This window comes from Bubalus kerabau, chromosome 3, assembly GCF_029407905.1.
Source record: "Bubalus kerabau isolate K-KA32 ecotype Philippines breed swamp buffalo chromosome 3, PCC_UOA_SB_1v2, whole genome shotgun sequence".
In the NCBI taxonomy this organism is placed as follows: domain Eukaryota; kingdom Metazoa; phylum Chordata; class Mammalia; order Artiodactyla; family Bovidae; genus Bubalus; species Bubalus kerabau.
The window spans coordinates 178,690,967-178,979,324 of NC_073626.1; the positions used below are offsets into that span (position 1 = coordinate 178,690,967).

At 42.6% G+C, this 288,358-nt stretch overlaps 7 protein-coding genes, 3 long non-coding RNA genes, 8 other non-coding genes and 2 pseudogenes across 43 annotated transcripts; 10 read left to right on the plus strand and 10 right to left on the minus strand.

The window, feature by feature from the left end:
- Window positions 1-2,486: 2,486 nt before the first annotated feature.
- Window positions 2,487-25,646, plus strand: TAF12 (TATA-box binding protein associated factor 12). 5 transcript variants are annotated; one of them, XM_055573933.1, is made up of 7 exons: window positions 2,527-2,709; window positions 13,933-14,016; window positions 14,709-14,960; window positions 15,980-16,057; window positions 20,067-20,181; window positions 23,572-23,660; window positions 25,155-25,646. In XM_055573933.1, exons 2-7 carry the CDS (start codon window positions 13,945-13,947, stop codon window positions 25,188-25,190), a joined length of 642 nt encoding a protein of 213 aa, XP_055429908.1. In that variant the 5' UTR covers window positions 2,527-2,709; window positions 13,933-13,944; the 3' UTR covers window positions 25,191-25,646. The 5 variants fall into 5 exon arrangements, with proteins under 5 accessions (XP_055429911.1, XP_055429908.1, XP_055429910.1 ...); XM_055573934.1 differs by having other exon boundaries at window positions 2,600-2,643; XM_055573936.1 differs by lacking the exon at window positions 13,933-14,016 and having other exon boundaries at window positions 2,487-2,643.
- A 7,511-nt stretch (window positions 25,647-33,157) lies between these two features.
- RAB42 (RAB42, member RAS oncogene family) lies at window positions 33,158-34,624 on the minus strand. Its single transcript, XM_055574831.1, has 2 exons — window positions 34,328-34,624; window positions 33,158-33,694 (listed from the first exon to the last, which is right to left on the minus strand). The coding sequence occupies exons 1-2, from the start codon at window positions 34,564-34,566 to the stop codon at window positions 33,271-33,273; spliced, it is 663 nt and encodes a 220-aa protein (XP_055430806.1). The 5' UTR covers window positions 34,567-34,624; the 3' UTR covers window positions 33,158-33,270.
- An 8,866-nt stretch (window positions 34,625-43,490) lies between these two features.
- On the plus strand, window positions 43,491-46,319 carry LOC129646951 (uncharacterized). Its single transcript, XR_008712223.1, has 6 exons — window positions 43,491-43,799; window positions 44,232-44,276; window positions 44,815-44,904; window positions 45,188-45,275; window positions 45,598-45,644; window positions 46,201-46,319. It is a non-coding gene; the product is annotated as an uncharacterized LOC129646951 (long non-coding RNA).
- On the plus strand, window positions 44,332-44,466 carry LOC129648095 (small nucleolar RNA SNORA16B/SNORA16A family). Its single transcript, XR_008712681.1, has one exon. It is a non-coding gene; the product is annotated as a small nucleolar RNA SNORA16B/SNORA16A family (small nucleolar RNA).
- Window positions 44,954-45,084, plus strand: LOC129648104 (small nucleolar RNA SNORA44). Its single transcript, XR_008712688.1, has one exon. It is a non-coding gene; the product is annotated as a small nucleolar RNA SNORA44 (small nucleolar RNA).
- On the plus strand, window positions 45,303-45,428 carry LOC129648111 (small nucleolar RNA SNORA61). Its single transcript, XR_008712695.1, has one exon. It is a non-coding gene; the product is annotated as a small nucleolar RNA SNORA61 (small nucleolar RNA).
- Window positions 46,056-46,129, plus strand: LOC129648130 (small nucleolar RNA SNORD99). Its single transcript, XR_008712714.1, has one exon. It is a non-coding gene; the product is annotated as a small nucleolar RNA SNORD99 (small nucleolar RNA).
- Window positions 46,320-47,542: 1,223 nt separating the features above from the next.
- On the minus strand, window positions 47,543-71,230 carry TRNAU1AP (tRNA selenocysteine 1 associated protein 1). 3 transcript variants are annotated; one of them, XM_055573949.1, is made up of 9 exons: window positions 71,075-71,230; window positions 70,337-70,434; window positions 62,563-62,662; window positions 61,899-61,951; window positions 59,078-59,209; window positions 57,689-57,808; window positions 54,670-54,832; window positions 54,431-54,464; window positions 47,543-47,816 (listed from the first exon to the last, which is right to left on the minus strand). In XM_055573949.1, the coding sequence occupies exons 1-9, from the start codon at window positions 71,099-71,101 to the stop codon at window positions 47,680-47,682; spliced, it is 864 nt and encodes a 287-aa protein (XP_055429924.1). In that variant the 5' UTR covers window positions 71,102-71,230; the 3' UTR covers window positions 47,543-47,679. The 3 variants fall into 3 exon arrangements, with proteins under 3 accessions (XP_055429924.1, XP_055429926.1, XP_055429925.1); XM_055573951.1 differs by lacking the exon at window positions 59,078-59,209; XM_055573950.1 differs by lacking the exon at window positions 57,689-57,808 and having other exon boundaries at window positions 71,075-71,229.
- A 2,220-nt stretch (window positions 71,231-73,450) lies between these two features.
- Window positions 73,451-97,150, minus strand: RCC1 (regulator of chromosome condensation 1). Of its 10 annotated transcripts, none has more exons than XM_055573939.1 (14): window positions 97,005-97,150; window positions 90,057-90,207; window positions 84,278-84,359; window positions 83,629-83,736; window positions 81,909-82,096; window positions 81,552-81,731; window positions 80,640-80,736; window positions 80,417-80,539; window positions 79,101-79,256; window positions 78,716-78,835; window positions 78,215-78,367; window positions 76,888-77,062; window positions 75,767-75,855; window positions 73,451-73,833 (listed from the first exon to the last, which is right to left on the minus strand). In XM_055573939.1, exons 3-14 carry the CDS (start codon window positions 84,348-84,350, stop codon window positions 73,673-73,675), a joined length of 1,623 nt encoding a protein of 540 aa, XP_055429914.1. In that variant the 5' UTR covers window positions 84,351-84,359; window positions 90,057-90,207; window positions 97,005-97,150; the 3' UTR covers window positions 73,451-73,672. The 10 variants fall into 10 exon arrangements, with proteins under 10 accessions (XP_055429914.1, XP_055429913.1, XP_055429916.1 ...); XM_055573938.1 differs by lacking the exon at window positions 97,005-97,150 and adding an exon at window positions 95,642-95,854; XM_055573941.1 differs by lacking the exon at window positions 97,005-97,150 and adding an exon at window positions 95,642-95,850 and having other exon boundaries at window positions 83,671-83,736.
- On the minus strand, window positions 90,742-90,814 carry TRNAG-UCC (transfer RNA glycine (anticodon UCC)). Its single transcript has one exon. It is a non-coding gene; the product is annotated as a tRNA-Gly (tRNA).
- A 9,574-nt stretch (window positions 97,151-106,724) lies between the features above and the next one.
- On the minus strand, window positions 106,725-110,030 carry LOC129646955 (uncharacterized). The gene is made up of 4 exons (XR_008712224.1): window positions 109,892-110,030; window positions 109,078-109,114; window positions 108,149-108,185; window positions 106,725-107,286 (listed from the first exon to the last, which is right to left on the minus strand). It is a non-coding gene; the product is annotated as an uncharacterized LOC129646955 (long non-coding RNA).
- On the minus strand, window positions 107,364-107,567 carry LOC129648072 (small nucleolar RNA SNORA73 family). The gene has a single exon (XR_008712666.1). It is a non-coding gene; the product is annotated as a small nucleolar RNA SNORA73 family (small nucleolar RNA).
- Window positions 108,291-108,494, minus strand: LOC129648070 (small nucleolar RNA SNORA73 family). Its single transcript, XR_008712665.1, has one exon. It is a non-coding gene; the product is annotated as a small nucleolar RNA SNORA73 family (small nucleolar RNA).
- LOC129648073 (small nucleolar RNA SNORA73 family) lies at window positions 109,222-109,425 on the minus strand. Its single transcript, XR_008712667.1, has one exon. It is a non-coding gene; the product is annotated as a small nucleolar RNA SNORA73 family (small nucleolar RNA).
- A 73-nt stretch (window positions 110,031-110,103) lies between the features above and the next one.
- Window positions 110,104-129,578, plus strand: LOC129646956 (uncharacterized). The gene is made up of 4 exons (XR_008712225.1): window positions 110,104-110,153; window positions 110,785-110,933; window positions 114,052-114,102; window positions 129,286-129,578. It is a non-coding gene; the product is annotated as an uncharacterized LOC129646956 (long non-coding RNA).
- PHACTR4 (phosphatase and actin regulator 4) lies at window positions 114,854-221,944 on the minus strand. Of its 9 annotated transcripts, none has more exons than XM_055573961.1 (15): window positions 221,781-221,944; window positions 196,415-196,468; window positions 149,567-149,594; window positions 148,498-148,668; window positions 147,400-147,480; window positions 138,970-139,134; window positions 137,866-138,261; window positions 133,697-134,288; window positions 132,178-132,365; window positions 131,244-131,397; window positions 124,843-124,898; window positions 124,339-124,400; window positions 122,899-123,036; window positions 122,240-122,316; window positions 114,854-117,060 (listed from the first exon to the last, which is right to left on the minus strand). In XM_055573961.1, the coding sequence occupies exons 4-15, from the start codon at window positions 148,634-148,636 to the stop codon at window positions 117,045-117,047; spliced, it is 2,064 nt and encodes a 687-aa protein (XP_055429936.1). In that variant the 5' UTR covers window positions 148,637-148,668; window positions 149,567-149,594; window positions 196,415-196,468; window positions 221,781-221,944; the 3' UTR covers window positions 114,854-117,044. The 9 variants fall into 9 exon arrangements, with proteins under 9 accessions (XP_055429936.1, XP_055429929.1, XP_055429928.1 ...); XM_055573954.1 differs by having other exon boundaries at window positions 149,571-149,594; window positions 221,781-221,919; XM_055573953.1 differs by lacking the exon at window positions 149,567-149,594 and adding an exon at window positions 163,243-163,533 and having other exon boundaries at window positions 221,781-221,835.
- LOC129646954 (protein FAM136A-like) lies at window positions 205,202-205,618 on the plus strand. The gene has a single exon (XM_055573963.1). The coding sequence runs from the start codon at window positions 205,202-205,204 to the stop codon at window positions 205,616-205,618; it is 417 nt and encodes a 138-aa protein (XP_055429938.1).
- A 15,236-nt stretch (window positions 221,945-237,180) lies between the features above and the next one.
- Window positions 237,181-237,695, plus strand: LOC129646953 (60S ribosomal protein L18a-like; annotated as a pseudogene).
- Window positions 237,696-254,460: 16,765 nt separating this feature from the next.
- On the plus strand, window positions 254,461-254,575 carry LOC129648121 (uncharacterized; annotated as a pseudogene).
- A 6,132-nt stretch (window positions 254,576-260,707) lies between these two features.
- Window positions 260,708-266,055, minus strand: MED18 (mediator complex subunit 18). 3 transcript variants are annotated; one of them, XM_055573966.1, is made up of 3 exons: window positions 265,847-266,055; window positions 264,911-264,989; window positions 260,708-261,608 (listed from the first exon to the last, which is right to left on the minus strand). In XM_055573966.1, the coding sequence occupies exons 2-3, from the start codon at window positions 264,981-264,983 to the stop codon at window positions 261,055-261,057; spliced, it is 627 nt and encodes a 208-aa protein (XP_055429941.1). In that variant the 5' UTR covers window positions 264,984-264,989; window positions 265,847-266,055; the 3' UTR covers window positions 260,708-261,054. The 3 variants fall into 3 exon arrangements, with proteins under 3 accessions (XP_055429941.1, XP_055429940.1, XP_055429939.1); XM_055573965.1 differs by having other exon boundaries at window positions 264,911-265,054; window positions 265,834-266,054; XM_055573964.1 differs by having other exon boundaries at window positions 264,911-265,054; window positions 265,847-266,053.
- Between the last annotated feature and the right edge of the window lie 22,303 nt (window positions 266,056-288,358).

A 288,358-nucleotide genomic window follows, 5' to 3' on the forward strand; every position in this document is an offset into this window, starting at 1 on the left:
CTAGTCAACCCCTCCTCCCATCTCCAATCCTGGCAACCTATTTTCTGGCCCTGTAGTTTTGTGTTTTCCAGAAAGGCATAAAATTGGAATCATTCATGTATATTTCATTTTTAATATAAAAAAGAAATTGGAAAGTGACATAGTACAGAAAAGTGAGAATTGATACTGTACAGAAATGTGAGAATTGTTTTCCCAAACTACTATTAACAGTTTTGTGTTTATCTTGCCTCCTACCCAGAGTGGTGCAGTCACTGTGGAAAACAGTATAGAGGTTTCTCAAAAAACTAAAAATAGAACTATCATAAAACCCAGCAATTCCATTCCTGGGTATGTATCCGAAAAAAAAAAAAAACACAATAATTTGAAAAGATATATGCACCAAGATGTTCATAGCAGCATTATTTGCAATAGCCAAGATATGGAAGCAACTTAAGTGTCCATTAACAGATTAATGGATTATATATATATATACACACACACACACACACGCATACACACACACACACACACACACTACCCAGCCATTTAAAAAAAGAATGAAATTTTACCATTTGCAGCAACTTGGATGAACTTGGAGGGCATTATGCTAAGTGAAATAAGTCAGAGAAAGACAAATATTGTATGATATCACTTATATGGGGAATCTAAAAGATACAACAAACTAATGAATATAACAAAGAAGAAGCAGTTTCTTAGATTTAGAGGACAAACTAGTGGTTACTAATGGGGAGAGGGGAGGGTCAATATAGGGGTGAGGAAGTGGGAAGTACAAACTACTAGGTGTAAGAGAGGCTACGAGAATGTATTGCACAACATGGGAGATATATAGCCAATATTTTGTAATAACTAAATGGAGTGTAACCTTTAAAACTGTATAAAAATAAAATTAAAAAGAATAATTAAGACCCAGAAAAAAAAAGTAAACTGGGTCTTAAAAGGACAGAGTGCAGAAACAAAAATGGAATGCCAGACCCTTAGGAGAATGAAGAGAGCAGTGGCAGAGAAATTAGACTAGTACCATAGCTTGGAGCCTAATGCTGCTGCTGCTGCTGCTGCTGCTAAGTTGCTTCAGTCGTGTCCGACTCTGTGCGACCCCATAGAGGGCAGCCCACCAGGCTCCCCCGTCCCTGGGATTCTCCAGGCAAGAACACTGGAGTGGGTTGCCATTTCCTTCTCCAATGCATGAAAGTGAAAAGTGAAAGGGAAGTCGCTCAGTCGTGTGGGGCCTAATGCTGAAGCTGCCTGAAATCTGTGAATCTAGATCTGCGGCAGGGTTACCGGTGGATTGGGAATTTGGTGGGATGAGGATGGCAACATATAAAGACAGGGAGAGCAAGTTGCTGTACCATTCCTGGTGGGAGGCAGCTTTTCCTGCTGACAGTACTGCTGCTCACTAAGCTATCACAGCGCTTTGTACACTACTTTTTGTCTGTGGATTCTCGCCTATCTTAGTTTGGGGACCTGGGCTCTAGGAGGGACTCGGGCTGGAAGGCACTCGGGCTGGAATAAGGTCTTCTTTACAACTCTAGCATCTAGCAGGAATTCAGCAGTTCTCACCAAGCATTTGACATTTATTTGATAGATGAAGTAACCGAAAACATCATTTCTAATGATTAGACAGTTCAGGCTTCAGAGTGAGAGAGAATTCTGAGTTCCAGTTGTGCCTCTGCACTTATTAGTTAGAATTTGGTTAATCTCTCACAGGTTTCCTTTATTTTCTTCTGGATGCGTCCCGCAGGACACGGGATCTTACTTCCCCTACCAGGGATAGTACCCGCGCCCCTTGCAGTGGGAGCGCGGAGTCTTACCCACTGGACCACAAGGTGTCCCTCTCACAGGTTTCTTTAAATCGTTAAATGACTTAGCGACGGTAAGGTGTTTATAAAAAGTTCCTGGTGGATAGTAAGCGCTCAACTGTTATTAACTGCCAAACCACAGCCATAAACCTTTCTTGTCCCAAGTTTCCCCGGTTGACGTCCAATAATTAGCTATCTTTGGAGTGTTGGTCCCAGGAGATACTAGTCCTCAATTCAGTTTCAGTTCAGTCGCTCTTTTCGTGTCCGACTCTTTGCGACCCCATGGACTGCAGCACGCCAGGCCTCCCTGTCCATCACCAACTCCCGGAGTTTACTCAAACTCCTGTCCATTGAGTCGGTGATGCCATCCAACCATCTTATCCTCTGTCGTCCCCTTCTCCTCCCGCCTTCAATTACTGTCCTCACAGCACGACAAAGACACCAACCAAAAATGCCGACCTCTAAGCCATACGATGGCGTCAATTACCGGTCTTGCTAGCAATATATACAACAAGCTATTTTGGTGAGAAACAACAAGGTCAGGGTTAGTAACGCCGGGATAGAAGGCGCAGAGCTCGCGCACACTACCAGTCAGTCACAAGCAGGAAAAACCCCAACTGCCAAAACCGAGCTACCCGGCAAGATCACCACCACTTGTCTGAGGACAGTCCGCGCCTGCGCAACCAGGCGCGCGCCCGCCGGCCGGAAGAGCCGCGCGTTTCCGGGTTGGAGGCGGGGAGCGGTGCCGGAAGTACTCGGGGAGGGCCGAGCAGTCGGACAGGCTGCTGAGACGAACGCTTCACTGGGGCAGTCTCCGCATATCATGGGGAGATAGACGCTGCTGCCTGTGAGTCTTGGGCCCTGGCAGTTGAAGAAGAGCGGGAGGAAGGAGTCAGGACCCAGACCCACAGTGGTCAGTATTTGAAGAGCCAGGTTGTGGAGGAGACGGGGCTGTGTGAGGAATCAGGCTTTTGGGACGGGACCGAAGGGCTCGGGGCTGGGAGAAGATACGGCTGTGGGGACCTGGGCTCCAGACAGGACATAGGGAAAGGGGACGGATGTGAGTTATCCGGCATCTGAGGGAAAGCGGGCTCAGAGGGCCAGACAGGATTGTGAGGACCCACGCTCCTAAGAGGAGAGGGTCGGAAGAGAACGGGTCGTGAAGACACGGTCTCCTAGAGGTAAAAGCGGAGCTGTAAGAACGGGCTGCTAAGCGATAGAAGCTAAGCGATAGAAGCAGGACAGTGAAGACCCATGCTTCTAAGGAAGGATTCAGAAACGGGGCAGCGAAGACTTCGGTTCCTGAGAGGCAGGAGCAGTAAGAGGACACGGGTTTGGGAAGAACAGGAGCGGTCAGTGAAGACGGACTTCTCTGGGGACGGGGTCGGGGCTCGGAGATTCCGAAGTATCTGAGGGAACAGGGCTGTAAGGACCCGAACTCCTAAAAGCGAAGAGGGTAAGAGGCCGTGGCTGTGAGGAAATGAGCCTCTTAGTAAAAGGGAGAGAGTTCGGAAAAGATACAGGGATCCACTTTTTCTCCTCCTAGTCTCTGAACCGAGAGTGGTAAAGGTTGTATTCAGGGGAAGACAACGACTCCTTCGCGCTGCCTGCTTGACCTTTTGGCAGGCTTGTCTTGTGTCGGATGCAATCTAGGAAGCCCACTTGCAAGCATCTTCTTTTTCAGCTTCGTTCTGGTAAAGCACCTGGTGTAAAGTTGAAGCAGTTATATACTTAGTAAGTGCTTTAAATCCCATTCTACTCAACTGAGCGCAGATCTCTGCATCTCAAAAAATGAGGATGGTGGAGATGAAAGGACCAGAAAAGATAATCTTTTTTAAACTCATATTTTACATATAAGGAAGCTAAAATCCAAAGAAGATAAAAATTACAGTGAGGCCACGACTGATTAGATCATGATTTTGATACAGTACCCTGCTCTGCATGGCAGGTAGGAGATGCTTATGGTTATATTCCTTGAAAATATATTTCTAGAATGTTTGCTCAAACTTCAAACTCAAGAGGGAAGTTTTTACAGATTCTAGTATTTTATTTTGAGTCTTCTTACTGTATTGACATTGATAAAATGAGTGTCACTTACATGTTAGGAAACCTTTAAATGAAGCCCCTTCTCCCTCAAAAATATAGTAAGTCATTTAGAAAGTCAGGGATAAGTAAAGTGTGTCCTTTATTTTTAACATATTTCGTGAAGACGGCTCCTTTTAGATAAGGATGGTGGGGATACTAGAACCAGTTACTTTGATTCTTCAGTAATACCTTTTGCTGAAACTTAGAGTAAGTTTACAGTCCCACAAGTTAAATATTGTTAATTCCATTGTACAGATATATGAAATCAGTGCAGGGAGTGAAGTGCCTCGCCTGAAATCATTTGCTACTAAGTGACCCAGCCCCAGTCAAATCCAGTTATGTGTTTGACTGATATATTTTTCTGTTTTTCTGAATGGATTCCTCACAATGTCTCAGATTTGCTCTTCAGCAAAATGGAATAGTTATACAAAGCCTAGCATTGAATAAAAGCTCTCCCTCCTCCTCCTCCAGACTCCTCTTAATATCAAGTACTGTAACTTATTAGGGTATTTAAGCAGTGTGCTTTTGAGGGGAACTAAATTCCTGTATTTTAAAGAAGCACAGATATTCAAAATAGAAAAATGGGACCTGTATAGAACTTTCCTCACAGTGGAGTAAGACATATTAGTTTTAAATTTAGGAGGCTAAGAAAGACCAATGTGAAGAACAAGGACTTAAATGGAGTAACTTTACAGTTATTGTAATATGAATTAGATGTTTGAGGAAACTGGAATAACTTAGTTCCCAGTGGGTTTGCCTATACTGTTTTCAAATGCCTATACTGAATGCAAGTGATCAAAACTTACACCAAATTATGAGGTAAAGCATGACCATACTGCCATTTCAAAATACCTGATGATTTAATTCATGATAGTTTACTCCGGAGTTATCATTCTCATCTACATTTGCAAATTGTATTACTTATTTCACTCATTTGTGGCTCTAGCATTGATTATTAGAATAGGATTTTGAAGTAAGTATCTGATCAGAAAATCATTGTGTTAGAGCAGATATGAACATAGAACATATTACTTTTGACCCAAAGTACTTGAGAGGCAGCACATCGGCAGTGTTTATAACCTGCTCTGTGAAACAAGTGTGTTGAAGACAAACTTTTAAATCTATACACATGGACTTAATTTTAAACCTTATGCTAATTGTTAGAGCTGGAGGAGACTTTAGATTTTGCCTGGTCCTTTTCTCATTATCTGAGAAGGCAATGGCACCCCACTCCTGTACTCTTGCCTGGAAAATCCCATGGATGGTGGAGCCTGGTAGGCTGCAGTCCATGGGGTCGCTAAGAGTCGGACACGACTGAGCGACTTCCCTTCCCTTTCTAATTATAGGAGTAGAAACTGGGCAAAGGCAGCTCACATAACTCAGTGGCAGAACTGTGGTGGCACCTAGCCCGACTGACTTGCATCTTCCCTGTGTCACAGCGCCTTTCATCAGCCTCCTGCTGACCATTTGCCACAACTTTCTTTTTAATCCACTTTTCTTTTTTAAATGTCTGAAGTAATAAGAATAATTATAGGATGCCACTAATACATAGCAGGATGGGTGAAACATTTTAGGCTTAATATACTGACTTTTATAATTAAAATTTAAAAGAGGAAAGCATATATAGTACACTAGCAAACATTTTAAATTGTACTTACCAGTGCCACACATTCTTCTAAGTGCTTTAGAGTACATAACTCAGTGAATGGTCACAGCAATCCCATGGGGTATGCCTTATGATTAACTCCATTTTCTAGATGAGGAAATTGAGACATAAAGAGATTAGGTAACTTGCTCAAGGACATAAAGCTAATAAGTGGCAGAGTAGGTGCTTGAACCCAGAAACTGCTACCAGAGTCCATCCCTTGACTGCTGTACTGTACTGCTTTTCTGCTATTTCAAAATTGCCTTAAAAAAAAAAAATTCCTGAACAGTATCAAACTAGTCAAAAAACGAGTAGAAAAAAAATCCCACATTTCTGTTGCTCTCAGATCTCACAGACTGCAGTAAAATGGATTCTTTGTGGTTTATTTAGGCTGGAAACCATGAGCTTGTTTAGATGCATCTAGAAACCAGTGAGAGGAGAAACAGCCAGGTAGAAAACTCAAATCATTAAGTCATGTACCACAGTGATAAGGCTTTTATGCTATCAGGCTGGTAGCCCCTTTCAGTTTGGGGGTTTTTTGTTTGTTTGGATCTTAGTTCTCTGACCAGGGATTAAACCTGTGTTCCCTGCAGTGGAAGCATGGAGTTCTAATCACTGGACTGCTAAGGAATTCCCTACTTAGTATTTGTTTAAATAATAAATTCCTAAACATTTCAGAGGTAAAAGGATTTTAAAGCCAATCCAGGCACATGATTTCCACATAGTAGGGGCTAGTAACAGTTTGCTAGTATAATTGTTCTCTCAAACTGTCCTGCAGTTAATAGCTCTGTTTTTAATCCATAGTACATTCCTACCTCTTGGCATGCTAAGAAAATGAGTTAGAGATTTGAGTAGCCCAAAAACAACCATAGTACATTACATAATGGAATTCAGGTTATTTACGGTCACTTCATTCCATTGTGCTTGACCAGCGTCATCTACAATTGAGCTAATGAAAGTTGTCAGTAAACAGATAATTTGGACCATTTTGATCACATCGTGATTTTTTGAAATTTTATTTTAAAATTTACACACAGTAAAATTCACTTTTCAGGTTACAGTTCTATGAGTTGAAACAAGGGTGTACTATCATGTAAGCACCATAACACTCAAGTTACATAACAGGTCCAGCACCCTCCAGATTTCCTTCATGCTGCTCTTTTGTAGTCAGACTTTCCCCAGGGTCATACCCCTGGCAATCACTGATCTGTTTTCCATCCATGTGTAGCTTTGCCTTTTCCAGACCCTTGCAGGAAGTAGCCTTTGGAATCTTGCTTCTTTTATTTAGCTTAATGCACTGGAGATTATCCATGTTCCTTGTATTAGTAGTTCTTCCTTTCTGTTGCTAAATTGTGTTCCATTGTATGGCTATACATAGTTCATTTATCCATTCTCCAGTTGAAAGATTGTTTTCAGTTTTTGGCAATTATGGATAATGTTGCTATAAGCATTCACATACTGAGTTTTGTGTGACTAAAAGTTTTCATTTGTCTAGGGTAAATAGCTAGCAGTGGACTGCTGGGTCATATAGTAAGTATACAATTTTATAATAAACTGCCAAACCATTTACCAAAGAGACTGTACCATTTTACAGTCACCCCATAAGTGTATGCGGGTTTCAGTTGCTCCAAATCCTCTCTCAGTTCAGTTCAGTCGCTCAGTCGTGTCCACTCTGTGACCCCATGAACTGCAGCACGCCAGGCCTCCCTGTCCGTCACCAACTCCCGGAGTTCACTCAGACTCATGTCCATCGAGTCAGTGATGCCTCTCTAGCACTTGTCTATTTTTAATTTTAATTATTTTAGTAGGTGCTTGCTACTGCTGCTGCTAAGTCACTTCAGTTGTGTCCGACTCTGTGCAACCCCATAGATGGCAGCCTACCAGGCTCCTCTGTCCCCGGGATTCTCCAGGCAAGAGTACTGGAGTGGGTTGCCATTTCCTTCTCCAATTAGGTGCTTTCTGTTATCTCATAGTGGCTTTGGAGCTTCCCAGGTGGTGCAGTGGTAAAGAATCCGCCTGCCAATAGAGGAGACATAAGAAACACAGATTCGATCCCTGGGTTGAGAAGATCCCCTAGAGTAGGAAATGGCCACCCACTCCAGTATTCTTGCCTGGCAAATTCCATGGACAGGGGAGCCTGGTGGCCTATATAATCCATGGGGTTGCAAGGAGTTGGACATGACTGAGCACATAGTGGCTTTATTTTGCATTTCCGTAATGAGTAATGATACTGAGTATTTTTTCATGTGTTTATTTGCCATCTGCTTGTCTTTGGTGAAGGATCTGTTCAGATCTCTTGCCCATTTTTTAATTGAGTTGTTTTCCTATTGAATCTTGAGAGTCCTTTGTATATCCTGGATACAAATTGTTTGCAGATACATGATTTGTAAATACTTTCTCTTAGTCTGAAACTTGTCTTTATTTTCATTTGCAGAGCAGAAGTTTTACATTGTGATTAACCCCATTTATCAATTTTTTCTTTTGTGGATTGTGCTTTTGGTGTTGTGTCTAAGAACTCTACTTGACCCAAGGTTAGGGAGATTTTTCTCCTATGTTTTCTAGAAGTTTATAGTTTTGCATTTTTACTTTTAAGTCTGTGATCAGTTTTGATTGTATTTTATATAAGGTATGAGATAAAGGTCAAGATTTATTTTTGTTAGGTTTTAAAAACAGGGGTCAATATTACCTATTTCTTCAGAGGAAACAAACCAAACAGTAGTTTATTTTAATTTTTTATAGGTTATGTATGCACATATTACATTTAGGGTATATAATGAAAGATAAGTCTCACACCTTGGTTCCATGGCCACCCAGATACTACCATCCCTATCCCCCTCAAGACAACCATCGCTATCAGTTTCTTATGTATCTTTCCAGGAATAATTTATACATTTATAATTGTGTGTCTTTTTAAACAAGTGATAACAAATTATCCTCACTGTTCTGTACCTTGCATTTTCAATGTACAGTGTATCTTGCAGGTCATTTCATGAACTTCCTTGCTTTTTAGAAACCAGTTTATTGAGTCAGTCACATATTATACAATTCACCAATTTAAAGTATACAATTCAGGGACTTCCCTGGTGGTCCAGTGGCTAAGACTCCATGTTCCCAATGCAGGGGGTGGGAGTTCAACAACTGGTTGGGAAACTAAGATTCCACATGCCATGGGGCACAGCCAAAAAAAGAAAAGGTTTACACTTCAGCATTTGGTTTCTTTGTTTATTTGGTTGCACCTGGTCTTAGTTGTAGCACGGGGATCTTTGATCTTCATTGTGGCATTCAAGATCTTTAGTTGAGGCAGGGGGGATCTTTTTTTTTAAGTTGTTACATGTGGAATCTAGTTCCCTGAGCAGGGATTGAACCTGAGCCCTGGAGTCTTAGCTACTGGAGCACCAGGGAAGTCCCTAGTCCAGAGTTTTCTGGTACATAGAGGGCTGTGCAACCATCACCACAATCTACTCTAGATTATTTTTGTCACTCCTAAAAGAAACTGCATAAACATTAGAAGTCAGTCCCTGTCCGTCTCCCCACTCCTCAGCTCTAGCAACCACTACAGTATAGATATTCTGGACATTTCATATAAATGGAATCATATAATATATAATCTTTTGTGACTGGTTTCTTTCACTTAGATAATATTTTCATGTCTCATTTTTTTTCAGTGTATTCCATTATATAGTTATATCTAGTGTATTTAACTATCACTTTGATAGACATTTAGGTTGAAATTGCTTGTATGTATAGTATTCTATTCACATACACGTTCAGCTGTAATATAAATTGCTAAAAATAGAACCATGGGATCAAAACAATATACACTTTTCTTATTTTTATAGATATGGCCAAGTAGCTCTTTATAGAGACTTCTAACTTTCATACCCCTACTCTAGCAACTTATGAAATGATTATTTCTCCATAAAATTTTCAAACAGTGTATGTATACTAAAACGTTATCATCATTGCCAAATGGCAAATAAATAGTACCCTGTAGTTTTAATTTGTATTTTTATTATAAATGAGAATAAGGATCATTTCATTGTTTTAAGAACCATTTGAATTTCTCTTGTACTGTCATGTTTCTTCATAGTATTTATTTTGGGTAGTTAGTTCTTACTGATTTGCAGTTATTTTTTATATATAAAAGAAATTAGTTCTTTGATACATCTTGCATATATTTTTGCTAGTTTGTCTTTTGTCCTTTAACTTCATTTGTTATACTTGTTGCCATGCAGACATTTTTATTTTTGTGTAGTTGAACATATTAGTCTCTTTTATGGCTCCTGAGCTATAGCTCCTGAGTTTTCATTTCTTTAAAAGGATATTATTTACACTTGAGGATATTGTTTTTCCAATTTTTAAAAATTGAGATAACTTAGATTTGTATAACATTATAAAAGATAATACAGAGCACCCTTTGCACCACCAGTTTTCTCTAGTGATAACATTTTGCAAAACTGTTGAGTAATATGACAATCAGGATATCAACATTGATACAACCACACAATCTTATTCAGATTTCCCCAGTTTTACCTGTACTTGTTTGCTTATATGTATATATGTACTAAGTGCTACACAATTTCATCACTTTTTCTAGGTTAATTTATCCATCATCACTATCAAGATATTGAACAGTTCCATCACAAGGGCTCTTCGTTGCCCCTTTATAACCACATCTCCCTCCCTCCCACCCAGTCCCTTACAACCTCACTAATCTGTCCTCTGTTGGTAAAATTTTGTTATTTCAAAGATGTCATATAAATGGAATTATACAGTGTGTACTCTTTGAATTGGCTTTTGCTCAGCATAATTCTCTGGAAGTTCAGCCAAGTTGTGCATATCAGTAGTTCATTGCTTTTTCTTGCCGAGTAGTATTCCATGGTATGGATATACCCCAGTTTGTTTCATGATTCCCCTATTAAAGGACATCTGAATTGATTGCAGTTTTTGATTATTGCATGTAAGTCTACTATGAGCATTCATGTACAGGTTTTGGTGTAAACATAAGTTTTCCTTTCTCTAGGATAAATGCCTAGGATTGCAGTTGCTGGGTCATATAGTAGTTGTGTGGTTTTTTGTTTTTGTTTTTCCAGATTCACTTTGTTGAGGTATAATTTGCATTCAATAAAATGTATACCTTGTAAGCATATAGTTCTGTGCGTTTTGATAAACGTAGCAGCTGTGTAAGCAGTCCCCCTACTTCAGATATAGAGGGTTTACATCACCTCGAAAACTTCCACCCTGCCCTGCTGCAGTCAGTCTCTGCCTCATCTATCATTAGAGACTTGTGTTTAGATCATTAGATATTAAAATTTCACATAAATGGGATCATAGTATGTATTATTTTGAGACCGACTTTTTTTCCCACCAAAATATTTTGATTCATTCCTGTTGTTTCCTGTGTTAGTGATTTTTTTCTTTTTCCATTTTTAAATAAACTCTTAGAGCAGTTTTATTTATTTATCTAGGAGGTCCTACCAGGATAGCAATTTTAGATTTATAGAAAAATTGAGAAGATACTACAGAGCTCCCATATACCCTGTACCCAGTTACTATAATAATGCACTTCATTATTAATATCTTACATTAGTATAGTATATTCATTACAACTAATCAACCAATTTTGATATATCATTATTAGCTGAAGTCCATGGTTTATTCAGTTCTTAGTTTTTCCACTTAGTCTTGTCTTTTTAGGCTCCTCTGTGACAGTATATATTTAGATTTTTAAGAAATTGTTTCACAGAATGGCTATACCTTTTATATTCCCACTAGCACTATGTGAGTGATCTAATTTCTCTGCATCCTCATTAGCACTTGGTGTCACTATTTTTTATTTTAGTCATTCTGGTAATTGTGTAGTTATATCTCATTATAGTTTTAATTTGCCTCTCTTTAATGACTAATGTTGTTGATTGAATGACTTTCAATTTGCTTATTTGCTCTCTGCTTATCCTCCTTGGTGTAATGTCTGATGTGACTTTTGTCCATTTTCCAGTTGAATTACTTTTTTTTAATCTATTGAGTTTTGACAGTTTATTTAATGCATTCTAGATACTAGTCTTTTGTTGGATCTATAGTTTTTAAATATTTTCTCCTAGTCTGCAGCTTGTCTTTCCATCTTTTCTACATGAGCTTTCACCGAGGAAACTTTTAATATTTGATGAGGGCCAATTTATCAGTTTTCCCTTTTATTGATCATGCTTTTGGTGTCATGTCTGAGAATGCTTTGCCTAGCTAGAGCCCAAAAATTTTCTTCTTTTTTTTTTTTTAATTTTGTAGTTATACATTTTACATATATGTGATCCACTTTGAGTTAATTTTTGTATAAAATGTAAATTTTAGGTTTCAGAATATTCTTTAAAGATATTCTGTATTTTATCTGTGATTTGATATTTAAAATTTAAATATCTGATCAATCTGGAATGGAGGAGCATATGAAAGGGAAAATGTATAACACCCCCCAGTGCAAATTGATCAACTATTTAAATTTTAAATATGAAACTAGATGTTTTCCAGATATACTCAGTTATACGCCACCATTTATTCAATAATATGTCTTTTCTCTATTAATACATGCTATGAACATGAGTATATAGCTTTGTGTGAGAACATAAGTTTTCTGTTTTCTGAGATAAATGCCTGGGAGTGTAATCTTTTACCTATTTGGGGGAGGGGTTGGTTTATTGTCCCTAATTGTGGCATAATTTAAAATGCATAGATCTTAAATATACAGTGTGATGAGCTTGACAGGTGTATAAGCCCATGAAATCATCACCCACCCAGGTATGTTCTGGTGCTTTAAATTCAGCCAAATAAAGGAATGGTCTAGGAAACTCAGAGCAGTGCCAGTCTGGAAATGGGTGTCTGGTTATCATCTGCTTTGTTTGTTTTGTTTTAATGGAAGAAGTAGCTCCCTGACCCAGAATTTTTTAAAGTTAGAAGTATCGTTTGTTTCTCAACTGAATCAGTGGGAACTGATTTCAGTCTTGTCTTAGAAACTTTGATTTTTCTTACATTACACAGATTCCACTTATTTCATTAAGGCTGTTTATTTTATTAGTAGCCATCAGAGCTATTCCTTAAGATTAATTCCTATATGATTATTCATATTTGGTACTGTGTAGATAGCTATTTTTTTTTAATCTCCAGGTTCTTTTTTAAAATATTTATTTATTTGGCTGCACCAGTTGTTAGTTGTGGCACGTACAGTCTCATTCCCCAGCCAGGGTTCAAACCCATGCCCCTTGCATTGGAGCATGGACCACCAGGGAAGTCCCTATCTCCAAGTTCTTAATAGGGAAATTTCCATTATTCAGAAATACAAAAAAGTTCTTCCACTTACTTTGAGCAATACTCAGTGCTATTTGGGAAGTAAGTCTGCTGAATGTTGTGGGAATGTTATTTGAGGACAGAGTATGTTCATACTGATAATCTTCAATAAAGCTTTATCATAGAACTTGCTCTGGGAAAATAGTTTGTTTTTTATAACATTAGAAGAGTTATTACCATTTAACAACCTTTTCTTTTGCTGATTCTTTCTTTGGTAACATTTGTGAGTAAGGGAGAAGGAAGCATGGACCATGTGTTTTTTTAAAAAAGTAATCTTTATGTTATGCTACCCACCTCAGTCAACTCTTGGCCAACAAAGTTTCTCTTGATCATTTAACTAATTGCTTTTATTAAGAGTAAACCAGCAGAAGATGATTTCTGCCATTAGAGAGTTAAACAATTTGTTGGAGAGGAGCTTAGCATTAGGAGCAAGAGTAGAATAGATGAAGATGCTCATTTAAGTTGCTGCTGCTGCTGCTAAGTCACTTCAGTCGTGTCCGACTCTGTGCGACCCCATAGACGGAAGCCCACCAGGCTCCCCTGTCCCTGGGATTCTCCAGACAAGAACACTGGAGTGGGGTGCTCTTTCCTTCTCCAATGCGTGAAAGTGAAGTCGCTCAGTCGTGTCGACTCTTAGCAACCCCATGGACTGCAACCTACCAGGCTCCTCCATCCATGGGATTTTCCAGGCAAGAGTACTGGAGTGGGGTGCCATTGCCTTCTCCATTTAGGTTGTTAAGCTTTATCAAGTTCTGAAAACTTTGCCATGATTCTTGCAGGTTCAAATTCTGTAATTTTGGTCAATAAAGTGTTTCATATGCTGCTAGTTTATCCCTAACAGTAGAGCATTCATTTTTTGGAAGAGAGTCTTAATGTTACTATTGTTGTCTTTAATTAATTTAAAAAGTTATATATGAAAGAGATGGAGATGTTTTTCTTGGTGCACAGCAGGAATAAGGAGATGTTTCTCTGCATCCAGTTTGCCTGCATCCTGGTCTTTGAAGACATGCAGGCCATGCAGCTGAAATGGTTCTGTGACAAGGGTGGTGCTTGACGCCAGTTATTCATTTACAGGTAGCTTTTGAAATGGCTGCCTCTCATTTCACCGGGCTCACAGCCGTTGCTGATGTAATTAAAGATCTAGACACTCAGATAGCTGTAAGTAAGCTCCTTGAGGTCACTGTGGGCAGAACTTCTTGAATGTGCTTCTGATCTTGATGACACCAAAGCTGAGGTCCACCGAGTCAACCTCATGGCTCTAAAATTTAGAAGTCTTGGCTATTCCAGGCTAGGGACTCTGCATGTATTTAAAGATTGCTAACACTCAGAGAAAATTTGCCCTTGATGACAGAGAAGAGCTTACTTTTAACAGTTGCTAAATTTATCGTGTTTATCAGGCCCTGGCATAGATTTAAGCATGTTTGAAATGCTGAAATGAACTAATCTGTTTTTTGAAGTTTTGTGACTAGGTTTCAAGTATGTGATTGTGCCATGATTTATTTGAATTTAGCGTTATTTGATGTTCAAAAATAATGCATGTACTACTTAACCAAGTATTCTGTTTTTACAAAGTCTTCAAAAATGTCTTGCTCATTCTAATTTATTTATGTACATAAGATTCCTCATTTCATTTAATTTCTTATTTCACTTGTGTGGACTATTTAACTTTTCCAAAAGAGATGGTTTCTAAATATCAGGTGAGAGCAGTGAACATTCTTCATTCCATGTTGAATGTGCAGGTGTCAGATGAAGACCCTTCAAAGTCCAACAGACCTCATAGAATTTTACTTTTAAAACTCATCCTTTATTACATGTCTTTCCTGAATTAATTTTTTTTTTTTCTTCTACAGTTGATTGGCCTTGGTCCTCATAGCTCCAAAAAGAAACAAGATCTCGATAAGCTCTATGAGCTGAAGTCCAAAGCAAGACAGATTATGAACCAGTTTGGTCCCTCAGCCCTAATCAACCTGTCCAATTTCTCATCAATAAAACCGGAACCAGCGAGCACCCCTCCACAAGGCTCCATGGCCAATAGCACTGCAGTGGTAAAGATCCCAGGCACTCCTGGGACAGGAGGGCGTCTCAGCCCTGAAAACAATCAGGTATCATCCTCTTTTTGTTCTCTGTGGGCACTTCTTATCTGTTCTTTAAAGCAGTGATACTTTGAGAGATGTCCATCTCAGATGCTGCCTCTTCCTCTCAGACTTCTTTAAGTTCTTTATCAATATATCATGTACATTTATCAATTTTTACTTTGTAGAATATATGTGTGTATACATATATATGTGTGTGTGTGTGTATATATACACACACACATGCATGCATTAATAAAATACCTTGCCTATGACAGGTTTTTATATATTTATATATAAATATATGCTATATAATTGTTAAGCAAAATAAAATAGGTAAATAATTAATGGCCATAGGCAGCCCACCAGGCTTCCCCATCCCTGGGATTCTCCAGGGAAGAACACTGGAGTGGGTTGCTATTTCCTTCTCCAAAGCATGAAAGTGAAAAGTGAAAGTGAAGTCACTCAATCGTGTCTGACTCTTAGCAGCCCCATGGACTGCAGCCTACCAGGCTCCTCTGTCCATGGGGTTTTCCAAGCAAGAGTACTGGAGTGGGGTGCCATTGCCTTCTCCGATAGTTGTACATACTTATACAAATATTCAGTTAAACAGAGAGGAACACGTTCCCAGCCATTGAGGAGCTTTTAGGCTATTAAGTCAGAAAACAAGGAAAGAAACCCAATGATGGAAGGGCACACAGGTACGACAGAGGCCGAAGGAGGAAGTGGTTGCTTTTACCTGGGTAGCCTAGGAAAGCGCAGAAAGGAGGCTCTGTGAGCTGGGCAGGTGGGAAGCTATACAAAGGCAGCAGAGGAGCTGTACAACTTGTGATGGTCAGAAAATTGGTAATTAATAGAGTTTCCTAAAACTGTTTGACAGATGTTGGCCTCTCCTCCATGCTGATCTTTATGCCTTTCGCTAGTCTATTCTTGACTCTAGAATATAGTCTTCCAGTAGTAGCTCCAGGTAGGCCAGACTGAGAATTCTTTGGAAAGTAGAAATCAAACCCGGTAAATTGGCTGAAAACTGTTCTCCCAATTAACTTTAGGTATTGACCAAGAAGAAGTTACAGGACTTAGTAAGAGAAGTGGATCCTAATGAGCAATTGGATGAAGATGTGGAGGAGGTAAGGTGGGACTGGGTACTCCAGAGACTGTCCCCCTGAGAAGTCGTACAGAATAGCCATTAACAACACAGACTCTAGAGGCAGACATATCTGAATTTGAGACTTGGCTCTGTGGGTGTGTTAGTGAAGCTTTCTGAAACTCAGCTTCCTCCTGTGTTGGTAAGGTATGACAGTATTTATCTACAGGGTTATTCAGGGTTTTTGTGAGGGTCTGGTAGAATAACTTACACAAATCACCTTAGAGAATGTTATACCTAACAACACTGCTATTTCTGCTTATCGAAAAGGGTGTAGTCTGCTGCTCATAGGCAGTCACTTTCAACAGTTTAAATTGTTTCTTCTATTTCTTTTCTTTTTTAATTAATTAATTTTTTTTTTTTTGGCCACACTGTTGGGGCCTGCGGGATTTTAGTTCCCTGACCAGGGATTGAACCCATGCCCCCTGCATTGGAAGTGCTGAGCCTTAACCACTGGACCATCAGGAAAGTCCCCATTCCACTGAATTTCTGAGTAATATACTTAAACAGATATTCTTTGATTCATTAATTTTCTAATAGTTGTAAACTTACTGTTATGGTAGACAAGAATTTGTTAAACCACTCACATACGTGCCATACAGACTTTCCTTTCTCTCATTTTTCCAGTATCGTTTTGTCACAATTTTTGCATAGCCCAGAAATCAGTATTTACATTATTCTGGCTATTTAATTGTTTACTCGTCACCAGTGAGCCAAGTCATGCCTATGACTACCTTTCCTTTTTGGTATAACTTATCTTCTTGAAGTAGATAATTGACCCTTTTTAGTTACTTAGTTTTCTTTGTGCCTTTTTTATTCAGCTTCCACTATTAGCTATCTTATACCCCATCAACATTATTTTCCAAATGGAAAAATACTTAATTTGGGTTTTCTCCCTCCGGGAAACCTCCATCCTCTTCTAGTTTGATTTATTTTAATCTACTTACACAGACCCCTCCTCTTCCTTTTGCTCTTTTTCTGATGGATGTCTTGTCTCCTAAATCCCACATCCTCTTACTTTTACTCCCTCATTTTGTTAGACTAGATTTTTTTTGTTACTTCCTACGAAAGGCTAGATGATAGGTAAAATATTTGAAAGTATCTGCAGTCTAACCTCACACTTAATTTTTAGTTTGGCTGAATTTAGAATTCTATTTGGAAATTATTTTTTTCCTGTTTGTGATGAAAGCATTGCTCCATTGTCTTCTGAAATCTGAGAAACCTTAGGCTATTCTGGTCCGAGTTCTTTTAGGGTCCAAATTTCTTCCTGTTCTGAATTTTCATATGAGCCTTATATGTATCTTTTTTCTTTTGTTGTGCTGTGTTCTTACAGGCTTCTTTTAGACACTTGTGTGCCTCAATTCAAAGATGATATTGTTTGTTTGTTTTTTTCTTTTCTGAGGAATATGTAATGATAGAGAAAGGAAATGCAGGTTACAAAAACAGTATAATTCCACTGTTATTTTTATGTTTTTTTATCTGGAGAGAAAATATTTATCCTGACTATGTGAGTTTGGTTTTTTAGATAGCAGCTTTATTGAAATAAAATCCATGTAACACACAATTCACGCATTTGAAATATACACAGTTGATTGGTTTTTAGTATATTCACAGAATTGTACAGTTATCAACATAATCTTAGAACATTGTCATCACCCCTAAAAGGAGCAGTCACTTCATTTTCCCCCAACCCCCACAACCCTTGGCAACCACTAAACTACTTTCTGTAGATTTGTTTATTTTGGACATTTCAAATAATTGGAATCATATAATAATTGGTCTTGTATGACTAGTATCTTTCACTTAACATAATGTTTTTTAAATTCATCCTGTTGTAGCAGGTATCAATACTTCATTTCTTTTTATGACTGAATAATAATGCTAGTCCATTGTATGGGTATGCCACGTTTTGTTTTTCTATTTATCAGTTGATGGACATTTGGATTATTTCCACTTTTTGGCTATATCACTTATATTGCCATGAACATTCATATACAGGTTTTTTGTTTTTTCTTTCCTTTCTTTTTTTGAAATCATGTACAATTTTTTCTGTGGGCATACGTTTTCATTTCTTTTGGATATATACCTAAGACTGGAATTGATGAATCATATGGTAAGTGTGTTTTTCCTTTGAAGAATTTCCTGTTTTTATAAAGTGTTCCATCCTTTGACATTTTCACCAGCTGTTATGAGGGTTCCATTTTTTAATCTTGGTTTTTTGATAACTTCTTCTCTATTATTGTTCTTTCTTTCTGGAATGACAGCTGTCCGTGTAGTAGTCCCATGGCTATGAACAAGTTAGTCTCCATGAATCTCATCATCTTCCTCTAAAAAATTAGGGTAAAATCCATGCTCCATTTTTTTTTTCACAGGGTTATTATAACAGTAACAGTTGGATGTTGGATCTTCTGCATTGATCCTCTTAGTTTTGGGTTTTTTTCTTTTATCTTTTCTATTGTTCATTTCTTTGTAATTCTAAGTTTTGCTTGCTGGAGAGATTTTCCTCAGTTTATCTTCTAAATTTTAACTTTTTTTTTTTTTAAATAAAAATTTTAATTTCCATGAACTTTTTGTTGTTAACTCTTTTTTTCCCCCTTAATCCATTCTGTTCTTATTTTATGATTGTTAGGGTCTTCTTCTGTTTTTCTCTCTGAAGATATTATGTTGTTTGACATTTTCTTCTTTTCCCTGTATTGTCTGTTTCCTCTGGGTCCCCTAATGCCCCTTTGGTTTGTTTATTTTCTTTTTAGTGTTGGAGATTTCCTTCAGATGTCTAGTAATCCTGGTATGTGTGGGGAAGAGTCGCTTGGCTGCTTTTGAAGATGAGGATTGGAAGTCTGTTCTGTATATAGACATCTAACAATTCTTCAGTTTTTAGTCCCATATCTCAGTCAAGTCTTCTCTGGTTAATGATAGCTCCAAATCCTGGATCTGGGAAATCAGTTCAGTTCTCATTGGTGTCCCCTCTACAGGCATTTGTGTTATACCTTCTGTCTGCTAGGTCAGTTCCCACTCTTTCTTTGTTACCTCTTTTCCAAAATTTTGCTGTAAAAGTTTATTGGAATCTCTTGTCCATTAAGGTTTTCTCTCCTTTTCTTCTTGTCTTTGTGGGTTTATATGTCTTCCCCCCGACCCCCGACCCTTTTCTTGTTGTTTTATTGGGTTAGGAGAGAGGTCATTTTTGGAGCTGACTTACCATGTTTAATCATTTGAAATCTTTCTTTTAGATAGTTCCATAGGAAAGATAGCAATATATTAATGGTCTAGCAGAAAAAGTAATGTTTATAACTATGTAATTTTATTTTATTTTTTTTCCAGAGGAAAACATGAGGAAGGTATTCACTAATCAAAATTTCAGTTTTTCTTAATTGTAGATCTTTAACTTCAGAATTCTGATTTTGCTCTTTACATAGTCTACGAATAGTGGATAATGAAGTGGAAAGAATCCAGGATTTGGACTTAGAACCTTGAGCTCGAATCCTGCTTCCGCTGCTTAGTAGTTACATGGCTATAAACAAGTTAGTCTCCATGAATCTTAGCATCCTCCTCTATAGAATTAGGATAAAATTTTTGCCCCATTTTTTTTCCCCAATGGGATTATTATAAGGACTCGGTGAGATAATGGAAATAAAAATGCTTAAGAGAATATGAAGGATTTAATGAGAAAATGAGGATTTAATGATTCACTTTTATGTTCTCCCTAATTCAGAAGAAGATATAGAGGGGATAGGGCTTGGGCTGGTGGACTGCTGCTAGGTAGAAAGTACAGAAAATGCATCCTTAGAAAGGTGTGAATTTCTCTGAACCTGGTTAACGACTGGGTATGTTTCTCTTGTCCTCACTCCTCCTTCTTACCTTCACTCAAATGCTGATTCCAGGCCTTGTAATAGAAAGCCTGACTAGATATGTGATTCAGGCAAATACAGGTGTCTCAGCAACAGGAGCCTACCCTGCCATGCCATGGTTACTCTCCCCCACCGTTTTTCCCCCAGATGCTGCTGCAGATTGCTGATGATTTTATTGAGAGTGTGGTGACAGCTGCCTGCCAGCTTGCTCGGCATCGCAAGTCCAGCACCCTGGAGGTGAAAGATGTCCAGTTGCATCTAGGTATGCGATCTCGTTTCTCCCTGTGGTATCCACACTGTTGCTCCTTCAGGAACCTTCCTGCCAGGATCAGACGTTAGAGCTCTGGGATTTATATATTCATTCAATAGTAACATTAAACAGGAAAGAGAAATCCGTCCATAGTAGGGGAATGAGCCCTGCATTGGGTTTGCCACTGCCTAACTGTACTACCTTATCCTTCCCACTTACTTTCTTTTAAAGTCGATTTCATCATTCGTAAAATAGGGATCATAATATCCTCCTTACAGGGTCATTGTGAGGATTATATATAATGTTTGTAAAGTGACTGGCACAAAATAATGAGCTCAGTAAATGTAGCTATTAGATGTCCACCATTCATATAATGGTATTTTCCTTCCAGTTTTTAGTTTATTGATGTATTTTTCCCAAGAACATTTTATCCCTAATGCACATATAATTTTGCATTCTGCTTTTCTACTTAATAGACACTAAATTTGAGCCTGAATTTTTCTGGGAGACACTCATCTAACATTGATAATCATAATCACTTGGAAATGAATAAGCCACCCCCATCCCCATCCTCTGCTGCATTGGTTGCAGTATGATCAAAAGGAAGGGAACAATCTGTGACTACAAAGTCAGGCCAAAAGAATGAGGCACAGGTATTAAGGGATTCAGTGCAAATCAGCCCTGACTGAAAGGCTTCCTTCTTGGTATTAGGGAGCTACTGCTCAGAAGGTGCTGGTACTGGGGGTGGCATAAATGACACACTTCTGGTTAACATTGCTGGTATTATTAGCAGAAGACTTTGCATCATACTTTGGCCACCTGATGCAAAGAACTGACTCATTGGAAAAGACCCTGATGCTGGGAAAGATTGAAGGCAGGAGGAGAAGGGGATGACAGAGGATGAGGTGGTTGGATGACATCACCAACTCAATGGACATGAGTTTGAGCAAGCTCCAGGAGTTGACGATGGACAGGGAAGCCTGGCATGCTGCAGTCCATGGGGTCGCAAAGAGTCAGACATGACTGAGTGACTGAACTGAACAGAATAGCAGAAGACAGATATTTCAGTTACCTATTATTGTGTAATAAACATGGCAGAAATAGCATGGCTTTTGTTAACTAGCCTCTAAAGACACACTGCATTGCATGCACTTCAGTTGTGTCCAGCTCTTTGTGACCCCATGGACTATATAGCCCGCCAGGCTCCTCTGTCCATGGGATTCTCCAGGCATGAATACTGGAATGGGTTGCCATTTCCTTCTCCAGGTGATCTTCCCGACCCAGGGATCAAACCAGCATCTCTTACATCTCCTGCATTAGCAGGCAGGTTCTTTACCACTAGTGCCACCTGGGAAGCTGAAGTCTGTTCCATGAGGCAATCACAAAGACCTGACCAGGTTCAAGGGGAGGGATCACAGACTCCACTTCTTGATAGAAGACATACTTTAAAACCACCACAACACAAATGCATAGGACCAAAAGTACAGTGGTGGTTACCAGAGGCTAGGAGGATGGAGCAATGGAAGTTATTGTTTAATGTGTACAGAGTTTAGGTTTGGATGGATGAAAAAGTTTTAGTTTGGATGGATGAAAAGAGGTGGATAATGGTAATGGTTGTGTGAATGTGCTTACTGCCACTGAGCCATACACTTAAAAATGGTTAATTTTATGTGTATTTTATCATACCCTCCCCTAAAAAATCCCACACAGTTTCTTTTACTTTCGGAGTTTAACATTCCTGTTTGTAAAAGTGTTTTGTATTTTGATTGTTGAAAGTAAAATTGGAATGTCAGTTTCTTCATTAAGGGTAAGAAATAATTATCACAAACATGAATACTTGAAATTATGTATGACCAGAATAGCTTTTTGTCAGGGGACCTAATGGAACCTGAATCATAAGGAAGATTGCTGGGAGGCATGGGATCAAAGCATGGGAAGTTAGGGAACCTGGTGTTGACCATCTAGGTCAGCTGTGCACACCTCCCCTCCTCCTAGCCCTACCAAGGGTAAGTCTGCCAGTGGAGCTGTAAACCTCGATGGCTTGCTTTTGGGCAGGCTGGGATGGATACTGCCAGTGTTTGCCTCTCATCCAGCTATTTCCTGTACTTGAATGGTTAAATAACCTCACCTTCTATTGACATGGTCTTCATTTCTTTATTTTTTTTTCCATTAAATATATTTATCTGTAGAGTATACATTCATATTAATTCATTATCTTTAGGTTTAAATGAATCTAAATATTCAGAGTTACCAACTGATTAACTTAGGTATCTTCTAACTAGTTGCACTTGAATATATATTAAATATGTACTCCTTTTGAGTAGAGATTTATTGCCTAAATAATCTTATATGTGTGATTTCTTTACATCCGATGTACTTAAAGTGCAGTACACTTTTATTTGTGGATTGAGGGGTCCATGTAGCTATGCCAGTTTCTGACAAAGGAGAATAACCAAGAATAACCAAGTGATGTCTGCGCTCTGGTAACGTGGAGTAGCAGTCCTACAGGCATGGTCATCCAGTGGCAAAAGGACATGGAGCTGTGGCGTGGACATCCCTGTTTCAGTATCTGTATTTCTGTGTGTTTATCTCAGGCTCTGAGATTGCAGCATGCCACTGAGGGCTCTCAACTACCCTATCAGGTGGTTATTTCTGTTGTTATTCAGTCGCCAAATCCTGTCCAACTCTTTGCATCCCTCTGGATTGCAGCACACCAGGCTTCCCTGTCCTCCACCATCTCCTGGAGTCTGCCTAATTTCATGTCCATTGAATCAGTGATGTCAACCAACCATCTCATCTTCTGTCGCCCTCTTCTCTTTCTGTCTTCAATCTTTCCCAGCATCAGGGTCTTTTCCAATGACTAGGCTCTTCGCCTCAGGTGGCCAAAGTATTGGAGCTTCAGCATCAGTCCTTCCAGTGAATATTTCTGTTGTTACTACTATATAAAAGGTCAAGAAACCAAGACCCAACATTATATTGCTCCACAGTGAAGCAGCAGAGCTAGGACCTGGCTCTTCACTCCAGATTGCTAAGAGTGCCTTTCCGTTCCTACTCCTCCTTTAGGTTTGAGAGGGGTTGCCTTGACCATAAGGGTAAGATGATTGAAGAAACAAGTAACTTTCCTGAAAAGCTACATAGAAAACCTTAGGGCTTCACACTCAAAATTTTGACTCATTTACCTCCTTTTTCCTTGCAAGAAGGTCAAACAGTGTCCTCTAAAACCTTTAAGGCACCATACGCAGTTACCTATTTGGATCCCATAGAGCCGCTCTTCAGAGTTACTGTTTATTAGTACAGTGGATTGCCCAGGTTAGTCCTCCCTGACCCTTGTCTGAGAGTCACACTGCACCCAGACACTCTCTTCCTGGTCCCCTTATCTCTGTGTGGGCTTCTTCCTTACAGAACGCCAGTGGAACATGTGGATCCCAGGGTTTGGCTCTGAAGAAATCCGACCCTACAAAAAAGCTTGCACCACAGAAGCTCACAAACAGGTGAGAAGCCTTCAGAGTCCCAAGGCTGCCACAGCTGATTCCTTGAGTTGTGTCTCAGGGAGAAGGCACACAGCTACCATCTGCAGCTGGGAAATGACTGTGGTGTCATTTCCCCCAAATGTCAGAGAGGGCAGGAGGCAGCAAGGCTCCATGGCACATCAGACATGTTTTTCCTTGGTACTTGGCTGTTCTCAGTGGGGTCTGTTTTTTCTCTCGACTCTGATGAGAGAAAAAATTGAGTGTCTGTGGTGTTGCTTAAAGTTGTTGATTCTAGGTTCTTCTAACATGGATGGAACTTGCGCCCACCACATCTCGTTAATGAAATCTTTCATTGTTGCTGATTTGAACATCATCTAGGACCCCCTGACTAAAGGGCAGTTTAAGGAAAGAAGTATGCTATACTTATGCCAGGAGGTAGCACCCAGGCTGCTCTGTCAGGCATTCTGGCCTCTGCCCCAGCTTAACCTTTGTTCTCTGTCCCTCTTACTGCAGAACTGAGGGGTCAGTAAGAGAATCTGTCTCCACTTCTGCTGGAGAACAAGCTGTCCCAGTCACTAGTCAGTCTCATAGCAATGTTGGCCTCCATTTGACAAATCTTAATTTAACTGGCTTCTCTGATTTGAAAGTGGGCTCTTTGCAAGCTTTAGATGGCCACAGTTGGGCAGTTCTGACTGAGTGTACTTTGCTTTTCCATAGCTTAGGATCTCTGGATGGGTATGTTTACAAAGCTCACAAAGGAAGCTCTATAAGAAGACTGCTAATAGCCTAAGTGCAGTGTTGTTCAGAAGGGAATCCCTCAAGACAGTGGACAGTCAATTTGGTTCTGCTATCAAATTGTCCGCTTTTAGCCCTATTTATTTATCAGTCAGCAAATATCATAATGTTAAAACAATCTCTTAGTCAAAAAGAGTGAGCAAAGCAAGTCGTTAATTTGGCCAGTAGCTGGTAATAGGAAGATTTGAAACCCGTGATCTGAATGTTGCCCTGATGGGTTATGGTGGAAATTATTAGAGTCAGTTTCCTCCATTGCAGGTCATCAAGTGTGAAATATCAGCTCCCTTTGTGTGTTGACAACAGGCTCAAAACAGAGGCCTTTTCCCTATTTTCACCATCATCAAGAAAAGAGATTGGTGAGGGGGAGTAAGCCTAGAAAACATATTTTGATGGCCTGTCCCTTTATATCCCCAAAAGGCAAGAAATGTCAGCTTCTGCTTTTAACTTTCTTTTTTTTTTTTTTTGCCATCCTGCTAGCATAGGGCTCTTTGAGTCTTTCGGTCAATGAAATGGGTCTACTGGCCAATAGAAACATCTCTTAGGGCCCCGCAGACTGCACTTTAGTTAGAAGGAGTCTGCTGAGCTGCCCTGTGCCTGTAAGTTCCTGAGGACTCCAGCCTCATGAGTGGCGTAGATCATGCTACCTGATAACCACACATGGATTTCCTGGACAGTTCCTCACTCTAACCTGTGTCATTGCTTATTTCTCTCTCCTTTCAGAGAATGGCGTTGATCCGGAAAACAACCAAGAAATAACGCACGGAAAGCTCAGGGGATGGACAGCAATGTATTTGGAGATACTTGAGCTGAGACCTCAGCCATCTCATCCTTGGATTTTTTTTTTTTTTAATGCTTTACAGAGAAGCATATATTTTTTATTAACAGTGCAGCAATATCTATAATGACTGAGAGGATCTGCCAAGAGAATAAAGCCTCCTACCCCAACTTGCAGTCCTTGTTCCCTGCTGTCTCAAAGAAGAGCAGTGTATCTTCCAGAGAAGATTTTATTTGTGGTTTATTATGTAAGTGATTGAATAGGGGACAAAGCATTATGGTCTTGTTTGGTGAGAGAGTATTAATATTAGCAGGATTTGTAGAGGTTTCTGTTCCCTTCTCCCTCCCTCTTCTCCCTGTATTTTGTAATGTCAGTGTTTATATGAATATGACTTTCATTTGCTTTTCCAGAATAAAGAAGTTATTAATCGAAAGAAATAGGGTACATGGCTTACAGCCTTTGAGATGCCAGAGAAGGATAAGCAAGGCTGAATGTGGCCTCTAGTCAGCAGATGGCAGCACTATTATTCATTTCTATGATGGAGGAAAAAACCCAGGGATTTTTCCATTATTTTACTCCAAGGAAGACCTTACCATCAGCAGGACTTTCAGTCCAGTCTCTCTGCCATAACAATCGAGCAGGGTGACCTTTTCTTATCAGCCCTAAACTGAAGAGGCATCCTGATTTGGGGAAATTGTTTTTGATCTGCTTTTCTGGAACTTCTGGAGTTCATCCTTGATGCTGAGAAAAGATAGCAAGAGACTTGGGGGAAGGCCTTTCCGTGCAGGCTTTTGTCTGTTTGTAGTTGTGGAGATCCTAGTGTTTTCACCATCGTACAGAGGAAACCAGGTGCTTTGAGACCTCAGGGTCATGACCTTCAGTGGCACCTAGCATCATCCTGTTCTGTGCCTGGCAGAGACCTTTGTGGATCATGAAGTTTCCAGGAGCTTCAGGGAGCATGGCTGCCCACCCAGGGGCCACCAGCACAGACACATCCCCCTTGCCCTGCTTTGGGTCTCTGCCTCCTGAGACTTGGTCTGTGGTGGGACCCTGCTTTTTACTCCCTCCCACCTTGAGTTTGGCCCCATGACCCCTCTCTTCACAGCTTATAGATCTCCTGAGTAAGCAGCTTAAAAGTCTGTGCTGGATGTCACCGTTGCTTTTGGCTGAGGTCTCAACATAATAAACACCCAAAGAGGCAGCCAGCTTCTCGCCTTCCTCTGGCATCACCTGTCGCTCAGTCATCACTCTTGTGGCCTCCCACCAGCCAGAGGATGTTGAAGGGTTGTGCTTTCTCCAGAACCTCCTGATGCTGTTGGGGGGCACTCAAAAGATGTTCTGTTGGTGATTACCAAGCTGCAAAAAGCCTTCCACCGAGTTCCTGCAGTAGGAGCGAATCATTGGCCTCGGCAGCCAAGAAGGAATCCAGAATTAGTTTTGAATCTTCCATTGAGGACAGAAGAGGGCAGGGAATCCAGGCAGTTTAATGGCAAGAGCTGGGTTGAGTCAGAAGACCTCAGTTCTTGATCAGCTGTGTGACAGGTGAGTGCATTCCTCCAGCTGAGACATCTTGTCCTGTGTGCTTCCTGAGAGGCTTGTTCATCCAGCGAGTGTTTATAAGCTGTGCCCCTGCCCATGCCAGGCATGGCCAACGGTGATGAATGAACACAGGGAGCGTTCCTTCCACCAAGGGGAAGGGAACCTGCCTCCGTGATGAGAACTACAAAGCAGAGGCTCCCAGGGTCAGGGGAGGGCGTCTGAGCAGCTGAGCTGTAATCTAAGGGATCCATGGGAAGGCAGGGCCACTTTAAAGGAGAGAGCTGCACATTTGCCAACCCCAGTGCAGTGTGGTGAAGTGAGACGGGCCAGGTCATGCAGTGTCTTGTAGGCCTCAGAAGAGTGGGCTTACCCAGAAAGCAGGAACCATTGAAGGATTTTAGGCAGAAATGTGACATGGTCAAATTGGTGTTTTGAAAAGATCACTCTGGCCAGACAGTGGAGGGGATAAGAAAACATTTGTAGAAGCAGAGGTTCATAAGAACTTGTTGCCTGGACTGAGGTGGCTGTAACGAAGTGGAGAGAAGGGAGATTTGACAGCTGTTTAAGTGGTGCTTGTGTGGACTTGGTGGCTGGATGTGGGGAGAAAGGTGTCACCAAGTATCTATAAGGGATCTCCTAACTCGGTGTCTGGGGCAGCTTAACCTGGGTGCAAGGCCTTCTACCTCACTAGCTAAGTAACCAGGCCCATCTGATTCCCAGAGCCCTGCACACTGAGCACACAGACGACTTAACACATGCTGAGCAGCCCAGGGAGTGGGGAGCAGGGCTGGTGAATTCGTGTGCTCCGGACAGAACTTAGGTGCCATGTGTGTGCCAAGCACCTTCTGTGAATAAGCTTGTTTCCCCAACAAGCCTGAAGAAAAAGTGTTAAGCACTTTGCAATAATGTCATTTAACCCCATTTTTCAGTGAGGCAACTGAACTTTAGAGATTGTAAGTAATCTACTCAAGATCACACAGGTAGTGGTGATGGTGCTAAGGTTTCAACCAGGTCCCTCTGACTCCAGAACCTGCTCCCCTGACTGTGCCCTAAACTCTCTCCCCAAGTCCTAGCGGGGGACAGAGAAGGGAGCGACATGCAAAGGCCTGGAGGTGTGAAGAAGTCACCTCATCAACGTGGCTGAAGCATAAGGTCCTACGTCAGGAGAGAATGGTCAGAGGTGAGCAGAGTAAGCCTGGGGGTGGACAGCCCTCAGGCCTAGTGGTGGGGTCCAGTGCCCGTGTTTGGAGTCGGCCACATGTGTGTCTTGCAGGGGGTTGGGAGGGTGTGGGGAGCCCAGCTGGCTGACCCTGGGCTTCCCACCGCTCCTCAGCCTGAGCATCACCTCTCTCGCCTGTGGAGCATTTTAGGGCTGTGGGAAAGATCCCACCTGACAAGATTCTCATGCTAGTGCAAGTCGCTCAGTCGTGCCCGGCTCTTTGCGACTCTGTGGACTTGCCCAGAATCCTGGAGAATACTGTTCCCTTCTCTAGGGGATCTTCCCGACCCAGGGATCGAACCCAGGTCTCCCACATTACAGGCAGATTCTTTACCAGCTGAGCCACCAGGGAAGCCCTCTGATGCTAACAGCAGGCATATAAACAAAAAGTTTGAATCAACCAAAAGGCAGCTGTAGGGGGTGGTCACAAAAACAGGGGTGAGTTTTGAGGACCTAGAAGGCACCATTTGGGATCCAGAAGGCATCCTGGAGAGGGTCCCTCCTGCATGGGGTAAAGCAGGGAGGAGGAGGGCAGCCCTGGACTGAGGTGTCACAGTTCCCTATAGTTGGGAAGTTCCCCACAGTCCCCCAGTGTAGTCCTTTATTCTCCAGGTAAAGGCCCCTTCCCTTGCTCTTTGTTTAAAAAAATTTGGCTGTGCTGGGTCTTTGTTGAGGCACATGGGCTTCTCTAGATGTGCCACGCGGGCTTAGTTGCCCGTGGCCTGTGGGAACTTAGTTCCCCAGCCAGGGATCGAATCCTGCTTTGGAAGGCAGATTCTTAATCACTGGACCACCAGGGGAGTCCCACCCCTTCCCTTTCTGATGGGTGGACTCTCCCCGCAAGGGTGGGTGGTACAGAAGGCAGAGCAGGGGCTGAGCCCAGGACCTTTCCTGGCCAGTAGACCCCTAGGCTCTGCCTCCACAAAACTCTCGGACAAGTCTACCTTTACTGCCTGGGTGACGGGCTTGGCAAAGATGCCCTCCCTGCAGGCCCCATGTGCTGACCCCTTTCTTCCCTCTGCCGACCTGAGTCCCTGAGCGCGGGCTATGCGGTGTGAGGCTTACCTCTCCCAACATTGGGACTCCTGCGGGACACGTCCCATCCAGGGGTCCTAGAGAGGTCCTCCCACATCTGTAACCCACCAGGGCCAGGATCTAAGAATAACTCATAAAGAAAAGGGAGAGGAAAACAGGATGGGCTTGCTGCTATTTGTTGAAGCTGAGTTATGAGTACAAGAAGTTCTTCACACTACTTTATACTAGTTTCTTTATTCTTGGTTATGTTTCAGATTTTCCCTAATGGTTTTAGAAAGCCCAGTGTTCCCCTGCTCGAGAGCTTCCTCGAGGGAATCAGCCCGGTCTCGAAGAGCTGCCCTCTAGTGGGCCAAAAAGGTACAGCAGAGCCTGAAATTTGCAAAGAGGAGAGCCCTTCAGATAAGTGCCCTGAAGGCTCAGGGAAAGAAATGGGTTAGGTTGGACTAAGCTTTGATGGGTGAACAGAGTTTTGTCAGAGATGGAGGAGGGACGTTCCAGGCAAGGGAATCACACACTAAAGATGCAGAGGGGCCTTTTTGGCCGAAGTAACCTAACTTTAAGTGTTAAGTAACCTAACACTTAATCCACGTCATAATTAATCCTCTAACAAAACTGTGAGGTAGAAATCATTCTCATTTTACCATAAAGAAACTGAGGCTCAGAGGTAGAGGAAAGATCTCCCCAGAAGGCTCTGGTTCCAGCCTGCGCAGAGTGGGTCGGACAAACCTTCCCTCTTCATCTGCCAGGTTTCAGTGGCTCCCAGAATAGGTAGGGTCTTTAGAAAGGGTCTCCCGGGTGGCAGACCTTCGGTTCTGTTCCTTCTGAAGGGCACAGGGGATTCAGGCCTGGGTTGCAAGGTTTTCAGATGAGGAAGCAGCTCATGGAAAGGCTTGGAGGCCAAGTAGCCTGTGGGGAGCCCAACTCATATCTCTGCAAGAGGTCAGGACCTTTAAGAACTTTGTTAGCGTCTGGAATTCTTATTCCCCTAAAGTATGTACTTTGGCAGTCTCTGTTCCCTAACAGTCATAAGAGCAAAACCCTCAGGGGAAGAAGTGGACTTCCACCTTCTGAGCTCCTAGTGCCTAGTGAGGAGTACTGCCTTTGATTTGTCATTTGATCCTTTCTAAAACTTGTGTTAGTATTATCCCCATCTTACAGATGAGTCCACTGAGGCTTAGATGAAATGAGTTCCCCAGGGTCCCACAATTGTATATAGCAGACCTGAGATTCAAACCCAGGTTTGACCAAAAGCCTGCCCTAGTTTTGGCAGCTGGGATAATGCAATGGTTGAGAGGAGGCCATGTTATTCTGAGTGTTGCAGGCTGATCAGATAACACAGGGAGGGAGAAAAGTGCTAGGGTCTTTCAAGCAAAGGGAACAGCATGTGCAAAGCCCAGGGTTGTAGGTGGTTGGGAAGCTGGGCAAAGCAGGTGGAGAGGCCGTAGGACCAGATTAGATTGGACTTGGGGGAAAGGGTTTGGATTTTACCCTGCAGGCAATGGGGAGCCAGGGAAGGATTCTAGGAGAGCAGCAGCCAGGTCAAATCTGTATTTTAAAAAGATCCCCTGGGGCAATGTGGATGCTGAGTCACCCAACAGACCTGAGACCCTCAAGATGGGTGATACAATCTACACTAAAGATCGGGGTGGGGGGATGCTGAACTGAGATAGCAATGGCAAGCTTGTTGGCAGATGGTACATAAGAAGTGCCCAATCAGAGCGGGACACTGTTCTGCCTAGATCTCTGCTTTTAGCTTGGTTCTTCCTCCTCATCTAGGTTCTCAAATCAAAGGCCATCTCCTGAGAGAGACCCTCCTTGACCATCTGCTCTAAAGGAGCCCCCATCACCCTCAGGCCCATCTCCCGGATCTGTGGTCTTTATAGCACTTACAGCTAGGCCTCATTTAGTCCCACTTACTAGTTTTTTCTCTTCCACTAGAACGTCAGCCCTAGGACTACTTTTCTGTCCTGTTCACTGCTGTATCCCTGGAGCCCAGATCAGAGTAGATGCTCATTTTAAGACATTTTTGATGAAGGAATGATAACTCTAAAGCAAATAATTTCCCTCTCCTGCCTACCCTTTCTCATCTGCGAAATGAGGATAGTCATGCCAACCTTGCAAGATGTTCAGAAGAATGAGTGATGTTTTAAAAAGAGAAGGCAGGGAAGGAGTAGAGCACAGGCAGGTCCCGTCCTGGCTCAGGCGCCATGGCGAGGAAGCTAAAAATCACCCGAGTAAAAACTTCCCAAGACCCCTAGGAAGGAGGGGTTTTCAGTGACAGGTTACTGAGGAGGAATCTGAGACTCAACGGGGTAGAGGAACTGGCCCCAGGTCACGAAGTGAGTAGGGTGGCTGTGCTGTTTTTGCTATGGCAACTGCCCTGCCCTGCCCATGCCCGCTGGCACAATGAGACCGCCCAGATATCCCCTTTACACCTGCTGTGTTGCCTGTTCAGTTGCCATGTCTAACTCACTGCGACCCCATGGACTGCAGCACGCCAGGCTTCCCTGTCCGTCACTGCCTCCCGGAGCTTGCCCAAATTCGTGTCCATTGTCAGTGATACCATCCAGCCACCTCACCCTCTGTCACCCTCTTCTCCTGCCTTCAGTGAAGTGTAAAGATTCCTCTCTCCATAAAGCCTTCCTGCATTGCCACTGGATATTTTGTGCCTAGCAGCTTCTATGGCAGGTTAAGTTCCCCAGCAGCCCGATTCTGAGGACAAAATCAATGTGCAGACTTTTATTTTTTTAGTATTTACTTGTTTGGCTGCATTGGGTCTTAGTTGCAGCAGGCAGGATCTTCAGTCTTCACTGTGGCATGTGAGATCTTTAGTTCCAGCATGTGGGTAATTGTTCCCTGAGCAGGGATTGAACCCAGGTCCCCTGCATTAGGCACTCAGAGTCTTAGCCCCTGGACCATGAAAGAAGTCCCCTAGACTTTTATATATAAATTTTTTTTCCACGCCATGCAGACTGTGGGATCTCAGTTCCCCAACCAGGGATTGAACCTGGGCTCTTTGCTTTGAGATGACAGAATACTAACCACTGGGCCGCCAGGGAATTCCAAGGGTGCAGACTTTTTTTTTCCCCTTGTATTTTTGTGCAGACCTTTATTAGGAAATTCTTTCTTAAAAAAATATTTACTTGGCTGCACCAAGTCTTAATTGTGGCACTCAGGATCTTCAATCTTTATTGCAGCATGTGGGATCTAGTTCTCTGAGCAGGGATCGAAACCAGGCCCCCTGCATCAGAAGCTCAGCATCTTAGCCACTGAACCACCAGGGAAGTCCCTATTAGAAGATTCTTGAGATCAATACCTGCTTGCGGGGGAGGAAGGGAAGAAAGCAGAATTGAGCAGAATTTAGCTGTGATGCTGTCCTAACAGTGGCCTCGACCCTATGGAGAATGATGAAGATGGGTGTTTCCTTCAGAGTTGAGGCAAGAAGGCCAGGCCTTTGAACACTCCCCCACCGCCCCCAACAAATCTGATACATTGATGCTGGACTGTGGGCTGCCCCAGATGAGCAGGCAGTTCCCAGAAAGAGCAGCCTGGGCTCCGCCACCACATTAGCACTCCCAGCAGCTAGGAGCATTGGTGGGGAGGAGGCCATGGGTTCTTCAGCCCTGAGGAGAGGTTTTGGTGGCTAACCAACAGTGTCCACCATGCGCCCAGCCAGAGAGCTGTTCATATTCATCCCTGCCTCTCCGATCCGTGGCCTTGGAGTAGCAGCACTGGGCAGCAATCCGGGTTTTAGGACACACTTTCTCATCCAAGCCTGAAGACCTGGCTCGGCCCGAAAGCCCCTGCCCCCCTCCTCGCCTGTGTAGCAGCGTCCACACGCTGAGCAGCTCGGCGTCCGAGCCCAGGGACACTACCTGAAACGGCCACATCCTAGCCAAGAGAGGAAAGAGCAGCCGCGATGACAGTTCTTGCTATTTGATTCTCACCGTGTGGGAGGCTCTGGCTCTGGCTGAGCATAGCGCATCCATGATCTCAGTCATGCCCACAACCCCCCATGAATGGGGTCTGTTATGCGCTCCTCTGACCATAGAGGAAACAGGCTCCAGGACAGGAAGCTGCGCACCTGGCCTCTCAGACCTTTCTGGTGGAAAGGGGGCTGAGCTCTGAGACCCCAAAATCCAGGAGGCATGACTGTGCCAGGATATGGTTTGTAATAACTGTCTGAATAGATTCTGCCATTTGGCCTCCAGAGAGATACTAACACTCCCCATCCCACCAGCACTGCTTTAACCCTTTCCCTCCTAGAGTCAACACCTGCATGGGCCCGGGTGTTGCATCCTGCTGGGCAGCCTGGAGATCTGGGTGTTCTGGATGAGCCGCACACCCCCCCAGTCCTCCTCCAGTTTGATGGCCCCCTGCCACAAGGCCTGCTGGATGGTGTTGGCAAGGGTGTCAAAGGCCAGGTCCACATTGCAGTTACCTTTGGCGGAGGTCTCCATAAAGCCCATGCCCAAGGAGGCAGCCAGCTCCTCCGCCTCCTGGGTTGAGACACAACGGGCACTCTGCAGGTCACTCTTGTGGCCAATCAGCAGGAAGATCGCCTTGTCGGGGCCCTGAGTGGCCAGGACCTCCTGATGCCAGTCTTGAATGTGTTCAAAGGACTTCCTGTTTGTCACATCAAAGACCAGCAGGACACCCACCACATTCCGGTAAAAGGACCTGGTGATGCACCTGGGTGGGAGAGGGTTATGCCTTCAACACACCGGGCCCTGTGTCCTCCTCCATCCTGTGACTGCTTCACACCCCAATTTCAGCTCATCTCACACCGCTCTCTGCTTCCCTTTTCCCCGGGTCTGTGTCTCTCCCAAGTTACTGTGTGTTCCTCAGTCAGGGAGCAGTTTGATTTCCATACTCTCCTGACCATTCCTGGAGAAAACCTGATGTTTTCCTGATCACAGGTTTCCCCATTTCTCTCCCTGGAAAACTCCTACGCATCCTTCACAGCCAACACAAATTTCTCTTCTTTCCACCTCTCCCTGACACCTCCCTCTCTGCGCTTCTGTGGGCCCTCTCAGCACCCAGGTCATTCATCCCTCTAGGTTTCAGTGTCGAATATTCCACTGGGGCCGGCCGGGCCAGGTCTCAGGCATCAAGCTCAGGGGCTCAGCCCACCAGCTGTTATTTGTAGGATGAATGACTCAAGCGTGAAGGACCCGGGCCCGGGGCAGGGACCCCCAGGTCCTACTTGGGCCACTGAGGGCGGCGACTCTGAAGGATCCCCATGGTCACCCCGCCCCAACCAGAAACCCCTCACCCCAAACCCTTCTCGTCCCTCCCCCGGCCCACCTTCCACCCACCGCGCACCTGAAGCGCTCCTGGCCCGCCGTGTCCCAGAGCTGCAGCTTGACGCGCGGCCCAGCATGAAGCTGCACAGTGCGGGTATAGAACTCGACGCCCACCGTGGGCGCCGACTCGAGCTCCAGCTCGGGCTCGGGGATCCCGGGGGCGCCCCTCATGTAGCACCGCAGCAGCGACGTCTTGCCCACGGCCGCGTCCCCCAGCAGCGCGATCCGAAACTGGTAGCGGCAGCCCCCCGCCTCCATGGCCAGCGTGTCGCCTCCCGAGGCCGGGCGGCCAACTGTGCGACCCCGCCCCCAACCCGCAGCCACGCCCCCGCCCGCAGCCCCGCCCCGCCCCGTCTCTGGGCCCCGCCCCCCGCCTCCAGGAGGCCCCAGAGACACCCAGGCCCGGGCCTGGAGAACCTGGGGCGTCTTCAGCAACGCCGAACCGGACGCCGAGGAAGCCACCCGGCCCGGTGGAAACATCTGGACAGGTCACTTCCTCGCTCCGAGCCTCAGTTTTCTCCTCTGTAAAATGGAGATAATCTCTACCTCAAGGAATAAGAGATTAAACTAGATAATGTGGGGAGGAGGGCTACAGAGGACCGATCACCACACCCAACCTGCACTGGCCTGAGACTAACAGCGCTAGAGCAACCACTTCGTTCACTCTTTGGGGTGGTTTCCCTCTGCAGCCCCAACTCTGTTAGTCCCCCCGTTGCGCCCCTGCTGCTGGACCTGGAGAAAGTTGATGGTTTATAGATGCACTTTTCTCACCCAGATGCCCCTTTCCTGGAGCCCTACTGGCCCTGGCCTAGAGCTGCTGGCTCAGTGTTCAGGTTCAACGGTTCAGCAGGCCCCACTGCTTCCCCGCTGCCTGCCTGTGCTGGGCCCCAGGGTCCAGAGAGAGACTTGGACACAGTCAGGTAGAGGGGGCAGGGTAGACAGACAACTGAGAGTACAGTTGGCTTGTGGACTGTACAGCTAATGTTTATGAGGTGAGATGGTCAGTTTCTTATGCTTTGGGACAGCAACCCTCTGAGAAGGCTATAGTGTGCCCATTTTAGAGTTCAGGAGACCGAGGCTCAGATGTGTGGCTTGTCACACATCTGACATGTCTGGTTTACCCTTGATGCCAAAGAAGGGGACTGGAAAGCAGGTTCCCAAAGGACCAGGACAAAGTGGGTTGGGGCAAGGGTAAGGCAGATGCTCCGGCATTCAAGATCTCCACTCTTTCCAGTCAGGTCTTCTGAACACCCAGGACATCAAGGCTCAAGCTGTCACCAAACAGCTTGTCTGCTGGTTTAATCCCACTAACCCACAGTGGGTGGATGTTGCAGTTTAACAGGTTGGCAGTGGGAAGCAGTTCTCACTAAGGCAAACCATCATATCATCACATTTCCTTCTTATACAACCTTGTGAGTAGATGTTAGTTGCACAGAGTCGGACACGACTGAAGCGACTTAGCAGCAGTAGCAGCAGCAACACAGTTAAGTAATCAGCCCAAGATCACTCAGCACAGAAGACAGAGTAGTGGCCAAATTTGTTTCTGGCTGGACAATTTGGGGACCTGGGAAGGCCCAGGTTTCCTAAATAAATCAGTGAGAAGCCATTTTGTTAAGTAATTCTTAAGTAATTCTGCCCTTCGGTCACTGCACTAGCCTGAAGGGGCCCAAGTCTCTGCTCACCCCCACTCCAGGAGAGAAAGAGGAAAATCAGGTAGGGTGTGTGTGTTGGGGGAGGAATCCTCCCTGCCAGTTCTGTCCAAACCAGGAGAGTCGGCTGCAGTGCCACCTGCCCCTCTGAGGTTTCCATCAGGATGTTCTCATCACCTTGCTCTGTTCAGCTGGAAAAACAGTTTCTGCATCAGGCCTGTGCAGAACCGTCTCCCCCCATTCCACCCTCTCTCTTCTTTACCCACCACTGTTGTTCCAGCTGTGCGGAACATCTTTCCTTTTATCAGCCTAATGCCAAGAATACTCCCTTTCTGCTCTTCAAAGGGTAACTAACCCCAATTTTAGGCCTCAGGTTAGATCTGTGTCTTCAAGAAGCCCCTCACTGACTGGCTAGTGAGGTCACAGGCCCTTTTGTCCTTTGTGATGTCTGTCTCCCTTCTAGGCTCAGGCCCTTTGAGGACAAGGACCAGAGGCTGTATCCTCAGTGCTTGGCTCAGTAAATATTTATGGTTGTATGAATGAATACAAGTGGATGTGCTATTCATTTATTCATTCACTCATTATTCATTCAAATACCACAACAGAGTTGGACTCAGGGAGCCACGGGTCAGAAAAGACCTCTTGGAAAAGCTGAAGCTGAAGCTGGGTCTCCAAGGACAGTGGGAGCTGGGGAGGTAAGCGAGGAAGGGTACTCAGGCAGGGGCAGTGGGTGAAGGCAGAGAGGCATGGGACAGCTTGAAAGGGAGTTTGAACCCAGACATCCCAGAAGCCTCTGTGGTCAGCATGTGGGCAGAGTGCACTGTCAGCGTCAGGCTCCTGAACTTCCTCTCCGAGATGTGCCTGCTCTGGGCTGGGGTCATGTGTCTGCCCCTGACTGCACCTGGCACTGGAATCCAGTCGTCAGCTGACTTTGTCATAGACTGCCTGTGTGACTCCCCAGGGGGCGAGCCATTTCTCCTCCCCAGCCCTGCTTCCCTTCTGCGAAGTGAGACAAATCATGGCGTCATCCTCTCAGGGCAGTCCTGGGGTAACTGTGTCATAGCAGGTGCATACTTGCATTAGACAGATCTTAGTGTTTTCTTTTTCCTTTGTTTTATTTTGTAATTAATGAATCTTATTATTGGAATATAATTGCTTGACAGTGTTGTGTTTCTGCTGTGCAGCAAAGCGTATCAGCTCTGTGTATACATCTATGCCCTCCATCCCCCATCTCACCCCTCTAGGTCATCACAGAGCAACCAGCTGAGCTCCCCGTGCTGCACAGCAGGTTCCCACTGGCTATCGGATCTTAGTTTTATTTTATTTCTTTAATTTTTAAAATTTATTTATTTATTGGCTGCTCTGGGTCTTTGTTGCTGCTTGGGCTTTCTTTCTTTCTTGAGCGGGGGCTACTCTTCGTTGCAGTGTGTGGGCTTCTCATTGGAGTGGCTTCTCTTGTTGCACACCATGGGTTCTAGGACGTGTGGACTTCAGCGGTTGTGCCATGGGGGCCTAGCTGCTCTGCCACATGTGGGATCCTCCTAGACCAGGGATCAGGTAATGAAAGCAAAGAGGAGAAGCCAAATCACCTGTGGCTTCAGAGGCCATCGTGGGGCCTGAGCTTTATTCCAAATGTGTTGAGAAGTCAGTGATTGTGGGGCAGGTGAATTACATGATCTGAATTTTCTCTTGCTTATTTTTTTGTTTTTAGCATCTTTATTAAAATGTAATTGATACAGAGTAAACTGCACATATTAAAAATGTACAATATGCATTTTGACATAAGTGTACATCCCCAAAGCCACCACAATTGAGATAATGAACATCTATTATTCTCAAAAGTTTCTCCATGTCCTTCTTTAATTCTTCTCTCCTGACCTCCTCTCCTAGACAACCACCAATCTGCTTTCTGCCACTAAAGATTAATTTGTATTTTCTAGAATCTTTATCATATAGCATATAGTCTGACTTCCTTCACTCAACATGATAGTATTTCACTGTATTAACATACCACAATTTGTTTATCCAATCCCTGTTGAAGGACATTTGTGTTACATTCAGTCTTTGGCAATTACAAATACAGCTGCTGTGAACATTCATATTCAAGTCTTTGTGTGGATGCATGCTTTTCATTTCTCTTGGGGAATACCTAGTACTGCAACAGCTGGGTCAGGTAGTAGGTGCGTTTTAACTTATTTAAAAACTGCAAAATCGTTTTCCAAAGTGGTTGCACCATTTTACAGTCCTGAATATTGTATGAAATTTCCACGTGCTCTACTTTTCCGTCGTTGCTTGATATTGTCAATCGTTTTAACTTTTAGCCCTTCCACTGTGTTTGTAGTGTTATGATATTGAGCATCATTCATGTGTTTATTTGCCATCTGTTTATCTTCTTTGGTGAGGTGTCTTTCAAATTTTGTGCCCCCCCTTCTTTTCCCCCATTTTAAAAATGGAGTGATTTTACTTTTTACTGTTGAGTTTTAAGGGCCATTTATTTGCTTATAGGTTTCTCATCGCGGTGGCTTCTCTTGTCACACAGCACAGGTTCTAGCTCAGGCTTCAGTAGCTGCAGCACGTGGGTTCCATAGGTGTGGCTCACACAGGTTTCAGAGCGCAGGCTCAGTAGTTGTGGCCCACAGGCCTAGCTGTTCAGCGTCATGGGGGATCCTCCTGGACCAGGGACGGACTCCGTGTTCCCTGCACTGGCAGGCAGATTCCTAACCACTGGACCACCAGGGTAGTTCCTTAAGAGTTCTTTATGTTCTAGATGCAAGGCCCCTATTCAGTGCATGTTTTGCAACTATTCTCTCCCAATTTGTCTCTTGTTAAAATATATAATGGAAGTTAAAAAAAAATTATTTATTTGGCTGCCTGAATCTTGGGCTTCTCAGGTGGCTCAGTGGTAAAGAACCCATTTGCCAATATAGGAGATGCAGGAGACAGGGGTTCAACCCTGCAGAACCACAGCAGCCCAGTCTAGTGGCTCAGACTGTGGCTCAGATCATGACCTTATTGCCAAATTTAGACTTAAATTGAAGAAAGTAGGTAAAACCACTAGACCATTCAGGTATGACCTAAATCAAATCCCTTATGATTATACAGTGGAAGTGAGAAATAGATTTAAGGGACTAGACCTGATAGAGTGCCTGATGAACTATGGAATGAGGTTCGTGACATTGTACAGAAGACAGGGATCAAGACCATCCCCATGGAAAAGAAATGCAAAAAAGCAAAATGGCTGTCTGGGGAGGCCTTACAAATAGCTGTGAGAAGAAGAGAAGCGAAAAGCAAAGGAGAAAAGGAAAGATATTCCCATTTGAATGCAGAGTTCCAAAGAATAGCAAGGAGAGAAGAAAGACTTCCTCAGTGATCAATGCAAAGAAATAGAGGAAAACACCAGAATGGGAAAGACTAGAGATCTCTTCAAGAAAATTAGAGATACCAAGGGAACATTTCATGCAAAAATGGGCTCGATAAAGGACAGAAATGGTATGGACCTAGCAAAAGCTGAAGATATCAAGAAAAGGTGGCAAGAATACACAGAAGAACTGCCGGGGTCCAGCCCCGGCTGATCCAGGGTATTCGAAGCAGGGACGGCGTCAGCGACCTATTTAATTATTTATTCATCAAAGATATAAAGAGTAATAGAATAAGGATAGCTCAGTGAGGAAATTCAGTGGAGAAAAGCGGCTGAAATAAGGATAGCTCAGTAGGAAAATTCAGTGGAGAAAAGAAGCTGAGTGGCTTGGTTTACGCGGAAAATCAATATAACCCGTGACACCAGGTTAGCTCTGACCACGGAGGCCGCAGGCGCCCTCTCGAATAGCGGAAGGTGCCCCACCTTAGACACCTTCTCGAGTGGGTCTTAGAAGCCCAGGCAAATAAATGGTCGCAGAGGACATCCGCGCTCCAGATGGACGCTCAGCTGGAAGTTAAAGGGAAGAATGACATGGGGAGACCAAGCGTTGGTGAGCAAGGCCCGCACTTTATTTTCCAAAGTAGTTTTTATACCTTAAGTTATGCATAGAGGATAATGGGGGAAGGGGTAGAGTCATGCAGCAAGCCAGTCTTTCTTCCTGCAAACTTATCATATGCAAAAGTTCAGGTGATTGACATCATCTTCTGGCCCGGAGGCCTGTTAACATTTTAAGAAACTTATTTTTCTCTAAAGGTGATTATTCCAAAGTCAGGCACCAGCCTTCCAAAAAGCATTGGACAAAGCTGCATTTTACATTTCTATACACCCATTATATCAATCAATACACTGCCAAGGACACAGTAGGTAAGGAGTATGGAGACTTAGCAGCAAACATTGGCCCAACAAGTGAAAAACCCTTCACCAATACAATTTCTAATCAATCTTTTAACTACTCAAAGGAATCTGTGTTTAGGCAGTTTAGAACATCTCCTGCCTCTCACAGTTGGGAGGCTCTGAACAATCACATGTGGCCGGAAAAACCCATTCAGGCAGGCTAGAGGATTTCCAAAGGAGTTTGTAGGTTGAAACACTGTCACATCCAAGAATTATTAACTGGAGCTGTAAGCTAACTCTTTTTTCAGAGAGAGGTAGTGGGAGACAGCCCCCCGTAAAGTCAGAGGTGTAGGTGAAAGCACAAAGCAGAAAGTAGGCAGACTCTGGTTTGGGGGGTAGATGCTCGAGAATTTCCAGGGGGACTCCTGAGGCTCGATCCCGCCTTTGCGTATGCCGAGCCTCCTTCCTCATGACCTTTGTCATGGGCGGAGTGCCTCACGCTGGCTCCCAGCAGTGATAGAATTCCAGTTGAGCTATTCCAGATCCTCACTCAATATGCAATATGCCGGCTCCCGGCAAAGAACTGTACAAAAAAAGAGCTTTACGACCCAGATAATCACGATGATGTGATCACTGATCTAGAGCCAGACATCTTGGAATGTGAAGTCAAATGGGCCTTAGAAAGCATCACTAAGAACAAAGCTACTGGAGGTGATGGAATTCCAGTTGAGCTATTTCAAATCCTAAAAGATGATGCTGTGAAAGTGCTGCACTCAATATGTCAGCAAATTTGGAAAACTCAGCAGTGGCCACAGGACTGGAAAAGGTCAGTTTTCATTCCAATCCCAAAGAAAGGCAATGCCAAAGAATGCTCAAACTACCGCACAATTGCACTCATCTCACATGCTAGTAAAGTAATGCTTAAAATTCTCCAAGCCAGGCTTCAGCAATACGTAAACTGTGAACTTCCTGATGTTCAAGCTGGTTTTAAAAAAGGCAGAGGAACCAGAGATCAAATTGCCAACATCCTCTGGATCATCGAAAAAGCAAGAGAGTTCCAGAAAAACATCTATTTCTGCTTTATTGACTGTGCCAAAGCCTTTGACTGTGTGGATCACAATAAACTGTGGAAAATTCTTTAAGAGATGGGAATACCAGACCACCTGACCTGCCTTTTGAGAAACCTGTATGCAGGTCAGGAAGCAACAGTTAGAACTGGACATGGAACAACAGACTGGTTCCAAATAGGAAAAGGAGTATGTCAAGGCTGTATATTGTTATTCTGCTTATTTAACTTCTATGCAGAGAATATCATGAGAAACGCTGGACTGGAAGAAACACAAGCTGGAATCAAGATTGCCGGGAGAAATATCAATAACCTCAGATATGCAGATGACACCACCCTTATGGCAGAAAGTGAAGAGGAACTACAAAGCCTCTTGATGAAAGTGAAAGAGGAGAGTGAAAAAGCTGGCTTAAAGCTCCACATTCCGAAAACAAAGATCATGGCATCTGGTCCCATCACTTCATGGCAAATAGATGGGGAAACAGTGGAAACAGTGTCAGACTTTATTTTTGGGGGCTCCAAAATCACTGCAGATGGTGACTGCAGGCATGAAATTAAAAGACGCTTACTCCTTGGAAGGAAAGTTATGACCAAACTAGATAGTATATTGAAAAGCAGAGTTATTACTTTGCCAACAAAGGTCCGTCTAGTCAAGGCAATGGTTTTTCCAGTGGTCACGTATGGATGTGAGAGTTGGACTGTGAAGAAAGCTGAGCGCCGAAGAATTGATGCTTTTGAACTGTGGTGCTGGAGAAGACTCTTGAGAGTCCCTTAGACTGCAAGGAGATCCAACCAATCCATTCTAAAGGAGATCAGTCTGGGTGTTCATTGGAAGGACTGATGCTGAAGCTGAAACTCCAGTACTTTGGCCACCTCATGCGAAGAGTTGACTCATTGGAAAAGACCCTGATGCTCGGAGGGATTGCGGGCAGGAGGAGAATGGGACGACAGAGGATGAGATGGCTGGATGGCATCACCGACTCGATGGACATGAGTTTGAGTGAACTCTGGGAGTTGGTGACGGACAAGGAGGCCTGGCGTGCTATGATTCATGGGGTCACAAAGAGTCAGACACGACTAAGCGACTGAACTGAACTGATGGTGACTTATAGTATCCATCTTATTTCCTTTTATGCACTGGTTATTAGGAATCTGGAGAAGGAAATGGCAACCCACTCCAGTATTCTTGCCTGGAGAATCCTGTGGACGGAGGACCCTGGTGGGCTGCCGTCTGTGGAGTCGCAGAGTCGGACACGACCTGAAGCGACTTAGCATGCATGCATGCTAGTATTCTTGCCTGGAAAACCCCATGGACAGAGGAGCCTGGGTCAGAGCTGGTTGAGCGTGGACGCCTGGGTATTAGTTGCCACAGGTGGAATCTTTAGTTGCAGCGTGTGGGATCTAGTTCCTTGACCAGGGATGGAAACTGGGGTCCCTGCATTCAGGTCTCAGAGTCCCACTACTTTTTTTTTTTTATGTTGATGCTTATTCATTCTATGGATAAAACTTGTATGTGGCACAGTGATTATGAGCGTGGCGTATGGGGTGAACCTCCTCATTTCACGTCTTAACTCGCTTGCTATCTGCGTAAGCCATTTCTGTTTCCTTATCTGTGAAAGAGGCATAATTGTAATTCCCATACACAGGGTTATTTTGAAAAGTAGCTGAGATAATCGAGCATAATGTACTCAGTAAGCACTCAGTAGTTTTTTTATCTATTAGCCGTAGAGATAAGCCCGAACAAACAATGCATTCTTCTAATGAGCTCTGTAGTCAGTCACCTCTTCCTTTTGGAAAGGAAGCCCGCCCCCAGATCTCTCCGCCGAAATCCTGCTCAGTCTTTGCTCCGCGACGTGCTCTCAGGCTGTTTGAACCAAAACCGCTGGCTCAGCTCACTGGGTTAAAGGTTAACTTCCCGATTTTGAAAGTCGGTGATATTTTTGAGATCCGTCCTGGGTTACTGGATGTTCACTGAGTGCTGAATGATGGCGGAGGAATCTCTTCGAATTCTGAAGAAATCACTTACATAAGCTTCCTCCAACCGAGTGAAAAGGGTCCCACACGACACGCGATTGGGACTGCGAGTCAGACACTCGGCCGCTCGCCAGAGGCGAGCGAACTACAACTCCCATCATTCCGCGCGACGCGCTGCTCCAATCGTCAGGCGCAACTGCGAGGGGCGGGGCCCATATAAACCCCTTCCTGTCTCACAAGTGTCCTTTTACCCGGCAGCCGCGCGTCGGTCGTCTTGTCCGTCTTGGGTTCTCTGTCTGCAGTGGTCCACGCGCATCCTCCGCCATACCCGGCCTTAGCCTGGCTGCCACGGGCGCCGCACCTGCCGGGGCTGCCGCTAGAGGCGGCAAGATGTTGAGCGCGGCACGGAAGATCCAGGCCTACTGGCCTAGTCGGGCCGAGAGCCGGAAGGCCACGTGGTTCTCAGGCGCAGTGGAAGAAGCCGGACCCTGTGTGGGCCACGCCCTGCTCCACGCTCAGGCCCTCGCGGCCCTGTGCTCCGGTGTGACGAGTGAGTAACATGGGCAGGCGGTCGGCTGTACGGCGTTTCTGGGACTGAAACTGGTTTAAGTTAGGGGAGACCACGTGCTGGGGTCAGCCAGACCTTGAATAGGCCTGTGACAGTTGCTCCGTGACCTTGGGCATGTTAATTTGCCTACCTTCTCCTAAATTATCTGGCTGCACAACACATGATAAGGAAGTCACCCTGGTGGGTATAAGGACAAGGTTTTTTGGAGGACAGGCTATAGTCATTCAGATCCTATTTTGAACCCCAAGGTTGTCACTTTCTCCATTGATAGGGGACTTTGGCAAATAACAAGTCTAAATCTGATGTAAGACGGGGTTGATGAAACGATCCTGTGAAGATAAAATGAGACAAACCACTGGCACATAGTAAAATAAGGTAGTGATCAGAACCTATAGGATGTCTGTTCTCTTTTAGTTTCCAGAATGTCCCAGTAGATGAGTCCTGACGCACAGGATTTAGGTGAGTCTGCGGGTTGCAGTGTTGGTTCTGCCCTGTGACCTAGGTCCCCCCGCCCCGTGGCCCTTATCGAAGCTGCAGCTGCTTCCATGTAGCTGCTGTGGTCAAAAAGGAGCCCAAAGTGACAGTTTTCCTTGACGGTCGCCGTTCTGTTTGCTGTAACTGATCTGCAACATTTCAGGAAAAGACAGTTCCCATTGTACTTGCCATTTCTCAGGTACAACCAGAGACCTTTATTAAAACTGACAACGTTTTCAGAGGCTACCGGAAATGTTCCATTGATGGGGTCTTACATGCAAGAATAAGGCTTTTGAGAAGTGGCTTTCAGGGGCCAAGAACCAGCATGCAGATGCAGATATGGGTGGGTTAGATACCTGTGCTGGGGAAATCCAAGGGCAAGTGGTGCAGATTGTGGTCATGCTTTGGGTCTTTGCCCTGAAAAGCTTAAGGCATCAGCCCAAAGGCGAGTCAAAAACCTTGTTTTGAAAACCAGATGAATGGAACGAGTAGGTCATTCAGGACAATGCTGTTCTCATTTTAGTTGTGCCAGAAGATTCCAGGATGACTAAAGCTGACCTTTCTGGTGAGTGAAGAGGACTTGACAGGGATGGAACACAAGCCTCAGGACCTGGTAGGTTCTCTGTGAAGAGGTAATTTGGGAGCCACCTGGTGGGTCAGTACAGCATGTTTCCAAGGGCTGTGGCTTGTTGTGGCCATGGGATCTCCAACTGCATGCGAGAGCAACGTGGAGAGACTTTGACAGCACAGGTCAGCCTAATACCTGCAGCTGCCACTCGCCTTTCCTATAATTTCTCAGGATTTGGGCTGGAAGTCTTCCACTTGAATCCGTGTTTCCATCAAAATCACATTCTGTGTACATTAGATTTTTGGTTAAAGCTTCCACACTTTTGCAGGTTGCCCCCAGTTTTTTAACTGGCAGTGCCTGACACTGAAGTAACTGAAAAATACCACCTTATCACTGGAGCCGTGCTTTAGAATAAGGTAAAGTTGGGTATTGGAGACAGGCTGACCCTCCAGTTCCCTTTCCCATCAGATCTAAACCCTGGTCTTGGTGGTCGTAAAAGGAGGGATAGTAGTACTGAAACTGTGCTCGCGGTGTGTGCTGTGTAGCATGTGGGCTAGTTTCAGACAAGGTTGAATTCTCTTGGAACTTTTCTCCACCCCTTAAAATGGGATAATCTTAAAGGGAGACTGTGTGTGAAACTGGCAGTTGTATAGTAATTGCTGGCTAATATTTTTTGTATTTGGGAGGGATATACCAGTAGTTTTCTTGCCTCCTGATTGGTATTTTTCTCCCCCTAAGACCTGTTGCCAGTAAAGCTGTCTTCATCTGTGTGGATCTACAGTTGGGTGAGTTGAAATAGCTGAAGCTTTATCACAACTTCCATTTCTACTTAGCTTGTTAAGACTCTAAACAGTGTGGTCAATAGATAAAGATACTCAGTGTGTAAAAGTCTTTATAATGTATCATTTACATCTGGCTTTCCTTGGAAGCTGTATTTATTGGCTATTCATAACCCGATGACAAAAAATGATTACTTTGTGACTCGGTCTGCTAGACTTTGCCTGCACCAAGGCCAAAGAGCACATCCAGAGAGTAGAATGTAGCAGCTCTAAGTCTTCACCTTGAGACTGAGGGCTGACTGCTGCTCATGCCCAGTGGTTTTGGGTAACCATGGAGTCACCCACCCCTCCTTTGAGTGGGAGACAATTGGGTAGAAACAGGCAGTTCTGTCTAGCTCAGTATTTTTTCACACTGTGACTGGTCTAGGATGAAACCTAATCTGAGTGGACATCTGTGGATGATAAATGCGGATATGGGACTGAGACCAGCTCTTAAGAAAACCTGGAGGGGTACTGACTAATTGGGGCGTTACTAATACACCGGCTTATACTTCCTTTTCAGGAGAGAACCAAAAAGGCAAATGAAGAGACCGGGGATGCATTCAGGTGGAAATCGCTGTTTTGTTTTTGGTGATGCTGCTACTTGGCATATAAATGACCAATAAAAGACTCACGGATGTATGTTTGTGTCAGTTTCTTGATGTTTTCTATTTAATCCTTATTCTCATTTAAATATTCCTTAAAACCCAGGATGAATTAAGAGTCTCAATCTCTGAAGATTGATCTCTCAGAAAGTGATAAAATGGATCAGTTCTATAATTGCAATTATATTACTCTTGCTGAGTGAGAATTCAGGCTGAGCCCAAGACTGGTGCTTAATGATCTTTGAAGGTTACATACTCTGCCACTCCTCAGATCTACACATAAAAATAACTAGGGAAGCGATCCTTGGCATAATCCCAGGCATTTCAGGAGGGCCCTGGTAAATGGGATTTCCTATTTGGAAAATACAGCAGAGATGTGACAGTCATCAAGATCTGGTTTGGTGATGATTGATAATCTCATAGGCTAGCTTTCTGAATTACCATTTCCTATATGTAAATAAGACTCATGCATTTAGTTTAATAGTTTATGCACTTACTTTAGTTTTAACATTTTCTTAAGAGGCGAGATTGGCACATTCATGGCACCATCTTGTACCTAAAACAGTCCCGGCCCTTTTGGTCTAGAATAAGCTGGCTCCAACACTTTGACCTTCCCAGGTGGCACGGTAGTAAGAGAATTGGCCTGCCAGTACCGGAGGTGCTTTGCTGTCTGGGTGGGGAAAATCCCCGAAAGAGGGAATGGCAATCGGCTCCAGTATTGCCTGAAAAATTTCATGGACAGGGAAGCCTAAACACTTCAACCATTCAAATTCCAATTTAAGTCGCTCATGGACTGTAGCCGCTCTGTTCATGGGACTTCCCAGGCAAGATTACTGGAGTGGGCTGCCATTCCTTCTCCAGGGGATGTTCCTGACCCAGGGATCGAACCCAGGTCTCCTACATTGCAGGCAGACACTTGACCATCTGAGCCACCATTCAACTATTCAATGGGCCCTGCAATTTACTCCCCAGTTCAAATAATGAATTCCTTGCCACCAGATTTGAAGCAAATTTGTAGGAGGAAAGGAAACCTGAAAACAATAACTGCCCACCATTTGACACTATCCCAGCAGGTAACCACAACCTTAAATGTGAACTTTCCTAAGAAGTTGGCTTAGTAACTTATGACCCACCTTGGTTAATTATGTCCAGGAGTGTAGGTGACATGTAGATAAATGAGATTACTGTTCAAAGATGAACTTCATTCAACCCTCTTCCAACTGGTCTCTGGGTTTTCAAACTCAAATGAAGGCAGCCGTGTTAGAGGAAAAATATAATTGCAGGAACGGTTGATTACTAAAATCTTTATGAAACATTTCAAAAAAAGTCTTGCAGCAACTTTAAAAAAGGAGTCTCTTCTCTCCCTCAAGTCCATTCTGGCTTGTCCTTTGTCCTGGCTATATCATGGCAGGGATCTCTGAAGACACTGTGTCCAGAGGCTGCCAGTGACAGTCCATCAGCGCATCATACAGCTCCTCGCTCTGCTCCATGAACTCCTTGTTGGCCTCGGTCACATCCAGCTGCGGCATGGGGTCTGGAAGAGAGAAGCAAGGGTGGGTTCGGGGGTGCAGAGGGGGGCAGCACTCAGCAGCCACAGGACTCGGTGTCCTGCTCCCTCCTTCCTGGCCAGGGCTGCCGGCCCTGCTGCCTCTGTAGGGTTCGTGAGGATGAGAGCAGGGCAGGAGACAGTCCACCCTCAAACAGCACAGGATCCACTTGCGTGTGGAGGCTTTCAGGAGCAAATGCTACAGCACTACACGATTCAGTCCACGGCTGGCTGAATCCAAGGAGGCGAAGGAATGGAAGACAGAGAAGGCTGACTAGTTACATGTGGATTTATGACTGAGGCTGGCAAGAGGCCCTAAGCCCTAGTGAATCAAGAAAAGAAGGCAGAAAGCGCAGTCGCTCAGTCGTGTCCGACTCTTTGTGACCCCATAGGCTGTAGCCTGCCAGGCTCCTCCGTGGGATTTCCCAGGCAAGAACACTGGAGTGGGTTGCCATTTCCTTCTCCAGGGGATCTTCCTGACCCAGGGTCTCCTGCACTGCAGGCAGACTCTTTACTATGGGCTTACTTGGTGGCTCCTATGGTAAAGTTAATCAAGGGTCTAACTCTAACTTTACAGATTGTAACATGTAATTAGTACTCAAGTAGTTCTGGCTGCCATTCCATGTTTATTAAACACTACACATACCTGCAGCTGTCACATGTCTGATTTTCCGGTGTGGTCCTTTTCTGAAATTTGGGTTTGGGAAACCTGATCAAGATTACTAAATCAAGAACAATCAATGTCTAATGAAAGAGCTAGAGTCAAATACACAAGCCAAAACACCAAGTTCTGTATTTAAAAATATTTTTTTTCTTGATTGCAATAGTGGTATTTGTTCACCAGAAATCATGACAAAGCACCTAACAGTTTCCTTTTAAACCCCTAACAAGTAATCTATTCTTAGGAGGGAATATTACTGAGCACTGAGAATGAACCTCGGTGGCATCCAACTTGGATGAATCTCACAAATAAAATACTGAATGAAAGAAGCGAGACAATATATACAGCACAGCATTAAAATTCAAAAACAGGCAAAACTAAACCCTGCTATTTAGGGGTGTATAGCTATGTGATAAACCTATAAAGAGAAGGAAGTTTTGTCACTACAAAACTCAGAACAGTAGGGACTTTCCTGGCGGTCCAGTGGGTAAGACTCTGCACTCCCAAGCCTTTGATTGTGTAGATCACAACAAACTGAGGAAAATTCTTCAAGAGATGGGAATACCAGACCACCTGACCTGCCACCTGAGAAATCTGTATGCAGGTTCAGGAAGCAACAGCACATGGAACAGACTGGTTCCAAATTGGGAAAGAAGTACTTGACGTATATATATACGTCTATATAATATATATAAATTGTCACCCTGCTTATTCAACTTCTATGCAGAGTACATCATGCGAAATGCTGGGCTCGAAGAAGCACAAGCTGTAATCAAGATTGCTGGGACAAATACCAATAACCTCAGATATGCAGATGACACCACCCTTATGGCAGAAAGTGAAGAGGAACTAAAAAGCCTCTTGATGAAAAATGAAAGAGGAGAGTGAAAAAGTTGGCTTAATGCTCAACATTCAGAAAACAAAGATCATGGCATCCGGTTCCATCACTTCATGGCAAATAGATGCGGAAAAATGGAAGCAGTGACAGACTTTCTTTTGTTGGTTCCAAAATCACTGCAGATGGTGACTGCAGCCATGAAATCAAAAGATGCTTGCTCCTTGGAAGAAAAGCTATGACCAACATACACAACCTATTAAAAAGCAGAGACATTACTTTGCTGACAAAAGGCCCGTCTAGTCAAAGCTATGGTTTTTCCAATAGTAATGTATCGATGATGTGCGAGTTGGACTATAAAGAAAGCTGAGCACCGAAGAATTGATGCTTTTAAACTGTGGTGTTGGAGAAGACTCTTGAGACTCCTTTGGACTGCAAGGAGATCAAAACAGTCAGTCCTAAGGGAAATCAGTCCTGAACATTCATTGGATGGACTGATGCTGAAGCTCCAATACTTTAGCCACCTGATGCGAAGAACTGCCTCATTGGAAAAGACCCTGAAGCTGGGAAAGATTGAAGGCAGAAGGGGACAACAGAGGATGAGATGGTTGGATGGCATCACCAACTCAATGGACACGAATTTGAGCAAGCTCTGGGAGTTGGTGAAGGACAGGGAAGCCTGGTGTGCTGCAGTCTATGGGGTCGCAAAGAGTTGGACACAACTGAGCGATTGAACTGAACTCCCAATGCAGGGGGCCCTGGTTCGCTCCCTGGTCAGGGAACTAGATTCCACATGCCACAACTAAAGATTGTGCACGCCGCAGCTGCCACCACTAAGACCCAGTGCAGCCAAATGAATGAGACCCCGTGAACCGCAGCACCCCAGGCTTCCCTTCCTTCACCATCTCCCTGAGTCTGCTCAAACTCATGTCCCTTGAGTCAGTGATGCCAACCAACCATCTCATCCTCTGCTGCCCACTTCTGCTCTCAGTATTTCCCAGCATCAGGGTCTTTTTCACTGCGTTGGCTCTTATCAGGTGGCTAAAGTACTGGAGCTTCAGCATCAGTCCTTCCAAGGAGTATTCAGGGCTGATTTCCTTTAGGACTAGCTGGTTTGATTTCCTGGCTGTCTAAGGGACTCTCAATAGTCTTATCTAGCACCACAGTTTGAAAATACCAATTCTTCAGCATTGTGTCTTCTTTATCGTCCAACTCTCACATTCGTACATGACTACTGGAAAAGCCATGACTTTGACTATATAGACCTTTGTCAGCGAAGTGCCATCTTTGCTTTTTAACACACTGCGTAGGTTTATCATAGCTTTCCTTCCAAGAAGCAATCATCTGATTTCATGGCTGTGGTCACCATCTGCAGTGATTTTAGAGCCGAAGAAGAGGAAATCTGTCACTGATTCCACTTTTCCCCTTCTATTTGCCATGAAGTGGCAATCTGCTATCAAAGCCACTATGATAGCCAAAATGACAACTAGTAACTGTTGGTGAGAATGTGGAGAAATGGAAATGCTCCAAGCATTTTTAGACAGGTCTGGCCATTTCTCAAATGGTTAAATGGAGTTTACTATATGATCCAGCACTACACTCCCAGGTATATACTGAAGAGTACTGAAAACCTGTCCCTAAAAACTTTTTTATGTCCACACAAAAACTTACACACGTATGTTCGTAACATTATTTATAACAATGAAAATGGACACAATCCAAATGTCCATCAACTGAATGTATATCCACAGAATGGAATATTATTCAACCATAAAAAGAAAGGAATGACACATGCTGTAACACAGAGGAATCACAAGTTAAGTCAGAGAGGCCATTCACAAAGGACCCCATATCATGCATGACTCCATTTACTTAGAACGTTCAGGATACGTAAATCCAAAGTAGGTGGGTGGTTGCCGGGGACGGGATACTGGCGTGACTGCTAGTGGCTTCACAGTCTTCTTCACTGGAATTAAACAGTGGTGATGGCTGCACGACTTTGTGGCTATTTTTAAAAACTACTGTATACTTTAAAAGGGTAAATTTTATGTTATGTGAGTTATACCCTCCAAAATAAAAACCAAAAAACCTAACCGAGTTCTTACTGTATATCCTATTGTATTTCAGGAATTTTTTCATTGAGAACATTTTTCTACATCAATATTCTTAGAAAAAGACACGATTTAATAAAACAAAAAAATCTAATTAAAATCTTACCAATATTTAATAAATCTATCATTAGATATTTATCGGTATTGGTATCATTGTGGGATAAAATTTTTCAGGTGAATTGATTTCACGCATATGAACATTTTAAGAATTCTTTGTAGAAAGATAGTATATTTTAATTTGTATTTAAGTACTAGTATTAGCAGTGTGATGGTTACATTTTGTGTCAACTTGGTCAGGGTAGTGGTGACCAGTTGTTTGGTGAAACACCAGTCTAGATAAAGATATTCTGTAGATGTGATTCACATCTACAAATCAGCTGACTTTAAGTAAAGGTGATTATTTTCAATAATGTGGGTGGGCCTTAGCCAATCAAAGGCCTTAAATCGAGGATTCCCAAAGTAGGAATTCTACCTCTAGGTGCTAATATAGAAATCCTGCCTGAGCCTCCAGCTTGCTGAAGCACATCACAGATTATAAATACATGTATCCTTTCGGCTCTATTTCTCTGGAGAATCTTGACTAACACAAATAGTATATGCTTAAATTCTTTTCTCTTGTGGTTTATAGGCCATTTGCGCTTCTTTTGTAAACTGTTTCCAACTTTCTCAGGTACTCGTTAGAATCAGCCAGTTAGCGCTGAATCAACCAATCAGTGGTGAATCTTTTCACATATGTACTGTGCCCATTCCTGCAACCAGAGGAATTTCTCTTGTAATTCTAATCTAAATTATGAGTTGAAGTTTTGAGCATGTATAGCGGCTCCATATGGGAACTCTAGGAAAGCAGAGCATGACCAGTCTGGCCACTCCACTCAGTGTTGGTAATGGCATATGGGAACAGATTAGCAAAAGGCTCCAGCAAGGTCAAGCATTTTTGCTGCTGCTGTGTTTTGTTTTGGGTGTTTCTGGCCGAGCCACACAGCTCTAGGGATCTCAGTTCCTTGACCAGGGACTGAACCCGGGCCATGGTGGTGAAAGCACCTGGCACTGGACCGCCAGGGAATTCCCAAGGACAGGTATTTGGGTGTGTAAAAGTCTATGGATGCACGGACAGTATAGCACCCTTCCTCACTTGGATGACAGGGCCTGGAAGATGGCCTGCTGAACCCAAGGTACAGATGAAGAAGGATGACAATCCCTCCTGGGCCCTGTCTCTGTGTGGCTATTAGGTTAAAATGGGAGGCATTAGGGACTTCCCTGGTGGTCCAGTGGTTAGGACTCCATGCTTTCACTGCCAAAGGTGTGGGCTCAATCCCCGATTGGGGAACTAAGATCTGGCCACCAAAAAAAAAAGAGGGAGGCATTGTAACTGTGGTAAAGAGCCTGAAGTCTGGGGCAAGACTGCAGGGTTCCAAGACAGTCTACCTCTTGCTATGATGTTGCAACTAAGCTGACCTTGAACATGAAATTTAATTTGTTTCCTCTTCTGTAAAATCAAGATAATTATGGTACTTACCTCAAAACCATTGTGAACGTCAAGTGAGTTAATACCTGTATACGTGCTTAAAACAGTGCCCTGCACATAGTGAAACTTGTTGGCTGTTAATTATTTAAGCTTCAGTTTTCTTTTCTGTAGAATGGGATTTATAAAAATACCTATTCATCGAAGTGTTGATAGGCAGCAGTGCCTGCAAAACTATTATAGCAGTGTTGGCTGTAATAATGGATGATGAAGCAATAGAAAAACTCTAAGGAGTTACACACAAATATGCTTATAATCAGGATAATTTCTCTAAAAAGGAGGCAAGAAAAGGCAAGAGACTAAGGCTAGAAAGACAGGGACTCCAGGTTGAACCTTGCTCCTAACTCACTGTGTGATCCTGAGAAGACCACGTGGATCTCCAGCTCACCATCCCTCTACTGGAGCTGTGTCTGCCCAGCCCACCCCTATGGTCGCTGCTGCCAGAATCAGATGACAACACGTTCCGTGTAGTGCTTTAAAGCGCTATGAAGTTTGTTTTATGGCTACGGATGATGTTTCCTTTAAAGGATATTTTGCTTACAGATCACATTTTCCCTATGACCTTCTCTTGAAGAATAATTCTTAAAACAGACTTAAGATTTTAAACTTGGAGTCTTTTTGTACCTTATAATAAAGCTTTATTTACTTAGAAATCAATGTTTGATTTTACTTCTTTAAAACTTAAACCTAACATTCTGTTCAGAAATATGTTGAAAAAAATTTTTTAAAAATTTTTTATAATTTTTTCAAACCTTAGACTCCTTTAAAAGTATGAATATCTCATTTGAAAAAATATTTGTCTGAAGGTCAGCAATTACTTTGGTTTTACTTTTTCTCTGTTAAATTCAGTAAAAAATTACAACAAACACTTTTAATTTTAAATAAGCAATAATGGCTATAACCATGTAGCAAAACTGGGGGGTGATTTTAGTTTCTTCCTTATACTTTACTGTATTTTCCAAACTTTCAATCATAACTATTACTTGAAAGTGAGGAAAATATGTAATTTAAGATACATGGGGGGAGTTCCTTGGTGGTCCAGTGGTTAAGAATCTGCCTTCTAATGTAAGGGTCTCCAGCTCAATCCCTGGTCAGGGAACTAAGATTCCGTATGCTGCAGGGCAACTAAGCCCACAGGTGACAAACAGCCTGCACGCTCTAGAGCCTGTGCTCTGCAACCAGAGAAAGACTGTTGGGCTCGGCAACAAAGACTCAGCGTAGCCAAAAAAAAAGTATGGAAAAAAATTAAAACGTGAAATTAAAAATTATTTTACAGGAATCTGACAAACGGTGCAACAAATATAAGGCAACGGAGTCTTTGGTTCAGACCTACATCCTGGGGTAGACCACCACGAGTCCGGGGAACCTCGGGCGCCCTCCTCTATCCGTTGCTCCCTGGGGCGGTTTGGGATCCGCACTCCCCACTCAGGTGACACTCACATCTTACACCGAGTGAAGGGAGTCTTTTCTTACCTTCCAATGCATCATCTCCGACTTCTTCATACGTCTGCCAAGAGACCAGAGAGATGGGTGAGAAGCACGGTGAAAGCCCGGCCCATGACTGGGATGGCTTCTTTTTAACAAGAGGAATTACGCTGCTTCATCGTTCCCTGTCTTTCTGAAGCACGAGCTCCTGTCCTTCACCACCCCATCCTGGAGACTCACCCAGGTTTCTAGAGGACGCGGGGCCAGACTGGCCAAATCACGCTTACCTGCATGGTGCTCTGGGTGTAGCCGTACTGGGGGTAACTGTAGCTGTAGCTGCCTGTGTTCTGGTCATAGCCCCACTGGGCGTAGTAGTTCTGGTACTGCTGGTAATACTGGTTGTAGCTGTAACTGTACATTTGACTGTATTCCACTGGCTTTACACGGCTCCTTAAAGGAAGAAGGAAAAATAAACAAACAAATGAGCAAACATTTCCATAATACTATATGACCGGGATTGTTCTAAGTGCTTTACACAGACTAACTCCTTTAATCCCCACAATGGTGCTATACAGTAAATATATAATTAATCCTATTTCACAGATGAGAAAACTGAGGTTCAGAGAGATTACATCATTTGTCCAAAGTCACATAGTGAGTTAAGAGATTCAAACCCAGGCAGTCTGATCCCAGAACCCAGCTTTAAAGATAGGAGCTTTTGGGAAGTCCCTGGTGGTCCAATGGTGGGGACTCTGCACTTTAAGTTCCACGGGCCCAGGTTCCATCCCTGATCGGGGCACTGGGATCCTGTGGGCCACACAGCATGGCCAAATTAAAAAAAAAAAGGCACTTCCAATGGTTAGGTTTGTCTCCCTTACAAACTTTTTTAGTACTGACTTTTCCCCTTCTCAAGATCTTGGGGGGCTGTTTTTCTGCCAGCCTCAAAGGCTCAGATAAACATGGCCTGGATAATCTGGATTTAGAATGATCCAAGGAGCATTTGCAAATTACAAAATATCTTATCACCTTTTCCCTGCAAAAACATAAGGTAAGTGTTTCAGGAGCCTGGAACTGTAGTCAGAGATACCATTTGTGGAGTAGGTACTTGGGATTTGTGCCCATTCTTTTTTATACATGGTCTCCTACTTTATGTCCTGCATAGCTCTATGACAGAGCTATTATTTATTATTCCCTCTGTAAATATGAGAACACAGCCTCTGAACGGTTAAGTGATTTACCCAAGACTACACAGAGGACTGAAGCCAAATTTTAACTCCAAGGCTTGCACCCCAACCACAACATGGTTCATACAGCACCTGCCCTGCAGACTCAAGTCTCCTATCCGTGTCCCCCTTCCTGCATTCACCAACCAGGGCTGAGGCCCAAGATCAACAGAAAGCTTTCTTCTCTGATTCCACAGCTACCCCAGTCACTGCTAACCAAAGACAATGTCAAGCCTGCAAAAGATCCACTGCTTTCAAAACCTTAAAAAACCACAGGTGATGACCTCTTCCCAGGTTCCTCATGTGCTCAATGTCGGCTTGGTGAGGACTCAGCCTGAGCAGTTAGGCCGCATCTGACTGCCTTAGCATCACCTCCCGATGGGGCGGCTCGATGAAGTCTGATGGCAGAGATTTCCTCTCCCTGCCCACTGCCAGGCTGAAAACTGCTCATATTTGCCTCCATGACCCTACCCCCCTGACCCATGCATCCAAGGAGTCTACCACCCTCACGACACGTTCAGGTCACTGAAGGCGCAGGGCCTGGGTCTACACATTTCTGTTTCTCCACACTCGGCTTACAAGTCTGACTCTCCAAGGAAACTCTGATCACTCGATTCTTAGTGCATGAGGGCACCTCCCCAGAGGCAGGCATTAAATGCTGACACCAATGCTCAATGAAGAAACAGATGTAACAAAATAACTGCTCTGCAGAAGGGACTTTGTTTTTCTTGTTTATAGCTATAACTTCAAAGTCTAGGGCGGGGCTGCAGTTGCAGGGACTCAGTTATCACTGACTGAATAAATGATGACAAAGCAGAAACCACCAAAATAGTAAACATCAGAGGAACTGCTAGACACAATATGCAATCAAAAGAATATCCCGCAGCTATTAAGAATGTTGTAATGATGACAACTATGCAACTCTATGGCAAAGCGAGTGTGTGCACTGAGTAAACTGGGAAGCGCGAGAGTGGACACTGTTATTGCAATTAAACATGAATAAGCAATGAATCTACCACCTGTAAACTGACCCGCATGCATGCAGTGTGTGTGTATCTACATCAGTATCTACATTTATACAGAAGCCTGAAAAGGAACCCAGAAATTATAAGCAGTCATTTAGAGTAACAAGGAACTTCTTTCTTTTCAATGTTTTCTTTAATGTTTTTACATATACAGTAGAGTTTAGAATCGCTGAGGCTAAACTGCAAAGAGCCTCCAAATCTTTGCTGTCTTAAAAAACACGGCCATCTGGAAGTTCTGCCCAAAGAGTGTAACCACTTACATACTTTAACACGAAGTTTCTCAGGCTTTGTAAAGTTGACTTTTGGGTGGCAGAGGAGACCATTCTTTGTTCCGGGAGATGTCTTGTGCACTGTAGAATGTTTAATAGCATACCTGGCCTGTACTCATTAGATTCGAGAGGCTTCCCTCTCCCAGTATGGGATGTGACAATCAAATTTATCTTTAGGTGTTGCCAATGTCCTCAAGTTGAGAACCACTGCTTGGGCCAAAGGATGGAAGATTCTACGCAGAGAAAAACTGTCTTATATCTGAGTATAAAACATGCTTGGATATGCACGGGAAGAAGGGTTTCCTGCCCAGAGTGACAGGTACAATAGTGATGTATATAATCTTCTATCCTGCTTACATCATTATTTTTCTTTTGGCCACAAGGCATGGCTTGTGGCAATTTCCTATATCATATTCCCTATATCATTAATTCTTAGCCACTCCCATAGCAAGGGGCACTCTTAAGAGGTTTGTATGTTTCAGTAGCAGCTCTACTGGGCAAAGAGCACACAAACTAAGTTTGCAGAGCCCAGCTGCTTTTCCAGCATCGCTATGGCGATTCTCCATGTGCCTGGCCTCCCCCAGTCATAGCTCTCTCCTCAGCTGTGAGCTTCTGCAGGGGCAACAGTGGCGCTGGCTCATCTCCAGCACCCAGCCCGGCAAACACCAGGCACTCATCACTTGCGGCCTGCACTGAGCCTCCTGGCAGCCTCCCAAGCAGCAAGCGGATGCCCTGATTATCAGCAACCGACGAGGCATGTCTCGGTTCCCACGCCAGCGCAGGACTCACGCTTTGGGGATGGCCACGCTCAGCCGCACTGGTTTAGACCCCAGTCCTATGGCTCCCTGGCACTCTGTCAGGGCTCGCTTCTGTTCCAGCTCATCTGTGAATTTCACAAAACCATAACCCCTGCAGGAAAAAGACACACACATACACACGCACTATTTAGATCACAAATGTGATGCAGGTAAAACCAAAGAACGGAAAAGAAGCTGAGAAGGGAGAGAGCACCCATCAAACCACATGGGCAGGCCTGAGCGCCCCACTGAACAGAGGGGTGTCACAGAGCAGTGTGAGACCCCAGCACTGGAGGATCCCACTTTCAGTTCACCAACCTCCTCCATGCCATCCTGATATGGCTTCTCCCCAAACAGGAGCTTCCCTCCCGATCTACTGGAAAGTATTGTTATTATTACAGTAGAAGCAGTAGTAGTAACAGTCACAGAAGGCCAAATATGTACAGAGCCTGCCCTGCATGCCAGGTGCTACCCAAGGCACTGGGACTCAGCAGTCACAAGCAGACAAGGCTTCTCCTGCTTTCCTGAGCTCATATCCCACTTGGGGATAAATGAATGACAGTTAACATTTAATGACCACTTATTATTTCCCAGGCACTATGCTGAGTATTTTCCCAGTTATCTCAATAAACTGTCCAACAACTTGATGAAGGGAGTATCCACATCTTATTGAAGGCAAAACCAAACTTCAAAGACATTTAATGACTTGCCCAAAGTCATACCAGAAGCAGAATTCAAAGTCCAAGCTCATAACTACTACTCAGATCAAAAAGGAATCTTTCCCAACATATAGCATATGATCTCACTTATGCGTGGAATCTAAAATATGATATAAATGAACTTACTTACAAAACAGAAAGAGACTCACAGACACAGAAAACAAACTTATGGTTATCAAAGGTGCAAGAGGGGAGAAAAGGGATAAATTAGGAGGAGTCTGAGATTAGCAGATATAAACCACTATAGATAAACGAGGTCCTACTGTATAGCACAGGGAACTATATATATTCAATATCCTGTAATGAACGATAACAGAGGAAAAATATACATATAAACCCTAAGGTCTTTCCACTTTTAAAGTAAAAATAATAAATAAAAAAGGAAATACCTATAAAGCATTTTCTATTGACTTATTTACATCATTTCATCCTCACACCAACCCCCATGAGATGCAGATACTATAAATCGGTCCCATTTCATAGATGAGGAAACAGGGGCAGAGATTCAGTAACTTGTCTGCTGCAAAATCCCTGGGCAGTACTGAGGCTGGGATCTGCACCAGGCGGTTTGGCTCCAGAGCCATGGCCTCATTATCACACCCTCAGCTATGAGATACATGCTGCAACCAACAGGGTAGGCATGAATAAAAGTAAGACCTTACTTAGACACGCCTGTCTGGTCCAAAACCACCTTGCCTCCCCGACAGGAGGGGTAGACTTTGACGAAGAACTCATACAGCATGCCATCATCCACATCTGGGGTCAGATCCCCAACAAAGAGGGAGTACTCAGGGCTGAGAAGAGAGAACGAGATTCAGACACAAAGAAGAAAACTTCTGTTCTTGTGAGCTCTCTTGACCCATTCTAGATAAACCTCTTCTGTGCTGCGTCAGAGAACACCACATCTGCTGGGCCCTTAACCTAGTCCTGCTGCTGCTGCTGCTAAGTCGCTTTAGTCGTGTCTGACTCTGTGTGACCCCATAGATGGCAGCCCACCAGGCTCCCCCGTCTCTGGGATTCTCCAGGCAGGAGTACTGGAGTGGGGTGCCATTGCCTTCTCTGAACCTAGTCCTAATTTGTTTCATTTGGCAGTCCTGGTAGAAGAGTTTCGAAAGGAGTCTCCTGCCCCAGGCCTTTCACCCACTGAATAAAGCCTATCTGGCTTCAAGCTTTACATGAGTGCAGACCAGGGGATAAGTCAGAGATGCTCAAAAGATAAAGCCAGAGATTCTGCATTCACTGCATACTTTTAATCCAAATGGTGGAAAGTACAGGGAGCATGAGAACTAAACCTTCTCTCCTAGAGATGGGCTAACATGAAATCCCTCAACTTTCAGGACAGGGTCAGCAAAATTTTCTGTGAAGGCCGTACAGTAACTATTGTAGGCTCTCTGGGGGCACCTCTGATTTCTGTTGTCTTTTATCTGTTTCCACAATCCTTAAAAAATGAAAGGGGGGCCAGGGGGCCTTCCCTGGTGGCCCAGTAGTTAAGTTACTTAAGTAGTTAAGGTGGTCCACTTTCATTGCAGGGGGCATGGAATTGATTCCTGGTCAGGGAGCTAAGACCCCACAAGCAGAGCAGCATGGCCAAATAAATAAATAATTTAAAATACAGAGGGAATTTCCTGGCGGTCCAGTGGTTATGACTCTGTGCTCTCACTGCCGATGGCCTGGGTTTAATCCTGGTTGGGTAACTAGGATCCTGCAAACCGTGAGGCACTGCGAAAAAAAAAGTAAAAACCATTTCTAGCTTTCAGGTAATGGAGAAGGCAATGGCACCCCACTCCAGTACTCTTGCCTGGAGAATCCCATGGATGGAGAAGCCTGGTGGGCTGCAGCCCATGGGGTCACTAAGTCAGACACGACTGAGCGACTTCACTTTCACTTTTCGCTTTCATGCACTGGAGAAGGAAACGGCAACCCACTCCAGTGTTCTTGCCTGGAGAATCTCAGGGATGGGGGAGCCTGGTGGGCTGCCGTCTATGGGGTCAGACAGAGTCGGACACGACTGCAGTGACTTAGCGAATGACAAAATTAGGTCACAGTTTGCCAACCCCCATAACAGAACAATAAACTCATTATTATTTTATTTCAAGTATGATACATATTCCTTGTGTAAGATCAGAATATATAAAAGGACAAAGAAAAATAAAATACCAATAACCCAACTCAAAGGGAATCACCATGAACACCTTGATATGCATTTTTGTTCTTTTGCTTTAGTTTCTTCCTTTGAATTTATAAAAATTGGATACAACTCATTTATTTTGTTTCTAGCATTTTTTTCACTTACAGCATCTAACCAACATCTTGACATGTGAGTATTCTGCTACAACTTGACACGTTAATGGATACACAATATTCCAAAAAATGAACATATTGTAACTTGAACCACTTTCCTATTATTAGATTACTTGGATTTTCCCCCAATTTTGCCGATTATATGTAGTATCTCAATGAACATTTTCTCTCTTTTTTAAAAAAACTTTTACTGGAGTTGATATACAATGTTGTGCTAACTTTAGGTGTACAGCAAAGTAAATCAGTTTATACATATACACATATCCATTCTTTTTTTATATTCTCTTCCCATATAAGCTATTACAGAGTATCAAGTAGAGCTCCCTATGCTATACAGTAGGTCCTAATTAGTTATCTATTTTATATATACTAGTGTGTACAAGTCACTCCCAACTTCCCAATTTATTCACTGCGTCCCCTTATCCCCTGGTAACCATAGGTTTATTTTCTACATCTGTGGCTCTATTTCTGTTTTATAAGTAAGTTCTTTTTAAGATTCCACATATAAGTGATATTACACAATAGCAACGAACATTTTCAAAGCTAATCTTTACACATGCGTGCTAAGTCACTTCAGTCGTGTCCGACTCTGTGCGATTCTATGGACTGTGTAGCCCACCAGGCTTCTCCGTCCATGGGATTCTCCAGGCAAGAACATTGGAGTGGGTTGCCACGCCCTCCTCCAGATCTTCCCAACCCAGGGATCAAACCTACATCTCTTATGTCTCCTGCACTGGCAGGCGGGTTCCTTACCTAGTGCCACCTAGGGATAATCTTTACACATATCCATGAATAAATTCTGAAAAGCAGAATTATGGGTTCAAAGGGTATAAATCTATCTAAAGCCTTTGATACATTGTTCTCCAGCTTTCAAAGCAATCTGAAATGCTCGATACATTTATGTTGCTACAGCAATTCTTACTGAATAAATGTCATTACCATAGGCAGTTATGGGACTAGGAGAGGGAGCAAATACAGATAAGACAAGGGCCTTGCCATGAGCAAACTGGAAGCATCCCCCAACAGGGATGGGAGGGGTTGGCCTTCAGGAGGGAAGCAAACTGGGGCCAAACTCAGCTCCCCATCCTCCTCTCTGGAAGTGACCAGTGCAGTGAACACATCTTGTCTCTATTTAGACATTTCCCAGGACTTGAAGCTACCTTGTGGCTACTCCCTACTTACCTGTTATCTGGCTGTTTCCCATAAGTGGCGTAATTCAGTTTAAAACGCTTTGCCTGAAAATTTAAAAACAAACAAACTAAAACAGAGAAAGGTGTTTCAAGAATCAACAATTTTTGGAAAAAAACTGAAATAAATTACCTTGGCCAAAACATCTCCCCCTCTCTAAGCCTCAGCCTTTTCTCCTGTTTAAAAGGAGGGGGATGCACGGATGACCGCTAAGGGCACTGCCAGCTCCATGGTTCTATGAGCCCAGGTGTGCCAGCGTGGTGCAGCTGTAAGCTAAGTAACTGTGGGAAGAGCAGAATGCAACTCTCTTGAAACGTGTCCTCACAGCTGCCAGCCTGTTCTACTTTGTCAATCAAGCAAGAGGTCTAGAGGTTCAAGTCTTCTGTGAAGGGAGGCAGCGGTGCAGAGTGGAAAGGGCATGGGTTTTAGAGGCAACCAATCTTCGGTCTGCATCCTGGCTCTGCCACTTACTACCTGTGTTGCCTTGGGCAAGTTATTCCATCTCCCTGAGCTTCAGTTTCCTGGTCTGTCAAAGATAACAATGTCTACTGTTTAGGGTTGTTATAGGATTAAATAAAATATATGGTAGGGATTCAACAAATGACAGTTATTCATGGTAACAAAAATGGCAACATTATCATTATCTAAGTGTCCTTACAGGTGTGGCTCCTGGAAGGGGCTTCCCGTTGATTTTATGCAAACACTTCTCAGCTGTGGCCAAATCTGCGAATTCTACAAAGCAGTAGCCAGCCGGGATCCTGGAGCGAAAACAGAAAAAGGGAATGGTTAAAGATCTGATACCCAGGCACTTTGACAGTGATCCTGTGGCTAAGACTCCGAGCTCCCAGTGCACCTGGTCAGAGAACTAGATCCTATATGCCGCAACTAAGTATCTGCATGCAGCAACTAAAACCAGGTACAGCCAAATAAATAAATATATTTAAAAAGGAGGGGTGAGGGAATTCAAGAGGGAGGGGAGACAGGATATATGTTTAATTATGGCTGATTCAAGTTGTTGTATGGCAGAAACCAACACAACACTATAAAGCAATTTTCCTCCTATTACAAAATTAAAAAAAAAAAGAGTAATTCAAGCTTTCACAGGCAGACAGACACACACGTACACACAAGATGTGATACCTAGATGAGAGACTAAGTCTGGGCTGGAGGGCAGGAAAAGATGTTTTTCTCATGACAGCCCATATTATTTTTGTTCCATGCTGTACTCCAGTTCAGAATTTATAGACCTGAGTATAAGTATTGCCAATCCAGGCCAGTACCAGACTCATTTAGTAAATCATTTATTCATGTACTGTATCGCCTATGAAGAACTCTTGCCAAAAATGTTTCCTGGGACTTCCCTGGTGGTCCAGTGGCGAAGACTCCAAGCTCCCAGGCAGGGGGCATGGGTTCCATCCCTAGTCAGGGAACTAAATCCCAGTTGCTGCAACATAGAGTTTGAATGCCACAACTAAAGACCCTGCACAAATTGAAGACTGAAGAAGATCTCGTGTGCCCTAAGACCTAGCACAGCCGAAAAATAAAAATATTCCTATGCAACCCAAGCAAACCTTCAGATCTAATGTCCAGCTTACAGGAAATATTAGGAACAGAACAAATAAAACACTATGATCAGATCGGATCAGTCGCTCAGTCGTGTCCGACTCTTTGCGACCCCATGAATCACAGCACGCCAGGCCTCCCTGTCCATCACTAACTCCCAGAGTTCACTCAGACTCATGTCCATCAAGTCAGTGATGCCATCCAGCCATCTCATCCTCTGTCGTCCCCTTCTCCTCTTGCCCGAAATCCCTCCCAGCATCAGAGTCTTTTCCAATGAGTCAACTCTTCGCATGAGGTGGCCAAAGTACTGGAGTTTCAGCTTTAGCATTATTCTTTCCAAAGAAATCCCAGGGCTGATCTACTTCAGAATGGACTGGTTGGATCTCCTTGCAGTCCAAGGGACTCTCAAGAGTCTTCTCCAACACCACAGTTTAAAAGCATCAATTCTTCGGCACTCAGCCTTCTTCACAGTCCAACTCTCACATCCATACATGACTACTGGAAAAACCATAGCCTTGACTAGACGGACCTTTGTTGGCAAAGTAACATCTCTGCTTTTGAATATGCTATCTAGATTGGACATAACTTTCCTTCCAAGGAGTAAGCATCTTTTAATTTCATGGCTGTGGTCACCATCTGCAGTAATTTTGGAGCCCAGAAAAATAAAGTCTGACACTGCTTCCACTGTTTCCCCATCTATTTCCCATGAAGTGATGGGACGAGATGCCATGATCTTTGTTTTCGGAATGTTGAGCTTTAAGCCAACTTTTTCACTCTCCACTTTCACCTTCATCAAGAGGCTTTTTAGTTCTTCACTTTCTGCCGTAAGGGTGGTGTCATCTGCATATCTGAGGTTATTGATATTTCTCCCGGCAATCTTGATTCCAGCTTGTGCTTCTTCCAGTCCAGTGTTTCTCATGATGTACTCTGCATATAAGTTAAATAAACTGGGTGACAATATACAGCCTTGACGTACTCCTTTTCCTATTTGGAACCAGTCTGTTGTTCCATGTCCAGTTCTAACTGTTGCTTCCTGACCTGCATACAGGTTTCTCAAAAGGCAGGTCAGGTGGTCTGGTATTCCCATCTCTTAAAGAATTTTCCACAGTTTATTGTGATCAACACAGTCAAAGGCTTTGACATAGTCAATAAAGCAGAAATAGATGTTTTTCTGGAACTCTCTTGCTTTTTCCATGATCCAGCGGATGTTGGCAACTTGACCTCTGGTTCCTTTGCCTTTTCTAAAACCAGCTTGAACATCAGGAAGTTCATGGTTCACATATTGCTGAAGCCTGGCTTGGAGAATTTTGAGCATTACTTTACTAGCGTGTGAGATGAGTGAAATCGTGCGGTAGTTTGAGCATTCTTTGGCATTGCCTTTCTTTGGGATTGGAATGAAAACTGACCTTTTCCAGTCCTGTGGCCACTGCTGAGTTTTCCAAATTTCCTGGCAAGGAAACAAATCCAGAATTTGGGACCAGAATCCAGAATGTAGAACCTAATGTAAAACAATCTTACCTCTTCAAAAAGTCATTATTCTGAGAAAAGAAAGAAGTGGGCATTTCTACATTAAAAAGAGACAAATGCTATACAGGATCTGATCTCTGACTGGATCCTAATTCATTAAAAAACAATACTCAAATATTTAGAAATGTTGTAATGCCTATAATTTACTTTCATGTGGTTCAGCAAAAAGAAAACATCAATCTCCTTAAATCTCTATAGACACTTAGATAAGGAGAATATAGCAACATATTAACAATTTTTGAAATTAGGTGGTGGTTATATGAGTGTACATTGTACTCTTTGTAAATTTAAATTTTTTGTAATTTAAAAAGTTTTTTTTGATAACCTACCACCAGCCAGGCAGATACAGAGTTGAAGAACATGGCACCTGACCTTAAGAAACTTAAAATCTAGTTGGACAAAGTAAATCCACGGACCAGACGTAATTGGGGGAATATGTGTGAGTTTCCTGGTGGTCTATTTTTAAAGCATTACTAAGGGACATAAGGGACTTTATTTTTCTGGGTTCCAAAAATCACTGCAAACGGTGATTGCAGCCATGAAATTAAAAGACGCTTACTCCTTGGAAGGGAAGTTATGACCAACCTAGACAGCATATTAAAAAGCACAGACATTACTTTGTCAACAAAGGTCCATCTAGTCAAGGCTATGGTTTTTCCAGTAATCATGTATGGATGTGAAAGTTGGACTATAAAGAAAGCTGAGTGCTGAAGAATTGATGCTTTTGAACTGTGGTGTTGGAGAAGACTCTGGAGAGTCCCTTGGACTGCAAGGAGATCCAACCAGTTCATCCTAAAGGAGATCAGTCCTGGGTGTTCATTGGAAGGACTGATGTTGAAGCTGAAACTCCAATACTCGGGCCACCTGATGCGGAGAGCTGACTCATGTGGCTAGATCCTCTGATATTCCTTCCTCCTAAGAGATTTATACTGAAATCAGTTTTACTTAACAGCATTCTTAAATCTATCACCAGTGAAATAAATCAGACTTTTCTGGAACTATGATACTCAGTTCAAATAACATTATAGAGACCAAGTCAAAAGATATGGGCAAGGGAAGTACCAGAGCCCAGGGATCTAAGAACACAGTCTATGAGCTCCATAAATGTTAATGCTTAGAAGAACAGTGGGGCAAATCTGTGTTTTCTGTCTTGTGTGTGCTAGAATTTAAGCCAATGTAAAGACCACCACCAGTAAGAGCTGACTGTTACTGAGCGGTCACTATAGGCCAAGCACTATGCTCACCACTTCACATGCACCATCTCATCTAATTGTCACAGAAAAACTCCATGAGAGAAGCAAACTACTGCTCCCATTTAGATGTGGAGACTGAGACTCAGGATTATACAATATGCCTTAAACTACACAGCTGCTGCTGCTAAGTTGCTTCAGTCGTGTCTGACTCTGTGCGACCCCATAGACGGCAGCCCACCAGGCTCCCCCGTCCCTGGGATTCTCCAGGCAAGAACACTGGAGTGGGTTGCCATTTCCTTCCCCAGTGCATGAAAGTGAAAAGTGAAAGTGAAGTCGCTCAGTCGTGCCCCACTCATAGGGACCCCACGGACTGCAGCCTACCCGGCTTCTCCGTCCATGGGATTTTCCAGGCAAGAGTACTGGAGTGGGGTGCCATTGCCTTCTCCGAAACTACACAGCTGGTATTTGCCAAAGGCTGGACTTGAGTTCAGGATAATCTGACCATATTCTTTCCCCAGCAGTTTATTGTGAAAAATTCCAAACATAAAAATTAAAAGAGCTGCCATAGCAAACACCCTTATATATATATATATACACACACACGCACACACAGACATACACACATCCACCACTTTTTTTAAAATATTTACTTTACCAAGTGACAATCCATCCACATCCTTACCCATTTATCATCTTTTTTTGTTTTTGTTGATATTTTTTATTTTTTTTAAATAATGAAAGTATGATAACATTTACAGGAGATGGAAAATACAGGTATCATCCTTATTTTCTGATACATTTCAAAGTAAATTGCAGATATTGGTACATTTTTCTCAATTATTTTAACACGCTTATTATTAATTAGAGTTCAATTACTGCGTAGTTTTTTCCTTTTAAGTTACATACAATGAAATGCACAAATTCTAGATGCTGAGTTATTTCCACCACAGATTAATTTTGTGTATTTTAGAACTGACTCAGTGGAAACATCCTGATGCTGGGAAAGACTGAAAGGCAAAACGAAAAGAGGGTGGCAGAGGATAAGATGGCTAGATAGAATCACCAACTCCAAGGACATGAACTTAAGCAAACTCCAGAAATTGTATGTCATATACTGTATACGTATACCATACATATACATAAACTGTATGTGTATACCAGTCATATACTGTATGACTATACCAGTATTTACATATTTACCTATTCAGATACCTGGACTGCAGTTTGGGGCCACTGTCCCACATGCTATTGGGCTTCCCAGGTGGCACAGTGGTAAAGAATCTGCCTGCCAATGCAGGAGATGCAAGAGATGCGCGTTCGATCCTGGGCCTGGAAAATCCCCTGGAGTAGGAAATGGCAACCCACTCCTGTATTCTTGTCGGGAAAATTTCGTAGGCAGAGAAGCCACCAAGAGTCAGACACAACTGAGGGACTGAGCTCGCACGCATGCACGAGCGTGCACACACACACCCACCCACACAAAATGTGCTATACATATTCAAGTCCTTTTCATGCTAGTTACACGTTTTCACTTCTCTTGAGTAAATACCTAAGACTAGCTAAGGAGAAGGCAACGGCACCCCACTCCAGTACTCTTGCCTGGAAAATCCCATGGACGGAGGAGCCTGGTGGGCTGCAGTCCGTGGGGTCGAGAAGAGTCGGACATGACTGAGCGACTTCACTTTCACTTTTCACTTTCATGCACTGGGGAAGTAAATGGCAACCCACTCCAGTGTTCTTGCCTGGAGAATCCCAGGGACGGGAAGCCTGGTGGGCTGCCGTCTATGGGGTCGCACAGAGTCGGACACGACTGAAGCAACTTAGCAGCAGCAGCAGCAGCAGCAGCAGCAGCAGACTTGCTAAGGCAGATGTACTGAAGATGTATGGACTTCCTGGTGGTCCAGTGGTTAAGAATCCACCTACTGATGCAGGGGACACAGGTTCCATCTCTGTTCGGGGAAGATCCCACATGCCTCAGAGCAATTAAGCCGTGTGCCACAACTCCTGAAGCCCACGTGAATAGAGCCCCTGCTCTGCAATGAGAAGCCACTGCAATGAGAAGCCTACTCACTAGAGAGTAGCCCCCACTCACAGCAACTAGAGAAAGCCTGTGCTCAGCAACAAGACCCAGTGCAGCCAAAACTCAAGTTTTTGTTTTTTTTTTTTAAGGAAAAAAATAAAAAAGATACTGCCAGATACTTGTCCCCAGTGGCTGTAACATTTTCTAGCCCCACCAGTGATGGAAGAGATGTGGTTATTCCACATGCAACTGTATTCTTTTTCTTTGCTGAATTAAAAAAATTGTCGTTAAGGATTACATTCCATTGGAAAAGGTTATGGCAACTCACTCTAGTATTCTTCCCTGGAGAATCCCACAGAGACTGGTGGGCTAGTTCATGGGGTTGTAGAGTCAGGCACGACTGAGCACGCACACAGTTACATAAAATGTTATCATTTTAGCTATTTTTTAACTGTACAGTTCTGTGATATTAAGTATTTTGCAACCAATCACTACATTGTTAAGCACTATGCTTTACTGTGCATTACTTTTTCTTGGGTCTTATTTTTTTCCCATATTTTGTTCCTTGTTTTTAATTTACATTTATTTACAGTATTCTCACAAGGCACCTCAAAGTCTTTGTCATATGAGGCAGAGTGCACATGTAATATGTATGTTGTTGCCACCATAAAAAACAGCTAGGGTTTAGTAATCAATGGTTGCTATTTCTGGTTTAGTCGCTAAGTCATGTCCTACTCTTTTGTGACCCCATGGATTATAGCCCGCCAGGCTCCTCTGTTCATGGGATTTCCCAGGCATATGGGAGTTGATTGCCATTTCCTATTCCAGGGGATAGTCCTGACCCAGGGATTGAACCCTAGTCTCCTGCAATGGCAGGAAGATTCTTTACCACTCAGTCACCAGGGAAGCCCAATGGCAGGAAAGGATGATTCTAATTCTTAATATAAGATTAAAATGTGAGAACCTATGTCAGTGTTTTGGAAAGTATTACAGAATGTATTTTCTGATTTATCAGGGTTTTCTGTCTGTAAGAATAAGAAAGTACCTGTTTACCAAATAGCCAGACTAGGCTGCACTTCCGGAGAAGGCAATGGCACCCCACTCCAGTACTTTTGCCTAGAAAATCCCATGGACGGAGGAGCCTGGTAGGCTGCAGTCCACGGGGTCGCGAAGAGTCGGACACGACTGAGCGACTTCACTTTCACGCATTGGAGAAGGAAATGGCAACCCACTCCAGTGTTCTTGCCTGGAGAATCCCAGGGACGGGAAGCCTGGTGGGCTGCCGTCTATGGGGTTGCACAGAGTCGGACACGACTGAAGCGACTTAGCAGCAGCAGCAGCAGGCTGCACTTCATATCTCCCATCATTTTTCAACTGACTGATGCTTTAGCAAGCTGCTTTAGTACTCTGCACAGAGTAGATACTCACTAAATAGTGTCTTTTTTGGCCTATGTGAAAGTATTCTTCACATTTTGTTTTGTGTAGGTATTTACTGTCTCATTCCCCTATTCGAAAGTAGTAAAATCCATGAGAAGAGGGACTATTTCTGGGTTATTTCAGCCATGTGTCCAGGAAATCTAGAACAGTAGCACATAGGTAGTGTTTCACATGAGAGTTAAGGGTACTCATGAACTTGGAGAACACAGCTGAATTAGAGTCCTGGCTTCTCATTTAAAAGCTGTATAAATTTAAGACAGCTATTAAGCTTCTCTAATAACAGTACTTAGCTCAGAGGTTTTTGTGATTTTAAAGTGCTTATTACCTAGCAGATCATAATCTATTTATATTTACCAAGCATATACCATATGCCAGACATTGTGGTAAACCTTGACCGTGAATTAATGGCACTTAATCCTCACCAGGACTCTATGAGGTAGGTGCTTTCATTATGTCTATTTTTACAGACAAGAGGGAGAGATTAAGTCACTTGCTCAAAGTCACACACAGCAGACAAGAGCGTTCAAACCCAGACCGGCTCAAGTTATCTGTACACCACCAAATGTTAACATCATTATGACAACTATTACTAGAGGTCAAAGCCCTGACCCTCCGCGATGTTAACCTTCTCTTGAATGACACACGCAGCGCGATCTATAAAGTAGAACTTAGACTGAAGTAAGAGGACAAACCCAGTGAGGCGGTTTCGGATAATTTTGACGCTCATCACTGTCTCCCCCATGGTAGCAAAGGCTCTGGAGATGAAGTTCTCATCCATGTAGGGCTCCAGCTGCGTAAACACAAGAGCAGAGCGGGTCGGGCCACATCCAGACTCCTCGCTTCCCGGATCCGGAGCCCCTCCGCCCTCAGCCCGGGGTGGGCTGCACGCTGCTGGCGGGCGGGAGTGGGGTTGGGGGTGCGGGGGAAGAGGTTTCCATGCGCAGAATGATTTGAACCCCTGCGTTCTCGGTCCCTCGCCTTCTTTCCCTTTAAATGTGCTCCTTTGTAGAAGCCGCCCCCCTGGGATGGAGGAATCCATCCCTCCAGTCCCAGAACCAGGGGCGCTCTTCAACCCTCCTATTCTATCCACCCCCAAACCCTCCTTTTCCCCTCCGCGAGCCCAGGCGGGGCCCACAAGACCCCTCCCCCTTCGAGTCAGCCCCCTTCACCTACACGCTGGGACTGACTTGGGCGTCACCTAAGAGAACTGCCCCTCTCCAAGCACTTCCACCCTTTGAGGACCCTTCCCCTTAGTCTTGGCCCCCCGGCACCTAAATAACTGGGACTTGCGCCGGCGTCGCCTAAAAGAACTCCCCTACCCATTCACGTCCACCCTTTTGGAGATTCGAGGGTCCTCCCTCCTTGGCCCCTTTCTTCCTCGCGACGCTAACATTACTGCGCCACAGACCCGGGAAGCCGCCCTCACTCACGTCGCCCATCCACAGGCTGGCCGCCATGCCCGCGGCCCCGCCGGGACTCTGTGGGCCCCCCGAGCTGGCGCGGACGCGGGAGCCGCCGAACAGAGACCTCCACGGAGCATGCGCCTCGACCGCCTTCTGCGCATGCTCCGCAGCTCGGCGCCCAGGACCGCGCCCGCGTGCCGCTCCGGGTTTTTCCGGCTGCCGGCGGGCAGGTCCCAAGACTGGAGCCCGCGGGAGGGAGCGGGGCAGACCCTGCCCTGCGCTGGGCTGTGGGTGGAGCTGGTAACTAGCTTTCTCGGGTTTCTATTTAAACACACATGTACAGATAAAATTACAGAATTTTACGCTCCTTGTTAAAAAAAAAAAAGCAAATACAAGCACTTTTTTTTCCCCTTCAAGTAAAAAATCTCCTTTGGGAGCCTGGACGATTCAGTTCCACTCACTCAGGCAAATTACTAACTGGTCCGCTCCAGCCACCCCGTCACACTGCATTTCCCAGTTTGCAAGAGATTTCTGTTGACTGCTGCGCTGGGATTCTTCCATCATTCCCTGGGGAGCAGGGAGGGCAGAATTACATCGAGTGTAAATTGGGGCAACTGTGTCATCTCAAACCAATCAGCCTTCAAGTCTTGTCACTTCTCACTTCTCCTACACTAATCCAAACCGCCAGTTCTAACCTGTCCCAAAACAGTGACCTGCCACAGATGGCCCTCAGTAAACACCATTTTTAGATAATCCTGACAATTTGACTTCTAATCTGGGAGTGTCCCAGGCCTTCACCTCAGTTTAATACCCATTTCCTAGAATGTGAAACTTCCGTGAGAATTGTCATCTCCAGGTGTGAAAGTCACTCGAAGTGCTTGAGGATCCATTTCCGAGGCTCCTTCTGGGCTGATGGGCCACTTCAGCCCTTCCTTGACAGTATATAAATCCCAAACTTGGGGTGTTTGGACCCAAAGTCAAGCTCTGGTGGATTCAGCTTTAAATCCAATCACAAGTTGCCAAATTTCCAGTTTTTTTCTATTCACTTCCACAGTACTGTAGTGTTTAGGTGCTTTGACTATAGATTTGAACAAATAGAGCCCAAATCCAAGCCCCCCTCACTATTTTGGGTAACAGTAGCACTTGGTTCCCCTCCTGGCTCAGTGGTAAAGAATCCACTGGCCAGTGCAGGCAACACAGTTTCCATCTGTATATGGGGAAGATCCCCTGGAGAAGGAAATGGCAACCCTCTCCAGTGTTCTTGCCTGGGAAATACCACGGAAGGAGGAACCTGGTGGGCTATAGTCCAAAGGGTCGAAGAGTAGAACTCAAGTTAGCAACTAACCAACAACAAATAGCAGTGCTTACCTTGAGGCACCCACTCCAGTCCTCTTGCCTGGAAAATCCCACGGACGGAGGAGCCTGGTAGGCTACAGTCCATGGGGTCGCAAAGAGTCAGACACGACTGAGTGACTTCACTTCACCTTGTGTCATGTTTTGCTTGGCCAAGCAGTATGGCATGTGGGATCTCAATTCCCAGACCAGGGATCGAACCCATGCCCCCTGCATTGGAATTGTCTTCACCACTGGCCCGCCAGTGAAGTCCCATACTGTGTTTGTTGTGAGGAGAAAATGACAAGTTGGGAAAACATTTGGCCTAATGCCTGGCTTCTAATAAGTCCTCCAACACGGCAGTTGGAGGCCTTAGAATTATAACTGATAAATAGCACTATCTACCAACCCCTGTGCTTTTTGCTTACTATTTTTAAATTTCATTTTACATGTGGAAGATTTTTACATATTTATTTTTAATTTAGAATGTAAGTTTTATCAGACAGGATTCCTTCTTTGCTGTTTCTAATCAAATTTCCACAAGAATGTCGGGGATATATTAGACGTCTTTGTTGGCAAAGTAATGTCTCTGCTTTTTAATATGCTGTCTAGGTTGGTCATAGCTTTTCTTCCAAGGAGTAAGTGTCTTAATTTCACCAACAAAGGTCCATATAGTCAAAACTCTGGTTTTTCCAGTAGTCATGTATGATCTGAGAGTTGGACCATAAGGCTAAGTGCTTAAGAATCAATGCTTTTGAACTGTGGTGTTGGAGAAGACTCTCAAGAGTCCCTTGGACTGCAAGATCAAACCTGTCAGTCCTAAAGGAAATCAGTCCTGAATATTCATTGCAAGGACTGATGCACCTGATGTGAAGAACTGACTCATTGGAAAAGTCCCTGATGCTAGGAAAGCTTGAAGGCAGAAGGGGACAGAGGATGAGATGGTTGGATGGCATCACAGACTCGATGGACATGAATTTGAGCAAGCTCCAGGGGTTGGTAATAGACAGGGAAGTCTGGGGTGCTGCAGTCCATGCGGTTGCAGAGTCAGACACAACTGAGCGACTGAACTGAGACACCAGAAAAAAAATTAATTTTATGTCAAACAATAAACAGCTGTCCCTTACCCTACCTATCCCTTATCCCAACCTTTTCCCTAAAATATGTGTATTTCTAAATAATATACTTTAAAAGACAATTTAATTTTGACTGTCCTGGGTCTTCGTTGCTGTGCGGGCTTTTCTCCAGTTGTGGAGAGTGGAGGCTACGCTCTAGTTGTAGCGCACAGGCTTCTCACTGTGGTAGCTTCTCTTGTGGAGCACAGGCCCTAGGGCACGAGGGCTTCAGTAGTTGGGGCCGCAGGACTCGAGAGCACAGGCTTGATAGTTGTGGCTGGGGCTTAGTTGCTCTGCAGTACGAGGGATCTTCAGCAACAGGGATCAAACCGGTGTCTCCTGCATTGGCAGACAGGTTCTTTACCACTGAGCCGCCAGGGAAGCCCTCAATAATATAATTTCTATTCATTTGTAGTTTCAGATATTTTAGGGACGTCCCCTCAGACATACACACTTTTCCGTCTTCTGATTACAATTTGTTAATTGTACTACATTATTATGATTGTATTTACAGCTGAGCCATATGTGGTGATTACATTTGTTTTGGGGTAATCAATCCAGGTTGGAGGAGGATAGGGGAAAAGGTAAAACTTAAGAGTACTTGACACGTTTGAACGTAAAAAAGGAGATTCATACTTCTGATAGACTATGACACTGAATTATTGAACAACACTTAAACCAAAAAAGCAAGTGAAAAAACAAGGCAATTATGAACCACAGGGAATTTTGAAATGTGCAACGATTGTAACAGCAAAGGCTTGTGGAGCCTTTACTTTGTGCCTGATACTTTTCTAATATACATAAAGCACCTACAGAGAGCTTTATAACTGTTACATACAATACATATCAGGGCTTCACTAATAGCTCAGTTGGTAAAGAATCCGCCTGCAATGCAGGGTACCCCAGCTTAATTCCTGGGTTGGGAAGATCTGATGGAGAAAGGATAGGCTACCCACTCCAGTACTCTTGGGCTTCTCTTGTGGCTCAGCTGATCAAGAATCCACCTGCAATGTGGGAAACCTGGATTCGATCCCTGGGTTGGGAAGATCCCCTGGAGAAGGGAAAGGCTACCACTCCAGTATTCTGGCCTGGAGAATTCCATAGACTGTATAGCCTACGGGGTCCCAAAGAGTCGGACACGACTGAGTGACTTTCACTACAATACAAGGAAAAGAAAGGCAGCTAGATCTCAAGTGAGTCACTTGAACTCCCAGGGACATTTTCCTGAGGGACAGCAATTCCGACTTCACAAGGCTGATGTGAGGATGAAATGAGCTATTATTGTATGCAAAGTGCTCAGTACAGTGCCTGGGCCATTTAAGTCTCAATCCACATGAGTTGTTTTTAAGGAGAAAGTACTTTCAATCTGCTGTATGTCAAAAGGGAAAGCTTCAATAAATGTAATCCAAATGGACTTTTTTGGGGGGCAGGGGAGGGAAAAGCAGACACACAGTGCCTCTTTACAATGAAAATATTGAAGTCGAAAGTTGTGATTTTTTCCCTTCTAAGAAGTCCATTTCTAATCAGGATAGGACCTGCATTGAAACTAAAAGTTCAAGGAAAAAACAATCACAGAAAACATTTTAAGTTATTTTACATCATATTCATTTTTCCAAGAGTAGCTGACATCAAGAATCCTCCTGGTGCTAATAAAACTTCCCTGCTGTACATATTTAGATCTCCTATATTAGCACTGTCCACTGTGACTTTCTGCAATTATAGAAATGTTCTATAAATTTCTGTATTTGCATAGCCCCCAAACCATAGGCACTAGCTGCTTTTGACTACTGAGGACTTGCAATATGGCTAGTAAAATTGAGGAAGTTCATTTTACATTTTTACAAATTTAAATTAAATCTAAATAACCACAAGTAGCTATTGACCACCATACTGGACAGGTCAGCTCTATGTGATTTGGTTGCTTAAATGCCTGTGAAAATCTACACCATTATGCATAAGTTGTTATTGTGCAGTTAATCATGTTTAATCAGTTACACTAGCTTTTGAAATGATACATCATTAAACTTAGTGTAAGTATCTCTAGAGATGTATTGTACTCAAAAATCTTGGTTTCAAATTAGGATATTAAAAAGATCCACCCCATGTCTCACATACTGTACAATATAATTTTTTAAAAATCCAGTGATTCTTGAAACATAAATACCTAACAAAAACCAATCAACTCATTTTGATTTGTCTAGAACAGCCACTGTTTCATACAAAAAACAAAAACAAAACAACAAGTAACAAAAAATGAACAGCTGGCACATACCAGGACTTCTTGACATCACTGAAGTCCTAGTCTTCCCCAGGTCTACAGGCATGGGGTCATTCTGCCCTTCCCAACACAGCAGGTGCTCCCTTAAAAAAGCAGGGAGTGTGTAGAAAATAAGTGGCCTGTTTTATAAAACTCTAAATTTATTCAAAGTGTTAAAAGATTTCACTCTCTCCTCCAAAATACTTTACATTTAAAAAAAAGAAAATCAAAACCCTTTCCTGTTTTTTCAGCCACTACATGCTGCTGTTTCCCTTTCTGGGGACCAGCCTCTACCCCTCCAACCCTCTTCCCCTCCCTCCCTTCACTCTCAATATTGCTTTAAGTTTGTTTATAAAGCCCTCCTTCCCCTTTCCCCGCAAGTCCTGCCCTGCAGGCACAGCTGCCTTTCCAGATTTCAGGCCCTCGGCTGCAGGTGAGGCAGGATGGATGGGGGAGACTGCAGACAAGGCCTGAAGGACAGAATGCTTTGTGCTTCTGGGAGAAAGGTGGATTGGCTTTTTTCTTGATCAAACAGAGGAGCCCTGTTTTTCTTTTTGCCCCATGGGCACCTGTTCAGGGCCAAATATTTGGCTTGGGGTTGCCCATGGCTGGGTAGCCTTCCCCTTCTCCAGTTTCCCCCAGGCATAGGTCCATGACAGCTGGGTCTGACGACTGTACCATGTGTCCGCCTGTGGGCTGTGAAGGACGGGAAGAGTGGCACAGGACTAGAGCGGGGCTTGATGGAGCCTGACTCTCAGCGTATCTGGGCACCAAACACGCAGGGGAGGAAGTTTTGGTTTTGGAGAGGCAAAACCAGGGTCAGCCAGTGCCATAGGAAGTAGGGATGAGCGGGAAGGTCTGACCATATGGCTGTGGGGTGAGCAATGTTCCTTCTGATAAAAACCCCTCCCCTCTCTTCCATCTATCCCACCCTCATCCTGTAGGTCCCAGGATGATTCCAGAAAAGAGGGGGGCATAAAGGGGAGAAGGGTTCTGTTCTGCTGATGAGGAAAAGGCAGGAGGTGACAGAGTAGTTGGGGCTGGGAGAGGCCTGCTGGAACACGCAGTCGTCACGGCTTCCCTGTTCCAAGAGGGAGGGTGGGGGGGGCCAGGAACCAGGCCCTCAGAGGCTTCACCAGCTCTGTTCCTTGTCCTTGACTAGTAAGACTGTGTGCTGGCCCCCGCTGGACACAGTTAAGACCACCCGGTTCTCCAGCTGTTTGCCTGTCATCTCCACGGGGCTCCAGGCATCTTCGTCCTGTCCCGTGCCCAGTTGGTAGTTGGTGCCCATGCCCCAGGCGAAAACACGACCTATAGGGGAGAGAAACAGGGGCAGCTGTCTCGAGGATCCCCAGCCCCAGCTTTCTTCTGCAGGGTGAGAAGCCTGGCACATGAGGGTGCCTTCTGGGCTTGGCCTGAGGCAGCCTGGCAATGTCCCAGCCTCCGGGGAGTTCAGAGAAGCTGGGAGGAGGCAAGGAGATGATGGACAAAAAAGAGCTTTGTCAACCAGAGACCACAGCCCTTATGCATTGACAAAGACTTCTCCCTGCTCCCAGGCGGACCTTTAAAGGCCTGACAATGACTGGTCATTCCCCAAACCCCTACATCACCTCCATTCCCTGAACCACCTGCCTTTGAGACTGTTCTGGACGTTCTCCTTTCCTTACCATTAAGGACTAAACCTTCAAGGTGCAGTAAGCCCCACTTCCTCAGGAACTCTTTCCGGACAGTCCCGGATCCAGCACCTCTGCCAGCCCGCTTTCTCAAGGCCTCCAAGTCTGCTCCCTCAGGCTTTGGCAACAACTTGTCCACACCCTCCTCTGCTGTGCTTGCCAGGACCCCAACTACTAAGCTTTCTTTCTCCTAATGATATTTTAAGTACAACTCCCTGGGAAGCTGGCAGTTACTAGTTTGTATAAAAAAAGGGTCACCAAGGTATAAATGTAAAGGCGTGCCTGTGTGAGGAGTCTGGAGACCTGGGTTCCAGTCCTGCCTGTCCGTGCCTGTGTGTTCAGTTGTATCTGACTCTTCGTGACTCCATGGACTGTGACCACCAGGCTCCTCTGTCCATGGGAATTTCCAGGCAAGAATACTGGAGTGCATTGCCATTTCCTTCTCCAGGGGATCTTCCCGACCCAGGGATCGAACCCACAACTCCTGTATCTCCTGCACTGGCAGGTAGATTCTTTACCACTGAGCCACCCAGGAAGCCTTGCCTATCTGGGCCTCAGTAATTAATATATCCCCTTGGCTCCAACACATTAAAATAATTTCAATAATGTGTTTACCCACTTTATGTCATCGAAGCCAGAACTTCTATCAGGACAAAAACAACGTCATCACAAATACTGCTTCCCACATCTCAGTTCCATAGAATGGTGGGCAACGGAACCTGCCAGGCACTCTGCTAAGAATCATGACCCCCAGACCCCAACCAGACCGACTGTGGGTGGTCCCACTCACCATCCTTGGTCACAGCATACCCCACAGAGGCTCCACAAGCCACTGAGGAGACCGTGGGCAGCCTGGGGATCAGGGTGGGTATGCTCTTCTCCTCAGCACCTTCCCCAAGGCCCAGCCGCCCATACTCAGCCCGTCCCAGGCTGTATGCTTTTCCTGTGGGAGGAGGGAGAGAGACGAAGAATAGTAGACGGCATGCTCCACGTAGGCCGGGTGGGCACAAATATCCATGGGAGCGGGTCCCCCAATCCCAAGGTGGTGGTGAGATCTGCAGCATCTCTTTCAGTGTGGAGGGAAGCCTGGAAGAACCTCCACAAGCCCCACTTAACTCCCAGGTGGAAGATCACCACGATGCTGGCGGGTGGGGTGACCCTCATGGAGCCACAGTTAGCCCAATCCATGAAGCAGGCCCAGGTTGCAAGCACTGTTGTTTACGGAGTGGGGCCAGGCCTGTGCCCAGGGAACACTCCACCCTCACCCCAGAGATAGGTCTAGACGCCCTACCTTCTGAATCCATGCAGACTGTATGGTGCTGGCCCCCAGAAAAGCCCACCCAGGACTTGGTGGAGTTCTTGAAGGATGTTAGGTTCTGAGGTATAAAACAGGATTCGGTGCCTTGGGTTCCTGGGGGGGAAAGGCCAGGATGGGGCTGTCAGGGGTGACACTGTCCAAGGAATTGCCTTCTTCATCCCTTCCCTCATCACATCCGCTCATCACAACTAGAGAAAGCCGCAGTGCAGCAACGAAGACCCAGCACAACCAAAAATACATAAATAAATATTCAAAACAACAACTGAGGCTCTGAGTGGTTAGGTGACCCCCACACGGAGGGGGCACAATGAATGAGTGGTGGAGGCGGGACTGCAACCCAAGTCACTCTGGGACCCACCAAGTTGATGGTAGTTGGAGAGGCCAAAACCATATACATGGCCCTCAGAGGAGATGGCGAAGGTAAAGTAGGCACCGCAGAAGGCATCCTGGAATCTGACATGGCCCCGGCTTCCCCTGGATTTCAGCATCACACACTTGGGGACCAGGAGTCGTTCTGCAGGCAGAGAGAAGGTCAGGGTCAGTGGCACACACACAGCCTCTCCTCTCTGCCCCACTGTGTCTCCTTTACTGCTGAAGCCCTCACAGGGAGCCTAAGCAGGGACTCTTCTCCGTAGAATACAGAAGAGGAAACTGAGGCCAACAGAGGCCAGGTGCCTCACTCAGATGCCCACAGCCATAGAGGTAACATTTATATGGGACTTACTGTGTCAGACAGCCTTCTATATGAACTCTGTTCACTTCACAACAACCCAGTGAGGCAGGTAGTTTAGAGACAGGGAAACTGTGTCTGGGGGCCTACAGCCGGTAAGGGGTAGAGCCAAGCTTCAACTCTGAGGTAGTCTGGGGATTCCTTAACTATCACTGTAGGTCCACCCGATGCAAGCCTGAACACAAGAGAATCCCTTCTGCCTTTGACCTTCAGCAGGGGATGGCTTGCCAACTTGCCCCACCAGAGGAACCTAAGCTACCTACTTTCAGGGAAACTAAAGTGGAGGTAGTCGTGTTCAGGCTTTGGAAATAGGGGAGCAGGCCTCTGACTGACATCTGACCTTGCCTGGACCCTGCTTGGACTACATGCCTACTTGTGAACACACCAATTGTTACCGGTAAGTCTAGTGGCGGTTAAGAAAGGGAGTGGGTCTTGGAATTTCTTAAGCCCCTGGAGGTCTGGCCAACGCCCTGAGGTCAGACGAAATCTTATGACGCACAGGTGAAACCAACAACATTTTGTTTGTGTGTGATGAGTGGTTTCTTTTGTTAACGAATCCTTTGAACATAAACTGAAACTAAATCAGCAAAACACCTACCAAGGGGCTTCCCTGGTGGCTCAGTGGTAAAGATCTGCCTGCCAGTGCAGGAAGCTTGGGTTCAATCCCTGATCCCAGAAGATCCCACATGCCGTAAGCTCATGAGCCAAAACTATTGAGCCTGTGCTCGAGAGCCTGGGAGCCACAACTACTGAGCCCATGAGCTATGATTACTGAAGCCTGTGTGCCCTAGACTCTGTGCTCCGCAACAAGAGAAGCCACTGTAATGAGAAGTTGAGTACCACGACTAGAGAGTAACCCCTACTTGCCACAACTAGAGAAAAGCCCATGCAGCAATTAAGACCTAGCACAGACAAAAATAAATTAAAAACAAACAAACACCTACCAAGGCCCTGACGGCCACCACGATTGGCAAATAATTCAGGTATGCGGCCCAGTTGGCCCTGCTCCCCAGAGCCCAAAGTATAGAGGTCGCCACCAACTGTCAGCATCACCAAGTGGTCATTTCCTGAGGGTGAGAGGAAAGCAAGGGATGCAGGGCTTGTCTGTAAGGCCCAACCCAGCAAAAGGCTCTCCACCTCCTGCCCAGAGCGAGAACCCAGACTCACCTGAGGCCACCTTCACCACAGGCACGCTCAGCTGCACCTGCACGGGCACCATGCTCTTTTTCATGGGTTCCAAGAGCCCGATCACACCATTATTGTCCTGGAGGGGAGGGGCGGGTCAGTTTTCAGCCAGCCCTGCCTGTCTCATACCAGCCAGATCCAGCTTTGCAGACACCCCCCAGAGGTGTGTGGTGAAGGGCACTGGTGCCAGGTGAGCATGAAGAGGTGGACAGCAGCCAGGCCACACAGTGAAATACTCATGAGTGAAAAATCAATGGTCTGTGATTTGCATTAAAATACAACAAAGGAGTTGGGGAATGGAAGGGAGTGAAAATCAAACAAGTTTGGTCATAAGCTGATAATTGTTCAGGCAAGTAAATAAGAGTTCAAAAATAGCATTCTGATTACTCTTACATGTTTGAAATTCTCTATTAAAATGTGTTAAAAGAGCTCCAATGAGGAAATATCAGATTCCTTTATTTCTGACATTTCAAAATAAACTGAATAACAAAGTACCAAAACAATCTTAATGCTGAATCTGCTGTTTAAACCACACTCTCCTGTCTTGAAAGTTCTGAAATATGCCTCTGAGAAGTGTGGAAGGAGACTGGGAAGGGGAGGGGGGAGGTTAAAAGGGAGGAGATGGGTCAGCAGGCTTCTTGGCTCAGCCGAAGACCAAAGGTAGCCCTGAGCCACTCCTTTTCCATGACACACAACACCACAACATCAGATTCACAGCAACAGTCAGTAGTGTGCACAGGCCTGATGAAGAACCAGAAACCTGGGCCCGGGTCCAAGCTCTTCCCAGGGTCTCAATCTCTCCACAAGTACAACACAGGCATGGAGATGGGACCCCACCAGCTGTACTTAATTCTGCTCACCAGCTCCACAGCCATCCCCCAGACCCAGTCTTACCCGGAAGGAGCCCCAGAGGAAGACACGGCCATCCTCGGTGAGGGCTGCTGTGTGACTGTCTCCTGCTGACACCTGTACCACCTTCTCTTGCAGGTCCACTTTCCCAGGGACCATCTCTGAGCCCTCCACTGACGTATCCCTTCCCAGAGCACCCTCGTCATTGCAGCCAAAGGAGTAGACCTGTGCAGAGGATGCCCCCGTTAGTGCGAGGTCTGGCCTCTCAATATCTTCTTGTCTAGGCCACTCCCTGCTTATCTAGCCAGCTCCATCTCTACAGAGTAATGCACGTGGTTCAGAGCTCCTTCCCCAAGGCCCCCAGTCCCAGGTCCTGTCCCATCTGGTGCCACCCTGACCTACCTGGCCACTTTTGCTTAGGCACACAGTGTGCATGCCCCCAGCCTCAGCTTGCACGATGTCTTCTGGAATAGACACTAGGGCTGGCTTCTTCCTCTCCATCACATTCTCGCCCAGCCCCAGCTGGCCCACGTCACCCTGGCCCAGTGTCAGCACCATACCTGGTTCTGTGCCGTGGGACCTATGGGAGACTGAGGGGTAAAGAAGATAGCCCCTGAGCGTGCAGGATGACAGGAGAGAGGAGAGGTTGCTGCACAGGCTGTGGGATAACACAGACCTGGGTTCAAATCCGTGCCCTGCCACAGAACATTAGTCAGACCTCTCCAAGCTTAAGCGTCCTCATCTGTGAAATGAGGGTAAGAGAAGTACCTATCTCATTGAATGTTTGTGAAGATTAAAAACTGAGCATATTAGGGACTTCCCTGGTGGTCCAGTGGTTAAGACTTTGCCTTCCAATAGAGGGGTGCGTAGGTTCAATCCTTGGAGGGGGAACTAAGATCCAACATGCCTCATACCCAAAAAACCAAAACACAAAACAAGCAATACTGAAACAAATTCAATGAAGACTTTAAAATATGACTCACATAAAAAGAATTTTAATTTTAAATTAAAACCCAAAAAACTCCACATTTTTTTTTTAATCTGTATTTATTTATTTGGCTATGCTCAGTCCCAGTGCAACATGCAGGTTCCTTAGTTGTGGCCTGTGGGATCTAGTTCCCTGATCAGGAATGAACACTGGCTCCCTTCACTGGGAGCACAGTCTTAGCCACTGGACTACCAGGAAAGTGCCCACCTAAGCACATTATTAATGTGAGTGGAAGGAAATGGCAATAATATACTTGATAAAGAGAAAAAAATTCAGGTGGGGAGAAGTGGGGCACAAGATAGCTTTTCTGATTGGCTATTCTTGGTCAGGAACCAACTAACAGAGTAACATCTAACACTGCTTATTCTACGAATGTTAAATTGATTTGCAGCCCCCCATATTATGCTATAGGCCTTCCATTTCAGGCTCCCATTTTATAGAAAAGGAGAACAGAGCCTTGCTGCTGCTGTTGCTGCTAAGTTGCTTCAGTCGTGTCCAACTCTATGCGACCCCATGATGGCAGCCCATCAGGCTCCGCCGTCCCTGGGATTCTCCAGGCAAGAACACTGGAGTGGGTTGCCATTTCCTTCTCCAATGCATTTAAGTGAAAAGTGAAAGTGAAGTCGCTCAGTCGTGTCTGACTCTTAGCGACCCCATGGACTGGAGCCCACCAGGGTGCTCCGTCCATGGGATTTTCCAGGCAAGAGTACTGGAGTGGGGTGCCATTGCCTTCTCCGAACAGAGTCTTAGACAGTGTCAATAAGAGCTAATAACGAGTAAAGTTTGCGGTGAAACCAAACCAAGGAGGCCTACATGGTCAGAGCACAGTCCCTAGTCTCCATCCTCAGGCTGTGACTTAACCACTGGACATAGGCACACTGACCCCCTCTCCACTTCTTTTGGGGAGCAAACACGCAGCTGAAGAGGAAAAGGAGGAGTAAGAGACCGCACAGACATTTGCGAAGAGGTACGCGCCAATCAGGGTGCGGTGCTTGGCCATTTGCCGGGCCAACGAGGGGCGGGGCCGCCAGCGCCCGGGACAGCCAATGGCGTCCAGCCCCTCCCCCCGGGGGTGTGGCCACGGCTGCCAGGACTGCTGCGGCTGTGCAGAGGGCACTCTGGGCAGGCAGCCACCTGGTCGGGCCTTCTGGTCAGGAGAGCACAGCCCGCAGGCACCTTGGCAGGAGCGGGCGCCTGGAACACAGCGGGAGGCAACGGCCCTCACTGCCTGGTTACGAGGGTCTGCAAAAGACAGACACTGTCTGAGTGTGGGTCCACACTCCCCCCACCCCCCCAGACTGGGGGTGGCTCTCCTCCCTGAATCCCTCCAGGGTCCCCGCAGAGAGGAGACCAAAGGCACTTCTCTCGAATGCTAACCAGGAAACGAGCTCATTTTCCTCATGGCAGCCCGGTGAGGTTGCCCGTATTATGAATGGGGTAGTCTAAGTTCAGTGAGGTTAGTGATTGGCCACAGCTATACAGCTAGAAAGTGGCAGAGCCAGGACGTGAACCCAGTCTGGAGGTCAATGGTCTTAACTAGTCATTACTGCCTAGGGCAAAGCCGTAGGGTCTAGTTTTTCACCTGTATCTGAGTGCTTTTAAGCAAGTCTCTGCCCCTTTATCATTCCCAGAGGGTGGGAATCAGTGAGCTACAGGAGACCCTCCAGCTGGGTGGAGTTCCTGGACTTCCTGGCCCCTTGGCTTCAAATCTCAGGGAGGAAGGAGCCCAGTACCAGATTCTGGGGAATGCCAAGAGGCCAACCCATACTGAGGGCCAACTTACCCTTCACCTTCTTGCTTTTGGGGAGGGCATCTTCTGGGGGAGACCTTCTCTTAGCTATACGCTTGGGTGGCATCTTCTTGTCCTGAAAAACCCAGGCAAAGATTCCATGTCAGAAATGGCTCTATTCAGGCAATATTTATCAAAAACCCTAAAAAAAGTGAAAAGAAATGCCTAGCAATTCCCCTTCTCGGAATTTACCTAAGAACCAAATAATAAATAAACCCAAAGATTAAGTTCCACCAATATTCTCTACTGTATTCTTTGTAACATTAAAAAAACAAAAACAACAAAAAATGGAGCAACCCATGTACTTAGGAGTAGGGGATTGGCTAAATAATACGTGGAATACTGATGATAAAACAGTACAAAGCCATTAAAAGTGATGTTTTCAGAGATTTATTTACTGAATCATTGCCAAGTAACATAAGCAGATTGAAAAACAGGCCATCATCCTACTTGTGGAAAAGAAAAAGCATACACATATAAAAATATATGGAAGGAAATACATTCAGTATTAATAATGGTAACCTCGGGAAAATGTGATTATGGACAAATTTTACTTCTTTCTTTATATCTTAATCTAAGATACAAACAGCATGACATGTATTTTTAAATTTTATTATTAAAAAATTAAAACACTGAAGAACATTCAGTTACCATCACAACTCCTCCCAATCCCAACATAACTAACTCTGGTGATACATTACAGTTATAATCAGACCACACAAAAACACACTCACAGCTATTTTCATTAAATAAAACCAAACCAGACCACTTTCTTAACCGCAGTCCAGTCGTTAGGAATCTGCCTGCCAATGCAGGGGACACAGGTTCAATCCCTGGTCCGGGAAGACTCCACATGCTGTGAGGCAACTAAGCCCGTGCACCACAACTACTCTGCCTGCATGCCCTAGAGCCCACACTCACAACAGGAGAAGCCACTGCAATAAGAAGCCCGTGCAGCGCAACAGAGTAGCCCAGACTCACTGCAACTAGAGAACGCCTGTAAGCAGTAATGAAAACTTAAAAAACAAAACCCTCTGTGCTCTTTGATCCAAAATGCCACCACTCCTAGGAGGAACCTGGCTTTCCTTTAAACCCATCCAACAAGAGCTAAACACTGTATATGCACTCATACTAACATACAAACCCCCGGTGTTACAAAGGGGGAAAGGAAATCACCTCTGGGTGACACGAAGGGTTGCGGCAGCTCGCACGATCCAGGGCCGCCGAGCCGTCAGCGCTGACTGCCTCCTTGCTTCAGCTAAATGCTATTGCCTTCTCAAGGCCACTGAGAACAGACACTCTGCCCTAGTGTCTCAATTTCAACCCAGCCCAAATTGGGTCAAAAGCCCTTTTTCCTCCACATAAGCAGTTTCTGAAATAAATCTTTATTGAGCCTGGTTTTTAAGGTTATGAAAGACAGCTAAGCCTTAAGGCTCCCAAACTCTGTGATCCCTCTGGAACAGATACCAGGGCCCAGGCAATTTGCAGCTATCCAGATGCAAAAGCGGTAGAGCAAGTAGTGGTTAAGAGGAGCCAGGCTATGTACTCAGCTACTTTCTGGCTGTCTGACCTTGGACAAAGTTACTTAGTCTCTTCACCATTCAGTTTTCTCCTCAGTAAAATGGGGATAGTAATTACTCAAAATCGCTGTGGATGGTGAGTGCTGTCATGAAATAAAAGACCCTGATGCTGGGAAAGATTAAAGGTAAAAGGAGAAGGGGGTGGCAGAGGATGAGATGGTTAGATAGCATCACTGACTCCGTTCAGTTCAGTCGCTCAGTTGTGTCCAACTCTTTGCAACCCCATGGACTGCAGCACGCCAGGCTTCTCTGTCCATCACCAACTCCAGAAGCTTACTCAAACTCATGTCCATTGAGTCAGTGATGCCATCCAACCAACCATCTCACCCTCTGTCATCCCCTTCTCCCGCGTACAATCTTTCCCAGCGTACAATCTTTCCCAGCGTCAGGGTTTTTTCAAATGAGTCAGCTCTTCGCATCAGGTGGCCAAAGTATTAAGAGTTTCAGCTTCAACATCAGTCCTCTCAATGAATATTCAGGACTGATTCCCTTTAGGATGGACTGACTGGATCTCCTTGCAATCCAAGGGACTCTCAAAAGTCTTCTCTAACACCACAGTTCAAAAGCATCAACTCTTCAGCAATCAGCTTTCTTTATAGTCCAACTCTCACATGCATACATGACCACTGGAAAAACCATAGCCTTGACTAGACAGACCTTTGTTGACAAAGTAATGTCTCTGCTTTTCAATATGCTGTCTAGGTTGGTCATAACTTTTCTTCCAAGGAGTAAGTGTCTTTTAATTTCATGGCTGCAGTCACCATCTGCAATGATTTTGGAGCCCCCCAAAATAAAGTCTGCCACTGTTTCCACATCTATTTCCCATGAAGTGATGGGACCAGATGCCATGATCTTAGTTTTCTGAATGTTGAGCTTTAAGCCAACTTTTTCACTCTCCTCTTTCACTTTCATCAAGAGGCTCTTTAGTTCTTCTTCGCTTTCTGCTGTAAGGGTGGTGCCACTGACTCAATGGACATGAATTTCAGCAAACTCCGAGAGTGGAGGACAGAGGAGCCTGGCGTGCTGCAGTCCATGGGGCTGCAAAGAGACATGACTGAGCAACTGAATAACAATAGTACCTACACATTGTTATGACTAGACTAATGAGCTAATACTGTAAAAGTAATTACAGGGTGGTTCGATCTCTGGGTCAGGAAGATCACCTGGAGGACGGCGTGGCAACCTGCTCCAGTATTCTGACCTGGAGGATCCCATGGACAGAGGAGCCTGGCGGGCTACAGTCCATAGGGTCGCAAAGAGTCAGACATGACTGAAGTGACTTAGCATGCACACATACAATTACAGGGTAGGGTAAGGGCTCAATCGGAGAAGGCAATGGCACCCCACTCCAGTACTCTTGCCTGGAAAATCCCATGGATGGAGTCTGGTAGGCTGTAGTCCATGGGGCCGCTAAGAGTCGGACACGACTGAGCGACTTCCTTTCACTTTTCACTTTCATGCATTGGAGGAGGAAATGGCAACCCACTCCAGTGTTCTTGCCTGGAGAATCCCAGGGACGGGGGAGCTTGGTGGGCTTCCCTCTATGGGTCGCACAGAGTCGGACACGACTGAAGTGACTTAGCAGCAAGGGCTCAATAAATCAATGCTAGTGTTTAAACATCTAGGGTCTGTTCCAGATAGTGCTTAGGCACAGCAAATCTAATCTAACCACCTCTCCTCCATTTTATAGAAAAGGGATGGAGACTTTAACCAAGGCTATAAATGGCAAGAGAATTCTAAGAACCCTTCTCTGGAGCCTCTCCAGCTCCCCGTTCCACAGTATATGAACATGAGGTCAACGGCCTGGAACCTCCAGGCACATTTCTGCTGGCTGACCTGGGGGAGGAGAACAAAGTGCCGAAGACAAGGAAGCAGCCAAAGGCCTAGAATGCCCCACGGCTGTGTGGGCTGAGCCTCTGCAGGCTGAGCTTCTACAGGCTGAGACTGGCCCAGTTTTGACTTTGTTGAGGTGGCAGTTCTATGCTTCACCCAACTTTTATTCTCCCAGGGTGGCAACTCCTCCCCTCCAACCAGCCTCTTTGAGACCCCTCTTCCCACACTAGAAATGCACCTTCACTGGGATCAGTTCAGTTGCTTTCCCCTGATGCTGGGAAAGACTGAAGGTAAAAGGAGAAGGGGGTGGCAGAGGATGAGATGGTTAGATAGTATCACTGATTCAGTTCAGTTCAGTTGCGCAGTCGTGTCCAACTCTTTGTGATCCCATGGACTGCAGCACGCCAGGCTTCCCTGTTCATCACCAACTCCGAGCTTACTCAAACTCATGTCCATCGAGTCAGTGATGCCATCCAACCATCTCATCCTCTGTCATCCCCTTTTCCTGCCTTCAATCTTTCCTAGCATCAGGGTCTTTTCCAAGGAGTCAGCTCTTCGCATCAGGCATAGAGCTGTGGTTTGCTCAACCCTGCTTGTGCGACCATGTTTGGCCTCTCTGAACTGTGTGTATCCTCATGTAAAGGGATGCAATGACCACTTCGAGGGCTGCTGTCCAGACGGAATAAAATGTCTGCGAAGGGTTTTGCAGTGCCAAGCACACAGTACATAGCAGCATGGACTCAATACTTCCATGAATGCTTATTACCACTGCTTGGCTCTGGACCAGGGGTAGCAAGGAAAAAGACAACTAGCCCTCTCCCTGCTCTCATGGAGCTTACAGACAGAAACACATACGCACGCAGAGAGGGTATTATTACAGTGTGGTGTGCTGAATAGGCCAGGTGATACAGTAGGAATATTCCAGGGACACAACAATGTAAATGTATTTACTGCCACTGAACCATGTACAGTGAAAAATGACTACAATGGTAAATTTTATGTTATGAATTGTTTATCACAATAAAAAAAAAAGAGAGTAACTGGGATATAGGTTAGGAGATATAGGTCAGATAGGTGACATCTGGGCTAAGACTTGAAATACTAGGCACAGAAAGCCAGCAGGGGAAGGCCTGGACAAAAGCATGTGATGTGCTCAGGAACCTGGGGAGACCCAGCAGGGCTGCAGCTGGACAGTGATGGATCAGAGGCACAAGGGGAGCAGGGGCCGGGTCGTACAAGGCCTAGTAGGGAAAACAGACAAGCGTTAAGAAGACTGTCTCATTAACGGTTGTTCTGGAAGGGATTGGAAGAGGAGGCAATTGCAAGCATCCAAATGAGAGAAGTTGGTGACATGATTTGGTCTGAGGCAACAAAGAAAAATACACAATTTAGGAAACAGGCTTGCTTTGCCAGTGGATTAGATGTAGGGAATGAGGGTGGGGGAGGAAGCCAGAATGACTATTTCATCCTAAAAAATCCAGGGGATCCTGGGCAGGGCCCCTTTGATCCCCCTATGAACTTAGTCCAACACAAGGACTTCTAGCCTTTGGCTTAAGTGACTAGGTAGATGGTAGACTTCCAGTTACTGAGAAGACTGGGGGACAAACAGGGAGGAGAGACTGAGAGGTTTTTGTCAAGTGTGAAGTGTGCAGGAACCGATCAAGAAGGGATGTTAAGGTGGCAGAGCTGGGTGGGTTAAGGAGTGTGGGACACGCCAGGGACCCACTTTTTCCAGTAAACAGCTCAGAACCCTTGGCCAGGTTGGCACTGGTTCACTGGGTCTGGGGCCCTGTCCCGCCAAAGGCTTATTTCCCCGTCAGCTCTGCTGGGGAGGGAGACTGAGAAGAAGCTTGGAAAAGTACTCACAACAAGAAGTTAAGTGAAAAAAAAAAAAACCAAACAGGAAACAGAATGGTATCAGCACATCGGTGCTGCTGTTGGGTTGAGCTATGGGAAAGGCCTGGAGTGGAGACAGAAAAACAAAGGCTATAGGAGGTATTCGGTGTCATGGATCATTAACCAAAAAAAAAGAAATGATTCTACCACTCATGATCTTTTTAAAAAGACCTCCAGGGTCTGGTACTGACACAACTTCTGGGCTCATCTGTCACACCCTCCCTTCTCACAATCTTAGACTGCTTACTCTTCTCTCCATACAAGTGCATCTCCATCCCACCCCAGCCCTATCCTACTGCAAGAACTTCTACTCAAAGTTGCCTCCATTGGTACACTACCTCAGATCCCTCTCTCAATCCTAAAGGAATCATCCTCTCCAAGAAATTAGGACAGACTTTGGATCATAATTATTTAACCAGTCTGCTCCTTCAGATGAGTCTCTTTGGGGCACTGGCCACACCTACCTTCTAACAACCTTTAACTTCTCACAACAAGCTGAAGAGGGCTCTGTCACTCTTATTTAACAGCTGAGGGAACTGGGGCGCAGAGAAGTAGATTTACTTGCTTAAGTTGGCACAGCCGGAAAAGAGAGCCAGGAATGGAATCCAGGTATATCTGAAAATTAAAAGCAAAAGAACGGTTGGCTAAAGGCAGGTCACGATCCAGGCAGTGATCGAGGAAGCCTGGACAGGGCTCCCTAGGATCTCCTATGAACCTGGCCAAAGGCAAGGAGCAGAGGGTGGGAGCCTGCTGAAAGGGACAAGACGGTGGGTGAGAGCAAAGGGGAGACATGGAAGCAGTGAGGATCTGAGAGAGTGGGCCAGGTAGGCGACAGATCTGCTGAAGCACATGTGGAAGGACCACAAGCACAGCTCCATGCCTCGGTGCAGAGCGCACTGGCTTTTAAGTCCAGCCCACCTGCATCCCCTTTGAACTTGAGAGTCTTCGTCTCTCAAAGGGAGGACTCCAGGCACTGCAGTGTCTATGAACAATCCCAGAGGCAATGCGGGGGATGAGAAGGCACCTTCTAAAAGGTGGAGCCCTGTACCCATGACCCACATGCATGTTTTCTACCGCACAAATCAGTCCTTTGGCCAGACGTCCTCTCTAACCACTCTGGGGTTTATTTATTTATTTAATTTCTCTTAGTTCCTTGACCAGGGATTGAACCTGTGCCCTCTACAGTGGAAATGTGGTGTCTTAACCACTGGACCACCAGGGAAGTCCCTGGGTGTGTTTTCTTAACTAGACATCGAGAGTCTGGGCTGGGTATAAGTCTTAGTCTTTTATCCCCACCCCTCACTCCCCAACAGACAAACACAGTTTCCATCTTCAAGGAGTTCACAGTCTGGAAGAAGAGTGAGATACAATCTCAATAAGTCAGATACAGAGTCAACTTCCAGTAACAGGCTCCTAAGGTGAAGACAGAGTGCCTGATGAACTATGTAATGAGGTTCGTGACATTGTACAGGAGACAGGGATCAAGACCATCCCCGTGGAAAAGAAATGCAAAAAGGCAAAATGGCTGTCTGGGGAGGCCTTACAAATGGCTGTGAAAAGAAGAGAAGTGAAAAGCAAAGGAGAAAAGGAAAGATATAAGCATCTGAATGCAGAGTTCCAAAGAATAGCAAGAAGAGATAAGAAAGCCTTCCTCAGCGATCAATGCAAAGAAATAGAGGAAAACAACAGAATGGGAAAGACTAGGGATCCCTTCAAGAAAATTAGAGATACCAAGGGGACATTTCATGCAAAGATGGGCTCGATAAAGGACAGAAATGGTATGGACCTAACAGAAGCAGAAGATATTAAGAAGAGATGGCAAGAATACACAGAAGAACTGTACAAAAAAGATCTTCACGACCCAGATAATCACGATGATATGATCACTCATCTAAAGCCAGACATCCTGGAATATGAAGTCAAGTGGGCCTTAGGAAGCATCACTACGAACAAAGCTAGTGGAGGTGATGGAATTCCAGTTGAGCTATTCCAAATCCTGAAAGATGATGCTGTGAAAGTGCTGCACTCAATATGCCAGCAAATTTGGAAAACTCAGCAGTGGCCACAGGACTGGAAAAGGTCAGTTTTCATTCCAATTCCGAAGAAAGGCAATGCCAAAGAATGCTCAAACTACCGCACAATTGCACTCATGTCACATGCTAGTAAAGTAATGCTCAAAATTCTCTAAGCCAGGCTTCAGCAATATGTGAACCGTGAACTTCCTGATGTTCAAGCTGGTTTTAGAAAAGGCAGAGGAACCAGAGATCAAATTGCCAACATCCTCTGGATCATCGAAAAAGCAAGAGAGTTCCAGAAAAGCATCTATTTCTGCTTTATTGACTATGCCAAAGCCTTTGACTGTGTGGATCACAATAAACTGTGGAAAATTCTGAAAGAGATGGGAATACCAGACCACCTGACCTACCTCTTGAGAAATCTGTATGCAGGTCAGGAAGCAACAGTTAGAACTGGACATGGAACAACAGACTGGTTCCAAATAGGAAAAGTAGTATGTTAAGGCTGTGTATTATCACTATGCTTGTTTAACTTATATGCAGAGTACATCATGAGAAACGCTGGACTGGAAGAAACACAAGCTGGAATCAAGATTGCCGGGAGAAATATCAATAACCTCAGATATGCAGATGACAACACCCTTACGGCAGAAAGTGAAGAGGAACTAAAAAGCCTCTTGATGAAAGTGAAAGTGGAGAGTGAAAAAGTTGGTTTAAAGCTCAACATTCAGAAAACGAAGATAATGGCATCTGGTCCCATCACTTCATGGGAAATAGATGGGGAAACAGTGGAAACAGTGTCAGACTTTATTTTTCTGGGCTCCAAAATTACTGCAGATGGTGACTGCAGCCATGATATTAAAAGACACTTACTCCTTGGAAGGAAAGTTATGTCCAACCTAGATAGCATATTCAAAAGCAGAGACATTACTTTGCCAACAAAGGTTTGTCTAGTCAAGGCTATGGTTTTTCCTGTGGTCATGTATGGATGTGAGAGTTGGACTGTGAAGAAGGCTGAGCGCCAAAGAATTGATGCTTTTGAACTGTGATGTTGGAGAAGACTCTTGAGAGTCCCTTGGACTGCAAGGAGATCCAACCAGTCCATTCTGAAGGAGATCAGCCCTGGGATTTCTTTGGAGGAAATGATGCTGAAGCTGAACCTCCAGTACTTTGGCCACCTCATGCGAAGAGCTGACTCATTGGAAAAGACTGATGCTGGGAGGGATTGGGGGCAAGAGGAGAAGGGGACAACAGAGGATGAGATGGCTGGATGGCATCACTGACTCGATGGACGTGAGTCGGAGTGAACTCCGGGAATTGGTGATGGACAGGGAGGCCTGGCGTGCTGTGATTCATGAGGTCGCGAAGAGTCGGGCACGACTGATCGACTGAACTGAACTGAACTGAAGGTGAAGAACTGATGCTTTCCAGTTATGGTGCTGAATAAGACCCTCCAGAGTCCTGTGGACTGCAAGGAGATCAATCCAGTCAATCCTAAAGGAGATCAACACTGAATATTCATTGGAAGGACTGATGCTGAAGCTGAAGCTCCAATACTTTGGGCACCCGATGCAAAGAACCGGTTCATTGGAAAAGACTGATGTTGGGAAAGATTGAAGGCAAAAGGAGAAGGGGGCACCAGAGGATGAGGTGTTTAGATAGCAACACCAACACAATGGAAATGAATGTGAGCAACCTCTGGGAGATGGCAGAGGACAGAGGAGCCTGGCGTGCTGCAATCCATGGGGTTACAGAGTCGGACATGACTTAGCGACTGAACAACAACATGTGCCAGTCAATCCTGGAATACTCACACCCTGCCCTCACAGGTGTAATCATTTTGGTATTTACAGATATGAAAGTGAAGGCTCAGGGGAAGGGGGCCCAGGCCACACAGAAGTGGGATGACAGCCCAGGTCTGCTGACCAGTCCCCACCAGGACCAGAGCATCCCCCATCCCCACTTCTCCCTGGGCCTGTTTTTTCATTTGGTAGACTAGACAGTCTACCAGGGCCCTTGTGTTCCTGCTGTGACCCCCTGTGACCTCATTTCTGCAAAAGGAGACGGCGCCCTCTCCAACCACAGCAGCTGTCCCCACCCAGCCACCCCAATGTCAGGAGGCAAACACTTGCCAGACAGACGCAAGGGCTGAAGAATCTCTTTGTGAGGGAAGTCCCCTGGGAGGGAAGGGATGAGAGAGGCTCTGTTTGTCTGTCAACAAACACTGGGGGAGCAACTCCTTCCTGCCTGATGTCAGTCACTGAGCTGGTAGACCTCACCCAAGGGCTCCTTACCAGGATCCCTCTTCAATACAGAAGGGGTGGTGGTAGTTTAAGTCGCTAAGTCTTGTCCGACTCTTGGTGACCCCATGGACTGTAGCCTGTTGGACTCCTCTGTCCATAGGATTTTCCAGGCAAGAACACTGGATTGGGTTGCCATTTCCTTCTCCAGGGGATCTTGCCCATCCAGGGATCAAACCTGGGTCTCTTCCATCGCAGGCAGATCCTTAACCAACGGAGCTACCAGGGAAGCCCAAAAATACAGAGGGGAGCCTAGGCTTAAGTGCATTTATTTTCCCCAGCAGAATGAGGCTACACCTTACCCCAGGTGTTAGAACCACAGATTTACAGGATATTAGTAACTCTCTTATCTTCATCTTACAGGTTAAGGACAAGGCCCAGGGGGATTAGGTGGGTGGCCCAGGGGTAGCCAACTAGGCAGTTGCAAAGCTGAACAGGATTCCTGCTCTTGGGATGGCTTCCCAACAAGAGCATGGAGAACTCCTAGTTTACCTTTCCAGACTCCACTCTGATGCCCTTCTTGGGTAAAACCGTCGCTGCCTTCTCCGCCCCACCCAGCACTTGCACTCCAGACCTTTGGAGACCCAGCCCCTGCTCTATCATCTTGCTCTTCCTCTCCTGGTACCCTGTGCGCCAGACAAACACCGTGGTAGCTCTGATGACAACACTCACCCACACCTTCCTGCGTTTGCACGTGCTGTGTTCCCTGCCTGGATCGCCAGAAGCCCTCCACCCTCGGTCCGCCTGAATAACTTCCCTGTTCTTTCAAAACCCTGGCCAAGAGTCACCTCGGCTGGAAAGCCATCACTCATCCTCCTGCCCAGGCTTGCGTCAACGTCCGAGTTCCCCATCCACACTCCCTTCACTCGACTTCTGCTATAGGCACTCAAGTCACACTTGGAGCACCTTAGTTAATATCCGCCAGGAGCAGCGAGCGCCGCGGCTCCATGGGCACACCTTGGGGATCACATGGGCCTCCCCAGGGGAGGCAGGGAGCTCGATCACGGCCACCCAGGGCCCTTTCACCATTTCCCCCAGCCCTGCACGCGCGGCACGGAGACCGCCAGCGATTAATCTGCTGACAGACGAGTTGATGCGGAGTTCCCGGCAGACCTCTTCCACCGGTTAACAGTCGTGGCGGTGCCTGTTGACGTTGAGATTTCGCTCCCTACGGAAAGCCTCGGCAGCCTACCCTCGAGCTCCTCGAGCCGACCCTTGCCGGGCGGGATTCCCACCCCGCTTCGCAAACCGCATTCTCCAAACCAGTGCTGGACTTTTTAAAATCACTTTCCCGCTCCGGAAACGCGGCACCGCCGGGGCGGCCGCCCCGGTCCGGGAGGCGCGCGGTTCTACGCACCGCGGGCGCCGAGGTCACCGCGGCCGCGCGCAAAACCCCGGCCGGCCGCGCTCGGGCCGTTTGAATCTCCCGCCCCCGCGGGCGGCGCGGGCCGGGCGTGCGAGGCGCGGCGGCGGAGGGGCCGCGCGGCCCTCACTCGGGCGAGGCGGGGCCCGGGCGGGCGGGCTGGCTCCCGGGCGCCCCGCGGGGCCGCAGACCCGAGCGCCGGCACCCGCGCCTCCCAGCCGCGCTGGCTTCACGTGGGGCCGGCGCCGCGCCACACGGACGCGCGCGGGCAACGGCCCCGGCCCATCGCCGCCCGCGGGCGCCCCCGGGCTGTGCCCGCCCCGCGCGCCGCCCTCCGCCCAGACCCTTCGTGCGTGACTGGCGCGACCTACCTCGCTGCAGGTCCGCCACAAGGAACTCCTCCGCTCGCCGGCCCGGCCGCGAACTGCCCCAGAGCATGCGCTCTGCGGGCCTCCGGCCCCGACCCCGGGCCAGAAAAGAAAACAAAGAGCCCGGCGCCCCCTGGCGGCCGCCCCGGGAGGTGCCGGTGGCGCGATCCGGCTAAGGCGCTCGCCACCAGGCTCTTTCCGCCCCGGCCCGGGGTTACAGAACGGGTGTGTGTTTTGAAGGCCCTAAATTGGAACGAGTGAACTGACAACCAGAAAGACTGCTTGAAATCAGGGTTTGCCTGGGGAAAAAATATGGTATGGAAGGGACTGTACGGATAAAAGAGACACTGATCGTCCCTGCTCTCAAGGGGCTTTCCGTCAGAGAAAGATGAGAAGTCAGACTATCAACAACTACTCAAGGCTGTGACAAGGGTACGCACAGGGTTATCTAGCTCAGCCGGGACTTAAGGAAGGCTTTCCAGGTTAAGCCCAAGAGGGTAGGGCATCCTAGGAGAAGCATCCTTGCGAGGACAGAGAGAGATAAGAGCCTCTGGTGGGTTGGGGAAACTGCCCGAGTCTGACTGGGGGCAGAGGGGGCCGTGGGAGGGACTTAGCGGTTTCGTCTAATGAGACCCCCTTTATCCTGGGGAAATGGGGAACTCTGGAAGGGATCTGAGCACATGAGTGACGGGAGCAGATTTTTGTTTTGGAACAAAATGGAGAATGGGCTTGGGTGGAGGGGAAACCAACAGTGAGGCAGGGAGGCCAGATTAGAAAGAAGAGGAGGGTGTGAACTGAAGTTGGGAGCTAGCTAGGTAAGCTAGCCGCCTACCCTTCTCTTGTTAACATGCTCCTTCTTCAGGATGGATTCAGACAGTTCTTCAGTATTTCAAGTTCCCTGTGGTCACCTTTCAGGCCTTTTCATTGTGTCTGGGGGTCTCCCCGGTCAAAGGAGTGACCTCTGCAGAAGGATGTTTTCTCCATTGCATGTAGATTCTTGACTCTGAAAGTCATGCCATCATTCCTGAACTCTAGATGGACACTTTTGATGAGTGTTTGAAGTGAAAGTGTTAGTCGCTCAGTTGTGTCCAACTCTTGGTGACCCCATGAACTGTAGCCCACCAGGCTCCTCTGTCCCTGGGATTTCTCAGGCACGAATACTGGAGTGGGTTGCCATTTCCTCCTCCAGGTTATCTTCCCAACCCAGGGATTGAACCCAGGTCTCCTACATTGCAGGCAGATGATTTTTTTTATTTTTTTTTTTACCATCTGAGCCACCAGGGAAGCTCCTGATGAGTGTTTACCAGCTGAATTTCTTCCATACAGAGCCCACCCCAAAGTACTCCCCATTTTCAAGGTTTCTTACCTCCTCAAGTTTACTTCTGCCTCCATCACAGACTCCCCTTTTGGATGATATACTGTGAAATTCCTCCAAGTTTTAACTCTGGGATCTCTCTCTGCTGTCTTCCTCCAAGATCTTATTCATTCACATAGCTTGATATAATTATAAAAATAAGTATTGTTACCTATTTTGTAAAATCTCTAACTTGAACTTCAGACACACATTCATCCATTCGTTCATTTGTTCCTCACAAAACTCTTGACAGTTGGAAAATGAAAAAAATGCGGTTCAAAGAGGTTAAGCAAGTTGTCTGGGGTCATGATACAAGTGGATGGAGTTCAGAAATCTTGTTCAGGGCTGAGCCACCACCTTTTAACAGAAAGGACAGCCCATCTGGTCTGGTACTGACCTCTATGCTAGGTTTTAGTCTTATGGCTCTACGCAGAAGACTCAATACACCAAATAAGACGCATTTTCCATGGATCAAGACCCCCCCACCCTCACCCTTCATCCTTCAAGCCAAGGTTAAAAGTTTCTCACTCAAACTTCAACATCTTTCCTGGTTCTTCCCTCTCCTCTCCATGTTTTATTTCTGCCCCTCTGGTCTAAAGCAGCACCTCCTGGCCTTCATTTCATTCCATCAAGATCCCCAAGTTAGTCTCCCTAAATCATGACTATGAGACTTTGACTTGCTTAAAAATCTGTAGAGATTCACGTATTTTTTTAAACTTTTTATTTTATATTGGAATATAGCTGATTAACAATGTTTGACAGTTTCAAGTGAACAGTGAGGGGACTCAGCCATATATATACATGTATCCATTCTCCCCCAAACTCCCCTCCCATCCAGTCTGCCACATAACACTGAGCAGAATTCCCTGTGCTACACAGTAGGACCTTGTTGGTTACCCATCTTAAATATAGCGGTGTGTGCATGTTCATCCCAGACTCCCTAGCTATCCTTTCCCCTATCCTTCTCCCCAGCATCCATAAGCTCATTTTCTAAGTCTGAAGACTTACATATCTCTTCAGTGCTGTGCTAAGAGCACCAAATGCCCCAAGCTGTTGTTTTTCTGCCTCCCCCTTGGCTTCTGCACTGTACTCTCCACGTGTCCATGCTCATTCCTGCTTTCTTACCTTTCTCACCTTTCCCACCAGTGCTTTCTTTCCTATCTAGCTGAATTCTTGATATATATATATATATATATATATATTTGATTTTTACATATATATCAAATATATATATTTAAAGGCTAAATTTTATTTGCCATCTCCATGAAGCCTTCTTTGGCCCCATTTATCTTATCTTCTTTGAACATAAATATTGATTTTTCACTCTATTATTGTATTTTATTTACTGAACATAAACCATAGTAAGGAGGACAGTCAATTGAACCTGACCTAGAAATGACACAGATGATAGAATTAGAAGTGAATATTAAAAGTTATTCTAACTGTATTCCATATGTCCAAAAGTTAAGTAGAGACATGGAAGATATAAAAAGATCCAAAGTGAACTTACTGATAATATCTTATCAGTGAACTTACTGATAATAAGATGACAAATATAGTGGATGGCATTAATAATAGATTAGATATTGGAAAAGCAGTGATTAGTGAACCTCATGCATAGCAAAAGAAACTATCCAAAATGAAACATAGAAAAAATTTTTAAGTGAAAAGAGTATGAGTGAACTATGGAATAACTTTAATAAGTGGCCTACTCTGCAGGTAACTGGAGACCCTGAAAATAAGGAGGAACTGGGAATAGAAAATATATGAAGAGGGGACTTCCCTGGTGGTCCAGTAGCTGGAATTCCATGCTCTCAATCCAGGAGGCCAGGGTTCAATCCCTGGTCAGGGAACTAAGATCCCTCATGCCACAACAAAGACCCCATGCAGCCTAATAAATAAATAAAATGCTTTTTGTTTTTTAAAATATATGAAGAAATAATGGGTAAAAAATGTTCGAACTATAAACTATAAGGCAACAGATGTGTAATAAAAAATAAACGTGGTCTGGAGGCTTCCCTGGTGGTCCAGTGCCTTGCAATGCAAGGGATGGCGGTTCGATCCCTGGTCCGGGAAGATCCCACATGCAGTGGAGCAACTTAGCCTGTGCACCACAGCTACTAAGCCTGTGCTCTAGAGCCCATGAGGCTCAACTGCTGAAGCCCGTGTGCCCTAGAGCCCGTGCTCCACAAGAGAAGCCACCACAATGAGAAGCCCTCGAGCTGCAACAAAAAGTAGCCCCCACTAGCCGCAACTAGAGAAAGCCTGCATGCAGCAATGAAGAGCCACCACAGACAAAAATAATGAACTAAAAGAAAAAATAAAAATAAATGTGGTTTGAACACTCCAAATAAAAGACAGATTGTCATAACAAATAGAAAAAGCAAGACCCAACCACACACTGCCTACAAGAAATACACATTGAACATAAACACAGCTGACCCTTGAACAACACTTTTGAACTGCACAGGTCCACTTATACTCAGATTTTTTTTCAATAAATATGAACTATGTACTATAGTACCACACAATCGGAGGCTGGTTAAACCTGAAGTTGCAGAATCACAGATATGGAGGGCCGATACAGGAGCACCCCATTGTTGTTCAAGGGTCAACTCTACATAAACAGAAAAGTACAAAGACAGAAAAAGAGACTCTGGTGACACTAGTCAAAAGAAAGCTTGAGCAGCTATATTAATAGCAAAGTAAATTTCAGAGCAGAATATTATTGAAATAAAGAAGGTATTTGCGTCAGTTGCAGTGAGGTGGATGAACCTAGAGTCTGTTATACAGACTGAAGTAAGTCAGAGAAAAACAAATATCGTATATTAATGCATATATATATAGGAATCTGGAAAAGTGATACTGATGAACCTATTTGCAGGGCAGGAATAGAGGTGCAGACATAGAGAATACACTTGTGGAGGGAGGGGGAGGAATTGAGAGAGGAGCATTGAAACGTATACATTGTTGTTGTTGTTTAGTTGCCAAGTCTTTTGCGACCCCATGAACTGTAGCCCGCTAGGCTCCTCTGTCCATGGGATTTCCCAAGCAAGAATACTAGAGTGGGTTGCCATTTCCTCCTCCAGGGGATGTTCCCAACCCAGGGATCGAACCTACATCTCTTCCTTCTCCTGCATTGGCAGTCAGATTCTTTATCATTTCCATTACCTGGGGTTACCATATGTAAAATAGATAGCTAGTGGGAAGTTGCTGTATAACACAGGGAGCTCAGCCTTGTTCTGTGACAACTTAGAGGGGTGGGTTTGGGTGGGGGCGGGGCATGAGAGGGAGGTTCAAGAGAGCGGGGACGTATGTATACTTATAGCTGATGCACGTTGTTGTATAAGAAACCAACTCAACGTTGTAAAGCAATTATCCTCCAATTAAAAATTTTAAAAAAGAAGGTACTTTCGCTATGGTAAAGGAGAAAATCAAAATGCACAATCCTAAATACATGCAACTAATAACAGAAGTCCCAAATACGTGTAGCAAAAACTGATATAACTTCTAGAGGAAATAGACACATCCACAAAGACAGGTGGACATTTCAGTACCTTACTCTCAATATTACTGATAGGTAGGAAGAAAATCAGCCAGGATAGACTTGAACAACACTTTCAATGGATTTGAACTGACTGACATTTACAGAATACTTCATCTTTCACATTCCACCTCGATTTGTTCAGACAGTAACATACTCATGCCTTCTGAGTGCACGTGAAACAATTCCCAATATACTGGGTTATAGAAAAGTCTTGTTAAATTTAAAAAGATTCAATCAAAGTATATAATCAGGCTACAATGGAAAGTAGAAACCAGTAACTCAAAGATCTTTGAAAAACTCCCAATTACTTAAAAATACACTTTTGGAATTCCCTGGGGGTCTAGTGGTTAGGACTCAGCATTTTCACTGCCATGGCCTGGGTTCAGTCCCTGGTGGGAAACTGCAAGCCCTGCAGCGTGGCATAAATAAATAAAAATATAAGCAATAAACATGTACTTTTAAGTAGCCCACAGATCAAAGAAGAAATCACAACAGAATTTGAGAGTATTTTGAACTGAATTAAATGAAACGAGAACTTAGCAGAGTTTCTTTTGTTTTTCACTGTGGAATATTGTCAGAGCAGTATGTAGGGGAAACTCATAGCACTAAATGCCTGTCCTACAAAAAAAGGAAAGGTCTTAAATTAATTACCTCAGCTTCTACCTTAGGAAACTAGGAAACAGAAGAAAGAACATAATAAAGATCGAAACAGAAATCAGTGAAATAGAACACAGAAAAACAAAGTCATCAACCAGTGTTTGCTATGTGCCAAACATCCCATTCTTTGAGGATAACTCAACTAGTAGGTTAGATGGACATCAAGTAAAAAGTAATCACATTAGAATGATAATGATGTTATCATGATGGGATGCTCACGGTGCCCACCCTCCCTTCAAGACAGGCTGTTCTGGGTCCTTAGGGGAAAGGGAGGTAAGGATGGTGGTTGAGTTCAGACTCCAAAGATGCAAACCTTCATCTAAAGATGTGTGACTTTGGGCAACTAATCTAGCCTTGATTATCTTCCTTTTCTATACATGGATATAAAAAAAAGTCCCTGCATGTATAAGGCTGTGTTAAGGCTTAAAGAATGCCTGAAGTGAAGTGAAGTGAAGTCGCTCAGTCCTGTCCGACTCTTTGTGACCCCATGCCCTGTAGCCTACCAGGCTTCTCCATCCATGGGATTTTCCAGGCAAGAATACTGGAGTGGGTTGCCATTTCCTTCTCCAGATCTTCCCGACCCAGGGATTGAACCCGGGTCTCATGCACTGTAGGCAGATGCTTTACCGTCTGAGCCACCAGGCCTAGCACTTGGCAAATCATCATCAAATGTCAGATATCTTCATAAAGATACAGGTTCTGGGACTTCCTTGGCAGTACAGTGGTTAAGGCTCCACCCTTCCACTGCATGGGGGCCTGGATTTGATCCCTGGTTGGGGAACTAAGATCCCATCCATCAGAGGGGGAAAGATGTGCACAAAGACAGAAAGTGGTAAAAGACAGAGGTTAACTGCCAGGAAGGGCTCTCACTCCCTAGGAAACTGCACTCATGTCTATCTCAGTTCAGTTCAGTTGCTCAGTCGTGTCCAACTCTTTGTGACCCCATGGACTGCAGCATGTCAGGCCTCCCTGTCCATTGCCAACTCCTGCAGTTTACTCAGACTCATGTCCATTGAGTCGGTGATGCCATCCAACCATCTCATCCTCTGTCGTCCCCTTCTCCTCCTGCCTTCAATCTTTCCCAGCATCAGGGTCTTTTCAAATGAGTCAGTTCTTCACATCAGGTGGCCAAAGTATTGGAGTTCCAGCTTCAGCATCAGTCCTTCCAATGAATATTCAGGACTGATTTCCTTTAGGATGGACTGGTTGGATCTCCTTGCAGTCCAAGGGACTCTCAGGAGTCTTCTCCAACACCACAGTTCAAAAGCATCAATTCTTTGGTGCTCAGCTTTCTTTATGGTCCAACTCTCACATCCATACATGACTGCTAGAAAAACCATAGCTTTGACTAGATGGACCTTTGTTGGCAAAGTAATGTCTAAGTATTGATATTTTTCAGAGTTAAGTAGACCCAGGCACATAGCAGATTTATAATTTGTTACAACTGAGACATTTCATGGTGTAGTGGGTACTAATTAGCTGAATACAAAAGGTGGAAACAGCTAACATTTCCCGAAGTTTGAGTACAGGTTCTACAGTCAACTTTCTTGCTCAGATGCATGCTTTGCCACTTACTGGCTATATAACTTGGGCAAGTTCCTCAACTCCAAGTTCAGTCTCCACTGCAAAATGGGCAAACACTGTACCTACTTTACAGGGGTGCATGGAGTATCAGATGAAGTAATGTACATACCTTACCACACTGCCTTTTTCAGTTAGTAGTATACCTTGATACAGTTATGGAGATGGATTTAAATCCTGGCTCTGCTATTTCCTAGTTAGCTGATCTTGGAGGGTACTAATCCCTGCATCTCCCCCTTTCTCTCCTGGATAGGTAGGGTTCTGAGCGAAATAAGAGCTTGATTTAGTATGTAATTTACCTTTGGTGCTAAGACTTTATTCAATAAAACTGAATGGATCAACTGGTGTGGTCACTCACATAGAGCCAGACATCCTGCACTGTGAAGTCAAGTTGCGCCTAAGGAAGCATTACTATGAACAAAGCTAGAGGAGATGATGGAATTCCAGCTGAGCTATTTCAAATCCTTAAAGATTATGCTGTTAAAGTGCTGCACTCAAACAGCACTTCAGAGCACTTTACGAAGTCCCTAGGTGTTTGAAGTCAGAGAATTTTCCTACAGGTTCATTGTACTTAGCAGACTAAGTTTTCTACAAACATTACCACTAATTCTCCTTACAAATCCAAGAAGTAGGTACTTTTAGTGTCCCCATGATTCCCAGGTGGCGCAGTTGGTAAAGAATCCGCCTGTCAATGTAGTAGACATGGGTTTGAGCTCTGGGTTGGGAAGATCCCTTGGAGAAGGAAATGGCAACCCACTTCAGTATTCTTGCTTGGGAAATTTGAGGGACAGAGAGGCTTGCTTGGCGGTCTACAGCCCATGCAGTCAGTCAGATACAACTGAGAATGTATGCATACATTCTATGCAAGAGCACATGGACTGAGGCAGAAAGAAGTTAAGCAGCTTGCCCAAGGTCACAGGGACTACAAGTGGTATCAGGATTCAAATTCAGGCAGTCTCAGTTTAGCAACACCTGATATGACTATCAAGGCCTATATGCAGAAAAAAGCCAGGAGAACCTGTTTTAGTCTACGGGTAGGTGTGTTGCAACCTGAAGTTTAGCAGAAAGGGTGTGATCTAGAATACTTCCTGACAGGTTTGAGTGAAAAGCTCCTAATGTTGGGAAAGACTGAAGGTAGAAGGGGATGACAGAGGATGATGGTTGGATGGCATCACTGACTCAATGGACAGGAATTTGAGCAACCTCTAGGAGATGGTAAAGGGTAGGGAAGCCTGGCATGCTGCAGTCCATGGGGTTGCAGAGTCGGACACGACTGAGAGACTGATCTGACACTTGGATACTGGAAGAAATCCCACCTAGAACCCTACCTTACCCTGAGAATTTATACTAAAAACACCGTTCAGATTTATTGTGCATCTACCATCCAAAAGCATTTATGTGGGAATGAGGCCTATATGCAGGTCAGGAAGCAACAGTTAGAACTGGACATGGAACAACAGACTGGTTCCAAATAGGAAAAGGAATACGTCAAGGCTGTATATTGTCACCCTGCTTATTTAACTTATATGCAGAGTACATCATGAAAAATGCTGGGCTGGAAGAAGCACAAGCTGGAATCAAGATTGCCGGGAGAAATATCAATAACCTCAGATATGCAGATGACACCACCCTTATGGCAGAAAGTGAAGAGGAACTCAAAAGCCTCTTGATCAAAGTGAAAGAGAGTGAAAAAGTTGGCTTAAAGCTCAACATTCAGAAAACTAAGATCATGGCATCTGGTCCCATCACTTCACGGCAAACAGATGAGGAAACAACGTAAACAGTATCAGACTTTCTTTTTTTGGGCCCCAAAATCACTGCAGATGGTGATTGCAGCCATGAAATTAAAACACGCTTACTCCTTGGAAGGAAAGTTATGACCAACCTAGATAGCATATTCAAAAGCAGAGACATTTGCCAACAAAGGTCCATCTAGTCAAGGCAATGGTTTTTCCAGTGGTCATGTATGGATGTGAGAGTTGGGACTATGAAGAAAGCCGAGCACCAAAGAATTGACGCTTTTGAACTGTGGTGTTGGAGAAGACTCTTTCGAGTCCCTTGAACTGCAAGATCCAACCAGTCCATTCTTAAGGAGATCGGTCCTGGGTGTTCTTTGGAAGGAATGATGCTAAAGGTGAAACTCCAATACTTTGGCCACCTCATGCGAAGAGTTGACTCATTGGAAAAGACTCTGATGCTGGGAGGGTTTGGGGGCAGAAGTGGACGACAGAGGATGAGATGGCTGGATGGCATCACCGACTCGATGGACATGAGTTTGAGTGAACTCTGGGAGTTGGTGATGGACAGGGAAGCCTGGCATGCTGCAATTCATGGGGTCACAAAGAGTCAGAAACAACTGAGTGACTGAACTGAACTGAGGCCAAAATGTGATCTGGACAGAGCCAACCCTGGGGATACAAATAGAGGACCAGTCCACTTCCTAGTTGTAGATTTGGGCAATTATTTTTCTCTTCCTGGGTTTCCCCATAAAAGCAGTCAGATTAATACCCACCCCCTGGGGTTGCCAAGTACTTTGAATCTAAATTCAGGCACAAGTGTTGCTACTTGTTTAGGTAATGACTTGTATAGCTAGCCATAAAGCAACCCAACAGGCTGAGGATGAGTTGGTTAGACAGCATCACCAACTTAACGGTTAAGAACTTGAGCCAATGGAAGACAGTGGGGGACAGAGGAACCTAGGGAGGCAGTCCCAGACAGGAGCTATTCTTTTACCCTCTTTGCATTGAATCTGAACATTTGTTTGTGCCACAGCCCAAGTTAAAAAATTCCCTTATATGTGACCCCAATGGCTTCCAAACAAGGTATTTCACCCCCTCAGCTTGTAAAATTCCATTTATGGCTGCACTGAAGATCTAGACTCTACCTTCTAGATGGCTCCCCAATAGTCTCCATCCTTCAGGGTCTCAAGACTTTCCCATAATGCTGCAGCCTGTAAAAGGGCTTGACAAAGTTCTATTGTGACTCAAGCACACCCCTTTGATAAAGGAGCCGACTATGACCTCTCAACACCTGTAAGTTTAGAAAAGTATAAATCTATATAAATCTATAACACTATAACAGGTTACCTTAAACACTGTGTGCTTCCCAGGTGGCGTAGTGGTAAAGAATCTGCTTGCCAATGTAGGAGACACACAAGAGACATGGGTTCTATCCCTGGATTAACTGCAAGAGGAAATGGCAACCTGTTTTCCTGCCTGGAAAACTCCATGGGCTGAGGGGCCCAGCAAGCTACTGTCCATGGGGTAGTGAAGAGTCCACAACTTAGTGACAGACCACCACCTTTGAATTCTCAACCCAGTAAAAAAAAAAAAGGCCAACTCAAGCTTTTAAAGAGGTCCACATTGTCAAAGCCAGTTTTTCCAGTATTCACGTAAACCATAAAAAAAGGCTGATGCCTTCAAACTGTGGTGCTGCAGACGAGATGGAGAGTCCCTTGGCCAGCAAGATCAAACCAGACAATGTTACAGGTTATCAACCCTGAATATTCATTTGAAAGACTGATGCTGAAGCTTCAATACAGAAGCCAGATGGAAAAAAACCCTGCGGCCAGCAAAGACTGAAGGCAGAGGATCAGATGGTTAGATAGCATCACTGACACAATGGACCTAAGTTTGAGCAAACTCTGGGAGGACAGAGGAAGCTTCGTGTGCTGCAGTCCATGGGGGTCCAAAAGAATTGGACAGGACTTTGTGACTGAACAATGAATGCATTTCCCAATAGTAGTCGTACACAAATGCCAATATTTAACACAAGATCTCAAGACCTTCAGCTACAGCAAAACCTACCAGGGTTGACAGAACACTCATAGAATTCCCTGGATGCTTTAACTGCAGGGAATCTGGGTTTGATCCTTAGTTAAGGACCAAGATTCTACCAACAAAATGATGTGACAAAAACATAACAAACCCCCCAAAAGACCACACAAATACACATATAGTCATCTTTATTAAAGTTCACGATTACATTAGAAATTGATGGATTTCTTTAAGACATGCTGATTCTCATGGGCACCTACTTTCCACTTTTAAGAGTGATAGATAAAGAGGTCAATATCTTAGTGTCATTACATCAAGTTTTCACCAGACAGGAAACCTGAAAAGGTCTTTTGAGCCTTCCAGGTCACTATACTCTAAGACCTGCCCATATGGTCTCTGGCATTTCTTATAAATTTCAGAACACTAGAACTCATGGGTTTTAAGGTGCAGTTCCAGGGGTTAAATATCGTACCTATACACTTCCAAATCTCCCAGGCTTATCTTCAATGAATGTATTACTCATTTTACTTGGTGTTTCAGAATGTAAAGAATCTACCTGCAATGCAGTAGGATCTAGGTTCAATCCCTGGGTCAGGAAGATCCCCATGGAGAAAGGAATGGGTTCCACTCCAGTAGTTTTGCCTGGAGTTAATTTTTACTTTACTAATTTCCCTGTCAAAGAAAGACTCCAAAGCATTGCTAACTGCGAAGTCGGTGAGGCTCCTCTTCTCTCCTGAAAATGACATTACAAGAAAAAAGGATTAGATTCATTTATACAATCTTAGTTCCCCTTTAAAATTTTTGTATACTAGATGTTTCCTGCATGGTTTATCTCCTCAGTCATTGTCCAGAGGACTCTGAGAAGCTGTAGGAATATGCAGGCGCAGACTCAAGGCCCGGCTTCATCTCCAACGTTGTGGAAAGGGACTGTACGTCACCGGGCAGAGCCCTACGCTCCCGTTCGCCACCTGGACAGAGCCCGGGGAGAGTGACCTCCCGGGGTATCCACGTTGGAATATCTGAACAGTATCAGAATACTAATCCAAAGTTAGCCTAGGCACTCAGCTAACACAATGGGCTATACAGTACCATGAAATTGGTTATATTGTAATGCCATGTAATAAGTCTACAACACTTCTCACAGAAAGGTTGCTATGTAGCAGACTTAATGTACTACTATTTTAGAGATTACATTACATTTCCCTTTATCTCCATCCCTTCACACCTATACCTGAACCAAGTCCAAGTCCACAGGATTATAAACTGCTTCTCACAAACTCCAAGTTCTTGTTAGCTATTGACTATTTTATGCTTTATCTATTAGTTACTTTCATAAGTATGCTGGAGCATATGGCCAATTTCACTTCTAATATCATAGACCCGAATCCTGAGTTCTCCCGGTCTGAGCAGATACACACATTATACAGCTCAAGCATGAAAACTTTGCGGACTTTGGTTTAATCACTTTGTCAAAATTAGTCCATCTGCAATATAAAAATCTCCTCTATCACGAGTATTAAAGACGTGAAAATCAATTTCGTGGAACAAAATTAGCAAACACCGACAGGCCAAAAGCAATTCCTAGATCTACTCACCTCAAATCCAGTTGTATTTGGAATCCCAAACAAAATGCTGCAAAAGAGGGAAAACCTTAACCCAACTGCACAGCAAAACAGTTAAAACAATTTAAAAAAATTCACTTCGGAGCAACCCAGATCCAGACAGATTGCTCTTCAGAGCTGTTTCCTGCATGGTTTTTCTCCTCAGTCATTGTCCAGAGGACTCTGAGAAGCTGTAGGAATATGCAGGCGCAGACTCAAGGCCCGGCTTCATCTCCAACGTTGTGGAAAGGGACTGTACATCACCGGGCAGAGCCCTACGCTCCCGTTCGCCACCTGGACAGAGCCCGGGGAGAGTGACCTCCCGGGGTATCCACGTTGGAATATCTGAACAGTATCAGAATACTAATCCAAAGTTAGCCTAGGCACTCAGCTAACACAATGGGCTATACAGTACCATGAAATTGGTTATTATTGTAATGCCATGTAGTAAGTCTACAACGCTTCTCACAGAAAGGTTGCTATGTAGCAGACTTAATGTACTACTATTTTAGAGATTACATTACATTTCCCTTTATCTCCATCCCTTCACACCTATACCTGAACCAAGTCCAAGTCCACAGGATTATAAACTGCTTCTCACAAACTCCAAGTTCTTGTTAGCTATTGACTATTTTATGCTTTATGTATTAGTTACTTTCATAAGTATGCTGGAGCATATGCCCAATTTCACTTCTAATATCATAGACCCGAATCCTGAGTTCTCCCGGTCTGAGCAGATACACACATTATACAGCTCACGCGTGAAAACTTTGCAAACTTTGGTTTAATCATTTTGTCAAAATTAGTCCATCTGCAATATAAAAATCTCCTCTATCACGAGTATTAAAGACGTGAAAATCAATTTCGTGGAACAAAATTAGCAAACACCGACAGGCCAAAAAGCAATTCCTAGATCTACTCACCTCAAATCCAGTTGTATTTGGAATCCCAAACAAAATGCTGCAAAAGAGGGAAAACCTTAACCCAACTGCACAGCAAAACAGGTTAAAACAATTAAAAAAAAATTCACTTCGGAGCAACCCAGATCCAGACAGATTGCTCTTCAGAGCTGTTTCCTGCATGGTTTTTCTCCTCAGTCATTGTCCACAGGACTCTGAGAAGCTGTAGGAATATGCAGGCGCAGACTCAAGGCCCGGCTTCATCTCCAACGTTGTGGAAAGGGGCTGTACATCACCGGGCAGAGCCCTACGCTCCCGTTCGCCACCTGGACAGAGCCCGGGGAGAGTGACCTCCCGGGGTATCCACGTTGGTCTAAATACTTTTAAGTAGCAAGCAGTTAAGGCGATTATACAGTTAAGGACCAATAAGTCTATCATACAAAATTAAACATTACCCCCAAAGAAAAAATAAGTGGCAGTTGAGCCGTTTCTTAATCAGAGAATCAAACAAAATGCCCTGTCTGCAACTCTAGTGAAGACACTAACACGCCAGGAGGCGGCATAATGGCGCATTAGGAAATGAGGGCGCCACGCACTTAAGGAGGACGGCAGTTCTGCAGGTCCTCGAGTTCCGTCGCCAGCAGTCCTTAGCTACCGCCAAGAACGGAGGCGTGCGAGGCCTCTCCGACCCACCCCACCCCATTTTTTGCGAGTAGCTGTAGTTGGCACGAACGCCGAAGACTCGGAATCATTCTAAATAGTACGGTTCCCACAGAAAAGGCAGACCGATCCCATATCAGATGAAGCGCCCACGAAGCAGGCAGTTGGCCCCACTCACCTAGAAACACGAAAGGACGACTAGAGTCTCTCCCGAAAAGACCCCAGAATGCCAAGGCATCGGTATTTATAGCTCCTGGAGCCAGCGGCAGTCAAGAAATGTCTATTGCGCCTGCGCTGCGACATGCGCAGTTAGGGAATTAAAATTTCGCTAAGGGTTCTGGGAACCCACTGCTGGTTAACTCCCCTAATCTTTCTCAGCGGCATCTCGCGATACTAGAGTCTTCCCGCAGTACCTTGAAGGAGCGTGCAGGTTACAACCAGTGCGTGTTTTTAAGTGTTTAGGCGTATAGTTTGGAGAAGGCAATGGCACCCCACTCCAGTACTCTTGCCTGGAAAATCCCATGGGCGGAGGAGCCTGGTAGGCTGCAGTCCATGGGGTCGCTACGAGTCGTACACGACTGAGCGACTTCACTTTCACTTTTCACTTTCATGCATTGGAGAAAGAAATGGCAACCCATTCCAGTGTTCTTGCCTGGAGAATCCCAGGGACGGGGGAGCCTGGTGGGCTGTCGTCTCTGGGGTCGCACAGAGTCGGACATGACTGAAGCGACTTAGCAGCAGCAGGCGTATAGTTAGCAGTAGTAGGTCAGTCGCTCAGTCGTGTACGACTCTGCGACCCCATGGACTGCAGGACACCCTGTCCATCACAAACTCTCGGAGCTTACTCAAATTTATGTCCATCGCATCGATGATGCCATCCAACCAGCTCATCCTCTATCATCCCCTTCTCCTCCTGCCTTCAGTCTTTCCCAGCATCAGGGTCTTTTCCCAATAAGTCAGTTCTTCACATCAGGTGGCCAAAGTATTGGAACTTCATCTTCAGCATCAGTCCTTCCAATGGATATTCAGGGTTGATTTCCTTTAGGATTGACAGATTTGATCTCCTTGCAGTCCAAGGGACTCGCTAGAGTCTTCTGGAACACTACAGTCCAAAAGCATCAATTCTTCAGCGGTCAGCTTTCTTTATGGTCCAACTCTCACATCTATACATGATTACTGGAAAAACCATAGCTTTGCCTGGAGGGGCCTTTGTCCACAAGGTAATGTCTCTGCTTTTTAATATGCCGTCTATGTTTGTCATAGCTTTTCTTACAAGGAGCAAGCATCTTTTAATTTCATGGCTGCAGTCACCATCCGCATTGATTTTGGAGCCCAAGAAAATAAAATCTGTCACTGTTTCCACTGTTTCCATCTGTTTGCCATGAAGTGATGGGACTGGATGCCATGATCTTCGTTTTTTGAATGTCGAGTTTTAAGCCAACTTTTTTCACTCTCCTCTTTCACTTTCATCATGAGGCTCTAGTTCCTCTGCTTTCTGCTATAAGGGTGGTGTCATATGCATATATGAGGTTATTGATATTTCTCCTGGCAATCTTGGTTCCAGCTTGTGCTTCATCCAGCCTGGCATTTCTTATGATGTACTCTGCATTTAAGTTAAAGAAGCAGGGTGACAATATGCATCCTTGACGTACTCCTTTCTCAATTTGGAACCAGTGTGTTGTTCCCTGTCTGGTTCTAACTGTTGCTTCTTGACCTGCATACAGATTTCTCAGGAGGCAGGTTAAGTGAGTGAAAATCACTCAGCCATGTCCGACTCTTTGTGATCCCATGGGCTATAGAGTTCATGGAATTCTCCAGGCCAGAATACTGGAGTGGGTAGCCTTTTCCTTTCCAGGGGATCTTCCCAACCCAGGGATCAATCCCAGGTCTCCCACATTGCAGGCGAATTCTTTACCAGCTGATCCACCAGGGAACTCCACTCTTGAAGAATTTTCCACAGTTTGTTGTGATCCACAACACAAGGTTTAGTGTAGTCAGCGAAGCGGATGTTTGTTTTTTTTTTTTCCCTGGAATTCTCCAGCTTTTTCTATAATCCAGTAGATGTTGGCTACTTGATTTCTGGTTTGTCTGTCTTTTCTAAATCTAGCTTGAACATCTGGAAGTTCACATACTGTTGAAGCTTAGCTTGGAGAATTTTGAGCATTACTTTGTAAAACAGTGCCACTCTTCTCTATTTTTAAAAATAGTTATTTTTAATACAAATATATTATCAATTAATATAATGGATTATTATTTTGAAATGTATCATTAATATTTTTAAATTTTCTCAGTTTTTAGTACAGTAAGTATCAATAGATATCACCTACAGATACAACAGTTCTTTGGGGTTTTGAGTAATGTTGTAAATTATGAAGGGGTCACGAAACAAAAAGGTTTGAGAACTAGTAGTTTAGAGGAAGAAAGATAAATAATTCTACTTTTCTGGGTATTCAGTTGCCTTTCAATCAATCGTTAAATATTTCCATAGTGAATATGACAATTTTCTAGACATTGTGCTAGACACTGGAAATTGAGATGAACCACTTTTTCTGTCCTTGAGAACTCAAGAGTGGAGGAAACAGACATGACAGCAAATTATCCTACTACTTGATAAGTGATGTATGGCATAAATACGGTATTCTGAGGATAGAGCAATTGAAAAATTGGCTAAAGGCTGAGAGGGTTTCCTGGGGAGTTAAAATTTGAGCTAAAACTTGAAGGAATAGTAGAAGAAAGTGTTAAGTCGCTCAGTCATGTTCAACTCTTTGAGACCCCATGGACTGTAGCCCGCCAGGCTCCTCTGTCCATGGAACTCTCCAGGCAAGAATACTAGAGTGGGTTGGCATTCGCTTCTCTGGGGAATCTTCCCGACCCAGGGACTGAGCCCAGGTCTCCTGCATTGCAGGCCTATTCTTTACCATCTGAGCCATTCTTTACCAGCTGAGGGCTTCCCTTGTGGGTCAGCTGCTCAAGAATCTGCTTGCAGTGCGAGAGACCTGGATCTGATCCTGGGTTGGGAAGATCCCCTGAAGAAGGGAAAGGCTATCCACTCCAGTATTCTGGCCTGGAGAATTCCATGGATGGTATAGGCCATGGGGTTGCAAAGAGTCAGACACGACTAAGTGATTTTCACGTCACTTCACTTACTGGCTGAGCCACAAGGGAAGCCCAAGTATACTGGAGTGGGTAGCCTATCTCATTTCCAGCAGATCTTCCCTTCCCAGGAATTGAACTAGGGTCTCCTGCATTGCAGGCAGATTCTTAGTAGAAGACTAGCAGAAGGTTGTAGAAGAATAGTAGAAGGATGAAGTGCAAATGATGACAGCATTCTTGGCTGAGGAACTGGCGGGTCTGTGGTCTCCCAGGAAGGGTAAGGGGTCAGCTTGATTAGGAACATCAAAAGAACTGCCTGGACTTCTCATGAGCATGAGTAGTCAAGAGCTGAATACAAAATATCTTGTAGTCCAAGCAAAGTTTAAATTTTATCCTGCAGGTATCTAAGGGGCTAAGGTTGTTTTGTTTTTTTTTAATTTACAAAAAATTTTTGACTATGCTGGGTCTTCATTGTTGGGCTCAGGCTTTCTCTACTTGGGTGAGCAGGGGCTACTCTCTAGTTGTGCTGCACAGGTTCTAGGTGCTCAGGCTTCAGTAGTTGTGGCGCATGGGCTTAGTTGTTCCCAGGTAGACAGAATCTTCCTGGACCAGGGATTGAACCCATGTCCCTTGCACTGGCAGGCTGAATCTTAACCACTGGACCACCAGGGAAGTCCTAGGGGCTAATAAGTTTTGAAATAAAAGGATTGCTATGACTGTCTTTGCCTTTTAGAACGGTAACTCTAGTGGCAATATTGGAGGATGGATTGGAAGTTATAAAGTCCCGTTAAATTATGCTGGCTTCCAACTTGAGTGGTAAATAAGGCAAGAGGAGATAAAGGAACTGAGACATTTCTGGGGTAGAGAATTCTGCAAGGTAAGAGAGGAACTTGCAAATATAGTAATACCAAAGTTTCAGATTTGGAATGCCGAACATAGTAATACCAAAGTTTCACATTTGGGATACTGAACATATTATGATCTCTCATTCTGATAATTGATAAAGTAGGCGGTAGAGGTAGTGAGTAAGGTCCACACATGAGGTGCATGTTTTTGTTGTTGTTGTTAACCTCATTTTTTATTGAGTTGTGAACTGCTGCACAAACACTTCTAGAGACAACACATGACCTCAAGAAGGTAATGGCAGTTTGAGGTCTCTTTGGAGGGCCAGTAGAAGGAAGATATGGGAGCAGGTGGAGCCCAATGACTCAAGCAGTTCTGACTCATGGTTTCTCTTAACCCTAGGTAAAGGGTGGTATGCTAAACAAGACCAGCCTCTGAAGTGAAAAGTACAAAGTGAGTCATTGGTGGGGCCACCTGGATTGAAACTGGGCTGCTTGCCAGAGTGGAATACATGAGCTACAAACTGTCCTATTTTTGTGATGTCAGCCTAAGGCCTAATTATATCTGGTCCATACACAGTAAGTCCCTTTAGGGACAATTAGTTAGGATGCACTTGGTTTTCCTTGAAGATATAAAGGATGATTATATAATTTGCTTTGACTTTGGGGAGGTAACTTCACCTCTGAAGTTCTTCACTGGTTAAATGAGTGTATTTTTTACTTACCTCCCAGACTAGGTGGGATTAATAAAACCTAGAGGTACACAGTGTGGGGTTCACAGTTGGCTTTCAACTCTGAAGCTTATTCATTTTCTACAGTTTATACAGACAGACACAAGCATTACTGACCTTCATCTCTGGCTGCGTTTAATGTTCTTACTTTAACTTTTCTCCCTCATTTACTTCTCATTTAGGATGTCTAGCAATATTTTAGGGAGCTCCCCCCCCCCCCTTTTCAGCTGTGCTGTGCAGCGTGCAGGATCTTAGTTCCTTGAGCAGGATCAAACCTGTGCCCCTGCAATGGGAGCATGGAAGTCTATACCATTAGACTGCCAGGGAAGTCTCTGAGGAATCATTTTTAACCTACCTTAAAACTTCTGGAATGAGGTAGAACATAAAAAAGAAATACTACATACCAAAATAATATAATTTGTCCTTTTTAATTCTAAAATACATTAATAATTAATATTGATAGGAAGACTGATATACAATGCAATTATTTATTTTACAAGGAGATTCTGTACATCAGGGAAGCATCTTGAAGTACAATACAACAGACTTCTATTTCTTCTTTACATTATGATTGTGAATTGTTACTTACATGGAAGGAGAACACAAAATCCACTTTATATATATATATATATTTATATAAACACCTGAAAGGACTTGACTCCCAAAGTAACTTGTTTCAAAAGAACATGAGTGAGATGAAAGATGAATTAGATTCCTTGGTGGCACACAGGAAGCAAACAAGTAGCTCAGGAAATCAAATCCTTTTTCAAGCTTGGCACATTAAGGGAAAGGAAGGGAGCGAATGGGGTGTGAAAAATGTCATCTGAAGCCACAGAGGATGCTGGCAAAAGCCAAGTAGTCTCCAAACCAACAAGATAGAAAGGTTAGAAGTTAACGCTTCGTGTGTGGTCACCTGATAGACACACCTCTAGCAACTTTGCAGAATCGCCTCTTTATCTTCCCTCAGTCATCCCAAACGTCGAGGAGCTGCAGGAGATGTAAGCACAGTGTGTCTCCACGGCCATAACGCACTTGACAGCGACCGAGAAACCCAAACACCTCCCTGCTCCCCGTACAGAGAGAAGATGCTACCTTTTAAGGTCACTTTAGCTTTGTTTTGACCTGATATTCTGATTCTTCAGCAAACCTTACATGGACGCAAAAGGAGGAACAGAGAAAAATCGACTGAAAGAGCACAGACAGGACAAGGACTGGCAGAAGCAGTCAGAAGAAATCTATGAAACAGCCACGATTTTCTGAACATTCAGGGGAAAAAGCCACATTCATAAAGTTTAATAGGAACTTTTTTTCCCTTCCACTTAGAATGGGTAGGAATTAGAGGGACATAGTAAGGCATATGGTTTTCAACAAAAATTCAAAGAAAGCAACTGAATCGTGTGTTTCAGGAAATCATATTAATATATATTACACATATAAAAGGGTGTGGGGGCTGAGCCAATGCCCAGGCACCAACTGCGCTGGCTGCAGCTTGGAAGAGGAGGTCTGAATGAGGTGGCAGCTGCCAGACAGGGTGAGCAGGAGGGTCAGTGTTGGGAGTTAAGGGGAAGCGCGGCAGGAGAGGGCGACCAGTACTGAGGAACAGAGAGGAGCGGTGAGTCATGATCGTGCCCCTCCCACTTGCTTCTCCAAGGACCTTTTTCTGTCTAGTCCCCACACCCCCAGGACCTTGCTGTGATTCTGGCTGGAACTATGGGGGCTGACAGCACACGAGTGCTCCCGCAGTGCTCCTGCTGTAGGGGAGAGAATGCATCTGTTGGTTAGAATGATTTAGAGTTATCATCTGGTACAACAAAAATACAACAGTCTAAACAACTTGAGCCATGAGTCAGTTTTCTGCCAAGTTGGCCTTAATGTAAAGGCCCTTTTTGGTTTAATTTTTATATAAAGAAAACATACATGCTGTCTCATTTTCCCAACTTGGAATCTAGTTGCAGCTCAAGACTGTTTAACAGATAGGAAAACTGTTAAGTCCCCATCATTTCGTCACGATTTTTTAAAAAAATACAAATCAGAATGATTTGTGCCAAAAGAAGAACATGTCAGATCCTGAGCTTCTCCCGGGCTGGGTTGCCTGAAGAGGACTGTATTGCTGTATTACAAAAAGTACAGTGCAGGGCTTTTAGCTGACATGCCAGTGTGAAATGAAGGCTTCTCCCTGGAGATGGGGGCCCCATTTCCTAGAAGGCTGGGGGCCTCCAGCAGGTTTCCCCCATCACCAACTGGATGTGATGGCTAGAATTTAGCATCTATACAGGTGGGTCTCACAACAGGACAGGGCTGGTAAGGCCAATGGTGCAAACTGTGCCTTAGCACAGGCAGTCATCGTGGGTGAGGTTCAGCCAATAAAACCTGGAACCTGCAAATGACCCAGAACATTGAGGCTGGTGAGGGAAGACCCCTCAGGTATGCTGCATCATTACAAGGTTCAAAAGCACTGACAAAGTGTTCAGTTTTGCCCAAGGCATCACATGAGAATCCATTCCAGTGAAATGCTACATTCATCGAAGTGCTGTTCACCCCAGAACTGTAGCCCAGAGGACTCAATTCTGGCTGTGCTGGGAAGTGCTGAAGCTCCCTCCGTGCCTCTGCACACTGAAGCAGCCCTGTGTTGGGGGGTTGTTAGATCCTCTCTCAAACTTCAGCATCACGGACGGTGGTAGCTAAAAGAAATGATCAGAAAGAGCCAGGTTACCAGATATTGCAGACTACTTTGCTATGACAGTTGACTCTTGAACAACAGGGTCCAACAACTGCACAAGTCCAATTTTATGTACATTTTTTTCAGTAGTAAATACCACAGAACTATATGATCGAATAGGATGTATAGGAAATGGAACCATGGATACAGAGGAGCCACATATAGGGAGGGCAGCTATAAATCATATGTGGATTTTCAACTCAACTGCTTAGAGGGTTGTGGGCACCCCAACTTCTGCATTGTTCACAGGTCAACTGTATTATCTTAAAAATAAAGAAATGCTGTGTTCTAATTGAAAAAAAAAAAAAAAAAACTGCCTCTCCTGCACTCTAACCCTACCTGACATTTCTGTAGCATCTGACACTCCTGAGCATCTTCTTTTCTTCTTGGAACATCTTTTGATTTCTGTAACACTATGTTTTCCCTAGTTTTCCTTCTTTTTCAATTGCTTTTCCTCAATCTGCTTTCCAGATTCATTTTCTTCTGTCCATCATTTAAATATAAAGCACTTTTCTCCTTAAGAACCACTATCTTTTCTCATAAATTTGTATCTTTATATCTTCTTTTCCTCCCTGGACTCTAGGCTGAATAGCCAACTGTTTTCTAGGCAGCTCTCTTCAATGTGTCATAGGCTCAACATATATAATTGACTTTCTAGTTTGTTCACTGTCTGTTTTCTTCTTTAAAACAAAAGCTCCTTAAGGACAGGGACTTTACCTTATTCTCTGCTATATCCCAAGCACCTAGCACTGTATCCATCATGTAATGGGTGCTGAATAAATATTTACTGAATAAATGTCCTAAACTGTTCACTGAATTCCTTATAGACTAACCAGTCCTCAAAAATCATGTTAGAAATCAAAGAGTCATTTCAATTACTTCCTTTAATTTGTCCCTGGAATCAACAGAGTGCCAACTCTGGTTGATTCTATGTGTGAAATGTCTTTCAAATTTATCTTCCCTGGTTTGCACTAGCAGCATGCTCAGTCTATTTCAGCTGCTTCCTAACTGGTCTCCTTGCTGCTGGTCTCTTCATTCTTCCAGATGCCCTTCCAAACTTCCACCAGGGTTTGTTCACAAATACATGAACCCCAGAGGTTCCAACATCCTCACCTAAGAGCCAAAGCTCTCCAGAACCTGACCGTAACCCATCTTGCTAGTCTCACCTTTACCATGCTGCCCCCATCTGTCCTCTGCTTCCAGCTCCATGTTCTGTTACAAAGAGCACACATTTTCCTGCCTCTCAAAGTCCCACTATAGCTGGCAGGTTTGCTTACCATCTTCCTTCCTTCCTTCTTTTTAATAAAACATTTATGGTGGGGCTATGACTTCATTGCTGTGCATGGGCTTTCTCTAGTTGTGGTGAGCGGGGGGCTTCTCACTGCAGTGCCTTCTATTATTGCAGAACACAGGCTCTAAGAGCTTGGGCTTGGTGGCTGTGGCACCAGGCTTGGTTGCCCTGGCGGCACATAGAATCTTCCCAGACCGGGGATCGAACCTGTATCCCCTACATTGGCAGGTGGATCCTTAACAACTGGACCACCAAGGAAGTCCCCTTCCTTCCTTCTTGTGCAAATAAATTCTTTTACATAATGTAAGATGTAGCCTAAATGTCACTTTCTTTATGACTTTCTTGTACTGTTGCTCACTATGGTACTTTATTACTACTAAAAATAGCTAATACTGACAAGACCTTCTAGAACTAACACCTAAAAAAGATGTCCTTTTCACTATAGGGAACTGAAATGCAAAAGTAGGAAGTCAAGAAACACCTGGAGTAACAGGCAAATTTGGCCTTGGAGTACAGAATGAAGCAGGGCAAAGGCTAATAGAGTTCTGCCCAGAGAACGTACTGGTCATAGCAAACACCCTCTTCCAACAACACAAGAGAAGACTCTACACATGGACATCACCAGATGGTCAACACCAAAATCAGATTGATTATATTCTTCGCAGCCAAAGATGGAGAAGCTCTATACAGTCAACAAAAACAAGACCAGGAGCTGACTGTGGCTCAGATCATGAACTCCTTATTGCCAAATTCAGGCTTAAATTGAAGAAAGTAGAAAAACCACTAGATCATTCAGGTATGACCTAAACCAAATCCCTTATGATTATACAGTGGAAGTGAGAAATAGATTTAAGGGACTAGATCTGATAGATAGAGTGCCTGATGAACTATGGACTGAGGTTCGTGACACTGTACAGGAGACAGGGATCAAGACCATCCCCAAGAAAAAGAAATGCAAAAAAGCAAAATGGCTGTCTGGGGAGGCCTTACAAATAGCTGTGAAAAGAAGGGAAGCAAAAAGTAAAGGAGAAAAGGAAAGATATACCCATTTGAATGCAGAGTTCCAAAGAATAGCAAGGAGAGGTAAGAAAGCCTTCCTCAACGATCAATGCAAAGAAAGAGAGGAGAACAATAGAATGGGAAAGACTAGAGATCTCTTCAAGAAAATCAGAGATACCAAGGGAATATTTCATGCAAAGATGGGCTCAATAAAGGACAGAAATGGTATGGATCTAACAGAAGCAGAAGATATTAAGAAGAGGTGGCAAGAATACACAGAAGAACAGTACAAAAAAGATCTTCACAACCCAGATAATCACAATGGTGTGATCATTCACCTAGAGCCAGACATCCTGGAATGTGAAGTCAAGTGGGCCTTAGGAAGTGTCACTATGAACAAAGCTAGTGGAGGTGATGGAATTCCAGTGAGCTATTTAAAATCCTGAAATATGATGCTGTGAAAGTGCTACACTCAATATGCCAGCAAATTTGGAAAACTCAGCAGTGGCCACAGGACTGGAAAAGGTCAGTTTTCATTCCAATGCCAAAGAATGCTCAAACTACCGTACAATTGCACTCATCTCACACACTAGTAAAGTAATGCTCAAAATTCCCCAAGCCAGGCTTCAGCAATACGTGAACTGTGAACTTCCAGATGTTCAAGCTGGTTTTAGAAAAGGCAGAGGACCAGAGATCAAATTGCCAACATCCGCTTGATCACTGAAAAAGCAAAAGAGAGCCAGAAAAACATCTACTTCTGCTTTATTGACTATGCCAAAGCCTTTGACTGTGTGGATCACAATAAACTGTGGAAAATTCTGAAAGAGATGGGAATACCAGACCACCTGACCTGCCTCTTGAGAAAGCTGTATGAAGGTCAGGAAGCAACAGTTAGAACTGGACATGGAACAACAGACTGGTTCCAAATAGGAAAAGGAGTACGTCAAGGTTGTATATTGTCACCCTGCTTATTTAACTCATATGCAGAGTACATCATGAGAAATGCTGGGCTGGAAGAAGCACAAGCTGGAATCAAGATTGCTGGGAGAAATATCAATAACCTCAGATATGCAGATGACACCACCCTTTTGGCAGAAAATGAAGAACTAAAGAGCCTCTTGATGAAAGTGAAAGTGGAGAGTGAAAAAGCTGGCTTAAAGCTCAACATTCAGAAAATGAAGATCATGGCATCTGGTCCCATCACTTAATGGCAAATAGATGGGGAAATGGTGGAAACAGCGGCTGACTTTATTTTTTTGGGCTGCAAAATCACTGAGGATGGTGACTGCAGCCATGAAATTAAAAGACGCTTACTCCTTGGAAGGAAAGTTATGACCAACCTAGACAGCATATTGAAAAGCAGAGACATTACTTTGCCAACAAAGGTCCGTCTAGTCAAGGCTATGGTTTTTCCAGTGGTCATGTATGCATGTGAGAGTTGGACTATAAAGAAAGCTGAGCGCTGAAGAATTGATGCTTTTGAACTGTGGTGTTGGAGAAGACTCTTGAGAGTCCCTTGGACTGCAAGGAGATCCAACCAGTCCATCTAAAGATCAGTCCTGGGTGTTCATTGGTAGGACTGATATGAAGCTGAAACTCCAATACTTTGGCCACTTGATGCAAAGAGTTGACTTATTTGAAAAGACCCTGATGCTGGGAAAGATTGAGGGCAGGAGGAGAGGGGGATGACAGAGGTTGAGATGGTTGGATGGCATCACCAACTGAATGGACATGGGTTTGGGTGAACTCCGGGAGTTGGTGATGGACAGGGAGGCCTGGCATGCTGAGGTTTACAGGGTTGCAGAGTCTGACACAACTGAGCGACTGAACTGAACTGAACTGAATACTGACACAGGCAGGAAATGGTGGAGGTGGGACATGAAACCCGACAGATTCAGCCCTCAGAATGGCTAAGGCATTTATCATATTGACTGTACAGAGTGGTACACACATCTTTTCCCAGCTTAGACTATAATCTCCTTACTGACAAGTACGGCTTGTTATTGAGGTCATATTACAGTGCCCTGAATGGCACAACTGTTGTTCAAAGAAGCTGCCTTCTCTAATTCTGTCATAGTTCAGTACAAAAAAATTATGTAGTTAAAATAACCATTTGTTCTGTACTTTGATTGAAAAATGTTTAATATTTTGTCTTCCAACTTTGCTTGTTCCTTCTTTTTACAGCAAACTGTAATTGTCATCACACCTTCTTTCATTTAGCCTCTTCTTATAAGTGTTTTGAGAGTCACCTAGATACTTCTACAGATTCCATTTGTGGCTACCTGAGTCTTTAGGTATGGGCTGGGGCCTTAATCACAACAGTAATTCCAAATCAGAATGCTTCCTGGCTGCTTTGTGGCTTTTTTCATGATGTTTATACACTAAACTGGTAAGATCAACTGTGCTAGAAAGGACTGAAATCAGAGGGGGCAGGTTCCTTCCCAGCTTAGCAACCATTCCGTATCCATAACCTGGGACAGTGAGGAGCAGAAAAGAGAGCACCCAACTGCTTTTAGTCATTCATTGCTTTTCCCACATCCTGCTTGTGCAAGTCAAGCACCTTACTTAACCCTTTTGAGTCTTATTTACTCATTAATAAAAGGGGATATGAACACACCTGGTATGTTTACTACAAGTAATAAGTAAGATATAAAATACATAAAATGCCATACTCCGTAAGGCATGAACTATGCCTCTTAGTTCTCGTCTCTTTCTCTTAATATAGTCTTTGTGCAATTAACACCAAGTGTTGTTCTTTTAACTATGTCTTTAGAATCCTTTCAAGATGAACAACTCTGCCTCGTTTGCTTTTTGGTGGAGTTCTACTTAGCTTCCAGTATTTAGGTCTTACCGTGTAAAATGTTTACTCTCCTCATGAACTTCCATCTCTGAGCTTTTAAACTCATTTAATTCTTTCCTTATGGCAGCCTGTAGAGTAGAAACAAAAATGTTTCAGCATCTTCTGTCTGCTACAACAGCAACAGCGTGCTTTGTCATCTGATCTCTACTGTGCTTAACTCTGACCAGGCAACCCAGAGGGAGGGAGGGAGTCAGGTGAACACAGAGTTCTGTGTGTTGCACATTGCCTTCCTGACAACCTCTGTCTCATAATAAACCTGAAATCTCCAGTTAAATCAAAACCCTTGAAGAGCTCAAAAGAGAGACTGTAGCTTTTACAGTTTCCCAAGCATGTAAAAATGCTTTCCCTGTTATAAAAGTGAAATATGGGTTATTACTAAAATATACCACCCAAACTCCCTCCAATGAAACATAACTCCCATTAAAAAATATGCTTTATTTCCTTGCAGCTTTTTGTACCCTGCAATACAGCAGGGATTTTCTCTTCTGTAAGTTTTGGTGAAGAAGTCCATGTTTTAGTTTGTACTTCTTGGTATTTTGTATCATAATTAGATATTTCACATTATACAAGAAGTAGAAATTTTGTTTATGGTTCCCCGTTCTAGTCGATGTCTTGTATCCTTCAAATAGAGACAGACAAATGACGGATACCTTGTCAGCAGGGGTCAGTTTGGTCCAAGGTTTGTCAGCTCGCCGGTCATAATCGTGAGCATCTGTTACTTCCACGTATTCATTAAACCTCAGAATCTTCCTCGCAAGTAGTTCAGCCACAGTTGGCCTTTGACTGAGCTGAAAGAAATGGAGGCCCTCAGTTCACTATGCCAGGAGTCAGGCATCAATCATGCATTCAAACTGCCTTTAATCCAGAGCTTCAACTTTCACTGCACAACAGAATCACCTTGGGACTTTTAAACATGACTGATCTCTGGGTCCATCCTCAGATTCTGAGTATCAGGAATTTGTTTAACTCCATGATGCACAGCCAAGATTGAGAACGAAGAATTGCTATTAAACCAGTATAACCAGTGCTTCTCAAACTTTAACAGGCACACAAACCATTTGGGGATGTGGTTAAAGTGTAGATTCTGACTAAGCAGATTTGGGGTGGGGCCTGAGATTCTGTAGCTCTTACAAATCCCAGGTGATGCCAGTGCTGCTGGTCCGTGGACCACATGCTGGGCAGCAAAAGGGTCCAGGCTACAAATTCACATCTAAGACACTAGAAGGTGAATCCACTGAATATAAAAGCAGTATCTATTAATGAGTGACATTAAGGGTGAATTTCCTGTCAACGTGAGTAATGCCCAAGACACCAGATTCTGTAACAAATTAAGATTTAAGGGTGAACAATCAGTTAACCTGCTCAATCTGAAGCCTTTAAATCCTGTGATGGCCTTTAGCCACCCGCAATCTATCAAGGATAATTCATCTGGTCCTGGGGAAGGGGAGAAGTAGGAAAAATCAGGAGGAGATATCTAGTTTCCTCGTTTTCCTGGGGATTCCTGTACATTTTAAAAAATATCTACAGAATGCAGTCCAATTCTAAGAATCTACAGGAGGTAATTACCAACTAATAATGAGGGAGGCAAAGGAAAAAATGGCTTACTCCCAGAGTTCAAGGGCTAAACAAGCCTGCAACAGAAATGATTCTACCCTAACTGATTTGGGACCAATGAGAAAATCTTACTTGGTTTTTCACACTTTTCAGGTGTAACTAAGGGTCAATTCAGTTGTTTCTCTCATTAGAATATGAGGTTTGCCTTGAAAAAACAAGCACTACACACTCTTTCTGTTACTGTCTCCATACTCCCGCAGGTTTTAGTTGATACCAAAATTCCAAGTCTGCTAAATAAAAAGTCAAAACGTGTGCAAATATTTACTGAACACGTTCCTGTGCCAGGCTTTCTTTAAATAGTTAAAATGAAAAAAAAAAAAAAAGTTCTTGTAATGCTGTACTGTTTTCTGTATTTTCATCATGTGTTCTGTTTTCACAGAAATCTATGGCAATTCAAGTCAAATTAATTTCTTTCCAGTCAAACAGGCCATTCACACACCAGACACAGACTGAGACTGAACACTTGGGGAGCATACCTTTCTTGTGAGCCGACGTTTAATTTCTCGTTTTTCTGCCTGACGATCAGCTTCATTTTTAGCTACAGTTGATAGTAAGAAACAAAGAATATTACTTCAGAATAGCAATCAGCATATCAAACTTTTTAGTGATTACACACAGATAATTCTTACAGGCTCCGAGTCAGAATAAATACTAACTTTGGGCTCAAGACAATTTTCTTGTCAACTGGTGTAGTCAAACATTGGGTCGGCCAAATGCCCAAGGTAGGTGCAGGATACTATGAGACTATTAAAATACAGTTTTCTGGAGCATTCCAGTACACAAAACAATATCATAATGATTTTCTATAAAGGAAGCCTGGGGAACTATGTTCCTTCAGGGGGAAAAATTAAGAATACTCCTTCTTTGGCTGGAATACTCTCTGCTCGGCCCTTGTTGAAAAATGCTTTTCTGTTATATATATTAACGTCAGAAATACACAAAGAAAATCTACACAACTTCATTTCCATATCTGGACTCACGTTGTAGTATGTTCCGTTGTTCTAGTTCTTCTGGTGTTGGTCTCTGACTCAGTCGTCTAAGAAGGAGATAAATAAGAGTTTTGTCTATGTTAAATCACCCAATCCTGATTATACAGATCTGTTTTGGTCTTAGTTTATGTTAGCCCCTACACTAGAAAGAAATCAAAAAATTTTCAGTTTTTGTTTATGAAACATTTTTCACACTGAAAGTATTAATACATATATTACAATGTAAAAAGGGACTGTACCAGCAAACAGGAGACTAGCTTTGATGCCAACAAGTTCTGTCACCACAGAAAAGCTTAGTTATTAGACTCTGAGTGTACTCAAGTGTAAAATGAACATTTGGACTGCTTCTGTGACTCCCAAACAGATCTGCTCCTTCAGCATATGGGTTAACACAGATCCTAAAAGATATTAATAAAGATTCTGATTTTGAGGACTGAGATTTTATATGAGTATGTGTGTACATACACATATATAAATATTTGTAATGCTTCCCATATGACTCTGATTCCCCTCATTTTACTTATTTATTTAAACTTTTACTTTTTGGCCATGCCTTGTAGCATGTGGGATTTTAGGTCCCCAACCAGGGCTCGAACCTGTATCCCTTGCATTGGAAGCATGGAGTCTTAACCATTGGATCACCAGGGAAGCCCCTCTCTTTTAAATTTTTATTTTGAAGCACTACTTTTTATTATTTGTTTTTGCCTGTGCTGGGCCTTCATTGCTGCAGGCAGGCTTTCTCTGCTGTGGTGGCAGGGGCTTCTCACTGTGGCGGTTTCTCTTGTTGGGGAGTATGGGCTCTAGGAAGCAAAGGCTCAGTAGGTGTGGCCCATGGGCTTAGCTGCCCTGAGGCATGTGAGACCTTAATTCCCTGTACCCTGCACTGGCAGGAAGATTCTGATCAACTGGTCCACCAGGGAAGTCTTTCTTTTGATTTTTAAACCAGTGGTTTAGGAACCACTGGAATTTAAACTTGTCTCTTTTGGAGTTATATTCTGTAAAACCTATGATTTCAATTTTGGTCCTCTCAGAAATATTGATGAAGTTTCTTATTTCATTCCTAGATCTGAGATGTTACTCACCAATGAAACCTTGTCACTTCTAGAATCAGAAAGTTCTTCAATTCTTACTCTTAATGTATAATTCTCAACAGTATCTAATTATGTGCTAGTAACTCTTTAGTTGCATGGAAAACTCCCAGGACCATTTTATATAAAATTTACAATTATATGTATTTCAAAGTTTTTCTTGTCTCTCTGAACAAGACCATCTTTTTTCAACATTCATTAAAAAACACAACACCACAGCTTTACTAAGGTATAAATGACATACAATAAATTGCATGATTTGATATTCTGACATATGTATGTACCCATAAAATCATCACTACAATCAAGGGAAGGAACACATCCATCATCCTTGGAATGATTTCCAGGGCTGCTGTAACAAGTTACCACAAAGTGGATGGCTTATGAAGAAGATCGCTCAGTCGTGTCTGACTCTTTGCGACCCCATGGACTGTAGCCTACCAGGCTCCTCTGTCCATGGGATTTGCCAGGAAATAGTACTGGAGTGGATTGCCATTTCCTTCTCTAGGGAACTTCCTGACCCAGGGATCAAACCCGGGCCTCCCATATTGTAGACAGACATTTAACCGTCTGAGCCACCAGGGAAATATTTATTCTCCCACAGTTCTGGAGGCCAGAGTCCAGAATCCAGGCGTTGGTAAGGCTGGTTCCTTCCGAAGGTTCTGAGGGAGAACTTGTTCCTGCCTCTCTCCTGGCTTCTGTGTTCTTCGGCTTTTAGATGCGTCAGCCTAGTTTCTGCCTTAGTCACCCAGCATTCGCCCTATGTGTGTCTGAGTCTCTGCGTCCCAATTTCCCTCCCCTTATGAGGACACCAGTCACTGGACTAGAGCCTACCCTAACTAATCTAGTATGTCGTTATTTTTCACTCGCTAAGTCATGTCCAACTGTTTGCAACCCCATGGACTGCAGCATACCAGGCTCCACTGTATTTCACTTTCTTCCCAGAGTTTGCCCAGATTCATGTCCACTGAGTTGGTGATGCTATCTATCCATTTCATCCTCTGTTGCCCCCTTCTCGGGCCTTTAATCTTTCCCAGCATCAGGGTCTTTTCCAGTGAGTTGGCTCTTCGCGTCAGATGACCAACGTACTGGAGCTTCAGCTTCAGCGTCAGTCCTTCCAATGAATATTCAGGGTTGATTTCCTTTAGGATTGACCTGGTTTGATCTTGCAGCCCAAGAGACTCTCAAGAGTATTCTCCAGCACCACAGTTCAAAATCATCCATTCTTCAGTGCTCAGCCTTCTTTATGGTTGCACTTTTATATGTGTACATGATTGCTGGTAAAACCATAGCTTTGACTATACGGACACTTTGTTGTCAGCAAAGTGATGTCTCTGCTTTTTAATGTGCTGTCTAGGTTTGTCATAGCTTTCCTTCCAAAGAGCAAGCATCTTTTAATTTCATGGCTGCAGTCACCATCCACAGTGATTTTGGAGCCCAAGAAAATCCAGTATGACTTCATCTTAAATTGATTATATCTACACAGACCCCCTATCCAAATAAGGTCACATTCATAGGTACCATCTTTCCAGGCGGTGCAGTGGTAAAGAATTCATCTGCAATTTGATGAATCAAACCCAGTTTGATCTCTGGGTTGGGAAGATCTTCTAGAGGATGAAATGGCAACCCACTCCAGTACTCTTGCTTGGAAAATCCCAGGGACAGGGGAGCCTGGTGGGCTACAGTCCATGGTGTTGCAAAGAGTCGGACACAACAGAGCACGTATGTACCATACGTACCAGAGATTAGGATTCATTTTGGGAGGTACAATTCTACCTAGAGACTGTATTAAAAAGCAGAGACATTACGTTGCTGACAAAGATCCATCTAGTCAAAGCTATGGTTTTTCCAGTAGTCATATATTGACGTGAGAGCTGGACCATAAAGAAGGCTGAGCACTGAAGAACTGATGCTTTTGAACTGTGGTGCTGTAGAAGACATTTTTTTTTTTCAGCATTTTCATTTATTTGGCTGTACTTGGTCTTAATTGTGGCATTTGGGATCTAGTTCCCTGACCAGGGATCAAACCCAGGCCTTGCTCTGGGAGCATAGAATTTTAGTGACTGGACCACCAGGGAGGTCCCTGGAGTGGACTCTTGAGAGTCCCTTGGGCTGCAAGGAGATCAATCCAGTCTATCCTAAAGGAAATCAATATTCCTGAATATTCCTGAATATTCACTGGAAGGAGTAATGCTAAAGCTAAAGCTCCAATACTTTGGCCACCTGATATGAAGAGCTGACTCATTGGAAAAGACCCTGATGCTGGGAAAGACTGAAGGCAGGAGGAGCAGGGGCTGACACAGGATGGGATGGTTGGATGGCATCACTGACTCAATGGATGTGAGTTTGAGCAAAGTCCAGAAGATAGCAGAGGACAGGGAAGCCTGGTGTGCTGTAGTCCATGGGGTCACAGAGTCGGACACAACTGAGTGACCAAACAACAACAAATGATTAATGATGTTGAACATCTTTCCATATTCTTACTTGTCATCTGTGTATCTTTTTTCATGATGTGTCTTTTAAAGTCTTCTGCTTCCCCCACCTTTATTTCTGTTTCTAAATTTTTTTTTTAATTACTATTTTTGGCTGAGCTGGGTCTTTGTCGCTGCACGTGGGCTTCTCTAGTTGTGGTGAATGGGGACTACTCTCTAGTTGCGGTGTGCAGACTTCTCGTGTTGTGGCTTCTCTTGTTTGGAGCATGGGCTCTAGGGTTTGTGGGCTCCATAGTTGTGTCGCACGGGCTTAGTTCCCCTGAAGCATGTGGAAAAAGTATCTTTCAGAGAACAAAAAATTTTGATGAAGTGCAATTTATCAATGTTTTTCTCTTAAGAATCATGCTTTGAGATCATATCTAAGAAAATTTTGTCTAAACCATATTCTTCTATATGAGTGAGTCTCTTCCTGGGCTCTCTCTTCTGTTCCATTGATTTCTTTGTTCATCCTCCTTTATGTCAATTTCATAGTGTTTAGGTAACTTTAGCTTTATAATATGTCTTAAAATAAGACAGCGTTAGTCCTCCAGTCCTGTTCTTTTTCATAGTTGCTTTATATTTCTGACAACTGTAGAATCCGTTTGTCAGTTAAAGTCCACTAAGGGGCACTTTGATTGGAACTGCATTAAATCTGATGTCTTGATAATACTGAGACTTGTGATCCATGAAAATGTTATTTCTCTCCATATATTTAGGTTTTCTTTACTTTCTTTACCATTATTTTATATTTTACAATGCACAGGTCTTACATAATCTTTCATCAGGTTTATCCACAATATTTAAAGATTTTTTTATGGTATTGTAAATTGTTATTATAAATGTTAATCTCTCATATTTCTGCATTTCAATTTCAGACTATTCATGGCCAATGTTCAACAAGCTCTTCTAAGACTTATTATGACCTGGGAAAAGACACTCAACAATGAGCAACTATCTGTGTAATAAAGCAAAAAGGAATCTATTATCAAAGATTGCCATTTTTGGATAAAATGTACAATGTGTCAGGAATATAGTCAATAATAATGTAATATCTTTGTATCGAGACAGATGGTAACTAGATTCATTGTGGTGAGCATTTTGCAATGTATAGAAATATTAAACCACTATGCTGTGTACCAGGAACTAACATAGTATTGTAGGTCAACTATACTCCAAAAACCAAACAAATTCATGGAAAAAGAGATCAGATTTATGGTTACCAGAGGCAGGGGGTGGGAGACAGGAAACTGGATGAAGGTGGTCAAAAGGTGTAAACTTTTAGTTATAAAATAAATACTATGGAGGTAATATACAATGTGATTAATATAATTAATATCTGTTATATATATCAAAGTCATTAAGAGAGTAAGTCCTAAGAGTTCTCATCACAAGGAAAAAATATATTTCCTGTTTCTTTTATTGTGTATCTATAGGAGATGATGGATTTCATTAAACTTATTGTGATAATCATTTTATGATGTATGTAAGTCAAATCATTATGCTCTATATGTTAAACTTATACAGTGCTGTATGCCAAATATAGCTCAATAAAATTAAAGAGAAAAAAAATCCCCATTTTTAACTAATTCCTAATCTTGATGACCTCCTGGTAATACTCAGAGAGCCACAGGTCTGCATTAAGATTGCCATCTTGGCCAACAGCAGAGCCTGGTGTCTGAGGTAGGAGAGAAGAATATATTTTAATGAACAGGCATCCTTATTTAATTATTTTTAAGGACTATGCCAAGAGTTCCACCTTCTTTTTCTTACTCTACCTAGAGAAACATCTGAGGTGGGCAAACACTTGTCTGTAAACCTGGGCTCTACTTGTAGTACATATGCAGGAAGCTGGCTTGCATTCAGTTTCTCTATGCTTTTGGTTCCAGCAACTTGAAAAATATATTAATACTAACACTTTGAAAGGAGGCAGTTACATGGAACATGTGAAATAGATACAATGGAAATTGTGGGTGTGATATTTAACTGGGCTGGGACCTCAGGGCTGAGCAACAGGATAAATGCCAGAAAAGCCTTGCTGTCCTAGGAATCACCTGAATTCTTAGAAACTAAAATTAAAAAAAAAAAAAAACACACTTATGTGTTTTTGGGGCTTCCGTAGTGGCTGAGTGGTAAAGAATCCACCTGTCAATGCAGAAGATGTGGATTCCACCCCTGAGTCTGGAAGATCCGTTGGAGAAGGAAATGGCAACCCACTCCAGTATTCTCGCCTGGGAAATCCCATGGACAGAGAAGTCTGGCAGGCTACAATCCACGAGGTCACAAAAGAGTCAGACATGACTCAGTGACTAAACAACAACAGCAGCATGTCTATCTTATGGTGTAAAGCTCTGAGAGCTATCTAGTTCCTTAATTTCCAAATTCATTGAAGATACCCATCTGTGTACAACATGTACTTTTTTTTAACTATGCTTTTTTTTTAAACTAACTTTTTAAAAAAACTGTTTCTAAAATTTTTAAAAAAAGGATATATGAATGCTCCACCACCAAGTAAGTCTCTAAGACATTCTCCAGGCCAGAATACTGGATTGGTTAGCCTTTCCCTTCTCCAGGGGATCTTCTCAACGCAGGGATTGAACCCAGGTCTCCCAGGTCGCCTGGGTTGCAGGCAGATTCTTTACCAGCTGAGCCACAAGGGAAGTCCAAGAATACTGGAGTGGGTAGCCCAGTCCTTCTCCAGGGGATCTTCCCCACTCAGGAATTGAACTGGGGTCACCTGCATTGCAGGCAGATTCTTTACCAACTGAGAAATCAGGGAAGCCCACATATACTGGCATAATCAAATCAGATCAATATATTCTAAGAAAAGGCCTACCTGATCAGTGTGTTCCCAATCTGGTGCCGGATTTCATTCCACTCCTCTTTGCTTTTTCGAGGCCAAGAATTCATGTTCATTTCTGGTTCACTAGGTTTGTGGTTCAACTTCATGGCCAGTGTATCTTTCCTCTTCACTTTGTTGGCCAGAGCACCTTTGCACAAGAGAAAGAAAAACATGTAGAAGCTTCAGGCTCAACCTTACCTGGAGCTAGGTAAGAATCTGAACAAACATTATCAGAATCCCAGCTTTCTAGTCGGCCTCCAATGAGTCACCTAACATAGAGGTGGGGGTAAAGCTGACGATATCTAAAAATCTTTGCAGCAGATGGACTCAGATGGGTTAACTATACCTTTTCCCTTCTACTAGTTCTCTCTCGACATTTTCTTCTTAGTAAGAGTTGCTCTAAGAGGGATCATCTAAGCAGGGGACAGCCTCTGAATTACAACAGAGAGGCATTCGAACTAACACACCTCAGATGGTTCTCCTCCTCCTAAAATTGCTTTCCATTTTCAGGAATCAGGATTCTATTATTCGCAGATGGGTATATATGAACATATATATTTTTTTCCTTTGCCCCATGAACATACTTAAGTTTATAAGGCTGAAGGAGAGTATCACTTTTGTCTTTTCCACAAAGCCCAAACACTAACTTTCCTTTACTCCACATTCTTTAATACCATCAAGATAAACATTTTTTAAATCAAAACTAAACACATAAAAACCTGATTGACTCAATCTATTGGGCTCCCTCTGACTGGCTTGTATGACTGAACAGCAAGGACAAGTGTCTTTCCCAGAGGCTTCCAACAGCAGTCAGCCAGACGACTGGGTGGGAGAGGGTGTCTGCATCCATGCATCTTACACTTGCTAAGACCACACATAGCTGTATCTATAAGACAGCCTTCTCCTTCTCTTTCTCTCCCCTTCTTACTATGATGGCTTTCATCTTCGTCCTCTTCATCTCGGTATTGAATGGGACCTTCTGAATCAGAGTCACTCTCTTTCCCTTCTTCTTCCTCCTGCAGACACTGCGGTAGTTTAGGAATGACTGAGGTAGATGCTACATCTTCATCGAATGCAAATATGTGGCTTTGCTCCTCCTCTTCTTCATCGTCTGGACTAACAAATTAACATAATTACATTTCCCTTTCAGAGACATAAAGAGTAATTGATTTGCAAGTCAAAGTATTAAATAACTGAAAAAGTTCATGAATGAAATAATTTATAGTTTTTTTCCTTATTTTTTACAATCTTGCTAAGAAACTTTTTAGCAGCTATTAATCTGAAGGGCTCTGGGCTCAAATCCCAGAGCTACAACTTATTTACTAGATTTTAAGTGACCTAATTTTTCTGTAAATGGGGATGATACCTACCTTGTTGGCTTGTTGTGAGAATGAAATAGACAAATTCTAGAATGCATTAGTGTCTGGCACACAGGGCCTTGATGATCTATATATAAGATGCAAGTCTGCTTTGGTCTGATTAAATGAGAAGACTACACAGCACCTAACATAGTACTTGGCTCATGGAAGATACTCAATAAAAATACTGAACCCATTTCTCAAACCAAGGAAGCAAAGAGAAGTAAAGATGAAAACTAACTTTTCCCCTTTACATTCTGGAGGCATAAACTATGACAACCTACTTCAAATTCCTAAACTGTCTCTTTCCAGGATATGAAATAAGTAAGACCAGGAAGTACAAGAAATTATGGCAGAACAAATAAAAAGGAGGATACTGAAACAGCTCTACAACAATTCTTTTAGTAAGACAAATTTCCAGCTTGCCAGAAATGTTACTCTTCAGTCACAATTTGTCTGAATTTTAAAAAGATGGACAAAGTAGGAATAACTACTGAGCAGGGACAGATGAACTAGAGAAAAGATGAGCAGTTCCAGTCTACGGAGCTGGAATACTGAACCATCTTTCAGAGCTCCCTTCTTTTTCTTTAGGTTTCTCCCTGCCCTCTCTACCATGATCATATGCCAGGCACTCGAGCTTTCAGATTTGTCTAATTGCATTCTCACAAGCTTATGAGGTCGGTATTATTCCTGTTTACAGGCTGCACAACTAAAGAGCAGGAAGGCAAAGTCACACACACTACTGTAAGCTAGTAGTAAGAGGCAGAGCTGGGACATGAACCCAGAGCTCTCTTACTCCAAGGTCAGTGTTCTGAAGCACCATGTTGCACTGCTCCCTCTATATGACACAAAAATGCACGGTGGTTTTAATTTTGAGGTAGAGAAGTTTGTAATTTCTGTATCATGGAAATTTCTGCTATGGAAACAATGTTATAGAAATCAGCAGGGTAAAAGTCCAAATTCAAGAACGTGTCTTATTTGTTGAGTACTCTTCTTAAGTTTGTTCACATTTTCTCTATAAGTAATTTTTCCCAAGAAAGGCTAGCTAGAGTAAAGAGGGAACAAGAAGCAAGCTTGAAAGGCACTCACACTTTTAGCATTTCAATAGTGATGGGAAGTGACCTGGTCCGACCCAGGGTACTGCTGTCCTCAGAAAAGTTGTCACTGTTCTCGAAGAGCAACGAATGAGCTCTATGAGAGCCCTCCAAGGGAGGAGTCATGGGAAGTGGGCTGGTCAGGGCCTGCTGGATTCGGATGTGCAGCGGGACAGGGGGCAGCCTAGTGGGTACCTGGGGCTCCCCGAAGCTGTGGTCCAACATCCTCTTGGGTACTTCCCTTTTCTGGCTTTCCTGCTGGGGAATCTCCTGCAGTAGGTCTAAGGAAGGTGGAAACTCAATTTCTGGCACAACTTGGAAAGTCTTAGCAGGGAATGGAGGGGACTGAGGGGGTTCTGGAGGTATATGAGCAGGCAGTGGGGAGGAGGAGGAGGGAGTCAGCAGGGGTTCAGAGCCCACAGAGCATGCGCTCTTCTCTCTCTGATCGCTTGGTGCTTTTGTGGTGGTGGTGGCAGCAGCAGACTCTGAGGTGGGTACCAAGGCTGATGGAATGCCTCTCTTCGGTGGTAAAGGTGGGGATGGCTTTGATAACAACGTACCACTGTTTATTGCTTGGGACAGTTCGGCTGGAAAAGAGAAAGCAGTACCTCAATTTAAGATGGTTTTACAGTGCTTTAAGGGGCCAGCCCAGGACCTAGAATTAGAGCTGAGTTCAGTCTTCATCTTCCGTGCTAATTATACCATTTTATGGCTTTGCCATTCTCTACCTCATTGTGAAACAAACAATTAATATTTAAATATGTAGAAGGTCCAACAGACATATAGAGGTGTAAGATGACCACTACCTTAATACTCTAATGAGAAATTTCTTGCTTTTTTAATAGCAGACATGACAACTTTTTATGACTTGATCTTGGTGTAGATAAAGTTCATACAAAAAGAAACAACAAAAAAAAATGTGGCTAATAAGCTCTTTTGTCTAACAACACTTCATATTCTTATACAACAGATCATCTTTACCATCTTACAGAAGGAAAAACTGTGGCCCCAAAAGTTAGGTGGCTTGCCCAAGATCATACTACAAACTGATAAGGACTCAGCTAGTTCCCAGGACTCATTCTTCTGAGGTTCCATCCTCTGGATTCCCCTGACTTTGTTTTTCACTAGTACCCACATCTCTTCCTGTCCTTTACGTCCAATCTGCCATCTCCACTTTTCAGTACACACGGGCTCCTTGACGACAGGGCGTCCCTTGTCTCCATCAGCATATTCACAGGGTGGGGCACAGTGCCTGGCACACAGTGGTCCTCAACACATGTTTATTAGATGAGAGGCCCCTCCCTGTACCATGGCAATATATATCCTTATGTGACCCCCCAAGCCCACACGTCTCAGGTGTCGACTGAGCGAAGTCCCTTTTAGAACCCTAAATGGCTTTTAAGAAGTGGATCATCACGTCACAAAAGGTCAACCTGGCAAAATAATTAAACAGCAGTTCTCTCTCGCTCTCTCTTTTTTAACTTTCTAAACAGTAGTTCTCTTGGTCACCAACCTCTGACCCTTGACCCAAACCCCTCACTTTGGTCCCACCAATTGTTTACAAAGGTTTTATATATCTTACCTAGACAGCAACACCTCAAGTTTCCCTAAAATAAAAAAATTTAATTGCTCTAAATCCCATTCCATTGGCAGCATTCAAAGTAAAAGTCTAGCTAATATGTTTTATGTTAAGTAAGTAAATTTTTAAAAATTCATAAGTAAAATTTCAAAAGGTATTTCTAGAAAAATACTACATATACTTATAAAAAAGGATTCAAAAAATGGAAATTTTAGGATCAATGAAAGAGATATATTCTGGTAGATTGGATTTTTGCTGGCTGGCTAAAAATTGTTGCTGTTCAGTTGCTGGAAATGGCTAAAAACAGTGGTTAGCTATTCCATCTACAACAAAATCCAACCCTGACAAGATCAAATCTGAGTATTTTAACAACTGAATTGATAAAGTAAGTTACCTTTAGTGATTTAAGGGAAACATTTACCTGAAAAGGAAAGGACCTCTGGTACACACACTGTGATAATGGCATTTGGCATGGGAAAGACGCAAAATGTTCACTGGAGGGGTTACAATTCCCTTCATCAGTTATTTATGGAGGTCCTTCCTTAGTCCCAATACTCCTAATCAGTCCTTAGTCCTAATTCTATCATGCCTGTTAGTAGACACACCAATGTCTAAATACTGATTTCCAAATGTTTGTGTTTCATGGACCAACATTATTAAAAAGACATTCTCAATCAATCTCAGGTTGTTCATCTTTACACTTTTATTATTTTCAACTAAGGGTTTTTTGGCCATGCTGCATTGCTTTTGAGATCTTAGTTCCCTGACCAGGGATTGAACCCAGGTCCCCAGCAGGGGAAGCATGGAGCCCTAATCACTAGACCACAAGAGAATTCCCTCAACTAAGCCTTGATATTCAGTAAACCACTCATTAGCATAACCCTTTCATGAAAAAAATGGTCTTTTAACACCAAAGAATTAAGAAGATCTATAATTTCAGAGTAAAGGATAAAGTTTTTTTTTGGCCGTGCCCTGCAGTCTGTGGCATCTCAGTTCCTTGACCATGAATTGAACCCAGACCATAGCAGTGAAAGCCTGGAATCTTAACCATTAGGCCACCAGGGAACACCCTAAAGGATAGTTCTTTAAATCTATTTAACTTTAATAAAAACTCAGTGAACTATCCTATTTTTCTCCTTCAGCTGAGGACTGCTCATGGACTGCTGTCAATCCCTCAGTCACAGCGCCTATTGCTTTGAGCTGTTCACCTGAGGCCAAGAGCGGCCTCTGTAGTTTAGCCCAGGATACAGTAGACAGCAGTGGTTCCTGATGTGTGGTTCCCACATACAGAGCATCAGCATCATCTGCGAACTCATCAGAAATGTAAATTCTCGGGCACTACCCCAGACGTACTGAATCAGAAACTCTAAGGGCAGAGCCCAGCACTCTGTGTTTTAACAAGCCCTCCAGGTACCACAGTGAGAACCCCTATATAAACAACAGTTTGAAAACACAAATGTACAGACAGAGGCCTGCACTCCAGAGTTGAAAGGCCTGTATTTGGTTTCTCTCTCTCACTAACTGCAACCTTGAGCCAATCACAACTTCTTCACTTTCTTTTTGCCCTAACTATACACTAGATAAAACAGATAAAACTTCATATGGAGGTTTTGAAAATAAGTGTAGGAAAGTTCCTTGATCCTCAGAGATAAGTCAACATGGCATTATCCATCCAAGGTTGTGATAATAATAATAACCTCCATCCTGTTTTTCTCAAGCTACTCCAACCTGTTATACTCACAATGAATTCTAAGCCTGTTTTTCAAGGTTCTAGTCACTCCACCTAATTTGGTTAATTAGCCATTTAATGAGCACACTTTTTATTTCTTCATTCAATCATTAACAAAAACTTTAAGCAGTACTAAACCTAATATCACTTTTCTTGAGAAACTACTTTTTTCTTCTCCTCCCTTTCTTGAAAATTCCTCTAAATTTATATAAGGAAAACCAATCTAAATATAATTCCTGTACATATAAAAAACTTACTAAACCAATAAAAAGTTACTATCTTCCCTGCTTTAATTCTTCTACCACTCATTTTATTACGAGTAGCATCCTTAAGTCTCCCAAGACAAAACGTGATTTTATCAGGATAGTTTAAGTAGCTTTGCAGTTCCCCATGAACATGCTATGTTAGATACTGAACCACAAGTTACACAGGCATCTCTACAATCACTTTATCTACTGGGTTTATGTTGAAGGAAGGCATGCATTGGCAGTTTAAAGTAGGTTAAAAAAACACAAAAAAACAAACCCTTTCACCATGTAGGTCAAACCCACTGTGGTCTGTTCATATGTCTAGTTCACCAACTATAAACAGCAGTTCATAAACAATGCTTTAGGAAAAATAAATATTAATCTCCTAAACCTTGAACCTAATTTCAGTGATATCTGACCCCACTCTGTATCCGTTCATAGCCATCTGTCTCATTTTCAAGACTTTTTTCTATACTGAGGGCATTCAAAGGGACAAGCTATGGAGAACTCTCTCACAGACCAAATCAATATTGTACCAATTACCCAATAAAACCACCATCTAAAACCAAACCAAACCCCAAACTTTGGAAAGCTAAAGACTTACGTACCAATGACAGGGTTGCTGTTTCTGTGAGTTGGTTTCGGGGGTGGAATAGGGGGCTGCTTGGCAGGGCCTGTGTGAGTAAGGCTCAGGGTAGCAGTGGTGTGAGTGCTGGCAGGAGCAGCGGGCAGAGTCCTGGGTGCTTGGGAAGGGGGGCCAGAGGAATGGACAGTTTTTGCTGGGTTCGTGGCAGCCATGGTAGCAGCAGGTGCTGTGCTGATGGCAGTGGTGGAGGCGGACGAGCTGGGTCTGGCCAAGCTGCCCGAGGAAGTGGCATCCTTTGCTTGCCCTTCATCTGCTTCGTGAGAAGAGGACAAGAGTCTTTTAGGGGGAAGTAAAGGCTGTTTGGGTATACTCTCAGGAACAAACTCTGCTTCAGAATGAGGCTGGCTTCCACTGGAGCCTGTGAAATAACAGGTGGGATTTAAAAGGAAAGAGAGTTACAAGACAGGCTGAAAAAGGTAACACACCTACCGCTTATGGTCAACTCCATCTATTATTTAACGTACAGGTTGGATTACAGACAAAGTTTCCCAACCTCACACACTTTAGGATATAACACTTTCTCAATCAGTAAGAGAGGCTCGTTATGATAGTGATTTTTCACACAAGAGCCAGGCAACTGGACACAGAGTCCCTTGGGTGAAGGAGGAGGGATGTTTAGCCTGAAAAAATCCCACGGACATCTGATATTTAATAGCCTCTTCCCAGTTGGCTCAGATGGTAAAGAATCTGCCTGCAATACAGGAGACCTGGGTTTGATCTCTGGGTCGGGAAGGTCCTCTGGAGAAGGAAATGGCAACCCACTCCAGTATTCTTGCCTGGAGAAATCCATGGACAGAGGAACCTGGCAAGCTACAGGGGTCGCAAAGAGTTTGACATGACTGAGCAACTAATACACCTCAGTCCTTGAGAATCACAAATTTAGGTATTTTGTAAATATAAGAATGAGGGGAGAAATTCTATTTCAAGCGGCAACTAGTTGAAGAATTGCTAGAGGGAAACAGAAGTCCCTTTGGATTTTACTTCTCCTCTGGCTCCTGCAATCCCCTGAGATAAATGAGAATGACCGGTCCATGGCTCTTAAACTAAAAAACTCAGAGTTAATTACCTAGTCGCTTCTTCGGCTCCTCTTCTGGAACAGGCTTTCTAAGACTAGCTATTCTTTCCGACTCTTCCTCTACCTGGACTGGACTAGAAGATCTGGTGCTCCCTATGAGGGTGGTGTGGCCGTTCTTTAATGTGGCATGGCTCAACTTCTCTGGATCCTCACCACCTGCAAGGTCCAAAAGAAAGAGCAAACTGGTGGACTGGCGTTGTCAGGAGGGAGAAGGGTCAGCAATTTCTAACCTTTCTTATCCCCTTTATCCAACCCTCTTCGTGTTTTATCTTATTATTGAGATCTAAATTATTTGGATTTATAGTAGTAATGAAAATAAGTAATTCCTCTCTCCAATAAACATTTGATTGTCTATTATGTGCTTTGCTACATGAATAAGACAGATTCATTATACACAGGTAATCACTATGTTAAATGTTAAGAGCTATAATGAATAAAGTGCTATGGTAGGAATGAAGGAACAGTTCTCCTGGGGGTGGCAATGGGGTTAGAAAAGCTTCACAGAAAGTGGTAGCTAAACTGGGTCTTAAAGGGGGAGCAGGAGCCTACCACTCAATGACGAGATAAGGAAAGACACGTAGGAAGAAAGAATAGCATGTATGAAGGTATGAGATTATTTGACATGTTTGGGAACTGACAATTAGTTTGGCCTGGGAGGAGAACAGATGCCCAGAAGAAAGCATTAATAGGAATGAAAACACAAGCAAGAACAGAGAATGGAAAAGTAAGCAAGAGCCAGGCTATGAAGGGTACCAAACACCAGGTAAAGGAGTCTGGACTGAATCCTGTAGGTAACAGGAAGCCAAAGAATTCAAGTAGGAGAGAGAGAAGATCTGCTCTGTCTTCTAGAAGATTAACTCTGAGAAGGATGAGAAGGATGCATTCGGCAGTGATTGGAGCAGGAACACTAATAATGAGCAGAAGGCAGGTGAGAAATAGCAGAGGTGCCTGAGGGCCTCAGGAGTAGACAGCAAGGGGGAGAGCTGATAGATCAAAGGTAAACATAACACACATGACGGATTCCTGTAAGCTAAATGGCAGGATTGATCACCAGGCTGCAGGCTTTGGGATGACCACTCATTGCTATCACACTTGTAGGTTAAGAACTTTTCATGGAACAATTAGACAAATGTTCCCGGTTACTGGCGAGGTTACCTAGACTCCTTTGGAGGAGAGAACTGAAAAACTGAGGTTAGAGTCTGAACTGTCTCACCTCCTAGTGTCATGGGAACTGGAACTAATTACTCTCTAGTTACTCTCTTTGTTTTTCATAGGGAGATACTCCTTGTAGACTCCTGTACCCCAACCCAGCATTTCCTACTAAGAAATTAGATGGTATCATCCTTTACACAGTCTCAATAACAGGTGGAGCTTGGGTTAAAAGTAGTGAAAAAAAAGTCTAAGTCAAATGAGCACTGAATGAAAATGTACTTCTAAAGTCAAAGTATTCTGACAAGTATTTGTATTTTAAATTTTAAAACAGAGGGAACAAGATGACAACAGCTATGCAAATGTAGTAAGTTACTACTCATGTTAATATAGCTCAGCTTTAACAAAAAACAGGGCTTTCTAGAATGTAAAGCAATGAATCACTTCAAAGCCAACAAAGACCCCCACTTTAGAAAAACATGTACTGAAAGTTTAAGACACATTATTAACTAGTTTCTACTCAGCACATACCAGCAAAAGTGATCAGTCATTTCTCAAGTTACTTAATCAGGATTGTCTACTTTGAAGTAAAATTTCTTCTATTTAATGCAAAGGGTCTGTGCTAAATGCTAATGGAGTAGAATAGAAATATTAATAGAATCTGGCCTGAACATCTATGAGTGCTTTGCAACCCCCAACTCAGAAAGTCCATGATATATTTTATAATACAGTCAAGTCAGAACCATAATCAAGCCAAAAGCCGTTTCTGAGTATGAAAAGAATTCCAAGGTTCAAATACTGCCTTTAACCTAAACTGAAGATCCATAAGCAGGCTGTAAGGCCCATCTCAGTTTCTTCTTACAGAATAAAGCTTAGGTCAGTTCTCTGGTTAGCATAGGTGCATCTTGTCCAATGGTTACAATTCCCTTATCAATTAGACCTTCAAGCTTGCTTCTAGACTAAAAATAACTTGGATCAAAAGCCAGTAGGAAGCATATAGCAAAACTGACTGATTGAAGGTGAAAAACAAGAAGGAAGTAATGTATGGGGTTTGGTGAGTGAGCAAGGAAGGTGAGAGACAAGAGAGGGCATGGGGTAAGGAACAGCTATTATCAAAAAAGCAATGGCCAAAGGTGCTGTAAAAGAGGCATTATAATTGTAGTTACCCACCTAAATACCTAGAAGATTTTGTGTCCTACTGTAAAAAACAAACAGACTCATGAAAAAACAAGTTATACATGCTCATTACTAACCATGCAGAAAATTTAGAAAAATAGAAAGAAAAAATCTTCTATACTCCCATTCTAACATCCAGAAATAACTAATGCTAATGATATTCTAGTGTATTTCCTTCAAGTTTGTTTTCTCTGCTTAGTTTTTATATAGTTGAGATAATAAATACATAATTTAATTAAAATTTGCAAGTAAGCAGCACAATCACATGGTTCAAAACCTAGAGTATACTATTCCATCAGTTTGGTTCCTTTCTCCCACTAACCAAAGAATATATTTTTAAAACTTTGCTTTCAGATTTTGTCTTACGCAAAGTAGCTCTAATGAAGAGAAATGAAATGTAACCAGTGTATTACAGTCTTACTTTTCTGATAAGCTGCTTCATATAAGTCACATTGGAGAAAGTTCTGACATTATTAAGCCAGCAGTGAGTGTTGAAATACCAAAGCATGATCTTCATGACAGACTAACAAGAAAGATTAGGGCAGCAATATGGGCGTGGAGATGTAGTTGATAAAAAAAGAAAAGAAAATGACACAGTTCTACAGCTAGCACAAAGCTGAGGATGTACAAAGAGAAAGAGAATGTTGGCCCCAAGGATCCTTCACCAACCACTAAATGGCAATTTCAGAGTTAAAGACCATAGCCAGATAAGGAAGGCACTTTGGAGGGAAGGTTGAAGGAAGTTTTTTTATTCCCCTTGGTAAGAAAATGGACTTTAATATAGAAAATAAGGAGGTAATTATTAGAAGAAATAAAATCATTTTATGTTTACCCCTTAAGTTGAGATTCTTAAAAAAAAAAAAAATCAATTACCCTCACTTTTTATGTTTTATTTAATATTTTTTCTTCATTAGATGTTTTCATTCCCATAAAAAATATATGCCCACTTATATGCAATAAAGGGGTGGGGAGTGGGAGGTACAAACTGTGGGGTATAAGATAGGCTCAAAGATGTACTGTACAACAAGGGGAATATAGCCAATATTTTGTAATAACTCTAAATGGAAAGTAACCTTTAAAATTATATTCAAAAGGCTTTCTTTAAATAAATAAAATATAAATGGTATGGCATTGAATTTTATAGAAATATCTTAATCATTATTTAGTATTTTTCATTATCAAGTTTAACACCAGTAGAGAAAATGGTACAAAATAGAAATGTAAATTTCAAAAACATATTACCAGGAAAACACCTGAGTGAGCATCATGGACATTAAGAAATATTATAAAATGTTTCTCCTTCCCCCACAAAGCAATCAGTCTTCTAACTCTTATGATAATCCTTTGTGTTTTTATTACAGTTTAATCACATAATCATATATTTCCAAACACTGTTCTTTCTTTATACTTATAGAAATAATACAATATATATTCTTTCATGACTGACTTCAATTGCTCAGTATTACTGATGAAATTCACATTAAGGGAAGTAGGTATAGTTTGTATTGCCATATAATATTTCATTTTATCAATGTATATCCCAAGTTACTTATATATTTTACTACTGAGGACATTTGGGTTGTTTCTAGTTTTGCTCTGTTAATAAACATTGCGGCTATGAGCATATTTATATATATCTCCTGATACACATGTATACATGTGTTTTTGTTCCATATATACCAAAGACTGTACATAGGTTTACAGTCTTTGTAAACTGCCTGCATTTAGCGCGGGCGGCTGCAACCAGCACCCTTAGCACGGCCGAGAGGAGCTACCCTACGGCTGAGGTCAGGGGCAGAAGCCGGGAGGACCCCATGCCCGAGAGGAGGCGGCCAAGAGGAGCTACCCCACGTCCGAGGTCAGGGGCGGCGGCCAGGAGGAGCTACCCCATGTCTGAGCAGCCGAGAGGTGCTACCCCACCTCCGAGGCCAGGGACGGCGGCCGGGAGGAGCAACCCCACCTCCAAAGAGCGGTGGCTGCCCAGGAGGGCCTAGAGGAGCTATTCCACGTTCAAGGTCAGAAGGGGCCGCCGTAAAGAGATACCCCACGTCCAAGGTAAGAGAAACCCAAGAAAGACAGTAGGTGTTGCAAGAGGGCATCAGAGGGCAGACACACTGAAACCACACTCACAAAAAACTAGTCAATCTAATCACACTAGGACCACAGCCTTGTCTAACTCAATGAAACTAAGCCATGCCCGTGGGACCACTCAAGACAGGTGGGTCATGGTGGAGAGGTCTGACAGAATGTGGTCCACTGGAGAAGGGAATGACAAACCACTTCAGTATTCTTGCTTTGAGAACCCCATGAACAGTATGAAAAGACAAAATGATAGGATACTGAAAGAGGAACTCCCCAGGTCAGTAGGTGCCCAGTATGCTACTGGAGATCAGTGGAGAAATAACTCCAGAAAGAATGAAGGGATGGAGCCAGAGCAAAAAGAATACCCAGTTATGGATGTGACTGGTTATAGAAGCAAGGTCCGATGCTGTAAAGAGCAATATTGCATAGGAACCTGGTATGTCAGGTCCATGAATCAAGGCAAATTGGAAGTGGTCAAACAAGAGATGGCAAGAGTGAACGTTGACATTCTGCTGCCGCTGCCGCTGCTAAGTTGCTTCAGTTGTGTCCGACTCTGTGCGACCCCAGAGACAGCAGCCCACCAGGCTTCCCCATCCCTGGGATTCTCCAGGCAAGAACACTGGAGTGGGTTACCATTTCCTTCTCCAATGCATGAAAGTGAAAAGTGAAAGTGAAGTCGCTCAGTCGTGTCCGACTCTTAGCAACCCCATGTACTGCAGCCCACCAGGCTCCTCCGTCCATGGGATTTTCCAGGCAAAAGTACTGGAGTGGGGTGCCATTGCCTTCTCCGGTCGACATTCTAGGAATCAGCAAACTAAAATGGACTGGAATGGGTGAATTTAACTCAGATGACCATTATATCTACTACTGTGGGCAGGAATCCCTCAGAAGAAATGGAGTAGCCATCATGGTCAACAAAAGAGTTCGAAATGCAGTACTTGGATGCAATCTCAAAAACGACAGAATAATATCTGTTCGTTTCCAAGGCAAACCATTTAATATCACAGTAATCCAAGTCTATGCCCCAACCAGTAACGCTGAAGAAGCTGAAGTTGAACAGTTCTATGAAGACCTACAAGACCTTTTAGAACTAACACCCAAAAAAGATGTCCTTTTCATTATAGGAGACTGGAATGCAAAAGTAGGAAGTCAAGAAACACCTGGAGTAACAGGCAAATCTGGCCTTGGAATACGGAATGAAGCAGGGCAAAGACTAATAGAGTTTTGCCAAGAAAATGCACTGGTCATAGCAAACACCCTCTTCCAACAACACAAGAGAAGACTCTACACATGGACATCACCAGATAATCAACACCGAAATCAGATTGATTATATTCTTTGTAGCCAAAGATGGAGAAGCTCTATACAGTCAGCAAAAACAAGACCAGGAGCTGACTGTGGCTCAGATCATGAACTCCTTACCGCCAAATTCAGACTTAAATTGAAGAAACTAGGGAAAACCACTAGACCATTCAGGTATGACCTAAATCAAATCCCTTATGATTATACAGTGGAAGTGAGAAATAGATTTAAGGGACTAGACCTGATAGAGTGCCTTTGAACTATGGACTGAGGTTCGTGACATTGTACGGGAGACAGGGATCAAGACCATCCCCATGGAAAAGAAATGCAAAAAAGCAAAATGGCTGTCTGGGGAGGCCTTACAAATAGCTGTGAAAGAAGAGAAGCGAAAAGCAAAGGAGAAAAGGAAAGATATAAACATCTGAATGCAGAGTTCCAAAGAATAGCAAGAAGAGATAAGAAAGCCTTCCTCAGCGATCAATGCAAAGAAATAGAGGAAAATAACAGAATGGGAAAGACTAGAGATCTCTTCAAGAAAATTAGACATACCAAGGGGACATTTCATGCAAAGATGGGCTCAATAAAGGACAGAAATGGTATGGACCTAACAAAAGCAGAAGATATTAAGAAGAGATAGCAGGAATACACAGAAGAGCTGTATGTACAAAAAAGATCTTCACTACCCAGATAATCACGATGGTGTGATCACTGACCTAGAGCCAGACATCCTGGAATGTGAAGTCAAGTGGGCCTTAGAAAGCATCACTACGAACAAAGCTAGTGGAGGTGATGGAATTCCAGTTGAGCTATTTAAAATCCTGAAATATGATGCTGTGAAAGTGCTGTACTCAATATGCCAGCCAATTTGGAAAAGTCAGCAGTGGCCACAGGACTGGAAAAGGTCAGTTTTCATTCCAATCCCAAAGAAAGGCAATGCCAAGGAATGCTCAAACTACTGCACAATTGCACTCATCTCACACACTAGTAAAGTAATGCTTAAAATTCTCCATGCCAGGCTTCAGCAATACGTGAACCGTGAACTTCTAGTTGTACAAGCTGGTTTTAGAAAAGGCAGAGGAACCAGAGATCAAATTGCCAACATCTGCTGGATCATTGAAAAAGCAAGAGAATTCCAGAAAAACATCTATTTCTGCTTTATTGACTGTGCCAAAGCCTTTGACTGTGTGGATCACAATAAACTGCGGAAAATTCTGAAAGAGATGGGAATACCAGACCACGTGACCTGCCTCTTGAGAAATTTGTATGCAGGTCAGGAAGCAACAGTTAAAACTGGACATGGAACAACAGACTGGTTCCAAATAGGAAAAGGAGTATGACAGGGCTGTATATTGTCACCCTGCTTATTTAACTTATATGCAGAGTACATCATGAGAAATGCTGGGCTGGAAGAAGCACAAGTTGGAATCAAGACTGCCGGGAGAAATATCAATAACCTCAGATATGCAGATGACACCACCCTTACGGCAGAAAGTGAAGAGGAACTCAAAAGCCTCTTGATGAAGGTGAAAGAGGAGTGAAAAAGTTGGCTTAAAACTCAACATTCAGAAAACTAAGATCATGGCTACTGGTTCCATCACTTCATGGCAAATAGATGGGGAAACAGTAGAAACAGAGTCAGACTTTATTTTGGGGGGCTCCAAAATCACTGCAGATGGTGACTGCAGCCATGAAATTAAAAGACGCTTACTCCTTGGAAGGAAAGTTATGACCAACCTATACAGCATATTGAAAAGCAGAGACATTACTTTGCCAACAAAGGTCCGTCTAGTCAAGGCTATGGTTTTTCCAATGGTCATGTATGGATGTGAGAGTTGGACTGTGAAGAAAGCTGAGCGCCGAAGAATTGATGCTTTTGAACTGTGGTGTCGGAGAAGACTCTTGAGAGTCCCTTGGACTACAAGGAGATCCAGCTAGTCCATTCTAAAGGAAATCTGCCCTGGGATTTCTTTGGAAGGAATGATGCTAAAGCTGAAACTCCAGTACTTTGGCCACCTCATGCGAAGAGTTGACTCATTGGAAGACTCTGATGCTGGGAGGGATTGGGGGCAGGAGGAGAAGGGGACGACAGAGGATGAGATGGCTGGATGGCATCACTGACTCGTTGGACGTGAGTTGGAGTGAACTCCGGGAGTTGGTGATGGACAGGGAGGCCTGGCGTGCTGCGATTCATGGGGTCGCAAAGAGTCGGACACGACTGAGCGACCGAACTGAACTGAACTGAGCTTTCGTAGATTAGGTTAAACTATTTTTCAATGTGATCATCCCACTTTAACGTTTATAACAATAGTTGAATGTAAATTCCACCTATTTCATACCCTCATCAGTTCTTGTTCTTGGTCATTTGGTTAATTTTAGCTTTCTAGTTCATGCATAGAGCTCTTTTATTTTGGTTTTAATTCGCATCCCTTAATTATTAATGAAGTAAGAAGCCCACCGTTTTCTCTGTTTATTGCACATCTGTATGTGCTCTTCAGTGAGCTGTCTGTTCAGTGCTTTTGCCGACTTTCCTACTGATTGCCTTTTCTTTTTTAATCAAAGTTTTAAAAATATATATGCTAGATGATGAAAGTTTTTTAAAGTCCCCTCCCCTCTCAACAACAGAAATAATAAAGAAAATTCAAATACCTAGTCAGAACCAAAGACGAAGTGTACAGAGACAGGCATATGCTATTTGAGTGTATGCATACTCACCCTGCTCAGAGTCTTCCAACAGAACCCCTCTTTTAACCAGCTCTTCTCTCGGTTTTCGCATTGATATTTTTCTCTCTAAAACTAATATTAAATTAGAAAACAATACTCAGAAATGTGCAGACAAAAGTCAACACCTTAGGTAAAAGAATAAAGTGGTTCAATTTTCTATTCTTAGGAAAGAAAAGAATATAAAACCAATCTTCAAATTTTAAAACTTAATTTCTCTGGCATCCTGTGCTATTGGGAAAGTATCATTTCCAAAAGGAACTACACAAGTTCAGCTTTACCGCCCCCCCCCTTTTTTTTCACCACGCTATCATGCTTATAGAATCTTAGTTTCCTGACCAAGGATTGAACTCTGGCCTTTGGTAGTGAGGGGGAGGAATCCTAACCGCTGGACTGCCAGGGAATTCCTTCCTTTTTTTAGAATTATTTATTTGGCTACAACAGGGCTTAGTTGCTCTGTGGCAAGTGGGATCTTAATTCCCCAACCAGGGATGGAACCCAAGTCCTCTGCATTCCAAAGTCCCTCCTTCCTTTTTTACGGAAATTTCAATAATGAGATATTTATGGACGAACTTTTTCTGGGAGGAAGTAGCCAAAACAGGAAAAAAGAAGCATCTTAGGGCTTCCCTGGTGGTCCAGTGGTTAAGAATCTGTCTGCCAATGCAGGAAACATGGGTTTGATTCCTGGTCTGGGAAGATCCCACACGCCAGGAGGCAACTAAGTGCGTGTGCCACCGCTATTGAGACCAGGCTCCGGAGCCTACGCTCCCCAACAGGAGAAGCCGCTGCAGCGAGAAGCCTGCGCACCGCAGCCGGAGAAAGCCGACAAACAGCAATGAAGACCCAGTGCGGCCGAAAAAAAAGAGCATCTTAGATCTGCTGTAGTTCAGGAGCTCCATTCACGACTCAACTGATAAACATTAATTCCATCAAAATACTTAGTGAGTGACCACTTGGTTTTTTAATTCTAAAAGATTCAATTTCCTCTTCAAATAGGGGGTTATAGAAAATTGGGAAGAGAATGAAAAAGTTAGGTACTTCCAATGGGGAACTCTTTGACTCAGAACATATACATCAATTTTAACATCTCACCTTCTGATGTCTCTTTGAATTTATCACTTTTTTTTTTCCGCCATTTCCAGGGCTTGAAGATCTTGCCAAAGCCTGAGAACTTGCTCTTCCTTTTGGTAGGAGGCGTTATGTCTCCTGCTTCCACACAGTCCATGACCATGCCTAGGTCTGCAGTGGGCTGACCTATTTCTTCTGTTGCATGAGACGGAGAGAGGGAAGAGAACAGTCAATTTATTATTTCAACATAATCTCGAAAATGTCCCTTCCCCTCTCTTCCTGTGGTAGTTGGAAAGGATCAGAGCAATGATGAATAATCATGCAGACAGACTCCATGGACACCAGACATCAAAATCCAGAACAGATAAATTACTAAGGGGAAAAAGAACCAAATGGAGCTGACACATCATTTTAGGACAAAAATTCAATGAGATGATCATAATCAGCTCAAATCTCTTAAAGGCACATGCACACACAAATGTGAATCTCTTCCCAATATGCATGAGATCTTGCCTCAACATAGGCTTCTTGGCATGGGGGAAGGCCAGTTAACAATACTACCTCTTGTGTCACTGAAGCAGAGAATTCCATCGGTGAGTGAGTCACTTTCTCTGTTAATCACTGCCCTCTCCCTGCTCTCCTTTCTCAGGACATAAACAGTCAGGGAGGGGATAACACTTTCTTGTGTATGTTATCAGATTATTTTCTCCCTTTGCAAAAAAGACCTTAGGTCATTTGGGAGTACTGGAAGGGACTTGGGGGATGGGACAGGGGTGTTAGAGATGCTTCAAAACAAAGGAAAAATTTAAAGTAGAATGAGAGTTCAGTTTGCTTATCACAAGATTGCTTTAGGGACAAAACTGATTCTAAAGATTTGACAAGAAACATAACTGACATGATAAATGTGCAGGACTGAAATGAAAGGCCATGAGTCCCTCATAATGACCACACATGCAGGGTTTAGTCAGTGAGCTTTAGTGGCAGAGAAAGAAGCAGCCAAGACTGGGCCAAAAATAATAATAATAATAAAAAGCAGGAAGGCAACAACAAAAAAAAAAGCAGGAAGGCAACACAATACAACTTTGCACTCCACCTACTGTCCCAGGGCTCTTTGGAGAAGTCTAGAGGAGAAGAAAAAAAAAGAGTCATGTGGAATAACAATCCTGGAATTCAAGTGGGGCCTTTACTTTGTAGAAATACATCAAGGGCCACATACTATATAGTCACGTGTAATAAGTTAACATATTTATTGTAAATAACTTCACATTTGAAGCAAATAATGCATTTGGAGGTGGGGAGAAACAAAGGCGCATAATATAGGCACTAAAAAAACCTCTTAATAGATATTTTTTCACAAGAGAAAACACACAGTCAACAAGCATTAATTTTTTTTTTAAGAAACACATGCCCAATTTAATCTTTTTTCAGTTGGTAGGTGATGAGTCTAGGGAAGTCTACTGGTAAAGATCAGATTTACACAATCCTAATTAGAATGACTGCAGCAATGGCTGCTGGTACATTATTTTGCCTAAAATGAAAAGGGCAAAACAGGGGCCTGGTTCCTGAAGCGCAAGAGACGAAAAGGACACCACTGATGTCTTTACTTGAGGGCATCTTGGGTCTCGACTATTCTAATTCTTTACATGAAATGCAGTAGAATATAACACTGGATCATATTTTTTCAAGGTTGGTTGCTCCTGTCCTGGGACAGACCACCAAGAGTAGCACTAGCGGGAACACGAGGTACTGCTTTTAAGAGTGAATGCTTTAACAAAGACAGTATTCTACCAATTATGGAATGTCAGTGAGACCTGAAGACACTGCAGAGCATTCATTATAGAATATTTAACATATGTTAATGATAACACTTTCAGGAATGAAGCTAAGTAACATAAGCTGTTCTTTCTCAAATATTAGCCTTCCTTACTGAGGCAGGGATAGACTGAAACTTTAAATCTCTTGCTAACCCACCCAATGATTGAACTTCATTCAGTTCCAAAAGACACATAGGAAAATGCCTGTTTGGTTAAAAGTAATAGAGAAGATAATATAAAAAACCAAAAACCAAGCCAAGACAAACAAAAAACCCTCAAACTAACAATGCGAAAGTAAAAATTCTAAGTGCCATGTGATGCTTTTACAAAGAAAAATAGCCAAAAAACTTTATAGAAATCTTAGGCAGTAACAAAATCACAGAAAGTTGTTGTCTGTAAAGTTTTAAAATGAAAATACATCCAATCTAGCCTGCTTCCACGATCTTTTTGATACCTAACCACCTTCTTGGCAAATAGATGGGGGAAAATGGAAACTGCATATTTTATTTTCTTGGGTTCCAAAATCACTGCAGATGGTGACTGCAATCATGAAATGAAAAGATGCTTACTTCTTGGAAGAAAGGCTATGACAAACCTTAACAGCGTATTAAAAAGCAGAGACATCACTTTGTGACAAAGGTCAGTATAGTCAAAGCTATGGTTTTTCCAATAATATGGGTGTGAGAGTTGGACCACAAAGAAGGCTGAGCATCAAAGAACTGATGCTTTTGAACTGTGGTGTTGGAGAACACTCTTGAGAGTCCCTTGGACAGCAAGGAGATCCAACCAGTCCATCCTAAAGGAAATCAACCCTGAATATTATTGGAAGGACTGATGCTGAAGCTCCAATACTTTGAACACCTGATGCGAAGAGTCAGCGCATTGGAAAAGATCCTGATGCTGGGAAAGATTGTACGTGGGAAGAGAAGGTGGTGACAGAGGATGAGATGGTGGGATGGCATCACTGACTCAATGGCCATGAGTTTGAGCAAACTCTAGGAGATAAAGAAAGACAGGGAAGCCTGGCGTGCTGCAGTCCATGGGGTCACAAAGAGTCGGACACAACAACTGGGCAAGAAATCGCCTTCTAAAGTAGGACTTAGTTTATTTGTTTTGCTGCTGCTGCTACTGCTAAGTCACTTCAGTCGTGTCCAACTCTACTGCGACCCCATAGACAGCAGCCCACCAGGCTCCCCCGTCCCTGGGATTCTCCAGGCAAGAACACTGGAGTGGGCTGCCACTTCCTTCTCCAATGCATGAAAGTGAAAAGTGAAAGGGAAGTCGCTCAGTCGTGTCCGACTCTTAGCGACCCCACAGACTGCAGCCCAGCAGGCTCCTCTGTCTGTGGGAGTCTCCAGGCAAGAGTACTGGAGTGGGGTGCCACTGCCCTCTCCGTTATGTGTTTTAGTTCTTCATTATATTGAACAACATGTATCCCCTTTTTCTTATACATTCAAAACAACAAAATCATGATATCCATTCAAACATATTTATGCCTGCTAGCATATGAGCTCAAAATAAGTTCCGTTTATATTAAGTCACAGTGTATTTGGAAAATACCAACAGCTTATGATAAAAAGGAATGCATCTGCCATCCAGTCAATGAAAACAAAAAGCAAAGACAGCAGTTTTTTTCTTTGATGTTTTATGCAAATGTGCTTAATCTTCACATCCATAAAACTTTTAGAAGTGGGTATGCCTCTTGCATCATGCAGTGAGGCTCAGCCACACCCAGTCCTAACCCAGTTATTATTATCCCCAATTTATTCATATTCTCACATTCTCCTTTCCATATTTTCATATTCTCCCTTCTCTCCTCCTCACTTTCATGACAAACAGAACATTATTTCCGTGACTCCCAAAGCTGTTCAAATACTTGGAATCAGTTCAGTTGCCTTTTCAAAACACGGAATCTGCAGGAGGTGGGCCCTAGAAATCTGTTTTCAAAAAATTCCCCAGGTGATTCTTATGATCAGTCAGGTTGCTAAATTCAAATCCAGATACTATCTGGAAAGCTTTTGCATGTTAAGAGACAGAAGCAGACACTATCTGCACGTAACCTAATTCTTTGTTGAAGAAAAATAAACCAGAAAATCATGGCACCATTCCAGAGTTTCCGACTCAGGTAAATTATTCCTACAGAAGAATTGGGAGGATCTTCCCTGTGAGTTTCCTAGACTCAGACAGAATTTAAATTATAAATAAATAAAAAGTTTACATTAATTTTTTCCCTAGATTTTAAACAGAATTAGTCATTTATTATTATTTTTTTTAGAGTCTAGCCACTTACTATTGTTTTTTTTTCTTTTTCTTCTCTAGATTTATAACATACTATGTTCCACGTGTACTTGGGAATATAGTGTATTAGTGTATCAGTTAGAGAGTGTAGTGGTCTATATAAGCCAGTTATGTCAGGTTGGTTTATCATGTTATACAAATCATTAATAAATATTCCTTTTGATACGTTGTCAGCTTGTTCTATCAGTTATTGAGAGAGGCATGTTGTTATTTCTACCTATGAAAGTGGATCTGTCTCTTTACTTCTATTAATTCTTGCTTTATATACTTTAAAGCTGTATCTTCCTGTTGAATTGACCCTTTTATCATTATGAAATTCTCTACACTGCTCTAATAACATCCTTGTTTTGTTTTTCTCTCTAGTTTGAAACTGTTGTCTTTTAGAATGTTCAGTCCATTTATACCTAATGCTTTTATACACAGCTGGTGGTTAGAGGTCTACCATTTTGCTGTTTATTTTCCATTTGCCTCATTTGTTCTGTGCATCCTTGACTTGTAGTCTACATTTAAGTTAGTACTTTCACAACATATAAAACAATGCAAGAACTTTACATTTCAACTCCATTATTCATGTTGTCATATTTTACTTATACATACATATAACAATAAACCACAGAACACATTATTGTGGTTTTAACAAATACTATTCTTTTGTATTTCCCGCATACTTGCTTTCAGATATTCTTCATTTCTTCCTGCAATTCTCTGCTTCCAAGTAGAATAATTTTATTCCATTTATTTTGAAGGATATTTTCACTGGGTATAGTAGTTCCAGTTGGGGATTGAGTTTTTACATTTATTTCAGGACTTTATACATGTAATTTCATTGGTTTGCTCTCCCCCCTCCTCCCCACCATTGGACTGCTTTTTGTTGTATGTTTCATTCTTTGGATACTTTCTATCAAAATATATAAAGGGTACAAATTGAAAAGCTAGGTATCTTATTAGAGCTTCCTTGTAAACTAATTTGAGCGTCCCAGGTGGCTCAGCGGTAAAGAATCCGCCTGCTAATGCAGGAGATGCAGGAGACTTTGGTTCGATCCTTGGGTTGGAAAGATCCCCTGGAGGAGAAAATGGCAGCCCACTCCAGTATTCCTGCTGGGATAATCTCATAGACAGAGGAGGCTGGTGGACTACAGTCCATGGGGTTGCAAGGAATCAGACACAACTGAGAGATTTAGCACATAAACTAATTTGCCACCCACTTAACAATCACTTCAAATTTCAGCAGGTACTTTATCAGTCCTTTGTTCATTTCTGTTAGAAGTCATTATTTTGGCAGCATTATTTACAATAGCCAGGACATGGAAGCAACCTAGATGTCCATCAACAGATGAATGGATAAAGAAAAACAAGAATGGATAAAGAAAAACAAATATCGTATATTAATGTGTATATATGGAATCTAGAAAAATGGTACTGATGTACTATCTGCAGGGAAGGAACTAAGATGTACACATAGAGAACAGATTTGTGGACAGAGAAGAAGGTGGGACGAACTGAGAAGGTCACATTGACACATATATACTATCATATGTAAAACAGATGGCTGGGGGGAAGTTGCTATATAACCCAGGGAAACCAGCCTGGTGCTCTGTGATGACCTAGAGGGGTGGGATGGTTGGAAGAGAGGGAGGTTCAAGAGGGAGGGAATATATATCTAACTGATTTGCATTAGTTTTATGGCAAAAACCAACACAACATTGTAAAGCAATTTTCCTCCAATTAAAAAATAAATTTAAAAAATGAACTTATTCCTTCATACTTAAATTGGATATAACAATCAATTTTTATGATTTAGATCATTATTGTACACTATTTTTACACTGGATTATAGATTTTTCTTTCTTATTTATGAATCATATCCTGTATTTGGAGTCTTTCTTCACTGACTGTTGTGCATCTTATTTCTTTACATCTTGTTTCAGGACTTTCCTGGCAATCCAGTAGTTAAGACTCTGCGCTTCCAGGGAAGGGGCCATGGTTAGGCAATGGCACCCCACTCCAGTACTTTTGCCTAGAAAATCCCATGGATGGAGGAGCCTGGTAGGCTGCAATCCATGGGGGCGCTAGAGTCGGACATGACTGAGCGACTTCACTTTCACTTTTCACTTTCATGCATTGGAGAAGGAAATGGCAACCCACTCCAGTGTTCTTGCCTGGAGAATCCCAGGGACGGGGAAGCCTGGTGGGCTGCCGTCTATGGGGTCGCACAGAGTCGGACACGACTGAAGCGACTTAGCAGCAGCAGCAAGAGGTAGCCAGTCAAGCCTTCCCTACTTACATTCAAGAATATTTCCAAGAAGGGAAAGTAGCTAACTGAAAGTAGACTTATAACATTCTTTGGAAAGACCTACTCAGCCATCTGCCTAAATCCAACTTTGAAGAGTATGAAACAGGTATTAGCCTCCCATTATCAAACTCCATTTGGGCATATATTCTTCTTTAAAAAAAACCCAAAAACTAACAAAGTATTATTTAGAACTAGGGGGGCAAGGATCAAAAAGCTTAAGTTCTCATTAACATTCACACAAAAATCTAGTAGACTCAGCTTTGGAAGATGGAAGCTGCCTAAAGATATTATTTCTGACAGTGTTATTTAGAGTGGTATATAATTGTGAATATCTTAATGTATAACCATGGGTATATAAATAAACTGAAAATTTTATATAAAACAATATATAATTATTAAAACTAGGTTTCTAGAGTAATTAATAATTCAAGGTTAAAAACAGGGTATATATTTATTTACATTTACATTATTTACATATTACATTATCTAAACTATACTACACATTAAAAAGGAGAATGGAAGGAACTAGTCTAAAATGTAAACATAATTTGATGGTAGGATTATGGGATATTTGCTTTTCTCCTTTCTAGCTTCTTATATTTTGTGTGTGTGTGTTTTTCCTTTACAATGAACATGGATGGCTTTTATAATTGGAACAAAAACAAATTCACTTTGAAAGTGGGAGCCCGTAACAGTTAATAAAGTCCAGCATATACATAAATACACAATGGAAAACAACTCTTCCTAAACATTAGGTTCCTATAAAAATGAATTATTTCCCACATAAAAATCACAGTCTGAAGTATTAACCAAATTAAACCATTCAAGGCCATTTTCTTTGGTATCTGGAATAGTGATACATGAAGCTAGAGAACAAAGTTAATGGTAATCTAAATTCACCAGGTATAAGCTTTTCAGCTGTGGAATGAAGGGTTTTAAAGTATGCACAAATCCTTAATAGGGGTGGCTGATTAGATCTAATTGAAGCCACTAATCTCTGTAGCATTCTTGAATCCATTAAAACTGTTCAGGTTTCTTACTATGAATTTTTGTCTGACATGAAGAAAATTCAATTGCACCACTTAGAAAACTGCAATAGAAAGAAAGAAAAACTGATGGATGAATAAATGATACAACAAAAAGTATAGTTCAGATGTCTAGAAACCATTTTTTAAAATTTTAATGATACAATTACACCTCAAATATTGTTTCTGTACTCCTAAATAAAGGACTTAGAGCATGAGTTTGAAACCATAAGCAAATTTGCACATCAACCAAACATTTGTTCTCAACAACTCTGATTTTATCACCATCTCCCTCCTATTGTCAGTTTCACAGAAGAAATACAGGAGTCACATTTGGGTATCTCATTGTTTAAATTACTTACGGAACTTAAAATGTATTTATGGTCCCATTCTGTTTTCCATGAGAGCCAAACGAAGGTGGTTTCCCTCCTTGTTTCCCTTTGTTTGCCAGAAAACAGGGTGTAGAACGCTGCTTATAGTTTTATGGTGTGTGTTCCAAGGAAGTCATGTAACTGCAGGCCACTAGGAAAGCTGTGGAGGTCCTGGTGCTTTCTGGAGGGGGTGGCGGTTAGGAGTGCAAGATATCCAACTAAATTACAGTCTGGAGTTTGAAGCTTCAGTAGTATCTTGAAACCGTGCCCCAGTGTTTAAACTACTTACTTCCTCCTTCAAGTTGTAGTACCTCACATTTCATCAACTTCTTTTTGTAAATTTAACTAATTAAATCTTGCATTATTTTTGGCTGTGCTGGGTCTTTGTTGCTGCGTGCTGGCTTTCTCTAGGTGCAGTCAGTGGCGGCTACTCTCTAGCTGCTGTACACTGTGGGCTTCCCATTGCAGTGGCTTCCCCTGTTGTGGAGCACAGGCTCTAGGCGCATGGGCTTCAGGAGTCGTGGCCAACGGGCTCAGTAGTTGAGGCTTGCGGGCCCTGGAGCGTGCAGGCTTCAGTAGTTGTGGCGCACAGGCCTAGCTGCTCTACAGCACGTGGGATCCTCTTGGATCAGGGACTGAATCTGTGTCCCCTACACTGCAAAGCGGATTCTTAACCACTGGGCCACGAGGGAAGTCCTAGACTTATTTCTTATGTATTATGTACAGTTCTAGCAGTTTGCTCTTCAACCCTCAGTTTTTTCCTGGTTGGTATTTAACGCAATGTTTTTAGTTCAGGCTCAGTTGATCCAGATGAATTTCTGAGGTGATTTTAAAATAAATGTATAGTATTATTAAAAAATTACTTAGTACTTTTCATCTTCAGATAAAGTATTCATTGACTAGTTGCTGTGGATACATATTATACCTACATTACTTGCTAGAGATAAAGGATAAAATAGGGTTAAACAGTAAGCCTAGTTCATTTTAGAATCTGATTTACAGCCAATTCTTGGTCATCCAGGTTGGAAGGCAAGTTAAGGCACAGGCAACTGTAGTTGACAGATAACTTAGTTCTCAAGACGGTCTTCTTTACCCACTACCCTTCACTAGATTTAGTAATAAGCAACAAACTTACTGGGACTCTTTTAGTTCGAGCTCTATTTCTTATACCTTATTGAGTTTTTCTGCACGTAACTTAAATAAACAGGGTGACAATATACAGCCTTGACGTACTCCTTTTCCTATTTGGAACCAGTCTGTTGTTCCATGTCCAGTTCTAACTGTTGCTTCCTGACCTGCATACAAATTTCTCAAGAGGCAGATTAGGTGGTCTGGTATTCCCATCTCTTTCAGAATTTTCCACAGTTTATTGTGATCCACACAGTCAAAGGCTTTGGCATAGTCAATAAAGCAGAAATAGATGTTTTTCTGGAACTCTCTTGTTTTTCCATGATCCAGCAGATGTTGGCAATTTGATCTCTGGTTCCTCTGCCTTTTCTAAAACCAGCTTGAACATCTGGAAGTTCACGGTTCACGTATTGCTGAAGCCTGGCTTGGAGAATTTTGAGCATTACTTTACTAGCGTGTGAGATGAGTGCAATTGTGCGGTAGTTTGAGCATTCTTTGGCATTGCCTTTCTTTGGGATTGGAATGAAAACTGACCTTTTCCAGTCCTGTGGCCACTGCTGAGTTTTCCAAATTTGCTGGGATTTCTTTGGAAGAAATGATGCTAAAGCTGAAACTCCAGTACTTTGGCCACCTCATACGAAGAGTTGACTCATTGGAAAAGACTCTGATGCTGGGAGGGATTGGGGGCAGGAGAAGGGGATGACAGAGGATGAGATGGTTGGATGGCATCACCGACTCGATGGACGTGAGTCTGAGTGAACTCTGGGAGTTGGTGATGGACAGGGAGGCCTGGCGTGCTGGGATTCATGGGGTCACAAAGAGTCGGACACAACTGAGCAACTGATCTGATCTGATCTGATTGAGTTTTTAAAAATGTATAGAATTTAAAGTGTATAAATTTCTTTTACCCACAAAGCTTTTAATAATCAGTTATTATCCAAAACTTAAAAATACATAGCTTTGTGCAATAAGATACACACACACTCCATTATCAAGAGGCACCAATTATCTTTTTTTTTTTTTAAGTTCAAGGAATACAGCATAATGATCTGATTTATATATACAGTGACCAATTACTTTTATAATCTCATGATTCTGTTTAATTTCCTTTTATGCCCATCTAACTTGAAACAGATCTTGCTTTTATACAAGCATTTTAACAGCATTAGAACTCTGTAAATGGAGAACACTAATTTATGGTACTTACACTATTGTACTTGCTTTTGCCCTCGAAAAGAGGATTATTATTGGATTTAAAAAACTGTTTTAGAAAACTGCAACAAAATTACAGAAAGCAAAACCTGCCACTAATGAACAAAGCAGGCTTTGTCTGCAACAGGCCCATAACTTCCCTTGGAAATACTGCACAGTTCTGACCTTTGGGAAATAGAATTGGGAAAGCACTCAAGAAGACAGCTCTCTTCTGTACCTTTCTCTGTACCTGCAGGTAAATTAGGTCTGAGATTCCAACTCTAGGAAAACAGTTCTTTGACCATAATTGCACCAAGAAATTATGGTGCTTTACTCTGGCAAATTGGATGTTTATAATTTTTTGATAAAAGTTGCAAGTTGAAAGTTTTTATAGTGAGGTGCGAGATAATATATTCTCTCATGGAAAAAAACTTTAAACCTCTCAAAATTAACCAGCAAGTAGAAAGAAGGAATACATTATTGTGACAATGGGCTATTCAGAAAATAATTTTTGATTGGTATTCTACATTCAATAACAACAGAAAATCCTTTAAGGAGTTCATGACAGACCCCTACACTTTCTCCTGATTCTTGCATCACATGAAGAAAGTAATCCTGTTCCTTCTTTCTCAGAAGCATTTATTTTTAGGTCTAGATAGGTATGAGAGATGTCTGATAATTCTGATGACCAAGTAGTACCAAGTGTTCTTTCAAGTCTCATGAAGAAGTTTATTTTTAATTAGTTCATCTATTATTCATTTCTATGTTAATATTGTTATATAACTATATTAAAATCTGTCTATCCACCAATCCCCTTACTGACATTGCCTCCAAACAACATATTATTTCTAAAGCACCTTTCCCCAAACCACTATTTTCATGTCTAAGAACCCACAACAACAAATTTCAGAGCAAAATGAATCAAATAATGATGGAAAAGGAATGAAGAGAAAATATGACAATACAATATCTTTTGATGCAGCATATCCTTATACAAAGGAAAAGTGGCAGCGGGGAGAGGGCAATTAGTGAGTGAAAGGTACACGATGGGGCCAAAAAAAAAAAAAAGAGCTAGACAGGGGGAATGGAAAGGCAGAAAGAGAAGGACAGTTCTAGACTAAATGGCTGGGTAGAATTTATTAAAATTCTTTCTGCCTAATTTAGGGACATGTGATAATTAGCTGTTTGTTTTAATATGATAACATAGTAAAGGATTCCAGTGAACACAGAAACAGCTTTTACATTGATTGAGAATTACAGAGTATTATTTGAAAGTTTTACCTCAGTAATTTTTATTTTTGACCACAGAGCATGGCTTACAGGATCTTAGTTCCTTAACCAGTGATCGAATCCACACCCCCTGCAGTGGGAGCATGGACTCTTAACCACTGGACTGCCAGGGAAGTCCCTATCTCAGTAAACCTACAGACCTCTCCTATAGATATATTTCATCTTAATATGAACTGCTGAGGAAAACTGTTTATTTCCTTGAATGGACATCACAGCGTAAATTCTTACTCTGCATTCAAATTCTCTATTGGCTCACCTGTTGTTAGAGAGAACCTACAGTAAAAATACTTGTTTTTACACATCTCATAAATTTGTATGTGAGTTCTCCTGCAAAGTCATTTATTTGAAAGCAGACTCTTCTTGGTTAACACCTCGATACTTCCATTATAAGCCATGGGCAGCTAACAACCTTAAAAAATGGAATATGTCTTATACAAATTTTAAAATATGTAAAAATTTTACTTTTAATATTTTACATTCTTTCAAAATTTATTTGTTTGTTTGTTTACGGCTGTGCTGGGTCCTTGTCGCTGCGCAGGCTTTTCTCTCGTTGCAGCGCAGGGCCTACTCTAGCTGCGGTACTTGAGGTGCCTGGGCCTCTCACCGTGGCGGCTTTTCTTGCTGTGGAGCATGGGCACTCTAGGCGCTCAGGCTTCAGAAATGGCAGCTCCTGGGCTCTAGAGCACAGGCTCAACAGTTGTGGTGCATGGGCTTAGTTGCTCCGTGGAATGTGGGGTCTTCCTGGATCAGGGATTGAAGCTGTGTTTCCTGCATTGACAGGCAGATTCTTTACCAATGAGCCACCAGGGAAGCCCAATATTATAAATTCTTAACTAGAAAGTAAACTTCTTAAAGGTACAGACAGGAATTATACCCATAGAGTCTGCCACATTCACAGTGCCTTGAAAATAATAAGAAATCAATACATTCATTCATTTATTTTTGCATCATTTGGCTTGCCAAACCCAGTACCATCCAGTTTGAAGCTTAAAACTAACTACTGTATTACAGGCCAAGAACTTTGAACAAACGACTTAGCTCTTAATTTACTTTCTACATTTATCTTTCCAAAGAATCTGGTGAAACATTCTTACCAGACACCTACCCATTGAAATGCCTTTAAAATTTCATGAAGAAACTGTTATATTTGGTAAAAGACTCTATAGTAATGGTATAGTCCTCAAAGTCATCAATGTTGAGCCTTCAAGACCTGGTCCTGATTTGCTCAAATAGAACACATCCTGAATTATAAATGACAAAATGAAGTCTGTCCATGAAAATAGCTTATCGTTACCTTTGAATTACATAGATAATAGGAAATAAAATCCAAAAATTATACTCAGAATATAAAAGCCTTAGTTAGGTACCCGAGTGATCTCTATTTCTTCTTCATAGGTCTTTTTTTTTTTTTTCCCAGCCACACTGTGCGTCTTGGAGGATCTCAGTTCAAGAACCAGGGATTAAATCCAGATCATAGCAGTGAAAACCCAGAATAGTAGCCACTAGGCCACCAGGGAAATCCCTACTTCAGAAATCTTTTATTAGGGTTGTTGGTAGGCAGAAAAACTGATGAATGATGAGTCCTACTTTTTTTATAGGCAGAAAAGATTATGAATTTTATCTGAGATGGAATTTTTTGTCTAGTATTAGATGTTAAATTAGCATTCTGCATAAATATCACCACTCATTAGTAAGTTGTACCTGCTTACCCATCTTGGTTTTCAAAGACCTTTCATTTCCATCTCACAGATAAATGCCTAGCATGATTTACATCCTGACTTATTAACAAAAAACTATCTTTGTAGTAGAAACCACAAGAAAATTTAATGGCCCAAAAGGGAATTGACTAAATTCTGGAGAGTGGTTACCTCTGGGAACAAAGAAGCAAAATGTTATCATAAGGGAATGTGGGCATAGAGAGAGGGGATGGGGGGAAATATCTCCATTTTTAATTTCATCTCTTAAGATAAGTAGAAACCCCAGAGGGTCTTTTATATTTTCCTCTATACCCTTTTCTACCTATAAAATATTTCATTAAGAAAAAGAAGTGAGCTACTGAATTGATATGGACTCAGCCCTGGTGATCAAAGTAAAGTCAGTCAAGTTCTGATTTCAGTTCTAAAAATATGTGGCTGAATCACTTACTTTGCAACTGATGTGCCCAAGTTTCAATAAAACATGAAAATTACTTTGTAGGAATTTCATCTGGCAAGTTCTCAGGGGAAAACACACCTCTAGAAATGAAATTACATTAAACCACAAGACATATTTGAGAGTGTTACCTGTGTTCCCACACTTCATGGCTTTCTTTAAAGTCACTAACATTTTTTATTTCTGGGGAAAAAAAAGTAGCCTGTGACTGAACATATTTTATGGTGCTTCATAAATCAAAGAGAAGGTATAAGAAGGTATAAACCTTTTTTAAAAAGTATAATGTCAAGAAATGATTCACAGGTTTTCCCCCACTCTGTTTATATTTAACAACCCTTTAATGAATATCCACTTACATCTATCTTTTCCACCTTTCCATCTTCATCTTACACAAAACCGCACAGTGTTAGGAAAACGAGTCTCAGTGACAGTGAACCTCCATTTCACTTATATTCTTTGAAACTCTGGCTACACTTATAATGATCAGCCTGGTCTCCAGCTATTTCTGAGACAATAACACTTCAAATGCATAGCACTGACTTCAGAAATATTTATACCAAGTGTTGCCTTATGAGAAACGGAAACACCAGCACAATGGAAGAAGCTTGGAAAGCTTATTTGGAAAATGTACAACTGAGTCTAAAACTTGAACTTAAATCTTAAAAATGGTTCTGTTGGGAATTCCCCGGCAGTCCAGTGGTTAGGATTCTGTGCTTTCACTGTAGGGGGCACAGTGGAACTGGTTCGGGAACTAAGATCCCTCATGCCATGGCCAAAAAAACAAATCAAACCAAAACAAAACAAGTCCTGTTTATAGAAGTCAACAATTCTAGTTCTATACCGCATGTATATATCAACAGTTCAAGTCCTGTAAAACAGCAGTAAAACACCACTGACTTCTTAACAACCACGAGTTCTTGTAGCACTTATTTTCTGCAAGGGTAAGAAATTAACAGATGGTTTCCTAGCAATATTATCTTAAAAGTCCAAAAGGATCAAGTAAAACAAAACTATAAGTTGTAAATTAATATAACTGAATGAAAAATTAACTTGTATTTTTCTTCATTTATTCTTCACAAAGTGATTAAACATCCTCAAGTTAAAAACATCAAAATCCTCACATTCAAATTCCTATAAAATATTCAACTTCACCTGTAAATCTGCCTTGCCTCTGTCAAGATTTTGTTTTATTGCCTTCTATTACTCACCAACTCCATCTGGATTTACCGGTCTGGAGATGTCAGCTTGCCCCATGATTATGTTGTCTGAAGTGTCTCACAACAGCAAATTGTCACGGACCAAAGCAAACTTTTCTTAAATGATAAATCCACATAAGGAGGGGTCGTGCACTCCTCTCTCAGTGTCACCGCCAGACTTCAGGACACGGCACCAGGTCAGTTAATCTGCAGGAGCTGCTGTTTCCCTGTATCCCGCCCGGACCAGGCACTGGTGGTTCTCACAAATATGTCTTCACGCTGGCTCTCTTCACACAGGAATGCCTGTCATTCCAGAGTGCACACTGTGAAGAGCTCCGGGGCAGGAAGGGGAGGAGACTGCCAACCACATTCTAGTTGCTGAGAGGCACAGCCCTGAAAGTCCACACCTACTTTTCCTGACACTGAGCTGGGTTACAACTTTCCAGACTCCCAGTCACGAAGCGAGACTACCAAAGACTTCAATTTAATTTTAATTTAATCACACAAAAAACATCAGGGTTATGCATAAGCAGGCTGATGGGAGCAGGAGTCCATTCAAAAGTATGTTCTATACACAGGCTTGCCTCAAAATCAGACCATTCTGACTCTTCACTGCTTGCCCTAAAACTGTATTTCCTACCTGTGAGAGCATACTCAGAGAAGAATGAGATTTGTGTACTGGGAATTAATAACATTAGAAACAATATTTTAGAACTAAATAGACTTTTTTCTAAAAATAAAAAGAAATATATCTGAAAATCTGGCTCACTAAAATAGTAAAATTGAAATAAATATTTGTAAGATATTACATAATACTTCAGGTTTCCCTAGTGACTCAATGGTGAAGAATCCACCTGTCAATGCAGAAGATGTGGGTTTGATCTCTGGGTTGAGAAGATCTCTTGGAGAAGGCAACTCACTGCAGTATTCTTGCCTGGGAAATCCCATGGACAGAGGAGCCTGGAGGGCTTAAAGTTCATGGGGTCGCAAAAGAGTCAGACATGACTTAGCAACTGAACAACAACAACTTGCAGTACTTTTCTTTCTGTTTAAATTCAACAATAATCTTGAGGAATCAAGATTGCTGGGAGAAATATCAATAACCTCAGATATGCAGATTAGAAAATGAAGAGGTACTAAAAAGCCTCTTGATAGTGAAAAGAGGAGAGTGAAAAAGTTGGCTTAAAGCTCAACATTCAGAAAACTAAGATCATGGCATCTGGTCCCCTCACTTCATGGGAAATAGATGGGGAAACAGTGGGAACAGTGTCAGACTTTATTTTTCTGGGCTCCAAAATCACTGCAGATGGTGATCACAGCCATGAAATTAAAAGACGCTTACTCCTTGGAAGGAAAGTTATGACCAACCTAGATAGCATATTCAAAACCAGAGATATTACTTTGCCAACAAAGGTCCGTCTAGTCAAGGCTATGGTTTTTCCAGTGGTCATGTATGGATGTGAGAGTTGGACTGTGAAGAAAGCTGAGCGCCAAAGAATTGATGCTTTTGAACTGTGGTGTTGGAGAAGACTCTTGAGAGTCCCTTGGAGTGCAAGGAGATCCAACCAGTCTATTCTAAAGATCACTCCTAGGTGTTCATTGGAAGGAGTGATGCTGAAGCTGAAACTCCAGTACTTTGGCCACTTCATGCGAAGAGTTGACTCATTGGAAAAAGACTCTGATGCTGGGAGGGACTGGGGGCAGAGGGAGAAGGGGACGACAAAGGATGAGATGGCTGGATGGCATCACCGACTTGATGGACATGAGTTTGAGTAAACTCTGGGAGTTAGTGATGGACAGGGAGGCCTGGTGTGCTGCGATTCATGGGGTCGTGAAGAGTCGGATACGACTGAGCAACTGAACTGAACTGAACTGAATAATTTTGAGCACTATATTAAGGAGCCTTACACTGTCTATATCCTTTAATTATCACCACAACTAAACAGGAATTGTGAAGAATACATTATTTACCTTATTATCAGATAAGAATACTAAAGCTATGAGGTCAAATCCTGTGTTTGTCAAAGCCCTAATATTCCTTTAACAAAAAACAGCTACCCCTGAAACTGAGCTTTTAGCTTAAATCTTTGTTCTGCAAACTCAGATTCCAGGAAGATTTCTAGTATCTGGATTTTTCCCTTTGCCTTTCATTAGCACTGCTCTTCTTTCCCCATTATCTCATCTCTATTATCTGTTTGCCTTTTTTTTTTTTTTTTTTTTAATTTGTGGCCATGCTTCCCAGCATGAGGCTCTTAGTCCCCCCACCAGGGATTGAACCTATGCCCCGTGTAGTGAAAATGTGGTGTCTTAACCACTGGACCTTCAAGAAACTCCCTCTATTATCTGCTTTTGATTAAATAGCAAAGGTAAGGAATAAGAGGCTGCCCTCATAGCTCAACTGGTAAAAGAATCTGCCTGCAATGCAGGAGACCTGGGTTTGATTCCTGGGTTAGAGAAGATCTCCTGGAGAAGGATATGACAACCCACTCCAGTATTCTTGCCTGGAGAATCCCATGAACAGAGTCTGGCAGACTACAGTCCCTGGGGTTGCAAGAGTTGGACTCAACTCAGTGACTAAACCACCACCAAGGAATAAGAAAATGACAATGCTAAGGCATCAGTAAGAAAAAAATGTGTACACTTGGACAAAAAGTATTTGTTAGGAATAGTAGTAAAAAAAATATGATATTGACCATTAAAATTGGAAAGAATAAAAGGAAAAATACATTGAAATTTTACATTGAAAGAATGCTCCAACCTAACAATGTCAAATACCTTCAAAGCGGGCCCTTACATTTATTAGCCTGAAAGCACACATGTGCAACAGTACCTTTGACTCCCGGAAAATGCGGAAGCAGAGGTGGGAAAAACATCCCCAGCACCAACATATCATATTTATCATCACCATGAAGAAAACACAGCATATAGTTCAAGAAGATGAGCTTTGGAGGCAGACTACCATTTTAATTCCAGCTCTATTACAAGGTGTGAACACTAGGCAAGTTACTTCATCTCCCTGGGCCTCAGTTACCTAATCTGTAAAGTGGGCATAACAATACTTAGCAGGACAAGGCAGTAGTAAGGATTAAATGACACAAACAGAAATAAAGCACTTCATAATGTGTCTGGCTCATGGAAAGCTCTCAATAAATGCAAGCAATACTCATCATTGTTGTTATAGTGAAAAAACAAGTCAAAAAAGGAGAGCTTAGGCCAGAAAACCCAGCCATTACCAAAAGGTTAGTCAGAAACGGAAGAGGATGACATTTCTGTACCATGAATCCAGAGAGCAAACTGGAAGAAGCAGGCCAAGGAGGAAGTCTGAACACAATCAGGGATGGTGCACAGAAACATTAAGCAGATGGAACAGCCCAGACGTGTGGACTATCATGAATTAGTTCAAACCAGGCACATTAAACACACACACACACACATACACAGAGCCCAGAAACTGTACTACAGAATCTAGTTCATGCTGACAGAACCATACAAGAATAGAACAGACAGGGAGTTTCTAAATGGTCCAGTGATTAAGAATCTGCCTGGCAAGGCAGGGCACATGGGTTCAGTCCCTGGGTCAGGGAAGATCTCACATGCCACAGAGCAACAAAGCCCGCAGGCTGCAAATACTGAGCTTGCGCTCTAGGGCTCCGTAAGAGAAGCCACCGCAGTGAGGAGCCCACGCACCTCGGGAAGAGTAGCCCTCACCCACCTCAACTAGAGAAAGCCTGTATGCAGCAACAAAAACCCAGCATAGCCAAAAATAATTTTTTTAAAAAAGAGTAGAACAGATAGATATAAGGATCTTTACAGTTATGTAAAGTTTAAAAATAAAATAAAATTAAAAAAAAAAAAAAAAAAAACAGGAAAAAAAAAAAGGATCCTTATCTCATATGGCTACTGTTTACCATCTGCCAATTTTAAATGCCCAGCTTGACTTGGCTCACTACTAATCTTGGGTATTTGAAAATAGAAATAAATCCAAGGCCTCCAAGGTGGCTCAGAGATCAAGAATCCGCCTGCCAGTGCCAGAGCTTCAGGAGACTCGGATTTGATTCCTGGATTGGGAAGATCTCCTAGAGGAGGAAATGGCAACCCACTCCAGTATTCTTGCCAGGATAACCCCATGGACAGAGGAGATTGGAGGGCTACAGTCCATGGGGTCGCCAAGAGTCAGACATGACTGAGTGACTGAGCATGCATGCACAATAAACATAAGATTAAATAAAGAATCTTAGTGATCATCTGGCTCAATCTCCTATTCTTTATAAAAAAAAGACTGACGGTTCAAGAGTTTAAATGCTTTGCTCAGAGACAGCACTAAAACCCAAGTCTCCTGATTCTAACTCCAGGACTCACTTTGGTTCTTGTAAAAATGGCTAAGGATATATTTATTTCCTAAAGACAGAATCATTTCCCAAGGAAATCCATACTCTACAACAATCACAAATCTCTCAGAAATTCTAATTGTGTCACCTATGTACCAAACTAGACTGGGAAACGAGTACGTCAAAGCTGTATATTGTCACCCTGCTTGTTTAACTTATATGCAGAGTTCATCATGCAAAATGCCGGGCTGGATATGGCACAAGCTGGAATCAAGATTGCCGGGAGAAATATCAATAACCTCAGATATGCAGATGACACCACCCTTAAGGCAGAAAGCGAAGAGGAACTAGGAAGCCTCTTGATGAAAGTGAAAGTGGAGAGTGAAAAAGTTGGCTTAAAACTCAACATTCAAAAAGCAAAGATGATGGCATCTGCTCCCATCTCTTCATAGGAAATAGATGGGGAAACAATGGAAGCAGTGATAGACTTTATTTTCTTGATCTCCAAAATCACTGTGGATGGTGACTGCAGCCATGAAAGTAAAAGACGCTTGCTCCTTGGGAGAAAAGCTATGAAAAACCTAGACAGCATATTAAAAAGCAGAGACATTACTTTGCCAACAAAGGTCTGTCTAGTTAAAGCTATGGTATGGTTTTTCCAGTAGTCATGTATGGATATGAGAGTGGGACCATAAAGAAAGCTGAGCACCAAAGAATTGATGTTTTTGAACTGTGGTGTTGGAGAAGACTCTTGAGAGTCCCTTGGACAGCAAGGAAATTAAACCAGTCCATCCTAAAGGAAATCAACCCTGAATATTCATTGGCAGGACTGATGCTAAAGCTGAAACTCCAGTACTTTGGCCACCTGACGGGAAGAACTGACTTACTGGAAAAGACCCTGATGCTGGGAAAGATTGAGGGCAGGAGGAGAAGGGGACGACAGAGGATGAGATGCTTGGAAGGCATCACTGACTCAATGGACATGAGTTTGAGCAAGCTCCAGGAGTTGGTGATGCACAGGGAAGCCTGGCGCACTGCAGTCTGTGGTGTTGCAAAGAGTCGGACACAACTGAGCGACTGTACTGAACTGAGGTACCAAACCAACAAACGTTCCCTAACCAGCATGTCTCAGTTTCATTCTAACAATCAATATTTAAGATTTTTTTTTTTGCTGTGGACCATTTTTAAAGTCTTTATTGAATTTGTTACAATATTGATTTTATGCTTTGGTTTTGTGGTGGTGAGGCATGTGGGATCCCAGCTCCCTGACCAGGGATCAAACCTGTACCCCCTGCATTGGAAAGCAAAGTCTTAATCCCTAGAGAGCTAGAGAGTCTTCAATATTTACTCTGTAACAACAAAAGTAGACAAGTGGGGAGAGGGGAAGATATTGGCCCCCTGATGGCTTTAAAACTTAACAATAAGGCCTTGAGTTCATTCTAGCTTTCCATGCGGTACATTTTAGAAATGCAAAGGCAACTCTCACTTCAACTTTGTAAGAAGTAGACAACTCTCTCTTAAGAGTCACCTAATAAGCTTCTCTTGTAGTTCAGTTGGTAAAGAATCTGCCTGCAGTGCAGGAGACCCAGGTTCGATCCCTGGATTGGGAAGATCCCCTGGAGAAGGAAATAGCAACCCACTCCAGTATCCTTGCATGGAAAATCTCATGGACAGAGAAGCCTGGTGGGCTGCAGTCCATGGGGTCGCAAAGAGTTGGGTACGACTGAGTGACTAACACTTACTTATTTAATAAGATACTTTCTTTTAGAATACTTTTCTTCCACAGATTATTGCCTCAAGGAATGGGGCAAGTCATTGATTTAAATTTGTGAATCTCTTCCGATTTTATTCAGGGAAAGAGCAAAAGAGGCCTTATGAAGCTTAATACGCAAAGTAATCTAAGCTACAGTTTAGATTTGAGTGTGTGCGCACTGTCACTCAGTCGTGTCAACTCTGCAACCCCATGGACTGGCGCCCTCAGTTCCTCTGCCCATGAGATTTCCCAGGCAAGAATACTGGAGTGGGCTGCCATTTCCTCCTCCAGGGGATCTTTCTGACCCAGAAATAGAACCTGTGTCTCCTGCATTGTCAGGCAGATTCTTTACCACTGAGCCACCTGGGAAACCTCATAGCTTAGATTTAGAGAGAAACTGAAGCCCTCTAACCAGTCTCACTTTATTGAAGAACTGTTTCTAAGCAAACAAGGGTGAGCACTCAAAACCTTTAGTGACGTTTATAACAGGTTCGATTCCTGCTGGCCAGCACATCAGACAATAATGTGACAACATGCTTTATATTTTCAACAGTTTACAAGATCAATCAAAAAAGTGTAATGCTTCCATATAAATGTACTTTTATGCCGAAGTATCAGTATAAATTGGATTATCTAGGAGAGTGAGCTCTTCACTATTTCAATCACATTTCCCTCAACTTAATTCAGCATACCACTTTCTTAAGTTTGAGATGTCTCAAGAAGGAACTTTAGTGAGAGGTTGGGAAGAAAATCACTTTCCTCTGGGAAAGGTTCACGGAGAGAAATTAACAGCTCAAACAGACACATATTCAAATGAAAGACTAATTTTCAACTTCTGGATATATAATTGAGGGAGGGAACAGCTTTCTATTCTTTATTCCACCACCTAATTCTATCTACTCTGGCTGGCTCTGAACAGGAGATCAGTTCAGTTCAGTTGCTCACTTCTGTCCAACTCTTCGAGACCCCATGGACTGCAGCACGCCAGGCCTCCCTGTCCATCACCAGCTCCAGGAGTTTACCCAAACCCATGTCCATTGAGTCAGTGATGTCATCCAACCACCTCATCCTCTGTCGTCCCCTTCTCCTCTCGCCTTCAATCTTTCCCAGCATCAGGGTCTTTTCAAATGAGTCAGCTCTTCACATCAGGTGGCCAAAGTATTGGAATTTCAGCTTCAAACATCAGTATGAGCAGGAGATAACATCCTTCAATAATCTATATCTCAAATTCCAAGTGGAAATTAGAAAGCCCTGCGAGTTACTTGTAAACGCTTCATTGTCTCATCTATTTGTATAAACCTCTCCCTTGGTTTGGAATTTCTTTTCCTTATCCACCTAGGGAACTCCTACTCATCCTTTAAGAATTGGTTCAAATGCTGCTTCCACTATTACAAGCCTTTTCTTAGTTACTCAAGCAGAATTCAAACAAAGATTTACTGATCACTGATTATGTGCCCAGCAATGTGTTGGAACTAAAAACAATAGTTTTTTGTCCTTAAGGTGCTTACAGTTCAAAGAAATAGGATCTACAATAGAGCATGGTGAGTACCTAGGTGCTATACAAACACCTACTAGTGGGTGCGGAGGTATCTACTTTCTCTTCAGTGATCAGAGAAAATATTGTGAATTAAGTGACTTCTAAAATCTGAGTCAGTCATAGAAGAAATAACAGGTGAGAAAAATATCAAGGCAGCAAGAGAAAACGCTGGAAGAGTAAAGAGCCAACTACGACATCATGCCACAAATATCACCCTAAATTTGCCAACAAAGGTCTGTATAGTCAAAGCTATGGTTTTTCCAGTAGTTATGTATGGATATGAGAGTTAGATCATAAAGAGGGCTGAGTGCCAAAGAATTGATGCTTTCTAAGTGTGGTGCTGAAGAGGACTCTTGAGAGTCCCTTGGATAGCAAGGAGATCAAACCAGTCAATCCTAAAGGAAATCAACCCTGAATATTCATTGGAAGCACTGATGCTGAAGCTAAAGCTCCAATACTTTGGCCACCTGACCTGAGGAGCTGACTCACTGGAAAAGATCCTGATGCTGGGAAAGACTGAGGGCATGAGGAAAAGGGGTTGACAGAGGATGAGATGGCTGGATGGTTTCACCAACTCAACGGACATAGTTTGAGCAAATTCAAGGAGGTAGTGAAGGACAGGGAAGCCTGGCACGCTTCAGTCCATGAGGCTGCAAAGAATGAGAAACAACTTAGCAACTGAACAACAACTACCACAAAAAACAAATTGCAATGATCTTCAGACTTCTCTACTGAGCAGGAACCATGATGTATTTATACTGAAACCCTCAATGCCTGGCACAACTTAGTACACAGTGGACATGCAAAAAGTATTTATTAATCTTCAGTACAATGGAAGAAACAGCATTCCTCAACTTTAAGCTTTGCTCATAGCACCTATAAGTTGAACAAAAAGTTCATTAGTTCTTTTCCATAAGATGGCTCTGCTGCTGCTGCTAAGTCGCTTCAGTCGTGTCCGACTCTGTACGACCCCATAGATGGCAGCCCACCAGGCTCCCCCGTCCCTGGGATTCTCCAGGCAAGAACACTGGAGTGGATTGCCAGTTCCTTCTCCAATGCATGGAAGTGAAAAGTGAAAGTGAATTTGCTCAGTTGTGTCCGACTCTTTGCGACCCCATGGACTGCAGCCCACCAGGCTCCTCCATCCTTGGGATTTTCCAGGCAAGAGTACAGGAGTGGGGTGCCATTGCCTTCTCCGAAGATGGCTCTAAGTAGCACTCAATTGTCTTTAACTTCATTCGAAACAATTTTGTTGGCTTGCACTGTGACAGCTGTTAAATCAGTATGCATTAAAAAAAATCAGAATTGGTGAATTTTTGTGTAGCCATTTTAATATTAAAGATGGAATAAAAAACAATATTTTAACATATTATGCTTTATTATTTCAAGAAAGGTAAAAATGCAACTGAAATGCAAAAAGAGATTTGTGCAGTGTATGTAGAAAGTGCTGTGACTGACTGACTGTGTCAAAAGTGGTTTGGGAAGTTTTGTGCTGGAGATTTCTCCTTGGATGATGCTCCAAGGTCAGGTAGACGAGTTGAAGTTGTCAGCAGTCAAATTGAGATGTGACTTGAGAACAATTAATGCTATACCAGGTGAAGGATACCTGACATACTCTAAATATCCAAATCAAGCATTGAAAAGTCATTTGCGCCAGCTTGATTATGTCAATCAATTTGACATTTGGGTTCCACAGAAGTTAAACAAACAAAAAAACCCTTCTTGATTGTATTTTGGCATGTGATTATCCACTTAAACGTAATGAAAATGTTCCCTTTTTTAAGCAAATGAGGAGGGGTGATGAAAAGTGAATACTGCACAATAATGTAGAACGGAAGAGATCGTGGGGCAAGTGAAATGAACCACCATCAACCACACTGAAGGCTGGTCTTTTTCCAAAGAAGGTGATGCTGCGTATATGAGATTGACAGGGAGTCCTCTATCATGAGCTCCTTCCAGAAGACCAAACGATTAACTACGACAAATGCTGCTCCCAATTAGATCAAATGAAAGTAGCACTCGATGAAAAGCATCTGGAATTAAATCAACAGAAAACTCACAGTCTTCCATCAGAATAACGCAAGACCATGTTTATTTGATGACTAGGCAAAAACTGTTACAGCTTAGCTGGAAGTTCTGATTTATCTAGACATTGCACCTTCGGACGTCCATTTATACCGGTCTTTACAAAATTCTCTAAATGGAAAATAATTTCAGTTCCCTGGAAGACTGTAAAAGGCACCTGGAAAAGTCCTTTGCTCAGAAAGACAAAAAGTTTTGAGAAGATGGAATTATAAGGTTGCCTGAAAAATAGCAGAAGGCAGTGGAACAAAATGGTGAACCTGTTGTTCAATAAAGTTCTTGGTGAAAATGAGAAATGTGTTTTTTAGTTTCACCTTAAAACCAAAGGAACTTTTTGGCCAACCCCATAGTAACAAAAGGCAGTTAAGGTGAAAAGTATCACAGATGAAGGGATGGAATAAATATAAAGACCATACACTAATCCATCATTCTAAACAATCTTGAGAATTGTCGTGAAATTCTCAATTTCATGGGGAAAAAAAATGGCATCTTAGGATGGTTTTTGAGAATTTACTGCTTTGCAAGTGGTAACAACTTTCAAAGAAGACAAACGTGTCAGGTAAATGTTTACATAGATCCTCATATAATCACAACTGCTAGGCTCACGCAGAAAGCACGTCTTCTTCAAGTGAACTAACTGGAAGAACAGGCTGAAAGACATAGGCTAAAGTTAAGGGGGAGCCACTGGGACTGCCATCCCTGACTCCCAGTAACACCGCTTTCTTTCTGTGGCTCACTCATTGGAGGCAAAAAATGAACACCCCTGCCACCTATTCTACATCAAATACGGCAACTGTTGTCCCTTGCCTGCCCCACTTCCAGAAGGCTGCATGGCTTACCAGAGAGAAAAGCAAGGTTTTGGAATTATATATATGTAACTGTGGAGAATTTCAGCTTTTCCATTTACTGATTAAGAGACTCTGACTGCTGCTGCTGCTAAGTCACTTCAGTCGTGTCCGACTCTGTGTGACCCCATAGACGGCAGCCCACCAGGCTCCCCCGTCCCTGGGATTCTCCAGGCAAGAACACTGGAGTGGGTTGCCATTTCCTTCTCCAACGCATGAAAGTGAAAAGTGAAAGTGAAGTCGCTCAGTCATGTCTGACTCTTAGCGACCCCATGAACTGCATCCTACCAGGCTCCTCCATCCATGGGATTTTCCAGGCAAGAGTACTGGAGTGGGGTGCCATTGCCTTCTCCGAGAGACTCTGAACAAGTTACTTAACTTATATGATACAGAGATAATTATGCAGAGTTTTTGTGAGGATTAAATAAGAGAAATCTCTAAATTATAGTCTGATGATTGAAGGTGCTTAATGTATTTTGGCTTCTTCTTGCCCCACTTAAGATTCTTTATATATTTAAATGACCCCACAATGTTTACATTTAAGCATCACAGTTTCTTAAAAAATGGGAGAGGTTCTGACGTGCTGCTACATCACCAAGGCTATATACATGACATGAAGAAATGTAATGTTTACAAGCCTACAATATGTTGGACTGTGTTTATGGGAGAAAGAAACTGAATTATGCCAGCAGGACTGCTTTCAGATCCATGGAACAAAAGACCTCAGGCTAGGGAATGGGAGCTATTGAAATTCCTTTTGTTTTCTCTTAAAGCTTTTTTTTTTTCAAAGGCAGTAAGTACTTAAGGGTGCCCTAGTGGTCAGGAGATGTTTCTAGATTTGAGGAGCTGGTTATAACAATTATAGTGAACAGGAAAGTTTCAGTTAAGAAAGACAAAGGGTTTCTCTCTGCCTAGGTTAAGGGACTAGGTAGGTCTTCACAGCACAGTAGAGTCAGTGGGAAAGGTAAGCCTAGATGAAAATGAGAATTAGCTGAATGGAAATGAGCAGATGTGGAAAAAAATAATTGAGCAAAAAGATTCACAGGTTGTGTGGATGAGGGAAAAAGGGAAATGAGAAGAGGATAAAAATGACATTGATGAAACTTTAACCACTATGTGACATCAGGTATTTGGATCAAATTATTGCCAAGCTTCCTTCGAGTTCTGAAAGTCTATGGCAGAGTCAAACTAATGACTTAACTAATTCAGTGTTCTGTTTCAAATAATGGTCCCAAGAAATGTTTTATTACAGAGAACAGTGGCCATGGTGCACGTAATATAGCTAACCCAACTCAATGCTTGCCATAGAATGCAAAATAAGTGCTTAATGAATTGGGGTATTATTATTGGGAAGCCACAATCCTCATTTATTCATCCCACAAATATTTCCTGAGTATCTCTAAAGTATTAGGTATTGTTTTAGGTGTTGGAAACACTGCACTAGATATAAAGAGGGAAAAATCTACGCCTTCTTTCTAGCGTGTTAGATGGTGATAACTGCCATAAAAAAAATTATTCCGGGAAAGGAAATAGGATGGGCTAAGAGAGAGGGAATAAATTATAAACTGTGCAAGCAGAAGGGCCTCATTGGGAAGATGATATGTAAACAGAGACCTTTGCAACACATTCTTCAATTAATGTACTAAAAATAAATATTAATTGCAACTATGGTTTTTCCAGTGATCATGTACAGATGTGAGAGTTGGACTATAAAGAAAGCTGAGCGCTGAAGAACTGATGCTTTTGAACTGTGGTGTTGGAGAAGACTCTTGAGAGTCCCTTGGACTGCAAGGAGATCCACTCAGTCCATCGTAAAGGAGATCAGTGTTGGGTGTTCATTGTAGGACTGATGTTGAAGCTGAAACTCCAATACATTGGCCACCTGATGCGAAGAACTGACTCATTTGAAAAGACCCTGATGCTGGGAAAGATTGAGGGGAAGAGGACAAGGGGCCGACAGAGGATGAGATGGTGATGCCATGTCACCGACTCAATGGACATGGGTTTGGGTGAACTCGGGAGTTGGTGATGGACAGGGAGGCCTGGTGTGCTGCGGTTCATGGGGTTGCAAAGAGTCGGACACGACTGAGCGACTGAACTGAACTGAATGACTGGTCAGTGAAGTAAGGGTTATCAAATGGGCTGGTCAGTTCTCAAATACTTAAAAGATGTGCTAACACTGCAGTCCCTCTTCAATTCAGCTCAGTTCAGTCACTCAGTCGTGTCCGACTCTTTGAGACCCCATGAACTGCAGCACGCCAGGCCTCCCTGTCTATCACCAACTCCCGGAGTTCACTCAAACTCACATCCATTGAGTCAGTGATGCCATCCAGCCATCTCATCCTCTGTCAACCCCTTCTCCTCCTGCCCCCAATCCCTCTCATCATCAGAGTCTTTTCCAGTGAGTCAACTCTTTGCATGAGGTGGCCAAAGTATTGGAGTTTCAGCTTCAGCATGAGTCCTTCCAAAGAACACCCAGGACCGATCTCCTTTAGAATGGACTGGTCGGATCTCCTTGCAGTCCAAGGGACTCTCAAGAGTCTTCTCCAACACCACAGTTCAAAAGCATCAATTCCTTGGCACTCAGCTTTCTTCACAGGGCAACCCTCACATCCATACATGACTACTGGAAAAACCATAGCCTTGACTAGACGGACCTTTGTTGGCAAAGTAATGTCTCTGCTTTTCAAAATGCTATCTAGGTTGGTCATAACTTTCCTTTCAAGGAGTAAGCGTCTTTTAATTTCATGGCTGCGATCACCATCTGCAGTGATTTTGGAGCCCAAAAAAATAAAGTCTGAGACTGTTTCCACTGTTTCCTCATCTATTTCCCATGAAGTGATGGGACCAGATGCCATGATCTTCGTTTTCTGAATGTTGAGCTTTAAGCCAACTTTTTCACTCTCCTCTTTCACTTTCATCAAGAGGCTTTTTAGTTCCTCTTACATATGATTATTTACCTACATTAATATTAATACATTTGTATTAAATACAATTTGCAGTTCAGTTTCTCAACTGTATTAGCCACATTTCACACATGGCTACCACACTGGCCAGTGCAGATCTAGAACATTTCCATCACTGCACAAAGTTCTATCAGACAGGGCGAACCCAAAGGATTTTTAAAGCACACTTATAAGTCTTCCACTAACACCAAAACAGAGTATTTCACAGGCATGTGGTATCTATTTTCCATGCCACCAACTACTAAACATCAACTACTAAAGGCAGTATACTCTGAAGAAACATTGACAGTTTAAAAAAGTTTCCTTTTATTCAGTTACAAACTACTGAGATATTTATACTCACAATCTTTGATACTCTTCCTTTAACAGCTGAATTACTATTTCCTTTCCTAGTAACACGTAAGTAAAGCCTTTGACTATTAATAACAACTTAAAGCCTAAAGAAGGATGGTTTTATCTCAGTGTAAAGATATATGTAGAATTATATCCATTTGTTATTGTTTGAAAATCAGCAACCTCCATCTTACTGAACATCCATTTAATATTCTTTCTACTCCAAATAGTACTTTTTTCATGTAGTTATAGTGAAAGTGATTGAGAAATCTTATCTTAAAGACAAAAATATTTTATAAAACCACATAACATCCATAAAAACTAAGTCCCAAATGGCCCCCACTAAGGAACCTGGAGGTATCAATGATGTGTAGAAACTAACCAGTCAGAAGTTAAGGAGCTGCCCATCACAGGGTTTTTGACACACTGGATGTTCTCCAGTAAAGTGGCATTCATTGCTGATGACTCAGAGAGATGACTCTGAGCCAGTATCACTTCTCTCCTTCCTTCTCTCTCTTTCATAACTCTAACTTCTTTGGCCCTCAGTTTCATTTTAAGACGGTAAGAAAGAAACCTAATTTCCAATACTCAGCCACATATCCAGTGGGAATACAATTCATGCCTGATGATAGCTATAACATTTGTAACAGTTATTCAGAAATTTCCAACAGGAAATCCCCTTAAACATTCTTTTCCGGTACATGTGCAGGAGCATACATACTTTATCTTCTACTAAATAAAAATTCTGAGTAATGAACACCTGGTTACACCATGAGTCAACAGTGATTCCGCAAAAGAACCAAGGGCGACTACACAAACGGTGTTTCTATCAAACTTGCTCCACCCAGTAATTCCATGTACTTTATTCTGTTTTCTAGGTAAGAGATATCCATCTCTTTTAGACCATTCTCTTCCCTCAAAACTCGCAAACTTTCACAACCACAGAACCTAGGAGGTGAGGCACTGGAGGAAAAATTGGTTGTATTTATAAATTCAAAGAGAAGAAGTGTTTTGGATTACACATACCTTTGCTTCTAAATCTTATTTTTAAAAAAGTAACAGTGAAACATATTAACACTTTAGGGAAACAATGCATGAAGTCAGAGGAAGTAGGAACAAACTGTCCCTTCGCTCATCTGACAAAGCAATGAGACCAATCCTAGTTTTGTAGCTGTTAAATTGCCCAGTCATGTTCCACTCCCTGCAGACCCCATGGACTGCAGCATGACAGGCTTCCCTAATCCTTCACCATCTTCTGCAGTTTGCTCAAACTCATGCTCATCAAGTTAGTGATGCTATCCAACCATCTCATCCTCTGTCACCTCCTTCTCTTCCTGCTCTGGATCTTTCCCAGCATCAAAGTCTTTTCCAATGAGTCAGCTCTTCATATCAGGTGGCCAAAGTACTGAAGCTTCAGCTTCAGCATCAGTCCTTCCAATGAATATTCAAGGTTGATTTCCTTTAGGATTGACTGGTTTGATCTCTTTGCTGTCCAAGAGACTCTCAAGATTATTCTTCAGCACCACACTTCAAAAGCATCAGTTCTTCAGCACTCAGCCTTCTTTATGGTCCAACTCTCACATCCATACATGACTACTGGAAAAAACCACAGCTTTGACTATATGGACCTTTGTCAGCAAACTGATTTCTCTGCTTTTTAATACACTGTCTAGGATAGCTTTTCTCCCAAGGAGCAAGTGTCTTTTAATTTCATGGCTGCAGTCACTGTCCACAGTGATTCTGAAGCCCAAGAAAACAAAATCCACCACTGTTTCCACTTCCCCCCATCTATTTGCCATGAATTGATATGACCAGATGCCATGATCTTAATTTTTTGAATTTTGCATTTTAAACCAACTTTTTTTACTCTCCTTTTTCACCCTCATCAAAAGCCTCTTTAGTTCCTCTTTGCTTTCTCTCTTTAGAGCAGTATCATCTGCATATCTGAGTCTGTTCATGTTTTTATTGGCAATCTTAATTCCAGCTTGTGATTCATCTAGCCTGGCATTTCTCACGATATATTCTGCATATAAGTTAAATAAGCAGGGTGACAATATATAGCCTTGTCATACTCCTTTCTCAATTTCGAACCAGTCTGTTGTTCCATGTCCAGTTCTAACTGCTGCTTCTTGTCCTGCACACCGGTTTCTCAGCAAACAGGTAAGGTGGTCTGGTATTCCTGTCTCTTTAAGAATTTTCCACAGTTTGTTGTAACCCACACAAAGGCTTCTGTATAGTCAATGAAGCAGATGTTTTTCTTTAGAATTCACTTGCTTTTTCTATGATCCATCGGATGTTTTCAATTTGATATCTGGTTCCTCTGCCTTTTCTAAAACCAGCTTGTACATCTGGAAGTTCACAGTTCACGTATTGCTAAAGCCTGGCTTGGAGAATTTTGAGCATTACTTTACTCGAGTGTGAGATGAGTGCAATTGTGCGGTAGTTTGAGCATTCTTTGGCATTGCCTTTCTTTGGGATTGGAATGAAAACTGACCTTTTCCAGTCCTGTGGCCACTGCTGAGTTTTTCAAATTTTTTGGCATATTGAGTGCAGCACTTGAACAGCACCATCTTTTAGGATTTAAAATTCCTCAGCTGGAATTCCATCCCCTGCACTAGCTTTGTTCGTAGTAATGCTTCCTAAATCCCACTTGACTTCACACTCCAGGAAGTCTGACTCTAGGTAGAGTGACCACACCACTGTGGTTATCTGGGTCATTAAGACCTTTTTTAATTCTGATTCTGTTAGGTCCTTGCCATTTCTGTCCTTTACTGAGCCCATCTTTGCATGAAATGTTCCTTTGGTATCTCTAATTTTCTTGAAGAGATCTCTACTCTTTCCCATTCTTTTGTTCTCCTCGGTTTCTTTGCATTGTTCACTTAAGAAGGCTTTCTTATCTCTCCTGGATATTCTCGGGAACTCTGCACTGAGTTGAGCATATCTTTCCCTTTCTTCTTTGCCTTTTACTTCTCTTCTTTTCTCAGCTATTTGTAAGGCCTCCTCAGACAACCACTTTGCCTTCTTGTTTAACCTTTCCTAGTTTAACCTTTCTGAAAAACTAATCTTTATTAGGGCTACTACCAAGTCTATAAAAATGGAGTCACCAAATAAAATCTTTCAAGAGGCAAATTTGATTATTGTTTTTTCATCCTAAAAATAAAATAATGTCTTTTGTTGAAAAAGCCCTAAATCAAACAAGATCCAACTAGCTATAAGTACTTTACCCATTTTCACCTTGTCCCCAGACCTAGGCACCAAGAGCCTTCAGAATACCACCTATCCTAAAACCCAATTGCCGATAACCAAATTTGCTGTGTTAATTTGTAGTGAATGAAAAAGAAAAAAGATAAAATGATTCTTCTGGGATTTATTCACTTGGGCCAAAAATCTTCTATATCCTTAAAAAAATCTTATAAATCTTCCCGATCTGACAGAATTTGTGCACCACGGGGTTCGAAAGTGACATCTTTTATGTGTGTTTGGGACACTAATAATTTCCTTCTTACCTGCTTCAGTTTTGTCCCATTCTCATCTAGTCTCAATAGCGGTGCCAACGTGACCTTTATAAAAACACAAATCTGATAGGGTTCTTCACAGTTTACAAAAAATACTTCAATACCTGGCCCAATGCCTTTCCTTTTAGATTATATATTTGTCTTTTTCTGTCTTACTTCCCTCAGTATGAAAATCTCTAGGTCCATCCATGTTGTTGCACCAGCGCCTCATCTTTCTACCTAAACTTTTCTCTCACCACTCTCCTATGGCTGCTGTTGTTAGTCCTATTCCAAACCACGTGGAATTCCTAAACTATGACATATTTGCCCAGGTCTTCCTACCCATGCATTTGCTGTTCTAGCTGCCTAAAATGTCCTTTCCATCTATTTCTTAATCTGGCTAACTCCCACTCCTACAAAATTCAGCTTATGTACCACTTCTTCTAGGAAGCCTTCCATGAACATCTACCTTTCTGTACTTTAGACTAAATTATGCACGTATGGTTATATGTTACATGTTATTATAAATTCACTTCCATAGACACAGCAACACAATCTTTTCATAATTGTTGCTTTTAGATTTATAAAAAACATTTTTTTAAAAAGCTCAGCTTTTCTTCTAGTTCCTAAGAGAAACAGAAGAACTAAAGTAGTGCCATGCCGTGCCATGCTAAGTCGTTTCAGTCATGTGACCCTATGGACTGTAGCCTGCCAGGTTCCTCTATCCATGGGATTCACCAGGCAAGAATACTGGAGTGGGCTGAAAGAAGCATTACCAGTTTCTAATCGCTCAAAGCTGATTTCTGGTCTTTGCATCTTCTTCCCTTCATTCCTGTTTCCTGGTTTCTGATCATTTTACTAAATGGGGCTTCCCAGGTGGTACTAGTGGTAGAGAATCTGCCTGAGAATGCAGGAGATGCAAGAGACACGGGTTTGACCCCTGGGTGGGGAACAAACAGCAACCTACTGAGTACATGTGGCTTCCTGACCTCTGTGCTTTTCTGCTGTGCTCACTGCTGCTGCTCAGATAGTAAAAGTTTCCATCCAAAAAAAAAAAAAAAATCAAAACATAAATTATACTACACAAAATGGTTTACTGTTACATATGAACATCTCTAACAAAAGATTTGATGAAAAAGAAAGCTAAAACTCAGGGAAGATAAATTAAGTTCAACTTCTTTGCATTCCTTCTCCCCATTCTCTCAGAATAACAACAACTAGCATTAACTGAGCATGTATTATAATGCCAGGGACTATTCTAAGCACTGAGTTTTGTCTAACTCTTACAACAAGCCTATAAGAAGGATAACATTTATTATCCCGATTTAATAGTTGAGGAAACTGAGTCACCCAGGGGTAAACTTGTCCAAGGAGTTCATAGCTAATAAATGGCAAAGCTAGGCTTCATATCTAAGTAATCTTCATATCTAAACAGTAAGCACATCTAAGTGGGTGTAAATCTCCACTCCCAGCTACTACTAAACAGACTTTGAATTCACACAACACCTCCTAGGTGTCACATAAGAACATTTATTTTTAACCTTAGAAAAACTTTAGGAGATAGTACTTTAACAAAGTAAAATTCAGATACAGAAGAGTTATGTCAATTGCCCAAAATGACAATGTCAAATTTAAAACACCAAAAATTAATTCTCTCAGCTTATTTCTGATATTTTCCAGTATGACACCAACAAGAATGATGTTTCTTATTTCAAAATCAATCTTAAAGGGATTTCTTAGAAAATAAGTGAAAGGTCTATAATAAAGAAAAGCAGACTACATGGGAAAGAACCATTTCTACTCCTCAAACCAAATCTAGACAAAAACACTTCAGTCCTAGTATTTCATGAGAAACCCAAATTTTACCACCATGTACCGTCTACACATACTACCTAAGATACTTAGGAAGCCCCTAGTTTTTCCTATTTTGCCATGTTCACCAATTTTTCCTATTAGGTTCAAGACAAAAACAATAAGACAAACTCTCCTTAAAGTCATCAATTCTAAAGTGTTCAAAGAACACAGGTATAGAAAAGGCAATGTTAATGCTATAAAGTAAGTTTTGTTTTAACAATTTCCTTAAGTACAAGTCACGTTGAAAAATGTGGCATGAAATTTCAATAACAATTATTTTTATCTATATAAAACCATTCATTCATTCTGTGTAGCATTAATAGTTTTTATCTCCTCTTTGAGTGCTGAAACTGTATTTTATTGTCCACCCCCCGCCCTTCATGGCAGCTAGGGTAATGTGCCTAAGAAAATTTATTAAATGAATTAATGAATCATTCAGCCAAGCAATCAACCATCCATCTACTTTTTCTCCTTTTGATTGGTTAGGGTATGTTGTAAGTATGACAATAAATCATCAAGCAAAACTAAGTGGACGTCATTGTTAAAAGTAAGCTACTGGCCCTGGATGCATTATGAGATTATAACTAGAAGTAACAAGCACACCCCAAAGTGCTTCACCCCAGCCAGGAATGTCTTTCCTTTGCTGCCACTTTTCTCTTTTACTATTAAGACATAATTCTTAAGGGTTCTTGCTACTCAAGCACTTGGATTATTAAGCTCTGGACTGAAAAGGGAAAGGATGGGGTGGAGATTGAGGGTGCGGCAAAATGGACAAAACAAAGCAGGCAGATCCATCTGCTTTACAGCATTTAAGTTCTTTTAAGAGATCAAAGAAGAAAAACAAAATATACAATCATCGAAAGAAACCTGAAGTTTTAAGATGTTTAAACAGTCAAGTAAAATGTAGTATTTATTTAATCTTATGCAGTGAAACAAAGGAAAGCTATAGCTACAGACTGAAATCTGATACGATGTCACTCTGGCCAGCAATGGATACACACTAGTATGATGAGGAAAAAATAAAACACCAGTCTTCAATGAGGAATTGAAGGCCATTAACACCATCCACAAGATAGTCCATTATACTACTATCCCCTTCTTTTAGTGGAAGCCTCCGATACGGGGTGTGTATGTGTGTGCACATGTGTGTGTGTTCTGGACTCCAATGATGTTTCAAATTGCAATCTTGTAAAACCTATCCTGTCTTTGAGTCAAGTCAAGGCTCTATCATGAAAGGCCATTTTTAATATGATAGAACTCTAGAGGCCCAAGAAGCCAACCATTGAGGTTGTTTCGAAACTAATGGTCCCCTGGCTAATGCAAAATGTTCATACTAGCTGTACTTTCAACTTTTAAATCTCACTGATCATATGAAATCTGAATTTGAAGTAAAGTTGAGATTTTTTTTTTTTTTGCCATGCCATGTGGCTTGTGGAATCTTAGTATCCAACCATGGATTAAACCCATGCCCCCTGCAGTGGAAGCATGAAGTCTTAACCACTGGACCCCCAAGAAAGTCCCACTTATCACTGACTATTAAACCATAAAAATGTAAAGAATTTGAAAGTTTTCTTTAATAAAAGTAATACACACTTTTAAATGGAAATATGCTAATACACTGTGCTGTGCACACTGCTCTTTATCAAGGTAAATAGTTAAGGAGAATAAGGAATATTCTCTTAGATCTTAAAATGACTATGATAATAAATACAATGTAGAACTGGTGTAAAAACTGACAGATAGTTCAACAGAACAGACTATATGATCCAAAAAATATGCCTGAGACCTTTTAAAACTTAGCTTGAGCAAAATGGCACCATAAATCAATAAAAAAGGGCAGACTAACACTATTTCTTATTAAGATTATTCATTGGTATTTTATAATTTTAGTTGTAAATACTTTCAAATCCCCTTGGTTTTTAAGATACTTATTCTATATACATAAAAAATTTTTAATGATTCATTTTTGAACATTTAAGTTGCATTTAGTCAGCCATTTTACTGAACTTTTTTTCAGTTGATTCTTTTGGCACTATTTTTCTAAAGAGAGAATAATATTAGCCAATAAGTGCATACTTATTCTGTTCATTATTGGAACCATATCTCTAATGATTGCTCATCTTACTGTACCAAGAACCCCCAAAATAATGTTAAATAAAGTAACAGTGGGCGTTCTTTTCTTGCTCTTGCTCTAGCAGGCATTTCTTCAGTATTCATGGTAACTGCAGTAGTGTCTCTTGGTTTCACATAGCTGTTCTTTATTAAAGGGTTATATAAACACATTATAAAAGAAAAAAATGAATTAAAAGCATATATACAACATTCATGTTATGGGTTGTCACTGAACTGTGGTGGTAAAAGGAGATTATATCTAATTTTTATAAAACATGTCCTAATGTGAAGAAGGCTGAGCACCGAAGAATTGATGTTTTTGAACTGTGGTGTTGGAGAAGACTCTTAAGAGTCCCTTGGACTGCAAGGAGATCCAAGCAGTCCATTCTGAAGGAGATCAGCCCTGGGATTTCTTTGGAAGGAATGATGCTAAAGCTGAAACTCCAGTACTTTGGCCACCTCATGCGAAGAGTTGACTCACTGGAAAACACTCTGATGCTGGGAGGGATTGGGGGCAGGAGGAGAAGGGGAAGACAGAGGATGAGATGGCTGGATGGCATCACTGACTCAATGGACGTGAGTCTGGGTGAACTCCGGGAGTTGGTGATGGGCAGGGAGGCCTGGCGTGCTGCGATTCATGTGGTCGCGAAGAGTCGGACACGACTGAGCAACTGAACTGAACTGAATGTGAAGCAACAGTTAGAACTGGACATGGAACAACAGACTGGTTCCAAATAGGAAAAGGAGTTCGTCAAGGCTGTATATTGTTACCCTGCTTATTTAACTTATATGCAGAGTACATCATGAGAAACGCTGGGCTGGAAGAAGCACAAGCTGCAATCAAGATTGCTGGGAGAAATATCAATAACCTCAGATATGCAGATGACACCACCCTTATGGCAGAAAGTGAAGAGGAACTCAAAAGCCTCTTGATGAAAGTGAAAGAGGAGAGTGAAAAGGTTGGCTTAAAGCTCAACATTCAGAAAACGAAGATCATGGCATCTGATCCCATCACTCTGTGGGAAGTAGATGGGGAAACAGTGAAAGCAGTGTCAGGCTTTATTTTTTTGGGCTCCAAAATCACTGCAGATGGTGACTGCAGCCATGAAATTAAAAGATGCTTACTCCTTGGAAGGAAAGTTATGACCAACCTAGATAACATATTAAAAAGCAGGGACATTGCCAACAAAGGTCCGTCTAGTCAAGGCTATGGGTTTTCCAGTGGTCATGTATGGATGTGAGAGTTGGACTGTGAAGAAAGCTGAGTGCTGAAGAATTGATGCTTTTGAACTGTGGTGTTGGAGAAGACTCTTGAGAGTCCCTTGGACTGCAAGGAGATCCAACCAGTCCATCCTAAAGGAGATCAGTCCTGGGTGTTCATTGGAAGGACTGATGCTGAAGTTGAAACTCCAATACTTTGGCCACCTCATGCAAAGAGTTGACTCATTGGAAAAGACTCTGATGCTAGGAGGGATTGGGGGCAGGAGGAGAAGGGGATGACAGAGGATGAGATGGCTGGATGGCATCATCGACTCGATGGACATGGGTTTGGGTGAATTCCGGGAGTAGGTGATGGACAGGGAGGCCTGGCATGCTGCAGTTCATGGGGTCGCAAAGAGTCGGACATGACTGAGTGAATGAACTGAACTGAATGTTACCAATTTTAAAATCAATTGAGTAAAAAAAAAAGGAAAAAAATTGAGTAAAAAATGTGCTTGCTATTTTTTTTTAATTTTTATTTCTTTATTTAGCTGTGCCAGGTCTTAGTTGCCGTGTGTAGGAGCTTTCACTGCAGCATGTGGGATCTAGTTCCCCAACCAGGGATCGAACCTGGGCCCCCTGCATTGGGAGCATGGAGTCGTAACCACTGGGCCACCAGAAAAGTCCCTAAATGTGTATATGATCTATCTTTTTCTCTACTGTGGTTGATATAGCATTACAACTGTCTGCTTCTCCAAAATATGAATGAAATTGTCCATAAAACCCAGTGTGTTTTACCTTTTTTATCATGCCTATTAGTCTATATGGGATTTTCATATATTGAGTCACTTTGGCAAATTGTATTTCCCTAGAAAATTACCTATTTCATCAGGAATTTATTAAGAAAGGTGTCAAAGTATTCAGGGGACAATTAAGAGTATTTTCAACTTCATACCATATCTAAAAGTTAACTCAAAAAGAACCACTGCCCTAAATGTAAAACCCAAAACTGTAAAACATTTTGAAGGAAAAACAAAAATACCTTTCTAATCTTGAGTTAAATAAAGATTTCTTAGAAGACAAGGAACAGTAACCTTAAAAAAACAAAAAACAAAACTGGACTTCATCAAAGTAAAACATCTGCTAATAAGAGAAACCATAGGCTGGGAAAAGACATTTGTAATAACACATAAAGAATTTATATGTGAGCCATGTAAAAAACATTCACAAGTCAAAAAAATAAGCCAATTGTTAAAAAGACCAAGATTTGAACAGATATTTCATCAAAGAAAAGATATGAATGGCAAATAAACATATGAAAAGTTACTCAATATTATTACTCATGAGGGAACTGCATATTAAAATCACAATGAGATACCACTATACACCTATTAATTATTAGACTGGCCAAAATCCAGAACACGGACAGCACCAAATGCTGGTGAAGGTATGGAGCAACAGGAACTCTCATTCACTGCTGATGGGAATGCCAAATGGGACAGCCACTCAGGAAGACAATATGGGGTATTATATTTATTTATTTTGGTTGTGCTGGATCTTTGTTGCTGTGCACAGGCTTCTCATAGTGCTGGCTTCTCTTACTGAGGGACACAGGCTCTACGGCGCGGGGGCTTCGGCAGTTGTGACACACCGGTTAGTTACCCCACGGCACAAGGAAGCTTCTCAGACCAGGGATTGAACCCATGTCCTCTGCATTGGCAGGTGGATTCTTTACCACTGGCCTACCATGGAAGTCCTGGGAGTTTCTTTAAAAAACTAAACATACTCTTATACATTTTAAGTATGGTACCCCTTGGTATTTATCCAAATAACTGAAAACTAATGTCCATACAAAACCTACACACAGATGTTTATACCAACTTTATTCATAACTGCCATAACTTGGAAGCAAACTGATGCTCTTCAGTAGGTAAAAGGATAAATAAATCACAATACATCCAAACAAAGGATTACTTTTTAGTGCTAAAAAGGAAAGAGCTATCAAGTCACAAAAAGACATTGGAGGAGCCATAAGTGCATACCACTAAATGGCAGAAGTCAATCTGAAAAAACTATATGAAAAAGCTACTATATGATTCCAATGTTGTTACATTCTGGAAAAGGTATGAAAGGAATGAACTACTGATACATGCAACAATATCTATGAATCTTGACAGCTTTATGCCAAGCGGAAACACCAGACAAAGGCTACTATTGTATAATTCTGATTATAAAAGGTAAGCAGGGGACTTTTGGCAGTGAAGGAAATACTCTACATCTTGATTGTGGTGGTAGTTACACGATTTTATATGTTTGTCAAACAGCACTATTACATACTTTAAAAGGTAATTTTACTGCATATAAAATTTATTCTCTTTCTTTTATATATCTTAATTTTTAACAGAGAAATATAAAGAAAGAACTAAAATGCCAATAACCCTTCAATCCAGATAAAATCCTTTCCTACATTAAAAAACAAAATACATTTGCAAACCATACAGGAATATACAAAATGTTAACTGAAAACCATCCATCCTTCCTATCCTCCCCCTCTTTTTTTTTGCCACACTGCACAGTCTGGGGGATCTTAGTGCCCTGATCAGGGACTGAACTCCAGCCCAAGGTAGTGAAAGCTCTGAGTCTTAACCACTGGACGCTGAGGAATTCCCACTATCCCTCCCTTTTAATTTTCATTCTTATAATCATTGCCTATGTAGTGTCCAAGACACACTGATAAAGTGCTCAGTATGCAGAAATAAATTCAGATGGAAAATCACCTACACATTTAGTCCACCTATTACACTTTCTATAATTTTCTAGGGAGTAAGCAGCGGCCAGAAGTGATGAAAAGTGGTGAGGATATGGGAGATGGTCCAGAAAGTCAGCATCACTACTTTTCGGCCGGCCTTACTACAGAGATGGCTCTTTTTCTACTGACAGAAAAAATAGGGCATCTGTGTTATTAACATTCATAGTGTTCTACTACAAACTTAGGTTCTACGTACTCTATTTCCCTTAAGTTCATCAATTCTATTTCATGCTGAAAATTTAAAACCACTATAAGAAATACAGATGAATACTATAGAGCAGTGGGATAGAACAGTAAAAAGATCTTGCCCTCCATAAGTTTATACTCTTATCAGGAAATAATATGACAGAAGATACTTAATTTTATAATAATGCTATATTAAATTTCTACTGAACACGACAGGAGGAAGAAAAATAGAATGAATGTCATTTTTGGCATGTTTAATTCCAGAGGCATTTACCTCCTACACCTTAAGAATCTCAAAACTAATTAAGTTTGTATTTTATCCTTCATTCTTAAAGAGAAGGGAGGAAAGGACTGTGTTATTAGCACATTTTGAGCTTCAAGTGGTAACAACATGATAATATCACAAAAAATTTTCCCATGAACTTAAGTGAAATGCATTAGTCTTAAGCATGGCTCCTCAACAAATGTCCTTGAAAGGTTAGGAAAACCCCCTTTAAAACATAGTAATAATTTATAAATTCAGATTTAGAATAGGAATAATTGACTTTAAGTTTGTTTAGGATATGGTTTCTGTTTTCTGCTTCAAAAAACTGATTCTCATATTTCCTATAGATACAAATTCTAATCAAAAGGAGCTATTACCTTGTAAATCTGTTCCCTGAATACCATGCATATGAATGAAAGCTTTTGAAACTAGCTTTAAACTCAGGCTTCACACCAACAATCTTTCTCATTAAATAATTATTTCATCAAACACCACCAAAAACTTTTTTCAACAAACTGTGCTCACTTCTGTGGAAGGGAGGGTATACAGAAACTTAATGAAGTTGTTAGAAAATTTAAAACATTTTGAGAAGTCAATTTAGTATACACAGATCTTCTCCTCCTCCTGGGTCTGCTACTAGAAGAATGACTGCTAACCCATAAACATTTGTGAAGGGAGGAAGAAAGAAAGCAGAAGCAGAAAAAGAGAAGCTTTTTAAAAAGCAGTGGGTAAGAAGCATCACATTAGCTCAAATTATACACATATCTTCTTTGGACTCTTCCTTCCCCCAGCACTTACGTACAGTGTAGCCCTTACTTAAAAAAAAAAAAAAAAAAACACTAGTAGCTTAAACCAATGTAAGTTGACAGTACTTCCTGTTTCACTGTACTCTACCACAGATCCCTTTGAAAGAAAAGAGACTAAAATAAGGAGATTTAGGGTAAAAGCTGTTTGATTCCTTTATCACCTTCCCCATTCCATAAATCCTGAATGTCTGTCCCATATGAATTCTGGCAGAACTCTGGCGACTTGTTTTCTGGAAGGGATAAAACTAAATGGTCTCTAGACTGGGGGACTCAAAAGATGATGGGAACAGAGCGTGGAAAACTGAGGGCAATTGAGCGAACATAATGAATACTGATTGCAGCAACCCTCCCAGTCACCCCTCACCATCCAGTGCTGAGCAGACTCCACCCTCTGAACTGATAAAAAGAGATATTCCTCAATAATCAACTGAGCTAGATAGCTCAGCTGGTAAAGAATCCACCTGCAATGCAGGAGATCCTAGTTGGATTCCTGAGTAGGGAAAGATCCCCTGGAGAAGGGAAAGGCCACCCACTCCAGTATTCTGGCCTGGAGAATTCCATGGACTGTATAGTCCATGGGGTTGCAAAGAGTTGGACACAACTGAGTGACTTTCATTTTCATTTTCACTTTCCTCAACAATAGGGACAAGAAGCTCACCCTACAGTAAGGCCCAAAGGCGACCAGCCTATGCACTTAGAGCTAATTTAAAGCTCACTCACCACTCTTAATCATAAGCTCAGCTAATTATTACTAGACTTCAGAAGAAAACTCTACATGAGATCAAAACAAAGGAAAGCAACTTTGGAGGAAAAGAACCTATGCAGGGCAAAGTAAATCTGTTGAAAACAATAAAGAATATTATGACAGAAATATTCAGAGCATAAAAGAAATCTCCTAGAAATTAAAAACATAATAGTATAAAAGAAAAATTTAATAGAATATAAAGATGAAGAAATCTTTCAAGAGCTAGAGAAAAAAAGACATGAAAATTAGAGAACTATTTCATGAGGTCCATCACCGAGCAGTTATTGGCAATCAAGAAAGAGGAAGACATGGGATTTAGGAAACAAAAGAGTCAATACAGGAGAGACACAGTTCCCAGGTGAAGAAGGATACCCCAGGATGACAGCTGTGTACCGCCCACAGGGACACATGTCCATACTGGAGCAGTGTGCCCCAACAGACATACTGAAGGCTGTCATACCAAGAGCTCTGCTGCCGTTTATTCTCTTTTTTAAGGAAGATAATGCTCAGGTGAGCTGGTCTTGACTAAATGCTGGTGAATTTCTTCACAAAATACTGAGCTTCCTGATGAGATCAGAAGACTCATTTCATCCTACAGAAGTGTTCTTTAACCTATGCCTAAAAGCTGCAGGTCGTAGAAGGAAATGGCAACCCAGTATTCTTGCCTGGAGAATCCCAGGGATGGAGGCGCCTGGTGGGCTGCTGTCTATGGGATCGACAGAGTCAGACATGACTGAAGCGACTTGGCAGCAGCACCACCAAAAGCTGCAAGCAGGTCATGATCAACTTAGGAGAGACCACAGAGTTGCTCATTCCCTTTGACCATTATTCTTCTGCCAAGTGTCCAAGACTGAAGCCTTGCCCAAAACAATTTCCAGGACTAAGTCTTGACTCTGTCCATGACTTCCACAGAAGGGATGCTGTGAAAATTAGGAATCTGAAGCAAGTGTGGCCCACTGACGCCTGGGGTGTCCCCAAGATCCTTTTAGGACCCAAGAGGTACAATGATCTGCTTAATAATAGTAAAGAATGAGTTGCGTTTTCCACTGTGCTGACACTTGCACTGAGGGCACAAAAGCAATGGCAGGCGGAGCTGCTGGCTCCTCCACACGGTCAGGGCAGCGGCGCCAAACGGAAGGGCGCACAATCTTCACCTCTGTAGACTCACAGTTAGAAATGATGAAAATTTAAGAAATAAAATCCTTGATAATTTGTAAAAACTATTATTAGTTTTAATAAATCTCAAGCCTTCTATATGTCTTTTTACAGCTTTGCATGATGAAATGATAAATACAATGGTCACCTTCACAAAAGGCACTTGTATAATTGAATTGCAAGCCAAACTAGTCCTTTTTTTCATGAAATACCATTTTTATTGGAAAGATTACATGAAAAACTATGTTGTTCAAGCTTAGATGTTGCACAGATATTTTCTTAAAAAGGAATGGAATCTGTCACTCTAAGTAAAACTGACAGTACTTGTTGCCAGTGAGGTACATCAAGCTTTCAAGAGAAAATCTGAATTTTGGAAAACGTACCTATTACAGTGAGCTTGCCAACTTCCCAATACCTAAAGACTTTGCACTGAGACCAGTGGTGGCATTAACAAATGTAATTTTAAAATATAATAAACTGTGTAAACATCTGTCCATGTAAGTAACAAATGTCCTAGAAGCCTTAGGTCTGTCCCACTAAATCTCTCACTTTAATTTTCAGAATGCAACAAATGATTCTTTTTCAATGTATCTACATAACTGTTAGTTAATCTAACTGTAACAAAATTCTCAACCATCTTTTAAAGGCTCCATCTTCTTAGAAACAAACTCATTTTGCATTCAGAATTCTTATTCTTTGTCAATGGCACTGAGTAGACCGTAACCAGTAAACCAAATTCTTATCATACGTACATTTTGTGAGCAATTAAAAAAACCCTACAAACTATTCTATAAAAATAAGCTCAAGGATATACTATACAATGCAGGGAATATAACCAAATTAAATTTAAAAAATAAAAAAATAGAAGGGGAAAAAAATCCTCTCACTAGCACAGAAGACAAACCTTTTCTCCTATTAGTGATCAAAAGCACATATTAATTTATATTTCAACTGACTAGTAGCCAACTATAACTTTCATAGCAACTTCCCCTTTGGAATTCTCTAGTAAATTTAACGGAGAAGGCAATGGCACCCCACTCCAGTACTCTTGCCTGGAAAATCCCATGGACGGAGGAGCCTGGTAGGCTGAAGTCCATGGGGTCGCAAAGAGTCGGACACGACTGAGCGACTTCCCTTTCACTTTTCACTTTCATGCATTCGAGAAGGAAATGGCAGCCCACTCCAGTGTTCTTGCCTGGAGAATCCCAGGGACGGGGGAGCCTGGTGGGCTGCTGTCTCTGGGGTCGCACAGAGTCGGACACAACTGAAGTGACTTAGCAGCAGCAGCAGCAGTAAATTTAAGTTATTGTTGTTTAGTCGCTAAGCTATGTCTGGCTCTTTTGTGACCTCCATGGACTATAGGCTCCTCTCTTGAGGGGATTTCCCAGGCAAGAATACTGGCGTGGATTGCCATTTCCTTCGCCAGGGCATCTTCCTGACCCAGGGATCGAACCTGTGTCTCCTACATTGGCAGGCAGAGTCTTTACCGCTAAGTCACCAAGGGAGCCCAAATTTAAGTTACATTTAATTTTAAGTTGAATTTAATTAGTTTAATAGTAAGTTTACTCAGATTAAAGTCTATTTACGATATGCTTAAATTAGGTGAGGTAAAGAGGTCATTCAAGGGGAAAAAAAATATTCCCCATAAAAGCCTTTGGAATTGTCATATGTTACACTAGTTCATCATATGGACATGTTCTTTAGGATTTGTCACCAGGCAACTATTAATATATCAACTCAATTTACCGAATTGTTCATAAATAACGCCCCAGAAGCTACAAATTTATGAAAAAAGTACTAACTGCCCTCTACTGTTCGAACTAAGAATTTCACTGATGAGCTACATGTAATGTACACTTCAGAGTGAAAAAATGCCAAAGTCCTAAAGAAGCCATTTAGGATCATTAAAATCAGAGGAGAAATTCTGATCTGACAAGGTTTAAAACAGCAGTCTTCTCAAAACAAGACAACAGCTATTAATCTGAGCGGTCTGATTACTTAATTGTACCAGGAGCCCAAAGAGCCTAATTTCAGTCATCTATGGTAACTGTGGGCTTCCCTAGTGGCCCAGCGGTAAAGAATCCACCTGCCAATGCAGAGGATGCAGGGTCGGGAAGAGCCCCTGGAGAAGGAAACGGCAACCCACTCCAGTATTCTCACCAGGGAAATCCCATGGACAGAGGAGCCCACAGCCAATGGGGTTGCAAAAGAGTCGGACACAACAGTGAAGTTTTGCTTCACTATGTGTGAATAGAATAGAAACCTGGAACACTTTAACTATACTATTTCAAGTTATGGGCCTCCCAGACAGTGCTAGTGGTAAAGAATCAGCCTGCCAATGCAAGAGACATAAGAGATGCAGGTTCAATCCCTGGGTTGGGAAGATGCCCTGGAGGAGGGCATGGCATCCCAGTCTGGTATTCCTGCCTGGAGAATTCCCATGGACAGAGGAGCCTGCTGGGTTACAGTCCATGGGTTGAAAAGAGTCGGACACGACTGAAGTTAACTGAGCACACACTTCAAAAGTTACATTGCCATAAAATGAGATTCAGATTTTTCCCATTTGGTGAAGAATCACAAAATGTTCAAATCAAAACCTGCCTCTAGCAGGCTGAGGTTAATCAAGGAAAACTGTCTCTGGTTGCTTTTTTTCTGCTGATGCGTATTTTATTTTTATTTATTTTTTATTATTTATCTTTGGGTGTACTGGCTCTTAGTTGCAGTTCTCAGGCTTCTGGTTGTGGTGTGCAGGCTCCTCTCCAGTTGTGGCATGTGGGCTCCAGTGCGCGAGGGCTCAGTAGCTGCAGTGTGCAGGCTTGGTTGTAAGCTTCCAGGCACATAGGATCTTAGTTCCCCAAGGACCAGGGATCAAATCCAAGTCCCCTGCATTGGAAGCCGGATTCTTAACCACTGGACTACCAGTGGTGCATATTTTAAGTAGAAAGTACTTCCTAACTAGTCTTCCCAGTGTATAGTTTGGATTTGTTTTTTTTTTCTTTTTTAGCTGTTATACTTTTAATGGAGTGAGGTATAATATTCATCAATGTGCAAGAATGTCTTACATACTCATTAGCATAGTGATTAATGTAAATTTAGGGATTATACAATGTGTTAAACCCCAAAAACTGTATCTGCACTCTAACTACTAAGCCCATGCACCACAACCAAGATCCTACTTGCTCACCGCAACTAAGACCCAATGCAGGCAAATAAATAAATAAATAATTTAAAATTAAATAAATAAAACTACAAAGTTGCCTGCAACCTAAGATAATGGAAAGGCTCCTTTTAAAGTTTTTACCCATCATCTTTACTTTTAAAGTTCTCAACGGTATCTGGGAGAAGTAGAAAAGAATAGAAGGCTCATTTCAGCTATGCCTCAAGAATTCTAATGAAGCTGTATGGCAATGACACTGGAACTATGACGTTTCCCCCAAAGGGCTTTCTAGATGACCACATCACAAACTTCTAAAAGTATTTCCAGTAACATGTAGGCAAGCTGAGTGGCTTAATATTTAAAAGCCTGGAAAACAGCTAAGGTGTCTCATCCTAGAGAATTATAAAGCATGGTAGTAATACCATTTCTCTCCTACAGAGACACTTTTTAAAGCATGGAGGTAACCTTAAGGATACTAAAGAGACATCAATAGTTGTCATAAAGCTTCAATAAACACCCCAAGGCACAAATGTTCAAAATGATCCACTGATTATCCCAGACAGTACCTCTCTTTGTTTTCAATAGGAAAACAGAGTTGAGTACACAGTGACTGACTTTTTAGTCAAAAAGGTAAATATAAAACCTTTGTGTATCTAGATTTATACTCTCTTAGGTGGTGCTAGTGGTAAAGAACCCACCTTGCAATGCAGGAAACTTAAAAGACGCGGGTTTGATCCCTGGGTGGGGAAGATCCCCTGGAGAAGGGCATGGCAACCCACTCCAGTATTCTTGCCTACAGAATCCTACAGACAGAGGAACCTGGCAGGCTACAGTCCATAGAATTGCAAAGGGTTGAATATGACTGAAGTGACTTGGCTAGTCACTAGTTGCTAGTTACAGAATTTAAAACTTATTTTAACTTGTCAAATGGTTCTTTGCTTTATTTGAAGTAACTAACATTCTAGGGCACCTAGATCTCAAAGTCTGAGTGCCTCACAGCAATGTCAGAATAATTTTTTATAATACAAAAATGTTATATGCCTTTTCACTCTCATTAGCTCCAAACTGTACAGTCAGTTCTCCAAACTCTGCTGGGTATGTGACAACAAAATAAATTAAATGCAGGAAGCCAATACATGAATTCAGCTGTCTTCTATTAAACTAGACACTAGAGAGATTTGCAAAAATATACAACAATGCCACTCTTCTTGTTAATCTTTTTTATTTGGGGAGTTATTTTTCATTAAAATTTTTTATTTATGTAACATATGAATGGTTTATTAATGTTATTTTTAAATGAATTAATATTCTAAAAACATCTCTATTTTAATTTTAATATAGTAAATATAAATAGATATATGTTATACAAACAAAACTCTTTGGGGCCCTCAATTATACATAAGAGTATAAACAGATGCTGAGGTCAAAAAGTTTGAGAACTGATAGAGAGTTTAGCACAATAAACATGAAAAAAAGTCATTTTATTCTCAAAGCTTTAAGGGAGGTAAGGATAAGACACAAATATCATTTACTAAGAAAAATGCAGGTGATACTTACCAAATGGATCTTCCATGCCACTATTAACCAGTTTAGGAAGGTGACAAATAGTTTCTAAAGACAGAAAAAGGCAAATGATATACTTAAAACATAATATCCATCACCTTTTATATTCCTTAAAAAATAAACCCAATTAAGTTACATTGATTATAGTTTAAACTGGGATTTAGTTTAAGGGAGTTGAGATACATACACATAAAAATACCATAAAACATTCAAGGCTAATTTTCATTTAAAAATATACAACATCCTCAGTTTCCTCAAATAAGTTCCCTTTCTAATCTCCATCCTGAATATTACCAGAGTGTAAGGGAAAAAGGCAAGTTAAGAAAAAATTTTTAGGAAGGGGGACAAAGAGAAAAAGGGAGGGGTGAGGAGGGGGAGAAGGAAGAGAGGGAGGAATAGAGAGCAGTGGGAAAAGGCCAAGTTTCTTTTTAAAAATTATTTAATTTTTGGCTGCTTGATGGGTTACTCTTTGGTTGCAGTGTGCAGGCTTCTCACCACGGTGGCTTCTCTTGTAGCAGAGCACAGGCTTTAGAGCATGGGCTCAGCAGTTGTGGCACACAAGCTTAGTACCCTCGCGGCATATGGAATCCTCCTGGACCAGGGATCAAACCCACGTCTCCTGCACTTGCAGGCAGACTCTCAACCACTCCACAACCAGGGAAGTCCAAAAGTGAAGCGTTTATGCAAAAAACAAACAAATAAACCCCACAAAACGCACATAAATATCTGGGAAAGAATATGAGGATATCATAGAATGAAGGAATTGGTTTTGCCTGAAGAAAGTAGAAAGTAGTTTAGTAAGTTAAGAATGCTCAAATGTGAAAACAAAACAAAAAAAGTTTTGAAAAAAGTTGAGTAAGTATAGATATTCAACATCCCTCACCCTTAATCAAAACAAGGACCAAACCCGCTCAATCTTGCTTTTTATCTCTTTCATAGCTTTGATCCCAAGAGTACTTATTAGTTAACAATTTGAATACTAGACTTCAATCTATAGTCTGCTTTTAAGTGAATACAACTAACAGTTGGGGCCAGCAGTGATCTGAGAAAATTAGGAGTGTGACAGGGTTTTGGAGTTGAATCACTCACAGACTAGCTGGCACTGAGGACTACTCAGTGGTAGGTGTAACAGAAATAATCCCTTGCACAAGGTGCTGGTCCAGTTAAACTTTCACTAGTGGTGAAGAGTGATGATCTATTTGTGGACAGAATGCTCTAGTTGATTGGATTTATGAGACACATGAAAAGTAAGGGGGAAATAATAATTATAATGATAATGTAATTGAATTGCTGACAAAGATCCTTCTAGTCAAAGCTATGGTTTTTCCAATAATCATGTATGGATGTGAGAGTTGGACCATAAAGAAAGCTGAACACCAAAGACTTAATGCTTTTGAACTGTGGTGTTGGAGAAGACTCTTGAGAGTCCCTTGGACTGAAAGGAGATCAAACCAGTCAATCCTAAAGGAAATCAACCCCGAATATTCATTGGAAGGACTGATGCTGAAGCTCCAATACTTCAGCCACCTGATGCAAAGAACTGACTCATTTGAAAAGACCCTGATGCTGGGAAAGACTGAAGGCAGGAGGAGAAGGGGATGACAGAGGATGAGGTGGTTGGATAGCATCACCAACTACCATCATCAGGTGGTTGATGGACATGAGCTTAAACAAGCTCCGGGAGTTGGTGATGGACAGGGAGACCTGGTATGCTGCAGGCCATGGGGTCCCAAAGATTGGACATGACTGAGCAACTAACTGCACTGAACTAAATTGATGGCTATTGCTAAACTCTACTGATCCTCTCGGAGAAGGCAATGGCACCCCACTCTAGTACTCTTGCCTGGAAAATCCCATGGACAGAGAAGCCTGGTAGGCTGCAGTCCATGGGGTCGCTAAGAGTTGGATACAACTGAGCAACTTCACTTTCACTTTTCACGTTCATGCATTGGAGAAGGAAATGGCAACCCACTCCAGTGTTCTTGCCTGGAGAATCCTAGGGACGGGGGAGCCTGGTGGGCTTCCGTCTATGGGGTCACACAGAGTCAGACACGACTGAAGTGACTTAGCAGCAGTAGCAGCAGCAACTGATGCTCTAGAAAACGACAACAAAAAGCTGAGTGATTAACAGTGAATTGAAAGTCAACTATGGGGAATTTGCTGGTGGTCTAGCTCAGCTGATAAAGAATCTGCCTGCAATTCGGGAGACCTGGGTTCAATCCCTGGGTTGGGAAGATCCCTGGAGAAAGGAATGACTACCCATTCCAGTGTTCTGACATGAGAATTCCACGGACAGAGGAGCCTGACAGGCTATAGTCCATGGGGTCACAAAGAGTCGGACACGACTGATCGACTTTCACTTTCCAGCACAGCCTTGGTTCAAGTCCTGGTTGGAGAGCTAAACTCCCATAAGTCCTGTTCAGTTCAGTTCAGTTCAGTCGCTCAGTCGCGTCCGACTCTTTGCGACCCCATGAATCATAGCACGCCAGGCCTCCCTGTCCATCATCAACTCCCAGAGTTTACCAAAGTCCTGTGGTGTTCCTTAAATAAAGAAATAAGTAAGTAAAAAGAAATAAGAAAATCAAATATGAAGGCCACAGGACCTTTTACAAAGAAGCTCTTTAATTTACAAAGAAGTTCTTTTCTGTGGCAGCAGCAGGAGAGAAGAAGCTAGAAACCAGGCCCAGGAGTTAATCAACTGGTGCTGTGTAGCCCAGCACCACAGAAGGTTAACTCTCGGCCAAGGGAGGTATGCTATGCCAATATCAGGGTCCTGACTGGGAAAGAATGAGACTCTTAACACACGAGATGGAGATAGTGGAATTGATGCCCCTCCAAAATTTTGAATGTGAAAGTGTCCCCTGAAAGAACAAAAGGGGCCCATCATCCCTATATGATCTGGCGCTCTCCCCTCACCTGAAGATAATGCAGAGACCTTCCCACCCTGCCCAGTAAACAATGTCTCCTCAGCACCTGCCACCCCCATGCCTCCTAGGTAGGAGGCCTTTAACTTATAGTAGGTCACAACATAACCCGGTCCAGATGTGCTATGCCTCATAAGGTCTGAAAGGAACTATAACCCAAGGGCGATGCAAGACTTAGCCAGCATGTACCCAACAGGGGCCAAGTGAGAGTGAATGTGAATTCTGAGGGGGCTTGAATGTGAGAACCAGAACATAAGGTTGCTGATCACTCTCCGAAGATAGAAGATCTAACACCCTGGCAAAAATCTCAGAATATGGTATGAACTTACCACTAGGATGGTTCCTAAAAGCTGGAAAAGCCATGGCCCATGATAAATAGCAATGCCAAAACTGCACAGGCAGACAGGGGAGGAAGGGATTAAAAGGCTCACATAATGAAGCCGGCTTGCTGAAATGGTCAGAAAATCCATCCAAGTATTATGTTACTTTAAGTTTCAAAGCTGTCCTCCCTAAGAGTTTGGCATAAAACTAATGCCACTGATAGCAATGGTGATGACATGATCCTAAAACAAAGGAGACCAGGCCATGGTACTTAATGTTTGAAGATGGACGCAATTACTATAAGGATCACCAAAGTCAGGGTGGCAGTCAAAGGGATCTGACTCACAGGCTTACGGAGACAGTTAATAAAGCCTGACATCACTAGAAGCAAAACAGACTAGCAGTTAATAAAAGCACTTCTCTATCTGTCACATCAAAAGAAATCAGGGATGGAAGATCAGGACGCTGAGGGCAGTTGCCTCAATTAAAAAAAGAAAAATCAGAATCAGTGCCCAATTGCTGAACCTGAACCAGTTTCAGATTCTGACCCCTATGACTGAAGCAGGCCAGGTACCCAAGAGAAAAGAACTTGTAACACCAAAGCAAGTATAAAAATTCCCTAAGAAACCTATGGCCTAAGAGTAGTGTTAGTCGCTCAGTTGTGTCCAACTCTTTGTGACCCCACAGATTGTAGCCCATCAGGCTCCTCTGTCCATGGGATTCTCCAGGCAAGAATACTGGAGGCGGTTGCCATTCCCTTCCCCAATGGCCTAAGAGACCCATATGCTATAGGTCTCATGGACTCCACTAAGAAGGTTTCTGCATTTGAAGTTTAACGCTCTGCAGTCTCCAGTATTGTGGCCTCAAGAATTCCATGGACTGTATAGTCCATGGGGTTGCAAAGAGTCAGACATGACTGAGTGACTTCGGATCTTCCCTGTAGCTCAGATGATAAAGAATCTGCCTGCAATGCAGGAGACCCAGGTTTGATCCCTGAGTTGGGAAGATGCTCTGGAGAAGGGAATGGCAATCCACTTCAGTATTCTTGCCTGGAGAATCTCATGAACAGAGCAGCCTGCTGGGCTACAGTCCATGGGGTCGCAAAGAGTTGGACACGACTGAGAGACTAACACACTTTGTCACTATCTTAAAATCCTTAATAATTTTCTCTATGAATTTCAGTTCCATAGTGAAATCTGATAGTGAAAATAAAGCATGTGCTTGAAGCCTCAGTTCACACTCAGTCCACCTCTTCCTTTCTTTCCAGGAGGGGTCTCTTGGCCCCTCCCTCTGGCCCCACCTGGCCATCCTTTCCCTGCTCAGGCTAGGAGTGCTATGGCACTTCTGATGGGCAGTCTCTCTTGACCATTCTCAATCCAGGAGTACCCAGCACACAAATAATGCCGTCAGCTCTGTCTATGGTTGTTTACTCAGGCAATTGTAAACTGCATAAACAGGAATGCTAACTTTCTAAGGAAAGGTTGACATCAACATCTGGAGTCTGGAAGTATCATGCACTTAGGAGGACCAGGAAATAAACGAGTCCTGCCTAAGATCCAGTTCACAATGAACCCACTGGGTGTGTGGACCTCCTGGTGGTCATTTCCCTGGACCCCAAATGTATGCTAAAATAGACAAGCTTGGAAATTAGTTAGTCCTTGGCCTAAGGGATAAGAGTTATTATACTGGGAAAGGCCAAGTGGAAGAAAGCCTCTAAAAGTGGGTGCCCCATCCCACTTTCCAAGATAATACATACAAAAGAAGACAATATTGTATTCTAGGAGCAAGGGAGGGGAGATGACAGATATTAGCGCTGTACTCCTACAGGATGCAGGATTTACCATGTGGGTTCTGCAGGAACCAGACACATCCTGCAGGAAGGTAGGGGATCATCACAACATCTAACAGTAGCCACAACTGCAGCTGCCATGCCAGATGCGGTATCGTTGCTAGAGCCGATTAACACAGCCACAAGCAAAGTAAGCAGACAAACATGGAAGGATTAACTCTTTTTCTCTTACTCCTCCCAAGGAAGCAGGATCAAAAACAATTCACATGGAATGGATTACACCATACTTTTCCAGGACTATGTCAATTTTGCCACCATCTCATATAGTCCAGTCCTATGACAATGTGGACTTCCTGAAAAATATCACACTGACCTACTATATTAATGGTGGTGGTAGTTTAGTTGCTAAGTTGTGCCCAACTCTAAGTTGTGCGACCCCATGGACTGTAGCCCATCAGGCTCCTCTGTCCATGGGATTTCCCAGGCAAAAATACTGGAGTGGGTTGCTATTTCCTTCTCCAGGTGATTTTCTTAACCGAGGGGTCAAACCTATGTCTCCTGCATTGGCAGGTGAATTCTTTACCTGCTGAGTCGATCAGCACAGAATGAGCTCTCAATGCATGAGAAGCTCTGTCCAGGCTGGGTGAGGTGGGGGCAGGGACTAGCAAAGCTGAGGCCCAGCCCTGCCTTCAGAATCCAGTTGTTCTGCAGGAGAGTTTATTAATCAGCAGATATAGAACACCTGATGATGTGATACCAAGTTGACCATTCATCCAGAATCATCCACCATGACCTAGATTCTATGAGATATACCAAGTCGTAAGGTTGGTTGGGTCCAGCAATAATCCAACCTTTAGGTGAAGGTGATACATCCAGTATCAAGCACAAGTAGGACCAGAAGTCATGCGCATGAGCAGACAGCCCAAACCCTCGTATCATCTACCACTGCTGCAAAGTGCCCCTGCCTTAGTATATACCTTTGGCCACTGGGGGGGCCCTCATAGCCAGCTGACAAAGGAAAAGTTCCCCCCTTCTTCACAGATGGCTGTAACAGAGTCCAAGTCAAAACTGGACAGTGGCTGCACTCCAGTCTCATCAGGACATGGCACTGAAAGGCAGTGCCCAATGGGCAGAGCTTTAGACAGCAGCTTTGCCAACAAAGGTCCATCTAGTCAAGGCTATGGTTTTTCCAGTGGTCATGTATGGATGTGAGAGTTGGACTATAAAGAAAGCTGAGCGCCGAAGAATTGATGCTTTTGAACTGCGTTGTTGGAGAAGACTCTTGAGAGTCCCTTGGACTGCAAGGAGATCCAACCAGTCCATCCTAAAGGAGATCAGTCCTAGGTGTTCATTGGAAGGACTGATGTTGAAGCTGAAACTCCAATACTTTGGCCACCTGATGCGAAGAGCTGACTCATTTGAAAAGACCCTGATGCTGGAAAAGATTGAGGGCAGGAGGAGAAGGGGACGACAGAGGATGAGATGGTTGGATGCCATCACCGACTCGACAGACATGGGTTTGGGTGAACTCCTGGAGTTGGTGATGGACAGGGAGGCCTGGCGTGCTGCAGTGCACGGGGTCGCAAAGAGTCGGACATGACTGAGCGACTGAACTGAACTCTGGAAGAAACAGGGATGTTTTCTGGGTGTACATTTGCCTTTCCTCCAGTGAACAGTACATGAGAGTTACTGAAATGTTTAATGTACCAGTAAGCATCACCCCAAGGCTTCCTAGGCTCAGTGGTAAAGAATCCATCTGCCAGGACAGGAGACATGGATTTGATCCCTGGCTGGGGAAGATCCTGAGGAGCAGGAAATGGCAACCCGCTCCAGTATTCTTGCCTGGGAAATCCTAAGGACAGAGGAGCCTGGCAGGCTACAGTCCATGGGGTCGTAAAGAGTTGGACATGAATGAATGACTGAGCAAACAAGCATCAACTCACATAACATCATTTCATGACAAGGGGCCCACTCTGTAGTAGAGTAAGTGCAAGAAGGGATGGGATTTACTGGTTTATCACATACAACATCTAGAAGCTGCTAACCTAAAAGAGTATTGGAATGGTCTGATGAAACCACAGCTGAAGCACCAACTCAATAAGATATTTTATGACAGAAGAATATAATCTTCCAGGATATAATACATACACCAAATCAAAGACCTTCATATGTTACTATATTTTCAAAACAGGGAAAATAGATGGATGTGGGAAATGGTGGAGGGGGGGCAATGGCTGAAATACCATACCTTGTTTATTATCAAACCCCAAGACCTACCTGGGATCCCTGAAACTCTGAGTTCTGCAGAGTTAAAGATCTAGGTCATCAAAAAAAGGAATACTTCCACAGGAGACAAAAAGAGTCTCAAGAGGCTATAAGCTATGGCTACTGCCTGGGCATTGTGGAGTCCTTGCATCCAGGGATCACCAGGCAAGAAGAGGAACTACCATCTTGGCAGGGGTAACTAAACCTCCTTATCAGAAAGAAGGTTGCTATTCCACACCACAAAGGAGACAGTGAACGTATATTTAGAATCCAGATGATCCACTTGGGTGCCTACTGGTATTCCTTTCCCAATTCTGATAGTATGGTAAACAGACAAGCTGGAAAACTAATCTGAGAAAAGCACGTATGTAACCAGTGGTTCAGATTCCTCAGGAATGAGGGTTTGGGTCCTAGACCAAGTAAAGTCATTGAGACTGGCAGAGATGATAGCTGAGGGCAAGGGGAATCCGAAATGGAGAGTGGAAGTAAAAATTACCAGTTGTAACCCTGAGACAGTTGCAGCAGCAGGAGATAAAGTACTAACCTTTCTATTCTAAGTATTCCCCAGGAAGAGAGGCCCTCTAGCTACACTCCCAACATATACAAAGTAGATGAGATGAAAGAAAATGAAAACGCGAAATACTAAAACTTACGGGATACACCTGGAAAGAGCAGTGCTTGTGTTTGTGTGCTCAGTTGTTCAGTGCTTAGAGGGAAATTTATAGCTGTAGGAAGAAAGACAAAATAAACCAAAAGGAAGGAAATAATAAGAATTACAGTGGAAATCAGTGAAGTAGAAAATACAAAAATTAGCTCAAAATAGGACTTCCCTGGTGGTCCAGTGGCTAAGACTCCAAGCTCCCAATGCCAGGAACCTGGGTTCGATTCCTGATCACGGAACTAGATCCCACATGCCACAGCTAAAGATCCCACATACTGCAAGAGAGATCAAAGATCACGCAGGACACAACTAGGACTGGGCACGGCCCAATAAATAAACAAAATAAAACAGAAAAACTGAGCTGTGCCTATATATAGTAGGCACTTAATAACTGTTGAGCTAAGCAAGTGACTATTAAGAGCCAATTACATGCTAAGTACCACACCAGATAGTATGCAAAGAAGAGTAAGTTTATGGTCCTTAACCTTAAAAGCAATACCAGTAGAGAAAAACAGATGGTCAGATTAAGGAGACAGTATTAATACAATATATGTGTAATAATGGAAATACAGATAGTGAAGAAGAGAGTCTTCCCTCTCTAACCAGATGAGAAATAGGGCTGTACTTCTACATAATGCTAAAGCTCACCTCACTCCTTGATTTTAGTTCCAAAACAAAACTCAAGGCAGATTTTAGCTGGCAAGAGGTCAAACTTATCAAAATGAGTAGTATCTAAAAATATTATCAAGATGATGAAACCACTATATATTAGCAGAGAAGAGACAATTTAAAATATTATTTCCAGAACCGCGCGGGTCGCCATGGCGGAGCTGCAGCAGCTCCGGGTGCAGGAGGCGGTGGACTCCATGGTGAAGAGTCTGGAGAGAGAGAATATCCGGAAGATGCAGGGCCTCATGCTCCGGTGCAGCGCCGCCCGTTGTGAGGAAAGCCAGGCGTCCATGCAGCAAGTGCACCAGTGCATTGAGCGCTGCCATGCACCTCTGGCTCAAGCCCAGGCCCCAGTGACCAGCGAGCTGGAGAAGTTCCAGGACCGCCTGGCCCGGTGCACCATGTATTGCAATGACAAGGCCAAAGATTCAATAGATGCAGGGAGTAAAGAGCTTCACGTGAAGCGGCAGCTGGAGACCTGCGTGACCAAGTGTGTGGATGACCACATGAACCTCATCCCAACCATGACCAGGAAGATGAAGGAGTCTCTCTCTTCCATTGGGAAATAGCTGTCTGCTAGTGGCCATCAGGGCTGAGGGCAGGAGTCAATTTAAAAAGAGGAATGGGGATTTGGGTCTTTTTAAGGAGAGTTGATGAATGAGGAAATTAAGAATGGCAGCAAGTCTAAGGCCTGTGTTTCTTTCCTCTGGACGCTGGTTCCTTTGTGTTTCGATCCTAGAGTGAAATGGAAAAAAAAGGTGCTAAAATTTGGGTCACAGATAGCACAGGAGGTTTGTTTGAGCCTGAATTTCATGTGGCAAATACTTCTCCTGCCAATAGGGAGTCTCCCTTGTACCAAACTAGGGCCCTCCAAGGAACCAGATCCTCTTACTGCACAGATACCAAGAGGCTGGCAGGTTCACGTAACCAGCTTATGGTCTAGTGGAGTATGAAAGGAGGTGTTCTATTTGGTGTCCACCTGCTGTTTACCAGAAGGATCACTACAACATTTTCCACAAACTAATAAAATCCATGCAGTCACTAATGCAGAAGGGGGCAGGGGGCTTCCGGGGGTTTGTTTTGCTTGTTTTCTTTTATAGACAAGGGCATGACATTAAAATGTAAAGTTGGGAGAGGCAGTTTGGATAAAAACTTTGAAAGGGTCCCTGCAGGTACTCATTTCTGACCATCAAGATGTGGATGTGTGTTTCTTAAAATTCTCACACATTACATCATTCAGCAGGGAGACCCTGCAAAAATGTAAGAAGCGACCTCACACTGGTAAGGGAAGCAGGTGCTCTCCCTCTCGCTGGCAGCCCTGGTGGGCCCTGAGGCCGCCTGCGGCAGTCAGCTGAGCGGCCAGACAATCTTACAGTGACACTCAGCCTTGAGGGGAAACGGGATTTTGGCAGTATAATATTCTCATATTCAGGAATGAACAGTGAAAGAGGAACTATTAGCTACTTAATTGAGAGGGTTGTGAAGGACGGGCTTTGGAAAAATCTGTTTGTCATGAAACAGAATGAAAGCCTAAACCCAGTGTTGCTTACTTTGCCCCCTGAAATAACAGAGCTTTGTTGAGACAATCCCCTGGCAACAAAAAAAGTCAAGGGAGGAAAGGTAAGCAACTCAGGAATGAACTGTGGCTCCTTCAGACTGTTAAAGGGACTGCCCTCCATTACCAAACACCACTTTTGTCAGGGCCTTTGCTACATGCGTTGTTCTTGCCCCAGTTCTGGCCCCTTATCATTTTGATAAGGACCTTGTCTTTTTACCGACTTGCTACTTGAAATTATAATATTGTCTGTCTGCTGTTTCAAGACAGTGATATATTTTCCTAGTGGTTTGGTTTTCGAAATAAATAAGACTTAATTTTCTTCCAAAAAAAAAATATTATTTCCATTTATTTCTTGGACTTTACTGAAAAGCAAACCATTAGAGGAATAAACAAGATTAAGAAACAATGGCCTTTTCATGAAGATGGCGCCGAAGCCAAAGCAAAGGCTTTGAAGGCCAAGAGAGCAATGTCAAAAGATGTCCACAGCCACACACACACACAAAAGATCCAGACCAAAACACTGCGGCTCAGGAGGCAGCCCAAATATCCCCGGAAGAGCGCCCCTAGGAGAAAGCAAACTTGACCACTATGCCATCATCAAATTCCCCCTCACCACCGAGTCAGCCATGAAGAAATAGAAGACAGCAACACACTGGTGTTCGCTGTGGATGTCAGGGCCAACAAGCACCAAAGCAAACAACTGCGAGAAGCTCTATGACACTGACGTAGGTAAAGTCAGTGCCCTGATCAGGCCTGATGGAGAGAAGAAGGCATATGTTCAACTGGCTCCTGACTATGATGCTTTGGATGCTGCCTATGAAACTGGGCTCATCTATCTAAACTGAGTCCAACTGGCTAATTCCAAATATAAAAGTTTTCACCATAAAAAAAAGAAACAGTGTATCAACTGCTCTTCTAGAGTGATCTACAATTGTTCAGACAGATGCTACTACTTAACACAAGGAGATAACACTGTAATCTACATGTACCTTTATTATCCGACACCACAGAATCTACCCTTTGGATTGGAAAACTTTTCGTTTCTTAAAATTACTTTCTTTGCTATTTCTCAATTATTCTTGTTAATACCACATAAAAATTTGGTAGCTACAAATAGTCAGTTCTTAAGAACTTCACTTGTTTTTGCTTTTTTGGGAAAATGGAACATTATAAAGAGATACAGATAAATTAAAAATGTAAATAGGATTTTGCAGAAATAAAAAATACTGAAAATTTTAAAATAGAGATTAACAATCACATTCTCAGTAAAACAATTTCACAAATGGTCTGTTCAGGGACTTCCCTGGTAGTCCAGTGGTTAAGAATCTGCCTTGCAATGCAGGGGGCTTAGGTTCAATCCCTGGTCAGGGAACTTCCACATGTCCCATGGTGTGGCCAAGAAAAAAAAAGATCCCACATGCCTTGGAGCAACTAAGCCTGCACGGCACAGCTAGAGAGTCCATGAGCCACACTAAAGATTTCACTTGCTGCAACAAGACCCAATGCAGCCAAATAAAGTAAGTATTAAATAAAGAATAAAATTAGAGGTCTGTTTAGTAAAAGTTACCCTTGCAAAAAAAGATTGCTTAATTTTAAACACATATAATGAACATCTAACATTAATTAAGGGTAAAGACAAAAATGAAACTAATTTTCCATTTCAAGAAAAACTGTGACCTCCTCCTCCTGGTTAAACAGTCCTCTGTTACACTAAGCAGCATGAATCAGCTTTGAAATAGAGGTGTGGCCTACTGATAAGCAAAAGTACTCTCAGGAAATATATTAGTGAGTTATAAAGGACAGGCCTCACCAAAGGCAATTCATCATCACTGACCATGACAAAATCTACACCTAGAAAAACATAGCATGGTTTCTTCCTGGCGTTTTATATATATATAAAATATATATATATATTTATAATATTTATAAAATATAAATAAAAATATTTATAAAATATAAATTTAAAAATATATATAAAAATATTTATATAAATATATATTATATATATATATCACATTATGAGAAAATCCCCCAGAACAAAACATGTATTTTAAAAGCTACAGTATTCGGTGACATGTCAAATCTTTCCAAAAAACAATTATGGCAGTAAACATTAACTCTGATGAAATACTATTTATAAAATCTCCAAAAATAATTTAACCCAAAACTAAACATGTAAAGAAATGAAATTTCATATTTGTTGTCAAATTAACCTTTTAAAATAGCTATGTGATTGACACACATGAACAGATAAATGGGAATGATGAGAAGAAATTCACCGAGGAAATACAAACGGTTAATAAAAATGAAAATATATTCAGCCTGATTGCTAATAAGGAAAATGCCAATGTAAAGTGAGTTTTATTTTGATTTTTTTTGCCTATCAGAATGGCTAAAAATTTGAGGTAAGAATCCACCTACCAATGCAGGGGACAGGGGTTCGATCCCTGGTTGGGAAGATTCTATGTGCTGAGGAGCAACTAAGCCCACATTCCACAATTACTGAAGCCTGCACACTCCAGGGCCCGAGAGCCACAAGCAACGAGCCCCTGTGCTGCAACTAGTGAAGCCCAAGTGCCTAGAGCCTGTACCGCAACCAGAGAAAGCCTGCACGTGGCAGCAAAGACCCAGTGCAGCCACAAATAAATAAATGAATAAAAAACAGAGTACAATATTTCGTTTTGGGGGAAGAGAAAGGAGAGGAGGAAAGGCACTGATGGAAGGGTGTAAGATGAGTGCGTTCCGGAGACCTAAAGTACAGCGTGACGACTACAGTTAATAGCAAAGTACTGCATACTTGAAACCTGCTGAGTAGATCTGAGAACCATTCCATATTTTTACATATCATATATTAATGGACACATAGGGAATTTAGAAAAATGGTACCAACGATACTACATGCAGGGCAGCAAAGGAGACAGAGACATAAAGAACAGGCTTCTGGACTCAGTGGGAGAAGGAGAGGGTGGGATGATTTGAGAAAACAGCACTGAGACATATTCACTGCCATATATAAAAGAGACAGCTGCTGCTGCTGCTGCTAAGTCACTTCAGTCGTGCCCGACTCTGTGTGACCCACAGACAGCAGCCCACCAGGCTCCCCCGTCCCTGGAATTCTCCAGGCAAGAACACTGGAGTGGGTTGCCATTTCCTTCTCCAATACATGAAAGTGAAAAGTGAAAGTGAAGTCGCTCAGTAGTGTCCAACCTTTAGCGACCCCATGGACTGCAGCCTTCCAGGCTCCTCCGTCCATGGGATTTTCCAGGCAAGGTTATGTATGATGCAGGGAAGCCAAAGTCGGTGCTCTGCGACAACCAGGAGGGATGCGGCGGCGAGGGAGGTGAGAGGAGGTTTCAGGAGGGAGGGGACACATGTATGCCTATGGCCGATTTATGTTGCTGTATGGCAAAAACCATCACAATATTGTAATTATCCTCCAATTAAAATAAATAAAATTAAGGAGTTCCCTGCTGGCCCAGTGGTTAGAATTCCAGGCTTTCACTGCTGTGGCCTGGTTTCAATCCCTGGCAGGAAAACTACCGCAAACTGTGCAGCGTGGCCAAAAAAAGGAAATAAAAAAAAACTTAAACAACGAAGCTATATATAAATGTTCATATCTGCTGATCCAGTGATTTCATTCTTTTTTTACATTTATTTTTATTGCAGTATAGTTGAGTTACAATGCTGTATTACTGCTATACAGCATAGTGACTCAGCTATATATACATACATACACACACATTATTTTTCATATTCTTTTCCACTATGGCTTATCATAGGATATTAAAGGTAGCAGTAATTTCATTTTAAAAGAAGAAAGTAACATGTGCAAAACTTGTGTGGCAGCATTAAGACTAATGGTTAAATAATTTGAAACCAACAACAAAGGAATCCTTAGCTCAGTTGTTAACTTTTTTTTGGAGGGGGGCGGGGCATGACACATGGCTCGCGGGACCTCAGTTTCCCCACCAGGGATAGAACCTGGGCTGATGGCAGTGAAAGTGCCAAGTCCTAATCACTAGACCACCAGGGAATCCCCCTTAGTTCAGTTTATTTTCATAAACAGTCACTGTTCAGTGAGGAGAATAAAGAGGTAAATAAGCTACAGAGGGAAAAGTGCTCTACAGAGACATGGACAAAGTGCTTTGGGATCACTCAAGGTAAAGATGAATCATTAACCTTTTCTGTCAATTTCGGACACTGTATTTCCAACCTAAGTACATAGAAGAGAGTAAGCAGCTGGGTAGACAGAATCAAGTATTTTGGTTATCTGCTAGATGAGACTTGAAGGGTCATGGTGGGCTAAGACAGTTCTAAGAGATGATGTTGAGTTCCATCCGAATCAGCCATCCACAAAGGAAACAAACAAACTAAGCAATGAAATTAAGTTATGTCAGATAATCATAAAATTGCTATTTACCCTTAAAACACAGTCAAGGGCTAGTTTAAAAATACTCCTGGAAATGTGGATAACAAGTTCACATTTGAGAGAATAAATACAGAGAATATTTAACAATGGAGGCTGTTTTATTAAGTCACAGATTTGATTCAAGATAAAATTTGATTTTAAATGTACACTTGAAAAAAATCCAGTAACATCACATACTACAAATAAATTTCTAAATGCAATGCACTGACAGCACGTACCCTGAGAGGTGTGTCCTGCCTCAGGACCCTGGGGCTGAAGGGTGCACTTCAAACCAGAGTTCACTCCCTTGTACAGCACTGATCACAGTATTAATCCTTTTCCTTGCCAGGTATAATCATATCTTTTCTCATATTTACTAAACACTCTACAGTTTTACGAAGACTTCTCACATACATTATCCTGATACTTTTGAAGAAATGGTTACTAGCTCCATTTTATAAATGAGGAAACTAAAGGTCAGCTCACATCTAGGAAGTGATGGAGCTGAAATTAGGATCCAGGTTTTCAGGCTCCAAAGATAGTAAATACATTACTTTGAATAAATGTCAGAACTTTCGGACTGTAAAAACAAACATCTGGTACTTTAAATATAATAGAGAAGTTAAACTGAAAACTAAGCTTGAATCTGAAAGCTGTGTGGTTTCAACCACCTCTTCCCTAAAAAAAATCAATCACTAGACACACTTTTTCTCTTAAAACTCCTCGGAATACCATAGAAGTCCTAGAATTTGAGAAATCAACTAATTCAGACCCTTACAGAAATGAGAAAATTGAAGCACAAGACATGTGGCTTGCTCTGAGTCTCCCATTACAAGTGTGTCTTCTTCTCAGGCCCACATCAACAGAATTCAAAAACATTTGAGAACTGGTGGAGACAGAACGCATAGCTGACTGGCTAATCTGTCCAACCTCAGTAGGGCCCTGAGGTTCGACAGCCCTTTTGCTCATCTGCTCATCTCTGGTGGCTAGCTTACTTTTTCCATGACTGCTACTCCAAACTTTTAACACTCTTTGGAGTGGCTTGCTTCAGGGCCGGAGGCACGGACTGCAGCAGGGCTGCAGGGGACCTTTTGAAGGAGGTCACTATTATCTTCATTACCTCCACCATAGTTTGGCCTCAGGTCAAGCAACAGAGAAATAACACAGCTCCACCCATCAACAGAAAATTGGATTAAAGATTTACTGAGCATGGCCCCGCCCATCAGAACAAGACCCAGTTTCCCTCTCAGTCAGTCTCTCCCATCAGGAAGCTTCCATAAGCCTCTTATCCTTCTCCATCAGAGGGCAGACAGAATGAAAACCACAATCACAGAAAACTAACCAATCTGATCACAGGGACCACAGCCTTGTCTAGCTCAAAGAAACTATGAGCCATGCTGTATAGGGCCACCCAAGACAGACAGGTCATAGCAGACAGTTCTGACAAAACGTGGTCCACTGGAGAAGGGAATGGCAAACCACTTCAGTATTCTTGCCTTGAGAACCCCATGAATAGAATGAAAAGGCAAAAAGGTATGACACTGAAAGATGAACTCCCCAGGTTGGTAGGTGCCCAATATGATACTCAAGAAGAGTGGAGAAATAACTCTAGAAAGAATGAAGAGACGGAGCCTAAACAAAAACAACATCCAGTTGTGGATGTGATTGGTGATGGAAGTAAAGTCTGATGCTGTAAAAAGCAATACTGCATAGGAACCAGGAACGTTAGGTCCACGAATCAAGGTGAACTGGAAATGGTCAAACAGTAGATGGCAAGAATGAATATCAACATTCTAGGAATCAGTGAACTAAAATGGACTGGAGTGGGTGAATTTAACTCAGATGACCATTATATCTATTACTGTGGGTGGGAATCCCTTAGAAGAAATGGAGTAGCCATCATAGTCAACAAAAGAGTCCAAAATGCAGTACTTGGATGCAATCTCAAAAATGACAGAATGATCTCTGTTCATTTCCAAGGCAAACCATTCAATATCTCTGTAATCCAAGTCTATGCCCTGACCAGTAATGCTGAAGAAGCTGAAGTTGAATAGTTCTATGAAGACCCACAAGACCTTCTAGAACTAACATCCAAAAAAGATATCCTCTTCATTATAGGGGACTGGAATGCAAAAGTAGAAAGTCAAGAGCTACCTGGAGTAACAGGCAAATTTGGCCTTGGAGTACAAGATGAAGCAAGTCAAAGGCTAACAGAGTTTTGGCAAGAGAATGCACCGGTCATAGCAAACACTCTCTTCCAACAACACAAGAGAAGACTCTACACATGGCCATCACCAGATGGTCAATACCAAATCAGATTGTTTATATTCTTTGCAGCCAAAGACGGAGAAGCTCTATACAGTCAGATAAAAAAGACCAGGAACTGACTGTGGCTCAGATCATGAACTCCTTATTGCCAAATTCAGACTTATACTGAAGAAAGTAGGGAAAACCACTAGACCATTCAGGTATGACCTAAATCAAATCCCTTACGATTGTACAGTGGAAGTGAGAAATAGATTCAAGGGATTAGATCTAATAGACAGAGTGCCTGATAAACTATAGATGGAAGTTCATCACATTGTATAGGAGACAGTGATCAAGACCATCCCCAAGAAAAAGAAATGCAAAAAGGCAAAATGGTTGTCGGACAAGACCTTACAAATAGCTGAGAAAAGAAGAGAAGCTAAAAGCAAAGGAGAAAGGGAAAGATACATCTATTTGAATGCAGAGTTCCAAAGAATAGCAAGGAGAGATAAGAAAGGCCTTCTCAGTGATCAATGCAAAGAAATAGAGGAAAACAATAGAATGGGAAAGACTAGAGATCTCTTCAAGAAAATTAGAGATACCAAGGGAACAGTTCATGCAAAGATGAGCACAATAAAGGACAGAAATTGGTGTGGACCTAACAGAAGCAGAAGATTTTATGAAGATGTGGCAAGTATACACAGAAGAACTATCCAAAAACAACTTCATGACCCAGATAACCATGATGGTGTGATCACTCACCTAGAGCCAGACATCCTGGAATGTGAAGTCAAGTGGGCCTTAGGAAGCATCACTATGAACAAAGCTAGTGGACGTGATGGAATTCCAGTTGAGCTATTTCAAATCATAAAAATGATGCTATTAAAGTGCTGCACTCAATAAGCCAGCAAATCTGGAAAACTCAGCAGTGGCCACAGGACTGGAAAAGGTCAGTTTTCATTCCAATCCCAAAGAAAGGCAATGCCAAAGAATGCTCGAACTACCACACAACTGCACTCATCTCATATACTAGCAAAGTAATACTCAAAATTCTCCAAGTCAGGCTTCAACAGTGTAAACCGTGAACTTCCAGCAGTACGTGAACTATGAACTTCCAGATGTTCAAGCTGGATTTAGAAAGGGCAGAGGAACCAGAGATCAAACGTCTAACATCCGCTGGATCATAGAAACAGCAAGAGTTCCAGAAAAACATCTACTTTTGCTTTATTGACTATACCAAAGCCTTAGACTGTGTGGATCACAACAAACTGGATAATTCTGAAAGAGATGGGAATACCAGACCACCTGATCTGTCTCCTGAGAAATGTGTATGCAGGTCAAGAAGCAACAGCTAGAACTGGACATGGAACAACAGACTGGTTCCAAATCAGGAAAGGAGTATGTCAAGGCTGTTTATTGTCACCCTGCTTATTTAACTTCTATGCAGAGTACATCATGAGAAACGCTGGGCTGGATGAAGCACAAGCTGGAATCAAGATTGCTGGAAGAAATATCAATAACCTCAGATACGTAGATGACACCACCCTCATGGCAGAAAGTGAAGAACTAAAGAGCCTCTTGATGAAAGTGAAAGAGGAGAGTGAAAAAGTTGGCTTAAAGCTCAACATTCAGAAAACTAAGATCATGGCATCTGGTCCCATCACGTCATGGGAAATAGATGGGGAAACAATGGAAACAGTGACAGACTTAATTCTGGGGGCTCCAAAATCACTGCAGATAGTGATTGCAGCCATGAAATTAAAAGACGCTTGCTCCTTGGAAGAAAAGCTATGACCAACCTAAACAGAGTGTTAAAGAGCAGAGACAATTCTTTGCATACAAAGGTCCGTCTAGTCAAAACTATGGTTTTTCCAGTAGTCATGTATGGATGTGAGAGTTGAACCACAAAGAAGGCTGAGCGCCGAAGAATTGATGCTTTTGAACTGTGGTGTTGGAGAAGACTTGAGAGTCCCTTGGACTGCAAGGAGATCCAGCCAGTCCATCCTAAAGGAAATCAATCCTGAATATTCATTGGAAGGACTGATGCTGAAGCTGAAACTCCAATACTTTGGCCACCTGATGCAAAGAAAAGACTCTGATGCTGGGAAAGATTGAAGGCAGGAGGAGAAGGGGACGACAGAGGATGAGATAGTGGGATGGCATCACCAACTCGATGGACATGAGTTTGAGCAGGCTCCAGGAGTTGGTGATAGACAGGGAAGCCTGGCGTGCTGCAGTCCATGGGGTCGCAAAGAGTCGGACACGACTGAGTGACTGAACTGAACTGGAGTCCTCTAGCCCACTCTATCCTTTGCTTCTGCAGATAACTTAACTCATTCATTCAGAAAGGAAAATATTAAAAAAGAAGAAATCATAAAGCATTAACAGACCCTATAAGGTAGAAATTATTAAACTTTGAAGTCAATATATATCTTGGTTCCTGATTTCTTCAGTTCCATAAAGATGTCTTTGGGAAATTTAATGTCTCTGAGCCATACCTCCCTTCAGCTGTCAAATGGGAATATCCAATCAAGCTATGGGCTTCCCAGGTGGTGCTAGTGGGAAAGAACCCACCTGTCAATGCAGGAGACACAAGAGACATGGGCTCCATCTCTGAGTCAGGAAGATCCCTTGGAGGAGAGCACGACAACCAACTCTAGTATTCTTGCCTGGAGAATCCCATGGACAGAGGAGCCTGGAGGGCTACAGTCCACAGGGTCAGAAAGAGTCAGACGTGCCTTAGCACGCACGCAAGCTATAGAATTTTTGTAAAATTAAATGAAATAGCACACAGAAAAGTACCTAGATCACTGTCTGGGTACAAAACAGGCTGATGGGAAGACTTCCCTGGCAGTCCAGTGGTTAAGACTTTTTCTTCTAGTGTAGTCTGTCCAGGTTCAATCCCTGGTTGGGGAGATGAGATCCCAGGTGTCTCTCAGCCAAAAAAAAAAAAAAAAAAGAACCAAAAACAGAAACAATTTTGTAACGAATTAAAAATCAGCTGTTAGTAACTCACTACAAATTCAACTTCCACCTTGATCATTTCCAAATATATCTTCTTCCATCCTTTCTTCATGTTTCCTTTTCATGGATCACCTCTCTATGAGCTTTGATTTTATCTCTTCCCAAGGTTTCTTTATTCTCTTCCTTTTCTTGTGTGTATAACTTCAATACCTGTTTCTCTGCTGGCTCCTTTTCTTTTCTTTAAGCATGTCAAGTCTCTCTCATCCTTTAAAATCAAAACAAAACCAAAAAAAAACAAAAGCCCTCAATCCTACCTCCTATTTAGCACTTATTCTAAATATGTTCCTAAACCTCTAAACTATCCTGAAAATAGCAAACAATTACCTGTCAAAACAGATCAGATTATATCAATTTCCTGCTAATAAACTTTTGCAATTCATTTATCATAAAGGCTAACGTCATTTTTTTTTTTTTTTTTTGGCCAAGCCTTTGCACGATTTGCAGAATCTTAGTTCCCTGACCAGAGATTGAACCCAGGCCACAACACTGAAAGTGCTAAACCCTAACCATTGAGCCACCAGGGAACTCCCATAGCCTGAAGCCTTCAACAAGCATTCAGATCTTTCTCAGCATCCAGCCATCAATTGCTCCTTTCACCAGCCATTGCACTTTTCAACTTCTCAGTCCCACTGGTCCAGAGATTCCTAAGCACTGCATAACTTTCTAGAATGATGTGCATATGCTTGCTCATATGCATTTTTCTGGGATGAAAAATCTATTGCTATTCTCAAATTTTCTAGGGGGGGGGTACGTGAATTAAAAAAAAGTAAAAATCAACTGTAATTACCTTTAGCCATATCAGACACACACCTTATACTTTAGCATCTCCATTCCCATGCTCAAGCTGCCCCCTCTGGCTGGAATAACTTTAACAGTAACTGTTCTTATTAATCCTTCCAGAACAATCGCAAAAAAAAAAAAAAAAAAAAAATTACTTCCTCTCTAATGCCTTCTTTCACTGTCTACCAGAACAGAATCATTCAGTCCCTTATCGTATCAATATAGCACACCCCTATTTGACACTCACCAGACTATTAGGTGTTGTAATGTTGTAAGCTTTAAGGCAGAAGCTATATACCTTCACATCTTTGTACCGCCGGAACATAACCCCGGTCCAAGCACATGATAGGCAAAACAAAAATATCTGCTGAGTAAAAGATCCATTTTGGCACTCAACTGTTGTCTATTTTTGTTACTCATTCACTCATTCACCAAACATTTATGAAGTTCCAATGCAATACCTAAGCTATGTGCTAAGCAGTAAGGATGTAGACTAGGGCATGGCACCTGACATTAAGACCGTTATATTAATAACTGTTAACAATATAGAATAATAATGGCCTTATTTGATAGTGCTGTTTAAAAAGGCCTTCATGAAGGGTTATGGTAGCCCTGTGTGAAGATGTGTCTAACAGTCACAGAAGGTTTACCAATGGGACATCAGGTTCTCTCAGAACAGAGAATCCAGCCATTCTGTCTTTTCTTTACAAACAACTTTCCCCCATGTTCCTTTTCCTTTTCTAATACTAGTAACAATAACTTACCACAGGAATGTGGAAAGGTACAATGTAACCAAATTTTTATCCTACTTGATTCTGGAAACAATTCAAACTAGGTAGAATAGGAATCATTACACCTATGGTAAAGATGAGAAAACTAAAGATCAAAGAGCTTACTGCTCAAAACTGCACACTAAATAAGAGAGGATTTATTTAATATTTATTTACAGTCTTACTACTACATTCTCACCACCACCACCGCCACCACACCCCCGCCCAAGCCACCCCTAATCAGTTTGTAAGCCCCAAAGAAAAAAGATTTTTGTTCTCATTGCTTTCTTCTCAGGCACTACAAAAAAGCTTAAAACACAACAGGTTCTCAATAAATATTCATTGACTGAATTAATTTGAAACAGAGTAGACCAACATCAAAAAACACAAGGTAAAAAAACTCCTTTCCATTATGATGGTTTCATAAAAGAGAGATTTAAAACAGGCTTCTACTAGTTAGAAAGGCTAGACTAATTGTATTGACTCAATTCCACCGGCATGTAATGCATTTTATCTAAGAAGAATTTAAGGAGGTGAAGTAGGTTTCTATTTCTGATGTCACATTCATGGCATGTACTGACATAAACCCAAGGCTTAAACTGCAAGTCTGAAACTGATCAAAAGTTTTTATTAAGAGCAAAAACTAAGAAAGCACTTTCTTGAGTCTTGACTCTTTGACTAGAAAAATATCTGAATGTCAGTCTTTCTTCAATAGCCAAAGCTGCTGTAAATATGTTCTCCAACATACTTCTTAATATGTCTTTAAGCAAAGATTAGTTAAAACCTTTTAGTAAATAAAACTTTGAATAACCATTAGTCAAAACCACAGCTCAATAACTCACCATCCTTCCCCACCTCCAGAGCCCCATAAAACTACCATTCTGCCTAGGCACAAGGATCCCGGCAGACCATAAGACAGGGTGACGGAAGCAATGTTCAGCATGTCTTTTCAGTATGACATTGTTTGTGATTCTAGAAACTCCAGTTCCTTATAAATCAGGTGCTCCAAATGAAAATATTTCCATTATTTTTCTCCGATATTTAAATTTCAGCAAATCACAAGCAGTTGGCGGTGTTATGATAAATAACTGCAATAGGTATGAGGTAATGCCTAAGAATGCTCAAACTACCGCACAGTTGCACTCATCTCACACGCTAGTAAAGTAATGCTCAAAATTCTCTAAGCCAGGCTTCAGCAATATGTGAACCATAAACTTCCAGATGTTCAAGCTGGTTTTAGAAAAGGCAGAGGAACCAGAGATCAAATTGCCAACATCTGCTGGATCATCAAAAAAGCAAGCGAGTTCCAGAAAAGCATCTATTTCTGCTTTATTGACTATGCCAAAGCCTTTGACTGTGTGGATCACAATAAACTGTGGAAAATTCTGAAAAAGATGGGAATACCAGACCACCTGATCTGCCTCTTGAGAAATCTGTATGCAGGTCAGGAAACAACAGTTAGAGCTGGACATGGAACAACAGACTGGTTCCAAATAGGAAAAGGAGTATGTCAAGGCTGTATATTGTCACCCTGCTTATTTAACTTATATGCAGAGAATATCATGAGAAACGCTGGGCTGGAGGAAGCACAAGCTGGAATCAAGACTGCCGGGAGAAATATCAGTAACCTCAGATATGCAGATGACACCACCCTTATGGCAGAAAGTGAAGAACTAAAGAGCCTCTTGATGAAAGTGAAAGAAGAGAGTAAAAAAGTTGGCTTAAAGCTCAACATTCAGAAAACTAAGATCACGGCATCCAGTCCCATCACTTCATGGGAAATAGATGGGGAAACAGTGGAAACTGGCTGACTTTATTTTTGGGGTTCCAAAATCACTGCAGATGGTGATTGCAGCCATGAAATTAAAAGACGCTTGCTCCTTGGAAGGAAAGTTATGACCAACCTAGACAGCGTATTAAAAAACAGAGACACTACTTTACCAACAAAGGTCCGTCTAGTCAAGGTTATGGTTTTTCCAGTAGTCAGAAGTGGACTCTGGACTTCCACTGCAGAAGGCATGGGTTTGAGCCCTGGTAGGGGAGAAGGCAATGGCACCCCACTCCAGTACTCTTGCCTGGCAAATCCCATGGACGGAGGAGCCTGGTAGGCTGCAGTCCATGGGGTCGCTAGGAGTCGGACATGACTGAGCGATTTCACTTTCCCTTTTCACTTTCATGCATTAGAGAAGGAAATGGCAACCCACTCCAGTGTTCTTGCCTGGAGAATCCCAGGAACAGGGGAGCCTGGTGGGCTGCCGTCTATGGGGTTGCACAGAGTCAGACACGACTGAAGTGACTTAGCAGCAGGGGAACTAAATCTTGCACGCCAGGTGGCGAGGCTTCAAAAAAGGTACTGATAGCACTGTCATGTTTGAACAAATAATTAACAGTCAAGTTCTAGAATAATTCTGTGGATGCTTCTTCAAAGCAGAGTCAGAAAAACGCAATCCCCACTCATTGACAGATTACAAATCGAACATTTCCTATTTCCAGTAATCAGGTATGGATGTGAGAGCTGGGCCATAAAGAAGGTTAAGCTCTGAAGAATTGATGCTTTCAAACTGGGGTGCTGGAGGAGACTATTGAGAGTCCCTCAATAGGGAGACAGCAAGGAGATCAAACCAGTCAATCTTAAAGGAAATCAACCCTGAATATTCATTGGAAGGACTGATGCTGAAGCTGAAGATGCAATACTCTGGCCACCTGATGCGAAAAGCCAACTCACTGGAAAAGACCCTGATGCTGGGAAAGACTGAAGGCAGGAGGAAAAGGGGACAACTGAGGACAAGATGGCTGGATAACATCACCAGCTCAATGGACATGAATTTGAGCAAACTCCGGAAGATAGTAAAGGACAGGAAAGCCTGGCGTGCTGCACTCCAAGGGGTCGCAAAGAGTCCGACCAACTGGATTTAGCGACTGAACAACAACAAACCCCTAAACAATATCAGGAACACAATTTGGGATTCTCAGCAGTAAATCACTTCTATTACGAGTTAGCTTTCTAGAAGCCACTAGGTTTTTGGTTTCTCTATAAGTCAAGTCCTTCTACTGATGGACGTCTGCTTTCAACTTTTGTTTTAAGCAGAAGTAAAACATGGATTTGAGGGGAATAGAGGGCGGTTGGATGAACTACTGTAGACATTTTTTTGCGTGCTGTGATAAAGAGGCTGCTCGTTGCCCTAGAAATCACTTTCTCTACTCCGAGATTCTAGAGGTATGTGAACTACCATTCTGGCCATTCGCATAGGTTCTGATTTCCTCGATCACGGCCGCGACCCATACAGACAGAGCAGCAAATCCGATCCTTTCCCGGTTTCTCTGGGAGCGGGGCTCGCTTCTTTCCCATAGGCCCATCCCCCTATCGAGAAAAATGCCTAGAGGAGATTAGTGTCGTGAAGCCACCCGGGGCTGACGTTTAAGAGTTGGACAATAAACTCGAGGTTTTCGGCAGAAACTCCGTCTGCCTCGCCTGTGCTCCGAAGCCTTCGAGCTGCCCAGCTGGGATGCAGAGGTATGAGGGAGGGCAGGTTTGAAAAATGGACTTCGACCTGATCTGGTTACAGTGACCGGATTCCCAGGGGCCGGTCCCCATCAGGGAATGGCCCGGAGGGCTCCCCCGAGGAGGTGACTCCACGCCCGGGCACAAAGGGGCGCAAAGCTGCCGAGACAAAAGGGCTCCGCCAAGTCGGTGGGCGGAGAGGGCAAGCCCGCGCGGGTCGCGCCGCAGGCGGAGAAGCCACGGGGAACGGTTGTGGGAGGGCGGAGGAGGAGGCGGCGGCCATCCCCCGCCCCGCCCTGGCTCGAAGCGACCCCGGCCCGGCCGTTACCCTGGCCCGCATCGCAAGCCCCTCGCGGAGCCGAGAACGCGGCCCGACCTACCGGGCACCCGCAGGCCGACCCTGCGCACTTCCCGCTCACTTTCCTTTACTCGCCGAACTCACCCGGGGCGCCGCCGCCGCCTCTTCAGCCTCCACAGCAGTTTCCCCCGGAAATCCTAGCTGGCTTGCCGGCCGCCAGGCTGCAGCCACAGGCTTCGGCCCCCGGGAGGGGGGAAAGGCAGCGGGCGGGACAGCGAGGGGTAGGAAGTGTCGCCGCGGGGGCTCATGGGACTTGTAGTCTCCGAGAGGAGCCGGCCACGGCGGGGGCCGGACAAAATGGCGGGAACCTCTCTCGGCTCTGGGCTGGTCGTTCCCATACGGCGTCTCGCAGCACGCCCCGCACTTTTCCTGGTCCGGAGGAGGACAAAGGCATTTGGACTTGGAAGGAGAGAATTCAATACTGGGCTCCAGGGAGTGCTCAGGGTGCAGGTGTGCTGTTACAGAAATCTGTGTCCAGCCCCTGTCCGGCTGAATTTTAATTATGAAGTGAAGTGAAGTCGCTCAGTCGTGTCCGACTCTTTGCGACCCCATGGACTGTAGCCTACCAAGTTTGTCCTTCCATGGGATTTTCCAGGCAGGAATAATCTTCCCAAAGTGGAGGCGGGTGGAGGGGTGTGAAGCAAAACTATTGAGGGTCAATTTGAAATGCAGTACACTTAAAAGCAAGTTATCCTCAATTTTTGTGCATAAGGAAGAAACCTAGGATTCATTTTTATTATCTCCTTCAGCCGCTTAAGTCCAGTCATCCCAGTTCCTTACCAGTTTTCCCACTACTGTCTAGGGGAACGCACCATCACCTTTCCAAATTTCTTTAGTTTCAGGCCTCCAGGCAGTGGACACCCTTCAAACACCTTCCTTCCCACTGCCAGAGGATCTTTGTAAATGCCAAACCCATTGTGTCACAAAAAATTTAGACCTAAATGTAAAACTTTGAGCTACAAAACTTCTAGAGTAAAATACAGGAGAAAATTCGTGACTTTCAAACACACAATAAAGGAAACAAACTGATAAACTGCACATCGTCAGAATGAACACTTCTGCTCTTTAAAACACGGTTATGAAAATGAAAAGGCAAGCCAAAGACCTGGGTGAAATGGTAGCAAAACCTATAGCTAACAAAGGACTAGTATCTACAACACACAAAGAACTCTTTCAACTCAAGACAAACAGCCTAGTTCAAAAAGAAAAAGAGATTTGACAGAGACACTTTATCAAAGATGATAAATGGATGGCAAATAAATGCATAAAAGATGTTAAGGAAATGCAAATTAAAACCACAGTAAGGTAACATTATACACCCACTGGAATGGCTAACAAAAAGACTGGCAGTTATCAAGTGTTAGCAAGACTGTAGCGCAACGGGAATTCTCATTCATTGCTGGTGGGATTGTAAGATGATACAGCCACTCTGAGAAACAGTCTGGCAGTTTCTTTAAAAATTAAATATACATCTACCATATGGCCCAACCATTTACCTACGTTAGGTATTTACGCAAGAAAATGAAAGCGTACATCTGCAGAAAGACTTGAAGGTGAATGTTCACAGCAGCTGTATTTGTAACTAGCCAAAGACTAGAAACAACTCAAATGTCCTCCAAAAGGTAAATGGAAGGACTTCCCTGGTTGTCCAGTGGCTAAGACTCCATGCACCCAATGCAGAGGGTCCAGGTTCAATCCCCCGTCAGGGAACTAGATCTAACATGTTACAGCTAAGAGTTCTCATCTGCAACTGAAAGATCCTGAGTGCCACAACTAAGACGAGGCACAGCCAAGTAAATACATGTATATTTTAAAGTGGGCATTTCCCTGATGGTACAGTGAATAAGAATCTCCCTGCCAATGCAGGGGAGACGGGTTCCATCCCTGGTCTGGGAAGATTCCGTATGCTGCAGAGCAACTAAACCTGGATGCCACAACTACTGAGTCTACATCCTGCAGCTTCTGAAGCCTGTGTGCCTAGAGCCTGCACACAGCAACAAGAGACGGCCTGGTGATGAGAAGCCCTCGCACCGCGACTGGAGAGTACCTCGCTTCTCTGCAACAGAGAAAAGCCAGCACAGCAACAAAGACTCAGCACAACCAAAACATAAATAAATAAATTTATAATAAAAAAGTAAATGAATATTTATACAATGGAATTCTCTTCAGTAATAAAAAGGAATGAGCTACTAATACATATGATTTAATGATGACTCTTAAAATAATTAGTGAAAGAAGTCAGACATAAAAGAGTATATCTGATATGGTTACATTTACATAAATTCTAGGAATTATCCTGAAAAAAAGCAGAATAGGTGATTGCCTGGGGCCAAAGAAGCAGGAGCGCAACAGGGTGGGATAATAAAGGAAACTTTTGGGGTGACAGGTGTTGACAAAAAAAAAAGCACAACATAAAAGTTGATAGTAATGTTTTATTTGGTGGATAAAACTGAAGACTTAACCCTGGGACACAATATCTCAAATAACTCAGAGACTGTGCTGAAGGGGCAAGGAGGGAGCCAGGATATGCAGGAGTTTTTGCAACAAAGACTGAGAAGTGGTAACATCAAAAGATTCAGTTCAGTTCAATTCAGTTCAGTCGCTCAGTTGTGCCCAATTCTTTGCAACCCCATGGGCTGCAGCACCCCAGGCTTCCCTGTCCATCACCAACTCCTAGAGCTTGCTCAAACTCATGTCCATTGAGTCAGTGATGCCATCCAACCATCTCTTGCCTTCAATCTTTTCCAGCATCAGGGTCTTTTCTAATAAGTCAGTTCTTCGCATCAGGTGGTCAAAGTATTGGAGCTTCAGCTTCAGCCCTTCCAATGAATATTCAGGACTGATTTCCTTTAGGATTGACTGGTTTGATCTCCTTGCTGTCCAAATGACTCTCAAGAGTCTTCTGCAACACCACGGTTCAAAAGCATCAATTCTTCCGTGCTCTGCTTTCCTTATGGTTCAACTTTCTCATCCATACATGACTACCGGAAAAAAACATAGCTTTGACTAGATGAACCTTTGTCGGCAGAGTAATGTCTCTGCTTTTTAGTATGCTGCCTAGGTTGGTCATAACGTTTCTTCCAAGGAGCAAGTGTCTTTTAATTTCATGGCAGCAGTCACCATCTGCAGTGATTTTGGAGCCCAAGAAAAGAAAGTCTGTCACTGTTTCCATTGTTTCCCCATCTATTTGCCATGAAGTGATGGGACCAGATGCCATGATGTAAGTTTTCTAAATGTTGAGTTTTAAGCCATCTTTTTCACTCTCCTATTTCACTTTCATCAAGAGGCTCTTTAGTTCCTCTTCGCTTTCTGCCATAAGGATGGTTTCATCTGCATATCTGAGGTTATTGATATTTCTCCTGGCAATCTTGATTCCAGCGTGTGCTTCATCCAGTCCAGCATTTAGCATGATTTACTCTGCATATAAGTTAAATAAGTAAGGTGACAAAATACAGCCTTGACGTACTCCTTTCCCAGTTGTAACCAGTCCATTATTCCATGTCCGGTTCTGTTGCTTCTTGACCTGCATACAGATTTCTCAGGAGGCAGGTCAGGTGGTCTGGTATTCCCATCTCTTTAAAAATTTTTCACAGTTTGTGGTGATCCACACAGTCAAAGGCTTTATCGTAGTCAAGAAATAATCAAGATTATTGTTAATTAAAGAAAACCAGATGTCCCAAGGAATTTAGTGGTTTTCTACATATGGGAAGATGAAAGAGTTTGGGCCCACTGAAATCATTTCTTTGATCAGCACTTCAGGTTTCTAGGGCTAGCATCCTGTGCTTTCTCATCCTGAGTTGCCTCAGGGTGCTAGATGGCTGGAGGGCATCCTATCTCTATCTTGCGTTCCCTCGGGGCTCACCATCCGGGAGACTTGATGGCAGCAACATCCTTTGTTTACTGATACGGCAGGCAATAGTTTTCATTCACACAGTTGTGTTAACTTTCTTGATTGTGGTTATGGTTTCAAAGGTATATGATGAATTTTAAATAAACCAAAAACTGGGAATTCTGACTCTGGGGCTTTCACTGTCTACGGTGCAGGTTCAATCGCTGGTAGAGGAGCTGAGATCCCGTAAGCCTCACAGTGTTGGTGGAGGGGGCGGTGATAAAACAACTCATCAAACTGCATGTTTTAAATATATGCTGTTTATTGTTTGCCAATTATATGCCATTAAACCTGAAAAATAAAATAATAAAAAATTGTTTTAAAAAAAGGAAAACTTTTTCAGTGGCTTCCCAGTACCCTAGGACAAAAGCAAAAGTCAGGAGATGTGGATTCAATCCCTTGGTTGGGAAGATCCCCTGGAGAAGGAAATGGCAACCCATTCCAGTATTCTTGCCTGGGAAATCCCATGGACAGAGGAGCCTAGCCGGCTACAGTCCATGGGATCACAAAGAGTCGGACGTGACTAAGCGACTAAGCGTACACAATAAAGGTGGTAACAGTAATAGCAATAATGAAACTGCTACTTTTTCTTGAACATCTGCCAAGAACCAGCAATTTTACATATGTCTTAATTAGAATTTCCCCCAGAAAACCGAACCCAAGACAATGGCTAGTTGCTGATAATTTAGTTGGAACATGACCTCAAGGATTTAATGTAAAAATAAAGAGTAAAATAGGGAAAGAAGAAAAGTCAACACAAAAATTCATTACCAAGAAGTTCACTGCTGCGGGTGCCTGGGGCTAGATCCTACCAATGTCATCTGAGGATTTCCTAGAAAGCTTCTCAGTGTAGTCAACCCAATGCTGTCACAAAGAAGCATTTATCTGTTGACTCCCATCCCCCTCTGGTTAGGATGGCCCAAGGGCATCAACTTTCCTCCCACTTCCAGGTAGGCTCCCACCAGAGTCTTAGGGAAAAGTTCCAGAACAGCTTGCAGAAGGAGCCAGGAGAGTTGAAGCCCCCACCCAACTGTTTTCTGCAATTTCAGCTAGAATCTAGTCAGACTGAGATGACAGGAGGCAAAAGAGGTCCCACACCATCTGTTGCAAGACTCAGATTTGCCCATTCTCTACATTCGAATCCATTGTATCATCTCATCTTCAGTCCTAGCTGGCTACACTCGCACTGATGCTCATAATTCTTTGCAAAATGTACGTTGTCCCATTTGCCTTTTGTGCCCTTTAACACACTATAATCAACTATATGGATGATTCTCACAAATAATAAATGAAAGAAGCCAGACCAAGTAGTGTATACTTGTATAATTTCACAGAAATAAAAAACGAAACAGGCAAAAATAGTCTGTTGAAAGCTGGGATAGCAGCTACCTTTCCAAGTGGAAAAGCAGTGTCTGGAAGATTGGGTGAGAGGAGATTTTCTAAATGCTAATGATATTCTGGGTTTTGATCTGTGTGCTGGTTACATGTGTATATTCAGTTTGTCAAAATTAATCAATAGGATGTGTATGCTTTTCTGCACACATATACTTCTGATAACATTTTTAAGTGGGAGGTGGCCCAAGCAAGTCCTCTCTTGTCTTCTGAGTGATGAATTAACAGTAAGGACTATTTCCAACTATTAGCATTTCTGGATTTTGGGCTTTGGGACACTATTAGAACATAATATTAATTTAACAGCACAAGCTTTGGCAACAGAGAGCTGTTCAGTCACTTTCTATTTGGGTGCCATCGGCCAAGTTATTTAAACCCAGAAAGATTCAGTCTCTACACTCCTGTTTTTATTCAGATCAAATAAATTTTTTAAAAAGAATTCAGTTTCCTCATTTTACAATAGGAAACATAATACTAACAGTACCTAATATATAGGTTGGTGTGAGAATTAAAGTAACATATATAAGGTACCCAGCACAATACCTGGTTAAAATAATAGTATCTATTTATTATTACACAGTACCAGCTCAAAAAAAAAAAAGTTATGATGAGTAATATTAGTTTTCATCTTTCTATTTTTTTTAAGCTTCCAATTTTTCAGCAGGGAACACTGACTCAGGCTGCAGGTACAAGCTTGATCATTGTAGCAGTGTTAGAAATAAAGAAATAAAGAAAAAAATTGAGACAATCTACCTGGAGAATGGGCAAGTTAATTGTGATCTATTTGTAATCCAGAATACATCAAAACAGTTAAAATGAATAATCTAAAGCTAGTGGTTATCAGTATGGATAAAACAAAATATTGAGGGGAAAAAAAGCTGTAGAAGGATAGATACATCTTGATACCTTGTGTATAAAATTTTTAAATGTGCCAAACAACACTGTGTATTGTTTGTGTTCACATATACATTGTCAAAATACAAAATCATATGTATAAATAAAATATTCAGGTAAGTGATTTTTTTTTAAACCCTGTTCTACCACCTTAAAATTTTATTTATTTATTTATTTTTGGCTGTGCTGGGTCTTCGTTGATTGAATGGGCTTTCTCTAGTTTCGGAGAGCAGGGGCTACTCTGTACTTGCAGTACTCAAGCCTCTCTTTCTCTTGTTTCAGAGGACGGGCTATAGGGCACGTAGCCATCTGTAGTTTCGGCACATGGGCTCAGTGCTTGTGGTGTGTGGGCTTAGCAGCCCTGAGGCATGTGGGATCTTCCCAGACCAGGGACTGAACCTATGTCCCCTGTATTGGGAGGCAGATTCTTAACCACTGGACCACCAGAGAAGCCCTGGAAAGTGATTACTTCTTGATGAGAAAGGAAAGAGGTAGGTGAAAGGAAGAATACTTTGGGGCTTAAAACATGTCTCTGATTTTTTTTTCCTTGAAAAAACTGCAAGGAAATAAGGCAAAACGCTAAAATTTAACAAAGTTGATGAAGGGTACTTGAGTGTTACATAAAAGGCTGAAATATTTCAGCCTGCCTGAAATATTTCTCTATTAAAAAAAAGCTTAACCATTCAAAAGAATGAAATAATGGCATTTGCAGCAACATGGATGGATCCAGAGATTATTATCTTGAGTGAAGCAAGTCAGACAGTCACAATATCATGTGATGTTGCTTACGTATGGAATCTTTAAAAAAAGAAACAGAAACAGACTCAGAGACTTAAGAGAACGAATTATTGGTTACAAGAGGGGAAGGAGGGCAGGGAGGGATAGATTAGGAGTTTATGCTTGACATGTCACACACCACTATCTTTAAAATAGGTAACTGGGGGATTCCTTGGTGGTCCAGTGAACTCCAAGCTTCCACTGCAGGAGGTGTAGGTTCAATCCCTGGGTGGAGAACTAAGCTCCTGCAAACTCCCGCAAAGGCGCAGCCAAAAATAATAAATAAATACTACATACATATAGAGATACACACACACACACACACACACACATACATATATATATGTTGTTGTTCACTCGCCAAGTTGTGTCCGACTCTTTGTGACCCCATGGACCACAGCATGCCAGGTTTCCCTATCCCTCACCATCTCTCAGAGTTTGCCCAAGTTCATGTCCATTAAATCGGTGGTGCCATCCAACCATTTCATCCTGTTGCCCTCTTCTCCTCCTGCCTTCAGTTTTTCCCAGCATCATGAGTTGGCTCTTTGCGTTAGGTGGCCAAAGTATTGGAGTTTCAGCCTCAGCATCCAATGAGTGTTCAAGGTTGATTTCCTTTAGGATTGACTGATTTGATCTCCTTGCTGTCCAAGGAGATCCATATATACATACATACAGATAACCAACAAAGACTGATGGTATAGCTATTTACAAAAAAACTGTTAATTAAAACAAAAACAAAAAAACATGGACTTCCTGGGTGGTTCAGCGGAAGACTGTGCTCCCAATGCAGAGGGCCTGGGTTCAATTCCTGGTTGAGGAACTAGATCCCACATGCTGCAACTAAGACCAAGTGCAATCAGATAAAAATAAATAAATTTAATTATTTTTTAGAAAAGCAAGATGGGAGCAGATTAGTGTACAAAATACTTTAAAAAAACATTTCTGGTAAGGAAAAACTATTTATTTATATCAATAAGTGCTGTTATGTCAACTTGAAATCAATGACTTTGGTGAGGAGGTGAAGTATGAGGTTTTGTCTTATTTTGTTCTTTCACTTCAGTTCAGTTCAGTCGCTCAGTCATGTCCAACTCTTTTCAACTCTATGAATCGCAGCACACCAGGCCTCCCTGTCCATCACCAACTCCTGGAATTCACCCAAACTCACGTCCATCGAGTCAGTGATGCCATCCAGCCATCTCATCCTCTGTCGTCCCCTTCTCCTCTTGCCCCCAATCCCTCCCAGCATCAGAGTCTTTTCCAATGAGTCAATTCTTCTCATGAGGTGGCCAAAGTACTGGAGTTTCAGCTTTAGCATCATTCCTTCCAAATAACACCCAGGACTGATCTCCTTTAGAATGGACTGGTTGGATCTCCTTGCAGTCCAAGGGACTCTCAAGAATCTTCTCCAACACCACAGTTCAAAAGCATCAATTCTTTGGCGCTCAGCTTTCTTCACAGTGCAACTTTCACATCTATACACAACCACTGGAAAAACCATAGCCTTGACTAGATGGACCTTTGTTGGCAAAGTAATGTCTCTGCTTTTGAATATGCTGTCTAGGTTGGTCATAACTTTCCTTCCAAGGAGTAAGCGTCTTTTAATTTCATGGCTGCAATCACCATCTGTAGTGATTTTGGAGCCCCCCAAAATAAAGTCTGACACTGTTTCCCCACTATTTCCCATGAAGTGATGGGACCAGATGCCATGATCTTAGTTTTCTGAATGTTGAGCTTTAAGCCAACTTTTTCACTCTCCTTTTTCACTTTCATCAAGAGGCTTTGTAGTTCCTTTTCACTTTCTGTCATAAGGGTGGTGTCATCTGCATATCTGAGGTTTTTAATGTTTCTCCCGGCAATCTTGATTCCAGCTTGTGCTTCTTCCAGTCCAGCGTTTCTCATGATGTCCTCTGCAGATAAGTTAAATAAGCAGGCTGACAATATACAGCCTTGATGTACTCCTTTTCCTATTTGGAACCAGTCTGTTGTTCCATGTCCAGCTCTAACTGTTGCTTCCTGACCTGCATATAGGTTTCTCAAGAGGCAGATCAGGTGGTCTGGTATTCCCATCTCTTTCAGAATTTTCCACAGTTTATTGTGATCCACACAGTCTAAGGCTTTGGCATAGTCAATAAAGCAGAAATAGATGTTTTTCTGGAACTCTCTTGCTTTTTCCATGATCCAGTGGATGTTGGCAATTTGATCTCTGGTTCCTCTGCCTTTTCTAAAACCAGCTTGAACATCAGGAAGTTCACGGTTCACGTATTGCTGAAGCCTGGCTTAGAGAATTTTGAGCATTACTTTACTAGCATGTGAGATGAGTGCAACTGTGCGGTAGTTTGAGCATTCTTTGGCATTGCCTTTCTTTGGGATTGGAATGAAAACTGACCTTTTCCAGTCCTGTGGCCACTGCTGACTTTTCCAAATTGGCTGGCATATTGAGTGCAGCACTTTCACAGCATCATCTTTCAGGATTTGGAATAGCTCAACTGGAATTCCATCACCTCCACTAGCTTTGTTCGTAGTGATGCTTTCTAAGGCCCACTTGACTTCACATTCCAGGATGTCTGGCTCTAGGTGAGTGATCACACCATCGTGATTATCTGGGTCGTGAAGATCTTTTTTGTACAGTTCTTCTGTGTATTCCTGCCACCTCTTCTTAATATCTTCTGCTTCTGTTAAGTCCATACTATTTCTGTCCTTTATCGAGCCCATCTTTGCATGAAATGTTCCCTTGGTATCTCTGATTTTCTTGAAGAGATCTCTAGTCTTCCTCTTTCTGTTGTTTTCCTCTATTTCTTTGCATTGATCACTGAGGAAGGCTTTCTTTAAAAACATACAATAAATTTCATGCACTTTGATGTTCAGCTCTATGAGTCAAACACATATTGCTGTGTTTCCACTATAATAATAATCTAATTAAAAACTGTCCGTCACCCCAAAATTTTCCTTTGTGATGTCTTTTGTGGTCAACACCTTCTTCTCACCGAGCCTGTGGCATCTACTGATTTGTTTTCTGTTCCTATGATTTGGGTTTTCCAGAAAGGATTCTCTGAGGTGGGAAAATAGTGTGATTTTAATGTGATAGAGAAACTGACTCAATCTATAATGTGTACTCTTTAGTGCTATTGAATTTTTCCTTAAATGTACACACTGCTGCTGCTGCTAAGTCGCTTCAGTTGTGTCCGACTCTGTGCAACCCCATAGACGGCAGCCCACCGGGCTCCGCTGTCCCTGGGATTCTCCAGGCAAGAACACTGGAGTGGGTTGCCATTTCCTTCTCCAATGCATGAAAGTGAAAAGTGAAAGTGAAGTCGCTCAGTCGTGTCCAACTCTTAGTGATCCCATGGACTGCAGCCCACCAGGCTCCTCCGTCCATGGGATTTTCCAGGCAAGAGTACTGGAGTGGGGTGCCATTGCCTTCTCCAAATATACACATTACTATGCCTTAAAAATAACAACAAAATAAGATTTTTGCAAAAGAAAAAGCTAAGATCTCAGAAGGGGATGACAGAGGATGAGATGCTTGGATGGCATCACCTACTCAATGGATGTGAGTTTGAGTAAGCTCCGGGAGTTGATGATGGACAGGGAAGCCTGGTTGCAGTCCATGGGGTTGGAAAGAGTTGGACACAACTGAGAGACTGAACTGAACTGAACTGAAGATCTCAGAAAGTGTTGGGGACCACTGAAAACCAGTTCCACCTAGATCAGATCAGATAAGTCCCTCAGTCGTGTCCGACTCTTTGCGACCCCATGAATCGTAGCATGCCAGGCCTCCCTGTCCATCACCAACTCCCAGAGTTCACTGAGACTCACGTCCATCGAGTCAGTGATGCCATCCAGCCATCTCATCCTCTGTCGTCCCCTTCTCCTCCTGCCCCCAGTCCCTCCCAGCATCAGTCTTTTCCAATGAGTCAGTTCTTCACATGAGGTGGCCAAAGTACTGGAGTTTCAGCTTTAGCATCATTCCTTCCAAAGAAATCCCAGGGCTGATCTCCTTCAGAATGGACTGGTTGGATCTCCTTGCAGTCCAAGGGACTCTCAAGAGTCTTCTCCAACACCACAGTTCAAAAGCATCAATTCTCGGCGCTCAGCCATCTTCACAGTCCAACTCTCACATCCATACATGACCACAGGAAAAACCATAGCCTTGACTAGACGAATCTTTGTTGGCAAAGTAATGTCTCTGCTTTTGAATATGCTATCTACGTTGGTCATAACTTTCCTTCCAAGAAGTAAGCGTCTTTTAATATCATGGCTGCAGTCACCATCTGTAGTGATTTTGGAGCCCAGAAAAATAAAGTCTGACACTGTTTCCACTGTTTCCTCATCTATTTCCCATGAAGTAATGGGACTGGATGCCATGATCTTCGTTTTCTGAATGTTGAGCTTTAAGCCAACTTTTTCACTCTCCTCTTTCACTTTCATCAAGAGGCTTTTGAGTTCCTCTTCACTTTCTGCCATAAGGGTGGTGTCATCTGCATATCTGAGGTTATTGATATTTCTCCCAGCAATCTTGATTCCAGCTTGTGTTTCTTCCAGTCCAGCGTTTCTCATGATGTCCTCTGCAGATAAGTTAAATAAACAGGGTGACAATATACAGCCCTGTCATACTCCTTTTCCTATTTGGAACCAGTCTGTTGTTCCATGTCCAGTTCTAACTGTTGCTTCCTGACCTGCATACAAATTTCTCAAGAGGCAGATCAGGTGGTCTGGTATTCCCATCTCTTTCAGAATTTTCCACAATTTATTGTGATTCACACAGTCAAAGGCTTTGGCATAGTCAATAAAGCAGAAATAGATGCCTTTCTAGAACTCTCTTGCTTTTTCCATGATCCAGCGGATGTTGGCAATTTGATCTTTGGTTCCTCTTCCTTTTCTAAAACCAGCTTGAACATCAGGAAGTTCACGGTTCACGTATTGCTGAAGCCTGGCTTGGAGAATTTTGAGCATTACTTTACTAGCGTGTGAGATGAGTGCAATTGTGCGGTAGTTTGAGCATTCTTTGGCATTGCCTTTCTTTGGGATTGGAATGAAAACTGACCTTTTCCAGTCCTGTGGCCACTGCTGACTTTTCCAAATTGGCTGGCATATTGAGTGCAGCACTTTCACAGCATCATCTTTCAGGATTTGGAATAGCTCAACTGGAATTCCATCACCTCCACTAGCTTTGTTCATAGTGATGCTTTCTAAGGCCCACTTGACTTCACATTCCAGGATGTCTGGCTCTAGGTGAGTGATCACACCATCGTGATTATCTGGGTCGTGAAGATCTTTTTTGTACAGTTCTTCTGTGTATTCCTGCCACCTCTTCTTAATATCTTCTGCTTCTGTTAAGTCCATACCATTTCTGTCCTTTATCGAGCCCATCTTTGCATGAAATGTTCCCTTGGTATCTCTGATTTTCTTGAAGAGATCTCTAGTCTTCCTCTTTCTGTTGTTTTCCTCTATTTCTTTGCATTGATCGCTGAAGAAGGCTTTCTTATCTCTTCTTGCTATTCTTTGGAACTCTGCATTCAGATGTTTATATCTTTGCTTTTCGCTTCTCTTCTTTCATAGCTATTTGTAAGGCCTCCCCAGACAGCCATTTTGCTTTTTTGCATTTCTTTTCCATGGGGATGGTCTTGATCTCTGTCTCCTGTACAATGTCACGAACCTCCGTCCATAGTTCATCAGGCACTCTATCTATCAGATCTAGGCCCTTAAATCTATTTCTCACTTCCACTGTATAATCATAAGGGATTTGATTTAGGTCATACCTGAATGGTCTAGTGGTTTTCCCTACTTTCTTCAATATAAGTCTGAATTTGGCAATAAGGAGTTCATGGTCTGAGCCACAGTCAGCTCCTGGTCTTGTTTTTGCTGACTGTATAGAGCTTCTCCATCTTTGGCTGCAAAGAATATAATCAATCTGATTTCGGTGTTGACCATCTGGTGATGTCCATGTATAGAGTCTTCTCTTGTGTTGTAGTTCCACCTAACACAGTTTAAACTCCCCACGGGGCGGAATGACTTCACCTTAGTTTCAGATCCTGAGATCTTTTCTTTCACAAACTGTGAAAGGCTCCCAAAGCCTGGTAGTCCTTTATGGGCTGAGAACCAAGTCCAATTAATTGGCAAAGAATTTACTGGGCCAATCAAAGAACAATACGCAAATGAATAAAAACTATAAAACTTCCTCACGCTTGCTTTGGACATTGCAGAATTGAGGCTGTGAATGTTGCTGCCCCCTGCCGGCCACATCTCTCAACAGCAGCTTCATGGAACTAACTCAGAATCCCACTTCAATTAAGACCTCTGTGGGACTCTGGATTACAGAAACAGGACTTATAATAAATTTTACTCTTTGCTGGTCAGACCACTATTCTGCCACAAACATAAGCTGGTAATTATTGTTGTTCAGTCACTAAGTCGTGTCCGACTCTTTGCGACCCACTGGACTGCAGCATGCCAGGCTTCCCTGTCATTTTTCAGTCTCCCAGAGTTTTCTCAAACTCATGTCCATTGAGTTGGTGATGCCACCCAATTGTCTCATCCTCTATTGTCCCATTCTCCTGCTTCCCTCAGTCTTTCAAAGTATCAGGATCTTTTCCAATTAGTCAGCTCTTCGCATCAGGTGGCCAAATTTATAGGGGCTTCAGCTTCAGCATCAGTCCTTCCAATGAATATTCAGGGTTGATTTCCTTTAGGACTGACTGATTTGATCTCCCTACTGTCAATTATATCTACTACTGTGGGCAAGAATCCATTAGAAGAAATGGAGTAGCCCTCATAGTCAACAAAAGCATCCGAAATGCAGTACTTGGGTGCAATCTCAAAGCTGACAGAATGATCTCAGTTCGTTTCCAAGGCAAACCATTCAATGTCTCAGTAACTGAAGTCTATGCCCCAATCACTAATGTTGAAGAAGTTAAAGTTGAAAGATTCTATGAAGACCTACAAGATATTTTAGAACTAACACCAAAAAAATAAAGATGTCGTTTTCATCACAAGGGACTGGAATGCAAAAGTAGGAAGTCAAGAGCTACCTGGAGTAACAGGCAAGTTTGACCTTGGAGTACAAAATGAAGCAGGGCAAAGACTAACAAGAGTTTTGCCAAGAGAATGCACTGGTCATAGAAAACACCTTCTTCCAACAACACAAGAGACTACTCTACACATGGACGTCCCCGGGTGGTCAATACCAAAATCAGATTGATTATATTCTTTGCAGCCAAAGATGGAGAAGCTCTATACAGTCAGCAAAAACAAGACCAGGAGCTGACTGTGGCTCAGATCATAAACTCCTTTTTGCCAAATTCAGACTTATATTGAAGAAAGTAGGGAAAACCACTAGACCATTCAGGTATGACCTAAATCAAATCCCTTATGATTATACAGTGGAAGTGAGAAATAGATTCAAGGGATTAGATCTGATAGACACAGGACCTGAAGAATTTGGAGGTTTGTAACATTGTTCAGGAGGTGGTGATCAAAACCATGCCCAAGAAAAAGAGGTGCAAAAGGCAAAAGAGTTGTCTGAGGAGGCCTTAAAAAAAGCTGAGAAAAGAAGACAGGCTAAAGGCAAAGGAAAAAAGGAAAGATATACCCATCTGAGTGCAGAGTTCCAAAGAATAGCAAGGAGAGTTAAGACAGCCTTCCTCAGGGACCAATGCAAAGAAATAGAGGAAAACAATAGAATGGGAAAGACTAGAGATCTCTTCAAGAAAATTAGAGATACCAAGGGAACATTTCATGCAAAGATGGGCACAATTAAGGACAGAAATGGTATGGACCTAACAGAAGCAGAAGATATTAAGAGGAGGTGGCAAAAATACACAGAGGAGCTATACAGAAAAGATCTTCATGACCCAGATAACAATGATGGTGTTATTATTATTGTCACCTAGAGCCAGACATCTGACTTCTTGGACTGTGAAGTCAAATGGGCCTTAGCAAGCATAACTGCCAACAAAGCTAGTGGAGGTGATGGAATTTCAGCTGAGCTATTTCAAATCCTAAAAGATGATGCTGTTAAAGTGCTGCACTCAATATGCCAGCAAATTTGAAAAACTCAGCAGTGGCCACAGGACTGGAAAATGTCAGTTTTCATTCGAATCCCAAAGAATGTTCAAACTGTCACACAGTTGCCCTCATTTCACATGCTAGCTAAGTAATGCTTAAAACTCTCCAAGCAAGGCTTCAACATTATGTGAACCAAGAACTTCCAGATGTTCAAGCTGGATTTATAAAAGGCAGAGGAACCAGAGATCAAATTGCTAACATCTGTTGGATCATCGAAAAAGCAAGAGAATTCCAGAAAAACATCTACTTCTGCTTTATTGACTACACCAAAGCCTTTGACTGTGTGGATCACAACAAACTGTGGAAAATTCTGAAAGAGATGGGAATACCAGACCACCTGACCTGCCTCTTGAGAAACTTGTGTGCAGGTCAGGAAGCAACAGTTAGAACCAGACATGGAACAACAGATTGGTTCAAAATTGAGAAAGGAGCCTTTTCGAGGGTGGCGGCGGTCGTGGGTAGAACGCCATGAAGGCCTCAGGGACGCTTCGAGAGTATAAGGTGGTGGGGCGCTGCCTGCTGATTCGCAAATGCCGCATGCCGCCCCTCTATCGCATGATAATTTTTGCGCCTAATCATGTTGTTGCCAACTCCTGCTTCTGGTACTTTGTGTCTCAGTTGAAGAAGATGAAGAAATCCTCGGGGGAAATCGTCTACTGTGGACAGGTGTTCGAGAAATCTCCCCTGCGAGTGAAGAACTTCGGCATCTGGCTACGCTATGACTCCCGCAGCGGCACCCACAACATGTACCGGCAGTACCGGGACCTGACCACCGCTGGCGCCATCCCCCAGTGTTACCGGCACCGAGCCCGGACCACTCAATCCAGATCATGAAGGTGGAGGAGATCGCAGCCAGCAAGTGCCGCCGACTAGCAGTCAAGCAGTTCCACGACTCCAAGATCAAGTTCCCACCGCCCCACCGGGTCCTCCATCGCCAGCACAAGCCACGCTTCACCACCTAGAGGCCCAACACCTTCTTTTAGGTGCAGCCCTCTGTCCCTGGGGCTGCCCAAATAAAACTTAGTGGGAAAACGGAAAAAAAAAAAAAAAATTGGGAAAGGAGTACGTCAAGGTTGTATATTGTCACCTTGCTTATTTAACTTAGATGCAGAGTACATCATGTGAAATGACAGGTTGGATGAAGCACAAGCTGGAATCAAGATTGCCAAGGAGAAGTATCAATAACCTCAGATATGCAGATGACACCACCCTTATGGCAGAAAGCGAAGAGGAACTAAAGAGCCTCTTGATGAAAGTGAAAGAGGAGAGTGAAAAAGCTGGCTTAAAACTCAACACTCAAAAAATGAAGATCATGGCATCCATTCCCATCACTTCATGGCAAACAGATGGGGAAACAATGGAAACAGTGAGAGACTTTCTTTTCTTGGGCTCCAAAATCACTGTAGATGGTGACTGAAGCCATGAAATTAAAAGATGCTTGTTCTTGGAAGAAAAGCTATGACCAACCTAAACAGAGTACTAAAAAGCAGAGACATTTCTTTGCTGACAAAGGTCCGTCTAGTCAAAACTATGGTTTTTCCAATGGTCGTGTATGGATGTGAGAGTTGAACCATAAAGAAGGCTGAGCATCGAAGAATTGATGCTTTTGAATTCTGGTGTTGGAGAAGACTCTTGAGAGTCCTTTGGACAGCAAAGAAATCAAACCTGTCAATCTAAAAGAAATCAACCCTGAATATTCATTGGAAGGACTGATGCTGAAACTGAAGCTCCAATACTTTGACCATCTGATGCAAACAGCTGACTCATTAGAAAAGACCCTGATGCTGGGAAAGATTGAAGGCGGGAGGAGAAGGGGATGGCAGAGGATGAGATGGTTGGATGGCATCACTGACTCAATGGACATGAGTCTGAGCAAGCTCTGGGAGATGGTAAAGTACAGGGAAGCCTGGTGTGCTGCAGTCCATGGGGTCGCAAAGAGTTGGACACAACTGAGCCACTGAACAGCAACAGCAAAGCACAGTGCCTGGCACATAGTGAGCATGCGGCCAATATTAATAGCTGTTAGGCAAATCTTCAGGCTTCCTACGTGGCATCAGTGGTAAAGAACATGCCTGCCAATGCACGAGACACAAGAAACTCGGGTTCCATGCCTTGATCAGGAAGATCCCGGGGAGAGGGGCCTGGCAACCCCACTCCAGTATTCTTGCCTGGAGAATCCCATTGACAGAGGAGCCTGGAGGGCTAGAGTCCAGGGGGTCACTAAGAGTCAGACATGACTAAAGCAACTTAGCACACATGCAGGCAAGCCTTCAGAAGCCTCTCCCATTCTAAACCGACAAATTGTCCTTTACACAAGTAGTGCAGTGAAGAGACTTTTAACACTTGGCTCCACCGCTCATGATCTTGAGCAAAACTATCTTAACCAAAGAGGTTATCTTAACCAAATAGAATTCAAAGAGAATTCTATTGACCTCACAAGTGGTTTCAAATGTTACATGACATCATCTATGCAAAGCACGAACCACAGTGCCTGGCATGCAGTGAACACTTAATAAACAGAGTGATAATTAACACAGGAAGAGTTACCAAGTTCAGCCAAAGGTTGAACAGCTCTTGTTGCAAACAGGCAGGTCACAGGTGGTCACTATTCTGTATATATTTGGGGCTGGCCCTCAGTGTTTTACAATTTTTAAGTTACTTGCCAGCATTAGAAACAGAAATTTCACATATAAGTCCAGATTCTTCTATTTTTTAACGTGAAGCTCTGACTAGGTGTCACACCAGATCTATAAGGAAGATGGCATATAGCAGTTGTTCAGTCGCTCAGTCATGTCCGACTCTTTGCCACCCCATGGACTGCAGCGCAACAGTCTTCCCTGTCCTTCACCATCTCCATATAGCATATAGCAGAGAAACCTAATTTCTTGCAAAGGAACCAGGTAATCCCTGAAGAAGTGATGTTAAAGCTGAGACATGAAAGTTGAGTAGGAGTTAACTTGATAAAGACGGTGGGGACGATGTTCCCAGTAAAGGGACTGGCAGGTCTAAAGACCCTGATTCAGGGATTAGTGCCTTGAGGACACTTCAGGGAAGCCTGGCTGGAGCACAGAGGAGGGGAAGGTGGGAAGATGAGACTCCAGTTGACACTTTATGGATTTTGGACTTTATCGTGGGGTTGAATGTAGTTCAAGGCTGGAAGCTGGGTGGTAGCCAACTGGTGTAACAAATTGACGGGGGTCAGAATGGATTAGGGTCAAGGGTCAAGACTGAGCAGATGAGAAAGCAGAGTAGTACGAGGAGCCCCATCTAGAAACTCTGGGCAGACACAGGATAGCCTGTCAGGTGATCTTGCAAAGGGCAGACTTTATAAGGACCAAGCTAAGCTGGAGACCAGGGTGAATTTCTCATATTCATTTTCAAAGTGAAAAAAATGAGAAAAATAAAGATTTGGACAAGGACATATAACAAACGAGATACAGAACTAGATTCACAACACCTACCATTAAATTGCTGCTTATCTCACTGTATTAATTTTCTCAAGGTGAATAATCTCAGTACCAATACTGTGTTGTTGATAATAATATAGGTTCTTTATCAAGAGCTTGCTAAATGGTAGGCTCTGCGTTTATGTGCATTATCATTCTCATTATTTCATTTAGTTAACAGCTATAGTCCACCCAAAATAGTATGTACCAGGGGACTGTTGGGCACTAGAGACACAGGAATGAATGAGACAGACAGATCCCTATCCTGTGGGAGTTCACCATCCGGAAAGGAGCTGAGTAGTTGAGATAATGACAAAGGGTAATTGGCAGGCATTGTAGGGAGAGTCTAACAGTGAGCCTGTCCTACCATGGGCAGCTGGGAAGGGTTTTTGGAAGAAGTGACAGTTGAGCTGAAAAGGCAGGAGTGAGACTCAGAGGAAGATTGTTCCAGGAACAGAGAACAGCACACTGAAGTCACTGTTCTCACCATAACCTGAGGAGACACGTGCTGTGGTTATCCCCTTCTCACAGATGAAGAGACTGGGGTTCTAAGACAGATGAAGTAACTGACCCGCTAGACAGCGCTGGAGCCAGGGTATAAGCCTGGATCTGCCTGGACCAAGGCTCATTCTCTTTGCTGCTAAACTGGATATTTCTCTTAGTCGGTCTGTTCCTTCTAAGGGTCATGTGAGTGAAGTGGAATATTAACTGAGGTGCCTGCAATCCAAGAAGTTGAAATCATGGCTTACAAACTATGCAAGCATGTCTGTGTCAGGGTTGGCTGTCTGTTTGGGAATGACAGCTATTCAGTGACACAGCTCCTGGGCTAACATCTGAATGGATCTTCAGTTCAGCTGAATATGATTCAACAGCCATTTACTGAGTGCCTACTATGTGCTAGGAAGGGTGCCAGGCATTGTCAGAGTTACAGAGATGATGAGAAAAGTGCCCAGGTACTAGGCTAAAGATCATATTTGTTGTTTAGTCGCTGTCATGTCCGACTCTTTTATGATCCCATGTTAATCACTAACAGATTTAAAAAGTTCAACAACAAAGCCATAAATAACCCTGGCAGTTAGAAACCATAGATAATATCATAATAGCTACCAAGTTTTGAGACCTTAATGAAAATAAAACTGATTATGAAATCTTAGCTAAAAACTAAAAGCCTATTCTGTGAGATTAGGTTGAGGAGTTTGCATGTATTATCTCCTTTAACCCATGTTCATTTTATAAAGCTAATATCATAGCGTCAATGGTACTAATATGGCCCATTTTACAGATGAGGAATCTGAGCTTCAGAGGTTTTTGCTTGAGATTGCAGGGCTTCCCAGATGGCACACTGATAAAAGACTCTGCCTGCTAATGCAAGAGACACAAGAGATAAGAGTTCAATCCCTGGGTCAGGAAGATCCCCTGGAGAAGGAAAGGACAACCCATGTCAGTAATCTTGCTTGGAAAATTCCGTGGACAGAGGAGCCTGGAAGACTACAGTCCATGGGGTTGCAAAGAGCTAGTAAATAGAAGAACTATAATTCAAACCCAGGTCTGCCTGACTCCAAAACTTGGACTCTAGAGCATTGCACCACACCATCTTTGCAAGAAGAGTCAGTTTGTGAAAACCCAGGGGAATGTATGATCTGCATTTAGCCAGGCACACATCCAGACAGGAGAAATAAATATCAGTGCTCTAAAAACCCTCCGGGGGAGTAAAGAACCAGGGGAAAAAAATAAAACAAGATATCTAATCATTTAAATACTAGTTAATCCCTAAATGGAGAAGGCAATGGCAACCTACTCTAGTATTCTTGTCTGGAGAATCCCAGGGATGGAGGAGCCTGGTGGGCTGCAGTCTATGGGGTAGCAAAGAGTCTGACACGACTGAAGCAACTTAGCAGCAGCAGCAGCAGCAGCAGTAATCCCTAAATGGAGAACCCACTTCAAATATTTATACTGTCCTTTTTGTCACTTAATTCTACTTAAACTGGCCTCTAGAAGCATCCTTAGTTAGTAGCTAAAGCTTAGAATTTTTGGTATCAAGATATACCTCTTTGAGTTTTTTGAAAAATTAATTATTTAATTAATTAATTTGGCTCTGCCTGGTCACAGTTGTGGCTCTCAAGATCTTCAATCTTCTTTGTCACATGAGGGGTCTAGGTCCCTAACCAGGGATCAAACCCAGGCCTCTTGCACTGGGAGCTTGGAGTCTCAGCCAATGGATCACTAGGAAGTCCCACCTCCTTTAATTCTTGTTTTACATTTATATGGGAAAGAAAAAAAACTATTTCATAAAAATCAGTATCAAGCAAATAAGAGAACCTCATTAATGGCGAGCTAGATGACTCACAATCTGGAGTCAAGATTGCCAGGAGAAATGTCAACAACCTCAGATATGCAGATGATAACTCTTTAATGGCAGAAAGTGAAGAGGGACTAAAGAGCTTCTTGATGAAGATTGAGTGTTAGCCACTCAGTCATGTCCGACTCTTTTGAGTCCCCATGGATTGTAGCCCACCAAGCTCCTCTGTCCATGGAATTCTCCAGGCAAGAATTCTGGAGTGGATTGCCATTCCCTTCTCCAGCAGATCTTCCTGACCCATAGATCAAACCTGTGTCTCCTGCATTGCAGGCAGATTCTTTGCTGTCTGAGCTGAAGAGGAAAAGAGGTGAATACAAAGATGGCTTAAAACTCAACATTTAAAAAATGAAGATCATGGCATTCAGTTCCATCACTTCATGGCAAATAGGGAAACAATGGAAACAGTGACAGATTTTATTTTCTTGGGCTCCAAAAATCACTGTGAACAGTGACTTTAGCTACAAAATTAAAAGATGCTTGCTTCTTGGAAGAAAAGCTCTAACAAATCTAGACAGCGTATTAAAAAGCAAAGACATCACTTTTCCGACAAATAGGTCCATCTATTCAAAGCTATGGTTTTTCCAGTAGCCATTTATGGATGTGAGAGATGGACCGTAAAGAAGGCTGAGCACCAAAGAATTGATGCTTTCAAACTGTGGTGCCTGAGAAGACTCTTGAGAGTCTTTTGGACCAGTCAATCCTAAAGGAAATCAACCGTGAATATTCATTGGAAGGACTGATGCTGAAGCTGAAGCTCCAATACTTTGGCCACCTGGTGTGAAGGGCTGACTCATTGGAAAAGACCCTGATGCTGGGAAAGACTGAAGGCAGGAGGAGAAGGGGCCAACAGAGGATGAGATGATTGGATGGCGTCATCAATTCAATGGGCATGAGTTTGATCAAACTCCAGGAGAGAGTGAGACAGGGAAGCCTGGCTTGCTGCCGTCCATGACATTGCAGAGTCGGACACGACTGAACAACGACAGTAGTTAAGGATGTGGGTATGAACTGTGCTATGCTTTGCAAACTGCGGGAAGAACATCCCTTGCAGTAGGCAGCCATCAGTCGTGGGACATGAACATCCTGTCTCTGTGATTATTTGTGGCTGTGGGCAGGGAGGTATACAGCCTCATTCCAGATGTTCAGATACTGCCAGAAGTGAAATCTATGTAGCTAAGGAAGTGCCCTGAATTGCCTCTGTGACACGTGGATCAGGAAGATCATTGTTGTGTTCAAACATATGATGTTTACACTGTTGTGTTCAAACATATGGATGCTTGCATTTCCATCTGCTTATTTACCCTTTGTCCTAACATAAAAAAGGCGTGAAATAAAACTAATGCTTACTTTATGCCACTTTGAATATGCTATGTTATTGTCTCTTTAACAGTTCATTTAATACTGTGAAATGAGTTCAAAGAGGTGGAACACACAACAGCCTCTATCACAGCAACTGTAACAAGTTACTTATTACAACTATCGTGTTAGTAGAAAAGTATAATGAGAGCTTCATTTATTGAGAGCACACTATGTGCCAGGCACTGTACAGAGCCCTTCTCACACATTATCTTTTTTTAAGCATAAAGTGTTTTTATTTGATTTTAAATATTAATTGAAATATAGCTGATTTACAATGCTGTGTTAGTTTCTGCTGTACAACAAAGTGAATCATATATATATGTATTTATATCAACACTTTTTTTAGATTCTTTCCCCATATATATAGGTCATTACAGAGTATCGAATAGAGTTCCCTGTGCTCTACAGTAGGTCCTTATTTGTTATCTGTTTTATATATAGTAGTATGTATATGTCATTCCCAATTTCCCAGCTTATCCTTCCCCCTCCCTTACCCTCTGGTATCTGTAAGTTTTTTTATATCTGTAACTATTTCTGTTTTGTATTTAAGTTCATTTGTACCCTCTTTTAGATTTCTATTGGTCTTTCTCTGACTTACTTCACTCACTATGAGAATTTCTAAGTCCATCCATGTTGCTGCAAATGGCATTATTTTGTTCTTTTTTATGGCTAAGTAATATTCCATTGTGTACTTTATCCATTGTCTTCTTTATCCATTCATCTGTCAATGGACATTTAGGTTGCTTCCATGTCTTGGCTATTGTAAATAATGCTGCTATGAACACTGGGGTGCAAGTATCTTTTCCAATTATGGTTTTCTCTGGATATATGTCCAGGAGTGGGATTGCTGGATCATTGTGTGTGTGTTTGTGTGTGTGTGTGTGTGTGTGTGTGTGTGTGTGTGTTAGTCGCTCAGTCATGTCCAACTCTTTGCAACTCCCTGGACTGTAACCCACCAGGCTCCTCTGTCCATGGAATTCTCCAGGCAAGCATACTGGAGTGGGTAGTCATTTCCTTCTTCAGGAGATCTTCCCCACCCAGGGATAGAACCTGGTTCTCCTGCATTGCAGCAGATTCTTTACTGTCTGAGCCACCAGGGAAGCCCTTGCTGGATCATATCATAGCTCTGTTTTTAGTTTTTTAAGGAACCTCCATACAGTTCTCCATAGTGGCTGCACTAATTTACATTCCCAGCAGAAGTATAAGAGAGTTCTCTTTTCTCCACACCCTCTCCAGCATTTATTGTTTGTAGATTTTTTTATAATGGCCATTTACAGCAGTGTGAGGTGATACCTCATTGTAGTTTTTATTTGCATTTCTCTAAAAATTAGTGAAGCTATGACAAACCTAGACAGTGTATTAAAAAGCAGAGACATTACTTTGCCGACAAAGGTCCATCTAGTCAAAGCTATGGTTTTTCCGGTAGTCATAAATGGATGTGAGAGTTGGACCATAAAGAAAGCTGAGTGCCGAAGAATTGATGCTTTTGAACAGTGGTGTTGGAGAAGACTCTTGAGAGTCCCTTGGACTGCAAGGAGATCAAACCTGTCAATCCTAAAGGAAATCAACCCTGAATATTCATTGGCAGGACTGATGCTGAAGTTGAAACTCCAATACTTTGGCCACCTGATATGAAGAGCCAACTCATTGGAAAAGACCCTAATGCTGGGAGATATTGAAGGCAGGAGGAGAAGGGTGTGACAGAGGATGAGATGCTTGGATGGTATCACCGACTCAATGGACATGAGTTTGAGCCAGCTCCAGGAGATGATGAAGGACAGGGAGGCCTGGTGTGCTGCGAACCACTGGGTTCACAAAGAGTCAGAAATGACTGAGCGACTGAACAACAGTGATTAGTGATATTGAGCATCTTTTCATGTGTTTCTTGGCCATCTGTATGTCTTCTTTGGAAAAATATATATTTAGATCAACTGCCCATTTTTTGATTGGGTTGTTTGTTTTTTTAAATTTTGAGTTGCATGAGATGTTTGTATATTTTGGAGATTGATCAATCCTTAATTGGTTGCTTTGTTTGCAAGTGTTTTCTCCCATTCTGAGAGTTGCCTTTTTGTTTTGCTTATGGTTTCCTTTGTTATGCAAAAGCTTTTAAGTTTAATTAGGCCCCAATTTTTTATTTTTGTTCTTATTTTCATTACTCTATGAGGTGGATCAAAAAAGATCTTGTTGCCATTTATGTCAAAGAATGTTCTGCCTATGTTTTCCTCTAAGAGTTTTATAATATCTGGCCTTACATTTAGGTCTTTAATCTCATACATTATTTCATGTAATCTTCAGAACAACCCTGTGGTCTAAGGACTATCACCCATTTTACAGAAAAAGAAACAGACTGAGGAGGTTAAGCAACTTCCCGAGGTCACACAGAGACCAAGTAGCCTCTGAGGCAGACGGGTCCTTAAGGCTCTCTGAGAGACTAACACCATATATAGACATCAGGCCTGTTTTCCCCATGCAAGCTTTTCTCTTTTTCCTCATCAATATAGACAGCTGATTCCCCTCCCCAGCTGTGGTTGCTGTTCAGTCACTAAGTCCTGTCTGACTCTTTGAGACCCTGTGGACTGCAGCAAGCCAGGCTTCCTTGTCTCACTCTCTCCTGGAGTTTGCTCAAACTCATGTCCATTGAATTGATAATGCCATCCAACCATCTCATCCTCTGTTGCCCACTTCTTCTCCTGCCCCCACTCTTTCCCAGCATTATGGTCTTTTCCAGTGAGTTGGCTCTTCACATCAGGTGGCCAAAGTATCGGAGCTTCAGCTTCAGCATCAGTCCTTCCAATGAACATTCAGGGTTGATTTCCTTTAAGACTGACAGGTTTGATCTCCTTGCTGTCCAAGAAGTAAGAGAAGTACCTTATAGCAACTGAGCCTTGAGAGGATATGTCTGCAGTCAGGCAGCCTAGGCTAAAATCCATTTCTACCTCTCACAGCTGTGACCTTGGCTGTATTTCTCCGTGAGCCTCAGTTTCCTTATCAGTAAAAAAGGATAATAATGTCTATCTCAGAAGACTGTTGAAGTGTTTAAGATGTGACAGTTTTTTATTTTTTACTTTTTAAAAAATATTTTAAAATTTTATTTCTGTATTTATTTTTAACTATTTTGGGCTGTTCTGAGACTTCATTGTTGCCCACGAGCTTTCCCTAGTTGTGGTTCGAAGGGGCTACTCTCTAGTCGCAGCGTTCGGGCTTCCCACTGTGGTGATTTCTCTTGTCACAGAGTGAAGGCTTGGTAGTTGTGGCCCAGGGGCTTAGTTGCTCCACGGCATGTGGAATCTTCCCAGATCAGAGATGGAGCTGGTGTTCCCTGCATTGCAAGGCAGAGTCCTAACCGCTGGACCACCAGGGAAGCCCCTTTCAAAAACATTTATTTATTTGGCTGCATGAGGTCTTAGTTGTCTTATGTGGGATCTTTCATTGCTGTGCACGGATTCTCTAATTGCTGGCTTTTTTGCTTTGTGGTATGTGGGATCTTAGTTCCCTAGCCAGCGACAAAACCTGAGTTCCTTGCATTGCAAGGCAGATTCTTAACCACTGGACAACCAAGGAAGTCCCCTGTAGGTTTTTAGTACAGAGATCAGAACATAGTAATTGCTTAATAAACAGTAACTCTGATTATTACCTGTCAGCCACCAACCTTATCAGGTACATCTAATAAGGACTGAATTTCAGGAGTGCACCCAACTTAAGGTCAGACTGGGGCCCAAAACAATATTATGCCTGATTCTTTAAAAACAGCACACCATATGTATACAAATGAAAATTGTCAGCTTCAAGTTGTATCACCTTGGGGACAGTGTGCTTATTCCAGGGACACTTCCACTCTCCAAAACATTTTGGGGATACCCAATTCAGAAATGGCTTCAGGTTCTATGACACATTCTTTTGAATATCCTCATCAATAGCAAATCTTTACCCTCTGTAAAGATAAATTCAATGTTTGAAATAATCAGAAGTTGGTGAATAAGTAGGGTACAGGGGAAGATGAAGTAAGACTAATTTTCTAATATGGCTTTTACATGGATTTTGTCCTTTTATTTTATTTTTGGTCGTGTGACTTGATGAATCTTAGTTTTTCCACCAGAGACTGAACCCAAACCCTCAGCAGTGGAAGTGCAGAGTCCTAACCACTGGACAACCAGGGAATTCCCAAGGATTTTATCCATTTAAAATACACTAGTTTTTCTTATCCTTCAATTAAAAAATAAATTAATTAAAAAAATAAAAAAAACTAGTTTTTCAAAGATAAAAGCACATGAAGTCCAATTAAATTAAAACAAGCAAGAAAATTACCCATAGCTTACAACACATACATGTTAAGGCGATTCAGTTGTGTCTAACTCTTTACGACCCCACGGACTGTAGTCTGCCAGGCTCCTCTGTTCATGGGATTCTCCAGGCAAGAATACTGGAGTGGGTTGCCATGCTCTCCTCCAGGGAATCTTCCTGACCCACAGATTGAACCCACATCTCTTACGTTTCCTGCGTTGGCAGGCAGATTCTTCACCACGAATGCCACCTACAACTGCTATCATTTTGGTGCATTTTCCTTATCTTTCTTTAATACACAATTTAAAAAATAGAAGTAAAAGTGTATATACAATTTTTAAAATGCTAACCTGATTTAAATTATGTCATAAACATATTTTTATGTTGCTGTAGTCTTTGTAATATTTTTAATGGCTGCATAATATTTCCTCAAATAGATATGGCAGAATCACTTAACCACTTCTCTTTTGTTGAACATTTAGGTTGTTTCAAATGTTTTATTATGAAATATATGTAATTTTCCCCCAATTTTTTCTTATCTCTTCGGCTTGGATTACTGGAAGAGGGATGCTGGATCAAAGGGTATGAGAATTTAATGATTCTTTTTTTTTAATTTATTTTTAATTGAAGGATAATTGCTTTACAATACTGAGTTGGTTTTTGCTATATATCAACATGAATCAGCATAGGTATATATATGTCCCCTTCCTCTTGGCCCTCCCTCCCACCTCCCACCCCATGCCACCACTCTAAGTTGTCACAGAGCACCTATTTGAGCTCCCTGAGTCATACAGCAAATTCCCACTGGCTGTCTATTTTACATATGGTGGTGTATATGTTTCCCAGTGGCTCTTGATATTTACTTCCAAATTGTTTTCCAATAGGTTTTCACTGGGTCTTCCTTGGTGGCTCAGCTGTAAAGAATCTGCCTGCAATGCAAGAGACATGGGTTTGATCCAAGAGACACGGGAAGATCCATGGAGCAGGCATGGCAACCCGCTCCAGTGCTCCAGTGTTCTTTCCTGAAGAATCCCATGGACAGAGGAGCCTGGTGGGCTACATTCAGTCCATAGGGTCATAAAGAGTTGGATGCTATGAGCACGCATGCACACAGGTTTTCACTCATTTACATTGCCACTGGAAATATTAGAATATCCATTTCACTGCATCTAAAACAAGCACTTGGTATCACAATTTTAGTAAATTAGGCACTAGAAAAATATTTCCTTGGGAACTAATTTTAAAGTCAGCTGGGGGGCTTCCCTGGCGATCCAGCCGTTAAGACTGTCCACTGTGGGTGCAGGGAGCACGTAACTAAGATCTCCTCATATGCGGCATGGTGTGGCCAAATTAAACAAATAAAATAAAATTGGTTTGACTTCTCTCTCTCCCTCCCCAAATCAAAAAATATATATATTTGAAAAAAATTTACAAAAACATGTAAATAAGTGTGTAGTTTCACAAAATTAGTACTTTGAAGGGAATCACTCATTTAGATGTTTGTCTTCTGATATTTTTGTTTTTTAAAAAAATTAATCTCATCACTTCACATTCACACCTCCAAAGAAAAACACAGGAGCAATTATAGTCAACCTGACAAAAACACCGGTGTGATGACTCATATCCTGTCCTCCTTGAGTTTGGTGCTGGCGCTGTACTGCTGGGCCCCACACTGCAGGGAGCCTGCCATTGCCTAAAGGCTTCTGGGGGTGGGAAAGGCTCTGCGTTGAAAGAGGAGGGATCGCCTTTTAAAGTGAGTGGAGAAGACTGACTTCTTTACCCTCTTATAACAATCACACCAGCTAAAAAGGGCCCAGACAGGGTGGAAAATGCCAGATACCCGTTACTTCCCTACTAAAGCAATGATCTTTTGTTTTGTTTTTAATTATTATAACTTTTCAGTTACATAAGAAACCTACATTCATTGTAAGTATAAATAAGACAGGCAAAAACAATAAAAAGTACAGCGTATTTCCCAATACCGAGCAAAAGCCGTCCAGATTTTGAAGTATGTGCCCTCACACCATCTTCCCTACAGCACACGTTTTATCTAAACCATCATGCCACCTGTGCTCAGTCCCTCAGTCGTGCCCAGCTCTTTGCGACCCCAGCCTGCCAGGCTCCTCTGTCCATGGAATTTTCCAGGCAAGAATATCAGAGAGGTTTGCCATTTCCTTCTCCAGGGGATCTTCCCCACCCAGAGATCAAGCCTGTGGCTCTTGCTCCTCTTGCATTGGCAGGCAGGTTCTTTATCTCTGAGCCACCTGGAAAGCTCAAGGAGACTGAGACAGAGAAGTCATTTGCCTAAGGTCACAAAGTTTATAAGTTAACTAACTGGAATACTTTTTCCATGTTGTTAAGTTCGTTTCCACACAATTTTTTGAATGGCTGCACGGTATCTCACTCTGTGGATGAAGTAGCATTGTTCCACTTCCTTTTATGAGACATCTAGATTATTTCCATTTTTCAGTGTCATACACATCACTAGGATACTTACTATATGACCTTTGTGCACATCCTTGATTATTTCCTTTTAGGCTGCTGCTGCTGCTGCTAAGTTGCTTCAGTCGTGTCCGACTCTGCGACCCCATAGATGGCAGTCCACCAGGCTCTGCCGCCCCTGGGATTCTCCAGGCAAGAACACTGGAGCGGGTCCTTTTAGGCTAAACGCCCTCAAGAAGAGTTGCGTTGATTTTTATTTTCCTCAAAGAGATGTTCCTTTCTCTATGTTTTTCATGATCTTAAATGTTATAAATTTTACCACTTTTGCCTACAGCAATATTACCAGTTCTGACAAATGAATGCCAGTGCTAAAGGGCGAGTCATTTCTCCAGAGTGAAGGAGCCAGGGCCTCATATCTCCCCCCTTTCCATGCTCTCTTGCTTTTTACAGGTGCTGAACTTCATGGCTTATCCACTTGTTCACTGGAGAGGAATGAGGACTGTTAACCTGGGGACAAACCAATTTATGCAGGCAAGATTCTTTTGGTCTATGAGTCAGCATTCACTCATTCACTCATTCAGTAAATATTTGAATAGTTACTTTATGAGTAATACTAAGCAGAGGTTATGGGGTTCACAGAAAAACATATTTAGAACATGCTGAACAAAACATTTAGCACATTACACACAATAATTGCTCGAGAAATCAATATTTATGCCAGGCACTGTGCCAATTGCCCGAGGAGTGTATTATCTCCTTTAATTCCTACATCAACCTGCAGAATTGGGTTCTTTTTTAATATTTATTTTTATTTATTTATTTGGCTGCACTGGGTCTTAGTTGTGGCATGTGGGATCTAGTTCCCTGACTGGGATTGAACCTGTGCCCCTTGCATTGGAAGTCATTCTTAACCACTGGACAGCCAGGAAATTCCCGGAGGGGGGGGGGGTCTTTTATTATTCCCATTTTGCAGATAAGAAAACTGAGGCCTAGAGAGGTTTACTCAGATTGGGCAACATATATGTGGTGTTCAGATTTGAACTGAAGACTCCAGAGTCTGTGCTCTTAACTATTATGCTGTACTACAAAACACAATTTCTCCCCGTAAGACGCATGCAAACTTAACAATGCTAAAACTGAAAACAGCTAACTTATGTGCCAAGCACTCTGCTAGGCCTTTATGCTTATCAATCATTTAATTGATATGACAGCTCTATTAAATAGATACTACTGTAATTATACTTGTTTTATAGATGAGAAGATAGACATTCTGAGAGTTAAAGAACTTGCATGAGATACAAATAACTACTAAATAGTAGCACTAGAAGCCAAGACAGACCAAAGAATTACTCGGGCTTGCCTAGTGGCTCAGCAGTAAAGAGTCAGCCTGCTGATACAGGAGACACAGGTTCGATCCCTGGCCCAGGAGGATCCTGTATGCTGTGGAGCAACTAAGCGCGTGCACCACAACTATTGAGCCTGTGCTCTAGAGCCCGGGGACCACAAGAGAGGCCACCACAATGACAACACTCTGCACCACAGTGAAGAGTAACGAAAGCCCTGCTAACTAGAAAGCCCATGCAGCAACAAAGACCCAGCACAGCCTCCCCCCACAAAAAACCACCACAAGAATCACTATATAGGGAATGTGATGAAATGCAAAACAAGTGATGCTACTGAGCTGTCATCAAATGTCAGAAGTCACAGGAAGGAAACTTCATGACCTTCTTGCGTTCCAGGAATGATCACAGAATGACAGAAAGGGAAAATCCTGGCTGCTTGTGAGGCCTGGTGTTGAAAGCCTTCACACAGGTTATTTCATTATATCCTCTACGTGATGAAGGTGTCAAATTTCCTCACTTTGACAGATGGGGAAATGGATTCTCTAGAAAGTGATGCAATATGTCCAAGGTCACACAGCTGGTAAATGGCAGGGCTAGAACTGGAACCTATGTTGTCTCTCAGGCCTGAGCGCTTAACCACTGTTACCTGCTTTCTATTATTTGATCTTGCTTTTTGGTTGTGTGGGAGTCACATAGCCAGAGATGAATGGAAAAGTCAAAGGTAAATGGATAGTAAGGAAGATAATGTATAACCAAGAGTATTCAAGTACATTCAAGCAAAAGGAAGCAGATCTGCTTGGTCAGTGCTAAAGATTCATTTGTTTTGGGAAGGAGCCCGTTGTTTGCATACCTTTGATGACTACATGAACTGTACAAATGTCTGTTTCTACCATTGTAATGGGAGCTATTAAAGACGGGACTGTATCTTAGACACTGTCAGCCAGTGTCTAGCATTGTTGTTGCTTATTCGCTAAGTCCTGTTTGACTCTTGAGACCCCATGGACTATAGCCCACCAGGCTCCTCTGTTCATGGGACATTCAGGCAAGAGTACTGGAGTGGGTTGCTATTTCCTTCTAAAGGGGATCTTCCCAGCCCAGGGATCAAACCCACGTCTCCTGTGTCTCCTGCATTGGCGGGCAGATTTTTTACCACTGTGCCACCCAGGAAGCCCACGGGAATGGCAGGCAAACTTCTCTTGCCACAAGGCAAAGCCTAAGGAGTTTATCAAGAAAAACACTAAACTCTATTCAAGGACATAAGAAGACCTGGATCAGTGTCGATCCAGATAACCTCAGCTGTGTAAAGATTTCATTCATTTAACAAATATTCAGAGTGACTATCACAGGCCAGATATTGTTCTGGGTACTAGGGGTACAGCAGAGAACAAAAGAGAGCACCTATCCTCACGAATCTTATATTTTCAGGAGAGAAGCAGTGATTAGATAATCTAAAGTTGGAGAGTAATAAATGCTATGAAAATGATTAAATAAAAGAAAGAAGGGGTAATGGGTAGTGAGTGTGCTACTTAATTTAGGATGGTTGGGGGTGCTTATCAACATTTTAGCAGAGACCTGAAAGAGATGAAGGAAGTCTGAACATTGAATTCTGGTGAGAGAGCACTCCATGCAAATGTAAGTTCTGCATGAGAGAAAAAAGAGTCTATGACAGCTAAGTCTATTTTCAGAGGGAAATAAAAGTAGGGAGACCTGCCCTACTGGTAGAACTGGCTCTACCACGAAGCCACAGTAATAAAAATATTGTGTTGACACTGAAACAGAGAAAATGACCAATGGAATGGAAAGGAGAGCCTAGAAATGGGAACTTAACATGTGATAAAAGCGACATCATGAAACACTGGAACGACTGTTTTTCCTTTGGTAATAGAAAAATGAATTCACTGTGTAGAGAAAAAAGCTGAATTTTTCCCTAAATGTGAAAGTTAAAACTATAAAGCTATTATTAGACAGTACAGGAAAATCTCTGTTACCCAGGTATAAATAAAGACTTCCAAAATAAGACTCCAAATTCTAAGGTCAAAATTTAGGACATCTACTAAATTAATGACATAACAAATTTGCATGAAGGTTGCAGACTGGGAGAAGGTATCTGCAGTGTTTAAACAAGGAGGGACTTCCCTGGTGGTCCAGTGGTTAAGACACCACCCTCTCGATGCAGGGGGCCCAGGTTCAGTCCTTGGCCAGAGAACTAGATCCTGTATGTGGCAGCAAAGATTGAAAATCCAGTGTGAGGCAGCTAAGACCCAGAGAAGCCAAATAAATAAATAAATGTTAATAAACAAGGAATAATGTCTAGAATATACAATCACTACAAATCAACAAGAAATCAAATAGAAAAACAAGCAAAGGATATATAAATACTTTAGTATTTTTTCACATACTAAGCATACAGAAAAATGAAAGTGTCAACTTTAATTATAATCAGAGAAATGCAAATCAAAACAGCTGAGAACTCCCACTTTACTGCTACCAGACTAGCAAAAATCAATAGCACTTGTGTTTTTTTTGTTTGTTTGTTTAATCTGTGGACAAAGACAGGTGAGAAAAGAAATCCTCTTCTGCAGCCCAGAACTCATTGTTTAGTATGAGTTTTGAGACAGATAAGAAGGATCATGATACCTGAAAGAGATTCAAGTGGTGGAGGTATTGATAAACACAAAGGTTGCTTCCAGGACTATAGATTTGATCATTTAAAAGCTTAAGATATGAAGGAAATTACCAACTACATTGATTTAGTACTCTAATTTTAATGTTGACATGAAACAAAGATGGCTTCCTTTTTTAGGCTTTTATTTTGAGGGTATGAACTTTAAAAATGAATTACCATATCCCAATGATCTGTACTATTCCTATTTTTTCTAATAGCTTATTTTTTTTAAGAACTTTATTTATTTATTTTTGGCTGTGCTGGGTCTTTCTCTAGTTGTGGAGAACAGGGGTTACTCTCTAGTTTTGGTACCCGAGCTTCTCACCGCAGTGGCTTCTCTTGTTGCAGAGTACAAGCTCTAGGGCTCCAGGGCTTCAGTAGTTGGGGCCCCCCGGGCTCTAGGGCACAGGCTTAAAAGTTGAGGCACATGGGCTTAGTTGCTCTGCAGCATGTGGGATCTTCCTGGATCAGGGATTGAACTCATGTATCCTGCATTGGCAGGCAGATTCTTTCCCACTGAGCCATCAAGGAAGCCCCACCTGTACTGTTCTGAGGTGTGATAGCTTAAGAGTAAATCTGATTTGAACTTAATGCATGTTTAGAGGATGTCTAAAATTCAGAACCAGGCAGATCCATCTCCTCTGACCCTAAACATAGTCCATAGCTGATTGCTGGAGGAAATTGAATCTCCAAGACCACAGCTGGGGAATTTTGAAGTGTGTCCCTATTCCACTGAATATCAAAGAAGCCCAACTGAAAAACTAGACTGAGCAAAAATTCTTTTTGAAAGGGTTATCTTGAACAGTAGGACTCAAATGGAGGAATTAAGGCATCAGAATGGGGAATTACTTAAAAGTTTATTGATAAATAATTTTGCTTGTTACATATTTAAAAAATCTTTACACTTAAATAAAATACTGGCAAAATTAGAAAAATGGTAACACTGAAGATTGATGAGGATGTGGTCATTAAGATTTCCTGTGTACTGTGGTAGTAATGTAAATAGCACAGCATTCTGAAAAGCAACCTGATAATTTTTGGCAAAATTGAGCATTCCCAACTACATAGTGTAGGGGAATTTTTCATGTCAATATACAAACTTGCTTATTTTTGCTATTTTAATAGTAACAGAGTGTTGATGGCAACCTAGGTTTCTATCATCAAAAGAGTGAATGAGTACAAACGTGATAGATGCACAGTACTTACGTGCCTGGATTCTGAAGCTAGACTGTTCAAGTTCAAATGCAGTCTCCAACACTTACAGTGGAAGTAAAAATTTGAGTTATCTGTGCCTCATTCTTATCTACAAAATGGGAGCAAAAATATCATAGGGTTGTTGGCAGAAGTATATGATTTAAAACATTTAAAGTATCTGAAACAGAGTGAAGCATTGTTGTTCAGTCACTAAGTCATGTCCAACTCTGCAACCCCACGGACTGCAGCACGCCAGAATTCCCTGTCCTTCACTATCTCCCAGAGTTTGCTCAGATTCATGTCCATTGAGTCAGTGATGCTATCTAACCATCTCATCTTCTTCTCCCCTTCTCCTTTTGCCTTCACTCTTTCCCAGCATCAGGGTCTTTTCCAATGAGTCGGCTCTTCACGTCAGGTGGCCAAAAAATTGGAAGCTTCAGCTTCATCATCAATACTTCCAGTGAATATCCAGGGTTGATTTCCTTTAGGATTGACTGGTTTGATCTCCTTGCAGTCCAAGGGACTCTCAAGAGTCTTCTCCAGCACCAGAATTCGAAGGCATTGATTCTTCAGTGCTCAACTTTCTTTATGGTCCAACTCTCATACATACATGACTACCAGAAAAACCATAGCTTTGACTATATGGACCTTTGTTGGCAAAGTTAAGCACTATTTAAGTACTAATATTACTGGTAATATGAAAGCCTATGCAAGTTCAAAGTTGTAAGTTAGGTTTACGTATAGCAATAAGAGAATATCACAAAAGCAATAATAACTTTAAAAAGAAGAGGAACATTTATTGCACATCACTTATGTGAATATGCTTACATAACTCTACATAGTTTACAAGATAAGCATCAGAGACATACATTGAACATATATGAATGGGTGCCTGTAATAAAGAGTCGAGTTTAGGAATAAAGTGGATGACTACAAAATAAGAAAGGGGCCTGCTTGAATTATCTTGCTAATATGTTATGAAAGGAGGAACAAGATTTACTCATGCAACTGAAGCAACAGTTAGAACTGGACATGGAACATGGACTGGTTTCAAATTGGGAAAAGGGTACGTCAAGGCTGTATATTGTCACCCTGCTTATTTAACTTCCATGCAGAGTACATCATGTGGAATGCCAGGCTGGATGAAGCACAAACTGGAATCAAGATTGCCAGGAAAAATATCAATAACCTCAGATATGCAGATGACACCACTCTTATGGCAGAAAGTGAAGAGGAACTGAAGAGCCTCTTGATGAAAGTGAAAGAGGAGAGTGAAAAAATTGGCTTAAAACTCAACATTCAGACAACTGAGACCATGGCATCAGGTCCCATCACTTCATGGCAAATAGATGGAGAAACAATGGAAATAGTGAGAGACTTTATTTTCCTGGGCTCCAAAATCACTGCAGATGGTGACTGCAGCCATGAAATTACAAGATGCTTGTTCCTTGGAAGAAAAGCTATGACAAACCTAGCTGCTGCTGCTAAGTTGCTTCAGTCGTGTTCGACTCTGTGCGACCCCATAGACGGCAGCCCACCAGGCTCCCCTGTCCCCGGGATTCTCCAGGCAAGAACACTGGAGTGGGTTGCCATTTCCTCCTCCAATGCATGAAAGTGAAAAGTGAAAGTGAAGTCACTCAGTCGTGTCCGACTCTTAGCGACCCCACGGACTATAGCCCACCAGGCTCCTCCGTCCATGGGATTTTCCAGGCCGGAGTACTGGAGTGGGGTGCCATTGCCTAGACAGCATATTAAAAAGCAGAGACATTACTTTGCCAACAAAGGTCCATCTAGTCAAACCTGTGGTTTTTCCAGTAGTCATGTATAGATGTGAGAGTTGGACCATAAAGAAAGCTGAGGGCCAAAGAATTGATGCTTTTAAATTGTGGTTTTGGAGAAGACTCTTGAGAGTCCATTGGACTGCAAGGAGATCAAACCAGTCAATCCTAAAGGAAATCAGTCCTGAATACTCATTGGAAGGACTGATGCTGAAGCTGAAGCTCCAATACTGATGGGAAGAAATGACTCATAGGAAAAGATCCTGATGCTGGGAAAGATTGAAGGCAGGAAAAGAAAGGCACAACAGAGGATGAGATGGTTGGATGGCATCACCGGCTTGATGAACATGAGTTTGAGAAAGCTCTGGGAGTTGGTGAAGGACAGGGAAGCGGGGTGTGCTGCAGTCCCTGGGGTCACAGAGTCAGACACAACTGAGCAACTGAACTGATGCAACTGAAGCCAGTAAAAGCTTCAGTTGAAAATATGCAAGGTTAAGTCAAGAAAAGGATCCCAGAATCAGAGAAATAGCCCCCTAACCAACTTGGAAGCTATCCTATATTTGATTTTACCCTTAAATCAGGTAATATCATCCTTACCATTTAAGTCAACTTTGGATAGGTTTTCTTAACAGAGTATTCGTATAATCTTTCAAGTGGCAAACTAGGTCCAACAAGAATTATGATTTGTCAAATGTTGGTCAACTGGGGTGTTATCTAAGTGGAAGGTTCCAGAAGAAAATGAAAATTTTGAGTTACCTACAATTTTTAGCAAGCAAAACTGTCTCCAGTGTATTAAAAACTCTGCTGCTGCTAAGCTGCTAAGTCGCTTCAGTCGTGTCCGACTCTGTGCGACCCCACAGACAGCAGCCCACCAGGCTCCCCCATCCCTGGGATTCTCCAGGCAAGAACACTGGAGTGGGTTGCTATTTCCTTCTCCAACGCATGAAAGTGAAGAGTGAAAGTGAAGTCGCTCAGTAGTGTGACTCTACAGGTATTAAAAACTCTACAGGTATTAAAATAACCCACATTTATCTCACTCAGAACTGTTTTAAAAAATTCATTAAGTCAAATGATAAATGGGAAATTATATAAAAGCTCTTTACAAATAAAGATAAGCTGAACAATGAAGAAAAGAAAATTCATGTAAGGAAAAAAATGTCCAATCAACATAAAAATTTAAATCTCACTGATCATGTTTTTTTTTTTAATTAAAACCAGTCACCATTTAATATCAAATGGGAAAAATGTGTTATCATGGTCACACCCAGTTTTGGCAACTGTGTTGGAAACCTCATTTACAACTGGTAGGAGTGAAAACTGGAACATTTCTGGAAGGCCTTTGGCAATACATGGCAGAAGACTTAAAACAGTGCATACTCTCTGACCCAGCAGTTCCCTGGAATTTATCCTAAAGAATGATCACACATGACAAAAAATATCTAATTAAAAGTACTAGCAACACCGGATAGTTTATAAAAGCAAAAATATGGGATCTAACTAAAAATCCCAAAGTAGAGGAAACAATTAAGTTTTGGAAAATCCTAATGATAGGATACAAATAATAATTACAATTATCAATATTTAAATACAAGCTCTGCTCATTTGTAGCTGAATTGCTCAGGAAAAGCTAATTACTCTCTCTGCACCTCAGTTTCCCTGTAAAATATGGGTCGTTGTGAGGGTTAAATTAATAAACATACCTAAAATCACTGCAGATGGTGATTGTAGCCATGAAATTAAAAGACGCTTACTCCTTGGAAGGAAAGTTATGACCAACCTAGACAGCATATTGAAAAGCAGAGATATTACTTTGCCAACAAAGGTCCATCTAGTCAAGGCTGTGGTTTTTCCAGTGGCCATGTATGGATGCAAGAGTTGGACTGTGAAGAAAGCTGAGTGCCGAAGAATTGATGCTTTTGAACTGTGGTGTTGGAGAAGACTCTTGAGAGTCCCTTGGACTGCAAGGAGATCCAACCAGTTCATCCTAAAGGAGATCAGCCCTGGGTGTTCTCTGGAAGGAATGATGCTAAAGCTGAAACTCCAGTACTTTGGCCACCTCATGCGAAGAGTTGACTCATTGCAAAAGACTCTGATGCTGGGAGAGATTGGGGGCAGGAGGAGAAGGGGACGACAGAGGATGAGATGGTGGGATGGCATCACTGACTCGATGGACGTGAGTCTCAGTGAACTCCGGGAGTTGGTGAATGGACAGGGAGGCCTGGCGTGCTGCGATTCATGGGGTCGCAAAGAGTCGGACACGACTGAGCGACTGAACTGAACTGAAAGCACTTAGGATAACACTGACACATAATAACTCAATAAAAACTTTTTTAAGCAGAGGAACATTGTAGCCTAATATCCTGGAAAAATGTTACTGATTTAAAAAAATGATTATAAACCAGTATATACAGAATATTTTTCTAAAATATATCTCATATACATACATTTCTAAAAATAAAGCCTGCTGCTGCTGCTGCTAAGTCGCTTCAGTCGTGTCTGACTCTATGCGACCCCATAGATGGAAGCCCACCAGGCTCCCCGTCCCTGGGATTCTCCAGGCAAGAACACTGGAGTGGGTTGCCATTTCCTTCTCCAATGCATGAAAGTGAAAAGTGAAAGGGAAGTCGCTCAGTCGTGTCCGACTCTTAGCAACCCCATGGACTGCAGCCTACCAGGCTCCTCCATCCATGGGATTTTCCAGGCAAGAGTATTGGAGTGGGGTGCCATTGCCTTCTCCAAAATAAAGCCTAGAAAGATATAAAACAAAATAGAAACTATACATCTCAGGACTTCCCTGGTAGTCCAGTGGTTAAGAAACTGCTTCTACTACAGGGGGCATGGGTTTGATCCCTGGTTTGGGAACTAAATTCCTGCATGCTGTGCATGAGGCACACCAAAAGAAAAAAACAAAACAAAACCCAGCACACCTCTTTAAATAATAAGATTATACATTATCTTCCTTATTTTTATCTGTATTTAATTTTTTTCAACACGTGCTACTCGTACAAAAGGTAAAAGCTATCTATCATCTACCAAATTTAAACAAAACACTGTCATATATTTTGCTCCAGTTGGTAATGAGTCCATCCCAAATTAGTAGGATAGTAAGGTAAAGAATCAGAATGGTAGACATTTCTCCTTACAGCTTTTATTACTGCACAATACAAACTTGGTCTCTATTTTACAAACCGTATACACAAAGTTTTCTTCCCAAAAGCTACTTTATTCCAGTTTCCCCTCTTCCTGCAGAAGGATGATCTAGATTCTCCATATTATTCTTAGCGTTTAAGTTAGAAAGGCTGTCACAAAAGTGAACTGGCCATATGGGGAAACCAGTGCAAAGAACCAACAGAGTTCTCACTGGCTTCCATCCTGAGGGAAGAATGCATGGCTGGCGGTGGTGAAATGGGGCAATTATAACATCTTTTCTTGTAACAGCTGAGGACAAGCTGCAGTGGTGGACAGATTGTCTTAGTCACATGAGCCTTTTGGGATCTATTTTCTCTAGGTGAACCAGAGGTTTCAGCTGCTCCGCAAAGTTCCTCATGTCATCAGAGACCATGTCCTGCCCAGCTGGTGCAACAACACTTAGTTCCACGAGGTAGGACAGTGACAAGGCCTCAGTGTTGTCCGTGTTCCCTGGCACCAGGATGCGGAAGATCTTGTACACCACGATCTTCATGATGCCTTTCCGGAACAAGTGTCCCCTGGCAACAAACTCGTGGTCCATGCGAAAGCCCATTTCCATGAGGAAGTCAGTGAGGTTCTCAGATGTTGCAATGTCCACGCAGTTACGCACCAGGGCATGGCGGTTCTTGTCTCCCATCTCTGGCTGTCCCAGGTAGCGAAGATGCCAGGGTGCCCCTGCCCTATCCAGAGAGCGTCGGGCCCTTAGAACAAATGGACTGGCCTGCTGGCCCTTAAGGAGGAATACCATCTCGTGGTCAACAAAAGTCTCGGGTTCCATGTTGTCACATAAACCACGAAGGCGGTGGATGAGGCTTTCCAAGCTGTGATCTAAAACGCTTCCTGAAGAAGGAAAAAAGCACTATTGAGTTCCATCTTTCATTTTGGGTAATGGAATTAGCAAAAGACTGAAAAAAACTTAAAAACAAAAATAATTTAGTGTAGTGTTTTGTAAACCATAGGCCCAATATATGAGATTTTAGAGAGGTTACACTGCCAAGATATTATATAACAAGTTAATCTCTTTTCAATTTTTTGCACTGTCTTATTTGGTACTAGAAGTTAGGCCTTGTTTAGTAATGCTAACCTCTAGCAGACTTTGGGGTTTAATAGGCAACTATCTACCTAGAATAATTATTTTATTCCATTCTAAAATAATATATATATATTATTTTATATAAGACAAAAAATAATAAAATAAAACAGCATGTGTGTGTGTTAGTTGCTCAATCGTGTCCGACTCTGCAACCCCACGGACTGTAGCCTGCCAGGCTCCTCTGTCCATGGGATTTTCCAGGCAAGAATACTAGAGTGGGTGGCCATTTTCTTCTCCAACAGAATAGCATATTTCCCTCCAATCTCTTTTCACTTTTCCGCTTTATTTTTCTTTAGCTTATCACATCAACTCTTTAGTCATCTTTCAACATATCAATGTATTGACTTTTTAATCATCTTTCTTTCTCTACTGCTGATACTCCAATGCGAGGAACATATTCCTTTATTGACTAAATCTGTTAAAGTAAATAAAAATATACTACTGAAACTACAGTAAATATTGACAGTGGTACTCAAATGACTAAATTTTTGGAAAAGCAACAGAGTGGGTCCCACTTATCATAGGACAGAAGATCACAGGAGTAGGGAGTGGGTCCTACGTTCAGAACAGTGTCAGACGTGTGTTTTTTCATTCTTCAAACATTTAAGGAGCTTTGTTCAGTGCTGGTTCATATACTTACACTTACTGAATGGCACCATGCTAAGAAGTAGGGGGCCTGGCCTGCCCAGAGATTATAGTTTAGTGGGGGAAACAAAAAAAAAAAATAAGTAAACCAATAAACAAGAGATAAATGGAAATAAATAAGTAAACAAATAAGAGATAAACAGGGTATGGAATAGAGAACAACCGGTATGGGTGGAGAAGAGGAGACATCTTTGAGGGCTTGGAGTAGTCAGAGAAGATTTCTAAGGGAATGACAACTGAGTTGAGGCCTGAGGGATAAATATGAGATGGCTATGTGAAGGGCTGGAACAAAGTATAGAGGCCAGGGGATCAGAGGTAGGAAAGAGCTTGGGGAATGCAAAGAAATGAAAGGATCTCAGTGTGGATGAAGCATGGTAAGCAAGATGGAAGATGATCATGAAATGAGTATTCGGGATGGGCCAAAGCAGGCAGGCCTTATGTGTCGCCCATGCTAAAGGCTGTATTTTATTGTAAGGCCACTGGACAGTTATTAGCTCCACAGTGTATTCTCCATGCAACAAGGAAAGATATGACTGGATTTACATTTTAAAAAGATCATTCCAGGAAAACTGGTATGGACGCTTCAACCAGACAGGGTCACATGAAAAAAAGTGGGAGTGAGGGGAGGCAGGTCCAAGTTAAAAAAAGGCTTAAGAGACACGGTTTTCATATGTAATGCATAAGACGATATTATGCCCTGGATCAAAACACAAGATGGAGGAAACTTTTGAATATGAATTAGATATTAGATGATATTAAAAATATACTATGACTTTTTCAGGTAATAACGATAGTATTGAGGTTATTAACGGAGGAGGCAATGGCACCCCACTCCAGTACTCTTGCCTGGCAAATCCCATGGACAGAGGAGCCTGGTAGGCTGCAGTCCATGGGGTCGCTGCCAGTCGGACAGGACTGAGCGACTTCACTTTCGCTTTTCACTTTCATGCACTGGAGAAGGAAATGGCAAACCACTCCAGTGTTCTTGCCTGGAGAATCCCAGGGACGGGGGAGCCTGGTGGGCTGCCGTCTATGGGGTTGCACAGAATCGGACACAACTGAAGTAACTTAGCAGCAGTAGCAGCAGCAGGGTTATTAAGGACAATACGCTTGCTTTTTTAGAGATGTATATTGAAAGCGTTTGGGGGTAAAATGTTACGAGATCTGAAACTGTCTTCAAAAATGGCAAAAGGAAAAAGATAAAGCAAATATGGCAAAAGGACAGAAATGGAAATCTAGATGACTAGATCTAGAAATCTAAGTTGACTGTTCACAGGAATTCCTTGGTCATCCAGTGGTTAGGACTTGGTGCTCCCAATGCAGGGGACCTAGGTTTCATCCCTGGTTCAGGAACTAAGATCCTGCATGCCATGCTGCTGCTAAGTCGCTTCAGTCATGTCCAACTCTGTGCGACCCCATAGACTCTATTTTCTTTTCTCTGAGATTGATTCCTGAATGCATGGCTAAAGCAACTGATGCCTGACAGCGGCACTTACTGAGATAGGAAAGACTGAAGTAGAGGCAGCTTGAGGAGTGAAATTAACAATCCTATTTTGTTCATAGTAAGTTACTAAATGGATGATCTGAATTAAAGTCTAAATTCTTCCACTAAAGATTAAATGACCTCCTGAAAATCATAACCCTCCCTGGGTCTTGAGTTTTCTCATCTGGGAAAGTTACTTCGCTTCTATTTCCTGATCTAGAAGATGGAACTAATAATGGTATCATAACATTACCATATGATCTATTAATCTCACTTCTGGGCATTCACTCCTAAAGAATTCAAAGCAAGATCTTGAAGAGGTATGTGCACACCCATGTTCACTGAGCATTATCTATGATAACCATTTGGGTAGAAGCAATCCAACTGTCTGACAGAGAAATGAATAAAGAAAATGTGGTATATACATACAGTGGAACATTATTCAGATTTTTTAAAGGAGATTCTCTCACATGCTAAAGCGTTAATGTTGAGAACATTATACTAAGTGAAATAAGCCAGTCATAAAAAGACAAATACTGAATGCTTCCACTCCTATGAGGTTATCTAAAGTTGTCAAAATTAGAAACATCAAGTAGAAAGGTTGTTGCCAAGGCCTGGGTCCAGGGGAAAGGAGGAATTAGTGTTTAACAGGAATAGAATTTCAATTCTGCAAGATGAAAACGTTCTAGAGATTAGCTATAAAACAATGTGAAATACCTAACATTACTGAACTGTATGCTTAAAAATGTTTAATATGGTAAACTTAATGTTATGTATTTGTGACCATAATTAAAAGTAAATTGGGGAATAAAAGGGTGCCAGAAATTATGCAGGTAGCCTTTATATAACAGCCTCTCATCTCCATGGAAACTGGAACAGAAAACAGGAAAACAGGTAATTCAAGCTCCCTAGTTCACTTACCCTGCAGCAGGTACTCCATCATGTTAATGGTGCCCCCGGTGACAGGCATCATGGTGACTGGTGGTGCCTCCATGTTTATCTGTTTAAGTTGAAAAGGACAGAACTAGATTTGGAGTCCCCAGTCAGGTAAAGAACAGGATACACCTGGAGAAGAGTTATACTTGTTAATACATGGGAGAGGCAGAGAAAGACCAGATCTGCTTGGGTCATTGGCCTGGACATGCAGATTCATTCATCCACCCATTCAAATCTTTTTTAGTAACTGCTAAAGGCCAGTTTCAGGTGATCCAGAAATACACAAAGGAGGCCTGATCATGGAGTTACAGCATAATCTTCCAGTCTCAAGATCTGAAACCCTTCAATTGTTTTCTGTGCACCCTGGGACTCAATGTCTTTCTTCTAAAATGAGGCCACGATATTAACCCCCAAGGCTTTGTGGCTCAGATGACATAATGGACCTGCAATTAAAGACTGAAAAGTGACTTCAGGACTCTTGTATGTCCTTCAATTTATAGATGAGGATGTTGAGGCTTGGGGAGGAGCCTAAGGACACACAATAGGTCGGTAGCAGAATCTAGACCAGACTAAAATCTAGGCGTTCCACCTCTCTGAAAACCTTTTAAAGAGATTGAAGCGAAAGCGCGAAGTTCTTTCCATTGACGCTTTGTGTTAGTCGTTCAGTCGTGTCCGACTCTTTGGGACTCTATGGACTTAGCCCGCCAGGCTTCTCTGTCCATGGGGCTTTCCAGGCAAGGATACTGAAGTGGGTTGTCATTTCCTTCTCCAGGGGAATCTTCCCAATACAGGGATCAAACCCGGGTCTCCTGCATTGCAGGCGGATGCTTTACCGTCTGAGTTTACTAGGGAAGCCCCAATGATGCTTTAGGGCCTCCTAAAGCCAGCATCAAAACGTGCCCACTTACACCAAAAACACACCTCCGAGCGCGTTCCAGCCTCTTCCAGCAAAGCGGGGGACCGTATTCACCCGAGCACCTCCGAGCTTTCGAGCAACAATCACCACCCCCAGCCCTAAACTTGAAAACCCTGGGCAGTGCAACACTTCTCTCCCCTCTTCCCACTCCTGACAAAAATCTTTCGTCGCGCAAACCTCGACACCGCCACTCTGCGACGTAAGGGTGCCGAGAGGACAAAAAAGTCATTTCCGCCGTACGGCAAGCAGGAGCGCATGCGCAAGCTGAGATGCTGCACGGAAGATGGCGGCCTCCTTAGGAGCGGTTCTTTGGGAGATTCAGGCGGCATTGCCGTCATAGGCCGTCTTCCAGGAAAATATTTTTTTCCATTGTGAATACCTGGACTCTTTTTGTCCAGGAAATCTCTTGGACCTGAAAGGACAAAGAGACCCTGGGGAAGAGAGCTTCAGAAAAAGAGGAGAGATTGTCGTAAAACAGAAACTTATTTTGGTTGGGTATCTGAAGATAGAACTTCCCCAGTGGCTCAGCGGTAAAGAATCTGCCTGCAGGAGACACAGAAGTCTCTGGTTGGATCCCTGGGTCGGGAAGGTCCCCTGGAGGAGAGCATGGCAACCCACTCCAGTATTCTTGCCTAGAGAATCCCATGGACGGAGTGGCTGGCTACAGTCCAATGGCTGGCCACAGTCCATAGGGTCAAACAGTCCCGCGGGGCTGAAGCGACTGAGTACGCACGCACCAAACTGTTCAGAACCGTGAGGGAGCTCAGCAATACGTTTAATATTTGTTCCCTCTTCTGTGTTTGTTTTACTTCGGTACAAAAATATTGGGAGATAAATTTGATGAGTACTGCTTATGTGGCAAGGACATAAAGTCCAGGAAAAGAGTGAGCTGGAATAACGTGTCTGAAGCCCTCTCTTGGAGCGAAAAATTTAAAGGGCACCAAAACACTCAGTAATAAATTTTTAAAAATTTAATGCACGGCGTGCGAGCCAAGTAAGCGACGCAGACTCATCCCCGAACGGCCGTAGGTTCACTCAGAACAGCTCCTGCTCCTAGAGAAGAGCTGTGCGTGGGGAGTTTTGGCCCTCATCTGGCTCCTCCCTCCGGCCCGCATGCGCGGCCCCGCGGGGGCGGGTGGGGCCCACCTGCTCCTCCTGGGGTGCGTGCAACCCGCCGCAGTAGGACTTCAGTCTCCTAACCACCACCGCCGCCACACCTTACATCACTTTGGCTTCTGATGTTTTCATTTCCCTTGCTGAGGTGCTGCTTCTGGGTTAAAGTCATCTTATTGCCTGTCCATTTGTAGACAGGACAGGGTCGCTCGAATAGATCAGGAGTCGAGCTCAGAGTGGGCTTCCCTGGTGGCTCAGACGGTAAAGCGTCTGATCCCCTGGAGAAGGAAATGGCAACCCACCCCAGTACTTTTGCCTGGAAAATTCCATCGCCGGAGGAGCCTGGCAGGCTACAGTCTATGGGATCGCAAGGAGTCAGACACAACTGAGCAACTCACTCCAGCTCAGAGTAGGTCAAAGGTACACACATGCTGGGAGTGGGGATCAAAACAGAAGGAGGGTTGCCAAGTACAGCCAGGACTAGGTGTTCACCCTGTATACTTAATAAAGGCCAGAATCTCATCTGTCTCTGGTGGGCGGGTCTGTTGGTTTCACTGGATCAAATTCAACCGGATCCGAACCAGTTCATGGAATAAAACACTCTGGACTTCGGTGGCCACTGTTCCCATCAAGAAAGGATGGTCACGTTTGGAAATAAACATATTGGAGAGCTGTAAACACCACAAACCTAAAAGCAGGTCACAAGGCTGAAACTGGGCCTAATTAGACCTGAAAGCAAGGAAAAGAATTCGGCTTCTCCAGCTGGCTCTCCTATGGACTTTTGATGGTTTACTGCAGCTGGATTACAGGCACTTCTGAAGGTACGGAGAGTCCTGTGGTGAGTCTTCCAGGCAGTTCTGGATAAGAAGCACTTTCCAGACTTCAAGACGGCAGAAGAGAAGTACAAGAGTCAACTTTGAGTCAAACTCAAAGGTAGTAGATCTAGGGACTGACAGATTAACCTACTGAAAGTCACAAGAACAGTGGGAAAAACTAGCTGTTCTGGCCCAAGGGTGAGGAAAATTGTCTCAAATTGCAAACACTTACGTCTATGATGCCCCGACAGACTTTATCGATTTTCAGTCAAATCATGACAAAGACACCGAAGGCATAGATTCTTCATTTGAGAAGGCCAGTTGGAGAATAAGGTATGGAGAACTGTGGAAAAACACCCTTTATCCTTTGATTCTCTGAAGAAAGAACACCAGTTACAGGAAGAAGAGAGAAGAACTGCAGACAGGTGAGGTGCCCTTCAGGTTCAAGGTGCACCCGTTGCCTTAATTTGTCATCATTGATCTGCTAGAGAAGGTGAAGAATACAACCAAACCTGAAGGCCCAGATTCAGAATCAACAGCTGGAGGAAGAACTAAAACAGCAGAAAGCAGCAGCTTGCTTCGAGGCTAGTCCAAACACCACCATCTACCTCAAACCCTTTTGTAGGGAAAGAGCAAATTAGCCAAGATGGCGTGGTCAGGCCCTCTCTCTCTTGCCCCAAATTTTGTAAACAATGATCATGTAACATCTGAGTTCATTTATAGCACTGCACGTGCACGTCAGGAGGTACTCGCTTGGCCAAGGGCTACTGTTTTCCTCTAAGCATATATGAGCTTTACCTGGAAAGCCCTGGTGGGCTATGTTATGGTTATGTGAAGTTATGACTTGCTACAGCTGCTGTGTCAGCCAGGAGACAGACTACATTATGTTACAGTATGGCTCTATTACGGCTACCTTATGGTTCTGTTAGGTTATGTGATATTATGGCTGCTGCTTCGGCTGCTGTATCAGCCAGGAGAGAATAAAGGTGTCTGCAGTTCCTACTTCTCCTTGCATCTTCTTCCAGCCTTTTAGCTCGTGTCTTGCCTACTCTGGATTCAAAGAATAGTGTGGCACAGTGAGACACAGGCTGTGTAGCTCACCAGGCTCCTCTATCCATGGCATTTTCCAGGCAAGAATACTGGAGGGGGTAGCCATTTCCTACTTTAGGGGATCTTTCCAACCCAGGAATTGAACTCATGTCTCTGCATTGGCAAGTGGATTCTTTACCACTGAGCCCACCTGGGAAGTCCCTACTAACCATTGGACTGCCAGGGAATTCCCTTTTTAAACATTTTTTATGACATTTACTCAAATTTTAGCTGGCATTTCAGAAGCGGCATTAAAAAAAAAAAAGAACGAGTAAGAAATGGGTGAACAATATGGTAAAACTTGGACAAAGGCTCAGGAGTTGTAGGGGTGGGTTTCTGTATAAGGATGTGAGGCCTGGCGCTTAGAATGGAGCTTGCTTCTGTCTTCTGTCGCTACCCAGCTGTGCAACCTTGGGCAATTCACTTCCCCTCTCTGAGCCTCAGCTTCCTTTTTTATAAAATAGAGTTAAAAATAGTACTTTCTTAAGTGGGGGAGGTTGTAAAAATAAAATGAGATGTTTAAGAAACACAGCATAGAGCCTGGCTTATTGTAAGCAATCAATAAATGATAGCTATTATTATTACACTTTATATCTCTCATTTGAGCAAACACATTCTATCTTAATGAATATATTTTGTGCATGTCTCATCCCCCAAAGTCAGAGAAGGCAATGGCACCCCACTCCAGTAGTCTTGCCTGGAAAATCCCATGGATGGAGAAGCCTGGTGGGCTGCAGTCCATGGGGTCACTAAGAGTCAGACATGACTGAGTGACTTCACTTTAAATTTCACTTTCATGCTTTGGAGAAGGACATGGCAACCCACTCCAGTGTTCTTGCCTGGAGAATCCCAAGGACAGGGGAGCCTGGTGGGCTTCCGTCTATGGGGTCGCACAGATTCGGACACGACTGAAGCGATTTAGCAGCAGCAGCATCACCCAAAGTAGATTATAAACATCTTGAAGGGAGGAATCATGTATTTCCTTTTATATATTTGTGTCTTAGACAGCTCAGGCTGCTGTAACAAAATATAAATGAAATGGCTTATGAACAACAAATTTATTTTACATAGTTTTGGAGGGTGGAAATCTGAGCTTAGGGTTCCAACATGGTTGGGTTCTGATGAGCGCTCTCTTAAGGTTGCAGCTTGCCAACCTCTCCTTGTAGTCTCACATGGTGAAGACCAGAGAAAACTCCCTCTGGACTCTCATTAAGGGCGCTAATCCCTTTCCTCTTGACCTCATCTAACCCTAGCCATTTCTCAAAGGCCCTTCCTCCTAATACTGTAACATTGGTAGTAGTATTTCACCAATACCAGTAGTATTTCATTGGTAGTAGAGTTTCACCATAACGATTTGGTGAGGGGGGACACAAACATTCTGTCTACAACAATGTACTTTATAGGTAGTGGGTGTTCAAAAATGTTGTTGAACACATCAAAATGACTACCAGTTATTGAACAATTGCTATATACAACTTTACACTGTATATGTGTAACTATGTCAAATACCTCCCAAAGGTAGCTATTACCATCTCCATTTTACAGAGGAGGAAAAAGAGGTTCAGAGAGGTGAAGTGACTTGCCCAAAGCTGAATTGCCAGCAAATGGCAGGACTCAGATTCAAAATCAGTTCCTTCGCTTATAAACCTTTCTCTTTACCATGCCTCCCTCTGAATTCATGGGCTCTTTCTCCACAGTGAATTTCCTCAATTATTACAATTAATGGCACCAAAGAAGGAGAAAACGTCATACATGGATGCTTCCTAGCCCATCACTAGACTGGGCTCCAAGGAGTAAGACTAGTTCTTGGCCAGTCTTCATCAGAACAGCAGACCATCAACATGGATTGCAGGGCACACTTACCCATACACAATGCCTTCATCAATTTTCTAGAATAGTCTGATATAAATTGACAGATCTAGCTCTCTGTTATCTGCAATGCTAGGCTATCAACCTTAGTGTTACAAACTAGTTAACTTCCCTAGGAAAAGCTGCTTCTTGTGCATAGCCCTCAGGGAAACATATAACTGCTCTTTTCAACCTAGTTGTTTCCACCATCCTTATAAGTTCATGCCACTTCTTTTTTTTTTTTTTTAATTTAATTTTATTTTTTTAAACTTTACATAATTGTATTAGTTTTGCCAAATATCAAAATTAATCTGCCACAGGTATACATGTGTTCCCCATCCTGAACCCTCCTCCCTCCTCCCTCCCCATTCCATCCCTCTGGGTCGTCCCAGTGCACCAGCCCCAAGCATCCAGTATCGTGCATCGAACCTGGACTGGCAACTCGTTTCATACATGATATTTTACATGTTTCAATGCCATTCTCTTCCCGCCACTTCTCAGAGTAAAAGCCAAAGTTCTCACTATGCCTACATGATCTGCCCTCATCACCTGTTACCTCTCTGACCATCTGCATCTGTGTCTGCCCCCGCCCCATTCACTCAGCTCCAATCACACTGTTCTCGTTGGTCTTACTTGAACATGTCAAGGAGGCTCCCATCTTAATTGTGGTACAGTCAATCAGGAGCGCTCCTTTTCTACTGAACTGCAGGATTCACTCCCATGTTTCCTTTTGGTCTCCCCGGAGAAGGCAATGGCACCCCACTCCAGTACTCTTGCCTGGAAAATCCCATGGACGGAGGGGCCTGGTGGGCTGCAGTCCATGGGATCGCTAGGAGTCGGACACAACTGAGCGACTTCACTTTCACTTTTCACTTTCATGCATTGGAAAAGGAAACAGCAACCCACTCCAGTGTTCTTGCCTGGAGAATCCCAGGGACGGGGGAGCCTGGTGGGCTGCCGTCTATGGGGTCGCATAGAGTCGGACACGACTGAAGCGACCTAGCAGCAGCAGCAGCAGCACATCTTTACTAGGCATGCCTTCCCTGATCACCCATTTGAAATTGTAATCCACTATCTACCCTGTATTCCCTCATACCCTGTTGTATTTTTCTTCACAGGACATTTGACTAGGTGATATACTGCCTATTTACCAATTATTTGTTTATTTGGTCCCCTCCCCATTAAAATCACAAGTTCCATGAAAGCAGAGTTTTATTTACTGCAGTATTCCCAGCTCCCAGAATGATGCCTGGCATGGTGCATACATTTAATAAATACTACTTTTTTTTGAGAGAATGATTTTAAGAGAACAGAGGTTACTAGATGCTTTTCTTGGTCTCCTAGATTTAGTCCGCCCTGAATTCAGCTGGAGAACCTAAGTCCTTAAATTCCAAATGGGAAACACTGCAACTTTCTTCTAGGTATGTGTTGTCTACTATGACAGCGGTGAACCACACGTGGTTATTAACCACTTGAAAAGTGCCTAGTTCAAATTGATTTAAGCTCTCAGTGTAAGAGACACATTGGATTTTGAAGACTTACTATGAACTATATCGATGATTTTATATATTGATTACATGTTGAAATGATATTTTGGATATTTAGAGTTTAATAAAATAAATGATTAAATTTAATTTCACTTGTTTCTCATTTTTTACAATGTAGCTAGAATATTAAAAATTGCATATGTGACCCACATTCTATTCCTATTGGACAGCACTGCTATAGGATCTAGATTTGAAGATATGGATTTAAAGCCTGACTGATCTAGGTTTGAATCTTGGCTACTGTTTACATGGCTTTAGGCAAGTTATTTACATTCCTAGGCCTTCAGCAGCGCCTGGCACATACTGTGTATTGTAGGTATGCAATGAATCAGAGCTATCTTTAGGAGAATGGTTTAGGAACTATGGAATGTTTAATTTGGAAAAGACTTGAGAGGGTGGAAATAACATCTGTCCTTAAATATATAAAATTATAACAAATCTAGCAAGGAAAGAGTATAGAGAAAGAGGAAGGAAATAGCTTACTTTTATTGAGCATCAGATGCCAGATACTTTGTACTCATATATCTAATTTAAACCTCACAACAATGGTAATTTAATCCACTTAATAAATAAGTTAACAGAAACTAGTTATTTGCTAATAACTGGTAGAGTCAGGATTAAAACCCAGATCTGTCTGCCTTCAGATATTTTGCTAACTGTTCTGAGCCACTCTGCATCCTAAGAAAAATTTATTTTATGTAGTTCCAGAGGAAAGGACTAGAAATGATGGGAAAATATTATAGACAGATTTTGGCTCCATGTAAGGAACAACTGGTCACAGTGATGATGTCTAGTAATGAAAAGGACTGCTTGGATAAGTAAATTCCTTTCCAGTGGAAATATTGAAGCCAAGATTATGGTAGAATTCTTGCCTGGAGTGGGAGATTGACCGCTTACATTGCTTTAATTCTTGGACAATAGCCACTGTTAAGCCACAGCATTTACATAAAAAGTTTTAGGCAGTTGAGAAACACCTCCATTAACAAGCACATATGTATTAAAAGGCAAAGTCTGATAAACATGGACACAAAGTACATCTTAGAGTTGAAAAAATAAGGGAGTTGAAACTTATGGTATCATAATTCATGGAGAACACCTAGCTTTAGTAATTCTTCACCTCTGGATTTTTTTTCTATTATGAAAACACCGACATCATTATTAATAGTAACCATCATGAGCAAAACACCCAATGACAAATAATAAATAATACAATTCTGGCTCTAAAGGTGTTTGGTTTGCAGAGAGACAGGTAAAACACCCCAGGTTATTTTGTGCCTAGTATTCTTCATTGGCTGCTGACTCGAGTTCACCTCCTTACCCCACCCTCGTATGACAGGCAGCATCAGCCAATTCAACCTCTTAATCTTAAGGTGGGGACCTAAGAAAGTCTGTTGCAGAAGAGTAATTGGCCTATTTACTTGCTGCTTTCCACTTAGCCCGGCCAACCCAACCCCAGCCTCTGGTTGACCAGGTGTCAAGGTGCCTCAAGGGGATAGGCTATAATAGTTAATGTATTACACATATCCATAAAAGATTAAAGATTAGCTCTGTTTTAGCTGAACTGTAACTGTCTGTTTGGGTTTCTCCCCTCTTAGGTCTGTGTGGGGAAGTCAGTGTTGTTTTCTATCTGAGGATAATTAACCCACTGGGTCTCAGATTTCCTAGACAGAGGCCCCTTTAGTGTGGGTTTACTGTGTACTGCGCCAGACTCTGGGGTAAGCACTTTCAGTGAATCCAGATCACTCATTTACTCTCCACACCCACCTTCCGAAGCAGGTGGTGTTCTTCCAGTCTCATAGCTGCAAGAATTGTGAGTCTGCCGTGTGGTATATTTGGAAGTAATAGTTTGTTTCAGATCCCCTAAGATTTCATTGTCATTAACCCCTTCTTTGGGCTAGAGGATTATACACTATCAACTCAAACTGTTCCTGTAGGACACTCTACATATAGCCCAGAGGAGCTAAAGAAGCCCAAGAGGGCTCCATGGAGAAGTAGGGCCAGGGTCAACACACTAGTGCTTAGCACATAAGATGGATCCTGAAGTCAAGCTACTCGGGTTAAAATTCTATCACTGTCTAGCCATGTAAGCTTGGGCAACTGGCTTTGCCTCTGTGAAGCTCATGTTCTCATCTCTCCAGTGGAAACACGCTAGTGCTTCACTTTAAGGTTGTTATGAGGATTGACTGATACATTTGGCATATAGCAAGTATCAATAGTAATTTTAACTATTCTCATTTTGATTTCAGGAGTTGGATTCTATTAAACGTGGGTTAAAAACAAACAAACATGGGTCATATATGGACCCAGTTGCATACTGATGTGTGGCCTTGAACTGGTCACTTAATTTCTCTGAGTTTGTTTCTTAACCTGTAAAACAGGGAAATGGTCCACTTGACAGGATTGCTATGAAGAGTACATTATGGCACATACAATGTGTTGAGCATGTAATAGGTGTTTGCAGACAGTGTCTTCAAGTAGCTTGGTTGTGGAGGCAAGGAAAAACATTAAAAAGAGAACAAATAAGGACTCTGTGGGAGAGGGAGTGGGGATGATTTGGGAGAATGGCATTAAAACATGTATAATATCATATAAGAAATGAATCGCCAGTCCAGGTTCGATGCAGGATACAGGAAGCTTGGGGCTGGTGCACTGGGATGACCCAGAGGGATGGTATGGGGAGGGAGGTGGGAGGGGGGTTCAGGATGGGGAACACGTGCACACCTGTGGCGGATGCATGTTGATGTATGGCAAAACCAATACAATATTGTAAAGTAAAATAATAATAAAATAAAATAAAATTTTAAGGAGATCATATACGAATGCATATATGTGGAATCTGAAAAAAAGTGGTATAGATGATCTTATTTCCAAAGCAGAAACACAGACACAGATGTAAAGAACAATCAATGGCTACCAAGGTGGGAAGGGGATGCGATGAACTCAGAGATTGGGATTGACTTGTATACACTATTGATACCATGTATAAAATAGATAATGAATGAAAACCTAGGGTATATCGCAAGGAACTCAGCTCAGGGCTCTGTGGTGACCTAAATGAGAAGGCAATCCAAAAAAGAGAGGATATATATGTACGTATGGCTGATTCACTTTGCTGTACAGTGGAAAATAACTCAACATTGTAAAGCAACTATACTGCAATTACAATTTGTTTTAAAAGTTTAAAAAAATTTAAGGAGAATGACATGTGCTTATACAAACATAGCAAGGCAAGCTGTGGCATAAAGTTTAGTCAATATTAATTGTGTGCCAGCTTCAGGCCAAGCATTGTACTAGGCTCTTAAAATACAAGAATAAGCAAGACCAGCAGAAACTAACACAACATTATAAAGTAACTATACCCCAATAAAAATTTTAAAGAAAGAGCAAGACAACCTAAATCCCTCCCCTGACAGGCCTACATTTTAGAGATCAAACATTACATACCATTAAAATGGTTACAAAGGAAATAATGTGAAAAACGCATATGATGTCAATTTAAAAAAGCCAAAAAATCCTATGTATGATGATTTAGCTATATAGCCTCCAAAGCATTTCTGCACAGAGGAAAAAAACCTCTAATACCAACAATAATTGATTTTGGTTAATGAGACCAGAGATTATTTTTCTTCTATTTGTCTCTGTTTTCCAAATTTTGATGAGCATGTGTTACCTAAAAAGCTTAAAGCAAGCCACATGTTCATCAAGAGGTAAATGGATAAACAAGATGGGATATATTCATCCAACACAATAGTATTCAGCAATAAAAAGAAGAACAGAGTACTGATATATGCAACAAGATAGATGACTCTAAAAACACTCTAAGTGAAAGAAGCCAAACATGAAAAAATGTATAGTTTGTGATTCTATGTACAAGATAGTCTGAAACAGACAAAACTAATCTATAGTGAAATAAATGTGATCTCGGCTTGCCTGGAGTAAGGAATGAGAAGGATTAATTGCAAAGAGATACACGGGAACTTTTTGGGAAAATGGGAATGTTCTCTCTTTTGATTGTGGTGGTGGTTACTGAGGTGTGTATATTTGTCAAAACTGATCAGGCTGTACCTTTAAATGGGCGTATTTGAATTGTATGTAAAAGTATTGCAATAAAATTGATTAAAATAATGAAAAAATTTCCAGTTTTTTTTCTGGTTACAATAGCATTTCATGCTTATTATAATAAATTCTAATATTTTATAAGATTTTAAATTATTTTTAAATTAATTAAATTATTTTAATTGGAGGATAATTACTTTACAATATTGTGGTGGTTTCAGCCATACCTTGACATGAATCAGCCACGGATGCACAGCTGTCCCTCCATCCTGAACCCCCCTCCCACCTCCCTCCCCATTGCATCCCTCTGGGTTGTCCCAGAGCACCAGCTTTGAGTGTCCTGCTTTGTGCATCGAACTTGCACTGGTCATCTCATGATAATTTTTAAAGTCTTTGTTGAATTTGTTACAGTCTTGCTTCTGTTTTGATTTTTTGGCTATGAGACAGGTGCAATCTTAGCTCCCCAACCAGGGATCAAACTTGCACCTCCTGCATTGGAAGGTGAAGTCTTAACCTCTAGACCACCAGGAAAGTCCCAGAAATTCTAATATGTTAGAAAAAGTTCAAATATTTAGGCAAAGTTTACATTCTCCATCTTGAGAAATTGGAAAGTCACTGCAAATCTAAGCACAGGGTTTGGTACAGAATAAATACTGGTTAAAAAAAAACAGTAAAGAGAGAATTAATGCCATGAGGAAGCCAGAAGAGTGAATAGAATGTTACACCCAGTAAAAACTACAGAAATCCAGGAGAAGCCCTGTGGAAGATAAGGCCCTCAGAGATGGCAGGACAGGTGTGTGACCTTTATGAGATCCCCACAGATGGGAAGGAATTGAGACTGGATATCAGAAGAGGTGAACTGATAAGGAATTGTATTTCACTGGCATTTCTACTTGCTCTTAGGGTTCTGGCCTTCCCTCGGGGGAAGGAGTGAGACTGTGGCAATGACGAAAATCATGGTGGCAGAGAAAAGCTGAAAATAAGTAAAGGAGGAAGTTGGCACAGGGTTCTCAGTAATGACCAAGTCAACCAGGGAGCTAATTCCCAACATCATTGTCCTTCCTGTGACTGGCCAGTATTGTTAATTGATTGATTGTCCTTTATGAATAGAATGGTATCAGTCAGCAATTACACACCAAGAACCCATAGAAAGTCCCACCTTGGCATAATTTGGGGATGCAAAATGGTGCAAGACTCAGGCCCCTGCTCCCACCACAGTGGGAATAAGATTACTAGTAAATGACTCCTAATGTGAAGTTCACCAAGTGCTTTTCATTCGTTTCAGTCCATTCTCCCACCATCAGGGATAAGAGGTAAGAGGAGGAGATGTGCGGCAAAGGACAAAGAGACAGACACACCTCACCCATGCTGAGATGCCAACTCCACCTCCTATAAGCCGGGTGACCTCTGGTGGTGACATCCTCTCCCATGGCCATTGTGCAGATGAAAGGACATGTGTATGACACACCCAGCACCGTGGTATGTAACCCAGTAACTGGGTTGCTGGTACTGCGGTCATCCCAATTTTATGGATGTGGACATGGCTCAGTGGAAGTCATAAGAAAAACAAAACGTAAGAAAGAGCTGAGACTTTCTGAGAAATCTCCAGGCTGGAAAAATCATTCACTACTGTTGCCTGCTCTTCCCCTAGAGTGGGCTGTTTAGGAAATAGAGACCATGCCCAAGGGGTGACTTAGGGAAAGACCTGTTGACATGAAAGCACAGGATCATAGACTTAAAGATGATCAACTCTGGGAATTCCCTGGCTGCCCAGTGGTTAGGATTCGATGCTTTCACTGCCAGGTCCCAGGTTCAATCCCTGGTTGGGGAACTATGGTCTTTCCTGCAAGCCACCCAGTAGATGTGATCAACTCCCTCTCCCCTACCCCACAGAACAGACAGGGAACCCAAGGCCTAGCAAGCAGAAGGGACTTGCCTAAATGATTTAGCACAGAATGGCAAGCCCTGAACCATGGCCAGACTTTACTCTTGCTCTTTTCTTCTGAACCCAAGTTCTCTAGTCATACAGACTTGGGGTTGATTCTTGACCTTGCGTTAACTAGCTATGGGATGTAACATCTCTGATGCTAAGTGTATACATTGGTAAAATTAAACATCTCACTGGCTTACTATAAATATTAAATTATATGGTGCATGTGGAGTGTGCAACAATTTAAACGTGTACATTTCCCATTTTACAGAGGAGGAAATGAGGCTTATTGAAACTTCCCTTGGTTCAGGATTGTATCCACGGTCAAAGAGTGAGCCTAGAAGACATTGAAGAAATTTCTGAATGAGGACTGGATGGGCACGGGGTGAGACAAGCTCTCTTGGCCCTGTCAGTGGGAACCACCTTTCTGCCCAGGAACTCAAGAAGATGCTAGCCATCCACAGTGACCTTCCCTGCCTCTCTGGCTTCCGTGCATAAACAGGTTGTGAAACAATCTGGGTGGTGACTCAGCCTGGGGGCCTGCTCTGCTGGTCAGTGCAGGCAGGCTGGGGCTGTTTGGTTGAGCTCTGAAAGGACATCGTGTCTGACAAACATGTTGCTTGTCAAAGCCTTGACGGGAGTGCCAAGCACAGACTCTGAACTCTGATCCCTGAGGCATCACAGATGACTGAACTGGGCTTCTTGAGATGTAGACAACATCTCTGGGTTGTTATTCTGGTCTAACAACCACCCAGGGCCAATGTCATGAAGAAGGGAACATGTTAGAAGCTGGGGAGCCTCCATTTCTCAAGAGAAAGCATAATGTAGTGGCTAGGGTCTGAGCTTTTGGTGTCCACATTATACAGAACTGAGTTCAGATTCTGATCCTGTTCGCTATTGTCCTTGTGACCTTGGGCAGGTGGCTTACCTATGCTAGGTTTCAATGTCCATATTCTGTATAAAGCCCACTTCACAAAATTGACTTTTCAAGATAAACAATGTTTCCTGAAGCATAGAAAACTTTCTATACATTGTTATTAGAATCCTGTACCCAAATCTGCCTCTTTCTCCACTCTGGACTGGAATTGCCTCCCCATCCCCTGAGCTAAGGGTTACCATTATGGTGGCCCTTTTCCCACTCAGTCACAAGTGGTGAAAAAGTAATCGGTATCACTGTCACAGATACAAGCCCAAGGGCAGCTGTACCATTAACTCTGTATTGATTAATTACATGAAATTAAAAGATGCTTGCTCCTTGGAAGAAAAACTATGACAAACCTCAACAGCATATTAAAAAGCCAAGACAAAACTTTGCTGACAATGGTCCGTCTAGTCAAAGCTATGGTTTTTCTAGTAATCATGTACATATGTGTCCGTCTAGTCAAAGCTATGGTTTTTCCAGTAATCATGTACATATGTGAGAGTTCAACCATAAAGAGGGCTGAGTGCTGAAGAATGGATGCTTTTGAATTGTGGTGCTGGAGAAGACTCTTGAGAGTCCCTTGGACAGCAAGGAGATCAAACCAATCAATCCTAAAGGAAATCAACCCTGAATATTCATTGGAAGGACTGATGCTGAAGCTGAAGCTCCAATACTTTGGCCACCTGATACAAAGAGCCAACTCATTGGAAAAGATCCTGATGCTGGGGAAGATTGGGGGCAGGAGGAGAAGGGGGTGACAGAGGATGAGATGGTTGGATGGCATTACGAACTCAATGGACATGAGTGTGAGCAAATTCTGGGAGATAGTGGAGGATAGGGAAGCCTGGTGTGCTGCAGTTCGTTGAATTGCAAAGAGTCAGATACGACTTAGCAACTGAACAGTTGATTACTGGATTTATTTCCTAATATTAGAAGAGAAAGAGACATTTTTAACCAAGGGATGTGGTGGGCTGAAAACTGCCCTCAAAACCATCCAGATTCTGATCTCTGGAACCTGTGAATGTTACCTCATATGGCCAAAGAGACTTTGTAGATGTAATTAAGTTAAGGATATTGAGATGGAGAGATTACCCAGGTATGCCTTAGATGTAATCACAGGTATCCTTAGAAGAGGGAGATAGAGGAATATTTGACTGCAGAAGAGGAGTAGGCAATGTGACGACAAAAGCAGGTAGGAGTAATGTGATAGCAAGTCAAAGAATGCAAGCTGCCACCAGAAGCTGGAAGAGGCAAGGAATGAATTCTTCCCTGTAGCCTCCAGGAGAAATCAGCTCTGCCAAACCTTGATTTTTGCCCCAAGCTTGCACGTGTGCTCAGTTGATTCAGTCGTGTCTGATTCTTTGCAACCCATGGATTATAGCCCACCGGGCTCCTCTGTCCATGGGATTCTCCAGGCAAGAACACTGGAGTGGGTTGCCATGCCCTCCTCCAGGGGATTTTCCTGACCTGGGGATCAAACATGCATCCCCTGTGTCTCCTGCATTGGCAGGCGTGTTGTTTACCACTACCGCCACCTGGGAGGCCCCTTTAGCCCCATAAGATTCATCATTTCTGCCTTCTGGCCCCCAGAACTGTAAGAGTATATTCCTGTTGTTTTAAGGTACTAAGTTTCAGATCATTTGTTACAAAAGAAATAGAAAACTGATCCAAGGCTGTGATTGTCTTATGAATTATAAGAATCAATACTTGTGGCATTTGAATCTGCCTGCCAATGCAGGAGACACAGGTTTGATTCCTGATCCAGGAAGATCCCACATGCCTCTGGGATCTAAGTCCATGCTCCGCAACTACTGAGGCTGTGCTCTAGAGCCTAGGAATGCAACTATAGAAGCTCTTGTGCCCTAGAACCCATGCTCTGCACCAAGAGAAGCCACCACAATGAGATGCCCGAGCACAGCTACTAGAGTAAAGCCCATGCAGCAACAAAGATCTGAAAAATAAATAAAATGATATTTTCTAATTATATAAATAAATAAAATAAAATATATAAATATATTAAAATAAATAAGTAAATTTTTATTAAAAATAAAATTTTTTGAAAGAATGAAAAGGAATAAAATATTGTCACATGCTACAATGTGAATCAACCTTGAAAACATGCTGAGTGAAGGAAGCTGATCACAAAAGGACTATATATTATCTGGTTTCATTTATATGAAATAAACAAAATAGACACATTTAGAAGGACAAAAAGTAAATCAGTGGTTGCCCAGGATATGAGGGTTGAGGGCTGATGGCTAAGAGATGATGCAGTGATTTTTTTGAAGGGGGGGGGAATGAAAATGTTCTAAAATTTATTGTGATGATGATTGCACAACTGTGAACATGCTAAAAACTTTTGAATTGTACACTCATAGCGTATGTGAATTGTATCTCAATAAAGTTGTTCAAAATAATACTAAGAGGGGACTTCCCTGGTGGTCCAGTCATTGAGCATTTGCCTTCCAATGCAGGGAATGTGAATTTGAGCCCTGGTTGGAGAACTAAGATCCCACATGCCATGGTGAGAGAGCCCAAGTGCCACAACAAAGGTCCAGGGCAGCCAAAATTAAAAAGAAACATACCGAGGGCTAACACTGAACTCTTGCCAGACACTGTGCTATAGTTTAAGAGCCTTCTCACCTAATACTGGAATAGCAGTAATATAGTAAATATCCTTAGCGTTGGCTATATGCCAGGCACTATTTTTAAAGCATTTTACAGAGAGAAATTCCTTCAAACCTGGTATCAACCCAATAAGGTAGATTACCCCCTTGTGAGATAAGAAGACTGAGGTACTGAGAAGTTGAGTAATTTGCCCAAGGTCAAACAGCTTGTAAGTGGTAGAACCAGGATTTCATCCCAAGTCACAGACTCCCAAGCCGGAGATCTTAAAGATTTTGTTTGCCTGCAGTCATGCTTGTACCAGGGGACTGGTCCCTAGACTGGCTGATTGGATCTAAGGAACTTTCCATTTCCTAGCGCTAGTCCTTTGCACTGATCAGCTATACTTCCTATATCTTCATAACCGAGTCCCCGTTTCAGTTTAAAACTTGGCAGATTTCTGTTACTTACACTCGAAAGGACCCTGATTCAGAAAATGGCAAATTCTACCCACACCAGGGCAGAGCAGGGGCTTCTTGTGAACTTGTGAGCCCAGAGCATGTTCTACAGACCCTGGCACCTGGGGGTCCCCAGAGACCACGTGCTGGAGAAGACAAAGTGCTTCAGCCCCTCCCAGACCAGCAGCTCAGTAGTGTATGTGTTCCAATGAGTAAAGGTCCTGTGAGTATTGTTTTTAATTAAAAATAACTTATACTGTGGTTTTAAAAAAAAATAGTATATTTAATTTAGTGTATTACTAAAATTCATTTACAGGCAATAGAATAAGTATTATATTAAAATCCTGGCCTCTGAACTCTGGAAAAGAGTTTGCCAGTTTCTTAAAACCGAAGCACACAGCTATCATGAAGCAAAGCGAAGTTGCTCAGTCGTGTCCAACTCTTTGTGACCCCATGGACTATAGCCTACCAGGCTTCTCAGTCCATGGAATGTTCTGGGCAAGAGTACTGGAGTGGGTTGCCATTCAACCCAGCAATTGAAAACTTTAGTTTTTATCCCAGAAAAACAAAGACTTGTGTTAAGACAAAGCCCTGTACGTGAATGTTTAGAGCAGCTTTATTAAGTGAGTGAAAGTTACTCAGTCGTGTCTGACTCTGCTACTCCATGGACTATACAGTCCATGGGATTCTTCAGGCCAGAATACTGGAGTGGGTAGCCGTTCCCTTCTCCAGGGGATCTTCCCAACCCAGGGATCGAACCCAGTTCTCCCGCATGGCAGGTGGATTCTTTACCAGCTGAGCTACCAGGAAAGCCCTCCAATTTTATTGGTAGTAGCTAAAAAACAAAGCTAAAATTGTGGAAACAATCTAGATGTCCTTAAATAGGTGACTAGTTAAACTATGTTGTATCCATGGAATACCACTCAGCTTAGAGAACTACTCAACAGTGAAAGGAAAAAAGATACTGATACACACAATGACCTTGATGGAATTTCAGAGAATTATGCTAAGCAGGGAAAAACTGATCTCAGAAGGTGACACTTGGCACAATTCATTTGTATAATATTCTTGAAATGACAAAATTATAGAAATGGACAGACTTCAATGGTGGTCCAGTGTTTGAGACTCCAAGCTCCCAATAAGGATTTGGTTTCAGTTTCTGGTTGGGGAACTAAGATCCTGCATGGGTGGCAAAAAAAAGAAAAGTATAGAAATTAAGATCAGGTTATTAATGCCAGGTGTTAAGGAGGGGATGGAGGCAAGAGGGAACTGGATGTGGCTATAAAAGGGCAATGGGAGGAATCCTTGTGGTGATGGAATATTCTGTCTCGACTGTATCAGCATAGTGATAGTGTGCTATAGTTTTGCAAGATGTTACTATTGTGAGAAATTGGGTAAAGGGCTGCAGTCCATGAGGTCGCTAAGAGTCGGACATGACTGAGCGACTTCACTTTGACTTTTCACTTTATGCATTGGAGAAGGAAATGGCAACCCACTCCAGCGTTCTTGCCTGGAGAATCCCAGAGATGGGGGAGCCTGGTGGGCTGCCTTCTATGGGGTCGCACAGAGTCGGACACGACTGAAGCGACTTAGCAGCAGCAGCAGCAGAATCTTTTTGCATAGCTTAAAACTGCATGTCTATAATTGTCTGAAAATTAAAAGTTTAATTTGATCTGGCTTAAAAAAATATTTTTATTTATTTATTTGGCTTAGTTGTGGGATATGGGAGCTAGTTCTCTGACCAGGGATTGAACCCAGGGACTCTGCATGGGGAGCTCTTAGCCAATAGACTACCAGGGAAGTCCTTGTTTTGTTTTGTTTTTAAGAAAAGTTTTAATTAAAAAAGTCCTGGGTGCTATATTCAAATCATGCCTCCACCCTTTATCAGCTCTGTCTTAGAGTACATTACTCTTCCTCTCTCACCTCAGTATTTACTCATTTTATAGATTTTTGTTTTTGAAAAACAAATGATATTGTGCATGTAAAATGTTAAATACAGTACTGGTACACTATAAGAGCTTAAATAATTCCACTACTCTCAATGTTTGGCTCAATTTCTGTTTTTAGCTGCAAGTGAATTTCTGTTTTTAGCAACATCAAGGGAGTATCATTTCAAATACACCAGAATGGCTGTAGTCAAATAAATAAATGAAAGCAAAAACAAAAAGGGGGAGAAATAACAAGTACTGATGAGAATGTGGAGAAATTGGAAACCCTCATACATTGCTGGTGGGACTGCAATGTGCTTCAGCCTCTGTGAGAACTAACCTAGCAGTTTCTCAAAAAGTGAAACATAGAATTACCACATGACCCTGAATTTCTACTCTGAGATATATACCCCAAATAATTGAAAACAAACATTCGAACAAGTACATGTAGACATATGTTCATAGCCACATTCACGACAGCCAAAAGTGGAAACAGCCCAAATATTCACCAGTGAGTAGCCGGATAAACAAAGTATCATACATATGTGCAATAAAATGTTATTCAGCTGTAAAAAGGGATGAAGTAGCAACACACGCTACAGCATGCATGGATCTCAAAAGGCATTACGCTACGTGACAGATGGTCATATACTGACCAGACCCCAAATAATATATTGTATGATTCCATTTGTAGGAAACACTCAGAGTAGATAAATCCACTGAGACAGAAAACAGATTGGTGCTTCCCAGGGGCTGAGGGAAGGAGTGCAGGAGGGTGAAACTGTTTATAGTGCGTGAGGTGTTTTACTCTGGAGCGTCATTGACATTGACATTGAAGGCGGTGGCTGTATAACACTGTGACTGTACGAAAGGCCACTAAACTAAGGCATGTAATGTGATTTAATTCAAGTAGTTAATTGTGTGTTGTGTGAATTTCATCTCAAAAATTAGCTTTAAAAATTCATGGGATGGTTTAAGAAAAATTTCTCTCTCGTATTATGAAGTCCTGAGGTAGAGAAGCTCTAGAATCATTAATTTCAGTGGTTCAGAGATTTCATCACAGACCCAAGTTCCTTCCATCTCTCAGTGTTTCCATTCTTAGCCTGTTGGCATTTTCTCTTTCATGGTTGAAATATGGTTGCCACGGTTCCAGGCACTGTATCTAGACACAATTATTGTTGTTGTTGTACAGTCGCTCAGTCGTGTCCGACTCTTTGTGACCCCATGGACGGCAGCACTCCAGGTTTCCCTGTCCTTTGCCATCTCCCGGAGCTTGCTCAAACTCATGTCCATTGAGTCAGTGATGCCATCCAACCATCTCATCCTCTGTCGTCCCCTCCTCCTGCCTTCTATCTTTCCCAGCATCAGGGTCTTTTCTAATGAGTCAGCTCTTCAAATGATGTGGCCAAAGTATTAGAGCTTCAGATTTAGCATCAGTCCTTCCAGTGAATATCCAGGGTTGATTTTCTTTAGGACTGACTGGTTTGATCTCCTTATAGTCCAAGGGACTTTCAAGAGTCTTCTCCAACCACAGTTCAAAAGCATCAGTTCTTCTGCGTTCAGCTTTCTTTATGGTCCAACTCTCACATTCATACATGACTAGTGGAAAAACCATAGCTTTGCCTATATAGACTTTTGTTGGCAAAGAAATGTCTCTGCTTTTTAATACGTGGTTTATGTTATAATACACGGTTTATTTTATAATTTTCTATTTGTTTATTATTATTTGGTCGCACTGTGTCTTCATTGCTTTGCACGGGCTTTCTCTGGTTGTAGCAGGTGGGCTACTCTGTTGTGGTGCATGGGTTTCTCATTGGGAGGGCTTCTCTTGTTGCAGAGCATAGGCTCCATGAGCAGGGGCTTCAATGCTTGCAGCACATGGGCCTCATAGCTGTGGCGCATGGGCTTAGTTGCTCCATAGCATGTGGGATCTTCCCGGACCCAGGGATCTAACCGGCATCCTTTGCACTGCGAGGCAGATTCTTAACCCCTTAATCACTAGGTAAGCCCATAACATGATTTTAATGGCTGAATGACATTTTAAGTTCTGCAACCTAATAAACCCTTTCTAGTTTGTTTTGGCATGCTTAAAATCAGATTTACAGAAGGACATTAAGTGCTGACTCAGAGAGAAAGCAATGGATGATGGCAGACTAATTTCTTGGATTCTCTGTCTCCTTAACTCAAGGCAAGAACTCAGATGCCCTCTTTCAGTGAGAAGAGGGGTCTGGTAGGTACTCCCTTTCCTTTCCCTGCACTTTAAGGCTCTTTACCCCTACGGAGCTTCCTTCAGTAATTGTCTCATTGCCTTTACTATCTTGGTGGTTGTTTTCTCCTCCCTTCCATAACTCTCTTGAGTCTACGTAGAATTCCTTAGAATATTTGAGACTTCTTATAATTGTATCAGTTATAATTCTTCTAGTTGCAAGGGACCAAAAAGCCATCCCCCTGTAACTAAAGAGGATAGGTGAAGACATCAGACATATCTGCATTTAGAGACTCAAACACAAACCTAAAGAATTTCTCAGGACTTCCCTGGAGGTCCAGTGGTTAAGATTTCACCTTCCAATGCAGGGGGTGTGGGTTCGATCCCTGGTTGGGGAGCTAAGATCCCACATGACTCGCCAAAAAAACAAAACATGAAGCAGAAGCAATAGTGTAACAAATTAAATAAAGAATTTAGAAATGGTCCATCAAAAAAAAATCTTAAAAAAAAAAAGAATTTCTGTCTCTCTACCTACCCCCCCCCCGACTCTATGTCTGTGTCTGTCTGTCTCTTCAATCTCTAAACTTGATTTTCCTTTCTCCTGGTTCCCTGGTGAAACACAGCTCCTTTTCCCCCCAGAGTTCCAACAGATGTGCTGGACAGCATTCTCATTGGCCCAGCTTGGGTTATATGTCCATCTTTGTACCAGTCACTGTTGTGCTCTGATTGGTTAGATAGACCAGACTTCATTGTGCGCTCTCATCTAGAGAAATAAAGATGGAGTTGGGCCCACCAGGGCTTTATAGAATGAGAATAGGACAAGTGAATTTGTAAATTACAACAGGAGTGTGCAGTTTCCAAAAGGTGTAAAGCAGGCTGGGCGGGTAAATGCCAACATCCTTTCCAGGATATTCAGCATGGTACTCAGTTTGTCTCCAACAGTGTGTCCATGGGGGTTGTTTATAACTCGCTGTCCATTCTGATCAGCTGATGCCTATCCCCTTCCAGTTTTTAACTTTTTTGAACATCACCTCTGCCCATTTCCATCAAACAGTCTTACCCCAATTTATTAATGTTCTCAGCCAGGTCATCTGTTTCTGCCCCATCGGCACACATCCAATGGCCCAACCATACTTCTCAGGGCCTCACTCTGAAGGAAGATTCTTGGCATCTACTCTGAAGTCGACTCATCTTCAAAGACCACCAGCTCAACTACCATTTCGTCTATGAAGCATTCCTGGTTGCCCCCACCTGTAACTGACCTCCACTCTGCTCTACCCCAACTGAGTGCTCCTTATTACCACCTCTCTCAGGGGCTTCCCTGGTAGCTCAGCTGATAAAGGATCCACCTGCCATGCAGGAGACCTCGGTTCAATTCCTGTGTCAGGAAGATCCCCCGGAGAAGGGATACGCTACTCACTCCAGTATTCTAGAATGGAGAATTCCATGGACTGTATTATAGTCCACGGGGTCGCAAAGAGTCGGACACAACTGAGCGACTTTCATTTCAACATCTCTTTCAATGTTCTCTTTGCTTGGAATTAGACTTTTACCCATCTTTACCTCCCTTATGAGACTCTAAGTTTCTTGAAGAAAATGACTACATCTTATTCATTTTTCTATTGCTGGAAAGGGGGACCCTTCCAGGGCCTGAGAGTGGGCTCTCGTCTAACACTTGGAAATACATTGTCCAAGGAGATACACGTTATCAAAGCCAGAGATTATATTGGGAAGGGGAGTTCCATGAAAAGCCGCAGTGTAAGGGAACCCGGAAGAACTGCTCTGTCATGTGGCTCACAGTCTCAGGTTTTCTGGTGATGGGATTTGTTTCTGGGTTGTCTCTGGCCAATCATTCTCATTCAGGGTCTTCCTGGTGGTACATGCATCACTCAGCCAAGATGGGTTCCAGCAAGAAGGATTCTGGGAGGACACATGGACTTGTATCTTTCTGTGTCCTTTTGAACTTTCTTGAATTCTTCCGGTTGGTGGTGGCTAGTTAAT

Coding starts and splice junctions, on each gene's coding strand:
- RAB42 (XM_055574831.1), bottom strand. CDS start 34,566: ATGGAGGCGGGGGGCTGCCGCTACCAGTTTCGGATCGCGCTGCTGGGG. Junction 33,695..34,327: donor GCGGGCCAGGAGCGCTTCAG/GTGCGCGGTGGG, acceptor TCTCCCACCCAG/GTGCATCACCAGGTCCTTTT.
- MED18 (XM_055573966.1), bottom strand. CDS start 264,983: ATGGAGGCACCACCAGTCACCATGATGCCTGTCACCGGGGGCACCATT. Junction 261,609..264,910: donor GATGGAGTACCTGCTGCAGG/GTAAGTGAACTA, acceptor TTCCTTCTTCAG/GAAGCGTTTTAGATCACAGC.
- TAF12 (XM_055573933.1), top strand. CDS start 13,945: ATGGCTGCCTCTCATTTCACCGGGCTCACAGCCGTTGCTGATGTAATT. Junction 14,017..14,708: donor ATCTAGACACTCAGATAGCT/GTAAGTAAGCTC, acceptor TTTCTTCTACAG/TTGATTGGCCTTGGTCCTCA. Junction 23,661..25,154: donor CCACAGAAGCTCACAAACAG/GTGAGAAGCCTT, acceptor CTCTCCTTTCAG/AGAATGGCGTTGATCCGGAA.
- LOC129646954 (XM_055573963.1), top strand. CDS start 205,202: ATGGCGGAGCTGCAGCAGCTCCGGGTGCAGGAGGCGGTGGACTCCATG.
- PHACTR4 (XM_055573953.1), bottom strand. CDS start 163,288: ATGGGGCAAGCTGACATCTCCAGACCGGTAAATCCAGATGGAGTTG. Junction 132,366..133,696: donor ACTATTGAAATGCTAAAAGT/GTGAGTGCCTTT, acceptor TTAATTTGTTAG/TCCAGACGATGAAGAAGAGG. Junction 131,398..132,177: donor CGAAGATGAAAGCCATCATA/GTAAGAAGGGGA, acceptor TCTTGTGCAAAG/GTGCTCTGGCCAACAAAGTG.
- TRNAU1AP (XM_055573949.1), bottom strand. CDS start 71,101: ATGGCGGCCAGCCTGTGGATGGGCGAC. Junction 70,435..71,074: donor CCAGCCTGTGGATGGGCGAC/GTGAGTGAGGGC, acceptor GTGTTTACGCAG/CTGGAGCCCTACATGGATGA. Junction 59,210..61,898: donor GGGAAACAGCCAGATAACAG/GTAAGTAGGGAG, acceptor CTCTCTTCTCAG/CCCTGAGTACTCCCTCTTTG.
- RCC1 (XM_055573939.1), bottom strand. CDS start 84,350: ATGCCACCCAAGCGTATAGCTAAGAGAAGGTCTCCCCCAGAAGATGCC. Junction 80,737..81,551: donor TCCTCTGGGGCTCCTTCCGG/GTAAGACTGGGT, acceptor CCTCCCCTCCAG/GACAATAATGGTGTGATCGG. Junction 73,834..75,766: donor AGTGATGTCAAGAAGTCCTG/GTATGTGCCAGC, acceptor CTGCCAATGCAG/GAGACACCGGTTTGATCCCT.